This window comes from Homo sapiens, chromosome 4, assembly GCF_000001405.40.
Source record: "Homo sapiens chromosome 4, GRCh38.p14 Primary Assembly".
Classification (NCBI taxonomy): domain Eukaryota; kingdom Metazoa; phylum Chordata; class Mammalia; order Primates; family Hominidae; genus Homo; species Homo sapiens.
This window is the reverse complement of record NC_000004.12, coordinates 188,375,282-188,663,639: the sequence shown is the minus strand read 5'-3', so window position 1 is coordinate 188,663,639 and position 288,358 is coordinate 188,375,282. Positions and strand designations below refer to the sequence as shown.

The following is a 288,358-nucleotide window of genomic DNA, read 5'->3' as shown; positions in this document are numbered from 1 at the left end:
CCTCCTGATTCCTACTTTACGTACTGTCCCTTGTGTAAATGTCAACCTTGACATTATTGCGCAAATCATAGGCTGTGATGTACCTGGCATTCTTGCCCCTTCTGGAGAGCTGCCCTTAGTTATTCATACAGACGATGTACACCTTTTCCCTATGAGCCCTGGGTCTGGGGGTAACAGGTGCAGAGATCTGCCTATCTGCCTGTCTTGCTGCCACCCAAGATTGCGCTTCTGTCTATAAATTCTCCAATAAATCACCCTCTACTGACAAGCTGGATTTGTCTGCCTCGTTCTTTGGTTTCTCAGCTGCTTTGGCATTTGCAGACCACTTTCCATATACAGTCTTTCCAGGGAACAGAGAGAGACATGGAATAGATTCTCCGTCAGAGTCTCCAGGAGGAACCAACCCTGCTGACACCTTGACTCTGAACATCTATCTGCCCGAACTGTGAAAGAAAACATTTCTCTTGTTTCAACCACCAAGTTTGTGGAACTTTTGTTACAGCAGTCCTAAGAAACTAACACAGGAGACATATTAAGAAGGTTTTCTGCTGGGACCCTGAGGCTAAAGGTCAAAGTGACAGGCTCAAAGCAAAGTCACAGATCTGGCAAGTAGAAGGCCTAGTCCTGTGATATTTCTCAGATGTCATACAACTATTACATATAAATGACTCCAGCTGAATTTCATATATCTGTAGATTAGTCTTTGATTGACCTCCTACTTCTAGGTAATACTAGTTTATTTTAACCAGTCAAGTTTACAAAGAAATAAAAAAATTGTTAAAAACAAATATGTTAAGCAAGAGGGTGTAATGTAGAATGCTATCACTGTCACGTATGACATTCTGTGACACCTCAAGGCAGTACTTGGTGGTGACGATATTATAGGCACTATTGCCTAAGCGATCACTTTAGAAACAAACCAAGCCTCGCTGAATCTTTAAGGTTGTTTGTCTCGTTTTCTGATGGATTTTGGATTGTATTAAAGTTTTTCTTTTTCATGAGAACACAAGGCACATTAATGTTATGAGGGATACAGGCCGGGCATGGTGGCTCACACCTGCAATCCCAGCACTTTGGGAGGCCGAGACGGGTGGATCACAAGATCAGGAGTTTGGGACCAGCCTGGCCAACACGGTGAAACCCCATCTCTACTAAAAATACAAAAATTAGCCAGGCGTTGTGGCGGGAGCCTGTAATCCCACCTACTGAGGAGGCTAAGGCAGGAGAATGGCTTGAACCCAGGAGGCAGAGGTTGCAGTGAGCAGAGATCGTCTATCGCACTCCAGCCTCGGCGACAAGAGCAAGACTCCATTTCAAAAAACAAAACAAAACAAAAAACAAAAAACAAAAAATGTTATGAGGGATACAAATACAAAGAAAGGAGAGGACAACCATTGCTTGTGTGCAGGTTCTATACCAAACATTATGCTAAGCACTTTTATATCCTTATGTCTAATTTATGCAGTACATACTATTATTCCAACTTTATTTTATTATTTATTTATTTTTGAGACTGAGTCTCGCCTTATTGCCCAGTCTGGAGTGCAGTGGCGTGATCTCAGCTCACTGCAACCTCCACCTCCCGGGTTCAAGCCATTCTCCTGCCCTAGCCTCCCGAGTAGCTGGGATTACAGGTGCCCGCCGCCATGCCCGGCTAATTTTTGTATTTTTAGTAGAGATGGGGTTTCAGCATGTTGGCCAGGCTGGTCTTGAACTCCTGACCTCAAGTAATCTGCCCACCTCAGCCTCCCAAAGTACTGGGATTACAGCTATGAGCCACCGCACCAGCTATTCCCACTTTAAAAAGACCCTGGGTCTCACAAAAGGTATGTGATTGACCCTAAGTTGCATAGTAAGTGGTAGACCCGAGTGAAGTGTCTGCCTGAAGCCACAACCCATACCCATTCCATTCTACTGAGCTGACTTGGCATTTGCAATCAAGGCCAGAACTTAATACACAGACTTCCTGCTCAAGAGCAAAATGGAATAAAATAAATGTAGGTTTAAGAAGGAAAGTCATCACAGCACAGAAAAACCAGAAAGGGTGTTATGAATAGACTAGATTCTTGAAAAGTTCTTGGAAAATAGCAGATGAGATGAGATTGATTTTTAAACAAAAGGTGAAGCCATAGCCCAAGACAGCAGAGAAAAATGTGGGTTTCCTCCCACTCTGGAGTAAATCCATAAAAGGAAAAATATAGGGCTATGACATAGGATGACCAGGGGATGATTTAATAAAGAGACTTTTTGAGACAGTTGTCTCCCTTCTCTGTATGTAAACGGAATGTCTGGTAGACATTACTTGTGACCTTGGAAATCCCATGACCTGCTCTCTAAGGAAAGGAGGCTGCTTGTCCAAGAAGGCCTCTCCTGAAGACAGTGGGACCCACGGAAGAAGCAGAGCCTAAGAATACAGTTCTCCCCAGTAGAAAAAAAAGCAGAAAAACAACAAAAAGAAAAGCAAAGTTTCCGCCCCAGACCAAAGCTCTCCTTACTCTGCAAACTGAAAGTCCCCAAATGGCTGCATGCTCCGATTGCAGGTTGAAAGACTGACTCCCTGACTGCTGGGAGAGACACGCAGCTGTCAGCTGCAGTTCCCCAGACGTTTGGCGAATTACCTCAGGCTGAAGAAAGCCACTTGCTGAAGTCCAGGCCCCCTCCCTCTGGCATCTGTCTCCCCATGACTAGCATTTGCCAGGGTATAAAGACTCTCTCTGTTTGGCCTCCCTGGGCAACTGTGAAGAGCCTGTCCAGTTTCAGACTGCCTTGGGGGTTGGCTGAGGCTTGATGTTGATTGCGTCAGTGTCCAACTTCTCTCTCTACCCCATCGTATTTTCTTCCCTTCTCCCACAAAAGTTGATTGCCAGAGAATCTGAATGTGCCTGGGATGCAGGGCCAGCTCTCAGCACCCAAGACATCTAAAGATGAAAACCACAGCAATGGCTGTGGTAGAGCAAGGTGGTACCAGGTTTTCTAGAATAACGATAATTTATTATTTCTTGGGTTTGAAATTTCCTGTGTGTAGGTATTAGTGTCAAATAAGTAAAATTTGAATTTCTTTAATGAAAATATAAATTGCTTTTATATGATGAATATAGCTACTCAAAAACACCATATGTTACAGAATTCAAGGATTTTCCTTGCTGACATTTTCTTCGAGGAAAAGCTATCTTTAAATGTATACCATACTTTTAATAAGTGTTTAAAGTTTTATTTAAAATAGCATAACAAAAGGACTTTTTTTTTTTTAGACGGAGTTTTGCTCTTGTTGCCCACCCTGGAGTGCAATGGTGCGATCCTGGCTCACGGCAGCCTCCCGGGTTCAAGCAATTCTCTTGCCTCAGCCTCCCGAGTAGTTGGGATTATAGGCATGCACCACTATGCCCGGCTAATTTTGTCTTTTTAGTAGAGACGGGGTTTCTTTCTCCTTGTTGGTCCGGCTGGTCTCCAACTCCTGACCTCAGGTGATCCGCCCACCTCGGCCTCCCAAAGTGCTGGGATTACAGGTGTGAGCCACCACGCCCGGCCAAGGACATTTTTTTGAAAATTCAAGTTGTCATATTTTAATTAAGATTCCATTTAAAATTAATCATATCTACATTTCTGACCAGAAATGTTTATTTTCTTCTTTTCATCGCATACGAATATGATGTAGTTTTAGTTGGCCAAATTTCTCCTCTTTCAATTAAAAGCACTAGACTTAGAATCTGGCCGCTATGGGAAGTTTGTTTGCTGTCATTTTGTTTTAGTTTTTTCTTCCCCAGAGATATTCTGAAAAGACTTGATATTATTGGTCAAAACCTAATTGCTAATGTTCTGGCCAGTAAATTCAAACCAGGTATATGGTAGATCCAGCTTTGTTCTGTTCTTCATGTAACAAAAGTTCATTGACCAAAAAAAAAAAAAAAAAAACAAAACGGCTAATGTTGGATAATGGTTTTTGCTCAAGGTGTTCCATGTTTTTGGCTGTGGAATCGACTAGAACTTCAGCAGTCGTCCAGGAAAAGCCTGCAGGGCAAGGACTGTGTGTGCGGACCGCTCAGTGGGCAGTTTGGAGCCGCTTTGCCCTGAGTGTCAGGCCCGAGCTGGCGCGAACCTGCAGGAAGCTCCTGCGCTCCAGCGGGGGTGCGCACTGGGGAGGGAGGCAAGAGCCGTCACCCGCGTCTGCTGTCATGGGGACACGCTGCCTAATTTCCCGATTGAACCATGAGCAATAAACCAGATAAAGCCAGGGTGCTCTGGGACGGACACGCCTAAGGAGCTGGCCACCTGCGCGGCTCCCTTGCGTCCTTCCGGAGTCGCATTGAACTCAGACGGCAGATCGCGCGCCCCCACGCGGCGGGGCGGGAAACCTGCTGTCCCCTGCGAAGGAACCACGCGGGGGCGCCGCGCCTGCCCAGCGCCTGCAGCCCGGAAGAAGTCCCCGTGTCCCGGGTCCTGATGCGGGGTCTGAAGCGGAAGCGCGGCCGCAGGGCCCGGGATCCGAAAGGACGAGGAGGAGAGGAAGAGACCCTGGCGCTCAGCTTCAGCTGCCAGCAGTGGCAGCCTCCACCCCAGTGAAACAGAGCGGCCCTGGACGGCAGAAAGCTCAGGTGGAGCACGTTACAGCGATTTTAGCCCATTTGCTCCACTTCTTAATTGACGGCGGTTGGCCGGTTCCTTCCTCATTATACTCAATGAGTTGATATCTCTCACCAAAGCACCCCCGCTTTCTCTCTCTAAATTTCTTCCATTAAGAAACTCAGACTTGTTGCAACCTAGCATTTGTCACATGCCTGCTCTGTGTCTGACAGTGTGCAAGGGAGCGTGAGGATGCAAAATAAGACTGACATGCTTCACCCCTTAGGGAGTCTAGTAATTTTGGAAAGACATGATCCATGAAATCTTTGGAGAAAGATATAAGACAAGATATAATCAAGTGTCACAATGTAGTAGAGGAAGCAAGGGCCACGGCCCGTCAGACAAGGTAGAGATCTGGGCCAGGGACGAAAGAGAAGATGGGGCAGGGAAGGCACCAGGAAGGAAGAATGGGTCTGGATGAGAAAGAAATTACACACAATCCATTTAGGACGTGGGATTTTCATAGAGGCGGGCAATGAGGACCCCAGGATACCCTGTAGACTTCTGTGGGACAGAAGGGAGAGGCTGCCTCTGCAAATCTGGTCACTATGAGTGATGGTTGCTACCTTTAAGGATCGAGGTACATGTATCTGACCACTGAGAAGTCTGCTGGTCACAAAAAAATATCATTAATGAATAATATGGGATGGTCTATCTCACAGGTGAAAAAGCTGAGACAAAGAGATTTTATAAACAGATTGATGCTGCTTACTTTCTTCCCAATTTTATGTACCAAGATTTTTGGTGAGGAATCAGGTATCTTCCCTTATATTTAGCATGCACTAGTTCTTGGCACATTAGAAACAGAAAGAAATAATTAGTTGTGGATAACTGAATGTACACTTTGTAATACACTGAGAGCTATTTACTAAAAAAATTAAATTTTAAGTTCAGGCTTTTATAGAGGCAAGAAGTGTGTAAAAGCAAACATGACACCTCCCACTGCTGTCGTTCCCAGCGCGTCGTCATGTCCGCAGCCAGCACAGGGAAGCCTGTTGTGCTCCCTACGATAAGCAAACAACCAAAGAGTGGTCACTGTCGTTCTAGTCCACAAGCTCAATGGAGGCTTGAGCCACCATTCCTATAATCTGCTGACTCCATAAGAAAATGACTTTATTCCTGATCTTTGCAATAGTGATTATATTATCACTTTCAGATGTGATAATTATATAAGAAATCTATTGTTTTGCTACCGTGACTAAACTAGTGATAGCCTCAGTAAGCTTGTTGATGTTGCTTCTTTTTTTCTTACCTGTTGAGTGTTTTCCACGAAGACAGAAGAAATGAGTGTCACTTCTAGCCTTACAACAACAGCAAAACCCCAAATAAACGGTGAGTTAACAACTTTTCTGGAACCCACCAGAAAGCTGAGCAGGACAACCAACGGTCCTGAAATCTGAGGAGAGAGGAGCCTCCAGGGGGAGATGAAATGCCAGCACTGTTTTACCTGGGCAGATTGAGACCAGTGCGAAGAGCTCAGCACAGGTGACTGGTTGATTGATGGGGACTGAGTGTGCCTTGCTGAGGCAGAGTAAAGCACTAAGGGCCACGTATATAGGGGAAGTCCATATCCTCTTGCAGAATTTTTCTACCTGAATCAGATGAAAATTAAAGAATCTTGAGAAAGTTTGTTTTGTAGTATAGACTGGGGAAAGAAAACTTTAACCACTGTAGGAGAAGCAAGGAATTTCACCAGGATCCTTCCCCCATGTCTCTTGTGAAACCAAAGTTTTTATCTGTGTATATGTGGTGAAATGGGGAGTGGTGGTGCAGGATTCACATGGAACCCAGGCCTACAGCAGCTAGAGGAAAAGTAGGGCACTGAGAAGGCTACCCCCCACCGACACCCAGGGGTTCACTGCCTGCCTAGGACTGAGGCCTATCCAGAACAACAGAAGTTACACCCATCCACACATGCACACTGCCAATGAGCAAGTCTCTAGCAATATGTAACTTACAAGAAGGAGACAAGCCAGGCCCAGTGGCTCATGCCTGTAATGCCAGTGCTTTGGGAAGCCAAGGGAGGAAGCCCACTTGAGCCCAGGAGTTTGAGACCAGCCTTGGCAGCATAGTGAGACCTCATCTCTAAAAAAAAAAAATTAAAAATTAGCTGAGCATGGTGGCATGTGCCTATGGTCCCAGCTACTCAGGATGCTGAGGTGGGAAGATCATTTGAACCTGGGAGGCAGAAGTTGAGATCATGCCACTGCACACTGAAGCCTGGGCCACAGAGCACAAAGTGAAACCCTGTCTCAAAAAAAAAAAAAAAAAAAAAGAAAGAAAGAAAAAGAAAAGAAAAGAAAAAGACCCTCTCTGAGGCATAGGTGCATAGGTCACAGGGAAGACCAAAAGCAAAAGGAAGAGACATAAAAAAAATCCCCTGGCCCCTGGCAAAGCAGCCACAACCCTAAACCCAATATATCTCCAGAGGAAGTTTAAACCTGTGGTACCTAGAGGTGACCGTAGCACAGCAAACCTAAGCCCAGTTCAACTCCTAATTAGATTAATAATTCAACTCTCCACACTAAAGACCTACAAGAAGGAAAGGCATGCTCATTTCTAAGCAGGAAAAAAAACTTCATGTTTACAGTTTTAAAGAAGATGCCCAACTTTCCCCACAAAACTTAAGACACACACAAAATAACAAGAAGAAAACAACACTCTCCCAGGGAGCCAAGCAGGCTTAGCTATGCACAAACCTTGGAAATTTATTAACCTTGATTAACATGTTAAAGGCTGTAATGGAAAAAGCAGACAGCATGCAAGACCAGAAAGGTCATTTCAGCAGAGGGATGAAGATTTAAAAAACAATTGGATGGAAATACTAGAAAAGAAAAACCTAATAGAGATGAAGATTGCCCTGAAGTGATTATTAGTAGACTCCAAACAGCTGAAGAAAGAATTAGTAAAGTTGAAAAGTCTGTAAAAATTACCCAAAATGAAATGCAAATAGAAAACATGGAAACAAACAAACAAGCAAACAAAAACAGAGTACCCATGATCTGTGAGACAACACAGTCTAACATATGTATAATCAAAAGCTCAGAAGGAGAAGGGAGCCAGGCACAGTGGCTCACGCCTGTAATCCTAGCACTTTGGGAGGCTGAGGCAGGTGGATCACCTGAGGTCAGGAATTCAAGGCCAGCCTGGCCAATATGGTGAAACCTTGTCTCTACTAAAAATACAACAAAATTAGCCAAGCATGGTGGTGCGGGCCTGTAATCCCAGCTGTTCGGGAGACTGAGGCAGAAGAATTGCTTGAACCTGTGGAGCAGTGAGCCGAGAGCATGCCAGTGCACTCCAGCGTGGGCAACAGAGTAAGACTCCATCTCAAAAAAAAAAAAAAAAAAAAAAAAAAGGAGAAAGGAAAACAAGGCAGAAGGAATATTTTAAGAACTAAATACCTTTTTTTTTTTAACTTGGAAAGTTAGTTCCTCTAAAGGCTGTATCTCCTTATAAAACTTCACTCCATGTAATCTATTTTTTTTTTCAATGCTTTTCTCTCTGTATGTTCTCTTGGCAAGTGATAAATAACATAAAATCTAAACTACATTTCTAGTTTTGGTGTTAAATACACACCTCTTGCCACTCAGATCTTTTTACAGTGTTTGACAACTAATAATGATTCCTAAAGGAATTCAGTGGAACCCTAATCCTGGGAGATAATCTACTAGAAGAAAAAGTTATTCAGGACAATAAATTTGAAAAATTCTGATTACAATCTCTGTATTAGATTGAACACAAATCAAATGATGAAATGTTCTAAAAAATCTTTACAATAAAAAAAAAAAAGGCTTAATGGTTTTAACCCAGCATTTTCTAAATCTGTTTGACCATACGTATTTCTTTCTTTGGAACATACTACTTATTAAAATTGTGTGAAATTGATGTTAAAATGAATCAATTTTAGGTAATTATAATCAAGGCCTTTGTTCTTTTCTAATTTTCTTTTCCTTTTTTCAGGTTTATTTTGGTCTATACAGACCTTCTATCAACTGGTACCCAGCCATTTCTCAAACCACATCTTGTATTGTTCTCTACTGTACTTGCCATATTTTAGTCACAGGTTTGTTATCCCTTAAACGTTCCAACCTCATTTCCTCCGTAAGAACTTGGCACTTGCTGTTCTTTCGCCTCGGATGTTTTTCTGTTAGATATTTGTATGGTTTATTCTTTCATCTCATTCAGGTCTCTGGCAAACGTTACCCATTCAGACAAGTCCTCATTAGCCACCCTTTCTAAATTACCATCTCACTCTATCATTCTTTATCCCTTTATTTTCTTTACTTTTCTTCATAACATTTATTACTACCTGACATTGTATTTCACATTCTTTGCTTCTCTCTGACTCCTAGAGAAGAATGTAGATTTCATAAGGTCAGGGAATTTTTTTTTTTTTTTTTTTTTTTGAGAGGGAGTGTCACTCTGTCACCTAGACTGTAGTGCAGGGGCGCGATCCCGGCTCACTGCAAGCTCCGCCTCCCGGGTTCACGCCATTCTCCTGCCTCAGGCTCCCGAGTAGCTGGGACTACAGATGCCCACCACCACGCCCGGCTAATTTTTTGTGTTTTTTAGTAGAGACGGGGTTTCACTGTGTTACCCAGGATGGTCTCGATCTCCTGACCTCATGATCCGCCTGCCTCAGCCTCCCAAAGTGCTGGGATTACAGGCGTGAGCCACCGCACCTGGCCAACGTCAGGGAATTTGTTTCTATCTTAAGGACTACACTCTTGATGCCTAGAATTGTAACTGCTGTCATTCTAGAATGACAGGCACTCAATAAAAATGTTTAAACGAATGAAAGACGAATGGATTAGTCTGAACCACCTGTATTGGGTCTGTGTTCTTCTCTAATTTATCCCTAATTGGCCTAGCTAGCCTATGTCATATCAGACTTGTTCAGCTTTCTAAGAGGTGATACACAAATTGAAAAACATTCTTTCTCTTAGTCTTAATTGTTAAAAGATACGTCAGTATAAAGTAAAGACTGCCTGACTTCCACACTATAATTCTATCGGCTACTTCTTTTTTTCTGGATTGGTCTTGCACTAATTTATGTAATGTAGGGGCATCTGAAAATGTACTCTGCTAGTAAAAGATCTTAATGCTATGTAGCTTTGCCTAATTTTTAAGGAAAAAATATATCTTTCTCTGGGTGATTATCTCAGTCTCAAACCATCTTTACCATTACTAAACAATTTTAAGCTACCAGTGCAAAAGAATTTGTGTGCATTTAGAAAATATGAACCTTATGCAAGGAATTCACTATCTTGGAAAGTAATTTTAAAACAACAAAGTGGAAGAACATCGAAATGTATATGACAGAAAAAACTATTTAAAGCTCCATATCAATTATGAGCCTAGATAAACACACAGAGGACATCTATAATACAATATAAAATAGATCTGGTCTTCATCCCATGGTCCCATGTTTCTGGTACAGAGCTGCAAAAACCCTTGGAATTTCCAGCGTGATGGGAAAATTTCTGTTATGTTAATGAGGCAGCTCCTGGTGGGGATGGAGGGTGCCTAGGTGGCTTCAGGATTGGGATTGATACCCAGAAAGGCCAAACTTGTGTTTCGAGAATTGGAACTCTGGACCAGCCTGACCTCTGGGGAAAGCATGGGTGCTGAAGGTTGAATTTAATCACCTGACCAGTGATTTACTCAATCATCCTAGGTGATGAAACCTCAATAAAAGCTCGGGCCATTGAGGCTCAAAGGACCTTCCTGACTGGTGAACCTGTAAGTGAACCAGGATGCTGGCATGCCACGACTTCCCAGGGACGAAAGCTCCTGGGCTCAGGACTCTCCTAGAGCTTGCCCTATTACTTCTTCATGTGGCAGTTTATGTATATTCTTTATAATGAAATGATAATTCTAAGCAGCACTTTCCTGAGTACTGTGAGCCATTTGAGCAAATTTTATAATGAAATGATAATTCTAAGTAGCACTTTCCTGAATACTGTGAGCCATTCTAGCAAATTATTCAATCTAAAGAGATTGTGGGAAGCCCTGAATTTGTAGCTGGCTGGGCAGAAGTGTGGTAGCTTAGGGATACCCAAAGCTGTGGCTGGTGTCTGAAGTGGAAACAGTCCTGTGAACGACTTTGCTCTTAATATGTGGGTCTGTGCTAACTCCAGGCAATAACTGTCAGAATTAAACTGGATTACGGGACACCCAGTTAGTGTCAGCAAATTGATGTCAGAACACAGCATACTAACAGAAAACTTACTTATAAGATATAAATGTTTACACAAGCATTTTGCCTTTCATTCATAATAAAAACTTTTGATCATTCTTATAGTATATTAAATTATTTCTTCTAAAAGTAAAGATCAACCTTTTGTGAATTATTTCCTCATTCAAAAGTAAACTAATATGTTGCATAGACCTAAGGTAATGGAGAAAGTAAATTCTTTGAACTTTAATGAATTATTTATCTTTCCTAAAATTTAAGACCATTCAAAAACTAATTTGTTTTAAACATTTGACTCAATTTTTTAAATATTTTCTTTTATTTCAGCAGTTGAAAATTGTGATATTTAGATTTTTCACTTTCTATTGTTGTTTTAGGGTAACATTTTACAGCAAATAATTCCATGTTTCTCTCTAAAATAATATTGAAAAATTTGAAGAATTGATGGCATCAAACATACATTTCTCATTCTGCTGTTCAATATTTTCCTCTTATTCTTATTTTTATCCTGGCTCCTATACAATAAAGATTCAGTATAGATGGAAAAATAATGCCAAATCCAGAGGTTTAAGGATAAAGGTTTGTTACTCTAGAAGTAAGCAAGGAAAGTTAAAAATTACCATCTCAAATGGAATGACTCAACTAGACATTTGGAAAACAAACAAAAGTTAAAGATAAAAGAAGCTAACTCATTTTTAAAACTAAGCACATGTAAAACCTTGAAATAATGAAAAAGAAAATTCATATTTTTATTTTAAAAATGTATAATTTAAACTATATTTACATAATAAAATCTATATTATATATAACATATATTACACATGTATGCTGTGTAGAAGTGAATGAAAACTGCCCATGAATTTGAGCTGAGGATTTGAGACATTTTGAAATCAACTCTTCCTCAATTACAAAATTCAGCTTTAAGAATAATGAGAGTCAGCATAGTGTGATATTAAAGTGTAAGTTTTGAAATCAAACATTTTGATTTCACATAGATTCAGCTATGTGAATCTGCGCAAGTTACATTTCTCCTCCTTGGCTAAGCCATCTGTAAGAAGGGAGGATGTTATGATAATTGGGGTGCAGATTACTTATCATGCAAAATGGCTAGCTCATCATTGGCACCTGCAAATGTTAGATAATTTGACCTGAATAACCCTAGACTTCGCAGTCTGGGACTATAACTGATGATGTGAGAGAAATGCTTGGAAAAGAAAGCTGGATTTTTTAAATTGTTGTGAACAATGTAATTGATACGTTTTAATCTTTCCATCCATGAAACAAAGAGTGAATGTTTTGCTATTAAGCTGTTTTTTCTAAACTCCACGCCTCTCTGAGCCTGAACCGCACATGCCCATGCTTTACCAGGGTCACGCAAGCAGATGCTGGAAATGTGCTTTGCTCCAACATCACTGTCAATCACGGGAATCTCCATTTCTACTTTGCATTTTTTTCTGGGAGAATCATGTCAAAATTTTGTGGGGAAAGTGAGAGGAAATCTCTAATGTCTAATATACCATTTTTCTGTGCATTCTAATCCATACAATTAAAGAACATGGGAAACCATTGAATTGGGTCTGTAATGGAAACATGGGATTGTCTTTATCCATGTCTGTGGTTCAATGGTTCATCATTATTTGTTATTGAACTGAGTCACAAAGGAAGCTGGATGGAGCCTGAGAAGCAGGCGTATAACGTTAACCTGAATTTAAATAAGAGTCCCTGAAACAATACCCTCTGACATTTCTTAAAGTGTCAGATAATACAGCAAAGTCAATGAAAATGTCCTTTAAAATAGTCACTACCCACTCATTTCAGGGAAAATGCCTGGAGGAGTTGTTATGGCTACTGGTTTTATTTCTGAAAGTCATTGATTTCTTCTTGAAATGATTATTTTTCAAAGACAAACAAAATGTTTGGCACTTGTTTGTGAAATTAAATTTTTCATAGTCTGTGAAACACCTCAAAATCAAATGAAATATTTCTTAGGCTGAGTAGCTTTTCCCATTTCGGAAAGAATGTTAGGCTGCAAAATCTTATGTGATTTCGTTTTCATGGCATTTGCCAAGTTAAGTGAATCTGAATGTGAAAGTCAGTTAATATTAACGATCCTAAGAAACAAACTGAACAAATCTGGATTTAGACTTCCTCTTAATTACTTTGCAATTTATCCTCTTGGCTGGGTTCAACTAAAACCCCGTAAGTGTTGTCAGCACAAAAAATGAAGCTCCCTTCTCTGGCTTAATCTTTCTTAAACTATTCTAACAACTTGGTGTTACAGTTGGGGTTTTTTGAACAATCTTCACAGGCATATAAAATGTATCTTCTAGGCTGGGATCAACAGCTTTGCACCTGCCCGTAACTTTGTAAAGCTTCATAGTCACTTTCTATCTGTAATGAATGGAAAGAGCTATCAGTCTGGCAAGCAACAGCGTGAAGGATATTGGCAATCCAAGCTCACGATGCAATCTGAATTTCAAAGTGCACAAGAACTTTTGACGATGATTTTATTTAATTTTATTTTCCCCAAGTATAGTTTTTTAAATCTATGCCGCACCTTCTGCTTGCTTTATTTATTTATTTATTTATTTATTTATTTATGTAACAGCACAGTCTATGTTTACCTGAGTAAAATAAAATCTTCTACTTGAAAATTGGAATAAATCGAAGTCCCTTGGATTTCAGCCTCTAACTAAGAGAGATTTTGTTCTGCCTACAAAACAGAATATAGCAGAAATGTTGAGCTGCATTGACATAAAAATCTTACTATAACTTTCACATACCTGACTGCCTCACTTTTGTTTCCCTTTCTTCAATATTATAATTTTCTCCCCCTCTGTAAACATATTACTCACAACACAACAGAAAGACATAAATCAGGACTACAAAATGAGACATGAGAGGTCGGGGCACATTAATCACGTGTGGGGCAGGTGATTTAGCAGAAAGTGAGGGGGATTGATGAGGTCTCGGTGCTGTGTGGTGTGGCTGCAAGGCTTCAGGCGAGTCTTTGTATGCTTTTGTGCTCTCCTCTGGCAACGTGTGGATGAGAATGCAAAGACTGGGTGGTTACTCTGAAGAATCGATATGATTATAACTATGTTGGCTGCAATTTATTAAATTTGTATTGTTTGCCGAGAGACTATTATAAATCTTTACATCAATTAATTCTTAGGACATCCATATAAGGTGGCTACTATTATCCCCATTTAACAGATAAGGCAATTGAAGCACAGGGATTCAGCTCCTGTTCCTAGCCACTGTCAAGATTGCTTCTCAAAAATGCACTGGATCAAATGCCACTGGATCAAAATCCATGTTCAATGTTTGTTTTCTTTATGCTTTCACTCCAGAAAGGCCTTGCTGGATTTCTCCCCTCAGTCTATTAGCATTAGATCTTATCCTTTTTTTCCAATCACATCTCTACACAATGGTCCATTCTTCATCGAAAGGAAGCATAAAAATAGCTTCCCCTGGGTCTTTAGGTCTTTATTTTTGAAGGCTCCTATCATGTAAAGCTTAGATTAAACAAAGTTGTCATGCTTGTCTCCTGTTAACTCATCTTTTATTATAGAAGTATTGGCCGTGACCCTTGTGATGGGTGAGGCAAGGCATCACATCCTTTAGCACCTATAATATTCTGTGTTATTTCAGTCTCTTTAGAGTTATTGAAGCTTGTTTTACAGTCCAACAGATGGCCTGTCCTGGAGAATGTGCGTTGAACTTCCTTGAGAAGAATCGGTATTTTGCTCATGTTGAGCAAAGTGCTCCATCAATGTCTGTTAGGTCTAGTTAGTTGACCATGTTGTTAACATCTTCTATTTCTTTTTGATCTTCTCCCTAATCACCATACTCATTGCTGAAATGGATATTAAAAACCCGGCTGTTGAAATGTACATTTTCCCTTCAATTCTGTCAGGTTTTGATTCATGTATTTTGGAACTTGTATATGTGTTTATAATTGTTATGTCTTCCTGATGGATTGACTCTTTTATCATCATGAAATTCTCTTCATTATCTTTAGCTACAAATTTTACCTTCTGGACTATTTTGTCTGACTTTAATATAATCACTTCAGGTTTATTTTGGCTACCGTTTGCTTGTCTTTTTCTATCCTTTTACTTCCTATCTCTGAATCCAAAGTGTGTCTCTTTTAGATAGCATACAGTTGTATCATTTGTAAAAATTTATCTGCTAGTGTCTGCCTTTAAATTGCAGTGTTCAATTCATGTACATTAATATAATTACTGATAAGGTAGAATATGTGTCTACTATTTTGTGGTTTGTTTTCTATGCATCTCATGTCTTTCCTTATATATTTGCTGACATCTTATGTCAATCCCATTGTGGCCCATGGGTGAGATTTATTTATGTATCTCATAGAAAATATGAACATGTCCAAAACTGAATCTATATTGATCTCCATTAGGTTCTCTCTTCAGTGTTTTCTCGTTTAGGAAAAAGTAATAGTATTCATTCACTTATGTATGAAACCTAATTGCCATTGGTTACATTTCCATCTTCTTCACTCACCTCATCTGATGACTCACAAATATCTACATATTCTCCCTATTGAAATCATGCACCTTTCCTGGTCTCTGGCCCACTCTCTCAGGTCTGACCTCTGTCACAGCATGCCAGTTCTCACTCTACATTCCAGACTCAATTCTACAACTAGATTGATATTTCAAAAATGCAAGTATAATTATGTCAGCATAAAAATCTTGGTGGTTTCCCATTGCTCTAAATTTTGCAATCCTTGGCATGCTTTAAGCTACCCGCCTGATGCATTCCCTCCTTTCTGCCAACTCTCTCACCTTGAACCTTGCCCCTGACCTGCAAAGCTTCTTTCCATTATCTGATCACAGCCTCCTCTCACATACAGCTTTTCCCTGAGAAACACTTTTCTTTTCATCTTCTCCTTTATCTAACCAGTTCCCCTCAGTACTTAAGGTTGTTATCTATTAATTATTTTGTACCCCCAAAATAATTTCCTGAAACTTCTATTTGAATTATCTTCTAATATTTACTTTCATAGAATTCTGTGCCCTTTTTATCATACCACTAACATCATTTTTGATAACATTTCTTGTCTCTAGTCCCCAAATAATCTCAAATTTCATGAAAGTATGGACTTTTAAAGTTTTATTTCTTAATATATTTTAGCACATTTTCCAGAACCTAATAGTTACCAAATAAATACTATGAATGGATGAATGAATTAATTAATGCCCTAATTTTCCTGAATATTTCATTTTAAACTTGTCATCCATAAGTTGTTTAACTTTTAAAAAATTCTCTTTAGAATTTCAGTTTGTACTGACTCTTGGAAAAAGAACCAACTCACTCAATTTTTAGATGATGTCTCTAATTGTGATAACATGGATGGAATGCAGTGCACAAACCTGAGTCTACCCTACAACCCCTACAGCTAATTTTTTCTGTTATTATAAAGTCCTATAATGTGTCTTCTCAACTCTCAAACTTTTGAATTTAAGAGTCATCTCAAGATTTGAAAGCCATTTCTAGATGGAATATCAATTGCCAATTCTGCTATTATTCTAGGAGTTAACTTTCTTTAATTCTATTACAACTTTTTAAAAAGTATGGCTTCCCAGTAATTCATGTGAGAAGACATGAGTTTTATACAAAGTACATAACAAACTAAATTTTCGCTGGAGTAATTGTTCTAGTGACATAAAATAAACGTCTTCAATATACAGTGTGCTATAATGCCTATCAAGCCGCAAGCCTGGCAGGTTGAAGACTATTATTCATATACAGGGTGGAACATGCTTCTTGAATGTGTGAGTCTACACTTATTCACGGTGAAACACATGGAGCCTCAAAGCCAAACCTGCAAACTCCCGGGCTTCATTGACTCGACAGCTCACTTTTGAGATGTAGATTTTAACTATTGATAGTTAGAAAACGTAGAATAAAATTTCAATTCTACAAGCCAATCTTTCTGGAAGATGACTACCTGAAAAATCATTTGGGTGATTCATTTAAAATTCAAGTTTATGGGCTTGTATTAAAATGACAGTAGCATGGGCTACCAATGATCAATGTTTTGTAACATTAACAGAGAGAAAGGCTGTTAGACACTGTAGATCTGATACAACACTACTCTTTATGTGTAACTGTAGGATGTAAGATTTATCTTTGAAATAATTTTATTTATAAAAATTTTGCTATAATTAGTTTACACACAATTTTAGCAAATATATCACTTTATTTGAAAAGTAGATGGCTCACGCCTATAATCCCAACACTTTGGGAGGCCGAGGCGGACAGATCACAAGGTCAGGAGATCGAGACCATCCTGGCTAACACAGTGAAACCCCGTCTCTACTAAAAAAATACAAAAAATTGGCTGGGTGTGGTGGCGGGCACCTGTAGTCCCAGGTACTCGGGAGGCTGAGGCTGGAGAATGGCATGAACCCAGGAGGCAGAGCTTGCAGTGAGCTGAGATCTCGCCACGCCACTGTACTCCAGCCTGGGTGACAGAGCGAGACTCCATCTCAAAAAAAAAAATTAAAAAAAAGAAAAGTAGAATGGTGTGTAATATACAAAAGTTAAAGATAAAAGAATATAGATACACTGTATTTCAGCAAAGACTTATTGAGTTTCAAAATATCCCCAAATATGGACTCTAGTACTTGAGAGAAACAGCAGAGGTAGGAAGGTCACTGTGACCTCTCCCTGCTTCTTCTCTCCTGAAAACCCTCATGAGACAAGTGTCTTGCTGTTTAGCCAGAGGGAAGGACTGTCACACAGGGACTCTAGCAAGAATCCGAACAAACAGGCCTTCATAAGTTCCCCCCAGTTTAGTGCCATTAGACCATACCCGTTTGTCCTCCAATCACACTTCTGCACGATTGTCCATAAAAACACACAGTTGTCCCTGGGTTTTCAGGTCTTCATTTCTGAAGGTTCCCATGTCATGTAAAACTTATATTAAACAAAGTTGTATGTTTTCTCTTATTAATTTGTATTTTGTTACAAGGGTTTCAGCTATGAACTCTGTGATGGGTGAGGAAAATATATTGCTTTTTCTCTCCTACAGACTAAACATTTGGCCAAAAATTTATTTGAGATAAATTGCTGTCTTATGAGATTTGTTTACTAGAGCGATATTTTTCATTTAGAATACAATTTGCAGAATCCAGTTTGGAGACATGAATGTAAAAACCCATTGTCATTTACACATTGAGAGCTAGACATATGTGTAAAAACCCATTGTCATTTATACTCGGAAAGCTTTCTTATTGTGTTTTCCAGAAAAACATCACATCAGACAAATTTGGTTTTACAAAACTGAATACCATATTTAACATACTCTATGTTTTAATGTATGTGACTTTATTCATAGTATATATGAATTTGTGCAACACAGGCATGTTACAATAATGTTAAATGTTATAAAACAATTTCTTAATGGTGTAATAATGTGCGTTTATAATTCTGTCTATATAGGGCTCCAGCTTTTAGACCTTTTTATTTTGGTTTATTGAATTTTGAAATTTTACTATTTCTGCTATGGACTAGATGGATATAAAGTACATTGGGGAGAAATTGCAAAAAAAAATATTACTCCTTGTAAAATGTAATACTTGTGTGGCCTCTCAGGTGTAGGAAATACAGTTATTCTAGGTTAGCTTTTCCCCACAGGAAGGTGGACTCTGGAAATAGCAGGGGAGAGTTGGAAATAACTGGTAATAACAATGGATGGGTATGGCATTGTTTTGTAGTAGTTGTGAAAAGGGGTTGTCTTCTCATTTTATAATAAGAGGACACATTCTACATAAGGTTAGTTTGCCCGCACAGGTCTTCTCATTTCATTGACTCCTTTCTTCTGTCGAATACTCAAAATAAATAAACCAAGGATGGGAACTGAGTTCTATATGTCTGCTCCTTCTGTTGGAACAGTGCAGATACTAAACCTTTTGCAATGTAGGACCTAAACCTCTAAGTCTCTTAGGAACACCTTGACTTTCTTTCTTATTGTTGCTGAAAATTATTATAATAAATGTTATTTATCAAATGCTTACAACATATCAAACCTATTTTCTGCATATTATATATAAAATGTCACTTAATCTTCATGAAGAACTTGCAACCTAGGTTCATGTTATTATCTTTAAATGGAGAAGTCAAGACTCAGTGAGGTTGTCACAATCATCATGCCTTTAAGCTAATGAATTATAACACAAGGAGTTAATTTTGGTCTGTCAGACTCTAATGCCAATGATATTTAAAATTATTACCAAAACTATTTTTTTCAAAATTTTGCAACACTGAATTCTACATCAATGATTTTGTATGTTGGTCAAGATAGAAGAGTGACTAGCAGATAATTTCAAGCATTCTGCAGGTTGAAATGTGTTATAAATACACAGGACTGAAAATCGAACATTATCCAGCTGCCATGTGAAGAGTAGCAGCCTGTGGAACTGAGAAACTGAGATTCTAACTCTGTCACAGTCCTCCTCTGCTTCAAAAGTGCAAAGGATGAGTTCATGGACCCTAAAATTCGATTTAGAACTATTATATTAGAATTTTGGATTATATAAATATGAAATAAAATTTTGCTAAAAATACCACAAACACACACGATTTTACATGGCTTTTGATTTTGTCATTGTTTTACAGAATTTTAAATGCTTCTGTAGGAGACAATGGAAAAGTTCCTCTTTGCCCTTTGAAGATTTGCTGAAAAATCAACTCATAGAAGGCAGGCTAATAACAGAAAAGCCATACAAATTTATTAACATGCACAGCATGGAGATTCTTAGGACAATGATTACTCAATAGCCCAATGGGATACAGATGTGTATATGCCCTTCTTTTTATGAGAGGGGAGACAGGAGGAACATGGAAATTTGAGGGCTAGTGATTTTCAGAGGAAAATCAATGGACTTGGAGAACATACAATGGCCTAGGGCACGGTCAGTTTGGCCTAGAAACCAGACAATGGTTTGTGACAAAAATCTGTCCAGCTGTGTTGACAGACTTCAGTCCTTTTTCCTGTGATATGGGAGTTAATGGACCTCAGGGGAGAAACCAGTGGTAACTGCTTTCTTCTTGGGTGGATCTAAGCCTTGGGCAAATGAGGAAACTTCAGAGAACACTCCATCCTCTGCTTTGGGAGAGACAGAGGATTGAGAGTTGGGAAGGTGGCAGGAATTCAGAGAGACCTGAGGCTTCTACTTCAGTTCAACATGTCAAAGCGCTACATTTTGAGGTATCAGTTTCTGACCTCCAACGTTTTACATGTACTGTATATTGATTTATGCTATTTAAACTATTCTGAACATCAGGGAAGTGTTGGCTGAACCATTAATTCCTATGCAAAACAAAACTATCACACCTAACTAGGTTTATCACAAATTTACAAAGAGGAATCAACATAGTCCATTAAATTTCTCTAAAATCCAGGCAATTTACTAATTAATACTTTATCTTTCTAAATTTTATTAGCAACCTGATTCTTAAGACGTGGTAGACAATCGAAAACTATTTTATTACAAGACTATGAGAATTTGATAGAAAAGCTGTCTTCCAATTGAAATAACAAAGAAAACTCTTTCTTTTATTAGCAAGTTAATAAAATGTTCCCTTTTGAAAATATACTTTAGGCTGTGAGTGGCAGCAATTGTTGAAGAGTTCTCTTCTTAGCTATTCAAATGTAATCTACAAGTAGGCAACCCATTGCTGGGGGAGGGAGTTTTAACAGGACTCCCTCTTACAGCATGTGCAAAGTTGGTCCCTATGGAAAAAGAAGGGACATTTCTTTGGGGAAAAGGGTCCAAACTAAGAAAGGGATTATGACTGCAACTACTTTTCCTGTTGATATTCAATGGGCTTCTACTTGTAGTCATGCTTGCGGTTTTCCAAAATCTGTGGCTCCACTTTCCATCATTATCCAGGCATCATCAGGGCAGAAAAAAATGTATGAAACTACACAGAACTGGTCTTCATTAGTGACAACACATAGCTGTTTTAGAAACTTTGCCAATAGTAGACTGACAAGACACTAAAGTTTAGAGACAGTCAGTCCTGACTTCTTTTGGCTAAATAAACCCCGAAGATGTGGTAGCAGATTTTCAAGGAGGGGATACCAGGGTATATCTCCATCTCTGGGGTTCAGGACACACTACCCCAAAATATGGCACCTTGGCATTTGAGAAAACAGCAGAAGCAGGAAGATTACTCGGACCTTCTCCTGCCCTTCTCCAAAGCAGGTTGTATGACTTTCATTCAAAATGTGCCCTTCTATACCTGGAAGAAAAGAGCATCCTTATCTCTGAAGACACAAGGACACAGAGAAGCACATGAACAAATAGGCCTTGCTAAGTTCCCCAAACAGTTGTCCTCCAATCATATTTCTCTACAACTACTCACTCTTCTTCAAACCTAAGCATAACAATGTACAGATTTACCTGTATATTTCAATTTCCATTTATGAAAGCTCCGTGTCATAAAAAACTTACATCAAATACATTTGTATGTGTTTCTCTTAGTAATCTGTCTTTTGCTACAGGGGTCTCAGCCATGAACCTAAGATGGGGGAAAAATATTTCTTTTCTTCTATAATCTCCACCTCTATCTGTATCTATTTATATCTGAAATCTCTATGTAACATATTTCAAAAGAGGTACAATTGATTAATTAGAAAAATAACATTAAAATTTTACTGGATGATGAGATTACAAGTAATGTTTTTTACTGATTTCATTTTCCAAATTTTCTGCAGTAAAGGGATAAGGGTTTTCTTTTTAGTATTTCATTAAGCAAATGAGAGTGAGAGCAAGATAAAGAGAGAAAGTAAGGAGACAGTACGCAGAATACTTAAACAACATAATTAGCTGATCAAGTGAACATGGCGCCTAACAGTTGCATAATATACATTCTTTTTAATAACTCATGAATCATTTAAGAAACTTGGCAAAAGGCATTTCATAAACAAAGTTTGCCAATTGTCAATTGATTTCTATCTCTAGACCAATGACATTGGGTTAAATTTTATAACAGAAAGATAACATACCTCTAAATAATTCACAAAACTTAAAGATTATAATGAAAATTAGAAAGTATTTGAGCTAAGTAATATTTACAATTGACTGTAATTCTAAATATGAAAACGTGATGTGGCTAAAACAATAGAGGAAAATTTATAGCATCAAATGTGTATTATAAAATGTATATTATAAAAGAAGAGATGGCAATAATTATGTATGCAATTTAAGAAATGTGAAAAAGAAACAAAAAGAGGAAAACGATATAACAGGAATCAATTGATCCAGGCATACGAACTGGCTCTGTGAAAAGACTAACAGATTAACAAATGTTTGCTGAAAGCACAAATAATACTAGAAAGTAAAAATAAATAATTATATATGAAGACATCATTGCAATCAACCAACATAATCAATTATAACTGATACATTTGAAATTTTGAGGAAATAGATAAAAGTGTGAAAGATTAGAAAGAAAACAAACTTTCTTTGAATATTATATAATTGTCTGTGTAGAAAATCCAAAGGAATCTATAGACAATTTGTAAAGTAATAATAAGGCTTAGAAAGGCTAGTGAAAATATGTCAATATAAAAAATGTATTCTATAAGTCAACAAATATATATTTTTTAATACTTCATTTTTAATAGAATTGAAAATATGGTCGTATTTAAAAACATGATATGTGATACCTATAAAAATGCTTGTTTATTAAAAGATAGTAGGAAGACCTATTTCTAATAAATGAGAAGATATATCTAGTTCATGGTTTGAAAGAGTTAATGAATAATATTTCAAACTTCTCTAACAGTATCTATAAATTTAATGCACTCAAAATCCAATACGCGTTCAGTGTAAATTTATAAGCCGAATCTGTAATGTATCTCAAAGTATAAACATTCATGAATTATCAAAATCCTCTTGAAGAATGCTAACAAGGTGAGAGGGGCTGCTTTACCAATTATTTGTTATCAATTTATTATAAATAATAAAATTTATAACAGTATGGTAATGAAACATTAACACTCAAATGATAAAAGAGAATAAAGAGCCAAGAAATTACCTCATATAGACAATTGAGGACTGCCATGGTTGTGCAGAACCATAGAAAAACAATGAGCCTTCCAATAAATTGTGATCATACAATTAGAGATAAGACCCAAGAAGAAAAGAAAAGGATGAGAGACAGAGGGATAAAGTGGAAGGACAGGGAGAAGGAGAATGTGGGAGCAAAAAGGAGGGCAAAAGAGAATGGAGGAAAGGAAGGAAGAAAGAAAGGAAAGAAGGAAGGGACAGATGGAGAAAGGGCAAGAGGGAGGGAAAATTGAAGAGTAAACGAAAGAGCTTAGACTCCTGCCTAGTACTACTCACAAAACTCAATTTCAAGGAGACTAAAGACAAAAAAGTGAAAGTATCCTTTCGATCTTGAAGTAGGAAATTCTTTTAAGCATGACGTAAAAGAAAGAACATACTGTAAAGTTAATAAATGAAGTTGAGTATATCGAATTAAAAATTATTGTTTATTAAAGAATATCACAAAGAGAATAAAAGAACAAGATGAACTTGGAAATAATGTAATTGCTTTTGACATAATTTACAAAGGAATGATTTCCAGAATATATAAAGAGATCCTCAAATCTATAAGGAAAAGACAGAAAATGTAATTTTAAAATGGGTAAAAGAAAAGAACAAGAATATTACAACTGAGAGATGGAAATTATAAACGAGAGGATGATTTTTTTAAATGCCAACTCTTTAGTGAACTGGAAAATGTAAAATAAAACCCCAATTACAATCAACTCTCATCAGATGCACTGTGATTAGTCTGACAGGATTAGTCTGGCCGTGTGTTTGAAGCACGGAGGAGAGATGTCCTCAAACACACTGCCAGTCTCCCCTCAAGATGGCTGTCAGATTTTTAGCCACATGAGTAAAATCTCAAGAGCTAAATGAAAAATCCTCCAAAGACAATAATGAATATCCTTCCATCTTTGCTTGGTGGGGTGAGGAGATAGGGAATTGCCAGGCTCTCAATTAAAAAATTCTATGAAAGGCACATTCACAGACTAGAAGCAAACTAGAAATAGACTGAGTGGTGCTGAAATTGCCTCAGGCACAGACCTGATTACATCATAGTGATCAGCTTGTCACCCTATCTTCCTCACACAGGAACGAGGAGAACTTCTAGGGAAAATTAAAATAATCTGCCATCTTTTATATATGTCAGAGGTATAAAATTAAAAATAGCCAATTACCATACATATAAACAGGCAGAAAAATGTGACCAATAATTCAAAGAAAAAAAAACAAAATCAGTAGGTCCATTGACGACAATAGCATTAGAATTACGCCAAGAATTTTAAAATAACTAAAATAATTATTATAAATATGTTAAATAGAGGAGACAAAATAAATGAACAAGGAAGAATTGTGATGTATAAGTGGAATTGTAAGAAAAAATAGATACACTAGAACCAAAAGATATAATAACTGATGTGCATTCAATGCATGAATTAATTGATATAAAGACCCATTGGATAGTTTAACAACAGACTGAACACAACAGAAGACAATATTAATAAACTCTACAGTAGGTCAGTAGAAAATACCAAAACTTAGTACAGAGAATAAAGAATGAAAAGAAGAAAACAACGCACAACAGACATATAAAATATGTGATCGGAATGTCTCATGTATGTGCACTGAAGTTCTAATGATGAAGGACCAAGAGAGTGAAGCAGTAGCAGTATTTGCAGAGATAAAGGCCTTAAAACTGATAAAATACATGTGTTTATGAAGCTCAGCAACTCCCAAGCAAGATAAATACAAATAAAACCACACATAGGCATGTCGTAGTCAAACTGCTGTAATTCAAAAGTAAGGAGAAAAATTGTGAGGACATTCATAGGAAAGAGGCACATCATCTTTTAAGGAGTATTGTTGCCTTGAACAAATTAAATACACAGAAAAGAATGAAATGGTATCTGTAACGTTCAGGAGAAAAATATATTGTCAAACTGAAAGTCTAAATCCTGCTAAAATAACCACCAAAAATGAAGGCCAAATGACAACTTTTTTTAAGAAATTACAAATTGAGAAAATTTAAAGTTTACCAACAGATCTGAATTACCAAGAAATACTACAGGAAATATGCCACGCTGATGGAAAATGATTCAAGATGGAGGGGCAGAACCCTAGCAATGAAGGAAGGACAACTGTGTAGGTAACTTTAAAAGAATACTGACTGTAAGTGGAGTTAAAATGTTGTAGGCCACATACACTTTTTAACAATTGCTAAAACCATTATACTAATTTAGAGTACACTCTATCAAGTCGGAGGTGCATGCCGTAAAGAGCAACCACTAGAATTATAATGTAAACAACTAATAGAAGGGATAAAATGGAAGATTGAGAAGTGGATTAATTCAAAAGAAGGCAATAACAGTAGAATAAAGTAACAATTAGATAGTGCAAATAGATAATAAACTGAAACATTCTCTATATAAATCCCACTCTATCAGCAATGGCATAAAGTATAAGGGTTGGGCTACTCTTGGCACACTGCCTATTGGGTATCCCTGCTCTGCAAGGAGCAGTATATATATAAAAGAAAATAAAAAGTATAAGGGGTGAAAACATTCTACTTGAAGACAAAAGCTATGAGACAGGATACAATATAGGATCCAATTATGCACCATTTATAAGAAACATATTATAAATATATGGACACAGATGGATTGAAAGTAAATTACACACAAAAAAAATTCTATCTAGACACTAACCAAAAGCATGCACATAACACTTTATTAGCATAAATGCTAGGTTATACCAGTGCATGGATGTATGCAAAAAGTTATTGTAAAGATTTGTAAATATGTTCACAAATTCCTTGACACCTTCTCCTTGAAGAATTAGAGCCTAAGTCCCTTTCCCTTGAACATCGGTGGGACGTAGTGGCTTGATTCCAATGAATACGTGTAAGGAACGGCGGGGTGACTACAGGGACTAAGCCATAAAAAGCTTCCCCTTCACTTGTCCTCTATTGAGAGTTTGCCCACTCTGGGGAAAGCCAGATGCCATTAGTGAGGACACTCAAATAACCTTGTGGAGAGGTTCACACAGCAAGGTAACAGCAACCAAGTGACTTCTTCATTTTATAGCCATGAGAGTTCCAGAAGGGGATGCTCCAGCCTCAGTGGAGCCTTGAGATGACTGTGGCCCATGACAGCATTCTACCTGCAGACACAGGAGACCCTGAGCTGGCACTAGTAATATCTGGCTGAGCGACTCAAACCCTGTCCCACAGAAACTGGGGGATAACAAGTGCCCGTTGTTTTAAGCCATAAAGTTCTGCATAAATGTTATACAGATATCAATAACTAAGATATGGGCATTGGGCTATGCATTCAATATCTGTGATACACACACACACACACCCCTTAAATCTTACATAGCACCAAATAACTAAAATCAGCTGAAAACACAATCAGGAAACTGATAAAAGGGGCAACATTTTGGGAAGAAATAAAATTGTTAATATTGTGTTTTTAAAGGCCAGGTACCTAGGTAATGATGACATTGCTAATTCTATTATTCTTCATCATGGATAAATTTTAAATAATTCTGAACATTTCTCCAAGCTGCACAGCCTAATGATGTTCACTAAATGTTGTTGATGGAGAGATCCAGCTAGGGTATTAATTGCTCACTAATAGTTTCTTTTCTATTTTTTTTTTTTTTTTGAGACAGAGTCTTGCTCTGTTGCCCAGGCTGGAGTGCAGTGGCGCCATCTCGGATCACTGCAAGCTCCACCTCCCGGGTTCACGCCATTCTCCTGCCTCAGCCTCCCCGTAGCTGGGACTACAGGCACCTGCCACCACGCCCGGCTAATTTTTTGTATTTTTAGTAGAGACAGGGTTTCACCGTGTTAACCAGGATGGTCTCGATCTCTTGACCTCATGATCTGCCCGCCTTGGCCTCCCAAGGTACTGGGATTACAGGTGTGAGCCACCGCGCCCAGCCAATAGTTTCTTAATAATAGTGAATTATGGGAACATGCCTATTCTATCCAATTAGGGATTTTCTTAAGGGAGACTGTGCCAGAAATTTTTTGAGTACAAATTCATTTTTAGTTTTTAATATATTTGCATTAAAAAGAGACTAGAAATTTAACATATTTTTTGTCAAGTTGTCATGGCTTTTAGAATAAAAAATTATTGGTAATTTTTGGGAAAAAAATTACCATTTTTTGAAAATGCTATTGCCGATCGCAAATCATAAAATTGTTTCTGGCAACAAATGTACAAGCAGAGGAAGTGGTTGAAGGGAATTATATACATAGTATGTCCTTTTTTTCCCTTTTTCCTGTGGTTTAGCAAGTTGTAACAAAACTGCATAAAATTGAATTTAGGAAAGTGTATCTCTATTAAATTGAAATTATATAGAATTATTTTCAGCTGGTCAAGCCATTTTTGGCACACAAAACAACATTTCTAACCGAAAAATAGCAGCAAACGAGCACCTTGCAAATGTTCATAAACACAATCAACAGTTCATTATGATATCAAGTATCACACAGTAAACAGGATCAAAACCAGACACAGTAGATAATTATAGCAGTGAGAATCAGCTTAAGTCCAATCTATCTTCCCTGATGCCAACTCCTTCCTGTTGCTTTTATCACGAGTAAGTAAAAGATGCCATTCTTTCCCTTTCTTCCTTTCCCTTCTAATTGTCACTAATTCTAATGTCACTGTTTTCTAATTCTAGTGAGTCACAGAATGCTGTCACCTAAAATAGAAAACGGTGATGTTTAGGTTCATATTCTTTACATCCCTTTCTCTTGATAAAGACCATGTATGGGGTGGAAATAATCCTGATTCATTGTGTGAATATAATTCTGTATCGAAATTTACTCATTTTATAAAGTTAGCCTTTTCTGTATTAATTTTGAAGTGCTTGTGCCTACTTGGAGTTTCTCAATTGGTTTTGATGTTTTCTGTTTGCTTTCTGTAAGGGTTAGGGGGAAGAGAAATTTACATTTGTTTGGATATTTTAAAAGTCATTATTCTTGCGGTTTCTTCCTGGATTATCCATATTGAAAAAAATCCTCGTTCTTGTCTTAGCTTGGTCTATCTTTAATGTTATGCCAAAATCTCTTATTGGTTGTCTTCTGACTTTTGCTAGGCTTAAAGCTCTCATTGCTGGTTTCTCTGAGATAAATAAGATAGCTGCAAGTATGTCTCTGCCTAGGCTGAAAATGAGAAACTTAGTAAGAAATTGTACCCATTTATTTATAAATTTGCAAAATTAAAAAAAAAATGGTGAAGAGTATTCTTTATTCTTTTTGCAACATGGGGTTTCATTCCTCATAAAAGTAACCAAATAGGAAGAAGGAAAAGAGTAATGTGATTTCTTCAGAGAAGACTGAGTGCAAGCATGGTTTTGTGTCCGTGCTTGGTTTTGATATATAGAGGCAACTGTCATTTATTCTTAATTGCACATCTTGTAAAATCTAATCCAATGTTTGTTTGTCTGGGTTAAAAAGTGGAGAATTAACCTGAAAATTGGAAATATTTGGCCATATCAGTGCAAACAGAGTTATCTGACTTTTTAAAATCCTGCTACTTTGTAGGCAGTAAAGACATCAGTTTGTAGGAATTCTTGGAAAAATGAACAATAAAAAAAATTCCTCAGATTTGCCTTGCAGAAGAACAGAAAGGGCAGAGTGGTACATTTCAGGTAGATTATCCCAAAAGTCCTCATCATGTGACTATTGAAGGCCTGTTTATAAAATAGCAAGGACATGAAATAAAACTATGTTGAATGTTTTAAAATATATCAAGCTTCATAAAGGGTCTTTGGTTGTTCATTGTAAAGAATACAGGACCAGTGAGGTTTATATTATAATACTGAGTCTGCTCTCATTACAAAATGACCTGCTGAGGAACTCTATATGATAATGAGTAACTTTTAACTCTTTAATCTAAGTTTTCTGGGAACCAAAGACCATTCTCTGCTTATAATTTTAGAAGTTCTATATACTTAAGAAGAACTGAGGCACCAGTTAAAAATAATCCAAATGAGAAAAGAAAGAAGGAAAGGAAGGATGGAAGGAAAAAAGACACAAAAGTAAGAAGTGAAATAAAAATAAGATGTTATGAATCATAATTGAGAATTTAAAAAGATATTTCAAATACTTTTCTATTGTTATTTTAAAATAAAAATACAAAAATTTCTTCACCTTTGGAAATATAATTAAGTATAATCTCATAATTACATATGAAATATGTCTTCACATACATCATAGGATAATAAACATAAAAAACTATTGAAAAAGAAATTACACATTTCTCAGATAGCTGTTCTTAGAATATGTAACTCCATGTAAAATTTTATATGACAAGGTGCCAGTAGTACTGTTTTAAATGAAAGGTAAACTTCATATTCTTGTAAAAGAAGAAATATCTCATTATCCTGGTTCTCATTTAAAAAATAAGTAAAAATAAATAAAATAAAGAAGAAATAAAAATAAGCATGTTTGGACCAAGATTTAATTAAGTTCACATAGGCGTGTTCTGAAAGATATCATAGATCAGAATTACAAGTTAAATTATAGAAGTAGATTTTCCAGGTAGAACTAAAGAATAATTTTACCAATTGGCACTTTAGAATATAATGGTCCTAAAGGGACACTAGTGCCTCTGCTCATTTCTATACCACTTCTTTCTGTAAAGCATGATGTGTACTGTTTTCCAAAGTGGCCGAATGATTCTGATTCTCTTCAGCAATGTCTGAGAATGGTGGTTGTTTTACTTCCTCATCGGTATTTGAGGTTTGTCAACCTTAAAAGGTTTAAGCTTTCTACATGTGTGGTGGTGACTCCTGGTGGTTTTAATGTACATTTCCCTAATGATTAATGATACCGTACATCTTTTCTTGTGTTTATTAGCCATTTATACACGTTTCTTAGTGAAGTGTCAAACATTTTCCCCATTTCCTCTTTTTTTTTTTTGAAACAGAATCCTGCTCTGTCACCCAGGCTGGAGTGCGGTGGTGTGACCTGGGCTCACTGCAACCTCCCCCTCCTGGGTTCAAGCGATTTCCCTGCTCAGCCTCCTGAGTAGTTGGGACCACAGGCGTGTGCCACCATGCCCGGCTAATTTTTTTTTTTTTATTTGAGTAGACACAGGGTTTCACCATGTTGGCCAGGATGGTCTCTATCTCCTGACCTCGTGATCCGCCTGCCTTGGGCTCTCAAAGTGCTGGGATTACAGGCGTGAGCCACCGCACCCGACCCATTTTCCTTATTTCTTAATTGAGTTGATTACTTTCTTCTAATCAAGATACATTATGTTTCTGGATACAGACCTTCATCAGATACCTGCTGTGCAAGTTTCTTTGAACTAGGGGTGGCTTACCTTTCCTTTTCTTAAAAGTCATTTAAAATTTTTTCCCATTTTTACTAATTCAATTTATCAATTTTCTGTTATAATTTGTTCTTTTTGTGTCCTATCTAAGAAATGATTACCAAATCAAGGTCATGTTTTCTTCTAGGAATTATTGAACTTTAGCTCATAAATTTAATAATCCATGTAAATTTAATTTTTTAAATGGTATAAAATAAGGGTTGAAATGAATTCTTTTTCATATAAATAACCCAATGTCCTTGCATCATTTTTTGAAAAGACTATTCTTTCCTGTTAATTACCTGGCAACATCTTGAAAAATAACTACGTATAAGTCTGTTTCTGACATCTCTATTCTGTTCCTTTATTCTACATTTTATCTTTATAGAAATACCACACTGTTGTGAACGCAGAACTTTATGGTGAGCCTTGAAGTGTTCTCAGCCCTGTGATTAGCTCTGTCTTTAGTGAGTCTATGCCTCTGGGAAGCCACAATGCTTCTCATCTTCTGCCCTCCTCTTCTTTTTTTTTTTTTTCAAGTCAGAGTCTTGCTCTGTCACTCAGGCTGGAGTGCAGTGGCACCATCTCAGCTCACCGCAAACTCCACCTCCCGGGTTCATGCCATTCTCCTGCCTCAGCCTCCTGAGTAGCTGGGATTACAGGTGCCCAGGACCACGCCGAGCTAATTTTTGTATTTTTAGTAGAGATGGAATGTCACCATGTTGGCTATGCTGATCTCGAACTCGTGACCTCGTGATCTGCCAGCCTCAGCCTCCCAAAGTGCTGGGATTACAGGAGTGAGCCACAGCACCCGGCCACCCTCCCCTTCTTCTTAAGTGGAACAGAAAAGCTTGAGCAGCTGGGGTTGGGACTCTCCCCTTGCCCACCTCACTTAGGCTCTAAGAAAATCCCAGCAGGTTTGGCTCTGTTAGTTTCTCTTGAGGGGAAATCTTTTCCAAAACTGAATGTTCTGCCCTGTTTCCTATTTCAACCTGGGGTTCCTTTTCCCCACCCCCTGCTGGAAGTACAAGGGGATTTTTCCCTAATCTTCAATATCAGGTCCTGGTGAAACTCCTGGAGATACAAGATGTAAATGTACGGCTGCTTCTCTATGACTGGGTCCTCCTGGGGGTTCTAATTCTCACACTTGTCCACGTCTACCTTACAGAAATTTGTCAATTCCAGTTCAGATTCCACCACTGATTCCCAAAGAGTTCTTGCTCTTGACTTTCTGCTCTGGCACACTGTGATTCCTGTATCGGCCTTTCTGTCTCTCCAATATAGGGGCAGTCCTTTTCCCCGTGGCTTCACTTCTCTAATGAATCTGAGAAAAGTTCATTTTTCAGTTTAGCTTTTTAGCAATTGTTAGGACAAAGTGTCCTCTTTTTTAGTGCTTAATACTCTCTTTCTAAACTTATAAAATAAAAATAGAACAGAATAATCTGTAGAGGCAATAGATAGCAACAGTCGTTGGAAGTGGCCTCTCGGATCCCTACATTTGTCTCTGTGTATCCAAAGAGCTGCAGCGCTGGCATAAGTGGTGTTAACCTGAGCACCATTTAAATATCTGGAACAGCAAAGGGGTATGGTGGAGATGACTTCGTGTAACTCAGGTTGAATAAAAGATTCATCTTGGGATGAGCAAATTGGCACTTGGGTCCCTCAGGGCAGAAGCCACGAAATAGTTGAGACACATTATTCTGGGGACATGGCGATATTTACACGGAGACAAAACTTGGAGTAGAAGTAGCACTCGGGCATCGCGGTGAGGTCAACCGGTGCAGGAATGTGGAGTACAGGTAGCATTCCGGCATCGTGGTGAGGTCAACCGGTACAGGAACGTGGAGTACAGGTAGCATTCCAGCATCGTGGTGAGGTCAACCGGTGTAGGAACGTGGAGTACAGGTAGCATTCGGGCATCGCGGTGAGGTCAACTGGTGCAGGAACACGGAGTAGAAGTAGCATTCGGGCATCGCGGTGAGGTCAACAGGTACAGGAACGTGGAGTAGAGGTAGAATTCGGGCATCGCGGTGAGGTCAACCGGTGCAGGAACGTGGAGTAGAATTAGCACTTGGGCATCGCGGTGAGGTCAACCGGTGCAGGAACGTGGAGTAGAATTAGCACTTGGGCATCACGGTGAGGTCAACCGGTGTAGGAACGTGGAGTAGAGGCAGCATTTGGGCATCACAGTGAGGTCAACTGGTGCGGGAACGTGGAGTAGAAGTAGCATTCGGGCATCGCAGGAGGTCAACCGGTGCAGGAACTTGCAGTGGTCGCCCTTCTTGCACAGCCCCCAGAGCCGGTGCTTACACACCACCATCATCTTCCCTTGGTCATGCCAGAAGGGGCAGTTTCCGTTTCTCACAGAGCCCTTTAGTGAACAAGTTGCACACAGCTGAGCCCGACTTGTCCTTGCCCTGGAAAGACAGGAGCCCAGTGCCCTTCTGCATCTCATTGTCTGTTTCAAAAGGACACTTTGTCCTAACTTGTTGTCTAAGGTGTTATCTCAGCTTATTGTCTCATGACTGAGAAAATTAAGGAGCATGGGTGAAAATGAAAATGGTGAGGTTGGAGTGAAAGTGTAATGAACAAAAAATGAAAGCTCTCTGCAGGGGAGCGGGGAGCCAAGTGGTTTTCCGTTTTTACAGTTGAATCCCAAAAGTTTGTATAAGAAACTCCTCTCAGTTCTGTAGCTGTTTGCGTAACTTTTCTTCATCTGAAAAGCTGTCTGCTCAACTCCCTCCCCCTTGTCTGTGTAGCTGTGGGTATGACTCTAGGCAAGCACAAAGCACCGCTTCTCTTGTTTGTAAAACTGTGGGTTTGTTTTAGGGAAGCCCCCTCCTCCCTGTGCAAGTTCCCACCGAGCCCACTGCATACATGTCTGAAAAGAAGGGGAAACTTTTCCCTGGGAGCTGGTTAATCACACGAAGAACAAAAGGCTTCTGTGCCGGACCTTGCGTGCTTGTCTGTGCAGGTGCATCCTGAGTTTTCCCCAGGCTGCTCTATTTTTGCCTGTAGCTGCGATTTTTCAGGCAGGCTGCCTCTCCGAGGACCAGCCTTAACTGTTTACCTAACTGATTTTTCCTTTTCTTCTCCCTCATTACTTTCAAACTTCTTATACAGAACCAGAAGTCTCAATTTTCTTTTTAAAGAGGCTAAAAATTAAGAACAGGGTGTTTTATATTTACTCACACTTTTCCCATTTTGGTGCTCTTTATTCCTTTGCATAGGTAAAAATGTCAGGCTGGGCTTGGTGGCTCGCGTGTGTAATCCCAGCACTTTGGGAGGCCGAGGCGGGCTGATCACGAGGTCAGGAGATCAAGACCATCCTGGCCAACATGGTGAAACGCTGTCTCTACTAAAAATACAAAAAATTAGCTGGGCGTGGTGGCAGGCGCCTGTAGTCCTAGCTTCTAGGGTGGCTGAGGCAGGAGAATCGCTTGAACCTCAGAGGAAGAGGTTGCAGTGAGCTGAGACCCCGCCACTGCACTCCAGCCTGGGTGACAAAGAGATACTTAGTCTCAAAAAAAAAAAAAAAAAGAAAGAAAGAAAGAAAGTCAGCCTGTTATCATTCCTTTTGCAAGAGGAATCAATTTTGACATCATTTGTTGTGCCTATGTTTGATAAAACTCTTTTTGTTGACCAGGAAAAATCTTATTTCACCTTCATTTTTGAAAGATATTTTCACTGAGTATAGAATTCATAGCTAACATTTTCTAGCACATTAAAGAGGCCATGCAATTTACTTCTGGTTGATGTGATCTCTAGTAATAATTTTCTGCCACATTTATTTTTATTTCTCTGTATATAATGTGTTTTTTTCCTGGTTTATTTTAAAATTATCTATATTATTGGTTTTCAGATATTTTGTGTTTATGTGCTCAATTTGTTTTTATTTAAACAAATAAATTTGCAAAATTGGGGGTATACATTTTTAAATATTTTTCTCCCTTGAAATTATCTATTAGAACTCCAATTGCAAATGTGTTAGACCACTAAATATTGTCTTAAAACTGAATGAAAGATTGTTCTTTTCTGTTCAACCTGGTTTTCTTTGCATTCTGTGCTTCATTTTGAATAATTTTGATTGGTAGGCTTTCAAGTTTGCTAATCTTTTAGATGCTTTTTCTATAATCGAATGTAATTGTCCTTTTTGACATGTTTTTTATTTCTCGAAGTTCCATTCCAGTCTTTTTATATCTTTTATTTTCTCCATATTATGTTTATCTTCATTTACTTCACTGAGCATAACCATAAGATTTATAATAATCTTTTGAAATCCTTTTTTACTAATTTGATCATCTTTGTTATTTCTGCATATGTTTCTGTGGGTTTATTTTTCTCCCGGTTATGAGCCAAATGTTGTTAGTTTGCATGCCTGGTAATTTTTTACTGGGTGGTAGACATTGTGAATTTTATGTTATTTGTGCTATTTTTTTTTACATTTTTTAAAGAGTTTTGGATTTTGTTTAGTCACACAGGTAAGAACCTTATGGGTTAGTTTTATCCTACTTTATCCTATTGAGCTTTGTTAGGTTGGGTCTAGAACATCTGTATTCTTGTGCTAGTTTAGCACAATTAACTAATTTAACCCTTCTACTAAGGGATGTGTCCTTTCTGGATTCTACACTAACCCCATATATTAAGAAGTCCCTACATTCTGGCAGATAGGACATGAAGTATTCCTAATGCAGTTGCCGTAGAATTATTTTGCCTACTGCTTTCTTTCCCCAGTCTCATGGAATTTCCTCTCATCTCTATTTTGCAACAAAACAAAACAAACAAGCAAAACTGGAAGAGTCTCTTCTGAAGATCTTGAAAGTTCTCCCGGTATGTATCTTATTCTACCAAAGTACTTTACCTTTCAACTTCTGGATACCTCAGCCTCCTGAAATCCTGAAGCTGTTCAATCCACTGCTGTGGTTACCTCAGCCTCCTGAAATCCTGAAGCTGTTCAATCCACTGCTGGGCTTTAGTTCAGGTTCCCTTCACTTTGCTATAGAAAATTCCTCCAGACATAAATCTTATCTCATTTGTTTTCTTCCCCCATCAGGTGTTTTAGTCTTGTGCTGTTTGTCACCTAAAACTGTTGCTTCATATCTTTTTTTCCAGGTTTCTAGTCATTTACTCTCAGAAAGCAATTTCTGTAGCTGTTAATTCTTCATGGGCAGAAGTGGAAATCTCCACAGTGTGTCCAACTTATTTCAGTATAATCTTATTTAATGCATTTGCTTTGATGTTTTCTGATGTGTTTGATTTGTTTTCCTCTAAATTCTGCTTAAAAGTCTTTTCAGGAGGTGGTAGTGTTGAGCCGAAAATGCAGAGCATACAACTGAGATTCAAAATAGTATTGGGAAACAGCTACCTATGGGTCCACTTCAGTCACTTGACAACATTGTCCTCATTTTTCTAATCTGCAGAATAAGGATATTCATATCCATCTTGTAGGTTTGCTATATGGAATATAAGACATATTTTAAGTACCTAGGGAACAAATTTAATAAGCTTAATATAGAAAAAAGAGATATTGTGTATCAGAAGATTGTTAGAGAAAGTATTATGGTAAGCCACTAATTATTTTCAATATATACTAACTTAAAAAACCTACTTTATATATAAACACAAATTCCCAGAAGCAAAACCCTTATACTCTAGATTAGGCCAATGCAATTGACTGGACATTATAATCTTTTTGCAATTGTATCAGCGAAGAAAGCTGTTTGAACAATCATCATGATGTAACAGCTGATTTTGCTTATAAAACACATTTAGTGTTTCTTTCTCTCTCCCTCTCTCTCCTCTTTACCTGTTGAGGGTGAAAAGACAAAATTATTGAACGTGCATCAGGGCATTGTTAATATAAGTGGATGTGTTACCAAACCTGATTTGCAGTGTATTTATTATTGTAATGTTATAACTAAGTACTATATAAATTGATGCGAAATGCATGTGAACAGTTGTATTTAAGACTAGATTAAGTGCTTTGTAAAGACTTTAAAGGTGAAGCAAACATATCTGTGATCAAATTTTTGTTGGCCAGATTGAAGAATTAGTGGGTAGGAGGTGTCGATAAGGAATCATAAAAAGTGTGAAGAAATTTGTTCTTCACCCAAATTCCTATGTTTTTAGTTCTCATTAAACAATATTTTGGATAATACATTAGCTATGATTTGTGCCATAAAATAACACAGAACTCTTCTCAGCAGGTCCAGAGTCAGAAGAAAATCCATGACCTTAAAGTAAAAACGAAAAAAAAAAAATTTCAATCATGTTAAAATTTTCATGTTAGTCGTCTTTTTTTTTTTTTTTTTTTTTTTTGAGACGGAGTCTCGCTCTGTCGCCCAGGCTGGAGTGCGGTGGTGCGATCCCGGCTCACTGCAAGCTCCGCCTCCCGGGTTCCTGCCATTCTCCTCCCTCAGCCTCCCGAGTAGCTGGGACTACAGGCACCTGCCACCACCCCGGCTAATTTTTTGTATTTTTAGTAGAGACGGGGTTTCACCGTGTTAGCCAGGATGGTCTCGATCTCCTGACCTCGTGATCCACCTCCCTCGGCCTCCCAAAGTGCTGGGATTACAGGCGTGAGCCACCGTGCCTGGCCAGTTGTCTTTTTTTAACAGAATTTACAGCTTATTCTAATGGCATCATACAGATGTTTTATATTATTATATAAATGAAACTTTCAACAAATTTCTCTACCCTTACTCTACTTCTCACCCACTTCCTTGTCTTTTTTTCTTGTACAGGTCTACCTCCCTAATCTTCAGTCCCGTTTGAGGGGAACAACTCTTTTACTCAGTTTTCAGCTTTCATGGAATTTTACACTTAAAATTATTCCAATAGTGGTAAGTAAATGGTAGCTGCTTTTAAAGCATCAGACTCTTATGAAAAAAAAAATTATAAACTCCCAATGGCCAATCCAAGTACAAGTTCTCGGAGTGAGAGGCGTCACAATGAATAAGCACACAGGGGCTCTCAAATGTTAACGCATATTGCTGCTATTACCAAGCACTCAGGAGGTTATTTATTTCTTCCATATTGACCATTTCTGATGCTCTAAGCATTGAAATAAATGCTAAAGATACCAAGTGATACATACTCCAGAAAGGATTTAAACAAACATATCAATAATTTTGGTAGTATGAGTTCTGTGATTACCAATTATATAGATTGGTAGGTGAGCTCACTGTAAGGACCCTTGACTCATTTTGATGGGTATTCAAGGAAGATTTCCTAGAAGAATTAACATGTAATATTTTTTTGAGGAACAAATTACATAAAGATATGAGCCCTTAGGTGCAGAGGTTTGGAAACTGATCCAAGACAAGACAGAGAGGGGACGGGGAGAACACGTGTAACACTCAAGGAGTGAAAAGTAGTTGAGTGAAATTGTGTCATAGACTACCAAACTGGCATGGGAGGTTAGACCATGAATCACATGACCTGGTGTTTTAAAATTACCCTCAAAGTAAAAATCTAAAACTTCTGGTAAGAAAATGAGAACATACATTTTTTTGTGTTTGACAAAGATCATTTTATTCATTAATTACTGTCTATGAAATTAAGGTGTGTGAATCCTGAATATCTGAGGCAGGTCTCAGTGAATTTAGAAAGTTTATTTTGCCAATGTTCAGGACAAGCCCATTAACAGAGAGAAAGGCCCGAGGGGGTCAGAGCACATTTTGTTTATACATTTTAGGGAGATCTGAGACATCAGTTAACATGTATAAGATGAGCACTGGTTTGGTCTGGAAGGGCAGGACAACTAGAAGCAAAGGTGGGAGGACTCCAAGTGGGGAGGAGGCTTCTGGGTCATAGGTGGATAAGAGACAAATGGCTGCGTTCTTCTGAGTTTCTGATGCGCCTCCCCAAAGAGGGCAGTCAAGTATGCATTGATGTAGTGAGCAGGGGGGCTGACTTTGAACAGAATGGGAGGCAGGTTGGCCCAGCTTGACTTTGCCTTTAGCTTAGTGGTTCAGGGGCCCTAAGATTTACTTTCCTTCCACAGGTGTTACAATGATGTTATAATACCTCATGCCAGTTTTGATTGTCCTGATTATACTTTTTAAATATTCGTATGTGTATGTGTTTATAAGGAAGGCATGAAAGATACCTCGCACTGTGGCCCTCCTGAAAAGCACCTCCCCTCCACCCAATTTATAGATAATTCAAAGGAAATTCTTTTTTACCATATATATATATGCACATATATATACCATATATATATATTTCACATATATATACCGTATATATATATACGGTATACATATATATTTTACATATATATGGGAAAAAATTAGGAACCAAGAAAAAAACATGAATTACTTGTTTAGTTCATGTATTTATCCAACAAATATTATTTATTATTTGAGTGTCTACTATGTGTAGACACTACAACAGGCACTAGGTATTTAGCAATGACCGAAACCAAAAATTCACTTTTACATAGAAAACAATCTATTTATACACAGGAAAAAGATTCAATAGACTTTTCACAGATGAAAAATGCAAACTAAAAGTTTTAGTATATCATAGCTTAATATATCACAGAACTTTTACTTCAATTCACATTTCTTAACATCTTGTGAGACCATAACTGCACTTTATTCTGAAAAACCTCTTCCAGGACGTTCATATACCACAGAGCCTTGGAAGATACAGGTCCCATTACCTTACAGAGAGAAGAGCAGGTTTGTTTAGTCTTGAAAAATAGAGCTCCTCCTTCTGAAGCAGAGCAGGAATGTTGAATGCCCGCGATGAGAAGAGGAGATTCCCACAGCTTCGTTTGTGCTGTACCACAGTCTACTTGGCAGGCAAGTGTCACCTGGCTCTCTTCACAATGCCCTGTGTTTAGGCTTCTGGGACCCAGAGTCAAGTGACTGGCTATTGCTTCCAGTAATAAACTATTCTTTGTCTCTGACCCAGAACCTCCTGCTGTCTTGAAACAGTCATGAAAATGGAACAGGCTAAACAGCTAGCTTGTAAAGAGAGTGAACTCTCAGACAGTCACAATTATTGATAACAAGTATCTCTTTATCTGTAGTTCAAAATGAATTTCACCTGGGTGACAAGTCCAAAAGCATCAAAAGGTGATAAAGCAATGATTTTAGGTTCTTGGAATTTATATCAAGAAAATTATAAAACCACATTGAGAGACAGAAATAATATCTGAATAAATGAAAAAACATACTAATAAATAATAATAAAACTATAGTAATAGAGGAAGGTTCAAGATTATAAAGATGTGTTGTGCTCAAATTAACATTTTACCTAATTGCATATCAACTACAATTCTAATAAGCTATTCTATTTTATGGAATTCCTACTGGGAAATCAGAACTTGAGGGAGCAAGGGCGGAATAAGGGTGAACAGTGACACACCAATTTTTACACTTTCTAAATTTAACTTTACATGGAAAATGTTTTTACATATTACATATATTGCTTTATTAACTTTAAAAATAAGTAAAATGATTAGGAGTTGTTTAACACTCTTACAAATAATGAAAATGACTAAGAAACTATAATGTATTATTCTTGGCAATGAAGTTAGAATCCACTATAAATTATACAATAAGGCTTTCTTCTTCACTTTAAAAATGTTAGTAAAAATAGTTTACGTTTTTTTTCATGACCATGAACTTTGATAGACAGAAAACACATATAAAGTTCATGTCAATGGTTATGATTACATAAGACATCAAAATGTTAAACTCAGTGACTAGGTTATTTCTTTTGCGATGTCATCAGATAAATTTAGTACATGAGATGGCACATTTTCTGTTTTCTATTTTATGACACATTTTCTACGTTTCTATATTTTTTGTTTCCTATTTTATGTCATGCATTTTCTATTCATAAGAGAAAAGATGACAGTTTATTCTGCGTCTTACAAAAGAAGAGCAAAATGTTTCTTGTCATCTTTATTCATTTTTTAAAGAAGAGACAGCATGTGCATTAGGCTTGTCAATGAGCTTTTTGATGCTCTGTTCTCTATTTATGAGTCTCTGACCTTCTGACAACTTTGATTACCATAAAATAAAATCCAGCAGAATACAATGGTAAAACCATTTAAGCATTTTAAAGTTCTTGCTAAATTTCCTATATTCAAAGATTTCAAAATTCTAAGATGCCCAGAAGATCTAATTTTTAACTTTTAATTCCATTGTTATATTCAGCTTTAGAAGTCTGAGGTCGTATATTTATGTAGCATTTATATATATATATATATTTATATATTTTATATAATATATTATGTATATGGATATCTATATCTCTATATATTCATATATATACATATTATATATAATTAAATAAATATATATATTCAATTTTGAATTTTGATAAAGTTCACTGAAAATATCAAGGTATCAATTTCTCTTTGGTTTTGCATTTATCTTTTATCATATTCCATTTTATAAACTTTAATTTGCCATTGAAAATACATATGCACTTAAACCCAAAAATAGATATTCGACTTGAGTCAATATAACCTATGCATCTGATTCGAGCCTTAGGTCAGAACATTTGCGGAGCATGATCCGGGCAAGGGCAGCTGTTTTTAGAGATGCAGAGCTCTCACCCAATCTTCTCTTCTAAACTCTGTGCATCATTTTAAGTGCAGAGAAAATGGAGACAACTAGTGACCTCAGAAACCTACTAAAATCGTATATATCTCAAAGAGGAGAGAGCTATATTTATATATATATAAATTGACATATATCATATATGTATATCTAATATAACACATTTGGAGAAAAATCTTAAAGTGATTTAATAATAGCATGCAAATTTCCTGGAATTATCTTTCATCAAATTAGAATTAGAATTTCATGAAATGTACAATTGAACTATGACATACCTATGGAATTATTTAATCTCAAGTCTTACTTTCTAGTTACTTACTGAGGTTAGACTTTTTCTCATTTTTTTCTTCTATTCTAGCCTAATCTTATTTTCACCTGTCTTTCTTTTTCTCTTTTAACTATGACTTAATTCATCAAAATTGGTTTTACTCTTTTAGCAATTTACTTCTTCCCTTTCTTTGAACTCTATTTCACTTTAACCATGCCTCAAAGCTAGTGAATGAAATAATTTAATCAAAACTTTTATTTAGAATGTAATATTTTGACACATTTTTAATCAGTTTAAAAAATAAGCTATAAATACTCTTGGATCCTTTAGTAAATTGCCAAGTCTCTATCTTCATTAGCTTATAATTTCTATTTCTCCTAAACCATAATGGTTATTTTGTACATGAGAGTAAATTTTCATATATTTTCAATCAGGTTACACTTAGGGAATTACCCTACTTTCTGGAATTTGGACCAAGCTTTGTTTTGATTCTGAGTGTTATTTCAGCATAAATCAAATCCAAGCAACTTGACCAAATCATCGTATACATTCAGTTAAAAGGAAAAACAAACTTATAAAATACAACCCAAATCACAGTTTGTCTTAAGTTGACATTATTGACTGAATGTAATTTCTGGATTATTTAACTATTTTGATTTCTTCCTCAGATATTTTGCACATAGGAAAAAATACGTAGGTGTTAAAAACTGAAATGGATTTTTAAAAATTATCAGGAAGTCTTTTCCTATGTCTCAAATACAGGTGTTCCACAAAAGTTTGTTTCCATGATTAAAGATAAAAGTCATAATGCCTTCCAGAATTAACTTCTTTGAAAATAAATCTCTGGTTATATTTATGTAGAGTGAATTTGTTTATTTAAAAATATATCTTGTCTCCTAAAGTAAAATTATAATTAGTAAGAAAATTTGTATTAGAAATATTAATTCTGTATATAAATACACCAACAAGTAAACACAGACCGAAATTATACAGTGTAATAGAAATTTTTAATCTGGACTGACCCTATTTATCCCTCAGATGGTTGATAAGTTGAACATTAAGCTGTAGCTTAATATTTAGTTAAGATTCACCAGAAACTATCGCTGCTCTATATTCTTATTTTATTTAATTTCTATAAAATATTTTAATTTTTTGGTTTCATTTCTAAGAAATAAGCTTATAAGTAAATTCTGCTTCAATTTTTTTTTAAAAAAAGCTTAAAGCAGTGTGGTTCATACTGCAGATTACATACAGCCTGTAAGTTGCCCATGAACAAACATTGGTAAGTTGGGATCAGCATTAGAATAGAATAGAATAGAAGAATAGAATAGAATAGAATAGAATAGAATAGAATAGAATAGAATAGAATAGAATAGAATAGAATAGAATAGAATAGAATAGACAAAAGGAAATATTAAAGTATCTGCCAAAGTAGTATTGTCTTGTGACTCTTTTACTGAAAGTATACATTTCTGCACTTACATTTCAAGATGTAGTTATGTCTCTTTCAGAAGATTGTGGTCAAAAACCTTGAAAGCCACTGCTTGAGAGAGCAAAGTGGCTAAGGCTAAAAAAAACAGTGTGATCAGGAAAGCATCTGTTGATGGTAGGCAGAGGTGACAAGCTAAGCCTCTGGCGAGGGACTGTTATTATCTACAAACATTCATAAGAGGTCTTAAGCAGAAGAATCTCTGCAACTCCAATAGGCCAAACCTCAACCATTCTAATACATCTCAGCAGAATTCTGACCTCTCTCTGGTATTTCAACTTCTCAGTTTAAGAAACACAACAATTTGGTTGGTCTGAGAAATGATACTGAGAAACATTTTTATGGGATTCTGTTTCAGTCTTCTCTGTAACGTGGATTTCTCTTTTTGCTTTCACTTGTTGAGCAAGAAAATAGTAACTGCTTCACTCTCTGTTTCCTGCTTAGTAGAAGCAGACCTTAGGATCCCATTAAAACAACTTCCCATCATTGCCCTTGTGAACTTTTCATTTCTACTTTTAGGACCATCCGTTTTCCAATAACATGGTCTCAGATAATACAGATGGAAAATTGCTATGTCACCTTCATTCCTTACATCCAATTGTGTAGCATGCTGTTTAGTTAACTGCAAATGAAGGATTATCTGGCTGTGACCTGTACAAGTACAACTTTTAGTCATTTAATTATTTCACTTGTGATCATGGAAAGACTAAGGTGGCCCTTCTGAAAAATGAGGCTGGATTTGTTGATGTTTGGATGAGGTGAGGCTCTCGGGCAGTGAGGTGGTAAGAAGTTTTCCCAGTGCTCTCGCTGCTGATGGGAAGATGACAGGAAGTTCTTAGCAAAGAAAGTAAGTGGCAACCCCGTCTTCATAATCCCCATGCATGGCCCCACAGGCGGTTCTGTAACCGGGTACCCACATTTTTCTAAGAGATAGTTTTTAAACATTATTTTCTCTTTTTTTCTCCTTTCCACCTTTTCCCTGTTTCTTAGCCCTTTGGAAATGTAAACACAACCTTTCACGGCCACCCCCCGCAGACATTTCCTGCAGAGCAAGTTTAACTCTGTGCTCCAAGAGGGATCTCTCCTGGAGAGTTGACAGTCTATTAATTTGCAGACCAAAGCACGGCCCCCGCAGCCTCGGAACTTTCATCCACCAAGAGGGCATGTGAAAAGCAAGTCCACTTGGCCACTTTGACAACTTATTTCTGCCCAGGAAGGCACCAACTCAATTGCCTGGTACGTAAGGCACCAAGCTAGCAAGGGGGACCCTGCTCTTGCTCACTTCCTCCACTACCTTATAAAAGTACCACTTTCTGCTCCAAAGGTGAAGTGGCATATTTAAAGGCAGGACGCTGTGCCCCTTCCTCAGGCAGGCTTCGGAATAAGCTCACTTGCTTCGTACCCAAACTTCGCTCTTGTTAGTTGGGCTGCGCATGCGGCGAGCAAGTAACCCACATTGCAGTTGCAGTTCCCTCAATGCCCTGTGAAAACGTCATATTGAGTCCAGGCCCCATTCTGACTCCTCAAGAGAATAAACCACTGTGAGTAGCTGGTCTGGGTGCCCGACGAGTCTCTTGCCTTATGCCTTTCTGCTCGCATTTTTCTTGGCTCTATTTTTCCCAGCACTGCTTTTTCCAGGTATGATCATCACTGCACAAATCATTTTACTTACATGGATGACAATTTAAATTTTAGCCAACTGCCTTCTCAACCTTTTTCAGCTGCACAGGCCATTCATATCCATGTGTCACCAACATGACAACTTTCTGCTGCTGGGAGCTCAGGATCCTGAAACTCAGTCCCCTAGTTTGGGGATGCTCAACTCTCTCGGGATAGCTTCTTACCCTGGATCCCTTCATTATAAACCATCCACTATTGTTTACCCTTAAAAACAGGTTCTCAGCTGGGCACGGTGGCTCACGCCTGTAATACCTGCCCTTTGGGAGGCCACGGTGGGTGAATCAGGGGTAAAGAGATCAAGACCATGCTGGCCAACATGGTGAAACCCCATCTCTACTAAAAATAAAAAATGAGCTGGGCCTGGTGGCGCACACCTGTAGTCCCAGCTACTCGGGAGGCTGAGGCAGGAGAATTGCTTGAACCCAGGAGGCAGAGGTTGCAGTGAGCTGAGATGGGGCCATTGCACTCCAGCCTGGGCAACAGAGGAGACTCCATCTCAAAAAAAAAAAAAACCAACAAACAAAAAAACAAAAACAAAAACAAAAAACAGATTCTCAAAGGCAGACATTAGACATTAGTAGCTTATTAGCTCTAAATGTAGTTCTGACTAATTCAAACCTTCCTTTGCATATCCATGAGTACACAAATCATTCTATATTTTAACTTCCTCTCTTGGCCTCTATTTTGTAAATAAAATCACTCACCTCCATGAAAAGATCAAACAAAGAGCCATAGACATAGAGGTTACGCACTGCACCAGGTTGAATAGAAAAATAATTTAATCAAAATATGTTTGTTCTCTGTTGTCTGCCAGGATCTAATCGTTTGAGACAGCACTCTTCCAGGTGAGAGGGGCCACTGTCTTTATTTCAAAAATAAGACAAGTCTGATATTTCACACACATCTTTCATTTTGAGAATCCAATATCACTCTGTCAAAACCACTAATGGAATGTCATAATAATCTTTTTAAAGTAAAAAATTCAGGCAGAAAAAAAGAATCGAATGATTTCAGAATGCCTCTTGATTTTCACACAAATATGGCATGTGTGAGTCATAAAATAATATTGAACCTAAAGTATGTTATTTTTTAAATATCGCATAATATTTTTAAAAATACACTTTCCTTTTAATCCTATACTCTAGGTGACCTCTTCAGCCAAAATGAATGTAGCCAGTTCTAAAGTCAACGCAGCTTTCAAAGTCACATTCCAGAACATCGCTACATGGCCCCAGTGTCCTAGTCATTTTAGGGATATCTGCTAATTGAATATCAATTAGCTGAGAATCAAATAGTTTAATTAGAAATGCGTTTAGGAATTTGGGTCTTATTTCTGCCGACAAATACAGAGCATTAAAGTTTGCAACTTTGCTGCAGAAACCACTGAGTGCATGCTAAGCCTGAGGAGGAGCAGGGAGGGCACATCTTTCTAGATCCTTCAGCATAATTGGCGACACACAAACAGAAGCTTGAGCAGCTGTGAGGACTGTGATAATTCAACCAACCCCCTTGCCTCTTGGGATTGTCCCAGGTCACGTCATCACCACAAGTTAGCTTCCCAAATCATCTTATAGGAAGATGTACTTAACTATTGACAGGTCATGGTACTATACATCTATCATTATTCATGATATTCATTAAAATCCTGTCCTTAGTACACTGTCATCTCGGGCACCACTCTCCCTGGCCTCCCCTCCACTTTAGGGTCTTCACATCACTTGGGAACTGATGACTCCAAATTTTTCTTTTCTATCCTAGCTGCTTCTCTGAGCTTTAAAGGGACATCTCTGTGGGACAAATCTGTGGGATCTGCCAGCACATCCCACAGGCATGACAAGCTCCACATATTCAAAACAGAATTCAGCACCTTCTTTCTACATCAACTCCTTCTCCAGCTTCTCTTTGTCCATTAGGGAAATAATAACCCACTAGTCACCCATGCTGGAAAATGGAGCAATTCTTGGCTCTTTCTCTTAGCCTCCATATCCAATAATTCACCAGTCTCAATGTTTCTTAAATTGGACCTTCCATTGACTGGGTGCAGTGGCTCACGCCTGTAATCCCAGCACTTTGGGAGGCCGAGGCGGGCAGATCACGAGGTCAGGAGATCAAGACCATCCTGGCTAACAAGGTGAAACCCCATCTCTACTAAAAATACAAAAATTAGCCAGGCATGGTGGTGGGCGCCTGTAGTCCCAGCTACTCGGGAGGCTGAGGCAGGAGAATGGCATGAACCCCGGGAGGTGGAGCTTGCAGTGAGCCGAGATCGTGCCACTGCACTCCAGCCTGGGTGACAGAGCAAGACTCCATCTCAAAAAAAAAACAAAAAAACAAAAAAAACAAAAAAAAAAAACTGGACCTTCCATCTTAATCTTCTTCATTTATTAAGTTCATGTTTACCGAATGCCTAATATGTGCTAGCACTCCTAAAGCTGAGTTTTGAGTTTGATTTGGCCAAGAAAACAAAGCAAAATCCTGCCTTTCTCAAGCTTAATTCTAGTTGGGGAAGACAGAAAATAAACAATGATTATAATACATTGGCTATCAGAAGCTGGTACCCAGGATAGAGTAAGATAAATGGAACAGGATAAGGAGGATTAGGAATGTAGAGGAGATTAAAACTTTAAATGGAGTCTGGGCATGATGGTGGGCACCTGTAGCCCCAGGCAATTGGGAGGCTAAGACAGGAGAATCACTTGTGCTCAGAAGTTTGAAACTGGCATAAGCCTTGATCACACCACTACACTTCAGCCTGGGTGAAGGGGAGAAATCCTGTCTCAAAACAAACAACAAAAAGCAAAAAACAAAAAAAAATCCCAAGCTTTAAATGGGCTTGTCAGTGTAGGCCTCACTGATGAAGTCATAACTGAGTAAAGACTTAAAGAATGTATGAGCTAGCCATGAATAAATGGGAGAAGAGTGTCCCAGAAAGAGGAGGACCAAGTCAGGGTGGGTGTGTGGTTGGAGGAACAACAAGGAGACCAGTGAGGCTGGAGATCTTGGCCTTAGGAGTGACCATCCTTCTTACTTAACTTCCAAATAGCCTCCCTCTCTACATTCTTACCAGCCATCAGGGTTATCTCTCTCCAACTACGATTATCATGATTCTCCCCTTTTTAGACCTCTCAATGGCTACCCATAGACAACAAGAAGCAAACCCTTAACTGGTGTATAAAGGTTTCCATCATCTGCTTTATGTTTTCTATAGGTCAGTCTCATTCTTCCTCCCATCTACTTTATGTCCAACAATACCAAACTCTTTGTAGCTTCATAAATACTAGTTTTTTGCCCCTATAGCTTGATGTTGTGCCTTCTATGCAGAATACCTATCCCTCTTCCATTTGGCTAAATATAATTACTATACTTCATCATTAACAATCCCTAATACAGATTAAATTCACTGAACCCCCTTTTTCTACCTATGCATATCTTCAACATTGCTCTTATTAACTGTTATAACTATTGAGAGGTGAAGCTGGCTGGGCTTCTGGGTCAGGTGGGGACTTGGAGAAATTTTCTGTCTAGCTAAAGGATTGTAAACGCACCAGTCAGCACTCTGTGTCTAGCTAAAGGTTTGTAAATGCACCAATCAGCACTCTGTAAAAATGGACCAATCAGCACTCTGTAAAATGGACCAATCAGCACTCTGTAAAATGGACCAATCAGCAGGACGTGGGCAGTGCCAAATAAGGGAATAAAAGCTGGCCACCCAGCCAACCCGCTGGTGTCCCTTTCCATGCTGTGGAGGCTTTCTTCTTTGGCTCTTCACAATAAATCTTGGTGCTGCTTGCTCTTTGGGTCTGCACTACCTTTATGAGCTATAACACTCATTGTGAAGGTCTGTGGCTTCATTCCTGAAGTCAGCAAGACCACGAACCCGTTGGGAGGAACAAACAACTCCAGACAAAAGCTGTAACACTCCCCAGGAAGTTCTGTGGCTTCACTCCTGAAGTCAAGCGAGATCACAAACCCACCAGAAGGAAGAAACTCTGGACACATCTGAAGGAACAAACTCCGGACGCACCATCTTTAACAACTGTTAACACTCACCTCGAGGGTCCATGGCTTCATTCTTGAAGTGAGTGAGACCAAGAACCCACTGGAAGAAACCAATTCCGGACACACCATGTTATAAATGTATGCCATAGGTATATGTCATAAACATATGTCTGTATGAAAGTCTTTTATCAGGACCTGTCTAAGCTTCTGAATTACAAAAATTGTGTACCTTGGCTATAGTAGATGACCAGTAAATATTGTAGATGAATGATTATTATCATGTCTAACTGCCTGTAAAACAAAATAGTGATATCCCAGGTGGACTTTAAGATGAACTTTTTTCCTATTGTTGCAAGATAAAATTACAGTTGTTTTCTGGCTGCCATAGGACTCAACCTTTTAGTCTCATTTAGCTGTCAAAATGTGTGTGCATGTAAAACCACCTGTTTAACCATTTTTTACTAAAATTCTAAGCATAAGGCGTGCATTCCTTTTTAAGGGCACATGTGGTTATTCTTTTTTTAAGTTTAGTAAAAGCGCAGGTTTGTTACATAGGTAAACTTGTTTTGTGGGGGTTTGGTGTACAGATTACTTCATCACCCAAGTTTTAAGCCTAGTACTCATTAGTAGTTGTTCTTGATCCTCTCCCTCCTCCGACCCTCCACCCTCCAAAAGGCCCCAGTGTGTGTTGCTCCCCTCTGTGTGTCCATGTGTTCTCATCATTAGCTCCCACTTATAAGTGAGTACATGCGGTGTTTGGTTTTCTGTTCTTGTGTTAGTTTGTTAAGGATAATGGTCTGCAGCTCCATCCATATTCCTACAAAGCACGGGATCTTTTTCTATGACTGCATAGTATTCCATGGTGTGTATGTACCACAGTTTGTTTATCCAGTCTACCATTGATGAGCATTTAGGTTGATTCCATGTCTTTGCGGTTGTGAACAGTGCTGCAATGAACATACATATGCATGTGTCTCTATAATAGAATGATTTATCTTCCTTCGTATATATCCCCAGTAATGGGATTGCTGGGTCAAATGGTATTACTGTATTTAGGTCTTTGAGGAATCACCACACTGTCTTCTACAATGGCTGAACTAATTTACACTCTCACTCCCAGTGTATAAACATTCTTTTTTCTCTACAATCTTGCCAGCTCTGTTATTTTTTAACTTTTTAGTAATAGCCATTCTGACTGGTGTGAGGTAGTGTCTCATTGTGGTTTTGAGTTGCATTTCTGTAATGATCAGTGATGTTGACCTTTTTTTTGTGGGATTGTTGGTTGCATGTGTGTCTTCTTTTGAAAAGTGTCTGTTCATGTCCTTAGCCTACTTTTTTATGGGTTTTGTTTCTTGTAAATTTAAGTTCCTTATGATGCTGGATATTCAACCTTTGTCAGAAAGCACACATTCTTTACATTTAAAGAGGTCACTGCTTAATAAAAATACATTGTATTTAAATATATGGTGTATATACTTCCCATTTATCAATAACCTCTTTTACATTTGTGAAACCCTTTCCAACATACCTTCCAGAAGCTGACTGATAATCCTGTCTTCCTTGTTTCCACAAACACATGGTGCTGGTTCCAGCCCCTGCACCACTATGCTAATGCTCTCCTCTTCTCTTTCTTGGTGCATCAGCTTCTTTTTTCTCTATCTTAAGATTTATCTCTAAATGTTATCCCTCTTATAAACATAACGGAAGCTCTGCTGCTTCACTGAACCCCCTTTGCTACTCACATCCTAATGAGGTCTCTCTCTCCACTTTTGTGTTTCTATTCTTCTTTCACAAAACACAATTTTGGGGTCACTGTTTGGATTTCCTATTTATCTTGTGTTTTGGCTTCATCTTCTGATTTTAAGATACAAGAAAGCAGAAATTATGTGTTATTTTCCATATGGTCATCAGAGTGAATATTTGCTGCAGAACTTGGAGTGCCTAATACTAGAATGAGATAAAGAGTTTTGCTAGTTATTTGCGTTTGGAGATGGTTAAAGCATAAACAGTCATTGTCCCAAGCCAATCTGGAATTCACCTCTGTATAAGAAGAGTAATGGGCAAAATAATTCATTGAAGACAATTCTAGTTTCAAGATTCTTACGTCAAGCTTCAAAAGGAAAGTAAATGAATATATCTTAATGAGAGCAAAAATCAATGGAAGAAAATGGCCCTGTGATTTTGTCTATCGTAGGAAGACAGCTTTATTTCCTTTCTATTTTTTTCTTTTTGTTTAGCAACTCTAAGTTCCAGTTAATCTCTTCTAATTGCAGTTGCTTAGTAGTGATTAATGATGATGCCAACCAAGGGGCAAAGTCAGGATTTCACCTCAATTTGAAGGGTTTATATTTCAGTTCTCTCTTTTCTTTCTCTCCTGACCTTTTCTGTGGAAGGTAGAATATTCTGTGTACCCAGATGTGCCATAATTTCTTTGTTGAATACCAGAGTCCTTACATTAACAATATGTAGAAATACAATAAATCAGAGGGATATTGCAGCATATTTTCCCCAAGAGGAACATTATTATGTGCAATAAACATGTAGAGAAGGACCCGTGGAGCTGGAACCCAATGAGCTGGTTTTCAACTGCCTGGGTCTGAAGAGCTAGTTCCTCTTTTAACTATCGTATTAGAAAAAGCTATGAAGAGAACAGTGGAAAACACTGTTCTACCAAGTGGACATTGCTGACAATTACTTCATTTTGCAGGAGAAAAGCCCTACAACCTGATTTTCTCAGATAGTAAGTTTGTATTTTATGCCCCTTTATCATTTTCTAATCTTTGTAAAGTGAATTGATCTTAATGGCTATATGTGCTTATAAGTTGATTAATTTATCTTGAAGTGACTTTAAGACATCATGTTGTCTTTTATTGGTTTTAAGTCGACTACAACAAACCCCTCTCAATAAGTCAGCTCTATTCACTTAATCTTTTATAGATCTGAATGTCACCCATAGAATTAGTGTTAGCATTAAGCGGTCTCCCACACACTGTGTTTTGTAGCCTGGTCATTCCTCTGCACAATATGATTGCCTTCACACAAATACTAAATGCTTGAAAATTTACCAAGGGAAGTGGTGTGGTCCCAAGATCGAGCATACACGCTCTGGCACGAGCGCTTGGGTTACGTTCCTAGTTTCATTGTTGTTCACTTTCTCTTTGCCTTGCTTTTCCCACCTGTGAAGGGCAATAAGCATACTTATTCCTGAGGGTTAAACACTAAATAAAACAATATATGTACCTACTTATCACTATACCACTATACCTGGTCAATAATAAATGCTTTAAAATTTGCTACTGTTACTATGATAAAATATTCATTGTTTAAAAAATTTAAGTTGTTTTAGAGGCGGGATCTCACTGTGTTGCCAAGCTGGAGTGCAGCGCCATGATCCTAGCACATTGCCTTCCAGGCCTGCACTCAGCCAATCCTCCCTCCTCGGTCTCCCATGTAGCTGGGACCACAGGTGCCGACCACCACCCATGGCTCTCGAATATTCACCAGCTTCACTTACTGTATCTGTACCCTGTACTTAGTGACCATGTAGCTGGGACCACAGGTGCGGACCACCACCCACGGCTCTCAAATATTCACCAGCTTCACTTACTGTATCTGTACCCTGTACTTAGTGAGAATAAAGCCTCAGATATTCACACCAACATGTTATTTTCCTATTCCATGAAATCACATTGAATTACTTTTGTAAACTGTAAAGTGCTCTGTGAAAAAAACTTTAAATGTAATTAGCATTTGAAAGGGCAATATGAGGACAGAAATGGTTTTGACACAAGGAAACCGTAGAAAAAGATGGAAGGCAAATTCAACTCCAGCATCCTTTTTCCAGTTCCCTCCTTTATAATGTAGATTATATTTAGAGAATATAATCTAAATTCATCTCTTTGTGGTTATCCAGTGAGAAAAGGTCCATGAGAGATTTCTCACCAAACAGGCTGAACTGAACAAATCCGGGCCAGTCAGCCCTTCACAGAGGGCAAAGGACACTGCTGCCCTGGGCACAGGCTTGGCCAAGTATGTGCACATCCTGACCAGCATGCGAAGCCTAAGGGAACATGCACGGCCCTGACCCTATGCCACACATGCCAGACCTGATGTTCACAACAGTTCTAGGTGCCCAGCTCCACTGTAAACAAATCCCAGCAGCTGTAGAGTGATTTGCAGAGGGCATAATCTGGGTGGGAAAAAGCTTGAGGGGCTTGGATGTATTTAAATTTTAAGTCTTAATGTATATATTACCTCATTTGTGTCTTTAGTGTGGAAAAATTTAGTTACTGATGTTTAGTTTTGTTTCTGGTTTTGCCCCAGTATCTCTTTTTTGTAGAATATTGTGAACTGCTGGAGAAAAATAATTAATGCCATAATCATTTCTTTTTTCTCAATACCTTGCCCACATCCTGGCACAAAATAGCTGCTCAATCATTTTTCAGTTACAAATAAATACAAGAAATTTTGCAAAAGATTGTCTTTGGCATTTCTTCCAAAGGTATATATGGAGTGACTTCAAAATGTGGTCAAAGCTCAGATTTCACCGAGAGAAATCCTTAGCAACTTTCTGCTGTACCATGGTAAGGATGAAGAGGGGGACTGACAAAACAGCATGCTCGTTGTGAACCCTCTAGCATTTCTGTCTCATTCTGAGTGATTCTGAGAAGATTCAAGAGGTTATCTTAAGACACCATTATTATCTTCCTTTCCAATCAGAAGATCTTTAGACTTTACCAATATTATAAACCCAGAGAAAGGTAATTATTCTATGAAGCACTATTCAAATATTTTTTTATTCATGATAAAACATTTAATATCATGCTATTTTCTAGGGACTTCGTTTTGTTATTTGTCTGTGAGTGCCACATATTAAATACTCTAAGCTAACATACTTTTAAACTGTATAACAACATACATATAATAAAATTATATTGATTCAAACATTGTAATGCATAGTCAGAAAACTCTTATAGTTAGGCACAATAATAGATTTAACTGTATTTTTAGTTCCTTAAACAAAATGAATCATAATGATTTAATATTTATGCACAAAAATTGCATTCTGTGCAGGTTATATGTATATAGACAAATGATCTCTTATTGAGACTGAGTCATCTCAAGAGGAAAATTCACTGTAATTTTGGTATGAGTGGCACTATGCAAACTGTATTCTGATATATTATTCATTGATAATAAAGCTGAATAAAACTTCCTTTTGTGATGTAGAAATGCTCCCTAAGTATATTTTGCTGTATGCAAACACAAAGAGACAGGTGTCCAGCTGATTATTGCATATGGCTGTCATTCTAAGAGCTGCTCATATAAGCTATTTACGCTTTTGGGTGTGGATCATGTCTGCCTTGGAACATACGGTCATCCTTAGAGTCTGTTCAGCATCTCTACAAATGGAAATTATTCTTTGATAATTTAAATTATTTGAATTATAATTGTATCAAAAGATATCATGACCAAATATGAGTACATATGTATCCCAGGAAGCCTTTAATTAAAAAAGAGAAGACAGTAGGTTGAGAGCCAGGCAAGAAATAATTACAAAAGAGACAGATATTTGATATTTGGTTTCCTAGTTCACCTCAAACTCAAAAATTTCTTAATGTTTTAGGAGATTTATAAAAATCAAATGTTCCTTATTTCCCTACTACAAAAACTTTACTTTTCTGACAGTAGATGAAAAGAAAAAAAAATTGGCCTGGGATCCAGTTTATATTTTACTATGGATTTGAGTCATATTTAATTTATTTTCTACTCTGCCCAATTTATCCCTGAAATTTGGCACATGCATTCAACGAGCATTAAATACCCCTCTTCCATCTGAGCTCAGCTTTTCCTTCCCTCCTTCCTTTTTTTCTCGCTCTCTCTTCCTTTCTTCATGTTTTCTTCTCCTTACATTCATTTCTTTCTTCCTTCTCCCACCCCTTCAATCCTTTCCTTTCTTTTTCTATATCTTCTTGCGTTTTTTTTTATGCCTTATATTCTTTGCAGTCCATCAACTGTTTTCAACCCTCGAGCTAGGAACCACAGCTTAATCACAACTTAAAGCTATCACTTTGTACCCCTCATTCAACAACTTCCCATGCCCTCCCTCCCTCCCCCTGCTGCACGACAGAACAACTCTAGTCAGTACTATACTGTATATTTCAAGATGACTAAAAGAGTACATTTCAAACGTCTCGCCATAAAAAATGATCGGTAAACGAGATGATGGATATGTTAATTAGCTCAATTTAATCATTTCACATTGTTATATATCAAAATATCACATTGTACCCCATAAACATATAAAATTATGATTTGTCAATAAAAATAATACTAATTTAAAAAACGCAAAACACAAAAGCTCTCACTTGACACATTCCTAGCCCCAGTGCAAAGACTTTTGCTGAGGCGGAAGTTCTGTTAGTCATCTGCCGAGGCAATATTGTCAAAACTTCCAGATCGTAAAAATGACCTCGGGATCTAGCTGACACACAGATAGCCAGAACCAAGGGAAAATGTATTTTAACAAACTCCCTAGATGATTCTTACGAGGAAAGTGCTAGAAAAGACTAATCTAGATCCACCCCTCAGTCGATGCAGGATTTTTCTTCTTGCCATTCTGACCTGCCGTCATACAATACCAGCTTCAGCACACCTATAAATATTTCTTTTAGGAGAAAGCCTATTCCATTTTGGACCGCTCTAATTATAGGGGAAACAAAAGTCTTCTTATGTTGTTCTTAACACCATTTCCTATTTTGCAGACTACAGTTTTATCATGGGCACATACCGCTATCATTAAAAAACTAGACTAATTGTAGAGGAAATCAAAAGCACTGTAATACACATGATTTGACAGGAACAGGGCTTTGCTAGCAGGGAAGCAATGAAAATGGGATCAAGTCTTCCCAGCAAAGGAAATTAATCAACAGGAGTCTGACAATTACAGGCTTATTTTTAGAGACAGGTGATATGTGTTGAAGGTTATTAAGATGTAACCTCTTATTCATCTAGAACCCTAAATTTTTCTCCTTGAGAAAAAATCTTTAGGAAAGCTACAAAATGTTGTTACCTCTGACAGGTGAGTTCCCAGAGAGTAATGCTATTATCACATGATTTTAATCAGAAAACTTCAGTTTAAATTTCGATTAAGACAGTAATCCTGCCACCTTGAGTAAATGATGGAACTTCTCTTAGAATTAGTTTTTCGTGTGTGATATATAATAAGGCAATTCTGACATACTTAGTTGTAATAAGGATAGAAGGTGCTATGAGGATGAAAAATTATAAACTTCGTTCAGTAAGTATGTGAGCGTTGTCAAGCAATGTCACTAAACTGGCTATAAGATGTGTCTCTGGTATAATTCTAGTACTGATTAATTGAAGAGAAAAAAGAGCATAACAAGTCCATTGGCATGCAGCACGCATGTGTCTAAACTTACCTATCTCTAGAAGTCACACCTCGTGTTTTTAAAATATCGTTCTACTCTCAACAGAATTTTTTTATCCTTATTAGGTTTCACGTATTTATTGGTGTGGGAGAATAGAAACAAGAAAACCAGGGTGAGAAAAGACTGAGACTTCAAACCGAATTCAGTCATCACTTCTCTATATTGGCCAAGCAAGACAATGGAACAATAGATTAAAGTGTTATGAATGTAAAAGACAATATAGGAAGCTGCATGAATTATTGAGGCTCCTGAAGTCATCTTACATCTGTCTGCCCAAAGAAAATGCATTCGGGAGAATTGCCTTATTGCACTTTGTGTGTGTCATTATACTAAAAAAGTCAATTTTTAAAGGAGACAAATTACATGTTCATTTTTCTCTTTATACACAATATATCAATGTACGTATTCAGGAGGATACTTCAGTGTTGGATTTTTTAATAGGAAAAAACAGAGCCTCCCCCACCCCTGCCCCGGCCAACAAATTAAACCCTGGTTCTGACATTAGCTAGCTCTTTATTCTTGATAAAGACACAGATAAAGTCAATGATCACTGAAAGATGCATCTAGCTTCAACCTTGATTTGTACACGCATTTTTATTTAAAGAAAATGTTTTAAAATAGAGACAAACAACTTGAGCACTGAAGTAAAACTGAGGAAGGACACAAAAATAAACATGGAGTCGTATTTTGAGTTCATTATGTCAAGTATTCCTCTCAGAGAACAATGGCAGGTAAAAAACAGATTAGATAAGATTTCTGATATAACATTAGGACAAGTGATGTCAAAATTTTAAAAAAATTATTTACTTACTGTTGTTCCTGATAAAATATTTTTATCATAAACCTAATATTAGCATTTCTCATTTAGTAAAACAAAGGCAAATTTGATTGCGGTTTGAATCTCTTTTAGTTTTTAAAATACTTCTAATATGTGTAAAAAAGAAGTTTAACCCTAAATTATGTATCTCATTTTAAACACGTTATTTAACATTGCTGAGGGCTGCAAAAATATGAAGAGATTAGAATCAATTTTCTGAGCACCTTCCGTATCCAGGGTACCAGAGAAGAAAGAAGAGGTGTTCAAAGTTCAATGTATTGCTTATTGAACAAATACTGAATGAATTCCTCACACATGCCAGGGAAGGCTGATCTATAGCAGCATTGTTATATAAGTGCTGTAAAGGAGATAAACATGTACTATGGAAAAAAATCAGATTAATTCCAGCTATGAATCTCTGTAAAGGTTTAGGTAGGATGCAACCGAAGAAAGCATTCATGAACTAAATCTGAACAACTCTATAAAATCATATAAATGAGCATATAAATGATGCTGAGCATATAAATGATGAAAATTAATGATTTCAGGGGAATATACAGCCATGTTTCCCATAACAATGTTTCAGTGATGAACCTCATATGTAATAGAGGTTTCATAAAATTATAATAGATATGTTTAGATACACAAATATTTACACTGTGTTAAATTGCCTGCAGTATTCAGCACAGTAACCTGCTGTCAGTGACATTCTGTACAGGCTCATTGCCTAAGCAGTAGGCTATGCCATACAGCCCAGATGTGTAGTAGGCTATACCATCTAGGTTTGGGTAAGGGTACCCTATGGTGTTCCCACAGAGAAAAAACCTCCTAACAGTGCATAAACTGTACGTACATTGGAGATGTTTTTCTGTATTTAATTTCAGAATCTATATGAATGACATGATTGAAAATTTCCAAATAAACTAGTTTACTAGACAGTCATCGCATCAATATTTTGTATGTTTCAAAACAATTTCAGCTGTTTGCTTAGGATGTTTAATGTAAGTAAAATTTTTCTGGGGAAAAACATTTTTCTGAATAAGAGGCAAACTTCTTATTTATAAAATTAATATTTTTATATTGACTGGGTTGGCTTTTCTTTCTTTGTAAAAAATTTCCGTGAATATTTTTATAAACTTATAAATATCAGATTTTACTGAGATATGTTTTTCTGAACAAGCAAAATGGTATAATTAACATTTGAGCAATGATTTTGATTCCATTCCTCAATTGTGAAGTCAGTGCACAACACATTTGTCTCTAAATTTTGTGAGAATCATCTGGATCGAAAAATGTTGGAAGATTTGTATTTATAATTAACTTGTTATTCAAAAATTTAATTTCATGAAGTGACCTAATAATATCTTTATTTTTATTCAGCTTTTGTTCATAATAATAATACAGTCATTATCATATACAAATCATTGACAGAGATAAAACTTCATTTTTAGTTTTTTGTCACTAGACAGATACGTTTTCATTTCTGAGCTCTCTTGAGTATATTCTAGTACTACCAATCCATAAAAATTTCATAATTTTGCTGATTCAATAGTATACCTCTGGTATAAAAATTAGATGGGATACTTCTCATTTGTATTTTAATATATCATCTCTCGAGTTGTTTGTATCAATTTCTTTTCTTGAATTTCCAAAGCAGTCTCCTGTAACATTTTACTGCTTAAAACCCCCATTTCTTTGTTCTTGACTTCAAGCTTTGTATAACTCAAGTGTGACAACTCTAGATCCCAAAACTTATCTCTGAAAGGATTTATATGTTAGCAATTTTAAATTTTAATTTCTTCATGAACATTTATTGAGCACTTACTATATGCAGTGTACTTTTAACATCTTTCATCTCATTGTACTTCTCAGAAAATGATAGTCACACATCTTCTTAAATGTTTAAATTATTGTTGCTCAAATGACACGTCATAAAGAATTAATGGAAAGTACAATGAGATGAAAAGCATAATGAGTACAAAGAGAAGAGTAATGTTTGATGCTTGCCATTTTGAAATTCGCTAGAGGCAGTCTGTCACTGTGCTCATCATTTTCCCTTCTAAAGTGTCTCTTGAATTTACCCTTTCTTCTCGAGTCTGGCTACTGAGGCTGAAGCTCAGACTTTCACCCTTCATGCCTGGAATGTTACAGCAGCTCTTTAACTGATAAATCTGTCTCTACCCATTCCTTCTGGAATCCATCTTTCACTGCGATAAGCTTTCTAAATCACTCATATTGTCATGCCACCCTTCTGCATACCACACCCTATTTTCTTCTGCATAAAGATCAAACTCTCTCTCCCAGCCTTAATGGTCACTTATAATTTTGTGCCGTTCTACTGGTGAAGCTTCATTTTCTAATTTTTCTCAGTCTACATACACTACCTCTGTCAGATTTGACAACTCACTTCATTCCCAACTGCATTAGTCAAGGTTCTCCAGAGAATCTATCTATCTATCTATCTATCTATCTATCTATCTATCTATCTATCATCTATCTGTCTATCATCTATCATCTGTCTATCATCTATCATCTGTCTATCATCTATCATCTGTCTATCTAATCTATCGGTATGTGTGTATACATATGCACACACTCATTAACATGGGCATTCGTTCACATGCTCATGGAAGCTGAGAAGACCCACCATCTGCCCTCTGTGAGCTGGAGACCCAAGAAAGCCTGTGGTGTAATTCTGCCTGAGTCCAAAAGTAGGAGGGCTGATCATGTAAATCCCAGTCTGAGCCAGAGCCTGGGTGGGGAAGTGGGGGATGTGTTGGTGTACATCCTGGAGTTGGAAGATCCGAGAACCAAGAGCTCTGATCTCCAAAGGCAGAAGATGGAAGTCCCAGCTGAAGGGAAGAGAGAATTCATCCTGTCTCTGCCTTTTTGGTCTATTTGGACCCTTAATGGATGGGATGATGCCTGCCCACATTGGTGAGGGCAAATCTTTACTTGATCTGCTGATTCAAAGGCTATCCTCTTCCAGAATCACCCCAGCAAACTCACCCAGAAACGATGCTTTATCTGCTCTCTGTGTATCCCTTAACCCAGTTAAGTTGACACAGAATTAACCACCATAGCAAGACCCACTGTCTCTCGCCAAGCTCCTGCTTTGTAATTTGCTTCTTTGGAATGCTTCCCCTTCCCTGTAGCTATCCAACCACTAACCCATCCTGTAAAGCCAACACTGAACCTCACTTACTCTAACGGTTCCAGCACATCCCAATGTTCTTTCCTTCTCTGAATTCCAGTAACATTTATCATCAGAATCTCATGGCTTGTGACTCAATTGCTCCTGAAAAAGGCACTGGAATCAAACACAGACACACTGGGTTCACAGTTCAAAGACACACATTGTTCACGGTTGAGCCTTCAGACTGTTTCTGCCTCCCTTGTCCTCTGGTATGGCAGTCACCACAGCCTCCCAGTGACGGATGATGGTTCCTTCTTCTCCCTTACTCTGGAAGCCTGTGGGAGGCACCCTACTGGTGTTAGCTTCCCATGCCCAGTGCCCCCAAATCACTGCTGACACATAGCAGTCTCTTGATACGTGTTTGAAGATTGAATGTCTGCCATGAATTCTGATCTAGGGCTGCCTTATCTGTAAAATAGAATGAAGCCCTGCCCTGCTTAGTTCACAAGATCATTTTGAGTAGGAAGAAAAGGAGGGGAAGTGCTTTGTAGTTGTAAGCACTATAGAAATATGATATACTATATGATATTGTGTATATAATGATGCTTTCCTAACTACTCTCTTTGAGGCTAGAAACTGTCTTATTTTGACACCAATGTGCACACTTGACTACTAATATTCTGTTGGCTGATGTCATACTTTTAGTAAAATTTATGCAAATTTGTTAATTAATTATAATTAATATAATATTAAGATCATTCCTTTCTATACTGTTAGTATATGTAAGTGTCTCCTACACGTCATAGTGCTTAAAACAACAAAATCACTGACATTCCAACTCTGAACAACCTGAGTGTTTCCATGAATTATATTTGTATATGTTATATCCTCTGCACATAAAACTGAAAAAAGATACAATTTAAAACAAAATCATTAAGACAATCACCTCCTAGGATAGAAAACAGAGCCAGGGAACTCTTGTTTGGCATTAGGAGGAATCTCTACTTTGAAAATAGAAAGAGTTAGAAGAACTGGATTTTGATCTCAGTTCTACAGACATACTGGCTAGATGGTGGTGAGCAAATTACTCATGTTCACAGAACTTCACTTTCTTTCCAGGAAAAATATAAATTTCAATATAATTCTTGCTCTCATGTTGATATCACAGATTAATGTAAATAAAAGGAGAAAATATATGTTGATATGTTAATGAATGCAAGTTTTCAAAAAATTTAAGTATCTGAATCTCACACTATATACTAATATATCAACAACACTATTAAATAAAATATTTTTATAATGTGACTATACAAAAATACTGACTACATGAAAAACTTTGGGATGGAATACACATATGTTTAGGGTTATGTTTCTGAGTACTTTTGGTGAAATGAGTTGATTTGAGTAAATGACACATACAAACCATTTTTACAAATCAGAATGCCTTGGACACAAGGATGTTTTCCTTTTTCTTGATTATATTTCTAAGTGGATTTAGCAGATTAGCTAATAGCAATTTATTTCTGCCTTGTGTGAAAAGATAGGTGTTAGGTGTGAAGAAGCCAATGAAAAGTAATTGTCAGCTTTTTTTTTTTAGACAGTTTCACTCTTTGTTGCCCAGGCTGGAGTGCAGTGGCGTGATCTTGGCTCACTGCAACCTCTGCCTCCCGGGTTCAAGCGATTCTCCTGCCTCAGCCTCCCGAGTAGCTGGGATTACAGGCATGCACCACCACGCCTGGCTAATTTTGTATTTTTAATGGAGACGGGGTTTCTCCGTGTTGGTCAGGCTGGTCTCGAACTCCCAATCTCAGGTGATCCACCCGCCTCAGCCTCCCAAAGTGCTGGGATTACAGGCGTGAGCCACCGTGCCCAGCCAGTAATTGTCAACTTTTGAAGGAACAACTTTAACAGAAAGTAATGACTCTAAAGCAAGTCCTGCTATAAAGAATAATAGAGAAAGTGAGTGAAACATGACAAAAACCCCAAAACAACAAAAAAGTATATGTCCACAGTGTAGACATGAAGTGGAGGTGCTGAAATTAGCACATCAAACCTTATCATTAACTTTTGTCAAAACGAAAGACTTTAATTTTGGAGGTGAGGTGGGGTAGGCAATTCCTTCAAGGTGTGGTCCAGCAGGAGCAACATCATGTCTTTAGCATTGCATCCAATGTTGGGAAGGACACGGGTGTTCTGAGTCACTGTAATAAAGGAGGAGTAGTTGATATCACATTTTTCTTAACACAGCTGAGTATTATGCTACTTTTGTTTTTATAAGTTTCTAATGTTAAGTGCCTAATTGAATTACACAATACAGGTTGATAAACATGGATTAAGATAGACTAGATTTAATTCCTCTGGATTGCTGAGAAGGAATCTATCATCATCATCATGGCCAGGCATGGTGGCTCGCATCTGCAATCTCAGCACTTTGGGAGGCTGAGGTGGGTAGATCACGAGGTCAGGAGTTTGAAACTAGCCTGGCCAACATGGTGAAACCCCGTCTCTACTAAAAATACAAAAATTAGCCGGGCATGGTGGCGGGCGCCTGTAATCCCAGCTACTCGGGAGGCTGAGGCAGGAGAACAGCTTGAAACCAGAAGGTAGAGGTTGCAGTGAGCCGAGATTGTGCCACTGCACTCCAGCCTGGGCAAAAGAGCGAAACTCTGTCACAAAAAATAAATAAGTAAATAAACAAATAAAAATAATCATCCTCATGAGGGCCCTTCTGAATCATTAAAAATAGAATGTATTTATCCAGTAGGGTCTGAATTCTATGTATTATTTACTTTGCAAAATTTGGCAACCCATGCCATATTTCACTTTGTGTACCAAAGACATAAAGTAGAAAATAACATAGTGTATATTTGGGAAAAAAGGGAAAAGACCGATCCTGATCTTTGCATTTAGCTGGATTTTCATTCATATCTAGTTTAGACCTTTCCATGGCAAGAAATCTTATTGCCATTGATTATCCTACTGTCTCTTTTTCATTTTCCTCCAATTAATGTGAGCATCCAAGACCCTTCTACCCATTAGTTTTTCAACAACCTACTTGGGCCCATTTTGCTTTGCATTCATTTATATGGTGCTACGATGTGAATGTGCCTCCTCCAAAGTTTATCAGTTGGAAACATAATTGCCATTACGACAGTATTAAGAGGTGAGGCCTTTAGGATGTGATTAGGATGTGCATACCTCGTTTTATTGCATTTTGCTTTATTGAGCTTTTGAGATAATTCATTTTTTAGAAATTGAAAGTGGTGGCACCCCTGCATTAAGTAAATATATCAGTACCGCTTTTCCAACAGCATGTGCTTAATCTGTCTCTGGGTCACATGTTGCTAATTCTTGCAATATTTCAGACTTTTTATTTTATATCTGTTGTGGTGATCTGTGATGAGTGATCTTTGATGTTACTATTGCAATTGTTCTGGGGCACCATGAATTGTGCTCATATAAGACACTGAACTTATTAAGTGTTGTATGTGTACTGACGGCTTCATCAAACAACTATTTAACTATTTCCCCATCTCTGTCCTTCTCCTCAGGCCTTCCTACTACCTAAGACACAACAATATTGAAATTAGACCAATTAATAACCTTACAATGGCCTCTAACTTTTCAAGTGACTAAGTGTTTTTAGTCTAGAAATGATTAAGCTTAGTGAGGAAGGCATGATAAGGGCTGAGATAGGCTGAAAGCTAGGCCTCTTATGTCAAGCAGTTAGCTAAACTGTGACTGTAAACAAAAAGCTTCTGATGGAAATCTTTTCCAATGAGTACACAAATGATAAGAAAGCAAAACAGCCTTATTGCTGATATGGAGAAAGTTTGAGTGGTCGTGAAAGAAAACCAAACCAGCTACAATATTCCCTTAAACCAAATCCTAATTCAGCACAAGGCACTACTCTTTTCAATTCTGCGAAGGCTGAGAGAGGTGAAGAAGCTGAAGAAGAAAGGTTGAAAGCTAGCAGAGGATGGTTCATGCAGTTTAAGGAAAGACACCGTCTCCATAACATAAAAGTGCAAAGTGCAGTAGCAGTGTCGATGGAGAAACTGCAACAAGTTATCCAGAAGGTCTAACTAAGATAATTAATGAAGGTGGCTACACTAAACAACAGATTTTCACTGGAGACAAAGCAGCCTTCTATTGGAAGAAAATGCCATCTAGAACTTTCACAGCAAGAGCAGTCAATGCCTGGTTTCAAAGCTTCAAAGGACAAGTTGACTCGCTTGTTAAGAGCCAATACAACTAATGACTGTAAGTTGAAGCCAGTGCTCGTTTAGCATTCTGAAAACCTTAGGTCCCTTAAAAAGTACATTAAATCTACCCTACCTGTGCTCTAGGAATACAGTAACAAACCCTGCAAGATGGCACATCTATTTATAGCATAGTTTACTGAATATTTTAAGCCCACCATTTAGACCTACTGCTTAAAAAAAAAAGTGCTTCAAAATATTGCTGCTCATCAACAATGTACCTAGTTACCCAAGAGCTCTGATGGAGATGTACAAGGAGATAAATGTGGTTTTCATGCCTGCTAATACAACATCCATTCTGCAGCCATTCTTGATCCATTCTGCAGTGCATGGATCAAGGAGTAGTTTTAAATTTCAAGTCCTATTAAGAAATGCATTTTGTAGGGCGATATCTCCCATAGATAGTGATGGATCATTCCTCTGATGGATCTGGGCAAAGTAAATTGAAAATCTCAGAAGGATTTACCATTCTAGATACAATTAAGAACATTCATGATTCATGGGAGGAAGTCAAAATATCAACATTAACAAGAGTTTGGAAGAAGTTCATTCCAACTGTCATGAATGGTTTTGAAGAGTTTAAGACTTCGGTGGAGAAAAATCACTGCAGATGTAGTGAGAATAGCAAGAGAACTAGAATTAGAACTGGAATCTGAAGATGTGATTGAATTTCTGCAATCTCATAATAACACTTTAATAGATAAAGAACTACTCTTACGGATGAGCAAAGAGAGTGGTTTCTTGAGATGAAATCTGCTCCTGGTGAAGATGCTATAAACATGGTTGAAATGACAACAAGGAAATTAGAAAATTACATAAACTTAGTTGATAAAGCAGTGACAGGGTTTCAGAGGATTGACTCCAATTTTGAAAGACGTTCTTCTGTGAGTAAAATGCTATCAAATAGCATCATAGAATACGGTGCAGTCTTTTGTGAAAGAAGAATCAGTTGATGTGGTAGCTTCATTGTTGTCTTATTTTAAGAACTGCTACAACCACGTTAACCTTCAGCAACCATCATGCTGATCAGTCAGCAGCTGTTAATATCAAGGCAAGATCCTCCACCAGCAAAATGAAAATGACTTGCTGAAGGTTCAAATGACTGTTAACATTTTTTGCCAATAAAATATTTTTAAATTAAAGTATCTATTTTTGTTGTTGTTATTGTTCTTTTTCTTCATTTTGGTCTCCTGTGAGGAGCCAGTTAAAAGCCTACTTTGATAGCCTGAGGAAAGCACGCTGTTGGCTTAGACCATGACGGTACTGATAGACATAAAGAAAAGTGGGTAGATTGGAAGATATTCTGGAGATAAAGCTAACAGGATTTTTTTAAAGTATCTAATTTTTTAATGTAATGATACTGAATACTTAATAGACTACAGTATAGTGTATACATAACTTTTATATGTACTGGGAAACCAAAAATTTTGTGTAATTCACTTTATTGCAATATTCACTTTATTGAGGTAGTGTGGAACCAGACCACAAATATCTCTGAGGTATGCCTGTGTTGACGCTGTTATCTCAGAACTGGGCTATCATGGGAGTTGGTTCCTGAAAATAAGGTGAAGTTCTGCCTCCTCCTGTTCTCTTACTCTCACTCTCTCTCTCTCTCTTGCTCTTCTGCCATGTGTGAGGTAGTAAGAACACCTTAATCAAATGCTAAGCAGATACTAGTGCCATCATCTTGGACTTCTCAGCCCCCAGAAACATAAGCCAAATAAATTTCTTTTCTTTATAAATTATCCAGTTTGTAGTATTCTGTATAGTAGTAGAAAATGGATGAGGACATATGGTTTATACAACTGAGTGAATACAGAAGTAATTCACCCCTCTGTCTTTCAAACTTCTAGAGCCTAGCACACCTGTTAGGGAAGATGGTAGTGTGTGAGAGGAGATTTTATTTTATTTGATTTATTTTGAGATGGAGTCTCTCTCTGTCACCCAGGCTGGAGTGCAGTGGCCTGATCTCAGCTTATTGCAACCTCCGCCTCCCGGGTTCTTGTGCCTCAGCCTCCTGAGTAGCTGGGATTACAGGCACACACCATCACACCTGACTAATTTTTGTATTTTTAGTAGCACAGAGTTTCACCATGTTGGCCAGGCTGGTCTCGAACTCCTGACCTCAAGTGATCCACCTGCCTTGGCCTCCCACAAAGTGCTAGGATTACAGGTGTAAGCCACCGCGCCCGGCCGAAGAAGAGAATTTAATATGCTAAGGTCTGTGCAGTTTACCCAGAATACTTTATGTATAAAGATACAGATTAAAAATATACCTATATAGGGAGATAAATATTTGATACAGAAAGATAGATATAAGAATAGATGTAACTATATATAATAACAGAAAGATGTAACTTTCTGTTACTTTCATTAATATTGAATTGGGATAGGGGATTTCCAACATTTCAGATATTCCCGTGACTGTTGCTAATAAACATAACAGTTGACCTGGCAAAATATCATGTACTTAATTAGCTATAGGAGTGATTACATCAATATTATGTATAATATTATATATATTTATATACATATTATATATGAAACACTAATTGTAAGTTAACATTCTTAACTCATCAGATATCTCAATTCTTAGTCATTCTGAATCAATAAAAGCTTACCCTTTTGCTCACAATGGGCGCTTGATCAGTATTACTGATTTTGAATTTTACGATTTTCTTTTTTAATAGATCTTACTTTCCACCTTTTCTGTGCCTTTATTAGCAACTAACTTGAGCTTTGTTCTCACTGTGAGGTCTACTCCCTTGAACTGGCCTTATAGTTCTGATTTATCAACCTCTGTCTGGCTTCACTTTTCTCCTTAACTTAGATTGTGAGAGCCATATTAAGTTTATTTAATTGTCTTCTCACTGATGCTCTCAAATCTCTTACCTGTTGGACTTTCGATCCCTGTACTCTAATTAACCCCAACTCTGTGATCATTATGGTGTTTCTTCACTGCTAGCAGCCTATTTTAGCACAGCTGGAGAAAAGTGGATAAGAAAACTCATACTAATCCACTCCAGATCCCTACTGTCCAGTCCTATTTCTGTAGCTCTACTACCATGTGTCTCCTGATTCGATATGACTTCATCGTCTAAAAGACTTTCCTCCTTCTCCTTATATCCTAATCTATTTTCTCCTTCTCAGGTTTGAAATCTCCATTTTTTCATTTGACCATGTGTATCAACACCACCCCAGATAATCTGTATAAATCTTCTCTATACAAAGGCATCCCGTATATCCAGCCTCTTATTCTTTTTTACTGTCTCAAAGAAAAGATAAAAACAGACATATTGCCTTCCTATTTTAGTGCTTAACTCACTATCTGGACTTCGATATTAACCCTTTTTTTCTGTTCTTTAAAACTTATTTCATTAATTAATCATTGTCCATATTTCTGCCTTTCTTCTTACATTTGCTCTGCCCACAAACGTGCCTTCATTTCTCTGTCTCCTGACAAAGCCTTTCCTCACGCTGGCAGTCTCCCAAGGTTCAATTTGTCTTGTCTTCTTGCTACTAAACCTTGTGAAACAGTAGTTATGATTCTTTCCCAAAATCCTATCATTCTTTCACTTCTTGCATAGTGACTTTCACTACAAATACTTGATAATAACCAGTCTGGAACCCTTTGCTCAGCCTTCACTTCGATCGACTTCAATATCTGACCAGGGTAAACATCCCTTGTTTCTTGAACCTAACTCACCCTTGATTCTGCATGATAGTTTTAATTTTGACCATTCCACTATTTCTGTAAGAAGAATGGACATTATCATTTATGAAGTTCTTGCATCAGTTTATATATATATATTTTTTTTCTGTTATTTCAGACAGTGTTGTAATTTTTTTTTTAAAGGGCAGGTAAATTTTTCTTTTTTTTCTTTTTTTTTATTATTATACTTTAAGTTTTAGGGTACACGTGCACAATGTGCAGGTTAGTTACATATGTATACATCTGCCATGCTGGTTATATATTTTAAAATGTGCTCTAACAACTATCATCCTCACTTAGTTCCCAATAGCAACCAACATCTTACATTCTCTATTGTTGGTGCTGCCAGTTTGTGAATAGATCTCATTTCTTTTTCATAATCTCAGGACCTCTCTCTCTTTCTTTCCCCCCACCTTTTTTTTTTTTTTTATCTTTTTTTGTGGAGACAGAGTCTTGCTCGGTGGTCCAGGCTGGAGTGCAGTGGCACAATGTCTGCTCACTACAACTTCCACCTCCCGGGTTCAAGCAATTCTCCTGCCTCAGCCTCCCGAGTAGCTGGGACTACAGGCACCCACCACCACGCCTGGCTATCAGGACCTATTTCTTAACCTCCAAACTCATATCTCTACCTACTTGCTCATTACTGTTACTTAAATATTTTGATATGAGCAGCATAACCAAAACAAACCTTATCATTTCTATGGCCCTTATCTCTAAATTAATTTTTTCTCCTTGCTTTGAAAATATTTATTCACAGACAGTACTTCTTAAAGGAATTGCAACTTGAAACCTAAAAGCAATTCTTGATGCCACTGTCTATTTTTTCTCCTTTAAAACATCTAGTTTTATTCTGTTTCTCTTTTTCGATGACTTCCTTTTAACCTTTCTCCTTTTCCACTTAACTGCCACTTTCTTAGATTTAGTTCTCTTTTTTCTTTACTTGGATGGTGACCAAACTTTTTTTTTTTTTTTTTTTTTTTTGGAGACACGGTCTCTGTTGCCCAGGCTGGAGTGCAATGGCGCAATCTCAGTTCACTGCAACCTCCACCTCCCGAGTTTAACTGATTCTCCTGCCTCATCCTTCGAAGTAGCTGGGATTACAGGTGCCCATCACCACACTCAGCTACTATCTGTATTTTTAGTAGAGATGCGGTTTCACTGTGTTGGCCAGGCTGGTCTCAAACTCCTGAACTCGTGATCTGCCCACCTCAGCCTCCCAAAGTGCTGGAATTACAAGCGTGAGCCACCAGGCCTGGCTGGTGACCAAACTTTCTATACCTTATGTTGTGTGGCTTTATCAAGAATCATCACAAATGTTCTATTCCTCCATCCCACTATATTTTTCAATTCATGCATAATTTTATCATTTTATTTGCTTCAATAAATCTTTTCCAAAAAGAGAAATATTTGTAGGACTACAAGACTTCTGAAATTTCTTTTATTCAGTTATATTGTTTATGTGTCCTAAGGCCCCCATGCTATTTGTTTCTGAAATATGGAGTGCCTTCTGGGTGAGTTTTCATGAAAAATTCAGGAAGCTACATTTGTGTTTTCTTCTTTGTAATGTAACTATCTTTTAGGTATTTTCCTTTTCTTCATGAGAAACTCTGTAGTGTAACTCTTAATTTACATAAAAATAATAAATATATGCAGGAAAGGATGAAAAACATTATTATTTTCCTACTGGGGAAAAAAATACAAATGTGAATAATTAAAGATGAATCCCTGTTAGTAACAGAGCAATAGCCCTTCGTACTTGGCTTGTGGATGAAGGGAGTCCACATGCCCTCACCACGTGATGTCCCCCGAATGAGCACTAATTGCCTTTTGTCTGGCGCTAACAGGCGTCTTCTCTTAAAACCATTTTCCTGAGGCTCAAGCCCAGGGATGAGCGTTGATCTGTCTCTTTTGTCTTGTTTCTTATTTAAAGGCGTGTACTGGCGAAAAGACGGAGCACCAGAGGGTTTTGTTTTTAGCTGCACGGCTCCTGGGATCTGTGACAGAAACTGACCTTCTAGTACACCAGACCCTTAAAGAAATATCTGCCTTCCTTCCATGTCAAGGATTGACTTAAAAGGTTTTCTGGGCTAATAGATTAAATTACTCTTTAAGGCCAAAGGGCTGAGGTATGGAATTATACCTGATGTAAGAAAGAAAGAAATTAATAAGAGGATATGAAGGTAATAAATCTTCCTTTATGCGTAACACATGAAGTGTGATTTTATTGCTGAGACTGAAATATTCACACCAGGTTTTTTGGAGGTGTGCACCTGACTCAGAGCTCTCCACATAATGCTGAAAACATGACAGCTAATGTTCATTGGCCTAATACTGGTGAAATATTCCTGACGGTGCCACCTCTTCTGATACACTATTTTTTATTAGGTACTTAAAAACTTCAGTGGGCATAAGAAATATAATTGAGTGTACTCAAGAGTTGTAAAGGCTATTCTTTAAAGTAAGTGCACAACATCATAAAATCTGCAACATCATAAAATTGCCTTCATATAGAGCTTGGCTTGATAGAGAAAAAAATAAAGAAACACAAGTCTGTGAGATGGTCAAGAGCAAAACTTGTTGATTTTTGCTTGTTGATTCCAGCCCCTTGCCTAGAGTATAGTAGATATGCCAATGAAACTAGAAAAATTATTTCACAATCATCTTTCAAATATCAAAACTTAAGATATACTAGATATTACTGCATTGTCTCCTAATTCGCATGTCAAAGCTCAGCTTAAACCTTCATTAAAAGACCCTGATTTGTGTTCTTCTGATTAAGTTGCATAAGGAGCTCTTTGCATTTCTACTTTTCCAGTAAATTGCAAGAGGTATGACTTACTAAAAGCATAAAGAACCAGTTTATTTTATAGTTGAGCATGCTGACACCACAATTTCTGAAATGGAAACACTCAACTCGGGCCCAATTAGGCTCAGAGAGGCTCTAAGAACAGAAAAGATGATATTGTCTCTTATCCAAATTTTGAATCTAGATTAATAACTCTGTAGAACAAATGTAATGCCGTCAGTTCCGTATTACTGATCTTACTCATGATGGGTGCCTTAGTGACATCAAGCATCAAATTATTCCCTGTATAGGGACGAGAGTGACTTCATTTTAGATGCTAATCCACCACGTGCCTCCTGATGAATCTCGAGCCCCGGAATGCCTCCAAGATATTTAGTTGATGTAAACCCTTTTTGTAGAAGGACCTATTTACTGTAAGTTTCGCCTTTCCTCCAAAACCAGCCTTGGTGTTGCTGTGTCCCTCATAGACTGTGGTGCCCACAGCATTCTCTCAGCCACCTACACATTCTTCCAGAACACACATACTTTTCCGCATGATGTAAGTTCTGGGTCTTGGGGATTTTAGTGCAGAGATCTAGCTGTCTTGTGGTTGCCCAAGACCACACTTCTGTCTTTAACTTCTCTAACAAATAAATAGAATAAATCCTTTATGGGCAAACTGGATTTGTCCGCCTCTTTCTTCGGTTCCTTGCATTTGAGGGGACCACTTTGCATTTATGGCCCTTTCATGGAACACCTTATATCTGCATCTACATCATTTATATCTGCACCTAGACAGAGGTAGCTATCTCTCTCCATCTCTATCATCTCTATCTCTATTGCTCTGATGGAGCCCTCAGCATGTACTTCGTCAAATAATCCAGCTCTGAAAAGCCGCAAGCACAAGAGAAAATAGCTGATTACAGTTTGGATGTGTACATTGTGTTCTTCCCAGAAAAGCATTTTGGTAGTACCTAGAAGAAAAAGGAGTAAGTCTTTTTTCTTTTAGTTAAAAAGGCAAATAATTTAATAATCACAGAAACAAAAAATTAAATATGAAAGCAGTCTTTTAGGGTTTCTAAACAATAAATATTGATTATGAAATTCTAAATCATGTATTGGCAGAAAATCTTGCAAGAGCTTTGAAGAAAAATATATTCCTACTCACTTGAGAAATTATAATGATTCAGAAGCTATTAACTTTTGTTTGTTTGTTTGTTTGTTTTTGTTTTTGACATGGAGTCTCCCTCTGTCACCCAGGCTGGATTGCAGTGGCATGATCTCAGCTCACTGCAACTTCCACCTCCTGGGTTCACGCCATTCTCCTGCCTCAGCCTCCCAAGTAGATGGGACTACAGGTACCTGCCACCAAACCCAGCTAATTTTTTATATTTTTAGTAGAGACGGGGTTTCACCATGTTGGCCAGGATGGTCTCGATCTCCTGACCTTGTGATCCACCCACCTTGGCCTCCCAAAGTGCTGGGATTACAGGCATGAGCCACCGCACCCAGCCTTAGAAGCTATTAACATTTTTAAATCTCTATATTCATTTACAATTTGAAGATATTATATACTATAAAAATATTTGACATAAAATAGGGGTACATTTTCTTTCTCTTACTCATTATAAAATAAACTCACCCATGAAACCAATTATAATAATCATTTAAAAATCTGTGTTAAATGAAATCTATAGTAAATAACAGCATAGATGATAATTAAGTGTAAGTTCAAACTATTCTGAGTAAGAATTGGTTTTTACTTCTTTTCTGATGAAATAAGGTCATCTAAAGGTAAGGTGAAAGTTAGTTTGAAAAGTACATTAACATTCATTCTCATAGGTAAGAATTTCATATTCTAGGGAAAAATTGACTTATACAATCTAAGAGCCCTTCAGATATAATGTCTTCATGTTTTAATTTATGAATTTCGTTTTCTTTATTATTTTCTAATTTCTCTCCTCATGTTAGTTCTGTCTTTAAAGCAGTGGACACGAAGGTAAGGCAAGTTAGAAATCACATTATTATCCTACCATTTAAAAAACAAAAGAATATTAAATTATCAATACTTTCATATTATGATAATTTTTGTTTATTTCTTGAGACAAGTTCTCACTCTGTTGCCCAGGCTGGAGTGCAGTAGTGTGACCACAGCTCACTGCAACCTCGATCTCCTGGGCTCAAGTGATCCTCCCACCTCAGCCTTCCAAGTAGCTGGGCCTACAGGTGTGCACCACCATGCCAGGCTAATTTATAAATTTTTGTAGAGATGGGTTTCACTATGTTGTCTAGGCTGGTCTCATACACCTGGGCTCAAGAAATCCTCTAACCTCAGCCTCCCAGCATGCCGGAATTATAGACATGAACCACCACACTCAGCCATAAAAAAATTTTTAATGCAATTTTCTGAAGAAAGTATTTAATTACAATTACAAAGTACTATAAACTATATGTCTACATTTATTCCAGTTGTGCTGTTTTTTAAAATTGCAGATTTTTATATATATATACATACATATATACAAATATGTGTATATGTGTGTATATCTTTAATAAGTGGATGAAAAATGCATTTATTTAATAAATATATATACACACATTTATATGTGTGTGTATATGTATATATTTACACATTTATATATGTATATGTGTATATGTATATATGTTTGTAGACATATACATGTATGCAAATGTGTGTGTGTGTGTGTGTGTATATATATATATTTATTAAATAAATGCATGAAAAATGTTTAAAGCTCTTTAGGCTAGATTTGACATACCACTTGGATTGGCTGGGCACGGTGGCTCACACCTGTAATCTCAGCACTTTGGAGGCTGAGGTGGGTGAATCATGAGGTCAGGAGATCGAGACCATCCTGGCTAACATGGTGAAACCCTGCCTCTACTAAAAATACAAAAATTAGCCAGGCATGGTGGCAGGCACCTGTAGTCCCAGCTACTCAGGAGGCTGAAGCAGGAGAATGGCTTGAACCCGGGAGGTGGAGGTTGCCGTGAGCCGAGTTCGAGCCACTGCACTCCAGCCTGGCAACAGTGTGAGACGTCATCTCAAAAAATTAAAAAAAATAAAATAAAATACCACCTGGATTAAGGTCTGTTGTAGAATATCCATAAACTCTCCATCAAGCTACCTTCTTTTCTGTGAGACTATCATAGGATGAGATCTAAAGCCTATCTTCAGGAGAGTTTCATTCTCGGTAAATTTCAGAAAGAAGCTCTGAAATCTAGACAATATTCTCATGGATCAGAATACTCTAGATGTTACTAAATATGTACGGAAGAATCAGTAATTCCCACGTGACAACCTAAGGACCAGTTACTTCTAAATTACCTGAGAAGCTTTGAAAACATTAGCTTACGGGTCACAGCCCTGGACCTTCTAAAAGTGATCACTCAAAGATCTGTACTTTTTTTTTCTTTTATTTTTTCCTTTGAGATGGAGTCTTGCTCTGCTGCCAGGCTGGAGTGCAGTGGTGCGATCTCCACTCACTGCAACCTCCACCTCCCGGGTTCAAGCAATTCTCCTGCCTCAGCCTCCCGAGTAGCTGGAACTACAGGCGCCCGTCACCACGCCCAGCTAATTTTTTGTATTTTTAGTAGAGACGGGGTTTCACCGTGTTAGCCAGGATGGTCTTGATCTCCTGACCTCATGATCCGCCCACCTCAGCCTCCCAAAGTGCTGGGATTACAGGCGTGAGCCACCGCGCCCGGCCAGATCTGTACTTTTAAAGGCTTTACAGGATGATTCCTGTGCACTGCTAGGGTTTGAAATCCGTTTCACATTTTGTGGTCCTACAAGAATCAGTTGCAATAAATGTAGGGATGTTAAAAATAAATTTTAAAATAACTGCTATTCACCGTTCTCTCATTCAGTCATCCTCACTTGCTTTTGGCAATCACGTCTCAGGTGGCCTTCTCAAAAGTATCTAAGTATCTGCCATTATCATCCCTCATTGTACAACAGAAGCTGAGGCCTGGACTCCAGATGAGCTCCAGGAAAATGCACCTAGGAAGTGTACATGAAGGAGTCTGATTCTGTAAAAATGCATCTAGGAGGTGTACACGAAGGAACGAAGGAGTCTGATTCCATAAAGCAATTCCCGAGAGCCTTCACACTGTGCAGTTTCCAGCAAGGAGACATCTCACCCTCCTGTGTTCCATCTGTACAATTCAGTCATGGATTGAGAGTTGCTCCTGAAGGAGATAAGTTAATAACAAGTGCATTTCATTAGTCAGAGTCTGGAGCTGACCAGCCTGGTTGACAGAATTCGAGCTCTGTCAGACACGAGAGTTCTGGGGAAGAGAGCTTGGGGTAAATTAGAATGTTTAGAGGGAGGGAGGCGGAAACAGAAAAAAAAAAAAGAAAAGAAACAGGAGCCTATAGTGAGGTGAGGCCAGACCAGGTTCAGGACATGCCACCCCAAAACATGGTGCCTGGGCGTTTGAGAAAACAACAGAAGCAGGAAGGCCTTGCTCACCTTCCCCTCGCCCTTTCTCCCTGCAGCAGCCATGAAACCTGGGAAGGTGACTCTCTGACCTTCTCCCTCCCCTCTCTCCTGAAGAGCCTCCTGGGAGAGCATCCTGGCTTGTCCTACATCTGGGAGGAAAGCACGTGACATGAGGACACCAAGAGGAATGTGAACAGCCTCCCCTGTCTATTTCCATTAGACCATTCCCTTTGTCCTCCAGTCCAATTTTGCACAACCGTCCAAAAAATACAGACTCCCTGTTTATTTGCATCATTTCTGAAGGCTCGTGTGTCATGTAAAATTTATATTAAATAAGTTTCTATGTTTTTCTGTTGTTAGTCTGTCTTCTGTTGTTGGGGTCTCAGCCATCGATCTTGTGCTGGGCGAGGGAAATCTGTTACTTATTCTTCCCTGTAGACCGAAGGTCCGTATTGGCTCTGATGGAATTTTGCTCTTCATCATTTCTATAAGAATCTATTTTCTCTATAATTACAAATAAAGAGGCTTACAATACAATATTAATTTGAAAATTCAACTGAACAATAATTTGAATAGATAGGCAGAGTAGAAAGGCAAGCACATAGACAAGTAATTAAAATACAAAGAAGTTTGTAATTTTCAAGGCTGTAATTCTGCTGCGTGCGATTGAAGACTATGTAGGAGGAAGCATTTGAGCTGAATGGGTGAAATGTTGACAGCTTGAATTTAGGAGAAGGGCAAAAAGCAGAGAAGTGGAAAAGTGGAGTATACTTTAAGTCAACGCCAGGATGTTTTGTATGCCAAAAATGAATTGTGGCTTAGTAAGATCATGATGTGAAAAATAAGACAAAAAAGACAGAATCATAGATCAAGTTAAAAAGTTTGCATTTCATCCTGTAGACAATGTTGAACCATGTGAAGTGTTCAGTAAGAATATAACATGATCAGAACTGTGCTTTAGGAAAGCCTGAGAAAGAACGGGGGTAAGAAAACCATGTTAAAGTCAAATGCAGCAGTCTGCATAAAAGGCCTTACAACTTACAACTAGAAACCAACCAAAACCACATATTATTATTTCTGTGTAACTACAGACACTCTTCGACTTACAACGGGGTTACATCCTGATAAATCCATCACATAACTTGAAAATATCACTAAGTTCAAAATTCATTTCATACACTAACCTACCACATCATACCTTAGCCTAGCCTGCCTTAAACATGCTCAGAACACTCACATTAGCCTACCGCTGGACAAAATCAGGTAACACAAAGCCTATGTTATGATGAAGTGCTGAATATCTCCTGTAATTTATTTAACATTACACTGAAGGTGAAAAACAGAAAGGTTGTGTGGGTACTGGAAGTACCGTTTCTACTTAAAATGTATCACCTTCTCATCATCATAAGGTCAAAAAATCATACTTTGAAACATCATAACTCGGGGACCATCTGTATTGGACCAAAACTGGATGAGGGTTCAAACTATGACACAGACATAATGGATGAAAAGAATGGACAAGATTTAAAAGTCATTGCAGAGATAAAGAGAACAGCATAATTTGTAAATACCTTACCCTGGCTTGCTTCAGAAAAAAAAAAGAAGTCCTTATCATCTTTCTGTTTAAAACAGCTTTATTGAGATGAACTTTACATATCACAAAGCACAACAACTAGCTTAAAGTGGGAAACAAGAGTTTTTAGTACACAGAGTTGTGCATCCATTACCTAATTTTAGAACATTTTCATATTTGCCAAAAGTAATATCATACCCAGACTGGTTGCAGTGACTCACACCTGTAATCCCAGCACTTTGGGAGGCCAAGGTGGGAAGATCGCTTGATCCCAGGAGTTCAAGACCAGCCTGGGCAACATAGTGAGACTATCTCTACAAAAAAAAAAAATCAGTAAATAATTAGCTGGGCATAGTGGTGTGCACTGCAGTCCCAGCTACTTGAAAGGCCTGATGGGAAGATCACTTGATCCCAATAGGTGGAGGCTGCACTGAGTCATGGTCGCACCACACACTTCAACCTGCATGACAGAGCAAGATCCTGTTTCAAAAAGAAAAGACAGGAAAGAAAAAAAAAAATCTCATACCCATTGGGAGTCACACTCTATCCCTCCTCCCTCTTCTAGCCATAAGCAACCACGAATGTACTCATCATTTCTTGCTTGTATTTTCTATTGAGCTCTAAGCTATTATGAAAAAGACTTAGTCTTTTAATTAATACACAATACTTAATGCTAAACATTTGTTTGTGGGCTGGGAGCGGTGGCTCAAGCCTGTAATCCCAGCACTTTGGGAGGCCAAGGTGGACGGATCACCTGAGGTCAGGAGTTCGAGACCATCCTGGCCAACATGGTGAAACCCCGTCTCTACTAAAAATACAAAACTTAGCTGGGTTTGGTGGTGCACGCCTGTAGTCCCAGCTACTCAGGAGGCTGAGGCAGGAGAATCGCTTGAACCCAGGAGGCGGAGGTTACAGTGAGCCAAGATCGCGCCACTGCACTCCAGCCTGGGTGACAGAGCAAGACTCCGTCTCAAAAAAAAAAAAAAAAAAAAAAAAAAACAGAAACATTTGTTTGCGTAAAACATGATATTCAAGAAGCTCATGTCCCTTCACTCAATGTCCATCTTACACACACACACCCCACAGGTATTTCCAGTGCAAGAGAAGAAGTTCTGCTTCTCTTGCTCTTGAGAAGAGCAGAAAGGCCCTGAGGTGGCTGCAGAGACCCGCAGAAGCCACCAGCTTATGCTGTAGGAACATAGAACGTCAGAGCTTAAAGGTCCCATTACTTTTTTCCATTTCTCACCTTGGGGTTTGCAATCTTGAGCTCTGTAAGGAAACAATGGAATATTACCAAATTGTGGACAGGGCTGGCTCTGGAGGCCTGGAGGCCCTCGGCCCACACCAGACCATGAGACACACTAGAGTTGGCTAGAGTTGGGTCCAGATGAACCAGTTCAGACTAAGCCATGCTTGGTATATAGTGAAAGCCTCTCTTCAAGATTGTGATGGACCTTCCATAACGCTGCCAAAATTCCCAGCAGAATCTGAGCATCCAGAGGCTTCATGCTAAAGCCTCTCCTTTCCTCTCCTCTCTTTTCTCTCTTCCTCCCGTCCCCTCCACTCCCTTCCCCTCCCCTCTCCTCTCCTCTCTTCTTTCCCTTCCTCCCCTCCCCTCCCCTCTCCTCTTCTTAAGAAGGTGCAAGCTCAGGAGCTTTCTGACCTCTCCAAGCTACTGCTTGATCCTAGGGTTTTACAGAGCTTGATAAATTTAGATACATTGCTACATATTTTATCATCTTACTGGTTGATTTTATGATCTTAGCTTAAAAGGACAAGTATTATAGACACTGTCTCTAACTTTGAGGAAATTCATTAAGCAAGACGCAGCACATTGACAATAATGTTTTACCATCTTCCATATGAATTTACCAAGTCACTTAAATTTCTTTCAACTCTCAAGGATTTTCTTTTCAAGATTGTTTTGAAGATTAAAAACAAGACAATGAATGAGAACATAATCTGTAAGTGATAAGTGATACTCGGTATAAATGTGCTATTTCTGCATGAAATAGTCTAGGTTTCCTTGGACTTACTGACAGGAGGATTCATGTTTAGTTCTTTGAATTTTTCTGGAGTCTATGAAGCTTTCTAATACACAGCACACTACATTTCTTACTGGGAAAGTGGGTGTTTATTAGCGCTCAGATTCCTTCTGAACCATACCACTAGCTCATCTGCAGATTCCTTCTGAACCATACCACTAGCTCACCGTACACACTCACCATTTACACTCCTCTAAAAAAAATAGTCATTTGACAGTTGGGTCCAAATTCTCTCGGCTGCAGAAGGCAACACAACTCCAAAGTCACTCACTGTCTTTTTTATCTTTGTATGCAACGAGCTGTCATTCTATTGGTCCCTACATGTCAGCAGTCCTCTTATCTGTGTTTCAGAGTCGAAGGATTTGAAGAACATGATTTCATATTTCCTTGCAATTGTTCCTTCTGATTTCTCACAGGAATCAGAAAAAAAAGACAGTATTCACACATTATTTATAATTATTAGCTGGTTACAACACCTCTCTTGATGTTTAGCTTGCTTGCAACATGACATAGAATTATGGCAACTCCTGAATTTAGCAATGTAAGGCCCTTTCAAAAATGTGCATCCAATAATTGAATTGTTTTCACTTCTTCCCAGTGCTTTGAACCTGAGTGGCAAAGAAAGCTCAATCATATTCTCGAAAGAACAAACTATTTGGAGAACTCCAGGTTCTAAAAAATGTTATATTTTATTTTCTAAAATAACTTATTTTCCAAAATTACTTTTTTGTTGTCTTGAAAAATAAGCTGGAAACAATGCCAACTCTGGACTTTTCTTTTAGAGATGGCAAAGTTAAGTAATTTCTTTTATGATCGCAGAAGCCAGTATACACAAAGCAAATCATAATTAAAGATTTTATGTAAGAATTTTTTAAAGTATCAACTGTACTTAAATATAAATGCTTAATTTTATTCCTACTTAAGGTTTTCAACAATATTAGATGTTGAACAGTTGACTTACGTTAATTAGGGTTTCCATAAAGGTTTCAGAAGGAAAAAAAATTACTATAGCACTGTAGGATTAGAGTAGAAGAGAAAATGCCATATTTTTATGTTTATATTTGAATACTCATTTAATTTTTTACCATTATCAAATAATCCTTATTATATGAACTTGTACATGTATATTTTATAAACCCTGTCTACAGGGTTTAATGTAGAATTCAGCTGCAGAGAGTCAACAATTAGAGCTTTTTCATAAATATTAAAGTTATAGCTTGATCTAATGCAGTTTCTATTTTTCCAAATAGATCTGTAGTCTCCCCAGCACAGAAACTACAAAAGCTGTAGGACTTGGCTATGGTTTCCACTCGGTCTCATTGAGCCTACAGAAGCATTTTCCCTTAAGAATTAGAGATAAACAAAGGCAACCCTGAAAACACAAAATGAGCAGGGCTTTCCATAGCTTGATTGCCTCTGCGAAAGCAGCTCTGGGCTGGGTTACGGCCACTCAAAGGAGAAAGCGGCCCATCCCAGGGAGACAGTAGATTGCTTCAAATGCAGAGATCTTCCAAGGTTGACCCCCAGCAACATGCCCTAAAGTCTCTGGGTGGAAGGTGAGGAGGGTGAACTGGAACTAAGTTTGCTGATAGCGTAAGAGGCACCCACTAGTTACAAAGCATTATGGACACTATCTTATTTGGAAATTGTCTTCTCTTTGGGAAAAAGAATGTTTTCTCTCAATCTGCAATGCTTTACTGCCCAAAGTCTATATTTTAGAAAACAATTTCTATTTCTTTGAAGCCATGTCTATTGATAATATTTCTTACTAGTTCTGTATTTTGGGAGTATATTGTCACATAATAATGCTGCTATTGTGTTTTGTGTGATTTTAAAATATTCTTAAATTGACAAATAATAATTATGAGTATTTATGGGGTACATAGTGATGTTTCAATACATACAATGTATGATGATTAGATCAGGGTCATTAGCATATCCAGCAACTCAGACATTCATCATTTCTTTGTGTTGGGAACATTCAATAAACCTTTTATTTCCTTTTACTGTTGAATACTTACTTTGTCTTAAAAACATTCCTTCTTAACTAATTTTGCTTCCTGCTCTCCTTCTCAAAATGGTTTCTTTACAAGGCAATTCATACCCTTATGGTTTTTTCCTATAGTTTTAATCACCTATTTTTTTGATACCCGAACTTGTCCTTTCTGTCCCTTTGCTAGTACAAATACTCTGCTCTCCTTCAGATCCACATCCCTGTCCAGTTAACCATACACCAAGTTCAAAATGCTGCTTTTGCTCTGGACCTTTCTGTAATAAATCAGGATTTTTTTTTTTTTTCGAGACAGAGTTTTGCTCTGTTGCCCAGGATGGAGTAGAGTGGGGCGATCTCGGCTCACCGTTACCTCCACCTCCTGGGTTCAAGCGATTCTCCTGCCCCAGTCTCCTGAGTAGCTAGGACTACAGGCATGCGCCACCACACCCGGCTAATTTTGTATTTTTAGTAGAGATGGGGTTTCTCCATATTGCTCAGGCTGGTCTCGAACTCCCGACCTCAGGTGATCCCCCACCTCGGCCTCCCAAATTGCTGGGATTACAGGCGTGAGCCACCGTGCCTGACCACAAATCAGGATTTTTAGATATGATATCAAGAGATTTGAATGTGACTTTCTGTCATCAACAGGAACAGAGCTGGAATCACATGTCCCAAAACTTAAGGGAGGTAAAACAACTCAGTTTTGTATTCCTAAAGTTGACTAAAGGGAAACATTAAAAGAAATAATAGTTCATGTTTTTCCGTATTCATAAATCTTTACATTTTTAGATCATTTCCCTTCAAGAACTAACCAATGCAAATTACTACGAATTAGCAAGAGATAAAATATTCATTTTGATAATAAGTACACATTTATTCCAAATCTTATCTTCAGTCCCAGTTTATTCACAAAATGGAAAGGAGAGAGCTCAGTAGCATGAGTATAGGGGTAAAGCAATCATGAAGAAAATGCCCAAAGGAAAGAAAGACCTTTCCTGTAGTGTCCTCAGGTTAAAGGGACACTTTTGCTGTCTGTTTCTAATCCCAGATGGTCTGACCAACCTTCGTTTCTGGGAAAAGATGAGACTAGTACCTGAAATAGAAGGAAGAAAGAAACACACCAATGCATACATTGACTCCCTATTAAATTCTCAAAACTTGGTAATGATGACTTCACAGGGACTGAGAATTTCCTTGCCAATAAAATCAGATATTACCTACATGACAACTTTCTGGAAATTCATATTTTATACTCATTCAACAACAATTCCCTAGCAACACAGCATCTGCTCACTTACCTCAAAATGCAATTATATGCTTGTTATTTTATTGATCATGCATCTCTAACTTTTTGTTGGAAAAAGGAAAAAGCAACACTATCATGAGGTTCCTTCCAGGCCTGAGTTCCTGCCTCCCTCTGCCCCACGCACATAGGGCAAAACAAGGTCATTATCCTCCAAAGGTTTACAGCTGAATTAAAACATCTATAGTAATGTGAGTATGTGTTCCGCTTTGACTCATTTTTCTCAAAGCCTATAGATAATTGCTAGTTATGTAAGAAAACCACAATAATTTTTTTAAATAAATTATTTTAAAAATACATTAATAATGCTTTTCTCAGGTATAATTTTTTCTTATGTCAACATTTGGGAAAGTTATTTAGTATTAATTTTCTTAGATTCTTGGGCTTACTGAGTCTTTTTTTTTTTTTTTTTACAAAATATCAAATATATTGTAACTTATACACAATCCATCTTTCAAAATTATTGATCAAATAATCAGTGTCAACCTGGACAGGAGATGCCCAGCAGGTCTGTCCTCAATCATTTCTGGTTGCATGTCTTTATTAATGGCTAAGGGACTGGTAGTAATGGCAGGCTTGGGACATTTTTAGTTGATACAGATATGGACATACCCAGAAATAGAAAATAGAAAAGAACCAGTATTCAAAAAATTCTTAAATTTAACAACCTGTCAGCTCTGACTAGAAAGAAAATGTGACAAAGATAAAATATTTGGCACTGTTTTGGGTCTAAAATTCAAGAATTTTAAGATTCTTAAATTCAAGAATTTAGAATTCAGCATAAAAGAGTCTAGCTGTGTCTATGAATTCAGCGTAAAAGAGTCCAGCTGAGTCTATGTGTGTTCAAGAATTCAGCATAAAAGCGTCTAGACACAGCTAAAAACCCAACTCTATAAAGGGTTTTGGTTGCACGTGAGCTCAATACAAGTGACGGCTGTGATGCAGCTTCCCCAGAACCATCTGTGGGTGAGGAAAGAGAGGTGGAGACACTCCCTGGCACGGCCACTCCAAACACTACACTTTAAAGGCGGCATCGAGAAACAAGAAACTTTTTTTTTTTTTTTTTTTGAGACAGAGTCTGGCTCTGTCGCCCAGGCTGGAGTGCAGTGGCACAATCTCTGCTCACTGCAACCTCTGCCTCCCGGATTCAAGTGATCCTCCTGCCTCAGCCTCCTGAGTAGCTGGGATTACAGGCATGTGCCATCATGCCCAGCTAATTTTTGTATTTTTAGTGGAGACGGGGTTTCATGATGTTGGCCAGGCTGGTCTGGAACACCTGACCTCAAGTGATCCACCCACCTTGGCCTCCCAAAGTGCTAGGATTACAGGCGTGAGCTACTGTGCCTGTCCTTTTTTTTTTTTTTTTTTTTTTTTTTTTTGAGACAGAGTTTCACTCTGTCACACAGGCTGGAGTGCAGTGGTGCGATCCTGGCTCACTGCAACCTCTGCCTCCTGGGTTCCAGCGATTCTCCTGCCTCAGCCTCCCGAGTAGCTGGGACTACAGGCGTGTGCCACCACGCCCGGCTAATTTTTGTGTTTTTAGTAGAGACATGGTTTCACCATCTTGGCCAGGCTGATCTCAAACTCCTGACCTTGTGATCCACCTGCCTTGGCCTCCCAAAGTGCTGGGATTACAGGCGTGAGCCACTGCGCCTGGCCATGAAACTTAAAACATTTACGTATAGCATTAAAGATGGAAAGAGAACTTGACATATATTCATGTTCAGAATTTATAATATTAACATTGAAGAGAAAAAACTAAGGACAGAAACTAATATTGTCTTTAAAATATTTATAGATCTCTCAGGTAGAACAGTAGTGATTCCATGTGGAATTCTAGCTCAAAAGGGAGAAGTCCCAAGAATACAGATTTTTGATCTGAGGCTTGAGGTGGAGGAGAGAGATAGTGAGACAGGGAGAGAAATCCTAGCTGTAGGGTTATGAAATGGGCAACTGACAACCTTGAGAAATATTTCACAGAACCTGGAGGGATTCGTGCAGAAGTCAACGTCCTCTGAGAAAGAAAAGAGTGATTAGAAAAACTTCAAGCATTAGATGGCTGGGTGAACTAGACACAATGGAAAATCCAATCTAACACTGAAATGTTATGATGTAACAAATCTAACTCATGGCTAGGTGATTTGTCTTTTTCTCTTTGAAATTTCTCTTTTTTTTTTTTTTGAGATGGAGTCTCACTCTGTCACCCAGGCTGGAGTGCAGTGGCACAATCTCGGCTCACTGCAAGCTCCGCCTCCCAGGTTCAAGTGATTCTTGTCTCAGCCTCCTGAGTAGCTGGGACTACAGGTGCCTGCAACCACACCCGGCTAATTTTTTGTATTTTAGTAGAGATAGGGTTTCACCATGTTGGCCAGGCTGGTCTCAAACTCCTGACCTTGTGATCCGCCTGCCTCAACCTCCCAAAGTGCTGGGATCACAGGGATAAGCCACCAAGCCTGGTCTGTCTTTGAAATTTCTATCAGGAGAGTTGAATTTTTATCCATTGGAACAGGAAAGCAAAATGCCTGTAATGGTTAAACATGTAAATTACTCAATAGAAAATTACATTATACCTATATTATTAATAAATGTGTTCCCAAATACCAGAGAGAGAAACAAAAGTGGTTGTCTTTGAGCAATGGGACTTGGGGTGGTGTTGTAGTGAGGGGGTATTAAATAAGTATTCAATAATGGTACCACTGATTTCACTTTATTCTCACATTATTATGGTTTCTTTATTAAGAGCAAAAAATAAAAATGACTTATGGAAATATCAATTGAGAAAAATAAATATTTTACTTTTAGATTTTCCTGAGCATTTCTTCTTATTTCAAAGGGACTTTGAATGTTATCTAGTACATCTTAGCTTTATTGATTTTTGTTAATATTCAAACTGTAACCTCAAACAAGTCTATAGTATTTCATATGGATACAAAACTAGGCCATACAAAATACATTATCTTTGCCTTTGCCTATTGGCAGAACTTGCAGTATTTGGTCAGAGAAGAAGGAAATGCATAAAACTAAACAGCTGACCTTCAGGTTGCTTTTGAAAATCCGACTTGTTTGAGCTTTAACCAAATTTCTAACAGACACTGGCCAAATCCTACCAAGTGAAAAAGCAGGGAGAAAACTGGCTTCTGTGTAGTGAAAATAATAGGATCATAAAGAAAGAAGTACTGGCTAAATTTCCTCTAGTCCACTGCATTTTCTGCACAGTAATACTCTAGAAGTTTTTCTCGGTCTGTGATGTGACTTCAACCCCGCTTTTTCTCATTATTTTATTCAGTAAAATATGATAATGTCTCTTCTCTGGCATTACCATCAGATCTATTTAGAATGGGTGGTAAATGGATAGATAATAAGTAGAGAAGTGAGGTAGACAAGGACAGACACAGAGCCATATAGACACACATGTACTCCCCTTTGACAGCACCCACCTACTAAAGGGGGGTAAATTCTACCATTAGAAATGCATACTGTGAGTTGAACACGTTTCCATATTTGGGAACAACCTCTCATAATATAAATGCTTTGGGGGACTCCTAACACTTTACATTATCACAAATTAAAACCCCACAAAAGATTATAGAATCAACAACATCAGTGAACCTCAGGAAAAAGAGAAAGCTTTGATTGCAAGAAGAGTGTGGGCTTCCACTTAAGGTCCCTTGTGTAGAAAGCCTAAGGAGGCGGAGTATGGGCATAAGATGGAAGAAACACCTGCTGCCTGTAGCCAGGGCTGAGGGAGACGCGGCTGCTTTAACAGTGCCCCACTAAGGATGCGCGCCTCTTATGAAGGGCAGAGAAGCCCCAGTAAAAATGCAAAGTGCAAATAGGAAAGAGAATTCAGAAAATCCTGGCCATAGCTAATAATGGGGATATTTTCCTTGGAAAAAAAACTGGCTGTTAACATGGGCTTGGTTTAAAATAAAACCCCAATCTGATCAGGAAAAAACGAGACCTGGGTTGATGTCTGTTAGGTTGGAAGAGGGTATATTAAAAATAAAATGGAAGGGCGTCAAACCAAATGTGTCTTACTTTAGTCCAGAACTTGCTGATGTAGTTTGGATGTTTGTCCCCTGCAAATCTCATGTTGAAATGTGATCCCTGACGTTGGAGGTGGGGCCTGGTGGGAGGGGTTTGGGTCATGGGGGCAGACCCCTCACGAATGGCTTCGTGCCCTCCCTGCAGTTATGAGTTCTTACTTCCCGAGACCTGGTTGTTTAGAAGAGCCTGGCACCTCCCCCCTCTCTTGCTCCCTGTCTCACCATGTGATGCACCTGCTCCCCCTCTGCCCTCTGTCATGATTGTAAGCTTCCTGAGGCTTTCACAGAAGCAGACACTGGCACTATGCTTCCTGGATAGTCTGCAGAACCATGAGCCAAGACAAAAAATAAACTACCAGCCTTAGATATTCCTTTATAGCAATGCAAAACAGACTAATGTCCTGGCCTTCTGTTATCTACCTATAATAATAACAGTGCAATCATCTAGCGTGTTATGACCCTGTATGAAATTAACTGTTCTCAGTGATAGGCAAATTTCTTTTCTTTCTTCTTCTTTTTTTATTTTTTATTTTTGAGATGGAGTGTCTCTCTGTCGCCGAGGCTGGAGTGCAGTGGCATGGATCTCGGCTCACTGCAACCTCCGCCTGCTGAGTTCAAATGATTCTCCTGCCTCAGCCTCCTGAGTCGCTGGGATTGCAGGTACCCACCACGACGGCCAGCTAATTTTTTGTATTTTTTTGTAGAGATGGGTTTTCACCATGTTTGCCAGGCTGGTCTTGAACTCCTGACCTCAGGTGATCCACATGCTTTGGCCTCAAAAAGTGCTGGAATTACAGGAGTGAGCTACCCCGCCCAGCCAGGCAAATTTCAATGATGGTGTTAAAGTCATAATAACGTAATAGCAAAGGCTAAGTATCCATTCAAAGAAATGGCTCAAAAACAAGAACACTGTGGATTTTTATTTTCTTTATTTTGTTTTATTATCTTCATCATTTTGCATTATTTTGCCAATGGGCATATTTTCTGTAGGCATATGGGAAAATAATACCTTCAAAAAGGAAAATGTAGTAAGATTTTAAAATAGAGGAATGATAAAAAAAGTATTAAAGGTGTCATTGACATAAGAAAGAGTTTGTTTCCTTTACCATATTAACTGTATAATGGAGTTATTCATGTACAGAAATATAACTTTAAAATGGAGGAAGAAAACATTCGGAGAGAAACTATAGAAGTACAGATTAGTAGATGAAGAAATTGGCATTTTGGCCGCTTGCTGCCATTTGAATTCAAATCCGTGGGGTTGTTGTCACGTAATTAGGACAGAGCAATAATACCACTGGGGGAAGAGAAGCTTAAAGTGGTATATGATGGGTTGTGGTTTTGCTTGGATGCTAATCAGTACGTTAGGAGAGCACATGTGAGACCTTGGGTACGAGGAGAGTGACTTCCATGCCTAATTAACAAAATGTGATGTGCAGCTTGAACAAAGGCCTTTCTCTATACCTTTGAGTAGAATCCTCCAGTGAACTGGATCCCTAAGGGTCTTAAAATTTTAGATCATCTGGAATTAGTAGACTTGGCGTGGGTGTTGACATTCTCATAATGAGCAGTATCTTAGCTCTAATTCCTCAGACACCAGAGCTAAGGCAAAGGCTTAAGGGCAAGTATTTTATCGAGGAGTGGAATCCAGGAAGCAGGGGAACAAAACAGGGGAGAAGGGAGGCTGAATATAGAGATACATTTTTACGTTAGCCACAACTATCGACAGCTGCTTCCTTCATTTCGTTGATCTCCTACGGAAGTCTATGGACTATGTCTCAAGACTTTCTGGAGAAGTTATAGGAAAATGTGTATCCATTTTCTCCCAAGTTCCTTTGGTCAAAAGATTTCTCTAAAGGTTTAACTTCCCAAACCTCCAGGTAGCACATTCTTGAGCGCACAGCAGCTCACCATGACATTACTCTCAATGTGCCAACAGAGAAGTCTGGAACAGGAAGTCAGAGACGAACAGTGTAAGGTTAACGAGAGCAGTTCCGGTGTCACTCACAGGAAGAATGACAGATCTCTTTGTTTGGTCTGGGTTGCTGGTCTGTTGCGTTGACTCAAACCATCACCCCTACAGAGTTGAATCCATACTTTCTTCCTCTTACTGGACCATGACTGCTATAAGTGCCCGTTCATTGTTCTTACTGAACAGATAAATAACAGGAGATGGCCATATTAGTCTTTTTGGATTCTACATTTGTCACTGTCTCTCATAATAACCTGGACTAATTACCTCCTTAGCTGAGTATCTTCTTTCTTTGCCTCTGAGTACGTTAGTATGAGAAACCCAAAGTAATCAGACAGCAGTTCTAACTTGAAGTAACTTTATATTATGTGGAATTCTTTCTATATTCCCTATAGAAGCAGTTCTTTCTTGGGAACCATTATCCCTAATCCAGGAGAGCCTAATGTTGTGAGACTGGAAAACACAGTGATTCTTCAAGTGGATACTCACGTGTGATGGTGAGGGGGCAACTCTTTCACCCTGTGGTCCTGAGACCTGTGTTTTCTAGACATGTCAGTCTCAGCACCATGTATTGACTGCTGGCTCAGTAAATATTCTGTTTTCTGGAGGAGAGAGTCTCAAACATACAGAGCAGTGTCCCAAGTTCCACATGAGCTGAACCTATTACAGCTATTTGACCTTTCTAGCAGTTGCTTCTTAGCCCTGTGCATCTGACGGCCATGCACACACGTTGCCACACCTCCTTTATTCTAAAATGCACTCTTTGCCCTGAGCCGACATGCAAAATACCACAAATTTTTTCTTCCTCCATAGGTTGATCATAAGATGTCTCTCTTGACACCTTCCTTAGCTGAGGAGAAGACACTGGTGCTACTGAGGTATATGATATTGCACCTGGGCTACTCATGGCTACAACTTACTTGTGTCTTCTGGACCTTTTCAGGCCTAACTCTGAATTTATCTGTAGCAGGCAGACTCTAAGATGCCCCCATGATCTCCACCTCTTGGTGCTGAATGCCTTGTGCCTCATTCCATCCCCTGGAATGTCAATGGGACCTTGACTTGCTTCTAATCGATAGAATTTGGTGAATGTGATGAGATGTCACTCACATGATAGTTACAGTATATTACCCTGTTTTGCAGGCTGGCTTGTCACAGAGATTCTCCTTATTGGCTTGATGAAGTATAAGTGGCCATTGGCAGGAATTGCCGGTGGCTTCTCAGAACTACTGGCAGCCTCCAGAAGCTGAAGGTGGCTCCCAGCCCCAGCTGTCAAGAAGCTGGAGACCTTAACCCTGTGACTGCAAGGAAATGAATTTTTCCAACTTGGAAGTGGATTTTCTCCAGTAAACTCTAGATGAGAAAACAGTCTAGTCAACACCTTGATTTCTCAGCCATTGAAACCCTAAGCAGAAGACCCAGTTAATCTGTGCCCACACTCTTCATCCATAGAATCTGTGAAATAATACATGCGTGTTGTTTAAGATGCTAAATTTATGGTGATTTGTTACACAACTACAAACATCAGTACAATACTTTTCCCATCAAATATTGTATAATATATTGATGTTGCAAACCCTCAGTGTCATAAATTGACAGATCTGAACATATCCAACTCATGAGGAAAGAATGATTGGAAAATCACTTCATATCCCGCATTACGGTGCTCAGTCTGCTGGGGTCCAGTTGCACGCTAAGGAAGGCATGGCTTTTATCTAAAACCCTATGGGTCTGTTCTGCAACCCTTATATTTGGGCTTGTCAGAGACTCCATGTAGCTTCATTATCTATTACAGATACATCTAGCATCTCTGGATTTACTGAGTCATGTGGCTTAAGAGGCAGAACAGATTGTGCTACACAGCCCTCTGTTTCTCTGGATTCCACTTAAAACTGATAGTTTCCAAGTTCCCAATGTATTACTCTGTTTTCATGCTGCTGATAAAGACATACTGGAGACTGGGTAATTTATAAAGAAAAAGAGGTTTAATGGACTCACAGTTCCACGTGGCTGGGGAGGCCTCATAATCATGGTGGAAGGTGAAAGGCACATCTTACATGGCAGCAGGTAGGAGAGAATGAGAGCCAAGAGAAAGGGAAAACCCCTTATAAAACCCTCAGATCTCATGAGACTTATTCACTACCGCGAGAACAGTATGGGGGAAAACTGCCCCCGTGATTCAATTACCTCCCATAGGTCCCTCCCACAACACGTGGGAATTATGGGAGCTACACTTCAACATGAGATTTGGGTGGGGACACAGCCAAACCATATCACCCAATAAATAATGCTACCTCCAAAATCCATGAAGATCTGGGCTTCTGCCTTAGTAACTGGAGGTGCAACATGCAACCGTTTCTTCCCTACCTGTGGCATACCTCAATCCTCTAAGAACATCAATTTGTCAAGCCCCTGATTCTCCATGAAGTTTACCTACCATCTTCCATGATGCATGTATATTTCCAGGACATTTTGGATTATTTGTACTTTATTTTATCAAGGCTCATAAAGATGATGTCATCATTTAGTGAATCAGCATGATGCCTGCCTAATATCCAGATTAACGAAGTTCTCTATAGATTGCATTTTGATAAGGAACAAGACTTTTAACACAGACCAATGAATTTGTACTTCTGTCCTTACCAGGTACAGACAATTTGTTTTTGAACCTCCTTATTGATGTACGTTGCTCCTTCCTGGGAACTACCCTCTGGACTCACTAATCAGTAGCTCCTCCCACTTGGAAACCTTCCCCATCATCGTGCCCCAGGCTTCTGTTTCACGCCTGATAAACTTCCTTCACTTCTTTATCTTTATGTCATTCTACCTCTAACTCATCCTCATCCCAAAATGCATCATCCCTTTTAATTTCATAGTGTAGGTTTAAAATTTATTAAATCCAGGACTGAAATCATTAATAAAACAAAACTTGTTTTGCTCTATCCTCTTTCCTAGAGGGAAAGGAACATTAATCTTAAAACGCTGCAAGGAGTTTTTCTAATACAGCAAGAAAAATAAAGAAAAAAGAGACAAATTTCCATATTATACATATTGAACATTCATAGTCTGTCACTGTTGTTTTAAATATTTTCTCTGAAGAAGAAATAGTTTTACAGAGTAGAAATGGTCTAGGCTTTGGACTCAGACAGCCTTGGATTTGGTTTGTAGCTATTTTACAGATTTCACAACAGCAAGTTATGTTACATAATATCCCTGTTGAGTGGTTGCAAGAATAAATGAGATATATATGAAAATCATATATCACATGGTAGCATTTCATCAAACTTTCCATCTACCTATGCATGTGTTCCCAATGCATATTAGAATTAATTATCAAAGTTAGACTGCTTTGTGTTTTTAGAAGAAAAGATATCATTTCTTAGGGAAAACATGATTTCATTCTCAAATCCCATGAAAGCTATATGGTTCAGTATTTTCAATCTAAAACAGATACATAATCCACAATGCTTAGAAATGACCCTGAAAAAGTAGATCCAGAAACGTGACTCCTAGGATATCATTATACAGCGCATATATATCGCAATTTTGTCAAAAAGCAAAAACACAAAAACAAAACAGAAACCACCTACTGCATTTGAAATAAGGACAATTTAATTTTTATTTTTACAGATTTAGAAGGTACAAGTGCAGTTTTGTTACATGGATATATTATGTGCTGGTGAAGCCTGAGCTTTTAGTGTAATCATCACCCAAATAGTGCACATTGTACCCGAGAGGTAATTGCTCATCCTTCACCCCACTCCCACCCTCCCACCTTTCCAAGCCTCCAATGTCTATTATTCCACTCTCTATGTTCATGTGTACACATTGTTTAGCTCCCACTTATAAGTGAGAATATGCCGTATTTGACTTTCGTTTCTGAGTTACTTTACTTAAGATAAAGGCCTCCAGTTCCACTTATGTTTCTGAAAAAGACATAATTTCATTCTTTTTTATAGCTGAGTATTTTTTCATGGTATATATATATATATATATATCACGAAAATGTGTTTTTATATATGTGTATATATATATAATAACACATTTTCTTTATCCAATCATCCTTTGATGGACACTCAGGTTGATTCCATATCTTTGCTGCTTTGAGTAGTACACATATGAGTGCAGGTATATTTTGGTGTAATGATTACTTTTCTTCTGCGTAGATACACAGTACTGGGATGACTGGGTCAAATGGTACATCTATTTTTAGTTCTTTGAAAAATCTCCATACTGTTTTCCATAGAGGTTGCACTAATTTGCACTCCCACCAACAGTGTACAAAGCATTCCCTTGTCTCCACATCCTCACCACCATATTTTTTAATGCTGTAAGATATTATCTTATTATGGCTTTAATTTGATTTTTCTCTGATTAGTGATATTTAGCAGTTTTTCATATGCTTGTTGACTATTTGCATGTCTTCTTTGGAAAAATATGTGTTCATGTCATTTGCCCACTATTCAATGGGGCTACCTGTGTTTTTTCTTGTTGAGTTGTTTGAGTTCCCTGGACAACAATAATTTCGAGTTGGGGACTGGCTGCAAGGGTAATGGAAGGGCTGAGACACCAGTGAAATCACTGAGAGAAAACCCAGATATCATGAATCCCAGTAAGGAATTATTTCTCCGAGGCCAGAGTAGCAAAGAGAAGAGGCATTTACCAGAGCTCAGGGGCAGGGATTATTTGGTTAAAACTGAAGTAACAGTGGACCTTTCTGGACGGAGCCATGGAAAAATGTAGCCACTGTCTAAAGCCCTCAGACAGTGGGGAAGAGGATAGGGTCAGGGTGGATGGGTGGGAAGGTGTAGGGAATATTTACCTCTTCCCACTCTCCCCTGTGCTTCACAATATGAAACCAGATTGAACTCTGGGCAATGCAGCCTGCAAAGAATGCATAAGAATAAACACATTCCTGACCCAACCAGGAAATTCCCGTTAAGTGGCAACTGTATAGAGAGTAGGTAAGTAGTTTTAATTCCAGATGATGCGTTTAGAAATGTGCCATTGTGGACAAAGATGTGGACCTAAAATCAATTAACAGATAGTTGATATTAAAGTTGGAGACCTGAATGTAGTTGATGTTTTGATTTGTTTATGTTTATGTTCTGATTTGTCAACACAGAAATAAATGCTGACATTCTTGACACTTCACCTGGGCTTAAATTTTAAAGACAATTAAATTATCCATCTTTATATTTGGAAATTAGTATCTAGACCATAAAAAAGGTTTACTAGCTAATTTAAAAAACTATTTTAAATTGTGGTAAGAACGCTTAACGTAAGATCTATCTTCTTAACAAAATTTTCAATGTACAGTGCAATATGGTTGCCTATAGGTGGAATGCTATACAGAAGATGTCTAGAATTTATTCATCTTGCTTAACAGAAAATTTTCACCCATTGGCTAATAACTCCACTTGATATGGAGAACAAGACTAGGTAATTGTCTGGAACCATTGTGCTGTGCTGTTAGAATGAACACTGGACACGGTGGTATCGGTAAGCTTTGATCATTATTGATCAACATATCTTTTATGGATTGATCAACATGTTTTTGATATTGGCTGTATAGTATTGATGATTTCATATTTTAGATTAAATCTATAACCATGGTACTCACATATAGGGCATTATGTTACCATCAGAGCATCATTTTTAGGAATTTTATGGCATGAAAAAATTAGTGCTTTTCCTTCTCCAGATAATAAAAGATTTCAGCAACAGCTTTACATGTGTGCAAAGTTTTTGCAGACGCTGACTGATGCCTATTAAAATGGTAAAACTCTCAACAGGATTTGGTGCAACCAAAAGGACTCTACAGTATGCAGCAAGTGTACACTTTGTGATTCTGCAGTTTCAAACTTTAAAGGTGGCTTATTAGAGAGAAAACTTCACAAAGGCAATGTAGGAAAAGAAGTTATTAAGAATAAATCCAAATACCAGAAAGTTTAGTTTTATCATAAACATTTAGAGTTTTGAAACAAATTCTAAAGTATATTAATTAATTATTAAATTTTCTTAGTGGCCAAGTAAATGTTTGCACTAATGCTTACAATTTGAGAATCTTATTTTTCTTTCAACAAATGCTTCTTGAATTCATACTAATAGCCAGGTAAAATGCTTAGAAATTCAAAAATATAGCCCATATTTCCATTCTAGACTGTTGTATGTTGGAGAAAGTATCACAAAAGACTGAAATGCAAAGATTAAAATAATAATGAATGGTAAGCCAGCATTTTGGGACATCTATTATATTTCAAAAAATTTTAATTGATACTTTGCATTAAAATATTTTAGCTAACATCCACAATAATACTATGGATTGTCTTTATACTCCCTAGTTTACTGATGAGAAGCTGACAGGCAAGAATTTAGTTAACTTGTGCAAGGACACACAGCTGGTAAGCAGAAGAGCCCGGAAGCAACCCACACACATTCTGTTGTATTTCAACATGTATGTGACTGACCTCTACATTTCACAGCAAGACTTCTTAACACCATGACTTGGGTACAGATAAATTCAGTGAGAGTTTATGTGAGAGATAACTGAGGTCTCAAAAGTATCAGGTGTTTTTCTATGTAAAAATAACACCATATTACAAAATAGAAAAATTTTTAATCACCGTAGAAATTCTTCAAAATATGCTTTACTATCCATAATGCTTCATTTTAATAGTAAAAATTGAGAATATCAATAATAACCACAAAGATTTAAAAACTATTAAAACCTAAACTAGAAAGTAGGAAACAGATAGATAGAAAACCCATTGGCTTAGATGTAAAGGGCAGTGCCTGGGAAAAAAAAGTACTTGTCAAATAACAAGCTGATAAAACTTGAAGTTTAGTTTTAATTTTCCAGTTTGATATAAAAATAATAATTGATTTTGAGGAGCCAACAACTTCTTGTTCATTCTGTTCAATAAAAAACAAACTCAAGCTACAAAAAAGCAGAAAGAAGTAGAATTCAAAAATAGAAGCAAAGGGCAACAAATAGAAAAGAATAAAAAATATTATAGACAGTAATCCAACTATATCAGTAATCGCTTGGAGTATCAATGGTCTAAATGCACCAATTGAAAGTCAGAAATTGGCAGAGTGGATCAAAAAACAAGACTCAACTATATATTGTTTGCAAGAAATCCAATTTAAATATAAAGATACCTATAGATCAAAAGTAAATAAATAGAGAAAAATACACCATACTAACATTAGTCAAGAGAAAGCAGGAGTAGTTATGTGAATTCAGAGCAGACATTAGAGCTATGAGACAAACACTGATAGAACCACAAAGAGAAACAAATTCACTATTATAGTTGAACACTTTAATGTCCCTCTACCACAAATGGACAGAACCTGCAGGCATGTTCTCACTCATAGGTGGGAACTGAACAATGAGAACACATGGACACAGGAAGGGGAACATCACACAGCGGGGCCTGTTGTGGGGTGGGAGGGAGTGGGGAGGGATAGCATTAGGAGATATACCTAATGTAAATGACGAGTTAATGGGTGCAGCACACCAACATGGCACATGTATACATATGTAACAAACCTGCACGTTGTGCACATGTACCCTAAAACTTAAAGTATAATAATAATAATAAAAAGACATTTTCAGACTAACAAGTGATATTTACAAAAACATACAGCTAACATTACATTTAATGGTGAGAAAGTGGAAACTTTTGTGCTAAGATGAAAAACAAGGCAAGGATATTACCTCTCACCACTTCTTTTCAACAGCACACTGGAAGCCCTAACTAATGCAATGAGAAAATAAATAAATAAGTAAATAAATAAATAATAAATAAATAAAACACACCAATAGAGTAAAAAAGCTGTCTTTGTTTGCAGTTGACATGATTATTTATGTAGAAAATCAAAAATAATCAACAACAATAACTTAATAACACCAACAAAACCTCCTGAAACTAACTTATCATAAGGTGGCAAAACATAAAGTTAATATACGAAACCCTATTGCTTTCCTATATACCAGCAATGAACAAGTACAATTTTAAATTATAAGCATAATACCATTTACATGAGCACACCCAAAATGAAATACCGAAGATATAAATCTAAGAAAATATGTACAAGATTTATAGGAGGAAAATGACAAAACTCTGATGAAAAAAATCAAAGAACTAAATAAATAGAGACATCTCATGTTCATGGATAGAGAGGCTAAATACTGGCAGTTCTTCCCATCTGAATCTATACATTAAATGCAACCCCAATCAAAATTCCAGCAAGTTATTTTAGTGTATATTGACAAACTGATTCTATGGAAAGGCAAAAGACTCACAATAACCATCACAATATTGAAGGAGAATAACAAAGCTGGAGGACAGATATTACCAGATTTCAAGACTTACTATAAAGCTACAGTAATCAAGACAGTGTGGTATTGGTAAAACAACAGACAAACATGTCAAAGAAACAGAATGAGGAGCCCAGAAGTAGACCTACATAAATAGAGCCAACTGATCTTTGACAAAGGAGCAAAGACGATGGAGCAAAAACAGTCTTTTCTACAAATAGTACTATAACAACTGAACATCCACATGCAAAAATAAATAAACCTAGACACAGACCTTATACTCTTCACAAAAATTAACTCAAAGTGGATTCTAAAACACAAAATTATAAAACTCCTAGAAGATAACATAGGAGAAAAATCTAGATTAGCAAGAGTTTGGCAATGACTTTTTAGATATACCAAAAGCATAATCTCTGAGAGAAACAATTGATAAACTGAACTTCATTACAATTAAAAAGTTCTGCTCCATGAGAGGCACTGTCAGAAGAATTACATTCTCATGTGGGAGGCCATATCTGATAAGGGACTGCTATTCAAAATATAGAAAGAATCCCTTAAATCTAAACGATAAAAAAAAAAAACTTAATTAAAAAATGGTCCAAAGACCTAAATAGACACCCAACCAAAGAAAATATACAGATGGCAAATAAGCACGTGAAAGATGCTCCATACCATACGTCCTCAGGGAAATGCAAATTAAAACAATGAGATATTACTACTCACTTATTGTAATGGCCAAGCTCCAGATCCAACACCAAATGCTAGTGAGGTTAAAGAACAATGAATTCTCTTTCGTTGCTGATGGGAATGCAAAATGGCAGTCACTTTGGAAGAGAGTTTGACCGTTTCTTACCAAACTAAACATTCTTTTATTATATGATACTATAATCACTCTCCTTGGTATTTACCCAAAGAAGATGAAAACATGTCTACATAAAAACTTGCACTTAGAGCATTTCTATTCATAATTGCTAAAACTTAGAAGAAATTTAGATAGCCTAGAATAGGCGAAGGAATAAGCCGTTGTACATCCAGACAATGGAAATTTTCTCAGCGTTAAAAAGAAATAAGCTTTCAAGCCATAAAATCATGTGGAAGAAACTTAAATGCATATTACCAAGTGAAAAAAGCCAAATTGAAAAGGCTACATAATACACGATTCCAACTATATGACTTTTTTTTTTTTTTTTTAGACAGAGTCTCGCTCTCTCGCCAGGCTGGAGTGCAGTGGCGCAATCTCGGCTCACTGCAACGTCAACTCCCTGGTTCAAGTGATTCTCCTGCCTCAGCCCTCTGAGTAGCTGGGATTACAGGCAAGCATCACCACACCCAGCTAATTTTTGTATTTTTGTTAGAGACAGGGTTTCACCATGTTGGCCAGGATGGTCTCGAACTCCTGACCTCGTTGATCTGCCTGCCTCGGCCTCCCAAAGTGCTGGAATTACAGGCGTGAGCCACTATATGACATTTTTTTAAAGGCAAACTATGGAGACAGTAAAAATAATCAATGGTTGCCCAGACTTAAGAGAGAGGGAGACTGAATAGGTGGAGCACAGAGAACGTTTAGGACAAGAAACCTACCCTGTATAATGCCGTAATTGTGTGTACACATCATTATACATTTCTCCAAGCCCACAGAATGTCTAACACCTAAGGTAAATTTGGGGTGAGAATGATGTGTCAATGGAGGTTAATCAGTTGTAACACATTTACCACTCTTGTGGGGGCTTTTGATAATGGGGGAGGCTATGCCTGTATGGGGGCAGTGGATATATAGGAAATCTCTATACCTCTGCTTAATTTTGCTGTGATCCTAAAACTGGTCTAAAAAATAAAGTATGTTCAAAATAAAAAGCAAAGGCATTCAAGAGATAATGTTGAATTTCACAAATCATAGTTTTCTCCCCTTTGGCAATCTGTTTGTGTGGGGTTTCACTCCACGTTCTGGGAAACATCAATAACCACAACCCTGAGGCTTTGATGAAATATGCAGGATCTTTTGCAGTCAGAAGCCGCACAGATTTGTACTGTGAGTTTGCACATCACGGATATTTTCTTTATTTCTACAGAAATGGATTTAGTGAGAGCATTTTTTGATAAATTTAGCAAAGGTCACTAAAAATTAGTAGCACGATGTGTCATCTGAAAGTTCATGGCATGCCTGGTGGTAGGCTTCGGGGAGTTTTTTTTTTTTAAAGTTTCCTACCAGTTTCTTAGAAATATCAGCACTTTTCATCAGTCAGGGAAAGATCAGAAATATCTACCAAATGCCTTTTTACTGGGTTGAGCAAGTGTTAACCTCCAATCTTATAATTTTGTCTTCTTAAGAGAACACTATCGTTGCCTCTCTTGCATGACTGTGTAAATTCTTCACATTCATCCATCGAAAAAAACAGGAATAAGGTAGATTGCATGCTCACTTTACTGAGTACTAAACTGTTTTTCCCGTGCTCTAAAGAATAGCTGATAATTAACTGTCTTTAAACTTAACACTTGAGAAGAGCTTAGTGTGAGGAAAAAAGGCAAATTTAGGTTTTACAAAAAATAATTCTTCAACTGTATGTTCTTATTTTGTCAGAGAACAGGCCAGGACAATTTACATTCTCGAAAGCCCTGGGCGTTCATTCTAAATAGCAAAGGTTAGACAGAAGGTTGTGACCCTTTCTGCTTGTTTTAGCACAATCTGCCCATGTGATAGAATTATAGCCTTACAAAAAAATCTACAATGGAAATAGCTCCAATGTGGAGCAAATGCTCTGAAGGACAGAGTAAAATTGCTTTTTAATATGTGCCATTATTATAAAAATAACTTTATTAATATCAAGTTGAGAAAATAATAATTGCAATAAACTAATTTTGCTTTTTCTAACTCTATGCAATTTTATAATTTAATTTAAATAAACATATCAATACAAATTCTTATGCTTTTTTCTATACGTCAACTACATATTAGAATTATGATTCATATCTGATTATGGTCATTGATATATTTTACTTTACACAAAGGTTATTTTTCTCTGATTTTGAGTTTTAGAGAATAGTCTACACGCACATAGGCTCACATGCATGAATATATACACACACACATACATGTATCTAAACACACATATGGAAATATATACATTTGATCCTTGAACAACATGGGGGTTACTGACTCAGAGTTGAAATTTTTGACTCCTCAAAAACTTAACTACTAAGGGGGGAGGAGCAAAGATGGCCGAATAGGAACAGCTCCGGTCTACAGCTCCCAGCGTGAGCGACGCAGAAGACGGTGATTTCTGCATTTCCATCTGAGGTACTGGGTTCATCTCACTAGGCAGTGCCAGACAGTGGGCTCAGGTCAGTGGGTGCGCGCACCGTGTGCGAGCGGAAGCAGGGCGAGGCATTGCCTCACTTGGGAAGCGCAAGGGGTCAGGGAGTTCCCTTTCTGAGTCAAAGAAAGGGGTGACCGACGGCACCTGGAAAATCAGGTCACTCCCACCCGAATACTGCACTTTTCCGACGGGCTTAAAAAATGGCACACCAGGAGATTATATCCTGCACCTGGCTTGGAGGGTCCTACGCCCACGGAGTCTCGCTGATTGCTAGCACAGCAGTCTGAGATCAAACTGCAAGGCGGCAGCGAGGCTGGGGGAGGGGCGCCCACCATTGCCCAGGCTTGATTAGGTAAACAAAGCAGCCAGGAAGCTCGAACTGGGTGGAGCCCACCACAGCTCAAGGAGGCCTGCCTGCCTCTGTAGGCTCCACCTCTGGGGGCAGGGCACAGACAAACAAAAAGACAGCAGTAACCGCTGCAGACTTAAATGTCCCTGTCTGACAGCTTTGAAGAGAGCAGTGGTTCTCCCAGCACGCAGCTGGAGATCTGAGAACGGGCAGACAGCCTCCTCAAATGGGTCCCTGACCCCTGACCCCTGAGTAGCCTAACTGGGAGGCACCCCCCAGCAGGGGCACACTGACATCTCACACGGCAGGGTACTCCAACAGACCTGCAGCTGAGGGTCCTCTCTGTTAGAAGGAAAACTAACAAACAGAAAGGACATCCACACCAAAAACCCATCTGTACATCACCATCATCAAAGACCAAAAGTAGATAAAACCACAAAGATGGGGAAAAAACAGAACAGAAAAACTGGAAACTCTAAAAAGCAGAGCGCCTCTCCTCCTCCAAAGGAACGCAGTTCGTCACCAGCAATGGAACAAAGCTGGATGGAGAATGACTTTGACGAGCTGAGAGAAGAAGGCTTCAGACGATCAAATTACTCTGAGCTACGGGAGGACATTCAAACCAAAGGCAAAGAAGTTGAAAACTTTGAAAAAAAATTTAGAAGAATGTATAACTAGAATAACCAATACAGAGAAGTGCTTAAAGGAGCTGATGGAGCTGAAAACCAAGGCTCGAGAAATACGTGAAGAATGCAGAAGCCTCAGAAGCCAATGTGATCAACTGGAAGAAAGGGTATCAGTGATGGAAGATGAAATGAATGAAATGAAGTGAGAAGGGAAGTTTAGAGAAAAAGAATAAAAAGAAATGAGCAGAGCCTCCAAGAAATATGGGACTATGTGAAGAGACCAAATCTACATCTGATTGGTGTACCTGAAAGTGATGGGGAGAATGGAACCAAGTTGGAAAACACTCTGCAGGATATTATCCAGGAGAACTTCCCCAATGTAGAAAGGCAGGCCAACGTTCAGATTCAGGAAATACAGAGAATGCCACAAAGATACTCCTTGAGAAGAGCAACTCCAAGACACATAATTGTCAGATTCACCAAAGTTGAAATGAAGGAAAAAATGTTAAGGGCAGCCAGAGAGAAAGGTCGGGTTACCCTCAAAGGGAAGCCCATCAGACTAACAGCAGATCTCTCGGCAGAAACCCTACAAGCCAGAAGAGAGTGGGGGCCGATATTCAACATTCTTAAAGAAAAGAATTTTCAACCCAGAATTTCATATCCAGCCAAACTAAGCTTCATAAGTGAAGGAGAAATAAAAAACTTTACAGACAAGCAAATGCTGAGAGATTTTGTCACCACCAGGCCTGCCTTACAAGAGCTCCTGAAGGAAGCACTAAACATGGAAAGGAACGACCGGTACCAGCCGCTGCAAAATCATGCCAAAATGTAAAGACCATCGAGACTAGGAAGAAACTGCATCAACTAAAGAGCAAAATAACCAGCTAACATCACAATGACAGGATCAAATTCACACATAACAATATTAACTTTAAATGTAAATGGACTAAATGATCCAATTAAAAGACACAGACTGGCAAATTGGATAAAGAGCCAAGACCCATCAGTGTGTTGTATTCAGGAAACCCATCTCACGTGCAGAGACACACATAGGCTCAAAATAAAAGGATGGAGGAAGATCTACCAAGCCAATGGAAAACAAAAAAAGGGTTGCAATCCTAATCTCTGATAAAACAGACTTTAAACCAACAAAGATCAAAAGAGACAAAGAAGGCCATTACATAATGGTAAAGGGATCAATTCAACAAGAAGAGCTAACTCTCCTAAATATATATGCACCCAATACAGGAGCACCAAGATTCATAAAGCAAGTCCTGAGTGACCTACAAAGAGACTTAGACTCCCACACATTAATAATGGGAGACTTTAACACCCCACTGTCAACATTAGACAGATCAACGAGACAGAAAGTCAACAAGGATACCCAGGAATTGAACTCAGCTCTGCACCAAGTGGACCTAATAGACATCTACAGAACTCTCCACCCCAAATCAACAGAATATACATTTTTTTTCAGCACCACACCACACCTATTCCAAAATTGACCACATACTGGGAAGTAAAGCTCTCCTCAGCAAATGTAAAAGAACAGAAATTATAACAAACTATCTCTCAGACCACAGTGCAATCAAACTAGAACTCAGGATTAAGAATCTCACTCAAAACCGCTCAACTACATGGAAACTGAACAACCTGCTCCTGAATGACTACTGGGTACGTAACGAAATGAAGGCAGAAATAAAGATGTTCTTTGAAATCAACGAGAACAAAGACGCAACATACCAGAATCTCTGGGATGCATTCAAAGCAGTGTGTAGAGGGAAATTTATAGCACTAAATGCCCACAAGAGAAAGCAGGAAAGATCCAAAATTGACACCCTAACATCACAATTAAAAGAACTAGAAAAGCAAGAGCAAACACATTCAAAAGCTAGCAGAAGGCAAGAAATAACTAAAATCAGAGCAGAACTGAAGGAAATAGAGACACAAAAAAACCTTCAAAAAATTAATGAAACCAGGAGCTGGTTTTTTGAAAGGATCAACAAAATTGATAGACCGCTAGCAAGACTAATAAAGAAAAAAAGAGAGAAGAATCAAATAGACACAATAAAAAATGATAAAGGGGATGTCACCACCGATCCCATAGAAATACAAACTACCATCAGAGAATACTACAAACACCTCTACGCAAATAAACTAGAAAATCTAGAAGAAATGGATAAATTCCTGGACACATACACTCTCCCAAGACTAAACCAGGAAGAAGTTGAATCTCTGAATAGACCAATAACAGGAGCTGAAATTGTGGCAATAATCAATAGTTTACCAACCAAAGAGTCCAGGACCAGATGGATTCACAGCTGAATTCTACCAGAGGTACAAGGAGGAACTGGTACCATTCCTTCTGAAACTATTCCAATCAATAGAAAAAGAGGGAATCCTCCCTAACTCATTTTATGAGGCCAGCATCATCCTGATACCAAAGCCAGGCAGAGACACAACAAAAAAAGAGAATTTTAGACCAATATCCTTGATGAACATTGATGCAAAAATCCTCAATAAAATACTGGCAAAACGAATCCAGCAGCACATCAAAAAGCTTATCCACCATGATCAAGTGGGCTTCATCCCTGGGATGCAAGGCTGGTTCAATATACGCAAATCAATAAATGTAATCCAGCATATAAACAGAGCCAAAGACAAAAACCACATGATTATCTCAATAGATGCAGAAAAAGCCTTTGACAAAATTCAGCAACCCTTCATGCTAAAAACTCTCAATAAATTAGGTATTGATGGGACGTATTTCAAAATAATAAGAGCTATCTATGACAAACCCACAGCCAATATCATACTGAATGGGCAAAAACTGGAAGCATTCCCTTTGAAAACTGGCACAAGACAGGGATGCCCTCTCTCACCACTCCTATTCAACATAGTGTTGGAAGTTCTGGCCAGGGCAATTAGGCAGGAGAAGGAAATAAAGGGTATTCAATTAGGAAAAGAGGAAGTCAAATTGTCCCTGTTTGCAGATGACATGATTGTATATCTAGAAAACCCCATTGTCTCAGCCTAAAATCTCCTTAAGCTGATAAGCAACTTCAGCAAAGTTTCAGGATACAAAATCAATGTACAAAAATCACAAGCATTCTTATACACCAACAACAGACAAACAGCCAAATCGTGAGTGAACTCCCATTCACAATTGCTTCAAAGAGAATAAAATACTTAGGAATCCAACTTACAAGGGATGTGAAGGACCTCTTCGAGGAGAACTACAAACCACTGCTCAAGGAAATAAAAGAGGATACAAACAAATGGAAGAACATTCTATGCTCATGGGTAGGAAGAATCAAGATCGTGAAAATGGCCATACTGCCCAAGGTAATTTACAGATTCAATGCCATCCCCATCAAGCTACCAATGACTTTCTTCACAGAATTGGAAAAAACTACTTTAAAGTTCATATGGAACCAAAAAAGAGCCCGCATCGCCAAGTCAATCCTACGCCAAAAGAACGAAGCTGGAGGCATCACACTACCTGACTTCAAACTATACTACAAGGCTACAGTAACCAAAACAGCATGGTACTGGTACCAAAACAGAGATATAGATCAATGGAACAGAACAGAGCCCTCAGAAATAACGCCGCATATCTACAACTATCTGATCTTTGACAAACCTGAGAAAAACAAGCAATGGGGAAAGGATTCCCTATTTAATAAATGGTGCTGGGAAAACTGGCTAGCCATATGTAGAAAGCTGAAACTGGATCCCTTCCTTACACCTTATACAAAAATCAATTCAAGATGGATTAAAGGCTTAAACGTTAGACCTAAAACCATAAAAACCCTAGAAGAAAACCTAGGCATTACCATTCAGGACATAGGCATGGGCAAGGACTTCATGTCTAAAACACCAAAAGAAATGGCAACAAAAGACAAAATTGACAAAAGGGATCTAATTAAACTAAAGAGCTTCTGCACAGCAAAAGAAACTACCATCAGAGTGAACAGGCAACCTACAAAATGGGAGAAAATTTTCACAACTTACTCATCTGACAAAGGGCTAATATCCAGAATCTACGATGAACTCAAACAAATTGACAAGAAAAAAACAAACAACCCCATCAAAAAGTGGGTGAAGGACATGAACAGACACTTCTCAAAAGAAGACATTTATGCAGCCAAAAAACACATGAAAAAATGCTCATCATCACTGGCCATCAGAGAAATGCAAATCAAAACCACAATGAGATACCATCTCACACCAGTTAGAATGGCGATCATTAAAAAGTCAGGAAACAACAGGTGCTGGAGAGGATGTGGAGAAATAGGAACACTTTTACACTGTTGGTGGGACTGTAAACTAGTTCAACCATTGTGGAAGTCAGTGTGGCAATTCCTCAGGGATCTAGAACTGGAAATACCATTTGACCCAGCCATCCCATTACTGGGTATATACACAAAGGACTATAAATCATGCTGCTATAAAGACACATGCACACGTATGTTTATTGCGGCATTATTCACAATAGCAAAGACTTGGAACCAACCCAAATGTCCAACAATGATAGACTGGATTAAGAAAATGTGGCACATATACACCATGGAATACTATGCAGCCATAAAAAGGATGAGTTCATGTCCTTTGCAGGGACATGGATGAAATTGGAAATCATCATTCTTAGTAAACTATCGCAAGAACAAAAAACCAAACACCGCATATTCTCACTCATAGGTGGGAATTGAACAATGAGATCACATGGACACAGGAAGGGGAATATCACACTCTGGGGACTGTTGTGGGGTGGGGGGAGGGGGGAGGGATAGCATCGGGAGATATACCTAATGCTAGATGACGAGTTAGTGGGTGCAGCGCACCAGCATGGCACATGTATACATATGTAACTAACCTGCACAATGTGCACATGTACCCTAAAACTTAAAGTATAATAAAAAAAAAAGACAAAAAAAAAAAAACTTAACTACTAATAGTCTACTGTTGACCTGTAGCCTTACTGATAACATAGTTGACTAATGCATATTTTGCATGTTATATGTATTACATACTATACTCACTATACTTTTACAAAAAACCTGAGACTAGAGAAAAGAAAATGTTATTTTGAAACATCACAAGGAAGCCAGGCATGATGTCCTGTGACCTGCTTCAACATCCCAGCTACTTGGGAGGCTGAGGCAGGAGGATCATTTGAGCCCAGGAGTTTGAGGCCAGCCTCGGCAAAATAGAGAGACCCCCCACAACTAAAAAAAAAAAAAAAGAGAGAGACAGAGGAAATAAATTTACTATTAAGTGGAAGTGGATCATCACAAGGGTCTTAATTCTCATCTTCTTCACATTGAGCAGAAGAGGAGGAAGAAGAGGGCTTGGTCTTGCTGTCTCAGGGGTGGCAGAGAGGGAAAAAATCTGCTTATGAGTGGACCATGCAATTCAAACCCATGTTGTTTAAGGGTTAACTGTTTATAAATATACAGTTATCTGTTGATGATTTCTTATAAACAACCATGTTCTCATACCATGGGCATTTATTGACATTCAGCCAAGTAATGGTTAACAAAAGTAGGATTTTCTACTTGGACAAATTCCAGTCTTTTAGATGCTGCCATTAAAAAAAAGGGCAGCAAGAACTCAAATGTAATTCATAAATGTATATTTACATATATAATATTTTAAATGTATATTTTATAGTTTATGGTTATATCACATATATAATGATATGATATATATATATATTTGAGATAGAGTCTTGCCCTGTCACCCAGCCTGGAATGCAGTTGTATGATCACAGCTCACTGCAGCCTTGAACTCCTGGGCTTAAGCAAAACTCCTGCCTCAGCCTCCAGAGTAGCTGGGATCACAGGCATGCCACCATGCCTGGCTATTATATTTTTATTTATATTTTATAGGTATTTTGTGTGTTCTGGATTTTTGTCATTGTTTTAAATTATTTTTTATTGTACATGCTTATGGGATACAACATGATGTTTTGACATATGTGTACATTCTGAAATAATTAAATCAAGCTAATTAACATATCACACATACTTATTTTTGTGTTGTGGGAACATTTAAAACCTACTTTCAGCAATTTTCAAGGGTAGAGTACATTATTGTTACTACATCCGCCAAATAGATCTCCAGAATATAGTTCTCCTAACTGAAACTTTGTACACTTCGACCGACACATTCTCATACCATTCTACTTTCTGCTTCTATGGGTTCGACTTGTTTACATCCCACATTTAAGTGGGATCATACAGTATTGTGTTTCTATGCCTGGCTTATTTATCTTAGAATAATGTCCTCCAGGATCATCTATGGTTTTGTGACTGACAGGACTTTCTCCTTTTCTCAGCTGAATTGTATTCCACTGTGACAAAGGGGCAAGGCCAAGACAGAATGTCCTGGGGGACCTGTCACCGGACGCATGCAAGGAATGGAAAAGAAATACATTTTGAAATGTACATAATTAAAAATTGAATGAATAAAGTATGAATTGAAAATTTTCTCTCAAGTAATGGAAATTCTCTCTTTTCAAAAATATATGATATAATAAAGCATATACAGAAATCAGTACATTAACTTTGGTGGAAAATTTCATAAAATAGAATTTATCAGAATTACTGCATGTGTAGGGCACAAATCTGAAGCAGCTCCAAAAACAGCAAGCATGTAAGTAACAAACCCTGTGTGAAAAACGAGATCAGCCGGGCATGGGGGCTCACGCCTGTAATCCCAGCACTTTGGGAGGCTGAGGAGGAGGGATCACCTGAAGTCAGGAGTTCAAGACCACCCTGGACAACATGGTGAAACCAGTTTCTACTAAAAATACAAAAATTAGCCGGACCTAGTGGCGGGGGCACCTATAGTCCCAGCAGGAGAATCGCTTGAACCCCAGAGGCAGAGGTTGCAGTGAGCCAAGATCGCACCACTGCACTCCAACCTGGGTGACAAAGCGAGACTCCGTCTCGAAAACAACAACAGCAACAAAAAAAAGAAAAAACAAGTTTTTCCTAAATTTGAAAACAATCCTTGAAATTTTTATGTTTCATTAACAAGTTATAATGCTAAAAATACTTTTCTAAACACTGTTTAAAATAAATCAACCATACTAGTAGAAAAATAGAATTATCTTTCCTTTTTATAGAAAGTGACATTACAAAAGCGCTGCCATTGGAAGAGGAGATTAAATACTATTCAGCCAAAAACATAGGAAAAGAAGGACTATGGAACAATATCCGGCAAAACAACATAAAAACACGTGATTTTCTAGACTTTGTGAAGATTAGATATTTGTTAGTTTTTCAAAAGCTAGTATTATTATTTCTCTTCTCGTTCTAAATAAATATGCATTTCTCTATGTAATTTGGCATTTATGATTATGTATGTCGCAAATTGTACAAATACATCCTATTAGAACCAAATCTAATGTATTCTAATTCAATGTCTCATTAGCTGTGTCCCCAATACACTTTTTCATATCAACTAACATGAGATGAGTGGAAGAGGGGAAGTCAGAGTGAAAAAACCAGTTGTGGTTAAAATATCTTATTTTGTAGCAATATCTGACTACATGAAGGCGCTTGAACAATGGAAGCAAGTCCATGCGCTCCTCCGTCCGTCCTGCTCTGCTGCACCTGCGTATCCGCCGGCTCTCTCCACAGTTCCACGGGCAGGTGCACAGTTACTCAACCGTCAGCGCGGTTAGTGCACATCAGGCACTGTGCTAGGTGCGGGGTCGCAACGGCAAGCGAAACCAATTCTCTGTTCTCACAGAGCTTTTCCCTCAAGTAGAGAGCAAGCGAATACGAAAATAACCATGATCACCGTAAATAGTTGTATAAGCTTTGCGGAAAATAAAACACGGCGCGACAGAAATGCCCAGGGCCATGCAGCTTGGGATGGTCTCCGAAGGGGACTCTGTCAAGATGATCTTCGGAGACTCCATAAACAGGCTGAACACACATAAACCAGCCCTGTAGATGTTTGAGGAGACATTGTTGCCAGTGGAGCAAACGGCAAGTGCAAAACTCAGGGGCGGGCTAGTTTTAGGGGATCGGGGGGTGCAGGAACGGTGGAGTGGCCAGGGGCAGGATGAAGGGGCGCGGCAGGAGATGAGGGCTGAGCAGCAGCAGTGGGCTTTCAGGGCCAGGCTAGTAAGGCTTCTGGATGTTATTCTAAACGCAATGGGCTAGTCCTTCTGAATGCCCCAAAGGCACTTCAAATTCAATCTATCCAAAACCAAATTCATCATCTTTCTACCACAGGTATATTTATGCTTCCATGTGGCTGGTATCTGTTAAGAAAATCATCTCCCCTCACTTGGACAACCTAAAAAAGTTCCTATTCTTCCCTGATGATTGATGCTAGTCTATTACCAAATGCTATCGATTGGTTCTTCCTCCTAAATGTCCTTCACTAGGAACTCTTTTACATGCCACTGCCCAAGCTCCAGCTTACCCGTCTCTTACCCCTCCCTCTCTCACCTGGATCTCACCTCTCACCTCAGTTTGCTCTCAAAAGGCCCACTGCTCCTAGTTTTACTGCCTTGAGTTCCGCCTTCCACAGCAGCTGCCACGAGCTTTTGAAACCAGCATCTGTCATCTCTCTCTGAGTATAGACTGCAGTCTGTACCCTCAGGCCTGGAATCCAGAGCCTTTAGGTCAGCCTCTTACCTACAGTTCCAGTCTCCAACCTGTCAACCTGTCAAACACATTCATTCTCCAACAAAACCTAAGTGCTTCCAATTTTCTTTATGCCCCACTGTTTCTAAACTCGATGCTTTTGTGCATGCTGTTTCTGACATTTGGAATCACCCACCCCCTGGCTGTGCCCCTGCAGAATTCATCCTTAAAAACTGAGTTTCAGTGTCATGTTTTACAAATTCTTCCCCTGAACAGTCACACTTTCTCTCCATCTCTCTCTCTTTCTCTCTCTCTCTCTCACACAAACACACACACACCCCACCACCTCCACGTGCCTCCTCTCTGCCTCTGTGCCACCTCTGCTGTATTTTGCGTCCCGCATGACTTTAGAATTATAGTCTCTCAGTGCTGATATCCTTATAATGATTCTATACCCCTGCCTCAGGCTGTATGTGATGAGGACCCTGCAGAGCTTGTGCCTCAGCAGTACTACTATCAATCATCATAATAAAATGTTAAACTTACAGGGAATGTAAAGACCATTAAGGCCATCCCTTCGTATTACAAATGAGGAAACTGAAAACCAGAAAGTTTAAGCGCTAAGGTCACCACAGTGTTTTTAGAACCTAGAATGGCCTCAAATTCCCTAACTGCTGAGCTTTCAGGCACCACTTTCTTGTCTCTCATCTTCACTCCCATGGATGACACCTTAAATGAAGGGCTGATGAACAGCTATGGATCCAGGTATTTTATTTATACCAAGAACTTGATCAATATTTGTAGAATGAATGAATGAAACAACAGGATTTGCTTGTAATAATCTAGTTGATCCCGTCAACAACTGAGGGTTGCTATGAACCCACTTACTGCTTCACTCATTAATTCTTTTGTGAAATGCTTGTTCACCACTTTTAACATGTTTATATGCCAAATACCATACTTTGTGTAGAAAAGGAAAATCCAACAGGGAACATGGTCTTTGCACTCCAAAAAACCACAGAGAAATAGACATATAATCCAAACTTTAAAGCAGAGTTAAAAGGGTTGTCATAGAAGTGTGAATAAACCAAGTATGTATTTTTAGAAAAGATCAACAAAGTTTTTTAGAGAAGATAATATTTGAGCTACCCATTTATTATTGCCAAGCACTAAGCTTGTTAACAAAAATAAAAGAGGGAAACAAAAGCATAAATAACAAAATGATCAACCTGTGTTAGTCAGCTTGAATTAATCTCGTCACTTATAACACTAACTTATTCTATAAAATTAAAGATGAGTCAGTGATATTCACATGCCCATGACATTTAGAATTACTTAATTTTCCACTTTATGTATTATTAGTCTAGTTTAGTCTTGAGCACTTCAGCTTTGAAGTTTAATTTTAATTTTCTTTCTGAACCCCTTGAAATTGGAATATGTCCAGAATCTGTTTCTGATTCCCCCTCTACTGATAGGAACAACATGCTGACTTTACTTGCCACAAGAATGTTGCTATGATGAGGTTCTACAAAAATTGGTTTGGCAAATTGAAATAAAATGCAAATTTTCGTCTGCTCTTAAAATAAGACTGTATCCTGTTTCACCGTTTAACAAAGCCTGACAAACATTTTTCACTTGGTTTTTTATATTTGTTTGCTTGATCTGTGTCCAAAGGTAATATGCACATGAGCTAAACCATTCTTGGTCATGAATTTCTGGAAATCTAAAAAAGAAATGATTTTTGGACATCACTAGCTTGATTTCCCAACATAAAAGTTTATAGTGTGTGCATTAACAACCCAGAACTCTAGCCATATATTTGAGTTTGGCTTGTTTATTGTACAGAGAGCCTCTCATCATTCTTCAACAGTCATTTTAAAACAATTAATTCTCTCACTTGTTCCTACTACTGAAGAGAAAGACGTCGTGGCATTTTTCTTCCTTTAATGTGAGAACCATCTCATAAAATGAAGAAATATTGTTAGTTCTAGTAATCGAACTTTTCAAAAGAACACATAAAAATATATTTAATGTAGAAATAGAAGAGTATAATCATCATTAGATATGCAGCTGTTATATCTATATACATATATAACGCATATGTATATAATGTAAGCATTTATAATAACGTTTAAAATAATGTATCATAAATTTGCATTATTTTTTAAAGTACTACGAAATGCATGCCTCAATATACCCTCACAATTCAGTTATTTATGTGAAAACATTGAAACTAAATGACTTACCCAAGGTCACGCAGCTAAGTTATTCACTAAACCGGGCTGTATTAAGAGAACGTTTAGACCATGTTGAAGATTATTCTTATATATACAGATTCACTCCTTACGCACAATCTTTTGTTTTGTGTTTAAATTTCCAAAGGGCATTTTTGACTTTTACGTTGGCTTAGTTCAAGTGGAAATTAATTTCCTCTTGACGAGCATTATGAGTTTTTAAATATTCCCTGTGCACACATTTGCCGAAAAGATTATTTGGATTACATATGTTCATGGCAGAGATATCTAAGCTATATTTTTTTTTATTGAGATGGAGTCTTGTTCTGTTGCCAGGCTGGAGTGCAGTGGCGCATTCTCGGCTCACTGCAAGCTCCGACTCCATGGTTCAAGCAATTCTCCTGCCCCAGCCTCCCGAGTAGCTGGGATTACAGACACGTGCTACCACGTCCAGCTGATATGTATTTTTAGTAGAGATGGGGTTTCACCATGTTGGCCAGGATGGTCTCCATCTGTTGACCTCATGATCTGCCCGCCTTGGCCTCCCAAAGTGCTGGGATTACAGGCATGAGCCACCGCACCCGGGCCTAAGCTTTGATCATGCATACATATCTTTATATAACTAGCACCATTTGAAGTTAATGAGATCAGTATTCTATCGTGACTTTTGGAAACGAGTTTACAACTTTGTGGTTTTGCTATGTTTTACATCTTACTTAAATATTATTTTGGTCTTATATTTTTAATCCTGTGCATTTGATAGCTGTGTGAGACAATTTTATATAAATAGCCATATCAAAAAAATCTCAAAACACAACCAAATGGTACTAATTCATGTAACTAAAAGTAGCTATTCTAGTCTGTTGTTGTGATCAGTATTTTAAAACCCAAGCCCAAGTGCATGATTGACAGAGCTCCTATGGACACACCGCATGTGAGGACACAGCTGTGGAAAGCCGTCAGAACATGGCGACAGCACTTCTGTGGAATAAGTTTCTTCATTCCTCAACTGTGGAACAAACCAAAATGCTGAAGCATCTGGCAGGATCTGTGGCAGCTGGAAAGTCCCCTAACCACACATTATAAAGCCCTCAAGAAGCTTGTGGTTTAACACATAGATATCATTATTCTAACATCCACGAAAATAAAATTCAATTATGCGTTACTGAATGTTGACTTTATTCCATATCGGGATGATTTTGTTTGTCAAAACATCCTCAAATAATGTCCCAGAACTTCCTGGCATGCTAAGCAGAAAACCTGGAGAATAATTTACCTTGTTTTCTAGTTCAGTAAAGATTTAAATAAACTAAAAAACTTAAACAAAAGGCAAAATTCCCAAAAACTGATTATTCTTCTCATTTTAGCCTGAATTCTTCTTTTGTTAAAAACAATTTACTATTCAAAGAGTGTTTTATCTTTGCTCATAAAATGTAGTCTTCCTTTCCAGTGCAGCTTTGCTTTTAGAAAGAGAAAAGATTTCAACGAAATAAGTTAAATATGCAAATATATGTACATGTGTGAACATGCACATTCAGTAAGCTATTTTGTTGCTCATTTTTTGATGAGGAAGAGAAACTGAGTGTGTATATGAGTGTGTTTTAATCTTTTCAGCAGCTCCACAAAAACGGTTGTTTTTCACTTAAGAAGTCATATCCATCCTTCACCCACCCAGATAAGGATATTTCCATTTAAAAAAAAGAAAAAGAGGAAGACTCGGTATGTCCAGCGTGATGCCTTGTTTCACACGAGTGTTAAAGAAATAATCTGCTCGGATGTGTGCAGCTGTTTTCCTTCAGTGCTCGTGGTTCTCAGCAGGGGCTTCCTGCAGTTTCCTTGCTGATGACTTCTGAGCCCATAAATCACTCAGAGAGATGACGGTGCCGTGAGTGAGCACTGCACACTGGGATGTCACCGCAAAGCTGAGGTGGGCGAGACAACGGCTTTGGAGATGAACTCTTAAGACTCAAGGCAGCCCTAACCAGTCTGACCCTTACACCTTGTTACTCAACCTTGGTGGCATGTTTATGCTGGTTGGGTCATTTAATTTTATTTTACGTTGAGTGCTTTTAGTATAACATGAAACAGTAGTTAAGCACTGTTAATTCTATAAAATAGTTTCTTACTCCATTTCCCTTCTAGTGGTTATATAATGGTTATTATAGTCTGTTTCTAAGATGCCTTGCTTTCTTCTTCATTTTTATTGGAATAACTAGGGTGATAAACCCGAGTTTTTTCAACAAAAGAAATTCTTAAAACTTCAGGTAGTCTTATAAAGTTCAAAATAAGTAACTAAATAAAGGGTAGCATAAGAAAATAGAAAAGTAAAGAGATAGTTCTTGATAGAAAAATGTGTGCATACACACACACACATAAATATACAGCCACAGTGTTACTAAAAGTCATCTTCTAGTCTGGGGTAGCTTTTCAAAAGAAAAAAGAAACATATGCTACTAATTTTATAGTATTTTTCCTTTTTTTAATATTGGCCAAAAAACAGGGTTTTTATAGAGTTTTCTTAAAAGAAATACTTAAAACCAGTATCAAGACATCTTCCTTTATAAGAGGAACTGCAATCTTCATACTTGAATTGTCTGTAGCCAAATCATTCTATTTTCTATTTGTGTATTGAATCAATACAACAGTTAACTCAGTGCTATTTTATCACATATGAAGCACGGGAGAGTCATTTTCTTTCCCTTAGACCAAATGAGTCTGGTTGAGAGTAAGAAGACTTTTGTTTTAGTTTTATTATTAAGCAATTGAGAGAATTCCCTGTGTTCTCTGTATCTCAGGAATAAAACATATCTTCTCAGAAGACGATTATTCCCCAAAAGTGACAGGTGGCTACAAAGTTGTTCCAAAGCACAGGTGCCATATTTTTGTTCTTTGTAACTCCTGGATGCCCAGTTCAGCTTCTAACAGACAAAGAGTGCAATTCAAAGCATCCCAACGATACTACACTTGCTGAACTTTCCATGCGATTTCAACAACAATTGGGCTCTTTATGTCCTCAGGAAGCCCTGTTAAAAAGTCTTTTGCCATTAGAGATGGACCTTCCAAGGTGGAGCTCCCCAGCCATCTGGAAAATAATCATGACCACCTCTCTGTTACTGTTGATGACTATCCCACATGTCTCTCCTCTGCAACATCATTTCATTCATTTTGTTTACAGATTATCTAACATTTCAGACCCAGTTCTCAGCTCTGAAAATAACAAAGATGAATGAGACACATTCCCTGAGTTTAAGGCATTCATGGACCATGGGACAGTCAGACTGAAAAACATGACTAAAACCCAGTATTGTAAGTAAGATGGCAAGCATCAGTCAAAAGACATGAGACAAACAAAGACGCAGAATACAAACCAAGATCTGAACTAGTGAGGTGACTATTTCTGTGTTAAAGGATGAAGAGTGATTATCCAATTAAGGCAGGAGAATGAGATGACACATTCGAAATTAAGGAGAGAGCATTAGAATAAACAACACAAACAGGACCCTGTGAACCTGAAGTACAGAAACAGTATTGAGTATAGAAAATCACAAACGTAACTGGCATATTGAACCAGCCACACTTGGGATGAAAGTATCACACAGCCTCTTCACTGCTCATGAGTCCTCACATTTACCTGGTGGGCCTAGTTCTTCCTCTGGGGATAACTGAAACTCAGATAGACCTCCTGATTTTCCCAGTCAGTTCTTTCAGTTAATTATTCAAATGATATAACATAATCAAAATTTCCTGTTTGATTTAAAGTTAAAACTTCTTCCCGTCCCCACCTTTGCTTGCAGATAAGGAAAGGGGTGTGCCAGTTTCTTCTCTCACACACGAGGTAAGGAAGATTGGAAGTTAATTTTGAAGAAAATCTAGAGCCATTGAAAAAAAACACTTCAGAGTCATATCATGAGACTGAATTGATACATAAGACTTCTTTGGAAAATGGATTTGGAGAAAATAAGACTAGAGGCAGAATGCTAGATTTAGTGAGGGCCTGTATTAGCAAAGCAGCAGTAATGATGGAAAGAAAGAAAAGTTAAGAAAAACTAAGGAGGTAAAAATCTGTGTACACTGGGTTAGTGTTTGGATAAGGGGAAACAGGTATAATTTGAGATCAAAGGTAAATCTCAGGTTCCAAGTTTGGATGAATGGATGGAATCTGTTGCCATCCACCTCTGGGGAAGCATAGCCAGAGGCAGAGTGAGCTCAATTTTAAACATGTTGAATTTGAGAGTACATGGAACAGAAGTAATGAAAGCCACTGGGCACTTGTATGTATTAGAATAAACTACATGGTGGAAAATGCAGGCTGACAGTACTATATCAGCAAAACTGTAGATACAGACACATGTTTAAGGAGTAGCCAGAGATTGAGTGGTCTGAAAAAAAAAGAAAAAATGAGAATAATTAAAGGTTATGTTATCATACAAACCACATAATTATCTCTTAGAAATTTATTGATTTTTAAAATATCTTTAGTGTCTCAATTCTATCAAGATTTATTCATTTTCATTTCACTATAAATATCCTACGTGTGATAAAAAACATTTTTTGTAAACAGATTCATCATTCCATAAATTTAAAAAATATATTGCAGTGTAAATAATGCAAGGAAAAATAACCTTGCTTTTTAAGAAACTTCCATAACTGCCTGATAAATATAAATTACCACCTTTTTTGGAGGGTGAGGGGAGTGTTAGTAACTGTTTTGTGATCAGCACCTTTCCATTCTCTGCTCTTTACCATACGTGAATTAACCATTTGAGAAGCTGGGTATTGTTGTTCTTGTCGTTGTTGTTTTCAGTTATAGGAAATCTGATTTTCTTTCAGGTGTTCTCTTGCACATCCTCATTCCATGGTTATATGTAAAGACCTTGGATTTATTTCCCTCCCTGGAACTCTATATCATTAGGAACATAGGCTGCCTTGAAATCCTCACTATAAAGTATTATATTGGTGGTACTTGTTTGCTTTGTTTTGTTTTGTTTTTTGAGACAGAGTCTTGCTCTGTCGCCCAGGCTGGAGTCAGTGGTGTGATTTCAGCTCACTGTGACCTCTGACTCCTGGGTTCAAGCAATTCTCCTGCCTCAGCCTCCCAAGTAGCTGGGACTACAGGTGTGTGCCACCATGCCTGGCTAATTTTTGTATTTTTAGTAGAGATGGGGTTTCACCATATTGGCCAGGCTGGTCTCAAACTCCTGACCTTGTGATCAACCTGCCTCAGCCTCCTAAAGGACTGGGATTACAGGAGTGAGCCACTGTGCCCGGCCACTTGTTTGTTTTAAATAGTCTGTAGTGTTTTCTTTTATACAAGAAAATCGAAAGCCTCTTTATCTGAGTAATTATATGAGGTACAAGTTGCTGGTTATGAGAAGAGACATTTAAACTCTACAAATAAAAGCCTTTCTGGGATAAGTCAATTATTTTTCGGGTTGAATAAGTGCTGTAGGCTTTATTGCTATTAATGAGAATGTTATCAGCTTAGCACTTGAATTTTGATTCTAACTGTGTTTGTAAAAGAAACTCATCTTTTTCTTTATAATTTATTTGAATGAATTAATCATTGTGAATAGAAACTGAAACATTTATTTTATAATAGAACCTAAAAGGTTTATTTATCTAATGAGCTATAATAATGAGTCTCTACTATTTATATAAAACCTACTATTATTTTGTTCAGAGTATTCAAGGAATAACATACCAAATTTAACAATAAATCCAGAAATGTTGAAGTACATTTCTATCTATATTATGGTATATTATGGTACATTTCTATCTATATTTTGGTATGGTATTATGGTACATGGTATATGGTATCTATCTATATTATGGTATAGAATGCCTGGAATGGATGAATGGATAGAGAGACCAACAGACAGATGGATACAGATTAACCAATATCAATCATCAGGTGGGAGGACAAGTCCACTTCTGAAGCTGGTGAATAACCTGTCCAGAGTTTCGCACAGTCATAGCTGCCTGACTACTGGTTTTATAAACAGAGTAAACCTTTATCACTGTCCTCAAGGACATTTCACCCAATAGAGAGAGAAAGCTAACACATAAAATGAAAAACAATTTCTAAGAGGAAAAAAAAAATCACTCTTCTCTTTTCCAACAGTAATATCATTATCTTAACCCAAAACTAGTGCGTCAGGAAAGCCTCACAAGATAACAGAACTATCTAGTTTTACCAACTTGGACATTTTTAGGAAAGTAGGTCAAGATATGGATCCGAAGCACATAATCCTGCTGTGTGGTTTCAGAGTCAGATTTCTAATACATTTTTAACCAAGTGTGGATATCTTTCATTTTTCCTTGCAGAAAACAAAATTGTGATCCCCATAAAAACAGACTACTTTATGCACCTTATACCACTCAGACATTCTCATATTGTGCCAAGACAGTAGAAGACATGGCATTTATTAAATATGTCTGGAGTAAGAGTGTCATTACTGTCTAACTAAATCATTCTGCTGACCAAATTATTCTGCGTTAAGGGACTTCAAACCAAGCAGGAATTGGAGACAATCATAAAATACTATTGGAGAGAAATATAGGCCTGCCTCACATTTCTAAACTTGGGGTTATCTTTGTCTCCCAAACATACATATGTAATATATTGTTTTTCATCTTCTTATTTTCAAACTGTCATCTTCACAAACATAGTGAAAATATACAGATCTTGGTAGTTTAACAAACATTGCAAAGTGTAAATAACTTTTTAGAGCAAAGTAGGTCTGAAGACATCTCAGATCATACCACATGGTGATCTCCTGAAAATACTGGTAGTCAACCTCAGCGAACACTCAAGATTTACATCATTTTAAATTCAACACTGACTATATACATGTTAATAGCAAATAAAGGAGACCAATGTTTACACACCTCTAATACAGGTCTCTCCAAACCAGATTTTAATGCTGATTATTATAATCTTCATACTTCAGATGTTACAAAATCAAATTTAAAAAAATAATAATTCATTTACTTAACATGTATGTCTGAACATTAACTATGAGATAAGCCTTAATCTGAATGCTAGAGATACCACAGAGAACAAGGTGGACCAAATCCCCTATTTCCTTAAGGCTTGTATTTTTGTGTAATATCCATACGTGTCATAGCTTCCCTGCAAGACAAACTAATGTTCATTTTTATTGAGTTATATTATAAATATTCATCATAGGCTCTTTAAGAAAACATCTTACCAAATAAACTATAATGAAAGAAAATGGCTTGTCACAATAAATATTTGGCCAATTAATAAATCAATTATTTTCCCAAATATACATATTATTAAAAATAGTTCCCCTTACATTTTAGGATTTGGGTGTGAGTCAAAATTAATTTTTATGCTGGATTTTACTGAAACCAAATAACAGCATAATTTTCTTTGTATATATAATGTCATTTAAATATTCATAACTTTGACCACAAGTCTTATTACATTTCTTACACCAAATATGTCCTTGTGCTGGCTTTAAATTCTGCTATAAGAGCAAAAACCATTCACAATATATGGTCAGAGAGCATCACATGCTCTATATTATATAATTACCATAAAAATACAGGGGAGAAGATTTTAGGCAGTCTTACCTAATATCATGTTTATATATCTGTGGCAACTAATGCAAACATGAAATGATAACTTTCTACTAAAGGGCATTTTCTAAAATATTATGGCAAATTAAGTGACAGTGGAGTATTACCTGTTTTGTCAGCTAATAATCAGATTTCAGTTGGACTACTAACTTTACCCAAAATAGGGTGCCACTTACTTGTTTTATCAGCTGTATTCTAGTTTTTCTCTCCATAATTGTAGCTAAGCTTATTGTAATGTAATTTTATTCATCTTTTATTTTCTTCTCACTTCAAACTTTTCCTTCCTTTCAGTAGTTTTGTTATATCTTGGTAGTCAAGTGAGTGATCATATAAATAACAACAGGTTTTCTCAGCTGCAATCCAAAAGACTTACAGTAAGACTGATAGTTGAATTCTCCACAGAAATGGAAGAAATGGCAATGACTTCTTTAAACAACATAATTACCCATAGAAAATTCTGTGTTCAGTGAAACCCTTTCAAAGGTTAAATAAAGATACTCCTAAAAAAATTAAAATAAAGAGTATTCACCACCACTAGATCTGCATTAAAATAAATACTAAAGGAGGGAGTCCTTTAAGTAGAAGCAAAATAATCCCAGACATAAACATAGAAAACCATTAAAGTGCTAAAAATTAAAGATGAGAAAAATTTTGTTTAAGTACTATCCAAAAGAATTTTTGTGCATTATGACAAGACCAAACAAGACAGATTTTAAGGCAAGAAGAATCATCAGAGCTAGAAAGAGACATTTCCTACTGAAAGAGTCAATTCTTCAGAAAGAAAAATTCTAAACTTGTATACACCTAACAACAAAACTTTCAAATACAGTGGTGTTTGGCTTAACAGTGGGAACATATCCTGTGAGATGCATCATCAGGCACATGTATTGTTGTGCAAACATCACAGAGTGCACTGACACAAACCTAGATGGCATAACCTACTACACACCTGGGCTAAATGGTACAGCCTACTATTCCTAGGCAACACCTAGAAAGCATGCTACTCCACTGACTACCCTAGGCCAAGCTTGTCCAACCCGTGACCCAGCCTAAGATGACTTTGAATGCAGCCCAACACAAATTCATAAACTTTCTTATAATGTTATTAGAATTTTTTGCAATTTTTTTTTTAGCTCATCAGCTGTTGTTAGTGCTGGCGTATCTTATGTGTGGCCCAAGACAATTCTTCTTCCAATGTGTCCCAGGGAAGCCAAAAGATTGTACACCCCTGCTCTAGGCAACTGTAATGCAACAGTAAGTATTTGTGTATCTGATCATAGCTAAACATAGAAAAGGTAAAATGCACCGCACTCTGACATTATGAAGGCTCAGACAGCAATAGGCTATAGGAGTTGTTCAGCTCCACTGTAACCTTAGGAGGCCACCGTTGAATATGCAGTCTGTTGTTGAAAGAAATGTTATTTGGAGCATGACTGTATATACAAAACAGAATGACAAAAGTAAAAGGAGAAATGAATGTATGTATAATAATAGATTTTAAAACACATTTTTCATAATTAGTAGACCAAATAGAAAAAATTCTGCAATCATATAGACCAGTAAGTATACAGAAGATCCATTAGGTTGAGGAGAAACCTGACCTGAAGGATGCCTGGGAAGTACTATAGTACAGCATAGAAGCACACTCAGATTCTATTGAAATTTACACGGAGCATTTTCCAAAATGTATTTTAAACTTAGCTATAAAGCAAGTCTCAACAAGTTTGAAATACTACAATAATTTGGAATCTGTTCTCCTGACCATGGTGTAGTTACACTGGAAAGCAATAATGAAAAAGTGATTGGAATATGTCAATATGTTTGAAAATTAAGCAATGTATTTAAAAATAACGCACTAGTAAAGAAAGACAACTCAATGAAAAATCAGAAAATCTTTTAAACTGAATTTAATAAAAATACATCTCAAAATTTTAGAGAGGCAGGTAAAACTGCTTAGAGAAATGTATATCTATATGGGGGCCCGGGCACGGTGGCTCACGCCTGTAATCCCAGCACTTCGGGAGGCCAAGGTGGGTGGATCACAAGGTCAGGGGATCAAGACCATCCTGGCTAACAGGGTGAAACCCCTGTCTCTACTAAAAATACAAAAAATATTATCCAGGCGTGGTGGTGGGCGCCTGTAGTCCAAGCTACTCAGGAGGCTGAGGCAGGAGAATGGCGTGAACCTGGGAGGCGGAGCTTGCAGTGAGCTGAGATCCCACCACTGCACTCCAGCCTGGGTGACAGAGCCAGACTCCGTCTCAAAAAAAAGAAAGGAAGAAAGAAACAAATGTATATCTACATATTAGCAAAGAGGAAAAGCTAAAGAATGTTCTAAAGTAGTTGGAAAAATAAGAACAAACTAATCCTAATAAAAATGGGAAGAAGGAAATGTAGGTTAATCCAAAAAAATTTAATTTAAATTTGATGAAGTAACAAACATATAGTAGAAAAATTAAAAAGCAAAAATTTATTTCCCTAAAAAGACGAATAATTTTTATAAACTCCCTATAACAATTGCTAGGATCAGGCCAGAAAAGAGAAATGAATAATATAAGAAATTTTTAAAAAGGTACATCCCAACAGACATTACATATATTAAAAAGATAAAGACATACAATTTTTTGACCTATATACCAATATATTTCAAAATTTAGAAGAAATTGTCAAATTCCTAGAAAAATATAGCTTACCAAAACTCATTGAAAAAAATCTATTTGGAATATATTGTATCTATTAAAGAAATTAAATCTGTCATTAGGAAACTTGCCACAAAGAAAACTCTAAGCCTGTATGGCTTCACCAATATGTGAATTTTTCAAATGATTCCTTAAAAGAATGGTAAAGTAAGAACTATAACTGTCAATATTCACAGACAATGTAAACCATCAAGGGGGGAACTACAGAGCAACCGAACTGAATAGAAAGTTGAAAACCAGACCGACTCGATACTCAGTCACTTGGGTCACGACGTAGGTACCACCTGAGAGTGGCTGAAAAGAGTAGTCTTTTCATTAAGTGGTGCTGGATCAATTACATATTTATATGTAAAAAAAGAAAAATAAACTTTGACCTTCACATCACACACACACACACACACACACACAATTCTAGCTGGAATATAGATCTAAATTTGAAAGATAAAATAATTAAAAATTCTGGAGTAAAACATAGGAAAATATCTTCATGGTAATGGGCTTGAAATTATACTCTGTGTGATTCGTATCAATGAATAAACACTTTCTTTAAATAAAGTTTTATTCAAATTAAAAGCCATCAGGGATCAGCTACAGAATTTTTTTAAAAAGAAGGAAAGAAAGAAAAAGAAAAGAAAATATTTCGGCTGGGTGCAGTGGCTCACACCTGTAATCCCAGCACTTTGGGAGCTGAGGCAGATGGATCATGAGGTCAGGTGTTCGAGACCAGCCTGGCCAACATAGTGAAACCCCATCTCTACTAAAAATACAAAAAATTAGCCGGGCATGGTGGCGGGCACCTGTAATCCCAGTTACTCAAGAGGCTGAGGCAGGAGAATCGCTTGAACCTGGGAGGTGGAGGTTTCAGTGAGCCGAGATTGTGCCACTGCACTCCCGCCTGGGCAACAGTGTGAGACTCTGTCAAAAAAAAAAAAAAAAAATTCAAATTAAGGTCTACTTCAAGAAAACCACAAAGGTGAGAGATTTATTCAGAATTCAGCAGTCTAAGATTGGAAAGGAAACAGTAATAGTATTTAAGAAAAAGTAAATGCACAAGAAATTGATTTCCAACATTTTCCATTTTTTAAAATACTCACAGACAGGCAGAATACTTCCACCATACTGCCCTCTATGCCTATCAAAGAAAAATAATGAGCCAGAAAAGATTAATAGAAATAGGGATATCTTTAGGGAGAAAAAAACCCTTTCTTTAATAATAAAATAGAGTGTAAATCCAGCAATGCAGGCATCTCCAGTGCTGTCAATGAACTTACTTCATTTTGGAGATTAGAGGAAGAAGCAGGCTGACAGTGGCTAAGCATGAGTATTTACTGAGGCTCAGCCTCAAGAGGGTATATTTTATACTATAAAGCACCAATATACAGATACCAATATGGTTGTAGGCATGGGTTTCAGAAGGCGTGTGTGTGTCAGTATGGATGGAGATACAGTTGTGCTCCACACAGTGACATTTCGGTCCACGATGGACTCTGCATATACAATGCTGGTCCCATAAGATTGTAACAGAATGGGCTTAAGCAGGTCTTCTGTTTTTTAATCTTTTATATCAAATTTGTACTGTACCTTTTCTACGTTTAAATACACAAATACTTATCATTGTATTACAATTGCCTGCGGTATTCAGTGCAGTAACCTGCTGTACATGTTTGCAGCCCAGGAACAATCGTCTATACCATATTGCCAAGGTAACTGATGGGCTACACCAGCTAGGTCTGTGTAAGTACACTCTGTGATGTTCACCAACAAAATTGCCTAATAATGCATTTCTCAGAACATATCCTCATCATTAACGAATGCATGTCTGTATAGAGATGTAATGTGCTAACTCTGATAGCCTAGAGTGGTGAGGTTGGATGAGGTTCCTGAAAGGGGCTGAATGATAGAATGAAGATGTTTCTCTCCTTTCACACTACTTATATCTTAATTATAAAAGTTTGATATTATTTTTAAGTCAAAACATTCCCTATTCAAAATAATCTATATCAAAACAGGGTTACTAGAAAAATGCAAAGTTCCCAAGGTAGTCAAAACAACTTTGCAAAACAACAAAGTTGAGGATCTTGCACGTATAGCAATCAATAATCATTATAAAGGTACAATAATCAAGACAATGTGATATTTGCCTCAAGACCAACAAATACATCAATAAAATAGAAGAGAAAGTTTAGAAACAGACCTACACATATATGATCAATTCATCTTTTATAAATGTACAAAGGCAGCTTAATAAAGAAAAATAGTATTTTTAACTAGTACTAGAACAACTGGATACCAATATACAAAAGCAAAAGCAAACAAACCAAAAAGACTTTATACCTAACATAACATGTGAAAGTTAATTCAGAAAGGACTATAGAACCAAGGTAAAGCCTAAAACTATCAAACTTCTAGAATAAGCTGTATAACAGAAACTTTATTACTTTGGGTTAGAAAGGTTGCTTCATAGAAAAACACAATCCATAGAAGAAAATAGTGATAAAAGAAATTTCGTAAAAATAAGAACACCTGCTCTTCAAGAATATCGTTAAGAGAAAGAAAAGATAAACCACAGACCATGAAAAATAGGAATCATATATCTAACAAATTCATTGTATCCAGAATAATCTTCAAAAATTGATAAGATCAAACCCATAAAAATTAGACAATAGACAAAAGATCTGAACAGATGGTATGCCAGAGGCATGCCATGACAAATAAGCCTATGAAAGACATTTAGTATTATTAGTCATTAGGGAAATGTAAATAAAAAACCACAATGAGACACTACTACATACCTATTAGAAAGGAAAAAATTTCAAAGCGTAATCATACGAACTGTTGATGAAGATGTGGAGGAACTGGAACTCCTATATTCTGCTAGTGAGATTGTACATAGTATGTTTACTTTAGAAAGTGGTTTGGCAGTTTCTTTAAAAGTTAAACATATGCCTGTTACAGGACTCAGCTGTTCCACAATTAGGTGTCTACCAAGAGAAACAAAAGTGTATCTCTGTTCAAATAGTTGTACATGTATATGTGCACATACAGCAGATGCATTCGTGATAGCCAAAAGTTGGAAACAACTAAAATGTCCATAAACAGGTGAATGGATAAACAAATTGTGATATATCAAGGGAGTACTACTTAGCTAAACAAAGGAGCAAAAAAATGAATGTTCAAAAGAATGATGAATAAACCTCCAAATAATTATGCTGAAAGCAGCCAGTATATACCGCATGTATACAGTAAATATATTTTCTATAATTTGGGGATTTATATAAATTTATGTAAAATTTATATTAATTCTACAAAATACGGTCTATAGTGACAAAAGAGTTCAGTGGTTTCCTGAGGAAGGAGGTGGGACTTGGGACTGTGTGATGGGAGGGCCTTCAGGAAACTTGTTGAGGTGAGGGATATGTTTGCTATTTTTATTTTCAGATGGTTTCATGATTGTAGATTGGATCCGTTTCCTGGGGCTATTTCACCACAAACTGGTTGGCTTAAAACAACATGAATTTATTGCCTTACAATTCTGGAGGCTGGAAGCCCACCATCAGCGTTGTTGGCAAGGCGATGCCAGTCCGAGGCCTCCACGAGAGAATCCTTTCTTGCCTCTTCTAACTCTGGTGGCCGCAGGTTCTTCTTGACGTGTGGCAGCATCACTCCACCCCCTGCCTCCTTGTCATGTGGCGTTCTTCCCTCTGTGTCTGTATCTGTTTGCCAGTGTCTTTCTTATGATGACACCCCTCATTTAGGATTAAGGGGATTAAGGGCCCACTCCACTCCACTACAACCTCATCTTAGCTAATTATACCTGCAATGACCCTATTTCCAAATAAAGGCCCTATTCGCAAATGAGAAACAGGGTTTAGGACTTTAACATATCTCGTGAGGGACATAATTCAACCCATTATATGTGCTTATGTCGAAGCCCATCAAACTGTACACTGTACCATGTGTGGTTTATTTTAGGTCAGTTAGACCTAAATAAGTCTGTTAGGAATTTTTGAAAAAACACAAGGTTTTTATAAGCAAAATATATAATAGTAGGACAAACTGTAAATCAGATTTTTTAAAAACGCTACCCTGCAGTGTAACAGCATCACGTGCATCACACAGAAGAAACTGAAAAAAAAAAACCATACAGGGCACAAAAAAAGAGTGACATCATTAGAGAATTCCCCAGGAGAGGAGGGAAATCTGTCAGGAAGACAGAGTCTTATGATTTTGTCCATGGGTGTCCCAGTACATGTGCGATGCAGGACAGGCTTACTGCTTGAAAAATATTCAGCTAAAAGAGGGTCCTATACAACACAAAGTTTTGAAAGCACATAACAATACTCTATGTGTTCAAATTTCAAAGGGTTCTCTCAGGGCATAGAATGTATTTCAAACTTCTACATAGAGGAAAGAAATTGGCATATTTAAGTATCTTTAAACATTAGCACCTGTAAAATAAGAAGGTAAATTTATATACAGAAGTTGGGCCCACAGTGACCATTAAAATAGTTGTATATAATTTATGAATACATTTTAGAATTTGGAAGAGTTAACTCTAAAATAATTGAGAGAGTTTTTAGTTGATCCAAAAATTTTAAATTTTCTTAGATAAAGTATATTTAGAAAATGACTCATATCAGTAAATGTGCCTTAATTAGACACCACCTGGAAAGATTAAGATTATTTTACACCAAACAATACAAAAATCACAAGAAAAACAAATTAAATATAGGTAGTTTAAAGCATATTCCAAGCATTATCTAGATTCCATTTCTAAGAAATATTTTACATCATAAATGATTGCTCACTTCCAAACTGGATTTGTTTTTTCTTCTTGATCATTATTAGCGGTATCTTTCCAGGTATAATTTCCAAGCCCTTTTTCTTCCCAAGAGCTCCTCTGTTCTAGTTTATGATGTTACCTCTAAAATGTTCGCACATCTGCTGACTTAGCTCCTGACTGGTAGTTAATTTATTATCTTATCACAGTCAGTCTGGCTTGGCTCAGTCATTACCAAGTCTGCAACTGTACTCTGAGCGAAGGAAAGCCTGGTTTATCTCGGTATCCTTGCATTCAGCGCAATGTGAGGCCGGGAGACACACTTTCTTCTGAATGAGGTGGAGCCGGGCTGAGGAGCGTTGGCTCTCGCCTGATGGGAGGCCTAGTGCAGAGCCCGCCAGGCTGGTCTGGGGTAGCCTGTGTGGGACTACACAGGGGTGTAGTCTTCAGCACTAATCTCTGGATTTATCTTTATGAAATGTCATTCCATGTTCCACGTGCCACTTTCGCTGGGCAAAAATCTTGTAAGGGTTGTCTAAGAGTAAATGAAAAAATATATATGTTATCTTCATCAGTCTTAGGAGACGAATTTTTGATTTATCATTCTTTTCTCTGCTCCTAGTTCTCCCAACGAAGCTTCAGTGATCATGAAAGTCAATTTATTCCAATTCTTATGCGTTTACCAATGGCTAACAGTCCTGGGGGCTCCTTTAAGATGACATTAACTGTAATTATCTGGTCTCAAGTGAGTAAGACATTAATTACTTTTGAAATAAGGTGCCTGAATTATATACATTGAACATACATCCAATTTATTTTACTCACAAAACAACTAAGGAAAACATTCAGTGACAGAAATACAATGTATAGTCTAATTTGGTATGCAACGAATATTTTCAGCCAAGCTAATCCAGTCTCCTAGAGAAAAGACTCATCTTGTCACCAGCACAACAGGTCAATAACCATATTTACATTTCTCATATGGCCCCTGCTATGCTCGCCAAGAATAAAATCACCAGTAGATATTAAATACTTAGGCATAATGAGGTTTAAAAATATAATATTCTATTTATCTATTTCTTAAAGCAAGCATGTAAGCTATTTCTGTGTTTTTTCACTAATTAAAAAAAATTAGGTACAGAGAGCTCAGGAATTTATCTAAACACAACATAAATTACAGCCGGTACTAAAACTAAGAGTTGTGGCAAGTCCTTGTATGAAGCCTGCAGTTTAGTGTGGAACTATAATTACACCTGAGCTTGATACATAGGAAAGCAATTTTGTCTTTTTTTTTTTTGTCATCTTCATTGGGTTTCTAGTCCTTGTCTGATAAAAAGTTCGAAATTGAAAGATTAAATTTCATGTTTTTCTGTTGTATTTTTGCCTCCTTTTCTTTTTGTTTTCTCTTTCTGACTGCCTGATTTAATCCGGTAGTTGGCTATCATACATGTGTATGTCTGTGTGATAGCAAATGAGTGACTTTTCATTCCTATGGGTAGTAACTATTTTTCCATTTGTTTTGTAGAAATGGGTCTCATGATGTTGCCCAGGTTGGTCTCGATCTCCTGTCTTCAAGTAATCCTCCTGACTCGGTCCCCAAAGTGCTGGGATTACAGGCATGAGCCACTGCGCCCGGCCAGTATTAACCTTAATGTGTTTCATTTTAGATTTCTGTTCTCCCTTGGGCCACGTTTTATGTACATACTCTGACTCAGTCACTTTGAAGTCTGCAAATTGTCTCACAAAACTGCATGTGGCTCCTTACAGATTGAATCTTTCTTCCCCATGTCTCCCAGGGATAATTTCAAAACATTGATCAGAAGTCACAAGCTGGCGGCCCATGAGCCAAATCCATTCATCAGATGTATTTCTATTGCGTGGTTACTGTACATTGTATAGTTTTTTTCTACAGTATGTTTGAATCATTTCATATTTAAAAATTAGGAAATTTCCTGTAGTAGCCACACTTCCTGGCTTTTTCTGGAAATGTGTGAGATTCAGCAATACAGATTTTACTTCCTATAAGGCAGGAATCTTCTGCAGGTGAGTAGTGACTGACCCAGGGCAAGTACACATCAATTTATCACATACACCAACAATCGCTATTTTTCTGACCTTGACCCACTTCATTCACACATGACGTGCCTGTTCAAGCAGCCAGTGGAAAGTGCACCGTGTGGTTAATATGCAACAGAAAGCAGGTGTGTGGCAAATTCTAAAAGTTCTCTCTCCTCACTCTTGAGTTTCACGCTGGGGAACTCATTTCCGAGTAAACATGCCTTTACTCAGCCTCTCTTCTTTCTACTGAGATGGGGTTATCGTTAAGTTCAGGGCTGGTTTCTGGCAAAATTCTGAAGCTGTTTAAGTTTACTTTATATTATCCCCCTTCTAATTTCTATACCCATTGCAAACTATTTTAGTGTATGTGTATATGTATGACATAGATGTAGGTATTTCATGTGTATTCAAACCCACATTCTATTTTTGTTTCTGTGCCCTAATATTTGAATTATAAAATAATGTTGGACCAGGAAAATACCTAACAAAAAGAGATAAATCACTAATAAACCTGAAGAAATATGGCAAGAGACCAAATGGTAGAGAGAGAACAACAGGTCTTCAGGAGTCTGTAAATGGTACATAATAGATGTGTGCTGTTGACCACCTTGCTCTGAGTTTAAATCTTTCTGTTGTTGAAATATGTGGTTAAATAGGGTTAAATGAACCCAAAGGAAACATCATAGCAACGTTGATGACCCCTATGTTGACATAAATGGTGCCCAAGTTATTTCCTGAGGTCAAGGTCCCTGATACCCATTCAAAAATTGTATTTAATGAAATGGAGTCTAGGGCCCTCCGAGGCCTTGAGTTTGTCATAGTTCCCCAGAAATGTCAATATAGGAGGAACTTTACAATGAAATGATCTTCGATTTGATTCGGAGGGTTATCCTCCTGGCATTGGTGAAGTCAGGAAATTCAGAAATGTCACAGAAATGATTGAAAGGTTCTGAAATCAACTGAGGTTGAGATGTGCTGGGGTGGAACTCAGGCTCAACTGTGCTCTGGAGAGTGCAGATAGTAAAGAACGCTGCCTCAGATGACTGTCCACTTGTGTTTACAGCAAAAGAGCTCAGAAATCACCAAGAGGGCTGGGCAGCAGAGTGTGGAGGTCCACTGGATTGGATTTAGAGGGTGGGGATGGGGTCATGTGGCCATGAAAGATAAGTCAAAGGGAACATGGAGGACAATCAGTAGTGATGAGAGGAAATAGCTCCTATGTCACGGGATCATGAGATGGGGTTTGTGTAGATGAGCCACTTAACCAGAAGCTTAAGGGACTTAAAGCCATATGCAAATTTCCTCCTCTTCCTAATCCTCCTCCTATTCCTCGCCCCGCCCCCCGTTCCTATTCCTCCTAATTCTCATCCTCCTCCTATTCCTTCTTCTCCTCCTCCTATTCCTTTTCCTCCCCACCCCTCTTTCTTCCTTTCCTGTTTCTTCTTCCATATTGAGAGCTCAGCATTTATACAAATACTACATGAAAAGGCCTCAGTTCCTTAATGAATTAGAATCCCAAACCTGAAGTGTAATGGGATTTGGATAAAGGAACTACAGGGTGTCTATGGCATCCTAGCACCCAGAAGAGCAGGTACTGGGCTAATTCTGTGAGACTGAGGAACTGTACATCCTAGAGGGAATTACATGAATGTTAAACTTAAGTCTTTAGATGAATCCTACAAAATACTGGAGGACTGTGCTTGGACTCATGGATACAATTTTACTTGGTTTCCACTAAATGATGTACCTGCCTGATGAACAATGAAAATCAGCACTCTGAGAAAACCTCCTTTGAATAAAATTTGAAAGCTTTTATCTATATAAAACTAGCTGTTTATTAATTAGAAAGGTAAATATGGATTAAACATATCTATATTTGCATTACAAGACAAAATGACATCAAAGTAAGACAGGGGAAAGGAAAGTTCATAAAGCTCAGTTTAGTTTTCCTCACGTGACTGAAATTTGTTTTTGTTACTGAATGATGAAGCCTCTTTGACTTTCCCATACACTATGGCTGTGAATAGCAGAAGCCAGAGTCAGCCCTCTCCCATCTGAAGTTCTGCTCTTGGCCATGAGTAACACTGCATCACGGCAAGGTGCAGCAGCATCAGTTTCACCTGGGAACCTCAGAGCCAGAGACCAAACCATCCCAGAATCTGGAGGGACTGAGAGTGTCTCTTTTTCCCAAATCCGCGTTAGATCTGCCTGCCAGGGTGAAGGCTGACCTGCTGAAGGTGGCCTGCCATCCCGGCCGGCCGGCCGGCCTCCTGCTGGCCCCCTCAGGCTGCCTCCTTTTAGCTTTTCCCAGTGCTCATTTCTCTTTACTCTGAATGCTCAGGTGCACACCTAAACCCTCCCGACCTCATATCTCCCTTGGCCCTGCATTCTAAGCAGCAAAGCGTCAGCGCTCAGCTGCTCTCAAGAGTGTTTTTAATGGGATCCTCTTTGATGCCTTTGATGAGATTTGAACAGTGTATAACAGTTTTTAAATTTTCTATATCATCTTCTTACAGCATTTATCTCCTCTTCTTTCCATTGCCCTAAGGAACATGCGGTCCTGGCTGCAGTCTATACTGGCTCCAGATCTACCTTCTTGTTTCCTAACACACTTCCTCCTGTCTACAATGGCTCTTATTACTACTTCTCTGGGATTTGACTGTAGATGATTTTGTAGAGCACTTGTGTACGCAATTTGAGAAGAAATGAATGGAAGGAGATGATGTCTGAGGTGCAGGCAAAGGAAACGCCACAGAAGTTAGTCACAAGTGACAGCTATTCAAACTTTAATTAACTGCTGAAAAAAAGGGCCATCAGCTAAGAGAAGCAAAGAAGAGAAGAATATTGATTATAATCCTTTATTCAAATTATAAAATACTAGGTACAAATAAAATTTTATTTTCATCAGGACAAAGTATACATAGAAATAACACATAATCTCTGACATCTTACAGGCTGGGGAAGCAAAATGTACCTGCTTTCAAAGCATTTCACTTCCGTGTGTCTTTTTAATACATTTCATCTAGAATGTACATGTCTTGAAATAGAGATTTCAGGAAGTGACCAAGAAGAATGATTAATTAGCTCAGATTATTAAGGGGTGGACTTCAGGCAACTTGGTTAATATTGTTTGAAGATGACTTTTATTTAAACATAGATTTACAATAGCAAGGTGAACTGGAATAAGAGGAGAACTTAATTTAGCATATTTAAAAAATCTAACATATCTATCCTTTACATAAAAGACTTTTTCCAGTATTGCAAATTAAATTTTTATTTGTGGGGTGTAGTGAAACAGACTAGAGCACAATAGCTAAAACTTCAGAGGCTTTGCCAACTCAAATTCCCCAGATTTTATTTTTTTATTTTTTCTTTTCATAGTTTTTATTTTAGGTTTGGGGGTACATATGAAGGTTTGTTACATAGATAAACATGTGACATGGGGGTTTGTTGTACATATTATTACATCACCCAGGTATTAAGCTCAATACCCAACAGTGATCTTTTCTGCTCCTCTCCCTCCTCTCACCCTCCCCCCTCAAGCAGTCCCCAGTATCTGTTGTTTCCTTCGTGTTCATAAGTTCTTATCACGTAGCTCCCACTTATAAGTGAGAACATGTGGTATTTGGTTTTCTAATTTTTTTTTTTCTGAGACGGAATCTCGCTCTGTCACCCCTGCTGGAGTGCAGTGGTGCAATCTCAGCTCACTACAACCTCTGCCTCCTGGATTCAAGCAATTCTCCTGCCTCAGCCTCCCGAGTAGCTGGGACTACAGGCATGCACCACCACGCCTGGCTAATTTTTTTTTTTTTTTATTTTTAGTAGAGATGGGGTTTCACCATGTTGGCCAGGCTGGTCTCAAACTCCTGACCTCAAGTGATCTGCCCGCCTCGTCCTCCCAAAGTTCTGGGATTACAAGCGTGAGCCACCGCACCTGGACTTCATTTTCTATTCATGTATTAGTTTGCTAAGGATGATAGCCTCCAGCTCCATAACGTTCTCACAAAAGAAATGGCCTCATTCTTTTTCTGGCTGCATAGTATTCCATAGTCTATATGTACCACATTTTCTCGATCCAGTCTGTCACTGGTGGGCATTGAGGTTGATTCCTTGTCTTTGCTATTGTGAATAGTGCTGCAATGAGCATTCACGTGCATGTGAATTTTAGGTAGAATGCTTTACACTCCTCTGGGTACACACCCAGTAATGGGATTGCTGGGTCTAATGGTATTTCTGACTTCGGGTCTTTGAGGAATCGCCACACTGTCTTCTACAATGGCCGAACTAATTTACACTTCCACCAACAGTGTTTAAGTGTTCCCTTTCCTTCACAACCTCACCAGCTGTTATTTTTTGACTTTCTAATAACAGCCATTCAGACTGGTGCGAGATGGTACTCATTGGGGTTTTGTTTTGCATTTCTTTAATGGTCAGTGATACTGAGCTTTTTTTCACATGCTTGTTGGCTGCATGTATGTCTGTTCCTGTCCTTTGCCCTCTGTTGAATCAGGTTGTTTGATTTTTCTCCTGTAAATGTGTTTAAGTTACTTATAGATGGTGGATATCAGACCTTTGTCAGATGCATAATTTACAAATATTTTCTCCCATTCTGTAAGTTGTCTGTTTACACTGTTGATCATTTATTTTGCTGTGCAGAAACTCTTACGTTTAATTAGATCCCGTTAGTCAATTTTTACTTTTGTTGTGATTGCTTTTGGTGTCTTTGTTATGAAATCTTTGCCCGTTCCTATGTCCAGGATGGTATTACCTAGGTTGTTTCCCAGGGTTTTTATAGTTTTAGATCTTTAATCCATCTTGAGCTGATTTTTGTAAAGAAAGAGTCCAGCTTCAATTTTCTGCATATGGCTAGTAAGTTATCCCAGCACCATTTATTGAAAAGGGAGTCTTTTCCCTATTGCTTATTTTTGTCAGCTTTGTCAAAGGTCAGATGGTCATAGGTGTGTGGCTGTATTTCTGGGGTTTCTATTCGGTTCCATTGGTCTATGTGCCTGTTTTTGTACCAGTACCATTCTGCTTTGGCCACTGCAGCCTTGTAGTATAGTTTGAAGTCAGGTAACATGATTTCTCCAGCTTTATTCTTTTTGCTTAGAATTGCCTTGGCTCTTTGGGCTCTTTTTTGGTTCCATATAAATCTTTAAATAATTTTTTCTAGTTCTGTGAAGTATGTCGCTGATAGTTTGATAGGAATAGCATTGAATCTGTAAATTGCTTTGTCCAGCATAGCTATTTTATTTATATTGAATCTTCCTATCCACGAGCATGGAATGTTTCTCCATTTGTTTGTGTCTTCTCTAACTTCTTTGAGCAGTGTTTCATAATTCTCATTGTAGACATCTTTCCCCTCCTTGGTTAGCTGCATTCCCAGGTCTTTTTTATTTTATTTTATTTTATTTTATTTTATTTTATTTTATTTTTTCTGTGTGGTGGCAAATTATCTTTCTGATGTGGCTCTCAGTTTGGTTGTCGGTGGTGTACAGGAATGCTAGTGATTTTTATAAACTAATTATTAATTATGAAAATATCTTTCTGGTTTCCATTCAAACATCCCTACTACCACATTTAATTACCAAAGTGCATGCTCTTGGAAACACATAAAACAGACCATGATTTTAAAAAAGGTAATTATCCCTAAATCACCCAGAAAAACAATCTTTTACTTGGACAGATTTGCAGTTTTTAAAAAACTATGCCCAAATATTCATATTCAAAGTATAATTAAAGTTTTAGGGATATTTACTACTTTTATGTTTTCTTTCTTTTCTTTTTTTTTTTTTTTTTTCTGACGGAGTCTCACTCTGTCTCCCAGGCCGGAGTGCAGTGGTGCAATCTTGGCTCACTGCAAGCTCCACCTCCCGGGTTCACGCCATTCTCCTGCCTCAGCCTCCCGAGTAGCTGGGACTACAGGCGCCCACCACCATGCCTGGCTATTTTTTTTGTATTTTTAGTAGAGACAGGTTTCACCATGTTAGCCAGGATGGTCTCGATCTCCTGACCTCGTGATCCGCCTGCCTCGGCCTCCCAAAGTGCTGGGATTACAGGCATGAGCCACTGCGCCCAGACTCTAGTTGATATTTTTACTGATTTCCAATAGCTTACTTATTTTATTTCAAAGATCAGATCTAACTGGACGTCAAATAGAGCCTGTGGACTCGCTTGGCAGCAAGCGGGGGCTACTAGCTGCACCTTTGGAGAAAGGTCAGAGGCCTTGTGCTTACAGAAGCATGTGACCAGGAAGCAGGGGAAAGATGCTTCATATCATGGCTAAGAAAATCCTACCTAGTAGGCCTGGTGCCGTGGCTTACACCTCTAATCCCAGCACTTTGGGAGGCCAAGGCGGGTGGGTCACAAGGTCAGGAGTTTGAGACCAGCCTGGCCAACATGCCGAAACCCTGTCTACTAAAAATACAAAAATTACATGGGCATGGTGGTGCACACTGGTAATCCCAGCTACTAGGGAGGGTGAGGCAGGAGAATTGCTTGAACCTGGGAGGCTGAGGTTGCAGTGAGCCGAGATTGCACCATTGCACTCTAGCCTGGGCAACAAGAAGGAAACTTTTTCTAAAAAAAAAAAAAGAAAGAAAGAAAGAAAGAAAATCCTACCTAGTAAAGTTCCTCTGTACTAGTAGCTAACCATCTTGATGTGGATCTGAGGCAGACAACTTTAAATCAGTGTTGCACCACAGCATGTGACCTTAGAGAGAAGCTGCCCCGTGCCCGCTGCTTCTGCTCTCTCCACCTCAAATTAAAAGCCCTAGGGAAGAATTCTCATTAATAAGACATGCCATTGGCAGTTACTCTTCAGTAGTCTATATTTTTCTAAATTTTTAAATTTTACCCCTTTTGTTGTTTTAAATATTACCTCTATTTGTAATACATAAAAATAGGAACAAAAATAAACATTATCTTGAATATCCATTTATATATCTCTGACATTTGGAATTTGCTTCTTTGAAAGCAATTAATTACATAAAAGGGCATTCGAAATCTTTTATTTGGTTTTTCCTATATTGCTCCATGTGGACTTAATGTTCTAGTTTTCCTTTTATTTTCCACATCATTTCAAGGGCATCAAATGAAATTGAAATATTGATTAAAAGTACATCATTTAAGTCAATTATAGAGACTAGCTACCTTTGCGGGTAGAATTACTCATTTTAAGTAGCTGAGTATAATCAGTACAGGAGACCATTTAGATGACTAAATTAAAATTTTAAAAATCTGAATCTTATATTCACATACAAATCTCACTCCTCTCTTTTACTCTATGTCAAGACTTATTTACATGCTTCAACTTATCCTAAAGATTTACATTTATTTCATAGATTTTAAATAATTATTTCATTTTACCAATATCTCCCAAGAGGCCTAGCACTGCAAGAATATTTGGGGGTCTGTCCTATAAAAGTCCTCTAAACTATGTGTTCTTTCTCTATAAAAGTCCTCTAACCTATGTGTTCTTTCTCTATAAAAGTCCTCTAAACTATGTGTTCTTTCTCTATAAAAGTCCTCTAAACTATGTGTTCTTTCTCTATAAAAGTCCTCTAAACTATGTGTTCTTTCTCTATAAAAGTCCTCTAAACTATGTGTTCTTTCTCTCATTTAACTGCACAGATAGAGTTCTTTCTTTCTCTTTTCTTTCCTTTCTTTTCTTTCCCTTTCCTTTCTTTCTTTCTCTCTCTCTCTCTCACTTTCTTTCTTTCTTTTGGTTTTTTTTTTGTTTGTTTTTTTTCAAAGTCTCACCCTGTAGCCAGGCTGAAGTGCAGTGGCACAATCTTGGCTGACTGCACCGTCCACCTCCCAGGTTCAAGTGATTCTCCTGCCTCCGCCTCCCGAGTAGCTGGGACTACAGGCGCCTGCCACCATGCCCAGCTCATTTTTGTATTTTTAGTAGAAGCAGTGTTTCACCATGTTGGCCAGCATGGTCTCGATCTCTTGACCTTATGATCCGCCCACCTCGGGCTGCCAAAGTGCTGGGATTACAGGCATGAGCCACCGCACCCGGCCTATAGAGTTCTCTCAGAGGGGAATGTGAGTATAGTTTTTTATTTTAAAAGGTGAAAACCTATTGTCACAGAATAACAAACTCATGAGTCTATAGAATATTCCCTCAAAATATCACTATTGGCTAACTGTCATAATAATGTTTAAATTAAATCTCTATATTAATAATTTATAAAGGAACATACAGATCTCTGTGCAGATATCTCCTTATAAATCACTTACATAGATTTTTCATGTCACCAGGAAAATAAGGAAAATCCTTCCTAACATATATAATATAATTATGAGGCTTTGAGTCCACGAATAGAAATCATCTATCAAAAAACTATACTATCTCAGTAAGATACAATACCACAAAAGCTTTTACACAGTAAGCATCATAATATGGCAGCCAGAATAAGCATATGTAAAATATTTTGACAAATAAAATTCCAATTCTCAATCACGTTCAAAAGAATGTACTTACATTTTTTATGTCTTAAGTTTAGTTCAGTGCTTTAGGATAACTATTGGGTAACTGGGATGCATGCCACTTTCTACTGAAAATGAGAACCAAGTATCCTTCATGCCAAAGATGGCTTTATCACTTAAAACCAGAAAAAACCTCAGACACAATAGACCCTTTTTCTAATGCCTGTGCATTGAATATCAACCACAAAAAAAGCTGAATTTTTCTGAAATTTAAATAGGAAACACTAAGTTTTCCAACAGGACAGTTTTTATTTACCTGCATGATAATATATTTTGTTCGTGTCGTATCATTAACTGACTTAAGAAGACAAAGATCAACTGATAATGAAATGCTTCAGAAAAGTCGTATTGGCAGTAAAAGAAAGCTATTGGCAAACTTCAGAAAGAGTTGTTAGACAAAATTTTTTTCTTTCATATTCTGGTAATCAAATTAAATATTTGTTTAAGAAAATTCAGTTAATCTTTGAGAAAGTACCCGAAGACCGGTCTATAGCCCGCTCTGCAGAAATCAAATTACTCTGACTGAGAAAGAATCTGTCACAGTTTTCACATTTTTAATCATCCACAAACATTACGGATTCTTTGAACTTTACCAGTATTTCATATTTGACAGGTGCATTTTTTTTAATTTTGGGAAGAGTCTAAAAGATATATAATCTTCTTTCCAGTAAGTGACATACCAACATGATGCTACGTTGTTGCCTGAAGACATTTTACTGATGCTTCTGTGTTACTTTCTCAACTTATAAAAAGAAGAAACATTTGAAATGTCCATTTGAAGATACGTTTGTTTGTTTGTTTGTCTGTTTGTTTGTTTTTGAGACAGAGTCTCACTCTCTCGCCCAGGCTGGAATGCAGTGGCACGATCTCAGCTCACTGCAAGCTCTGCCTCCCGGGTTCACGCCATTCTCCTGCCTCAGCCTCCTGAGTAGCTGGGACTACAGGCGCCCGCCACCACGCCTGGCTAATTTTTTGTGTTTTTAATAGAGATGGGCTTTCACTGTGTTAGTCAGGATGGCCTTGATCTCCTCACCTCGTGATCCATCCTCCTCGACCTCCCAAAGTGCTGGGATTACAGGTGTGAGCCACCATGCCTGGCCTGAAGATACTTCTAAACATTTAATTTTTTGGAAAAGCTAACTTATTTATGCTATTCATCACCACTTGCATAGGCCCAGCATCCTACTTAGAATTAACTGCTAGGAAATGAACTTTCTTTATCACAGTAGATGTCAACATGTTTCGTCTTTACATTCGTTATTAGAAAACTTGGAGTGAAATAAGGTATTAACTACAATAAATGAATCTAAAATAATAAACTTGTTTATTTGCTTTTTGAAAAAGAATTTCCTTGTTTTTACTCAAAAGGCATATATAGTTTCATATATACTTTAACTTTTTAATTTATCTTAAACTTTGTGATGTGGACAGGAACAATGTAATTTATTTTGGTATATATTGATCCCCAACTCTTATGTAGTACATACATCATAAATAAGTGCAAACATGCATATGTAAATAAACAGGACTATATTTCTGTAATGGGTATGTTTAGAGAACAGTTCAAAATATTAGACTGACAATAACTAGAAAGAACAATAGAGCAATATACAAATAGGAATTATGATGTAGTTTTGATAAACAGTAAAATATTGCTAATGTGCAGAAATTTATTATACAATAAAAGTGGCATTTCAAATCAGTAGAGGAGGTGATTTATTTTATAAGATAGATTGTAATAAATAAATTACCATCTGGAAAAGAAATAAAGTGAGATACATACCTCACACTTTACCCTAAAATAAATTACAGATGTTAAATACAGGATATAAGGCTAAAATAAATTGGGAAAAAAGAATTTTAAAGTTTGGAATTGGAGAAGGATTTTGTAATATGACAAAATGCTCCAATATATAAAATAAACATGTTTAATTGCATAAAAATTAAAATCTATATATAAAATAATTCCATAAACAATACAAAAAAAACTTGGAAAAAATTACAACCATTTTAATAGCTAAGGGGTTCATATTCTTAACATGTCCAGTTTTCATGAATCATCTGGGAAAAGACTAATAGTCTGGTGAACAAACGGGAAGACCATATGAAAGTGGGGGAAACCTCAATCTCACTTATAAAGGAAAAGTTACAAATTAAAACTTAATTACATAACATATTTTATCTCTCAGGTTAATACAGTTCACAAATGTTGATGACACAGTGTGTGGGTGGCACTGTGAGGAAAACATGCAGTCATGCATTACTAGTGGAAATATAGATTTATATACTATCCACTGAAGCAATTTAGGAATATTTCTTAAAATTAAAAATGCATGATTTCTTTTGCCTAATAATTTTGCTTCTAGGAATTTATCCTATGGACATACTACACACACTCTAAATGATGTCTGCACAGCAAGATTCACTTGCAAATACTTTAAATGTTCAACCGGTCAAATCAATTATGATATATTTTTATGGCCATTAAAAAGACGATGGTAACTCTTTCTGTGCTGCTGTGGAATAAAGAGAGAGAAGAAAAAAGTGTGTGTGCATGCACATGTGCTTATCTTTGTGTGAATAGATAAGTGATAAAAGAAAGGCTGAAACCAACCTGTAGGATGAAATCATTTGTGTTAAAAAAAGAAAAGGAAAACAGAAAGAAATCATGCTCAATATCTTCTCTAGGGGTGTCACTGTTTGGCTGGACTGTTCACCTGGCTACCACACACAAGTGGAAAACAAACTTTTTTTTTGAGACGGAGTCTCACTCTGTCACCCAGCCTGGAGTGCGATGGCTCGATCTCAGCTCACTGCAAGCTCCGCCTCCCAGGTTCATGCCATTCTCCTGCTTCAGCCTCCCAAGTAGCTGGGACTACAGGCGCCCGCCACCACGCCCGGCTAATTTTTTGTATTTTTAGTTTCACCGTGTTAGCCAGGATGGTCTTGATCTCCTGACCTTGTGATCCGCCTGCCTCGGCCTCCCAAAGTGCTGGGATTACAGGCGTGAGTCACTGCGCCCGGCCCCAGAAAACATACTTTTCAATTATGTGCTTTTATATCTTTGAAAATGTGTGCCGTGTGTGAGTGTAGGCAGGTGTGTGTATTAACTTTAGTAGTATTTCTGATACTTCCTTTTAGATATTTACTAAATGTTGTTTATAGGAATTTGAATTACATTATACTTACTTTACTAAATTTATTTTGTTGTATACTGAAAGAAAATTTGATGCATACCCATACTAATAAGTCTTATATATCAAAAGTTATCAAAATACTTTCATAGAATCATGAAACAGATTTTTTTTCTTATACAGGATACCTACATAACTCAGGAAAACATAGCATAGAATACATGACCCAGTTATTCAGCTTATTATGTATGTTAACTACAACAGGTCGCTGAAGCTCCATTTCCTTATTGTTAAATAGCTAAAACTTGCTCTAACACTTAATATTGTAGAGTTCAATGATAAAATGTCTGTAAAATGTCTTTGTCATCCAAAAAGAAATACAAATGAAAACTATTGTTATAAAAAATGTAAATTTTGTAGAAGGAAAATGTAATAAAGTGTATTACTCTGTTTTCACACTGCTGATAAAGACATACCCAAAACTGGGAAGAAAAAGAGGTTTAATGGACTCACAGTTCCACATGGCTGGGGAGGCCTCACAATCATGGTGAAGGCAAGGAGGAGCAGGTCACATCTTACATGGATGGTGGCAGGCAAAGAGAGAGCTTGTGCAGGGAAACTCCCCCTTTTAAAACCATCAGATCTTGAGAGACTCATTCACTATCATGAGAACAGCACAGGTAAGACCTGCCTCCATGATCCAGTCACCTCCCACCAGATCCCTGCCACAACATGGGGGAATTCAAAATGAGATTTAGGTGGAGACACAGCCAAACCATATCATTCTGCCTCTGGCCCCTCCCAAATCTCATGTCCTCACATTTCAAAACCAATCATGCCTTCCCAGCAGTCCCCCAAAGTTGTAACTCATTTCAGCATTAATTCAAAAGTCCACAGTCCAAAGTCTCATTCAAGACAAGGCAAGTCCCTTCCACCTATGAGCCTGTAAAATCAAAAGCAAGTTAGTTACTTCCTAGATACAAAGGGGTTCAGGCATTGGGTAAATACAGCCTTTCCAAATGGGAGAAATTAGCCAAAATAAAGGGGCTACAGGCCCCATGCAAGTCCAAAATCCAGCAGGGCACTCAGATCTTTAAGCTCCAAAATGACCTCCTTTGAGTCTATGGCTCACATCCAGGTCACGGTAACGTAAGAGGTAGGTTCCCATGGCCTTGGGCAGCTTCACCCTGTGGCTCTTCAGGATACAGCCTCCCTCCTGGCTCTGTGGCTCTTCAGGATACAGCCTCCCTCCTGGCTCCTTTCATGGGCTGGTGTTGAATGTCTGTGGTTTTTCCAGGTGCACAGTGCAAGCTGTCAGTGGATCTACCATTCTGAGGTCTGGAGGACGGTGGCCCTCTTTTCACAGCTCCACTAGGCAGTGCCCCAGTAGGGACTCTGTGTGGGGGCTCCGACCCCACATTGCCCTTTCACATTGCCCTAGCAGAGGTTCTTCATGAGAGCCCCACCCCTGCAGCCAACTTCTGCCTGGACAACCAGGTATTTCCATACATGCTTTGAAATCTAGGTAGAAGTTCCCAAACCTCAATGCTTGACTTCTGTGAACCCGAAGGCTCAACACCGCATGGAAGCTGCCAGGGCTTGGGGCTTTCACCATCTGAAGCAATAGCCCAAGCTGTACCTTGGCCCCTTTCAGTCACAGCTGGAGCATCTGGGAAGCAGGGCACCAAGTCCCTAGACTGCACACAACACAGGGATCCTGGGTCTGGTCCACAAAACCACTTTTTCCTCCTAGGCCTCCTGGCCAGTGATGAGAGGGTCTGCCATGAAGACCTCTGATATGCCCTGGAGATATATTCCCCATTGTCTTGGGGATTAACATTTGGCTCCTCGTTACTTATGAAATTTCTGCAGCCAGCTTGAATTTCTCCTCAGAAAATGGGAATTTTTTTTTTTTTTTTTGAGACCTAGTCTCACACCATTGCCCGGGCTGGAGTGCAGTGGCGCTATCTCGGCTCACTGTAACCTCTGCCTCCTGTGTTCAAGCAATTCTCCTGCCTCAGCCTCCTGAGTAGCTGGGATTACAGGCACCTGCCACCACGCCTGGCTAATTTTTTGCATTTTTAGTAGAAACGGGGTTTCATTATGTTGGCCAGGGCTGGTCTCGAATGCCTGACCTCGTGATCCATCCACCTCGGCCTTCCAAAGTGCTGGATTACAGGCGTGAGCCACCATGCCCAACCAGGGTTTTCTTTTCTATTGTTTTGTCAGGCTACAAATTTTCTGAACTTTTATGCTCTGCTTCCCTTTTAAAACTGAATGCCTCGACAGTACTTAAGTCACCTCTTGAATGCTTTGCTGCTTAGAAATTTCTTCTGCCAGATACCCTAAATCATCTCTCTCAAGTTCAAAGTTCAACAAATCTCTAGGGAAGGGGCAAAATGTCACCAGTGTCTTTGCTAAAACATAACAAGAGTCACCTTTGCTCCAGTTCCTACAAGTTCCTCATTTAATCTGGGACCACCTCAACCTGGACTTCATTGTCTATATCGCTATCAGCATTTGGGGCAAAGCCATTCAACAAATCTCTAGGGAGTTCCAAACTTTCCCACACTTTCCTGTCTTCTTCTGAGCCCTCCAAATTTTTCCAACCTCTGCCTGTTACCCAGTTCCAAAGTCGCTTCCACATTTTTGGGTATTTCAGCAGCACCCTACTCTACTGGTACCAATTTACTGTATTAGTCCATTTTCACACTGCTGATAAAGACATACCCGAGACTGGGAAGAAAAAGAGGTTTAATGGACTCACAGTTCCACATGGCTGGGGAGGCCTCACAATCATGGCAGAAGGCAAGGAAGAGCAAGTCACATCTTACATGGATGGTGGCAGGCAAAGAGAGAGCTTGTGCGGGGAAACTCCCCCTTTTAAAACCATCAGATCTCGAGAGACTCATTCACTATCATGAGAACAGCACAGGTAAGACCTGCCCCCATGATCCAATCACCTCCCACCAGGTCCCTCCCACAATGCGTGGGAATTCATTCAAGAAGAGATTTGGGTGGGGACACAGCCAACCCATAACATAAAGCATGTGTTCAGGGTAGATCATCAGCAAAATTAATACAGATGTTCCTATTTCCCAGTTCCCTGGTTCTGCCTCTAGGCACGTGTCCTCACACTAGCTATGCATCAGATGGAAGCTTTACTGCACTACCTCTCTCTCTGTTTCTCTCTTAGGAGATCCTGAAGAACTTGGCTAATAAATTAATTGTACCTCTGTGTTTCTTTCAAATCTCTCCAGACTACCTCCTCTATGTTAGGAAAAATATAACAGGTTAATTCTATACTCAAGAAAAATGCGTATTGTATTAGTCTGTTTTCACATTGCTGATAAAGACATAACCGAGACTGGGCAATTTTCAAAAGAAAGAAGCTTATTGGCCTTACAGTTCCACATGGCTGGGGAGGCCTCACAATCACAGTGGAAGGCAAGGAGGAGCAAGTCACATCTTACATGGATGGCAACAGGCAAAGAGAGAGCTTGTGCAGGGGAACTCCCCATTTTAAAACCATCAGAAACCCATTCACTATCACAAGAACAGCATAGGAAAGACCCACCCCATGATTCAATCATCTCCCACCGGGTCCTGCCCACAACACGTGGAATTATGGGAGCTACAAGATGAGATTTGGGAGGGGACACAGAGCCAAACCATATCACATATTTACTTATTAATAACGATGAGATTAAACTTCTTAATAAGACATAGTATCCTTTGTTCTATAATTGTGTCAGACTTTTAGGGGAGATATTTCAGGGCAGGGGAGTCTTAAAGAATCAAGGAAGATGCATGATTACCTTAGCTGACTTAAGAGAAACTACTTGCATGAAAGTAGTTAAGTTCTAAAATTGAAGCACATGTGGATAATTTTTGATACAAAAAGGTTCCATATGAATATCAAATTTTCTAAATGGAAATGACCTAATGTGATGAAAGATTGAAACAATATCACTATTAAAGTGTAACATGATTTTTAATGTCTTCCATGAAAATCTTATCTTACTAGTAATGGCCCTGGGGTTGTGAGAAAGCCATACACAGTCTTTAAAGTAAAACAATGTCTAAGTAATCTTATAATGTCTATTAGGACAAGTTTTAACATAGGCTATACTATTTTAGAAAATCTGCAGTACAGGCTAGGCACAGTGGCTCACGCTTGTAATCCCAGCACTTTGGGAGGCCAAGGTGGGCAGATCACAAGGTTGGGAGTTCAAGACCAGCCTGGCCAATGTGGTGAAACCCCATCTCTACTAAAAAAAAAAAAATACAAAAGTTAGCTGGGCATGGTGGCATGTGCCTATAATCCCAGCTACTCAGGTGGCTGAGGCAGGAGAATTGCTTGAACCTGGCAGGTGGAGGTTGCAATGAGCCAAGATGGTGCCACTGCACTCCAGCCTGGGCGACAGAGCAAGACTCCGTCAAAAGAAAAAGAAAGAGAAGAGAAGAAGAGAAGAGAAGAGAAAAGAGAAGAGAAAAATGTGCAGTATATTACCAAGCTCTTAGAATAGTAGTACTCTGTGAGTACAAGCAGGATTACCATTGAATGGCTGCAATAGAGCTTCCTTTTGGTAGACAGAACACATCACAGAGCTGAGAACAGAATAAACGTGATTACATTGATCAGGTACATTCAAATTCAGTTTTAAGGTTTTAAATGTTCACTTTTCAGGATTGGCAGCATGTATCTGATGTGTGCAAGTTTTGTTTGGGCACAAGGGTCCTTGGAAAGAAATTGGTGATGATGTCCAAATGCAGGATGACACGGATGCACTCTGGGCAGTCCAGACTCCCTTGCAGAAACACTGAGGTTAGCGCTCCACCCACTTCACGTACTGTTATGATATACGTTGTGTCCCAATGATAGCCTCCATTTCCCTCATTCTTATATGCACAACCAACTGCTTTTTACAACACCAGACCAGAAAGTGCAGAAGAGCAATATTTAATGTGATTTAATGGTAGCAATTTAGATATTTAGCTAGTTTTCTGTGAAGGGAATGGGAATTGGGGGTCAAAGACGTTTAGCCTTTCTTTTTCACTTATATGAGGCTACACCAGAGGTAAAACCCTGCCCCAGAGGATATCGACTGTTTCCTGTAATAGGTACTGATCTCTGTAATTTAGATTATTGATTTCTGAATCACATAAGACTTGGTTACGAAGACTACTGTGCTTATATTGTTATTTTCATCTTATCTAGTATCTCAGATCTGTTTCTAAACAATCTCTGGCATTCCATTTTCTAGGTGATCCTTAGAACCACCAGCCAGCCCAACATTGCTACTTATTTAATGTTCCTCTCTCAACCACGTGGGGAAATGAACAATTGAGTTGGTGTTAAACAGAAACAGAAAATAGAGAGTTCAGTTGGTGTTATCTTCATTTTGCTATTGTATGGTAAGCGTTTGCTATTCATGAAAGATGTGTCTTGAATTTGTAAATACCATTATTTTAGAGACCTACAATGAGTCATTAAGAGCTTAGCATGATTCACCGATGTAGTGGGTCCCACCTACAGACCAGCCCATGGGTCACATATACTTGGGGCATTCACATACATTATCACAAGAAACTTATTAAAAAAACCCTTGAGGCAAATGGTTTTAATACTATCCCAATTTACTTTGCAACATAGATCTCAGTGCTGCCTGTGAGAAGTAGAAAAGGAATTTTACATCCTAAAATCAAAGAATGTATAACAGACTCAATATTCATTTTTTATTTTCAGAGTAACGCAGTTATTTAGCTTCTTCTAGTGATGAACACTTTGAGAATCTGATGAACTAAAGTTATCAGATGGTCTGATGCTCAGAGCCCATTACCTCTAAATTATAAAGATCAATAAATACCCCCAATGCTTAGCGGTTGACATTTGTATAACATTTTCTACTCTTGAAGGGCCCTAGGTCTTTGTTCTTCCACTAAATATCAGTGTGACCTCCAGCAAATCATTGAACTTTTATTTGTCTCCTATTTCTTATCAAGAAAAGTATGTGTTAAATCCTTTTGGCTCTAGCATTCTATGGTGTTATCTGCACTATCTTATTTGATCCAACATCCTTCTACTCCTCACCACTGTTGCTATTTCTATAGATCCTGCTGACAATAACTATTCCCTATCTACCTCTGGTTCACTCTGTATAACTGAGAAATGACAGTCCAGTAGCAAGTACTCACACCCACGAAGCCTCACACAGTGTTCCCTGGCCTTCATTTAATAAATACATTTTTCATTACTTGGCCTTATTTTATTAATAAGCACATTTTTTTTTTACCTTTTGTCAGCAACTCTAAAGTTTTGCAGAATATTTCTCATTGAAATCTCAAATCCTGCTAGACTTCCGTGAGATAGTCACCCAGCTAGCAAGTAAGCCTGGCTATCAGCTCAGTATTCATTCCTTCACTAGCTAATGTTTGTATATTCAGTATTTGAATAGTACAAAGAGACTTTTTAAAAAAAGTAAAATTTTGTTTCATTAGGAAAAAATATTAATCAGTTGATAAATAAAGCTTAATACTTAAAAAATTTTAATGAACTACCATGTGAAAAATAACTTTTTTTTTTTTTTGAGACGGGGTCTCTCTCTGTCTCTGGGCCTGGAGTGCAGTGTCTTGATCTCGGCTCACTGCAACCTCCGCCTCTAGGGCTCAAGCAATTCTCCTGCCTCAGCCTCCCAAGTAACTGGAATTACAGGCGCACGCCACCACACCTGGCTAATTTTTGTACTTTTAGTAGAGATGGGGTTTCACCATGTTGGCCAGGCTGGTCTCAAACTCCTGACCTCAAGTGATCTACCCACCTCGTCCTCCGAAAGTGCTGGGATTACGGGTGTGAGCCACTGTGCCTGGCAAAAGTAACCTCTTTTTTTTTTTTGAGACAGAGTTTCACTCTTGTTGCCCACGCTGGAATGCAATGATGCAATCTCGGCTCACTGCAACACTGCAACCTCCGCCTCCCGGGTTCAAGCAATTCTCTTGCCTCAGCCTCCCGAGTCGCTAGATTACAGGCACGCACCACCATGCCTGGCTAGTTTTTTGTATTTTTAGTAGAGACGGGGTTTCACCATGTTGGTCAGGCTGGTCTCGAACTCCTGACCTCCAGTGATCCACCCACCTCGGCCTCCCAAAGTGCTGGGATTACAGGCATAAGTCACTGTGCCCCGCCAAAATAACCTTTTTTATTCACCATTTCTAATCCTTGTCCACCTGAGACAAGTAACAGCATGTCATGAATCCTCTAGAATTGTTTTAGGGATAATGAGAAATACATAATATTGTTTTTTGTGAAATGCATATAAAAGAATGTTTTGCACACATGGCATCAAATCATCAGATTTTGCACCTTGATTTTTATAATTTTTATGACTTCATGTCAGTACATATAGATCCTTCCCATCTTTCTAAATACTACATAGTCTTCCATAACGTGCTTAACTAAAATGTATTTGTGGTCCTCCCACACAGGGTCATGCACAACACTGTGTACCTGGCCACTGGAAGATGTGCCACACTTTTCTCTGACACTCATGTTCACAGATGGAACTGAGTCATAGAGTGTATACATAGTTCATTCTTCTAAATCTAATCCATTTTTTTAAGAGGTTTTATCAATTCTCTTTTTATCTGCAGTTGAGGAGTACACATTTCTCCCTGCCCACTTGCCCTTGACATGATCAAACAACGATATTTGGTCATCAAAGAAATTCCATTGCCATTTTAACATGTAGTCCTCAGATTATTAGTGAGATTAAGCTTATTTTTATAATTTTAAAAATAATTTTGTGTCTCATTGCACAGGTCTTTCTGAATTTGCTCTTGGTATATTTACTCATTTTCCCATATTTAGTGTCCTGTCATTTCCTTCGTAACTTACCACGTTATACTCAAAGCAAACAATATTTTCTCCAGTCTGTTATTTGTCTTTAGTTTTGTTTATGGTATCTTTTGCCACGTAGAAAATTGTAAAGAATGTTGAAAAGGCATTTAATGTAGTTGGAGGATATGCAGTGAAAACAATTCTTGATCGCAATGCGAGATAAACCCAAGAGCTTATCAAAACATATGGTTATCCGCAATATTGGTGATGTTCAAAGGTTTCAGAAGGTAACTCCCATAAATATAAAAGAATACATACATACATGTATTCCTCTTTCTAAAGTTGTAATATTGACAACCAACCTCTTCATATTAACATTATCCTCTGGTGAAGGAAAAAAAAAATGGGGCCCAAAAATTGTTGAGTCACTGATTCCTTCATATTTTTCACTAAATCATCATTGCCGTAGTAACTTCCTGTTATTTTCAACTTTGAAAATCCAGAGTGTGATTGAACAGGTCTTCATGAATACACGTATTTCAAGGGTCAACATGAAGAAAAGATTTAAGTCTGGGGACAGACAAAGAGGGTGAGTGAAAGCTTAAGGCTGCAGGTTGGTGACCATAAGGAAAGTCCACGGCCACGCCGCAAACGGCCTTGGTGGGCCCACAGTGGCATCTGAGGCATGAGAAAGGACAGCTTTGTCCACATGGAAAGTTTGTGTAAGTCCACGGCCACGCCGCCAATGGCCTTGGTGTGCCCTCAGTGGCGTCTGAGGCATGAGAAAGGACAGCTTTGTCCACATGGAAAGTTTGTTTTAGAGGATGGAGACAGACGGTATGGAAGTTGGCAAGTGGGCCAGGTGAGAGGTGTTGATGACTTGAACTCAGATTAAAGGAGTAGATATAAGGAGGAGAGAATCCTTTCAGGACACATTTATGTGACAAGAAGAATCTCCCTCCTGTTTCCCCAGAGAGGAACTGGAAGAGAGATGAGCCTTGAGTAAGATAAAAGGAGAAAGCAGGTGAGGTGGGGGAAATTTCAGCCAGAGTTCTTTGCAACTAGAGTACTGCATCCTTTGGTGCTATGTTCATGCCTCAGCAGTGGATTATTTTCCTATTCTCAGTTTGTGTTTGCGTTTGAACCAGAGTGAGGGGGTCACGGGGGGGTACATGACTGAAAGCAGCTGGATGAAGGAGAAGAAACACTCTTCCACCAGCACTAACTCAGGTGTAGAAAGAACGTAGCAAAGTAGAGAGCAGTCAGGCAAATGGTCCCCTTCCTTTTCATGTGTTTAGACAAAAGGTCACAAACTCCTTACCCATTGACTAAATCCTCCTCACAGAAATTATTTGTTTGATCTGCACAATATTTAACCTTTTGAGTCAACATACAAGCAATTCCAATGAGGACTGCAGGCTTCTATTTAAGAACTGGAAGTTTTGGAACCCTGGCCCTCCCTCCCACATACCAGCAAGCAGTGAAGCTGAAGGGGCTACTCTCATTCCTCCCAGAGTTCTACACAGTTCCTCACACCTGGCCACACAGCTTCCTGCTTACACTTCACTACCTCAGTGAGTTTCTGTTTGCTGGTTTGCTGTTGTTGAATTTTTTTTGTTTTATCTGCCTGACTTCAGTAAGCATTTGAGTCTAGAGAATCCGTAAGATAAGGATCAATGTTCATCTTTGGTATATGTCTGTGTGTATAAAAATATATATTTAATAGTTACTAATAAATACAAGATAAAGAGAAAGGTCTTCTGCTTACCATCATTCTCAAAGAGAAACAGGCTTTAAGTGTCTCTGGCTAACCTAGATGCTTCTGTGAAGCCGCCGCCCCACATGACAAGTGGTCTTCGGAGTGACACACAGGACCAGAAGTAACTGCAGATGACCTGTAGAAGCTTTCCCCACCACTATCACCAGGGGCACCTTCTAGAATAAATAACTCGGCCCTGGGAACTCCTGCTGAAGAAGGGAGGAATCTGTGTCTGAGGCACGTCTAGTCTTGACAGTAGGGAGCAGAGAGTCCTGATAGCAGGTGGTGAGTGTGAGGGAGAAGACAGAAACAGGCCTTCCGGAGGGCAGGGGATCAAGGATAGGAACCGAGTGTGCTCACTCAAAGACTCTGGAATCTATCAACTCTTGAGATGTTTTTACCCTGGAATATTGGCAAAAATCATATGTTCTGTATAGTTTTGTGTGTTTGGCGTTTTTGTGTACTTGCTTGTTGTGTTTTTTTTTTTCCCTGAGATGGAGTCTTGCTCTGTTGCCCAGGCTGGAGTGTGCAATAGTGCCATCTCAGCGTACTATAACCTCTGCCTCCCAGGTTCAAGAGGTTCTCCTGCCTCAGCCTCCCAAGTAGCTAGAACTACAGGCACGCCCAGCTAATTTCTGTATTTTTAGCAGACACGGGATTTCACCATGTTGGCCAAGATGTTCTCCATCCCCTGACCCTGTGATCTGCCCATCTCGGCCTCCCAAAGTGCTGGGATTACAGGCGTGAGCCACCGCGTCTGGCCTTGTTTTTTATAGGCACTGGGATTACAGGCGTGAGCCACCGCGCCCGGCCTTGTTTTCTACAGGCACTGGGATTACAGGCGTGAGCCACCGCACCCGGCCTTGTTTTCTACAGGCATGGCAGCATTGTGCACATCTGCATTTTAGTTACCTACAGATATATCTTGGCTGCTTTCTATATCCTTACACAGACAGGGGCCTTAACAATGTTTCCACCCCTTTTTATATTCCAAGTATTAAATGAATATGCTGTAATTTACGTAACCAGTTTTTTTTTTTCTTAACAATGTGGGAATGGAAGAGGGCAGAAGGCCTCTTTGGTGCTATGATGTTCCTAGATAATCAGTATGTTTGTAGGAGACGCTAGACATCCCCTGCTAGACGGCAAGCTGGTATTGTGAAAGACAAAGCACCAAACTATAAAAAGACATGTGGTCCACTCTGACAGCCACCTCTCTTCTTGTAACATATCTGTACCCCTTCCTGGTGCAAAGAGTGTGCTGGTATGATTCTCTGGGAATATTCTGGTAACTATTAATTGAGGTGGGTAATTGGACAGATGTGGAAGCAAGGAAGAAAAGTGTTCTAGAACCACCTCTAGGTTCTAGGCTTGGAGGATGTTGCACATTTGACATGCCACTAAAACTCCTGCCCTAAATGGAGAAGATTCAGGATTCTTCCAGCTCCTCAGGCCGAGGGACACACACGATTTTGGCTCTACATGGAAGGAGTGTTGTTGTTTCTTCTAGACTGGGCACACACTCCTGGAGTCACTTTCTCTGCACGGGGTACAGTGGGATTGACTCTGGGCAGCATTCAGAGGATGAAATCGTTATTTTACTCCTCTACTCTTTCACGCATTTGTTAGCTACTACTTGCTTCCTGGACTTGCCATTTACATTCTTCCCAGTGCCTATGCATTCATGTTGCCAATTGCCTATGAAAATTGACCCGGGCTCATTCTCTGGAAGTGCCCCACTGCTCCAAATTCACATCTGCTTTCCACTGAAAACTCCACTTCTTTCCTCTTGACAAATCGCAGCTGAGAAGGAAGGTTTCTTGGAATGACTACCATATCTTGCTTCACCTTCCGAGAAATGCTCGCCCTTAATAGCCTACATGAATGTCATCATGGGTGCATCTCTGGCTGTGAGACAGAGGGAGGAGTTGTAGCAAGGGCAGAGACACACGGCCGGGCTCTAGAAAGCTTCCCAACTTCTTTAAATTGGCCCAAACTGAGGACATGTTTCTGGTCCTGCTGGCTCCCACCAGACTCTGCTGGTCAGTGCTGACCCAGCAGTGAGAACACCAATACTGATGTTACCCGTTGTACGCTCACCCGATTCACACGCTTTCAAGGATACATTTTCCAGTTTCTCCGCTGTGAGGACACTTTGTTTATCACCCCCAGTTCTCACTAAGTTCTTATTATTTCACTCTGAATTAACATCTTGGCAATAGGTTAAACAGGAAATAGAGCACAACATTGTAAACCCTGCTTCTGACACCAGCTCAAGGAAACATTCAGTAGCAGGAGGGTATGGTCACAAAAAAATTACTTTTGAATATTTGCATATTTAAACTATAGAAGTTCTCTGAGTTCCCCATTTGGATAAGCAATCCAGAATTATTTACATTTGGCTCTTTGAATACTAAATCTAATCTTTTCTGGCATAAATGGTCTCAACATGTGTATGAGGTGTCATAGCAGTGATATAATAAATTCAGATGATTTGTATATTCAAAAAGGCTTGAATTACTATGTGAGAATTACAATATAATTGCAAGAATGTGGTATCAATGTGTGAGACTAAATTTTACTGACAGACCTGGAAAATAGTTACAATAACAATGTAAATGTATATAATGAAAACATTGACCTTGTTTGAAAAACAGGGAACATGTGTGACACGTAAGTGTACCAAGAATGTGGAAAATATGAAGAAAGTTATTCTGGCTACAAATGTTTAGAATACATAACTTTACAGATTCATGTATTCTACAGAAGTTTCATGGGTTCAGGTATTGTATTCATATATAATTAGATTTTTTTGTATTCTTAAAAGGCTAACATTTGGCCGGGCGCGGTGGCTCACGCCTGTAATCCCAGCACTTTGGGAGGCCGAGGCGGGCGGATCACGAGGTCAGGAGATCGAGACCATCCCGGCTAAAACGGTGAAACCCCGTCTCTACTAAAAATACAAAAAATTAGCCGGGCGTAGTGGCGGGCGCCTGTAGTCCCAGCTACTCGGGAGGCTGAGGCAGGAGAATGGCGTGAACCCGGGAGGCAGAGCTTGCAGTGAGCCGAGATCGCGCCCCTGCACTCCAGCCTGGGCGACAGAGCGAGACTCCGTCTCAAAAAAAAAAAAAAAAAAAAAAGGCTAACATTTCAGTAACACTTTTTCATTTAGTTGGAATAAATTTTATTTCCTTTGCCTCTTGTTGACTCCTAAAAAACAGTCATTCCTTAGAGTGACTCAATCCCTTGTATTTTTTTTCAAAGCCATTTTCAATACTATTATCTCATTTTAGACATTTACATATGATATACATAGTAGGGCGTGTGTTTTCATTTTACAGATATAGAAATTGATGCCCAAAAAGTTATGTGTCTTGCCTGAGGCACTAAAATCAGTATTAGAACCTTATTTTCTCCTTTTTCCGACTGAATAAATTTTCCACGGGATTATATTGCATTTTGGAATAACATTTCATTATATATATAGAGAGAGAATTAAAATAGTATATGTATAAAGACCTCACATGTCTATCAAATATTATAGTTAAAATCTACTATTTGAGCTGTTGCAATAATTAAAAGAGTTTAATTTATTCACTTCTCTTTCTCTCTTCTTGTATTTCTCATGAATGCCTTTTATACCTATATTTCTCTTAAAAAATCCATTTTTCAGATAACATCTGTGTTTCACTGTATACAATTTTATTTTCTTGGTCTCTTTCTCTCTCCTTCTGCTTTATCATTTTTAAAAGAAAAATCAAATACCCCAGCCTGTGACTTATCTTTCGGCACAAAAAAAAAAAAACTAAACATTTGCACAACTATGGAATATTATGTCACTTTGATTGGGGATAGTATTTAGTCATATTTTAGAAGACAAATATAAATGCTTTATCCGATCAAGCAACCCAGGAAGTTGAGATAATGTGCAGAGAAGTGTGCTTAAGATAAACACAATATATATTGTTACTAATGATACAACTAGACCCATAAGTAAATGCCTCCTCAGAATCACAAAGTGTTTTAAAAATAACATCTGTAATCTCCATTAGAAAGAAATACCCGTAATAGGATAAGCAGAGCTATAAGTGAATTATATGTACTTTTTCTCTTCAGTCACCTCCAAAATCTAGAACAACATCATTTTTTACCTGAACTGGTTTCCCTAATTCCATTATTACTTGTCTCTAAAATACTTTTATACTGGCCCTATGATGATCTTTGTGAATTGAAAGGTGATCCTCTCACTCTTCTTCAATTATACATCTCAACATCAGGCCTAACTCCATTATCAGTTTTCCATCATAATGACTAAATGTATGTTGCAGCTATCCTGAACCAATAGCTCCTTCTGACTGGAACACACACTCTCTTCCAGGACCTTATGCTATTAGCTCCTATTTGGACATCAGGTAATCTACAACATCTCTGTCTTCCAGGACCTTATGCTATTACCTCCCAGTTGCACATCACGTAATCTACAACACCTTTGTCTTCCATGACCTTATGCTATTACCTCCTATTTGGACATCATGTAATCTACAACCCTCTCTCTTCCAGGACTTTATGCTATTACCACCTATTGGACATCAGGTAATCTACAGCCCTCTCTTTTCCAGCACCTTATGATATTACCTCCCATTTGGACATCAGGTAAACTACAGCCCTCTCTTCCAGGACCTTATTCTATTACCTCCTATTTGGACATCAGGTAATCTAAAACACTTTTGTCTTCCGGGACCTTCTGCTATTACCTCCTATTTGGAAATCAGGTAATCTACAACACTTTTGTCTTCCAGGACCTTATGCTATTACCTCCTACTTGGACATCAGGTAATCTACAACACTTCTGTCTTCCAGGACCTTATGCTATTACCTCCTATTTGGACACCAGGTAATCTACAACAACTTTGTCTTCCAGGACCTTACGCTATTACCTCCTACTTGGACATCAGGTAATCTAAAACACCTTTGTCTTCCAGGACCTTCTGCTATTACCTCCTATTTGGAAATCAGGTAATCTACAACACCTTTGTCTTCCAGGACCTTATGCTAGTACCTCCTACTTGGACATCAGGTAATCTAAAACACCTTTGTCTTCCAGGACCTTCTGCTACTACCTCCTATTTGGAAATCAGGTAATCTACAACATCTTTGTCTTCCAGGACCTTATGCTATTACCTCCTACTTGGACATCAGGTATTCTAAAACATCTTTGTCTTCCAGGACCTTATACTATTACCTCCTATTTGGACATCAGGTAATCTACAAAACCTTTGTCTTGCAGGACCTTATGCTATTAACTCCTATTTGGACATAAGGTAATCTACAACACCTGTATCTTCCCGGAGCTTATAGTATTACCTCCTATTTAGAAATCAGGTAATCTACAACGCTCTCTCTTCCATGGCCTTATGCTATTTCCTCCTATTTGGACATCAGGTAATCTACAACACCTTTGTCTTCCAGGATCTTATGCTATTACCTCCTCTTTGGACATCATGTAATCTACAACCCTCTCTCTTTCAGGACCTTATGCTATTACCTCCTATTTGGACATCGGGTAATCTAAAGCCCTCTCTCTTCCAGTACCTTACGATATTACCTCCTATATGGACATGAGGTAATCTACAGCCCTCTCTTCCAGGACCTTATTCTATTACCTCCTATTTGGACATCCGGTAACCTACAACAACTTTGTCATCCAGAACCTTATGCTATTACCTCCTATTTGGACATCAGGTAATCTACAACACCTTTGACTTCCAGGACCTTATGCTATGACCTCTTATTTGGAAATCAGGTAATCTACAACACCTTTGTCTTCGAGGACCTTATGCTATTACCACCTGTTTGGACTTCAGGTAATCTACAACACCTTTGTCTTCCAGGACCTTAAGCTATTACCTCCCATTTGGACATCAGGTCATCTACAACCCTCTCTCTTCCAGGACCTTATGCGATTACCTCCTACTTGCACATCAGATAATCTACAACCCTCTCTCTTCCCGGGCCTTATGCTCTTACCTCCTATTTGGACATGAGGTAATATAAAACCCTCTCTCTTCCAGGACCTTATGTGATTACCTCCTACTTGGACATCAGGTAATCTACAGCCCTCTCTCTCCAATGACCTTATCCTATTACCTCCTATTTGGACACCAGGTAATCTACAGCCCTCTCTTCCAGGACATTATGCTATTACCTGCTATTTGGACATCAGGTAATCTACTGCCCTCTCTCTTCCGTGATCTTATGCTATTTCCTCCTATCTGGATATCAGGTAATCTACAACACCTTTGTATCCCAGGACCTTATGCTATTACCTAATATTTGGACATCAGATGATCTACAACCCTCTCTCTTGCAGGATCTTATGCTATTACCTCCTATTGGACATCGGGTAATCTACAACCCTCTCTCTTCCAGGACCTTATGCTATTACCTCCTATTTGGACATCAAGTAATCTACAACCCTCTCTTCCAGGACCTTATGCTATTACCTCCTATTTGGATATCAGGTAATCTACAGCCCTCTCTCTTCCAGCACCTTATGCTATTACCTCCTATTTGGACATCAGGTAATCTACAACACCTTTGTCTTCCAGGACCTTATGCTATTACCTCCTATTTGGATATCAGGTAATCTACAGCCCTCTCTCTTCCAGCACCTTATGCTATTACCTCCTATTTGGACATCAGGTAATCTACAACACCTTTGTCTTCCCGGACCTTATGCTATAACCTCCTATTTGGACATCACGTAATCTACAACACCTTTGTCTTCAAGGACCTTATGCTATTACCTCCTAATTGGACATCACGTAATCTACAACCCTCTCTTCCAGGACCTTATGGTATTACCTCCTATTTGGATATCAGGTAATCTATAGCCCTCTCGCTTCCAGCACCTTATGCTATTACCTCCTACTTGGACATCAGGTAATCTACAACACCTTTGTCTTCCAGGACCTTATGCTATTACCTCCTATTTGGACATCAGGTAGTCTACAACACCTTTGTCTTCGAGGACCTTATGCTATTACCTCCTATTTGGATATCAGGTAATCTAACAAAACCTATATCTTCCAGGACCTTATGCTATTCCCTCCTATTTGGACATCAGGTAATCTACAACAACTTTGTCTTTGAGGACCTTATGCTATTGCCTCCTATTTGGACATCAGGTAATCTACAACACCTGTGTCTTCCAGGACCTTACGGTATTACCTCCTATTTGGACATCAGGTAATCTACAACCCTCTCTCTTCCATGACTTTATGCTATTTCCTCCTATTTGGACATCAGGTAATCTACAATACCTTTGCCTTCCAGGACCTTATGCTGTTACCTTCTATTAGAACATCATGATATCTACAAACCTCTCTCTTCCAAGACCTTATGCTATTACCTCCTACTTGGACATCAGGTTATTTTAAGCCCTCTCTCTTCCAGCACCTTATGATATTACCTCCTATTTGGACATCAGGTAATCTACAGCCCTCTCCTCCAGGACCTGATTCTATTACCTCCTATTTGGACATCAGGTAATTTACAGCCCTCTCTTCCAGGACCTTATTCTATTACCTCCTATTTGGACATCAGGTAATCTACAACAACTTTGTCTTCCAGGACCTTATGCTATTACGTCCTATTTGGACATCATGTAATCTACAACACCTTTGTCCTCCAGGACCTTATGCTATTTCCTCCTATTTAGACATCAGGTAATCTACAACACCTTTGTCTTCCAGGACCTTATGCTATTACCTCCTATTTGGACATCAAGTAATCTACAACACCTTTGTCTTCCAGGACCTTATGCTATTTCCTGCTATTTGGACATCAGGTAATCTCCAACACCTTTGTTTTCGAGGACCTTATGCTATTACCTCCTATTTGGACTTCAGGTAATCTACAACACCTTTGTCTTCCAGGACCTTATGCTATTACCTCCCATTTGGACATCAGGTCATCTGCAACCCTCTGTCTTCCAGGACCTTATGCGATTACCGCCTACTTGGACACCGGATAATCTACAACCCTCTCTCTTCCCGGACCTTATGCTCTTACTTCCTATTTGGACATCAGGTAGTATACAACCCTCTCTGTTCCAGAACCTTATGTGATTACCTCCTATTTGGACATCAGGTAGTCTACAAGACCTTTGTCTTCCAGGACCTTATGCTATTACTTCCTATTTGGACATCCGGTAATGTACTACCCTCTTTCTTCCAGGACCTTATGCTATTTCCTCCTATTTGGACATCAGGTAATCCGCAACACCTTTGTCTTCCAGGATATTATGCTATTACCCCCTATTTAGAAATCATGTAATCTACAACCCTCTCTCTTACAAGGACCTTATGCTATTACCTCCTATTTGGACATCAGGTAATCTACTGCCCTCTCTTCCAGGACCTTATGCTATTAACTCCTATTTGGAACTCAGGTAATCTACAACACCTTTGTCTTCCAGGACCTTATGCTATTACCTCCTATTTGGACATCAGGTAATCTACAACACCTTTGTCTTCGAGGACCTTATGCTATTATCTCCTATTTGGATATCAGGTAATCTAACAAAACCTTTATCTTCCAGGATCTTATGCTATTCCCTCCTATTTGGACATCAGGTAATCTACAACAAGTTTGTCTTTGAGGACCTTATGCTGTTGCCTCCTATTTGGACATCAGGTAATCTACAACACCTTTGTCTTCCAGGACTTTATGCTATTACCTCCTATTTGGACATCAGGTAATCTACAACACCTTTGTGTTCAAGGACTTTATGCTATTATCTCCTATTTGGACATCAGGTAATCTACAACCCTCTCTCTTCCATGACTTTATGCTATTTCCTCCTATTTGGACATCAGGTAATCTACAATACCTTTGCCTTCCAGGACCTTATCCTGTTACCTTCTATTAGAACATCATGTAATCTACAACCCTCTCTCTTCCAGGACCTTATGCTATTACCTCCTACTTGGACATCAGGTTATCTTAAGCCCTCTCTCTTCCAGCACCTTATGATATTACCTCCTATTTGGACATCAGGTAATCTACTGCCCTCTCTTCCAGGACCTTATGCTATTAACTCCTATTTGGAACTCAGGTAATCTACAACACCTTTGTCTTCCAGGACCTTATGCTATTACCTCCTATTTGGACATCAGGTAATCTACAACACCTTTGTCTTCGAGGACCTTATGCTATTATCTCCTATTTGGATATCAGGTAATCTAACAAAACCTTTATCTTCCAGGAGCTTATGCTATTCCCTCCTATTTGGACATCAGGTAATCTACAACAAGTTTGTCTTTGAGGACCTTATGCTGTTGCCTCCTATTTGGACATCAGGTAATCTACAATACCTTTGTCTTCCAGGACTTTATGCTATTACCTCCTATTTGGACATCAGGTAATCTACAACACCTTTGTGTTCAAGGACTTTATGCTATTATCTCCTATTTGGACATCAGGTAATCTACAACCCTCTCTCTTCCATGACTTTATGCTATTTCCTCCTATTTGGACATCAGGTAATCTACAATACCTTTGCCTTCCAGGACCTTATGCTGTTACCTTCTATTAGAACATCATGTAATCTACAACCCTCTCTCTTCCATGACTTTATGCTATTTCCTCCTATTTGAACATCATGTAATCTACAACCCTCTCTCTTCCAGGACCTTATGCTATTACCTCCTACTTGGACATCAGGTAATGTAATGCCCTCTCTCTTCCAGCACCTTATGATATTACCTCCTATTTGGACATCATGTCATCTACAGCCCTCTCTCTTCCATGATCGTATGCTATTAAATCCTATTTGGACATCAGGTAATCTACTGCCCTCTCTCTTCCCGGACCTTATGCTCTTACCTGCTATTTGGACATCAGGTAATATGCAACCCTCTCTGTTCCAGAACCTTATGCGATTACATCCTATTTGGACATCAGGTAGTCTACAAGACCTTTGTCTTCCAGGACCTTATGCTATTACCTCCTATTTGGACATCAGGTAATCTACAATACCTTTGTCTTCTAGGACCTTATGCTATTACCTCCTATTTGGACATCAGGTAATATAATAACACCTTTGTCTTCCAGGACTTTATGCTATTCCCTCCTCTTTGGACATCAGGCAATCTACAACACCTTTGTCTTCCAAGACCTTATACTATTACCTCCTATTTGGACATCGGGTAATTTACAACACCTTTGTCTTCCAGGACCTTATGCTATTACCTCCTATTTGGACATCAGGTAATCTACAACACCTTTGTGTTCGAGGACCTTATGCTATTACCTCCTATCTGGACATCAGGTAATCTACAACACCTTTGTCTTCCAGGACCTTATGGTATTCCCTCCTATTTGGACATCAGGTAATCTACAACGCTCTCTCTTCCATGACCTTATGCTATTTCGTCCTATTTGGACATCAGGTAATCTACAACACCTTTGTCTTCCAGGACCTTACGCTGTTACCTCCTATTTGGACATCATGTAATCTACAACCCTCTCTCTTCCAGGACCTTATGCTACTACCTCCTATCTGGACATCGGGTAATCTAAAGCCCTCTCTCTTCCAGCACCTTATGCTATTTCCTCCTATTTGGACATCAGGTAATCTACAACACCTTTGTCTCCCAGGACCTTACGCTATTACCTCCTATTTGGACATCAGGTAATCTACACCCCTCTCTCTTCCATGACCTTATGCTATTTCCTCCTATTTGGATATCAGGTAATCTACAACTCCTTTGTCTCCCAGCACCTTATGCTTTTACCTCCTATTTAGACATCAGGTAATGTACACCACCTTTCCCTGAAAAATACAGCGTGGGTAGAATGTGCTGGTAACACACGGAATGATTCCCTATCTTGTAGTTTATCTCACTAATTGGGATGATTTCCTTATCTTTTTACCCACTTGGCTAGAAGCTCTTCATGATTACACAATGACTTGTTCATCATTGTATCACGGAATCTAACAAATACACCTTCAATAAATATTAGATTAATCAATGAATGTCCATAGCTACATTTTATTTCACTGTTATGAACTGTGAAAACCTTAGCAAATACAGTTGCTATCTTCATCATGGACACTGCATGTAGAGAATGTAGGTCACCTCTGGCCAGTTAAATTTGTGCATATTTATGTGATGGGACGTGGAGAGAAAATGAGGGAGGAGTAAAATTAAAATAATGTATGTATAGATACCTTGTTTGATATGTATACCAAGTATTATAGTTAAACTCTACTATTTGAGCTATTGCAATAGATAAAATAGTTGTAGTTTTATTCTCACTCTGAACTTTAGATGTGTGCTATATACATTACATTTCCCAAATTATTTCAGTTTTAATTATAACACAGAAGACAATAAAACCAAAGGAAATATTACATGAATTATTAATACAATACAATGAAATAGCATAAGACAACATATTTTAAAACAGGTATTTGTGGCTTAATAATAGTATTCCCGATCAGGTTTCTGTCAGGGCTAAACTGAAACTAGTAAAATAATATGTCTGCTTTATGGAAGAGCATTGATAAAACATTTTCATGACTGATGATAAATTTGAGCTAGCTTACTAAAAAACAAATTATTCAGCTACACAGTGATGTTCCCATAGAACATGTTTGCATGATCCTCAAGTTCACTGCTAGAGAGACTCGAAATAATAATCAGGTCATAAAGCCAGAGAAAGGCATTTTAGATTGCCATATATTAATAATTTGCACTGAGAAGTTTAAGAATTACAATAGAGGCTGAGCTTTAGTAATCCTTCTTGGCTAAGAATGGGAATAATTAGGAAGGCTTCAAACAGTCTGTCTCTGTAAAGTTCAGCATCGTAAATGGGAGAGAGCAAGAACATCGGAAGTTGTTCAATGGCTTCAGTGAACAGATCTAGTCAAGCAAGTTTCACCCTCTGACACAAACTGGGTTTTCCTGATGAAAATTGAAGCTCCTTTTGCAAAGAGCATTTTGATTCTTGCATACTTTTCACCTGCTTGAACAAATCGTATTGCTAAGTAGTGATGTACCTGCCTTAAATCACTTGGCCTTTCAAATTTGTTATTCATTTAGAAGCAAACTGGAAATCTTTTCAAAGTGAGCCAAAAGACAGTATTTCAAATGTTTATATTAATTTTATAACTTTTCCATAAATTATATATGGAAATAATAATAATATATATTATATATAATTCAAGGCAGAATCTTGATTATATTTGAAAAACTAAGTCATTCAATTGTCAGAGGAGCCTTGAACCTTGAAACTGAATTTCTGAAATCTTGAATCTGAATTTCTGAAACATATCACTATCGCTTCCACTGAATTATGTATGTCTGTAAGATATTTTCAACTAAACATGTTTACAGAATTTTCATTTTATTACAGTAAATGAAACCCCTTATCTGGAGTTTTGCTTTTTGAGGTTTCAGTTACTAGAAGTCAGCATGGGCTGAAAATAGGTGATTACAGCACTATAGTATACTTGGAGAGAAGGAGACCACATTCACATAATTTTATTACAGTTTTTTTATAATCGTCCAATTTATTAGATACTGTGAGTCTCCTACTGTGCCTAATTTGTAAATTAAACTTTATTAAAGACATGTATGCATAAGAAAAAACATAGTATATGTAGGGTTCAATACTGTCCGGGACTTCAGACAATTACTGAGGGTCTTGGAATGTATCCCCATGGATAAGAGGGGGCTACTGTATTCTACTCCAAAATAATCCTTATCAGCATTAGGAAGAACAAAATCAATTCGAGTTAATGTAGGAAACCACTCACTTCACAATTTGGATATCTGCTTTTTCACACTCTTGGCAACTTCAGAAGTGTGCTCCTGGCTTGTGAGCAAGACAGCAATAAATCAATTCCAACTAGTACTTGACATAACTCAGACCCAACCTGGAAATCTTATGACGAGCATCCAGTCACCTTGAGCAAGTCCAGCTGCTAAGGGACCTTTTCTGAGCACTGGAGTTACCCTCACGTCTACTGAAGCCGGATTCCGAAAGGTGTCTGCTACCATGCATGATTCACTCAGCACACTCACTCAGGAGCCCAGATCCATGAAGAAGGAAGCATTTTAAAAAGTCTTGGCTGGGCGCAGTGGCTCATGCCTGTAATCCCAGCACTTTGGGACGTGGAGGCGGGAGGATCACGAGGTCAGGAGATCGAGACCATCCTGGCTAACACGGTGAAACCCCGTCTCTACTAAAAATACAAAAAATTAGCCAGGCATGGTGGTGGGTGCCTGTGGTCCCAGCTACTCCAGAGGCTGAGGCAGGAGAATGGCATGAACCCGGGAGGTGGAGCTTGCAGTGAGCCAAGATCGCACCACTGCACTCCAGCCTGGGCAACAGAGCGAGACTCCATCTCAAAAAAAAAAAAAAGTCTTAAAAGGACTATTCATTCAAACTAACCAATGCTAGCGATTTGACTATTACACTTTAAGCTCTCTAATAAGTTTGGATGATGTGAAGAATGTTCAGCTTTATTACATATATCTAAAAGTTGTAGAAAGGCTTTCCACATGTCCTCAAAAATAAGACAAGGCAATTTTGTAGCACCACTTCAGTAATTTTCACCAAGGCATTTATTGAAAATATTCAGGTTGAGAATTGTTCCTGTGCTTTTCTAATAAAGAGTAGTCTCTAGTACAGAAGCATATCCTCCTTTTCTTCTTTCTTCTGAAAAATACAGGTAGGAAGATAAATACTTAACCCTTAAACTCTGTTTGTGTGTGTGTGTGTGTGTGCATACATTTTAGAAACACCTAACGGTTTTAGTTTCCAGGAGTAAACTACCACTGTTGAAATCAATAAGTGATACAGTGGCATTCCCGTCTGACATGGGATGTCAATTGAAAGCTTCTTGGATTAAGCAACGATTCAAGGAAACACAAACACACATGCAAAACACACTAAGGGAAAGAAGTAAAGAAGAAAAGAAGTAAAAGCAGAAATTGCTTTCTGTCATATTTCCCATATAAATTAATGAGTTATTGTAAAGTTCCTAATGGTTCTTTGGATGGTAGGTCTTATAATCCCAATAAAATATTTATTTCATTATGAGATTTGTTATTATTTTCTGAATTTACCAAGATTTTGCAGTGGTGCTTTCTCTTAGTACTTCTTGGATGTGACTTATGGCCTCTCTATTAAATTTCATATATTTCAAACACGTAGATAATTAACAATCAACTGATACTTGACCAAAATCTCAGAGTATGATTGTCTATAGGAATAAGAATAGTACTTATTCTAGATCAATTATGTTTCACAATATGGGACCCATTAAATCTTTGTTATTGCATTTCTTCCAAAATTATGAATAAAATGCCTGGAGATTTCCTGTTAGTCCAATTTGAAGAGCTGTCAATGTTTTATAAGCTACTTATTCTCCACCTTTCTGATGCTACTAAATAGCTTCAGAGCACACACAAGAATATTATCCTTCTTGTACTTCTGAGTTAGGATTGCTTGAACGAAGAGCTACACAGAGGAGTTTCAGAAGTACTAAAGTCCTCTCTTTTTTTTTTTTTTTTTTGACAGAGTCTCGCTCTGTCAACCAGGCTGGAGTGCAGTGGCATAATCTCAGATCACTGCAACCTCCACCTTCCGGGTTCAAGTGATTCTCCTGCCCCAGTCTCCTGAGTAGCTGGGATTACAGGTGTACACGACCAAGCCCAGCTAATTTTTGTATCTTTAGTAGAGATGGGGTTTCACTATGTTGGCCAGGCTGGTCTCGAACTCCTGACCTCATGATCCTCCCACCTCAGCCTCACAAAGTGCTGGGATTACAGGCCTGAGCCACTGTGCCTGGCCTAAAACGCTCCTTGAGGCTAAAAATACTTCCCCCGTGCCACCCGTGTTATTTTGAAGCTAAAATAAACTTCCTTAGAAGATCTGAAATGTCACCATTGGTATGAGTCTTTCAAGAAAACAGGACATAGTGTCTCTAGAGTGTTATCTAAGTAGAATAAATAGTGTATATGGGGATATCTGTATAAACTCTTCACCCAGATAGCCCACTCTAGCCGGGGGCAAGTCTAGGAATTAGAAAGCTTTTTGGTATTTTGAATATAAATCCTCACATTTTCTTTCACATCCTCCATGTCTTTCTGTCTCACTTCACTCTTCTTTTCCTTCTGTCTCCTAAAATGTTCAGCGCTGTCCAATCCCTTCATTCCATCACCATGTCCTGACGCATTGTTCTCTAGGCACAGACCTTTCACATTCCCCAGTATTCTTCCTCCCCAAATCTGGCCATTTCCCCACCTATCTCCTAGGACCATCTTCCAAGCCAGACAGTGCTCCCCCGCTCAAAGGATTTTCTTCATCTTCCACTTTCTCCAAGTCTTCCGGCTAGTCACCCTCCCCTTCTGAAACAGGACTCCCTCATGCTCTCTGGACTCTGGGCTTTCTTGCTTTGTCTCATTGGCCTCTGTCTTCTTACTGGTAAATCTTTGACCTGCTGATCCTTACTCATGGGAATCTTACAGGGTCTGCCCTGGGCCAAGCACTCTGTTTTCCCTATTAACATATCCACTTTCTTTACTCAAATGACTTTTCTACTAATATCATTTTTTGCCCTACCCTCACATCTGGGCCCCTTCACAATATTTCTTTTTCTGTTGAATATGACCTTGATATTTCAAGCTCAGCACATCCTGAACAATTCATTTTTTCCATCCCATATCCATCTTTCGAATGTCTCTATTTTTTTTTTTTTGGTACTTCTATATTTGTCACAAGTTCCCTGGCCAAAAGACTCAGATTCACTACATATTATTGTGATTATCTTCCTTCATCACTTATTTTCCATTTGTTAGTGGGTCCTGTTGTTTCTTCCTTTAAAGTTCTTTTAGGGATCAGGCCCTTTTATTTCATCTCCATTGCTACAACCTGGTGCCATACGCCAGTTCTGCCCAGTCAGTCGCCATCATTCTGCACATTTGCCCAAATAGTCTAATTCAAAAGGCCACTTTCTGTATATCCTCCTCAGGATTCAGACCCCTTTTCTCAGATATTAAGACCTTATCCTTACTCAGCACAGACAATTCTGAACCTGCATCTTCACTCCTAACAACAAAGGCACATTTGCTATTTGCTTTCCTTTCCTTATTATTATGTCTAATATGAATTATTTACATTTTACATCAAGTTTTCGGGGTGTGTGTGTGTGCGTGTGTGTGTGTGTGTGTGTAAAACAGATGAGTCTGGCACCAAAGGGTGAACATTGGTCACAGGTTGGGGAAGAGAAACTATAAGGATTTGGTACATTGGTATATTTCTTTTCACACAGGAGTATGTTTTTTCTCGTTTGACTCTTTGTAGGAAATACGGCTTTCAAATCAAGGTTTGTAATAATGAGGTGTAAGGGAGGGAAGTCAGTGATTCTGATTTAAAACTCGTACTCAGGCTTTAAAATGTTTTAAACGTAATGATGTTTAAACATTCTTTTTTAAAAAAAAAAAACTTTCCAAACTAGCAACAGAATTAACTAAGAGCAATGTCAGATATAAAGATTATTTGCAATTTTGGTATTATTACTGTTTCCACATGAGACTGTATTCAAGTTCAAGAATAAATTCAGCAGAAAAATGGGTAGGTTTTGTGAGTATAACTTAGTCAAGATATGAGAAAGACTTTTAAAAAAATTCATATGTGTAAATGAAAGAGGAGAAATTAATGGTAAGTCCTTTTAGTTTCTATGTGAAAGTCGCATGACATCGTAGGAAGATCAGAGGGCTAAGAGTGACTTAGGGCAAGGCATTTCATCTCAGCTTGGTGGCTTGAAAGGGTGATTATAACTCTTTCACGTTCCTCTCCAACCCTAAAATTCTATAACTTTTTAAATTTGGTCCTATTACTCACATTCACTTTTCAAATTTTTACCACTTGGTTTATTGGAACAACTGAAAAAAGATCCAGTGTGAAAGACAGATGATGGAAATGGCAAGGGCGGGCTGGGCATGGTGGCTCACACCTGTAATCCCAGCACTTTGGGAGGCCGAGGCAGATGGATCACCTAAGGTCAGGAGTTCGAGACCAGCCTGGCCAACGTGGCAAAACCCCATCTCTAATAAAACTACAAAAAAAAAAAAAAAAGTTAGCTGGGCATGGTGGCAGGTGCCTGTAATCGCAGTTACTCGGGAGGCTGAGGCAGGAGAACCTCTTGAACTCGGGAGGCTGAGTTTGCAGTGAGCCAAGATTGCACCATTGCACTCCAGCTTAAGAGACAGAGTGAAACTCTGTCTCAAAAAAAAAAAAAAGAAAAAGAAAAAGAAAAAGAAAAAAAGAAATGATAAGGGCAATGTATGGATTAAACTGAGTACTTAGGGATCCAGTGCCAGGAAGAAATGCAGGGAAAAGAGGTTGGAGGGCTCTGAAAACTGGGTGGTAGTTGACGCATTGAGGAAGAAGACAAGATTTTGAAGTACTACCAAAGTGGAGGAAAGCGCCCTATTTGTCTGCAGAATTCTCCAGCTTGGATTGAAGGCAACTTGGAGACAGCAGCCTCTCTTTTAGCTCTGGCCCCCAAAGCTCAGAGCTGGGAGGGCCATCCACCATCCCAAGCTCGCCCCTCTCCTCTCTCAAGCCGCGCTCTGCAGGGTAAGGACTGTGAAGGCAGCAGGTGCGGGGAGCGTGAGCTTCAAGGCAGGGACCTCTCTTTCTAAGGTGGTGAGGAAAAGACTGGCTTCTTTTTCTCTGTATCTCCTGCTTGGAGCAGCCGCAGTTGCAGGATGTGCACAGCAGAGCTGAGTAACTAAAAGCCCAGCTTTCTGGCTAGATGATCAAAACGAGGAAAGGAGAAGCTGTGGCCGGGGAGATCCTGGAAAGGGAGGAGCTTGGGAAGACAGCCTCACAGTGTGGCTTGGGCAGAGGAACGGATCAATGGCACAGGATAAAGGAACTGGACATAGACCTGCATAGGTGCAGTCAACTTAATTTTTTAAAATGAAAATGCAAAGCAATCCCATAGAGGAAGATTAGAATTTGCAACAAAAGATGTTGGGAAAATTAAACACTGTAGGCCAAAAAAGAAAACACACAAACAAAAAGCTAGACCTAAACTTCACACTTTCTATAAAAATTAACTCAAAATAGATCATAGATCTAAATGTAAAGTGTGAAACTACAACATTTCTAGAAGAAAACACAGGAAAAAAATCTTCCTGTGCAAGAGTTAGACAAAAAGTTGTCATGTCTAAGAAAGAAAAAAATTGGTAATATGGACTTCATCAAACTTTCAAACTTCAGTTCTAAGTAGGGCTTGTTAGGAGGATAAAAAGTTAGCTATTGCCTGGAAGAAATATTTACAAATCACATACCTAAGAAAGAACTTTTATCCAGACCATATAAAGAATGCTGCAACCTCAACAACAAGAAAACAGGCAAAACATTTGTTGACACCTCATCAAGGAAGGTATAGAGATAGCAAATAAGCACATAAAAAGATGTTCACCATCATTAGCCATTAGGGAAATGCAAATTAAAGCTACAATGAGACATCAATGCACACCTAATAAGTGGCTAAAATAAAAATACTGACAATACCGTGTGCTGACAAGCACGCAGAGCAGCAGGCTTTCTCATGCACTGCTGATGGAAATGGAAAACAGCATAACCATTGTGGAAGGTGGTATGGCTGTTTCCTACAAAGTTAAAAACATATTTGCAATGCAATCCAGGCCTCCTGGGTATTTATGCTACAGAAGTGAAACACACAGTCACACAGGAATGTGAACACAGATGTTCATTGCTGCTTCATGTGTAGCAGCCCACGACTTGAAACCACTCAAACATCCTTCAACCTGTGAATAAATAGACAAACTGTGACACAAAACAAAGAAACAAACTATCAATGCAGGCAACAGCTTAGGTGGATTTGTAGGGCTTTATGATGAATGAAAAAAAAGCAATCTCAAAATGGTGCTACCTACATTATTCTACTTACGTACCATTCTTTTTTTTTTTTGTTTTTGAGACAGAGTGTCACTCTGTCACCCAGGCTGGAGTGCAGTGGTGCGATCTCAGCTCACTGCAAGCTCCACCTCCTGGGTTCAAGCCATTCTCCTGCCTCAGCCTCCCGAGTAGCTGGGACTACAGGCGCCCACCACCATGCCTGGCTAATTTTTTGTACTTTTTTTAGTAGAGACGGGGTTTCACCGTGTTAGCCAGGATGGTCTCGATCTCCTGACCTCGTGATCCGCCCACCTTGGCCTCCCAAAGTGCTGGGATTACAGGTGTGAGCCACTGCACCCTGCCCTTACATACCTTTCTTAAAGTGTAAAATTAGAGTGTGAAGACCTAACAGCTGGTGCCAAAGGTCAGAGTCAGGGAGAAAGCGTGACTGAAAGGACAAAGGAGCATCTTTGCACTGCTCCTTTCAGTCACACCTTCTCATGAGACTGATGAAGCAGTTCTGTACCCTGATTCTAACTGGGACTGGGTGGTGATGGCTGAACACATCTACAGAAATCTGTGGAAACATCTTTATCCAGAAAGATTTTCAAAGGAAGACAGAAAAAGAACTATAAACACAAAACAAAAGACAGAAAGAAAAAACTGAACTTAAATGCTGTTGAAATCTGTATGTACATGTGTTAATAGTATTGTACCTCTTAACAGCTTCCTCATTTGGACCATGCACTGAGGTCCTGGAAGATATTTTCATTAGGGGACACTGGCTTAAGAATACGCCAGAATTAAGTCTGGGCACAGTGGCTCATGCCTGAATCCCAGCGCTTTGGGAAACCAAAGCAGGAGGATCCCTTGAGGCCAGGAGTTCTAAATCAGCCTGGGCAACATAGCGGACCTCATCTCTACAAAAAATTTAAAAATTAGCTGGGCATGGTGAGGGGTGATTGTAGTTCTAGCTACTCAGGAGGTTGAGGCAAGAGGATCGCTTGTTCCTGGGAGGTCGAGGCAACAGTGAGCCATGATCACACCACTGCCCTCCAGCCTGAGAGACAGAACAAGTCCGTCTCTCCAAAAAAAAAAAAAAAAAAAAAAAAAAAAGAATACACCAGAACTCACTATACCATTTTGCAATGTCTGGGAGGCAACGCATATTTCAAAAGAAAAGCTACAATAAAAAAAAAAAAAGAAAGGGAAAATGAATACTTAGGGACAATTAAGAGTCTACCAAATTCGATAAAATTACTTTACTGGACAACAAGGTCACACTTTCAATTTTCATATTTCCCTAACACTTAGTAGAGCAGCTTAAATGAAATTGCATTTAATAATATGTGAATATCAGAGAAAACCAGGTAATTTAAAATTAAATTGCCAACTAAATATCTTAGTAGGATGCCAAATAGTAATTATCCTATTATCACCTTTTTATTACTTCTTAAGTTTAGTTTTAAGTTTTACTACTTAAAATTGTTAGCATAGGTTCCTTAAAATCAGTATGTTACTACATGCTTCTCCGTTTCTGAAAGAATTCTTCTTAAGAAAAAAAATTAGTTGAAAAATGTAATATGTCTGTATTAACTAATCAGATAAGATATCAAATTTTGTGAGGGATATTTTACTCCTAAGATTCTAATGCACCATGTTAAGCTTTATCCACAAAGATTTTCAAAGGAAGACAGAAAAAAAATCTATTTCATATTCAACATTCTGTCAAGGACTCCATATAAACTTCTCTGAAATGAAACATTTTCATTTTCAGACCGTGTGAATAACTGGTTGAATTTGGACACTCAACCCTGACCTCGGGTCCTTAGGTATATTTCACATGTTTCAGACGTGACTGATTGCCTGTTGAGTTCAATTATTCCTCCAACGCCTGAAGGATTCTGAAGAACCCTAACATTTGCAGGAAGTGACCTTGCTCCCACTCCATCATGCAACAGCTGTCAGAGATGTTTCTGTGGCCCACTCTGTCAGACGAGAAGACGATTTATCAGGTAAAACCTCTGTTGTTGGACAGTGAAATTGCAGGGCTTCATTCTTTTAAGACTCTTATTTTGGCATAAAAGATTCCAGGTGACAATAACAAAGATAAGTGTTAGTGGTTACAATGTGAGATTTATAGATGGTGTCTGTGTCCTGCAGTAGTGGAGATAGTTGGAAGATACATAAATCCTACAAATCCTACATTTTTGCTGTATTAATAAATATTTGGATGGAAACCAGGAAACATTTTCATTGTCAATTACTTGGCATTAGACTGAAAATTCCTCATGGACAAAACTTCTTATGAATCCAATTGCCCCAGCCTTGTGCACACAAGATGGCACTAGCTTGGGGGCCTGAATGGGGTTGCACTGGTGAGCAAATTAATGACAGGAAACCTACGGGAAAGGGGGTTATCAGTTGCTTTTTCTTCCCAGCACACGAAATGTACGTTTAGGTCATACTATTCAGTTTCAACTTGGGTAAGGAAGAATAGCCTAGGTGAATATATACATTTCCATTAAAAAGTAATCTTAATGCTTCTCTTTCATACCCCTGGTTTTCCTCAAGCATTTGGTGTTTTCTCCCTACCTGTCACATTGATAACTAAGCGATTAAAATGTATGGCATATGTAACTGGCATAGGTTTCCTTGACAACTATGTAGGTCTCCTTCCTCATAGTCCATTCCCAGAATGAGGGTCCCGGCAGCAGCTCTCTGAAAATGAGAGTGGGGAATGCAGGGGGTGTCACCTGTAGGGTGACTGACTGAAGAGCAGGCAGGCTGGAGGCTGGGAGACCATAGAGTTTCCAGTTTCAGGAGCACTTTTCTCTGTGGCCCAAGGGCTTGAGTGCATTTCCTCTTCTAAGAGAGTTGCTCTTCACTTGTTTTATTTTTGCCTCCTTGCCTTTTGAGGAAGTTCTGCATTACCCAAGGCTGTGCTCAGCCTTCTCTCAGAGTCCAGCATCCGCACCAGGAGCTTTCTACACGTAGAGCACCTGCTTTACTTCGAGGACAATTCTCCAGGCTTAATTCTGGGGACAAAGGCCCGTCGTAGCCAGGCACCATTTTGAATCAGTACCAGTCTTTGTCCTGTAATTTCTTTCTACAAATTTGAGTTATACTGCTTTACAAATTATGTCTGTATCCCCATGCCATTGACTTTATTTTCTAAAAGGCATTTCTAATAGATGCATGGTATTCTATTCACTGTCACTACCAAAGTTTATTTAGTCATGCTCCTATTAGTGACCACTTGAGTATCCCCAATTTTATCATATTTAACATTGTAATGAAAAGCTTTATATAGAAATAGTTGCCATCTATAATTATTTCCTAGAAATAGAACTGTTGTTACAAAGTGAATGAACAATTTGATTGTAACACGGATTGACAAATTGTATTCTAATAGTTTATACAAAGTTACCCTCCCACTAGCAGTCTAAAAGGCTCCCTTTTTCCCCATTTTCTTCTGTTCACTTTATTTTGGTTTTTCTCCCCATCAATTGTATCAGTAGAAAATAATATCACTTTATTTAGACTTTTTTTATTACTTATGCAATTAAGGTTTTTGCATTTATAGGCCACTTTTATACAATTTGTAATATCACTTTATTTAGACTTTTTTATTACTTATGCAATTGAGGTTTTTGCATTCATAGGCCACTTATATACAATTTGTGAACTGGCAATGCTATCTCCTTTTTTAAATAGAGAAATTATAATTCTTTACACTGATTTGTAAGAGTACCTTATGGAAAAGAATATTGACACTCATTCTTGTTTATAATAATGTTTGTTTAGTCAAGTCTATCTATTTTTTTTTTTTGCTTTTCTTTTTTAAAAATACATATTTCACCAACAGCATCCAGGCTGAGGGTGAAATCAAGAACACAGTCCCACTTACAACAGCCACAAAGAAAATAAAATACCTATAGGCATACAGCTAACCAAGGAGATGAACGATCTCTACGAGAAGCACAAAACACTGCTGAAAGAAATAAGAGATGAGACGACACAAATAAATGGAAAAATATCCCATGCTCAAGGATTGGAAAAACTAAAGCTGACCCAATTGTCCCATAGACAGTTTTATTCTGGTGTTTGGTTTTTTTTTTGTTTTTTTGGTTTTTGGTTTTTGTTTTTGAGATGGAGTATCGCTCTGTCACCAGGCTGGAGTGCAGTGGTGCAATCTCAGTTCACTGCACCCTCCGCCTCCCAGGTTCAAGCAATTCTCCTGCCTCAGCCTCCCAAGTAGCTGGGATTACAGGCATGTGCCACCATGCCTGGCTAATTTTTGTATTTTTAGTAGACATGATGCTTCACCATGTTGGCCAGGATGGTCTCAATCTCTTGACCTCGTGATCTGCCCGCCTCAGCCTCCCAAAGTGCTGGGATTACAGGCATGAGCCACCACGCCCAGTCTAACAGTTTTTTTCTTTTTAATAAACATAGAAATTGACCCTTCTGGTCTTAAAGCTTGAAACTTATATTTGTTTTATCTGAGTTCCTTCCTGAGGAAATGACCTTCAGGCCTCTCACAAAAAGTGTCAAAGAACTGAAACTCAGTAGATCATCACATCCAGACAATGAGATGTTGTACCCCTCATTCATCGCGATTGCTTCCTGACACCTCCCTAGTTCCTGTTTTCTTACACAATGTTACATTCCTTCCTTGTTATATAAATCCCTGGTTTTAGTAGGTCAGAGAGATGGATTTGAGACTGAGTTCCCACCTCCTCTGCTGCAGCACCGGATTAAAGCTTCTTCCTTGGCAATACTTGCTGTCTCAGTCATTGGCTTTCTGTGCAGCAAGCAGCAGGACCTAGACTGAGCACCTGGTGTTTCAGTACCAAAACCACTATTGTAAAAATGGCCGTATTGCTCAAAGCACTTTACAGATTCAATGCTATACCTATCAAATTACCAACGTCATTCTTCACAGGATTAGAACATTTACTTTAGAAAATTTACTAAAATTAGAAAATTACTCTAAAATTTGTATTGAACCAAAAAGAGCCTGAACAGCCAAAGAAAGCCTAAGCAAAAAGAACAATGCCAGAGGCATCACTCTTTCCAACCTCATACTATACTATAAAGCCACAGTAACCAAAACAGCATGGTGCTGTTACAGAAACAGACACATAGACCAATGCAAAAGAATAGAAAACAAACAAATAAAGCTACATACCAACAACCATCTGATCTTTGACAAGGCCAACAAAAACAAGCAATGGGAAAGAACTCCCTATTCAATAAACACAGCTGGGATAACTGGCTAGCCATATGTAGCAGAATGAAACTGGACCCCTCCGTTTCACCTCATACAAAAATTAACTGAAAATACATTAAAGATTTAAATGTAAGACCTCAAACTATAAAAATTCTGGAAGGCAACCTAGGAAACATTCTTCTGGACATCAGCCTTGGCAAATAATTTTTAGCTAAGTCCCCAAAAGCACTTGCAACAAAAACAAAAACGGGACAAGTGGGACCTAATTAAACTCCAGAACTTTTACATAGCAAAATAAACAGAGAGTAAAAATCAGCACAGTAAACAGGCAGTCTAGGGAATGGGAGGAGATATTCGCAAAGTATGCACCTGACAAAGGCCTAATATCCAGAATCTATAGGGAACTTAAACAGTTGAACAAACAAAACCCAATTAACCCCATTAAAAGATGGGCAAAGACATGAACAGACATTTCTCAAAGAAGACATACATCAAATGTGTGAAAAAACGCTCAGCATCGCTAATCATCAGAGAAATCCAAATCAAAACCACAATGAGATACCATCTCATACCAGTCAGAATGGCTATTATAAAAAGTCAAAAAAACAGATGCTGGCAACATTGCAGAGAAAAGGGAAAGCTTATACGCTGTTAGTGGGAATGTAAATTAGACCAATCCACTGAGGAAGCAGTCTGGAGATTTCTCAAAACTTAAAACAAAGCTACCATTTGACTCAGCAATCCCATTACTGGGTATACACTCAAAAGAAAATAAATCATTCTGCCAAAAACACATTTACACTCAGATGTCCACTGCATCACTATTCACAATAGCAAAGACATGGAATCCACACAGGCGACCATCAGTAGGAAATTGGACAAAGAAAATGTGGTACATAAACACCATGAAATACTATACGCCATAAAAAAGAATAAAATCACATTCTTTGCAGCAACATAGATGGAGCTGGGGCGATCTAAGCAAATGAATGCAGAAACAGAAAACCAAATACCACATATTCTCACTTATAAATGGAAGCTAAGCATTGAGCATGTATGGACATAAATATGAGACACAATAGACACTGTGGACTACTAGACGGTGGAGGGAGGGAGGGAGGGAGGTTAGGTTAAAAAAGACTACCTATCAGGAACTATGCTCACTACCAGGGTGATGGGAAACGTACTTCAAACCACAGCATCATGCAATAGTCCATTGTAACAAATCTGCCCATGTACCTCCTATATCTAAATTGCAAGCTGAAATTTTTTAAAAAAGAAAAAACCCTATACAATAAAAATACATATTTGGTTTGAGATAAGTCAAATATTTTCCGGTATGTTAGTTAATTTAGAAAAATATTTCACTGATTAAGCCATTCAAATATTATTTTAGTTTTGCATGTGACATAAAAAAGGGAATCTGATGTGTGTGTGTATCGGAAATATTTATCCAATTTCCTCTCATGGTTTATTAAATTTTTCATCATTTTCCACGTGTTTAAAATGCCAGCTGCACACTATACATAAGGCATACATATTAATATTTTTCTAAAATGTATCTCAGGTCCCATTGACCTATCTATTCTCCAACTAATGTCATAATCTGGCAGGGCCAGATTATGTACTTAGCTCAAATCTTACTCTGATAGCAGTGGGAGGGTGTGTATCAAAAGGCTAAGACCAGGTAGGAAAGCAGGAAGCAAAGTTGTAAACGTCAGCAGACATTTGGGAGCTGGTCGGAGGGTGTGTGTGTCTGAACTCAGTGTCCGCCCTCCCTTGCAGGCTGCAACAGTCTCAAAACAGTGCCAGTGGGTTCTCCAGAGCTACGGGTAAATGTGGTTTTGCCTACACTCAAAACCCACTTGATATGTCTCTCTCTTTCTGTTATCTCCTGTGTCATTTCTGTATCTCTGCTCAGACCTTTGAGTAGCTGTTTGGCTGCACTGGGTTCTCCATTTTGCCTTTGCTCCATAGATGTCCCCTTTGAATAAACTGTAGGTCTATGTGACCTCCATCTGGTACCCTCTTACCCAATATCCCATTTCAGGAGGAAAACCATATAGGTAATAGCATATAAAAAATGTTAAACAACAGAAAATCATTTCTTAAAAAGATACTAATGATTGGGGTATTGGGAGGTTGGTAAACGAGAGATGGTAATTTTTATAGGGAGGGTAGAGAAAGCGGTCACCTCCTGCAATTCTGCCCAGGACAACAGGACAAGAGATAGTATCACTCACTGATTTAGAAAATGCATAAGAAAGAACTGGCCTCATACTTAAGGATCATAAGTTCAGTTTTGTGTATGTTAAGATGGAATTGCCTTTTGGTGATTCCCTAAAAGGCAGTTAAATATGTGAAGCTGTAGAAAGAGAGTTGGGAGTAAAGAACATATTAGCAGCAGTTGAACCCATAGCAATGGATGAAATCACTTAGATAAATCTCATGGAATAAGAAGACGGGAAAGGCATATGTGGAAATCTAACTTTGCAAGTATGGGCAAAGGAAAGGGAGCATAATAAAGTGTCTGACAAGCAGTGGTCAGAAACTCAGCAGTAGGATAGCAATTACTATCATAAAAGCCCACCAAGAAGAAAGTACTCAGAAGGAGGGAGTGATAAACAGCTTCAAATGCAAATAGCATGTAAACTGCCACATGTTTATCAGAATAGGCCACTGCAAAGTTCCATCTGTGACATGGGAGAAAGGGCTTTCTGCAAAATTACTCAGCCAGAAAGCTGGATTAAATGGGAAATGATGAAAGGAGGCATTGCAGGCTATTCTTTAGATTAGATTGCCTGCATTAGTAGGTTAAAAGATTGAGGGGGAGAATGTTTATCATTAAAAAATAAAAAAGATGTTGTTTCTATATTGAGTAGCATAATCTATCAATGAAGCAGAGATTGAAGATGTGGAAGAAAGTGAGTATCATGAGAGAGGCTATTCTCCCAGGAAGTCCAGAAGAGACACACAGAGAACAGAGGTTGGAAGTGACCCAAAGACGAAGTGAAGGATGGCAGCTCCTCTCAGGCCCGAGGAATGATTTGGCGTTGATGAATGGAACAATGGTATGGTAGCATCTTAAAGAAGAAGGATTTGATCTTTAGCAATATGGGGTGAGAGAAAAAATGTTTTATCAGTCCTAAACCAAAAATAAGTTACAGTGATGAGAAGTATGTCGTTAACAGACTTATTCATTTATTCAAGTCACATTGATTATCTACCACGTACCAGACACTACTATTTAGACATAACAATTAAAATCTAGCCTATAAAATTAATAAGAAATTAATTATGAAAAATAACATTTTAAAATAATAAGTCTTTGGTGTGATGAGTGTTACCAAAAAAGTAGTATGAGAAATCAGGTTTGATGACTTTTTTTATAATTTTTTATTGAAAAATAAAAGTTGTATATATTTATCATGTACCACATGATGTTTTAAAATATATACACATTTTATAATGGCTACATTGAACTAAAATAATTCCGATACTACCTCTTTCTTTCATATTGTTAACCAGAAGGAGGAGAGTTGGACCTGAATGCTTGCTATTTGCACTTTACCCTGTGCGTCCAGTCCTCAAGTACAACATACAGTCATAGGCAGAGTGAGACATCTGAAACTGTAGAAATGTCTGAAATAGTTGCTGGCCCAAAACTACTTTGATGAGAGAACAGATGGGTGACAGCCTGGAGTTTCTATAAGCAGTTAGGAAAAATAGTCAATGTTAGCAAACAACATCCATAGTAACAAGCCTGAAATCGCCAAGAGAATATTTTTCATTACTGATGTGTAAACATTTGCCAAAGTTATGACGAGCAGAAGCTGCTTCTCCTAACCTCGTGGTGCCCACTCCGCTGAGTGTCTTTCCAAAAGCAATTCACTGAGCTCATGGTACCTGTAAAACATCTCGTCCAGGGAGCCTTACCTTATCAAAGAGTATGCGACACTTTATCTAATGAGTGTGCTTCTAAGACATGTGTCCCCAGTCGTATAGCTTCTTCCTTTCGGGTTCCTGAGGGAGACGACAGAAAAAACAAAATATCAGTGGATTCATAAGAATTAGTACAAAAGCCCCGAAAAACAAAAATTCATTTTGTTTACAAGGTAGGATTTGAGAACAAAAGAATAATAAGTAATTATTTCTGTGTGTAATGATATTTACGTGAATTCCCCTTCTACCGGTTTTCTACTGATACTGGAACAAAGTACTACAGACCTTGTGACACAAACCACCAGGAATGTATTATCTTCCAGTACTGTAAGTCGGAAGCCCAACAGGGATCTCCTGGGCTAAAATAAATGAATTAGTTGGACTGTGTTCCCTTCTAGGGGCTTTAGGGAGACTTGATTTTCTTGCATTTTCCAGTTTCTAAAGGCCAACAACAATCCTTGGCTCAAGGCCCCTTTCCTCCATCTTCAAAGACAGGAAGGTTGTATCTCTCTGACCATTCTCACATCAGCACGTCTCCTTCTGACTCTGTCCTCTGACTCCTTCTTATACCTTTAAGGACCCTTGTGATTCCACTGGGCAGGACCCTCTCTCTAACTCAACGTCATTAAGTTTAATTACATCTGAAAGTCCTTCTGTCATGTAGGGTAACATATTCACAAGTTCTAGGGAATACCCTGCCTACCATGGCCCCATTGCTTAATTAAAAAGTTGATAACAGGTAAAATGGAAAAAATACAAAAATAATTTAGTCAGGCTTGATTATTTTAACATGTATGTTAAAAGTAGATTTTTATCAGTGGGATGAAACCAAGCTGTATATTCTACGTGGCCTTTCAGTACTCTTCTACTCGAGTAACAACTACGGAAGCTAGAGAGCATACAAAAAGATGGTGTAGGAAATGGTCAGTGCACAAGACCAGAAACTACACACCTGTGTAGTGGTATTGGCTTTTTTAATGTGCTGTGAAAACTAGGAAAAGCCATAATTTTAAAGGTCTTTTAAATATGTAAAGTGGGGGATATTAGGCATCATTATTGGCATATACACAGATACTTTATAATTTCTCACTCTGCCCTCAAAACATAAAAATCACGTGAGAAATCTGCATGTGAAAGTTCTTTGTAAATTGTAAAACACCATATAATTATGAGGGATTTTTACAAGTTTTTGAAAGCTTTTCACATGGATTAATTATCATTGATTCAAAGAGAGTTATGATGTATGTAGGACAACTGTTATCATTCTCTTTTCAATTATACAGCAATTGAGACTGACAGGATGTTTGTTGTCCCAAGCCAAAACGGTAACAGATTTGAGATTCCAAAGACTCAACGGGAGTCTTTGCCCTCACCTCCTGGGTATGCACTCCTACATCCGCTTGTAAATTAAGGGATTAAACACTCAGGCAAAAAGCACACAATATAACTTCAGTCCATGAGTGAAAGCTTGGCCTCTAACAAAATGACGACTTGAAGAATCATGAGAAAGAAAGAGACTGCCAATGTGAGCAGAGGAACCTCGTCAACAGTGACTTGACAGGAAAGAAAAATTTTAGATGTAATTAATTTCAAAGATTTATAATCAGCCTATGGGTGGGTAGAGGAGTAGACCAGTAATCCTGACAATTGGAAGTTAGATTTAGTGTTTGCTTTTGTGTAGTGTTAGAAAAAATTGTGTAGAGTGTAGAACTACGCCACTATAATGATATCTGTTGTACAATGAAGAAAAATTCCCACGTCATCACGGAAGTATAAGATGCTCAATAATAATTAGTGACTAATTATCAGAGAAATGCAAATCAAAACCAATTGCAATGCAATGATATATCACCTTACTCCCATTCAGATGAATACTACCAAAATAAATAAGTAAAATCACAACTATTGACAAGAATGTCGAGAAATCGGGACTCTTGTGCACTGTGGGGACTGTAAAATGGTGCAACAGCTATGGAAAGTGAAGTATTAAGGATTTACCTAAAAAGACTCAGTTATTCCAAAGTAATCATTTAAAATCGAATGGGGGGTGTATTTTAAATAGATTCCATATTTAAACTGAAGGGAGACAGTTGAAACTGGAAGAAACTGTAATATTGTTCACTGTAAATTCTAACTTATTCAGCTATCTGTTGAAACATTGGCTCAAAAGCTATAGTGGTTTTTCAAAAAATTGAATATATGATCTAGCAATCTCACTTCTGAGTATATACCCAAAAGAATTAAAAACAGCATCTTGAGGTCTTTCACACCTACGTTCATAGCTGTACTATTCACAACAGCCAAAAGGTGGAAGCAACCTAAACGTTCATCAGCAGATGAGTGGATAAACAAAATGTGGTATAGGCACACAGTGTGATATTATTCTACCTTAAAAACAAAGGAAATTATTTCACATGCTATAACATAAATGAACCTCGAAGACTCTGGGCTAAATGAAATAAGTCACTTACAAAAAGGCAAATACTGTATGATTCCACTTTTACAAGGTATTTAAAGTAGCAAAATTTATTGAAACACAAGATAGAATAGTGGTTACCAGGGTTGGGGAGAGTTGAAAAGTGGGAATTGTTGTTCAATGATTATAAAGTTTTACTTTGGCAAGATTATTCAGGTGAATGTGCTTAACATTACTTAACTACACAATTTAAAAAGAGCCCAAATAGCCAAGGCAATCCTAAGCAAAAATAACAAAGCTGGAGGCATCACATTACCGGACTTCAAACTATACTACAAGGCTACAGTAACTAAAACAGCATGATACTGGTACAAAAACAGACACATAGACCAACAGAACCAAATAGATAATCCAGAAATAAGACCAGACATCTAAATCATCTGACCTTTGACAAATATGACAGAAACAAGCAATGGAGAAAAGACTTCTTATTTCAATAAATGGTGCTAGGATAACTGGCTAGCCACATGTAGAAGACTGAAACTGGATTCCTTCTTTACAGCATACACAAAAATCAACTCAAAATGGATTAACGCCTTAAATATAAAACCCAAAACTATAAAAACCCTGGAAAATAACCTAGGAAATACCATTCTGGACATAGGAAGTGGCAAAGATTTCATAACAAAAACACAAAAAGCAATTGCAACAAAGCACAAATTAACAAATGGGATCTAATTGAACTAAAGAGCTTCTTCACAGTATAAGAAACTATCAGCCAGGCACAGTGGCTCACGCCTGTAATCCCAGCACTTTGGGAGGCCGAGGCAGGCAGATCACGAGGTCAAGAGATCAAGACCATCCTGGCCAACATAGTGAAACCCCGTCTCTACTAAAAATACAAAAATTAGCTGGGTGTGGTGGCACATGCCTGTAGTCCCAGCTTCTCGGGAGGCTGAGGCAAGAGAGTGTCCAGAGTGACACTCCAGGCTGCTGTGTGGATGCAAGGACCCACTCTCCTCCTGCAGACATAGAAAGGGTACTCCTCATAGACACAGCCACCAACCTGGAGAAGTAAAGGAGAGTGAGTCTGGGCGCAGTGGCTTACACCTGTAATTTCAGCACTTTGGGAGGCCAAGGTGGGCTGTGTCTCTACAAAAACTACCAAAAAAAATTAGCCAGGTGTGGTGACACATGCCTGTAATCCCAGCTACTCCAGAGATTGAGGCATGAGAATCACTTAAACCCAAGAAGCGGAGGTTGCAGTGAGCCAAGGTCACACCATTGCACTCCAGCCTGGGTGACAGAGTGAGACTCTGTCTCAAACAAACAAACAAACAAACAAAAAAACAAACAAAAAAGAGTGAGAGAAGTGAGAGAAAAGTAGAGTATTGAAGATTTATCTGAAAGGACTCAGTTGTTCCAAAACAATCCTTTAATATCTAATAGGGAGTTGTATTTATTTTAAATACACCCCATATTAAACTGAAGGGAGACAGTTGAAACTGAAATATTATTAACTAGAAATTCTAAACTACGCAGCTATCTGCTGAAACATTGGCAAGAGCAGGCCCATGATAGAGAATAACAAAACTATACGTTCTGTGGATACCTAAGTTGGAGTGCCTGTTAAATGGGTATTCTCTGTCTCTGTTTTGACTGAGGCCCAAAGATAGTAACTGTCAATGCTACTCATATTGCAGAACAATCTGTGAATCCATCAAAGCAGACCTTGCCAAGGAGGCGGCTGGGAATAATTTGGGGACCCTCGGAAGACCACTTGCCTCCATTCTTTTAGAAATATTGGACACGAAATTAGAAAGGTTTTTTGTGGGAAAGATATTGGTATGCTGCTGTTCCACTACTTGGCCTCCAGGACTTTTCTGAGGGACAAAGATGCCTGCTAGGGATTCACTTTATATCTGTGTCAGGAGATGATGGGTCTGTGTTAGTCTGTTTTATGCTGCTGTAACAGAGTACCACAGACTGGGTAATTTATGATGAACAGAAGTTTATGTGGTTCATGGTTCTGGAGGCTGGAAGTCCAAGAGCATGATGCCGACATCTGACAAGGGCCTTCATGCTGCATTATGTCATGACAGAAAGTGGAACGGCAAAAGAGGTCAAGAGCAAGAGCAAGAGGAGGCTGAACTTGCTTTTATAACAAGCCTACTCTCTTAATAATGAACCCACTTCCACGATAATGGTGTTAGTCCACTTATGAGGGCTCTGCCTTCTTAAAGGTTTCATGTCTCAAAACTGTTTCACTGGCAAATAAGTTTCCAACATATTCAGACCAAAGAAGAGTCCTCAGATCCACCCAGAGTCCAGAGGTGCCCACTGTGGAGTGGGCAGATTGGTCTCATTTAACCCTTTGTTGTGACTTGCTGGCACCTGTTCCTAGAGCCCATGGCTCTGACCATTTGACATGCATTTGAAGTCCTTACCAGTAGTGTCCTCTTTATTGTGATTCCAGATGTGGCAGACAGAAAGAGATAGAAAGTGTGCCAGTTTGGGGTTCATCTCAGATGCTATCCAGGAAGACTACCCAGAAGGACTTGTCAAGAAAAGGGTGAGTCAGCAGCTTCCTAGGAGCTGAGGGAGGAGACAGAAATGGTTGAGGTAAAGAGATAAAACCCTGCATTTCTAGCACCATGGCCAGAATGGAAGCAATACTTGATTTCCTGAATGTCCAAGAGCATATGCTCTATGTGACACCAGGGGTAAAAAGAGAGGGTGCAGCTGTTGAAATTCAACAGTCACTGGAGTTGAGCATCGTGGCTTACTCAGTTCCTGGGGAAGAGAGGTGTGCTTGCCTGCCAGGCTTGCATTGCAACAACTAGCATTTCCTGTTCTCTCTGCCCACTAAGAAAGAGCTAGAAGAAGAAGGGAAAACTGCTGCATTCAGAAAGTGGAAACATTTATGGAAGCAGAGATTTTACTATGTCCCCCGAAGAAAAAATTGGTAGACTGAAAATAGCTGCCAATGTCCGCCATGTGAATTAGCATGAACCACCCCAATTAAATAGAGAAATATTTCAATAGTGATTCTAAACATACACATCACATCGAATGTGTTCATATGAATTTTAAGTAGTCTGCTCTCCAGAAAGCACTAAGGGCTGCTTTGTACAGCACAAGAAATGGCCCTGAATGCCAAAAAGTTCCTTCAAACACCACAAAACTACTTGATATACAGTTTATCTGAAAAAGATTCCCACAAGGTATAAACTGAATTCCTTAAACACACTGCCAATAGATGAAGAAAATAGTGGTTTAATAAATACTGAATTCCTTTCTATAAAAGTATATCCAAAAGGAAAAAGTTGAAATTGAAGATGTTATATTAAAATATGCCATTGTAAGTTGAAACATTTTTGCATAAATTTTTAAAATTCTCATATTCAGAGAAAGAAGTATGTGAGAAATTATCCATAAAGTGGCTGATATGGCATTCTGAATTTTAAAATTGGGTATACAGAAAACAAGTTATTTTAACTTCAAAATGACTATTTGTAAAATTAAGCCCACCTTATACACAGAAGACTTGGAAATTTAGGGCCCATCAACAAAAAGGGAAAAGTAGATTTATTCAATCAGTCCATTGGTTGCATTTGATTATTTTACAAAAATTTAAAAATCATTAAGAATTGAGGTGTCTCTTTAAAAAAATCATTCCTGAAATGTGTATAGAATTGTGATGCTATCATGCTACCTAACTTCAAAGTATACTACAAGGCTACAGTAACGAAAACAACATGGTACTGGTACGAAAACAAATATATAGACCAATGGAACAGAACAGAGGCCTCAGAAATAACACCATACATCTACAACCATCTGATCTTTGACAAACCTGACAAAAACAAGGAATGGGGAAAGGATTCCCTGTTTAATAAATGGTGCTGGGAAAACTGGGTAACCATATGTAGAAAGCTGAAACTGGATCCCTTCCTTACACCTTATACAAAAATTAATTCAAGATGGATTAAAGACTTAAATGTAAGACCTAAAACTATAAAATCCCTAGAAGAGGCCGGGCGCGGTGGCTCACGCTTGTAATCCCAGCACTTTGGGAGGCCGAGGCGGGCGGATCACGAGGTCAGGAGATCGAGACCATCCTGGCTAACACGGAGAAACCCCGTCTCTACTAAAAAAATACAAAAAAATTAGCCGGGCGTGATGGCGGGCGCCTGTAGTCCCAGCTACTCGGGAGGCTGAGGCAGGAGAATGGCGTGAACCCAGGAGGCGGAGCTTGCAGTGAGTCGAGATCGCGCCACTGCACTCCAGCCTGAGCCACAGAGCGAGACTCCGTCTCAAAAAAAAAAAAAAAAAAAAAATCCCTAGAAGAAAACCTAGGCAATACCATTGAGGACACAGGCATGGGCAAAGACTAAAACACCAAAAGCAATGGCAACAAAAGCCAAAATAGACAAATGGGATCGAATTAATCTAAAGGGCTTCTGCACAGCAAAAGAAACTACCATCAGAGTGAACAGGCAACCTACAGAATGGGAGAAAATTTTTGCAATCTACCCATCTGACAAAGGGCTAATATCCAGAATCTATAAAGAACTTAAACTAATTTACAAGAAGAAATGAAACAACCCCATTAAAAAGTGGGCAAAGGATATGAACAGACGCTTCTCAAAAGAAGACATTTATGCAGCCAACAGACACATGAAAAAATGCTCATCATCACTGGCCATCAGAGAAATGCAAATCAAAACCACAATGAGATACCATCTCACACCAGTTAGAATGGCGATCATTAAAAAGTCAGGAAACAACAGGTGCTGGAGAGGATGTGGAGAAATAGGAACACTTTAACACTGTTAGTGGGAGTGTAAATTAGTTCAACCATTGTGGAAGACAGTGTGGCAATTCCTCAAGGATCTAGAACTAGAAATACCATTTGACCCAGCCATCCCATTACTGGGTATATACCCAAAGGATTATAAATCACGCTACTATAAAGACACATGCACATGTATTTTATTCTAGCACTATTCACAATAGCAAAGACTTGGAACAAACCCAGATGTCCATCAATGATAGACTGGATTAAGAAAATGTGGCACATATACACCATGGAATACTATGCAGCCATAAAAAATGATGAGTTCATGTCCTTTGCAGGGACATGGATGAAGCTGGAAGCCATCATTCTGAGCAAACTATCACAAGGACAGAAAACCAAACACCGCATGTTCTCAATCATTGGTGGGAATTGAACAATGAGAACACTTGGACACAGGGCGGGGAACATCACACACCGGGGCCTGTTGTGGGATGGGGGGAGGGGGGAGGGATAGCATTAGGAGATATACGTAATGTAAATGATGAGTTGATGGGTGCAGCACACCAACATGGCACACGTATACATATGTAACAAACCTGCATGTGTGCACATGTACCCTAGAACTTAAAGTATAATAAAACAAAATAAAATAAAATACAATATAATAAAGTAAAAAAGAACTGTGTGTTCTTTTAGTAAAAAGAACTTCCAGGTGTAGTTCTGGACTTACTCTTCCATGCATGCCGGCACCACATAACAGAGTTTCCATCTAGTGCAGATTTGTTTACAACAATGCTTTCTCGGGGACTGCATATGCGTTTGTCTTTTATGGACTTCCAGAATGCCAATGTGGACAGGCTCCTTCCAGGACTGTGAATGTGCAGGAGTCCACTGTCACGGGGATATCATTCAGATAACTGTCTTTAGACTTGAAAGAATCATAGCAGAGTCTCAGCAAATACTTAGCAGACACTGCCTTGGTCATTTTGATGTCCCAAGGGTAACCTGAAATACAATTCAACACTCACATCCTCTCCTGTCTCCAAAAATAAGGATAAAACTCTTGGCATGCAAAAGCAACAAATATTTAGAGGCCCTAAAGCAAGTCTGTAGTGAGCATGAGTTCTGGAAAGTTAATATACAAAGCCCAAGACCAGTAGGATACTGTGGAGCAGACCAGCTGAGAGATTCCAGAGTGATTTCACAGCAAACCTTCAATACATATAGAAATACACCGAAGACCAAATTCTCCTGTATGAAGAGTTTTATCATTTATTACCTAGAAAGCAAGCTATGCATTTACATAATAACACAGTCCTCTCAGACTGGGATCACTGTGGAAGCATGTTGGATGATATTCAAATTCTCTGAACTGGGTATGCATTGAAAGCTGTGGGGCATTTCATTTAAAATTTAAAAAGTATAAAAGTATAATTTTCTAAGAACCGTGGATTGGAAGAGTTACTTTCCTTCCACAGTAACTTATCTTGGCCAAAGGAAAACCTTCAGCTTGGCAGGACCCACGGTATCACAGATCCATGCCCTTTGGCATAAATATCTAAAATGTTTTGACTACCTTTGGAAACAAAAAAAGCTGTGAAGGCAAGATGGAGTGGAGAAGAGGAAAGAATTGAGGAGAGATTCTGCTATTATTATTTTTAAAATCTTGGTTGATTGCTTTCTTTGATTTTGTTTTCTTTTAAAGTAACTTTGCAATAAGTAATAGAAGAAAAAGTATATAACTTAGGACAAAAGAAATAAAAATGATATTTAAAATAAAATTTTGATCAGAAGCAGATTTCCCCTCTTAGTACCAACCTATATTGCATATTTTTCATATTTTAAACATGGAAAATAAGTATACTTTATCTAATAATTATACTTACTAATAACTGTCTTCTGTCAAACAGAAAAAGATGTAAGTAAACTGCATTCTTCAGTGTTACTGTGAATAGATAGAGAAAAATATTTTTAATAGAACAATGTTTCCTAGTTTCATAATTTTAAAAAAATTGGCCAGGCACCGTGGCTCACGCCTGTAATCCCAGCACTCTAGGAGGCCGAGGCAGGCAGATCACGAGGTCAGGATATCAAGACCATCCTGGCTAACACGGTGAAACCCTGTCTCTACTAAAATACGAAAAAATTAGCCGGGCATGGTGGTGGGCGCCTGTAGTTGCAGCTACTTGGGAGGCTGAGGCAGGAGAATGGCGTGAACCCAGGAGGCAGAGCTTGCAGTGAGCCGAGATCACGCCACTGCACTCCAGCCTGGGCGACAGAGCGAGAATCTGTCTAAAATTCTTATTTAGTCTTGAGCACTAAATAAATGTGACTGATAATATTTTGGAGAATAAACATAACTTAAGTAACTTTACTAAAAATTAAAAATTCATACAAAAGTTATCTCGTTCACATAATTTTTCATTCAAAAAACTGATGAGTAAAACATAACTTTGCTCTTGAACTGCAATTTTTCAAAATATTTAACCAACAAAAATCAAGACTTTCATTTTATAAACTTAGAAACAAAATCAGCACACCCCAAATTAGTGATGAGACAACTTCTGTAATTTATTGCAAAAGATTATACTCAGATATCAAGACACATGTAAAGCTCCACCTTAACGAACATAATGGATTAGGAGACACAGCATTCTTATGGCATAATGCACTAAATTTCATAATGTAAACCCAAATTATATTTCAGATTCTGTCTCTAATAAGTCACATGGGATAAGCACTTCACCACTCTTACTTACTTTAAAGAATTTATTATCTCTTCTTCAGCAACCCAATCCCAGAGTCATACTTTGGGTAATTTCATCACCTACTTTGCCTTGCCTCTTATCACTCTCCTTCTAACTTCCGTATTTCTATTTGTTCTCCATGAATCCACTAAGTCCTCCAACCTCTTGCCTCCCTCCATTTTCTCCTAAGCTTTCAAGCCCTGCTGTTTTCCCTTGTTTCTGCACTCAGCCAGGACCAACAATCTATGTATTATTTCATCCAAGAACCCTCGATATCCTTAGTCCTTCCCTATACTACCCCTGAAAATGTCCAGTCCTGGAGCCAGTAAAGTGTAGTTAAAAATGGAGAGTTTTTTGTTTCACTTAGGCCAGATTTATATCTGCCTCACCATTCAGCAGAGTACTTTTCTGCCACCATTCTCATTGATTCCCCATAGAGTGGTGACAACAATGTATAGATTGCAAGAGCTGTTGCAGAAATGAACCATGTGAGCTTGGGCCACATTCTCCAGTGTCTGATATGACAGCTGCTTAATCAAGAATAGCACTTTTCTACTTCTTTTTAAAATTCTCAGGCTGGGCACAGTGGCTGACACCTGTTATCCCACCACTTTGGGAGCCCAAGGAGGGTGGATCACGAGGTCAGGAATTCAAGACCAGCCTGGCCAAGATGGCGAAACCCCAACTCTACTAACAATACAAAAAAATTAGGCAGGCATGGTGGTGGGCACCTGTAGTCCCAGCTCCTCAGGAGGCTGAGGCGGAGAATTGCTTGAACCCGGGAGGTGGAGGTTGCAGTGAGCCGAGATTGCGCCATTGCACTCCAGCCTGGGCGACAGAGTGAGACTCTGTCTCAAACAAACGAACAAAAATTCTCCAAACACTAAGCACAAGAGGAGGAAGGCACACACCCTACGGCTAACAGTGCTCTGACAAAGGCATTGTTTCCAGAGCTGCATTCCTGACATTGTGCACGCAAGAGGATGTTTATTTGATTAGTTACCATCTTTTCTGATTATCTTCAGCTATCTTATCAAAGCTTTTCCTTCTCTAGTCTCTTACCCTCTGTCAGTGCTCTGTAGCCTCAGCAGGTGTGGTTGACATATATTTTATAAAGATGACCAGGACAACCTTCAAAGCATCATAATATCTCCTGCAACCAGCCCTGGCCATCGATGAATAGTATAACCTTCCACTGCTGGTGTCTTCGGAAGCTGCAGGAAAGTGTCCATGTCAAGGAATCTGTGTTCATTGAGAAATATATTTTCTTTCTCTTATAAATGATTGTCATGCTTCCTATTTTTTCCATCAAAATAGTTGAATGTTTGTAATATTAGGAGTTAGGAATTTTACATCTGAAGTTTAGATGTTGTTTGGATAGTTCTACAGTATTTACAGGGTCCGTGGTAGGAAGGAATACAGCCCAGCAGTGAGGCCTACACTTACGTGCATAAGGTTTATTTTTGTGTATTGAAAACACAGAACACTGTGTACATTTCTGGTCCTTAAAATACCATTTTCAAAGACATAAGTACATTGAAACTCAAGGTATAATTTTGATTATAGCCAAAACATTTGAGTGTTTGGTTCTCTTCTGTGCGTGCATCATTACATACCAACTGGACACATTATGCAGAACGGGGACTGCAAATACAGCCTGGGGGCTGCCCATGGTCTTCTGACATGCTACCTTCTGTTATTCTACTCATTTCATGACTCTAGACCCTAATGACTCTCTAAATGCCCTTTTGAGGAATGGTTGATCAAAATGAAAATGGCAGCCCCCATTCCCAGCTGCATGGGATGATAGAAGGATGTACGGCCAAAGTAACACGGCTAGGAGGAAAAGTTCTGTGCTGCCTTCCGGAATTTGACCCTATTTGAACTTTACTCATGTTTTACATACCAGAGGCTTCTCCACCATTGAAAAAGAAGAAAAGAATGCTAAATGATGACTTCATGTGGAAAACAGAAAAGCAGACACTTCTTGGGTCTGGATTGTGACCTGGCACCTGATTTCTTCTTTGATTATTGAGAAGCTCAACATGTACCAGTCCACAAGCAGCAGATAAGCTGTAATAATGCATGAAGCGAGTAGAGCCAATTAACCAGCACATACTGTGTGTTTCTGCTACTGTGGCCACATGCTGGGCTATTATCTAATCACAAAAAGATCAAGGCCACCATCATTAAGTAAGTACATCTCTAAGGTCATTTTGGAAGCCAATTCAAATATCTATTTATGAAGATAAATATCATAAATGATGTGATTATATTTCTGCTTAGAGTCTGTACAAATTGTAATAATCTAAATACATTTATAGCTTCCTGAAAGAATAAAATATTACTATTTATATCCTGTCTCTGATATCCCCTATGTAGACAAAAAGAGTAAAAACAGGTGAGAGAACTGATCTTAAAATACTGTAGGAATCACTGTGAAAAATATCTCACGAATACAAGGACATCTGGGCCAAACTGAAGAAGTACAAAGCACAAAAACCTTACCTTTTAGACCCTGAACATGGCATCAATGTCCCTGAGACCTCCAGGGACCTGAGAACCCAGAGAAGAATATCCTAGTTAGAAGAGAGACTTAGGGGTGCGATAATGCCGTGGGAGAAGTGGAGAACATTGCTCTGGAGTACTCCATTCTGAGAGAGAAAGAGAAAGAGGGGGTATCCAGATTTAAGGGTGACTCTGCAGGTTATTACAATTCTTTACTTCAACACAAATCCTAATTTAGAGGTCAAGCACAGAGAAGAAAAGTTACAAACATTGAAAAGAGAAGAAAAACTGCAGTCAGCTTTGCACCGACCAGAAACAACTGAGCTGAAAACAAAACGACTGTGGATTAAAGAGCTTCATTGAGAGACATGCTGACATTTCGTCTGAGGGCGATCTGCGCAAACCGAAGGAGGCTGTAACCATCTGCAGAGAGACGTGTCCCTAGAAAACAGGCCCAAGTGGCTGTGCCCATCACTGACAGACTGGATCAAGAAAACGTGGCACATATACACCAGGGAATACTGTGCAGCCATACAAAAGGATGAGTTCATGTCCTCTGCAGGGACATGGATGAAGCTGGACACCATCATTCTCAGCACACTAACACAGGAACAGAAAACCAAACACCACATATTCACTCATAAGTGGGAGCTGAACAATGAGAACACATGGACACAGGGAGGGGAACATCACACACTGGGGCCTGTCAGAAGCTGGGGGACTAGGGGAGGGATAGCATTAGGAGAAATACCTAATGTAGATGACGGGTTGATGAGTGCAGCATACCACCATGGCACATGTATACCTATTTTGTAACAAACCTGCACGTCTTGCACATGTATCCCAGAACTTAAAGTATAATAAAAGAAAGAAAAAATAGACCCAAATTGAAGTGCCCTAAATCATTCTTATGTCCCACTAAAGTATGTATATATTAAAAAATAAAACTTTTTTTTTTTTTGAGACAGGGTCTTGCTCTGTCACCCAGGCTGGAGTGCAGTGGTGAGGTCTCAGCTCACTGCAACCTCCACCTCCCGGGTTCAAACGATTGCTCTGCCTCAGCCGCCCGAGTAGCTGGGATTACAGGTGCGCACCATTACACCCAGCTAATTTTTGTTTTTAGCAGAGATGGGGTTTTGCCATGTTGGCCAGGCTGGTCTTGAACTCCTGACCTCAGGTGATCCCAAATTGCTGGGATTACAGGCATGACCCACCACGTCTGGCCAAAAAACAAAACATTTTAAGAGAGATAAATTAGAGTAAATATGTACAACATAAATTAACAACAGAACTAATTTCCTGATAAATTAAAATTTCATGAAAGTCAGTAAGAAAAAAAACCAGTTATTTAATTATAAATCTGGTCAGAAGAAAAAACCAGGCAAGACATATAAAAGTAGTATAAGGGGGCTGGGCACACTGGCTCACACCTATAATCCCAGCACTTTGGGAAGCCGAGGCGGGCAGATCATTTGAGGTCAGGTGTTCAAAACTATCCTGGCCAACATGGTGAAACCCCGTCTCTACTATAAAAAAATACAAAAATTAGCCAGGCGTGGTGGTGCACGCCCTTAATCCAGGCTACTCGGGAGGCTAGGCAGGAGAATCGCTTGAGCCCAGGAGGTGGAGGTTGCAGTCAGAAGAGATTGCACCACTGCACTCCAGCCTGGGTAACAGAGTGAGACTCCGTCTCAAAAAAAAAAAAAAAAAAAAAAAAGGTAGTATAAGGGTGGGCACAGTGGCTCATGCCTGATTCCCAGCACTTTGGGAAGCTGAGGCAGGAGGATCACTTGAGCCCAAGAGTTCGAGACCAGCCTGGTGTTCTCTAAAACAAACAAACAAACAAACAAACAAACACACGATTAGCTGGGCATGGTGGTTCACACCTGTAGTCCTAGCTACTCAGGAGGCTGAGGTGGGAGGGTAGCTTGAGCCCAGGAGTTCAAGGCTGCAGCGGGCTATGATCATGCCATTGCACTCTAGCATGGGCAACAGAGTGAAACCCTGTTTCAAAAAAAAAAAAGTGGTAGTATATGAGAAGATGATTCCCATTCAGAAAGTGAGATACATTCAGTAGTCGTGTATGAGAAGATGGTAATCCTCATTCATAAATTGACATTCATTCATTTAAACATTCATTAAGCTTATTGAAGTGAGCCATTTGGCAAAGTCAGAATCCCGCTGTGTGACCATGTTAAACAGGTTGTGGGACAATGGGCAATTATTCTATTGATATTACCATGCGGGAATGGAAATTGAAACAGTTTTGGAGAATCAGCTTTGGAGACAAGTTATATTTTATCCAGGGATTTCACTCCTAATAGAAGCTGGAGCTACACTTGCAAAGAGACTTGCTATTAAAAATTATAGTACATTCATATAATAATACAATATATTGTCACCAAAAACTAATTAGGCAAGTATGTATGTAATATATATGTAATACTTGTGAGAGTATAGATATGTGAGACACTCGAGATATTGTTTAACTTAAAAAGTAACTGTCAGAGTGTGTATAGAGTAGTTCATTCATGATAAATTTTATATTGTTATATATAATATACTTCCTATGTATAGAAAATAACTGGAAGTCCGTGCAAGAAACTGTTTCCTCTGAGAACTGGAATAAGAGTAAAAAGGGACATTTATTTTTCACTTAATCCTTGTCTATTCTGTTCCCAAAATATTTCTTACCAGCATAGGAAACTCTCAGAGGAAAAACATTTTTTGGAAATATTCGATGTACTTAAGATAATTTTAGGAAGGCATCCTTAAATATTACTATCTTCCAGTTTTATAATTTTTGTCTGAAGTCCAACTTTGAGAAAATAAAACACATTAATGTTGAAGTTGGTGGTCTCTACTGAGACATACAGATGCATATGAACTGGTTAACTTACGTAAGTGATGAAAGTAATAAATTTGATAATATTTAGATAAAAACTTTTTTCTCTTAAAGAAAAATATATTTTGCTATGACAAAATATTTAACAATAAACTTTTATTTCTAATAATCTTCTGTGAATCTGCAGCCATTGCAAGCCTGTTTTTGTTTTTATGGTAATAATATCCAAACAAACCAACCAAAAAATATAGAGCAGGGCCAGGATTTGAAACAGCACACTAATGATGAACGTCTATTAAACTATAAAATCCCAGTAGAAAAATGATACTATATTAAAAATGGCATTATATAAATAAAAATGTGTATTTATTATTTAAATTATTATTTTACTTTAAAAGGGAAAACATGTTAAACCAATTGATTTGATAGGGGTACCGGACTCTTGCTTTCTTCTGTTCCAGATAGGTAATTTTAGAAACCCCTTTTACAAGTGACGTTATTTCTTCATTACTTTAGAAATCTTGGCAAGAAGAGTTTTTGTTTTGTTTTTCTTTTATTTCTTCTACTTTTTTGCAAATCACCTTCATTGTGTCTAGGTGTGACAGGAATCAAAGAGGAGCCGTGCTGAATAAAACTCCTGGCATGGGCCTCTGGTTTTGCAAAAACCACAATAAATAATAATCCTACTTCTCTCTGGTAGCACTTGCCATATGATGAAATATACTACATTACTACAAACAGCAGAAAATCTTAAGTTTCTGCGTTTGCTGAATAATGAAATTGACAAAAGAGAAATTTATTAAGAAATATAAAACAATTGATGACATTTAAAACACATTTTTATTTAATTCACATATATTTATTATAACCCTCACCAGTTTTTTTGTTTGTTTGTTTGTTTGTTTTCTGAGATGGAGTCTCGCTCTGTCCCCCGGGGCTGAAGTGCAGGGGCGCGATCTCGGCTCACTGCAAGCTCCGCCTCCCGGGTTCCCGCCATTCTCCCGCCTCAGCCTCCCGAGTAGCTGGGACTACCGGCGCCCGCCACCACGCCCGGCTAATTTTTTGTATTTGTAGTAGAGACGGGGTTTCACGGTGTTAGCCAGGATGGTCTCGATCTCCTGACCTCGTGATCCACCCGCCTCGGCCTCCCAAAGTGCTGGGATTACAGGCGTGAGCCACCGAGCTGGCCCTCACCAGTCTTAATAATTATTATTATTTCCCCAAAATGAGTAAGTTGAGGCTTTGAGCATGTCTGATGTTACACAACTAACAAACAGCAGGACTGAGTCTGTCTGACCCCAAGCCATCTTAATCATGGGGCCACATTCATGGAGATGAAGCCTTGGTCTACAAACCTGTAAAATTCTACCTTAGTTAACAAGAAAACAAGAACTCCAAAATGCTCATACATATTCTGATTATATGCCAATTAAATTTACTTTTTTTTTCTGAAAGAGCTTTTCCCTTTATCTACTGGGTGATCAATTTTTATCTCCCATGTCCCATATTGGTATGTTATTTACTATGTCTTATACTTTTTTCAGAATAAATGATGCTTAAATGTCCAAATTTTGGTACGTTTTGCAAATAATAATGCAAATTTAAGTATAAATTAGAGAAAAATGGGCTGGGCGCGGTAGCTCGCGCCTGTAATCCCAGCACTTTTGGAGGCCGAGGTGGGCGGATCACGAGGTCAGAAGATCGAGACCATCTTGGCTAACACGGTGAAACCCCGTCTCTACTAAAAATACCAAAAATTAGCCGGGCATAGTGGCGGGCGCCTGTAGTCCCAGCTACTCAGGAGGCTGAGGCAGGAGCATGGCGTGAACCCGGGAGGCGGAGCTTGCAGTGAGCTGAGATAGGGCCACTGCACTCCAGCCTGGGCGACAGAGCGAGACTCTGTCTCAAAAAAAAAAAAAAAATTAGAGAAAAATGCTTTAATCATATTTATAACTAAACCAAACTTTTAATTAATTACATTTAAGTTTCCAGTAAATTTTATTACTTAAAAAGTCCATATAATTCTGGACTAATTATGTTAGCTGATTACCAAAACCCACACTGCTATTAACATGCCTGTGTCAATAATATTTTTTTAACAGTTCATTAGCATGGACTATTACATAATGTTCTCCTTGAAATAATCCATTGTTGCTTCTTCCTTTAAGGAAATTGGATAAATTCATTGCAACAAAATATTTCTATATAATCCGAGTAACAGTTGATACCAAACTGTGTCAAATATGTACAAAAGTGAAAGGGGTATTTAAGTGTGATTTTCCTAAAAAGTAGATATCTAAGTCTGTATAAATAAAATGAATATTTCAAAGATTTACTTATTTGCTTCCAGGCATCAGAATTAATTACCACAGTCCATTTTAAGAAGAGTAAGAGTTAACACCTTTCTCGATGTATAAAAGCAATTCAGTGTGAATAAAGTACCCAGTATATCCAGAACATTGACACTTGAGCTAGACAGAAGTGACCAGCATGATTTCCAAATGATCATTTTTATTAGATAACTGAGGTATTATTAAAGAGAATGTTCCAGTCTTTGAAGTGTAAGTGTCTGCCAAACCAGAAGCCCTGCCCCTTTAATCTGCATTTAATTATATTTTCTTCATGGCCCCTTGGTCTGCTCTTTCTCATACTTAAACAATTTTATTAGTTGTAATGCATCATGAATCTAAGCGTAAATCTGGATGTGAAAGTATCACTAAGAGATATCTCAGCTTAATTCTTTTCTGGGTCGACTCAATTTTAGCAGTTGGGTTTGTTTTCAAAATACGTCCCGAATACATTCTCATAACTCCTGGAGTTGCATATTTGTCTTTATTTTCTATTCCTACTTTACTAAGCACACCTTTAGATAAAAAATCATGGCCATTTTTTCTTCAGCATCCTCACAGTCACCCCATATTCCATTACAGGGGGCCTCTCTATTGCTGTCTAATGAGTATAACTTATCACACTCGCTATTTGGTTTTGACTTTGGAAATTTCTGCACAGTGAAAGTTCTTGAATTTGGGTTTGCTTATTTGAAATCACCAAATATTCACTTAAAATAATAAAAATCAAAATATGTTTTATGAGTATTCAAAATGATGGAATATACTTGATAATTTGGACTAATCTTATGGAGTCAATTTGTCTTTGGCATAATGATCTCAAGATTTTCCTTTACACTTGGTGCTGTCTTAAAAAAACACTCGATAGCAAGACAATTTGAGATTAATCAAAATTAATATTAATTGGCCTAAACTTATTAAACTGAACATTTTACTGTTAAGCAAATTATACCTCAATGTTAAATTCATCCATTTATCCACCCATCCATCCACCCATCCATCCATCCATCCCAAGTCTTCTTCACTGGCGACCAGTCTTTGATCACAAGCTATCTGGGAATTCCACTCAAACCTGCCTCTGCGTGTTGGACACAGTGTACGCTACTGGTGGCAAGTTACTAGCATCTGAGGAGTCTGCTGTTGGCTCTTTAAGTTCTATTCTACTCAAGGGAAACCCCTCTTGCCTCTCGGCCACACACGTCCCCAAGTAAAGGCAACCTGCATCTGAAGTCAGGTTGGGTGTAGTTCAAGGAAGGGGAGGATCTTTTACTGGCTGCATTTTCATAGACTTTGTTCTCTTCTTCAAAGGCCTCTATGAAAATTCATATGTGAGAATTGCACCTTAAAATCTGGGACTGAGTAACAACACCTTATAAACCAGTTGGCCTCAATGGTATGTTTCTTGTTTTCTGTCTTTCCTCGTTAAAATTGTTCTTTTTTATAGAAACAATATGCCTTCTTAATTTCTAACTTCATGCTAGATTTCTCCATTTATCTGTCTTACTGAGCATGGAGTACTTAAGAGCATTTAATGATCAAAAATATAAGTTAAATAAAAGATAATGCAATTTTTCAGATGAGAAAACTAAAAGTCAAGTACTTGAAGTGCATATACATAACTAGAGTAGCATTTAGAGAGAAAAAATATTAATTGACCTGATATTATAAATATATTTTTATACTTTTCAAAGTGCGCACACACACTTATGCACATAAAATTTAACCAACATTTGCATATGTGCCAAATACTGTTTTACACGCTTCATAAATATTCACTCGTTTAATCCTCATGATAAACTAGAACACAGATACTATTATTAGGCAGCTTTACAGATGGAAGTGTGAAGAGGTTTGCCTATGGTTATGAAAATAGTAAGTGATTTGAACCTCTATGTCATACTGAGTATCATGGTGTAGAAAAAGGAAGCTTACAACGTAGGCCAGATAAATATTATCATCTCCATTGGGGAAATGCAGAAATCCAGGCAGGGAGCATTTAAATGTTTGGCTCCAGGGTACTTGAATAGATTGGAGCTATTCCAGGAACCCATAATGAAGGTTAGTTCTGATTCCTGTCCAATTTTTTCCCCATTATGTTATATTGCCAAAGTTTCTGCAGTCTTGATAATCACACCAAGCAAATATGAGTTTGTTAAATTATTTCTCCAAGATATAATTTATTGATATTAAATTTTAGCATTAGAATAAATGTTTATGAAAACACAATCAGGATGCAAAATAAAAAAAAAGTTGAATTTAGTACATAAATGATATGAACAAAATGCATGAAGTACCAAGCTTCAAATGCAGTATTTCAGATCAATAGTTTATACCATTTTAATTCAACAAATGTCTATTGAATGCTTAATATATTCATGGGCTATAGAATAAAACTAAGAAACAGAGGAGATCTAATCCCTGACTTCAAGTTACGAATCATCAGACAAGCACGTAGGATTCTATCATTTTTTTTTTATCTTAGGAAGGAAAATAAAATGATTTTGAAGACACTCAGCAACAGGTATGGTTTAATATAGGGCTTGGATTACTTTTTCCTTTCCTAATTGTACCATATAAATAACGATGAAATTGAATTAAGAAAATATGGTGTTGAATCACAGCAATATATGATCTTAATCAAATCCTGTAATCTCTTTTATATTCAGATCATCCATTGTTAAAATATAATTCGTAATGCTTACCTCAAAAGTTAGGAAAATAAAATACTATATAAAGGATTGTGTAAACCATAGCATGCTGTAAAAACTGAATTAGATCATCTAAGTGAAATTAATATTTACATTTAAAGCATAGAGACCTATTTGTAGTCAATTACACCTTACTATTACCTGAGGAAAATGCAAAGGAAGATTCATTGCAGTGTACCTGTGGAGAGCCACAGGCTGTGCCAGAGACTGTAAATAACATAATCTCAATTACTCTTCATCATGCCTCTATAAGTGGTCATCGCATAATATGAGGAAGCTGAGTGTCAACGTGACTCTATGACATCTCTGAGGTCATAGCATTAGAACGTAGTAGAACTTAGGTCTCATTTCAAACTTAGGTCTTTCTAGCTTGAAAAGCTCTTTCCATACCTCCATGCCATCTCAGCAATTTGGGTTGGCTGAATTTCTTAAGATGTGTTAATATTTTTAAGTGTGATAAAATATACCTATATAAAAGTTACATAAGTTATCTGAGGTCAGGAGTTTGAGAACAGCCTGGGCAAAATGATGAAACCTCGCCTTTACTAAAAATACAAAAATTAGCCAGATGTGGTGGCAGGTGCCTGTAGTCCCAGCTACTTGGGAGGCTGAGGCAGGAGAATCACTTGCACCCGGGATGCAGAGGTTGCAGTGAGCTGAGATCGCACCACTGCACTCCAGTCTAGGCGACAGAGTGAGACTCTGTCTCAAAAAAAAAAAAAAAATGTTATAAGCCAGGCGCAGTGCCTCATGCCTGTAATCCCAGCACTTTGGAGGCCAAGGCGGGTGGATCATGATGTCAGGAGTTCAAGATCAGCCTGGCCAACATGGTGAAACCCCATCTCGAACTAAAAATACAAAAATTAGCCAGGCATGGTGGCCCGTAATCACACAGGTGGTAGCCTGTAATCCTAGCTACTTGGGAAGCTGAGGCAGGAGAATCTCTTGACCCAGGAGGTGGGGGTTGCAGTGAGCCAAGATGGCACCACTTCACTCCAGCCTGGGTGACAGAGACTCCATCTCAAAAAAAAAAAAAAGTTATATAAATTATCATCCTAACATTTCTAAAAGTACACTTCAGTGAACATCATTACATTGTTGTGCAACCGTCATCAATATCCATATCCAGAACCCTTTCAATCTTGTAAAACTGAAACTCTAACCATTAAACAAGAACTCACCATTGCCTTTCCACCAGCTGCTGACAACCCCCATTCTATTTTCTGTCTCTATGAATGTGACTACTCTAAGTACACTGTGTAAGTGGGATGATTAGTGAAACACCAGGAGTTCAGTCTAGGTTCTTCTACTGGCTGCACAGAAAGCCAAGAACTGAGACAATGAGTATTGCCAAGGAAGAAGGCTTTAATCGGGTGCTGCAGCCGAGGAGACAGGAACTCAGTCTCAAATCCATCTCTCTGACCAACTACAACTAGGAGTTTATATAGCAGGGAAGGAATGTAACAATGTGTAAGGAAACAGGAACTAGTGAGGGGCAAGGAAGCCATCATGATGAATGAGGGGTCTGGCATCTCATTGTCTGGATGTGGTAACTGGGTGAGTTTCAGTTCTTTAATACTTTTTTTTGAGAGGCCTGAAGGTCATTTCCTGAAGAAGGAACTCAGAAAAAACAAATATAAGTTTCAAACTTTAATACCAAAGGGGTCAATTTCTATGTTCATCAAAATTTTTTTTAAAAAATGGGACTATTCGGTCTGTTTCAGAATCATACAGTATTTATCCTTTTATGACTGGCTTATTTCACTCAACATAATGACCTACAGTTGTAGCATGTGTCAGAATTTCCTTCCATTTTAAGGCTGAAAAATATTTTATTGTAAGTAAATGTCATAGTTTGTTTATTCCGCCAGCAATGAACACTTGGCTTACTTCCACCTTTTGACTATTGTTAGTAATGCTGCTTATGAACATAAGTGCAAAAATATCTGTACAAGTGCTTCATTTTAATTATTTTTGATATATACCCAGAAGTGAAATCACTGCACCATATGGTAATTCTATTTTTAATTTTTTGAGTAACCACCATACTGTTTTCCATAGTGGCTGCACCATTTTATCTCCCACCAAAAATGCAAAAGTTTTCCAGTTTATCCACATCCTTGCCAATGCTTGTTATTTTCTGATTTTTTTTTAATAGTAGCAATCCTAATGGGTATCAAGTGGTGTCACAGTGTTTTGCCAGTCAGGGTTTTGACTTCCATTTCTCTAACAATTAGTGGTATCAAGCATCTCTTCATGTGCTTATTAGCTATGTGTGTATCTTTTTTGTAGAGATGTCTATTCAAGGCTTTTGTCAATGGTTTAATTGGGTTTCGTGTGTGTGTGTGTGTGTGTGTGAGTTGTAAGAGTTCTTTATATATTCTGAATAACTCTAATCAGTTATATTATTTGCAAATGTTTCCCATTTTATGGGTTGCCTTTTCACTCTGTTGATTATAGCCTGTTTTGCACAGAAGTTTTTAACTTTGGTGTAGTCCAATTTACTTATTTTTCTTCGTTATCTATGCTTTTATTGTCATATCCAAATAATCAATGCCAAATCCAGTGACATGAAGCTTTCCCCTTATATTTTTGTTTAAGAGTTTTATAGTTTTAACTCTTATGGGTTAGGTCTTTGATCCATTTTTAGTTAACTTTTTGTATATAGTCTATGGTAATGGTTCAACTTAACTCTTTTGCATGTGGTTATCTTGTTTTCTCAGGACCACTGGTTGAAAAGACTGCCCTTTCCCTATTGAATATTCTTGGCACCCTTGTTGAAATCATTTGACCATGTATGTGAAGGTTTATTTCTAGGCTCTCTATTCCATTTTGTTGGTCTATACTCTTGTCTTTATGACAATAACCACTGTTTTGATTACTGTAGCTTTGCAGTGAGTTTTTAAATCATGAAGTACGAGACCTCTAACCTTGTTTTTCTATTTCAAGATTATTTTGGCTATCATAGATTCCTTTAATTTCCATTTGAATTTAACAATGAATTTTTCCATGTCTGCAAAAAAGGTCGAGATTTTGATAGGGATTGCATTGAATCTGTAGATCATTTTGGGGAACACTACTATCTTAACAATATAAGTCTTCTAATTCATGAATATCGATGTCTTTCCACTTATGTATATATTTCTTTTATAGTTTTCAGAGTACAAGTCTTTTGCCTCAGTGGTTAAGTTTGTTCTTAAGTGTTTTATTCTTTTTAATGCTATTGTAAATTGAATTGTTTTCTTAATTTCCTTTGGGTTGCTCATCATTAATACACAGAAATGCAATTGATTTTTGTGTGTTGATTTTGAATTCTGCAACTTTGCTGAATTCATTTTTATGTAATAGTTATGGTTTTCTACACATAAGATTATGTGATCTGTGAACAGATATAAATTTACTTCTTCCTTTCTCATGTGGATGACTTTTATTGCTTTTTCTTACCTAATTACTCCAGGTAGGACTTCTAACACTAAGTAGAACAGAAACGGTGAAAGAGAGCATCCTTGTCTTGCTCCTCTTGATCTTAGAGGGAGACCATTCAGTCTTTAACCATTGAGTACGATGTTAGTTCTGGGTGTTTATATTTGGCCTTTACTGTGTTGACGAAGTTTCCTTCTATTACTAGTTGTTGAGTGTTTTGTAATAGAGCATCTTGTCAAATTTTTTCTTTCTGCATCAGTTGAGATCATCACATGGTTTTTGTCCTTCATTCTGTGAATGTAGGGCATTACTTTGATTTTCATATATTTACCATTCTTGCATTCTAGGACTAAAGCCCACTTTGCCATGATGTAAAATTCTTTTAATGTCTTGTGAGTTCTGATTGCTAGTATTTTCTTGAGGATTTCTGCATCAGTATTAATCAGGGATATTGGTCTGTACTTTCTTTTCTCATAGTATACTTGTCTGATTTTGGTATCAGGGTAAATCTGGTCTCGTAGATTGAGTTTGGCAGTACTCCCTCCACTTTGCTTTTTATTAAGAGTTTGAGAAAGATTTGTTTTAATTGTTCTTTAAATGTTTGCTACAATTATCCAGTGAAGTCATCTAGCCCTTAGCTTTTCTTTGCTGGGGGGTTATTACAGAGTTAATCTCCTTACTGTAAGTCTCTTGAGATATTCTGATTCTTCGTGATTCAATCTTGGCCATTTGTGTGTTTCTAGGAATTTGTCCATCTCACCTAAGATGTTCAGTTTGTTGGTATACAATTGTTCACAGTACTCTTTTACAATCCTTTTTATTTCTGCAAAATTGGTAGTAATGTCTCTTCTTTCACTTCTGATTTTCAGTTGAGTCTTCTTTCTTCCTAAATCATTCTAGCAAAGATTTCTCAATTTTGCTAACCTTTTTAAAGAACCAATTCTTTGTGTAAAAAGTTTAATATTTATATTAGCTTTACTATTTTGTTTTTATTCAAATTTATTAGCTTGATAATACATTTGGGTATTAAAATTAAAAGATACGGCTGGGTGCAGTGGCCTATGGCTATAATCCCAGCACTTTGGGAGGCTGAGGTGGGCAGATCGTCTGAGGTCAGGAGTTCGAGACCAGCCTGGCCAATGTGGCAAAACCCTGTCACTACTAAAAATCCAAAAAAAAAAAAAAAAAAAAAAAAGCTGGATATGGTGGCTCATGCCTGCAGCCCCAGCTACTCGGGAAGCTGAGGCAGGAGAATCGCTTGAACCTGGGAGGCGGAGGTTGCAGTGAGCCGAGATTGCACCACAGCATTCCAGCCTGGGTGCCAGAGCGAGACTCTGTCTCAAAAAATACGTGTGTGTGTATGTATATATAATACAACTAATCACACACTTAGTAAATGGCACACCCAGGATTAAACACAAGCTTTCCTGACATAAGTGCCATGATCTGCTCACCCAACATATTGTATTGTGTCTGGAATTTATTCCTTCTGGTGGGTTCTTGGTCTGGCTGACTTCAAGAATGAAGCCACCGACTCTCGCCACGAACGTTACAGCTCATAAAGGTAGTGCAGACCCAAAGAGTGAGAAGCACCCACGACTTATTGTGAAAAGTGAAAGAAAGCTTTCATAGGGAAAGGTACCCAAACCGGTTGCTACTGTTGGCTCTGGTGGCCAGCTTTTATTCCCTTATTTGGCCCCACCCACGTCCTGCTGATTGGCCCATTTTACAGAGCGGTGATTGGTCCATTTTACAGAGCACTGATTGGTCCATTTTACAGAGTGCTGATTGGTCCGTTTTTACAGAGTGCTGATTGGTGCATTTACAAACCTTTAGCTAGACACAGAGTGCTGATTGGTGCGTTTATAATCCTCCAGCTAGACAGAAAAGTTCTCCAAGTCCCCACATGAGTCAGAAGCCCGCCTGGCTTCACCTCTCAGTATGTAGCTTTCTAACTCCACTTTTAAAACCTTAAATGTCATATTTAATATAACTGATGGTACGGTAAAAGATGAGGTTGTTTAAAAAGTAAAATCATCACTCAGTGAACATGCTTACTTTTAACACGTAACTGAGACAACAGAGAATTATGAAACTACCCTGATATGTAGATCCCAGGGAAGAGGAGGGACCAACAACTTAGAAAGCAGGTCAGTAAAAATGTTGTTCCTAAAGACAGACTAAGTCTATACTAATGTGTACACAGGGGGATGGGAGAGGTTGATAGGGCTGTGTTTGCCTCTGCCATTTTGGGGCTCCATCCCCAGTACCATTTTTCTTAGCAATAGTGGACTTATTCCTGTGAAATGTCAATTTGTTCTACAGAGCAATTTCTCTCCAAAACTTTATAGACAACATTTTCCAGGATAAAATGAATAGTTATAGAATAAGTATTATAAGGCCAAATCTGTAAAACGCCTCTTAAAAATCAGGCAAGCCTCCATCTATATGTGTATGTGCCAGACCTGTCATTTCTTTCAGTATTTGTCAAAGGATTTCCAGACTATTAGCATAGTTGGCATTTGTTTAATTAACACTGGAGGTTGTAAATCAAAGTGAAGACTTAAATGTATTCTGTGAGACTCATGTTTCTCACTGCTAAGAATAATTGCACTTTCTAAAGAACTGAAAATTGGCAACTAAGAGTACAAATTTGGATAATTTCACAATAGTTGTTATGCCTATTATCTTCTTCTAAAAAATACATAAAATATTTTATTATCTACAATTAGTTGACACAAATTTTATAGAATTGGGAATATTGATCTTTGTATCTTAAATTTTACATATTTGGTTTATATTCATATTACCCAGCAATTATATTTAAAAGCAGAACTTAATCCTCACTCATCAAATCATATAATCATTTAGTTAGGAGGAAGATTAGGGGTTTTCTTATTCTGCTTTGGAGAGATCTACCCACTGTTTTAATATAATCTTATTTAAAAGGCTCTTCAGTAACCAAAAATTTGTAGCCTCTTTTTTTTTTCTTTCCAGTGCTAAGTCATTTTAAGGTCAGTTTTGTACCTTTATCAGATGGGCATTCTTTCTTTCTATTATTTAATAACATGTTCTCTAGTGTTTTTGTGTTTGTTTTTTTTTGAGACAGAGTCTCACCGTGTCGCCTAGGATGGAGTGCAGTGGAGTGATCTCTGGTCACTGCAAGCTCCGCCTCCGGGCTTCAAGCGATTCTCCTGCCTCAGCCTCCCAAGTAGCTGGGACTACAGGCGCCCGCCACCATGCCCAGCTAATTTTTTGTATTTTTAGTAGAGATGGGGTTTCACTATGTTGGCCAGGCTGGTCTCGATCTCATGACCTCGTGATCCACCCGCCTCGGCTTCCCAAAGTGCTGGGATTACAGGTGTGAGCCACCGCACCTAGCCCGTGTTCTCTAGTTTGTGGAGATTTCATAAATTTATCAGCGTATCCAGTTTCGAAGTCTTTGTGCTGCTCTGTGCCAGCAGGGGACGCCAGTGAACCTGATCCAGGGATATCATTCAATCCCAGAGCCTGGCGTGAAACAGCGCTGGAACGTGTGAGGGAAACGAGCTTGCTCAAAGATCACCATCCCTTAGATCTGTTCTTTCTTTGGCTTCGGTGGGACAAGTCACGGGACCACCATTCTCCCAATCATCAAGCTTGGGTTCAGCGTCCTCTTTTCTCCTTTGGACTCATATGTCATCGGCTCTAATTTACCAGATATTGCCTTCCTCCTAGCTGTTCACATTGCCATTGTCTTCACCCGCCCCTGCTTGGCACATGGCAGTAAACACTGAACACATCTCCTTTCTTTGGCTTATGTCTCTAATCAAGTCTTCACGCTTCTTAGTGTGGATTCTTCCTTACTCTCTATTTTTGCCTTTATTGGTTGATTGATCTTATTGTTCTTTGCGAGCCACAATATGTTTACATTTGAAAATTAATTACCAACTTGAAAATTATGAGTTTTGCATGAAATTCTAGATTTTTAGGTTCTTAAAATGTAACCAAGTACCCCATTTTTCTTTTTCTTTTTTCTTTTGTTTTTTAAGATGGAGTTTTGCTCTTGTTGCCCAGGCTGGAGCACAGTGGCACGATCTCAGCTCACTGCAACCTCCACCTCCCGGGTTCAAGCGATTCTCCTGCCTCAGCCTCCCGAGTAGTTGGGATTACAGGCGCCTGCTGCCACACCCAGCTAATTTTTGTATTTTTAGTAGAGACAGGGTTTCACCATGTTGGCCAGCCTGCTCTCGAACTCCTGACCTCATGATCCGTCGGCCTTGGCCTCCCGAAGTGCTGGGATTACAGGCGTGAGCCACCGCCCCGGCCCCCAGTTCTCCCTATTTTTCTACGGGTGGTTTAATTATATTTTTCCCTCTCACTCTGTTTTCTCCTTTCCCTGGCTCTCTGCTTTCTGCTTAGCTCTGCTGAAATGCAAATATAATCTCTCACCTCTCCCTCACAGGACATTGCCTACACAGCAAGTTCCTCTAACTTCGTGCTCCAAGACAGGTCTCTCCTCCAGAGCTGACGGTGGATTTACAGACCAAAGCATGTCCCCATGGAACTCTCACCTCCAGGGGCGTGCCTCGGAACTGCCATCCTCCAGGGGTGACCTAGGAACTCATACGCACCAGGACAGCACATCGAAAGCATGACCACTTGGCTACTTTTACAACTGAACTCTGCACAGGAAGGTGCCAACTCAACTGCCTGGTAGGTAACTGACCAGAAGCAGTGGGACCCCTGCCCTTGCTCATGTCCTCCCTTACCCTATGAAAATGCCCACTTTTTGCAACAGAGGAGAAGCGGCACATTCAAAGGCGGGATGCTTTGTGCCCCTTCCCCCAAGCTAACTTCGGAATAAATTCACTTATTTTGGATCAGATTTCCCTCGTTAACTGAACTGTACGTGCAGTGAGCAAGTAACCTGCATTTCAGTTACAAATTACAGAAGACCTGGCCACTCAGAGTAGATAGCCTCATCTAGTTTCAGATGAGAGAGAGCAATGAAAGTTTCTGCTTTTTTAAAAAACAAACAAACAAAAAAAACCTGGCTTGTCTTGAAACTAGGAGAATCAGGTATTCTACCCCTTTTTGGCATGACTTAAACTTACTACCAGTGTAAAGCCTTAACTCGTTCTCAGATACAAACAAGCTCTTAAGAGCAAAGGCTGCCTGAGCAGCTTATTGCACGGAGGAAGCAGGAGAAGAGAAAAGATTATGTGAATATCATGCAAGTAGTAATGAAGAATAAAAACAGGAAAGTATTAATCGAAGATGTGATTTTCCCTATGTAATCAAGAATTTTGTCATGCTTACTCCATGAGGCAGGTAAGTACGGAGGAAGGTAACAGTGACCAGAAGATTCCCTTTAGTAAACATCTCCTCAGGGATCTGTGAAGTCAGGAATCTCAGCTCCTGTTACAAATCGAAGGCCATTAATTACCATGGTGTCTGAAGTTGTCAATAGCCCACCCCTTTAATTCCCACATAATCACTTCAATTATTGTGCTCATTGTATGTAGTTATTGCTTGTCTCCTCCCACAGAATGTAAGACCCATGACAGAAGAGACCATATCCATCTTTTTAGAAAAGTCCTTGACCTGTAATACTCATTCAAAAATGGTTATGGAATTGATGAATTCTACAACCTGAAAAAAAAGTTAATACTCTGTCTTCTGAAAAACAAAAACAATACAAAACAAGTGCATTATCTTCAATGGCCTGCAGTATAATAATATTAAAAACTGTAGCCTTATTTTCAAGGTCTTGAGGACCTGAATGATCTGTTCCAAATCTAGTATCCTCTGTTTCTTTCCAAATTCTTCTGTCTAGACATCCTGTGCTCCAGCCACAGAAAGTACTTTCATTCCCTCGGCTTATGCTTTTTTTTTTTTTTTCTTTTGAGAGGGAGTCAGTCTCTGTCGCCCAGGCTGGAGTGCAGTGGCGCGATCTCGGCTCACTGCAACCTCCACCTCCCAGGTTCAAGCGATTCTCCTGCCTCAGCCTCCCAAGTAGCTGGGACTACAAGCACACGCCACCACGCCCGGCTAATTTTTTGTATTTTTAGTAGAGACGGGGTTTCACCGTGTTAGCCAGGATGGTCTCGAACTCCTGACCTCGGGATCCACCCGCCTTGGCTTCCCAAAGTGCTGGGATTACAGGAGTGAGCCACCGTGCCTGGCCCAGGTTATTCTTTTAAACTGTTCAGACCATCTCACATTGCATCCTTCGCTCATGCACTGTTTTGCTCAATCTTTACCTTTTCTCTTCCACATCATCTTACAAGAACCACCCAGGTGGTATGTTCTCACTGACGTTTCCACCATTCCCCTTAGAATGAACCTCTCTCCTCTGATTTCCTGTGGTATATCACAACATGCATTTTAATCTTTTCCACACTTACTGTGTTTTATTACTCTCTCCTCCATCTAACTGGAAACTCATTGCGAAGAGAGAGATTTGGATATCCACCTTCCTGTTGACTTGCCCAGATGTCTATCACGGTGCCTTCCGTATCCCAGGAGGACGTTGAACATTGGCAGGCATGCCTAGCTGAAAGCCGATGCACCGAGGCCTGCTCCATGCTAAGGCTGTAATTCTTCACCCCAAGAATCTTCATTCTGGTCTTCAAGTATTCAAGGTAAACAGTCAGTTGTAGGCAATAATGTTATGTGACTTCTTCTGTAATTCCTTCTTCTTTTGTATCTATTTTTGCCTGGGTGGGGGTGGGAGAAAGGGGTGTGAGAAACTCAAGTCCTGATGTCATGGTTTGCTCTTCCTTTTCAACATTCATAGACCCCAGGTCCCAGTGCCCAAAGAGTCTCTTTCTTTTATCTACTAATTATTAACTGGGGATGCAAAGCAGAATCTCCAGCTTGAGGCACCCAAGGTGTCTCCTGTCAGAGCTCCATTTCAATAGTACATGTTATGGTTTGAATGTGTCTCCAAAAGTTTATGTGTTGAACACAGGAGTAAATTCATTATGGGGTGAGTGGGTTTGTTATAAAAGTGAGTTCAGCCTCCTCTTGCTGTGTGTCTTATGTGCTTTCTTGCACTGCCACCTGGCACCGTGGAAGAATGCAGTGAGAAGCCCCTCACCAGATGCTGGCCCCTAAATCCTGACCTTCTCAGCCTTCAGAACTGTGAGGAAGCAAATTTCTGTTTATTATAAATTACCCAGTCTGTGGCATTCTGATATAGCAGCGAGAAACAAAGACAGCACTCCTCTGTCTGAGCGTCCACACTCTCCTCCCTGAATCCTGATGAGCATATTGTCTGTCCTCCCTCAGGCACAAGTGAAGCAGCCTACTCTGCGACACAATGGCTCCTGGCCCTTTGGCATTAGGGAGGGAAACACGGAGCAGGGAACCCCTGAGTGTGCTGCTTCACAATGCACGATCCCCAGGTGCTGGGAAGGGCTGACAAGTAAGATCAGAGGGACAAATGAGAACATGGGGACAAGTTGTGAGATGAGGGACCTGTGGCTCTGGAATTGTATTTCTGGGAAACTGCAAGGAAGCTGTGTGTGTGTGTGTGTGTGTGTGTGTCTGTGTGTGTGTGTGTGTGTGTCTGTGTGTGTGCAAGTATTTGAAAGAAACTAAAAATAGAGAAATTCAATCATACTAGTATCTCCAACTGCTTCTGAGTCTGTGACTAGACCAATGATAATAAATGATAAAGAACTACCATGCATTTATTTATTCAAGAAACATTTACTGAATACCTGCCCTCGTTCAAGTAAAAGACTTAATGGTAGGAAAGTCATATGTTAAATAAATTCAATTTTTGTTACAAAGAAATACAAGACTGCCATTAGAGAATACACAGGGGACCTGATATGTCTGCTCTGTGGGGGAAGGTTCTCCCTAAATGTAAAGTTTAAGATGAAACCCGAGGGATAAGTAGCTGTTATGAGAGGGAGGATTAGAGGAACATTACAGTGTAGGGGAAATCTTTGTATCAAGACACATTTTGAGGCCGGGCAAGGTGGCACATGCCTATAATCCCAGCACTTTGGGAGGCTGAGGCGGGTGGATCACCTAAGGTCAGGAGTTCGTAACCAGCCTGACTAACATGGTGAAACCCCATCTCCACTAAATACAAAAAAATTAGCTGGGCGTGGTGGTGCATGCCTGTAATCTGAGCTACTTGGGAGGCTGAGACAGGAGAATCCCTTGTACCTAGGAGGCAGAGGTTGCAGTGAGCCGAGATGGCGCCATTGCACTCCAGCCTGGGCAACAAGAGCAAAACTCCCTCTCAAAAAAAAAAAAAGAAAAAGAAACATTTTGATCAACCACTAGAATTGTATTGTGGTTGGAGCAGAAAGTAAGAAGAGTGATAGGGCTACTGAGGTGGGTAGGACTGGAGCATGGAAGCTGTTCTGGAATGGACTTGGTCTGCATCCTTGAGGACATGGGGGCCAATAGAGATGCTTAGCAGGGAAATGACAGGTGCAGGCTTGCATTTTTAAAGCTAAATCACTATAGCAAGGCAAGGGAGGCAAGAGGACAAAACTAAAATTATGTTTCAGAAGTTGAATAGCAACACCATGGCAGTGTGTGTGAACTGCAATGCCATTCAAGCCTATTTGCTTTACTATATTGTAAGTTATGTGTGTCCTTATATATATCAGATTAACAGTATGCTTGCTTGCTTGGCTGCAGTGCTAACCTCTGAAAACATGTATTCAGCCTGCATCCATAATATGGTAGTGGCAAGGTATTAACAGAACCAGGTATAGGTGAAATGTTTTCTGAATTTTCCTCTTGTTTCCTCTCAAGATTGTGATCCAGCTTCCCTCATCTAATTTATTTGCTCCACTCATTCATATGGATGAGAAATCTTTATTTATTTTTTAAGCCTATACATGGCTGATTATTTGTAAACTTAAAGAAACTGTCCCAGAAACTCTTCTGCTCAGTGTAAGGGTCAGATAACAGCTATGAAAACATTACTGACTGCAAAAAAAGTACATGTTTCCTGCCCAAGAGAAAGAGCATAGTGGCCCCAATTCAATCTCCTAATACAGCTATTAGAAAAAGAAGAATGAGTTTTCTGCTCAGAAAATATTCTTTCTTCTCAATAGCTCACTCCATGGCTAACTGTCCACTTTGTACAGCAAAAGTTAGTTCTGTCCAAGTATTTCAATTTGGCAGAACAGACTTTAAGGCCAAAATAATTTAGTAAAAAATTCACTAATCTTCCATTTCATGGCAGGGAATATTGAAGATCATTTGATAAAAAGAAACATTATAAACGTTAGGTAACAACTATCAGGAATTGAACTGTGTGATTTGTTAAGGGAATTCACATATGCCTTATTTCTTCTTATAAACTGAAATTCAACCACATCTCAGACTTAGAAAAATAGAATTTTAAAGATTATAAGATTTATAATAAATAGAAATTTCAGAATAGGAAATACAGAATCTTGAGATTGAAACAAATGACCACTAGTCCAACACCATCTCATACTTCAATCTTCTCAAGGGCATTCTAATCAATTGGTAGTTTTTCCTGCGTTTAAGGATTTGAAGTGTCAGAGGTCTCAATAGTTTCAGAAAAGGACTTCTAGAGAGAGCTGCTATCTCTTCAGTTACCCCCGAGATCAAGCGAATCGAGCGTACTTCCTCTGGACCTAACAGTCTCATGGCACACCCCCAGCTCTCCACCTGGGCCACACTGGACACGGCAGTTACTTCTCGTTTCATCCTAGCTGTGCTCCTGCGCATGAAAACTTCATCTGCTCCCTGCAGCTTCCTTGATTTTGCCAGGCCTGACTTTTAACGCTTACTGTATAAGCAATTAACAGGATTTGAAAAGTCAATGGGAAACAGATCTTCAAGAGCATTCTCTGAATACCAGCACCCCGTGAAGCGGTTTTAAAATGTGCAGCATCGCCCTAGAGATACTCTGACCCCAGTCAATTATTAGGGGGATTATGAGAGTCCAAACAGCATTTATCAAACTGACAGAAAAAAACAAAATCCCAAACTAGTACATACCTTTTGTAGCAAGTTATTTTAGTAGAAGAAGTTTTGCTTTTGAAAATATGGATGAAACTACAGGTTCATTTCTCTGCTTAGTCAGAATATGGAATAATAATGAAGGGGCCACTTTTTACAGAAGCTTTCCAATAGCCTCACTTCCTACTGCTCCTCCTTTTCACCCTGAGTCCTAAACTAACTCCAAAGATAAATTCCCAGCCCTGGGCAAGTAGTCTCCCAGAGGGTAGCACTGTTACAAGAAGATAGAACATATCATAGGTTCTTCCTCATAGCGTGGCCCTCGGGGACACCTGATGTGTGCCCATAGTGTTGATTAAAAATTCCCCTTCCATCCTATAGCACCCTTAGCCTTGGGTTATTTCAAATTAGACCTGCTCTTTTCCCAGTTGAAAATGGAGTACCACCTGTAGACGCTTTTTTCTCTTGTTAGCATGGTATAATGATTTAATGAGAATCGCTGGGTTACAAATGCACAGATGACTTTCCTTTTATTCCTTTTTTCTATTTGATAAAATTATCTCAACAGAACGACACTAACACTTTTATTTCCTTTGCGGGGAAAAGCGTGTCCTTCTACTGATCAGAATAGCTAACTTCAACTTTCCTTTGTCATCGTCCTGGTATCTCTTTAAGCTATGACAATCCAGTACATACCTGATACCCTCAGTAATTGTGATAAGTTGAATAGAAACAGTGCCTTCATCTCAAAAACTGTTTAACATTTTACTGTTCAATATATTCTACTACTCATGGGAGTACCAAGAAATAAGATTTTACAAATCATTATCAGAAGAAAGATACTCATCAAATATATAATCATTCTTAAGGAGAAATAGTGGATTGCTTTTTTTCTCATTTGAAGCATTGACTCTAGACTCATTTATAGCAAAATGATTTATTTATCATTGCTGAGCAGAGGAAATTGCTTTTTAAAAAATCAGCACTCCTTTATTTTCTAAAATAATCATGGTAGCACAGAAGACACTAAGAATTGGCACTGTCACCTGAATTCTCTCCACCCTCCAAACCTGCCATTTCCCTGGGAGCCTTAAGATCAGCTTGAATTGACTTTCCCAAGAGTTGTTTTTCTGTCTTTTCCCTAATTTCCTGAGGTTTCTGTATGTATGCCTAAGAGCCAATAATTGTCTTGAAGAGACCGACATAAAAATAAATGAGATGTCTAAAATTCATTTTTATCTCATAAATGTTACACCTTGTCAATTAAAACAAATATCCCTTTTCTGTGCCAAGAAACTATTTTCTTTTATATTCACAATCTGCTTCAACTGCCATCGGGTACAAGAAAAACCTCTAACAGATGGGAATTGGTAAATGGCAATTGCAGCTAGAGCTGACTATATGAATAACAAATGGAAGATGTATTCTGTGAGTTACCTTGGAAGGCAAATATGCTTATGAGGGCTTTGTACGATGTTGTGACATCAGTTCTGAGAATAAGATTGAGGCCTGCAAATTGAATCAAAGGAAATGTTATATATATATGTAAATAGATGTAATATATATATACGCACACACATACACATCCTGTGTGTATATATGGTGTGTATGTATGTACACACACCATATATGTATAGATATATGCACACATATATACATATATATGTGTATATATACGTATATGTGTGTGTGTATATGTGATGTGTATATATATCGCCCTTTATCTCACATTCCATAAAGTCATCAAGGTTGTCAAGACCTTTCTGTTGTTTTTAGAAATATTTTGGATAAGTAAAAAAGGTATGACAATTTCAAAGCTGGAAGGATTATACAGTCATCCTAAATTTATGGGCTGCAATGGTCTTACATTAACCTTTAACCTCACTTTTCATGAGAAATAGACAGAAATATTTAGTTGGGTAAATGCAGTGATTATTCTCTTTCTAGGAGCATAAACTGCTGTAAACTTGGGGCCTAGAGAAAGGCTTAGATCGCAGTCATTCTCTTGGCTTTGATTCCAGATGTTTGTACAGACTCAGTAAAGTGAAGTCTCTGTCCTCTTTCGGGGCAAAACCATAGGATTGTCCATCTCTGCTTTTCATTCCTCCCCAAACCCGCTGCCTGCTGCTCCTCTCACACTTTTCTTTCGAGTCTTCCCAGCACTTGCTTAAGAATACCAGTGGCAAGAGGCGTGCAGCCCATGAAGAACAGTCCTGGGTGAAAGCTGGGCTGGCAGGGGGAAGAAAGCGCAGGTGGATTTCCTCCATGGCTTTTGCTTTTCCCCATTCACCTGTGCTTATGTAATCACAGCCTGGAGTTTTCAGGAATAAAGCGACTAGTTATCACTGCTGGTTACACGGGTTGGTCCCAACCTGAATTCTGTACTACCCTTTCAATGAGAGACGCAGGTATGGGAGAAGGGACTTGACAGGAGACGGAGGTTTACTTTTCTCCTAGGACCTTTTGTTTGTTTTCAGAAATTAAAAAAAAAAAAAACACAATAACCACAATCATATAAGATGTTTAAATCCAATATATGAGCATGCCATTATTTTCATTGATCTTTGAAACGGATTCAGTACATTCCTATGAAGCAATGGAACACAATTTGGGATGAGAATTTCTCCAAGTGAGATTCACATTATCATTATGGCTGTCAAGGATTTAGAAATTAGGTTGTTTGCTGATTACTCTTCAATCATTCAATCAACAAGAAGGTATGCTGGGAATATAATGAGTTTTCTTAACCTCAAATTGAAGATGAACATCAGTTTGTTTTTTATTTTTTTGGTTTTGTACAACATCATAATTGAAGAGATCATCACAATCAAAGTATGTTTGCATTCAAAATCATCATCATCATCAACACTTAAAAATACTTTTTCAAACTTTATCATGCTTTTCTATCCATGCGGTACCCATGTATGCTGAGTCACACAGATAACTGCACAGAGACCCTGATTTTCCCTATCGTCTCCCCATGCTGAGTCACACAGATAACTACACAGAGACTGATTTTCCCTATCGTCTCCCCATGCTGAGTCACACAGATTAACTACACAGAGACCCTGATTTTCCCTATCGTCTCCCCATGCTGAGTCACACAGATTAACTACACAGAGACCCTGATTTTCCCTATTGTCTCCCCATGCTGAGTCACACAGATAACTACACAGAGACCCTGATTTTCCCTATCGTCTCCCCATGCTGAGTCACACAGATAACTACACAGAGACCCTGATTTTCCCTATCGTCTCCCCATGCTGAGTCACACAGATAACTACACAGAGACCCTGATTTTCCCTATCGTCTCACCATGCTGAGTCACACAGATAACTACACAGAGACCCTGATTTTCCCTATCGTCTCCCCATGCTGAGTCACACAGATAACTACACAGAGACCCTGATTTTCCCTATCGTCTCCCCATGCTGAGTCACAGAGATTAACTACACAGAGACCCTGATTTTCCCTATCGTCTCCCCATGCTGAGTCACACAGATAACTACACAGAGACCCTGATTTTCCCTATCGTCTCCCCATGCTGAGTCACAGAGATTAACTACACAGAGACCCTGATTTTCCCTATCGTCTCCCCATGCTGAGTCACACAGATAACTACACAGAGACCCTGATTTTCCCTATCGTCTCCCCATGCTGAGTCACACAGATAACTACACAGAGACCCTGATTTTCCCTATCGTCTCCCCATGCTGAGTCACACAGATAACTACACAGAGACCCTGATTTTCCCTATCGTCTCCCCATGCTGAGTCACACAGATAACTACACAGAGACCCTGATTTTCCCTATCATCTCCCCATGCTGAGTCACAGAGATTAACTACACAGAGACCCTGATTTTCCCTATCGTCTCCCCATGCTGAGTCACACAGATAACTACACAGAGACCCTGATTTTCCCTATCGTCTCCCCATGCTGAGTCACACAGATAACTACACAGAGACCCTGATTTTCCCTATCGTCTCCCCATGCTGAGTCACACAGATAACTACACAGAGACCCTGATTTTCCCTATCGTCTCCCCATGCTGAGTCACAGAGATTAACTACACAGAGACCCTGATTTTCCCTATCGTCTCCCCATGCTGAGTCACACAGATTAACTACACAGAGACCCTGATTTTCCCTATCGTCTCCCCATGCTGAGTCACACAGATAACTACACAGAGACCCTGATTTTCCCTATCGTCTCCCCATGCTGAGTCACACAGATAACTACACAGAGACCCTGATTTTCCCTATCGTCTCCCCATGCTGAGTCACACAGATAACTACACAGAGACCCTGATTTTCCCTATCGTCTCCCCATGCTGAGTCACACAGATAACTACACAGAGACCCTGATTTTCCCTATCGTCTCCCCATGCTGAGTCACACAGATAACTACACAGAGACCCTGATTTTCCCTATCGTCTCCCCATGCTGAGTCACAGAGATTAACTACACAGAGACCCTGATTTTCCCTATCGTCTCCCCATGCTGAGTCACACAGATTAACTACACAGAGACCCTGATTTTCCCTATCGTCTCCCCATGCTGAGTCACAGAGATTAACTACACAGAGACCCTGATTTTCCCTATCGTCTCCCCATGCTGAGTCACAGAGATTAACTACACAGAGACCCTGATTTTCCCTATCATCTCCCCATGCTGAGTCACACAGATAACTACACAGAGACCCTGATTTTCCCTATCGTCTCCCCATGCTGAGTCACACAGATAACTACACAGAGACCCTGATTTTCCCTATCGTCTCCCCATGCTGAGTCACACAGATTAACTACACAGAGACCCTGATTTTCCCTATCGTCTCCCCATGCTGAGTCACACAGATTAACTACACAGAGACCCTGATTTTCCCTATCATCTCCCCATGCTGAGTCACACAGATTAACTACACAGAGACCCTGATTTTCCCTATCGTCTCCCCATGCTGAGTCACACAGATAACTACACAGAGACCCTGATTTTCCCTATCGTCTCCCCATGCTGAGTCACAGAGATTAACTACACAGAGACCCTGATTTTCCCTATCGTCTCCCCATGCTGAGTCACACAGATTAACTACACAGAGACCCTGATTTTCCCTATCGTCTCCCCATGCTGAGTCACAGAGATTAACTACACAGAGACCCTGATTTTCCCTATCGTCTCCCCATGCTGAGTCACACAGATAACTACACAGAGACCCTGATTTTCCCTATCGTCTCCCCATGCTGAGTCACACAGATAACTACACAGAGACCCTGATTTTCCCTATCGTCTCCCCATGCTGAGTCACACAGATAACTACACAGAGACCCTGATTTTCCCTATCGTCTCCCCATGCTGAGTCACAGAGATTAACTACACAGAGACCCTGATTTTCCCTATCGTCTCCCCATGCTGAGTCACACAGATTAACTACACAGAGACCCTGATTTTCCCTATCGTCTCCCCATGCTGAGTCACAGAGATTAACTACACAGAGACCCTGATTTTCCCTATCGTCTCCCCATGCTGAGTCACACAGATAACTACACAGAGACCCTGATTTTCCCTATCGTCTCCCCATGCTGAGTCACACAGATAACTACACAGAGACCCTGATTTTCCCTATCGTCTCCCCATGCTGAGTCACACAGATAACTACACAGAGACCCTGATTTTCCCTATCGTCTCCCCATGCTGAGTCACACAGATAACTACACAGAGACCCTGATTTTCCCTATCGTCTCCCCATGCTGAGTCACACAGATAACTACACAGAGACCCTGATTTTCCCTATCGTCTCCCCATGCTGAGTCACACAGATAACTGCACAGAGACCCTGATTTTCCCTATCGTCTCCCCATGCTGAGTCACACAGATAACTACACAGAGACCCTGATTTTCCCTATCGTCTCCCCATGCTGAGTCACACAGATAACTACACAGAGACCCTGATTTTCCCTATCGTCTCCCCATGCTGAGTCACACAGATAACTACACAGAGACCCTGATTTTCCCTATCGTCTCCCCATGCTGAGTCACACAGATAACTACACAGAGACCCTGATTTTCCCTATCGTCTCCCCATGCTGAGTCACACAGATAACTACACAGAGACCCTGATTTTCCCTATCGTCTCCCCATGCTGAGTCACACAGATAACTACACAGAGACCCTGATTTTCCCTATCGTCTCCCCATGCTGAGTCACAGAGATTAACTACACAGAGACCCTGATTTTCCCTATCGTCTCCCCATGCTGAGTCACACAGATTAACTACACAGAGACCCCGATTTTCCCTATCATCTCCCCATGTTGAGTCACACAGATAACTACACAGAGACCCTGATTTTCCCTATCGTCTCCCCATGGTGAGTCACACAGATAACTACACAGAGACCCTGATTTTCCCTATCATCTCCCCATGCTGAGTCACAGAGATTAACTACACAGAGACCCTGATTTTCCCTATGGTCTCCCCATGCTGAGTCACACAGATTAACTACACAGAGACCCTGATTTTCCCTATCGTCTCCCCATGCTGAGTCACACAGATAACTACACAGAGACCCTGATTTTCCCTATCGTCTCCCCATACTGAGTCACACAGATAACTACACAGAGACCCTGATTTTCCCTATCGTCTCCCCATGCTGAGTCACACAGATAACTACACAGAGACCCTGATTTTCCCTATCGTCTCCCCATGCTGAGTCACACAGATAACTACACAGAGACCCTGATTTTCCCTATCGTCTCCCCATGCTGAGTCACACAGATAACTACACAGAGACCCTGATTTTCCCTATCGTCTCCCCATGCTGAGTCACACAGATTAACTACACAGAGACCCTGATTTTCCCTATCGTCTCCCCATGCTGAGTCACAGAGATTAACTACACAGAGACCCTGATTTTCCCTATCGTCTCCCCATGCTGAGTCACAGAGATTAACTACACAGAGACCCTGATTTTCCCTATCGTCTCCCCATGCTGAGTCACACAGATAACTACACAGAGACCCTGATTTTCCCTATCGTCTCCCCATGCTGAGTCACAGAGATTAACTACACAGAGACCCTGATTTTCCCTATCGTCTCCCCATGCTGAGTCACACAGATAACTACACAGAGACCCTGATTTTCCCTATCGTCTCCCCATGCTGAGTCACACAGATAACTACACAGAGACCCTGATTTTCCCTATCGTCTCCCCATGCTGAGTCACACAGATAACTACACAGAGACCCTGATTTTCCCTATCATCTCCCTTGTGTTTTGTTTTTCAGTTTCTTCCCTTGAACAAGTCTCCTTCTATTCCCAGGGGCCCCCTGTCCTCATGCTGTTTCCTGACTCCCCAGATGCCCTCTGTGCGCCTTGTCCCATCTCTCTGTGCCCCTCACGGGGTATTGCCCAATGGCTCAGCAGATAATGCTAAACCAACCTGTGCTTTGTAGAGCTTCATAAATGTGCAACCTTGCTCAATTGTATGGTGCTTATGGCCCAAGTGAACATTTTTAGGAACCTCCTTACATTCGTATGGTATGTTTCTACCACCCCGTCTGGGAATGATCTGTAAGACAGAGTAGATAATATTCTTTATCTAGCATCCTCCCCCATGTACAGCATAGGTGCACCTGCTCACACACCTCGCAAGAACACTTAACTATAGGCCATAGGAAAACTTTAATTCATAGAAATATAGATACGTATTATAAAGATTCCATGTGTTGATTACATGTAGACAATAACATGCCCATAAATCACGTCTCCATTTTGAAGTGACCTAGCAGCACTGCTCAAGATCATCAACCGACAGAGTCTTCCTTGTCCTTGGTACCTTATCCACAGGCCTCTGATCTGCTCCATGACTTACGCATCCTACTCTTCACATCTTCTGAAAATGTTTTGCTGATGGTCCCCTGGAGCTCATGCTCAATTGTCCTTTGTCTGTGAATGTTGTTTCCTCACTTTCCTAAAGTTAGGCAGGAGCAAAAAGCACTTTAATCTTAGGCTAGAAAATAACTAAATGCCTACTACCTCATTTTTTCTTCTCTTTGCATCCCAAAACCAGACAGACAGAAACCCAGCCTACAGATTATGTGTTCTTTTCTTTGTTTCTTTTCTTTTAAGTTTGTTGTTCAAACCCAATGTCACTGCTCCCACTTGCAATCTGCCCAGCACTATTTTACCAGAAAATTCCTTACGTGTAGATTGATAAAGACATTGTGGCCGGGCGCGGTGGCTCACGCCTGTAATCCCAGCACTTTGGGTGGCCGAGGCAGGCGGATCACCTGAGATTGGGAGTTCGAGACCAGCCTGACCAACATGGAGAACCCCCGTCTCTACTAAAAATACAAAATTAGCCAGGGTTGGTGACACATGCCTGTAGTCCCAGCTACTCAGGAGGCTGAGGCAGGAGAATCGCTTGAACCCGGGAGGCAGAGGTTGCAGTGAGCCAAGATCACGCCATTGCACCGGAGCCTGGGCGACAGAGCGAAACTCTGTCTCAAAAAAAAGAAGACATTGTGCTATTCTCCCCAATAAATTCCTGTTATTCTAACAAGGGCTTTCTTGAAATACATACCTTGAAACATGGAGGAGTGTCACTAATGGTGGAAATTAGATATCACTTCCAGATAATGGGGGGATGTTAGCTATCAGTTCCAGATAATAGGGGGATGTTAGCTATCACTTCCAGATAATGGGGGGGATGTTAGATATCACTTCCAGATAATGGGTGGATGTTAGATATCACTTCCAGATAATGGGGTGACGTTAGATAACACTTCCAGATAATGGGGGATGTTAGATATTCACTTCCAGATAATGGGATGTTAGCTATCACTTCCAGATAATGGGGGGATGTTAGCTATCACTTCCAGATAATGGGGGGATGTTAGATATCACTTCCAGATAATGGGGGGATGTTAGATATCACTCCAGATAATGGGGGGGATGTTAGATAACACTTCCAGATAATGGGGAGATGTTAGATATTCACTTCCGGATAATGGGGGATGTCAGATAACACTTCCAGATAATGGGGGATGTTAGATATCACTTCCGGATAATGGGGGGATGTTAGATATCACTTCCAGATAATGGGCAGATGTTAGCCATCACTTCCAGATAATGGGGTGATGTTAGATAACACTTCCAGATAATGGGGGGATGTTAGATATTCACTTCTGGATAATGGGGGGATGTTAGCTATCACTTCCAGATAATGGGGGGATGTTAGATATCACTTCCAGATAATGGGGGGATGTTAGCTATCACTTCCAGATAATGGGGGGAAGTTAGATATTCACTTCCAGATAATGGGGGGATGTTAGCTATCACTTCCAGATAATGGGGGAAAGTTAGATATTCACTTCCAGATAATGGGTGGATGTTAGATATCACTTTCAGATAATGGTGGGGATTTTAGATATCACTTCCAGATAATGGAGGGATGTTAGATATCACTTCCAGAAAACGACCCCTCCAGTGAGGCTGCATCTAACCCTCCCCTGCCCAGCATCTAGCCATGGCTCCCTCTGAACCTTCACCTACAGAATTCTCCTGAATGGGAAATTTCTTGACACCTATTATAAAGATTCCACGTGTTGCATTACATGTAGACAAGAACATTCCCATAAATCACATCTCCATTTTTAAGTGACCTAGCAGCATTCTCTCTCTCTCTCTTATGTCCATAATATTTATTAAAGATAGCAACCATAGGCCGGGCGGGGTGGCTCACGCCTGTAATCCCAGCACTTTGGGATGCCAAGGTGGGCGGATCACGAGGTCAGGAGATCGAGACCATCCTGGCTAACACGGTAAAACCCCATCTCTACTAAAAATATAAAAAATTAGCCGGCGTGGTGGCGGGCGCCTGTAGTCCTAGCTACTCGGGAGGCTGAGGCAGGAGAATGGCGTGAACCTGGGAGGCGGGGCTTGCAGTGAGCCGAGACTGTGCCACCGCACTCCAGCCTGGGCGACAGAGCGAGTCTCTGTCTCAAAAAAAAAAAAAAAAAAAAAGATGGCAACCATATTCCTCTGTAACATCACATAATCATTTTGGTTGCTGTTGTGGTTTAAAATCCACTTTTATAACAATCCTTTAAACTAATATATAAATATTACCAATATATAAATATATAATATAAATAATATGATATAATATAACAATATCAAAGAGAGAGAGAGACGTCCCTCTGTATCCATGTGGAATTGGTTCCAGGACCTCCTGCTAATATCAAAATCCGTGGATGCTCAAGACCCTGATATAAAATGGCATAGTATTTGCATATAACCTATGCACATCCCCTTGTATATTTTAAATCATCCTTAAATTACTTATAATACCTAATACAATGTGAATGCTACGTAAATAGTTCTTATACTGCGTTGTTTAGGGAATACTGACCAAAAAGGTCTATAGATATTCAGTAAGGATGAATTCTTTTTTTTACAAACTGACATTATTAGCAAAGAAAATAAACTTTTTACACCAAAAAAGAGTATTTTTCACCACACAAATAAAAGATGGTATATATATGTGTGTGTATATATGGTATGTATATGTGTATATACACACACCATATATATACCAAATATATGCACCATAGATATACCAAATACATATATACACACACGCTATATATATGCACCATATAGATACACCATATATATTTATATTTATATTTATATATATATACATATATATATATGGTGAGGATATACAAATCCTTCCATATAAGGCTAGTCAGTAAATCTCAACAATTAAAAAGGTCATTTTCAATGGCCGATTAATCACAGAACAATTTAAAAACTATATAAAATTAAACCTACACACATATTAGAAATACAGTCCAATTCACTTATATACCCAACACACTTTAAAGTGGACACAGAAAAATGTTATTTACTGGCTTTAAAAAATATGTATTAAACTCATGTACTATTGTTTAAAGAGTACCCACAAAATTCTCACTTCAATGTTTCTTTGTAAAAGAAGTGGAAATCTATAATCCAAAGACCCTTTTCAAAAATGAGCTACTGATAAATGCAATGGATTTATAACTTCTGTAACATTTCATTCATGTTGTGAATTTTCTTGAGCATTATATTATAATTAACTTGCAGATGCAATTTTTAAAAAATATTTTTATCCTTGGTTGGTTGAATCCATGGATGCAGAACCCGTGGATATGGAGGGCCAACTGTATTTTTTTCACTACAGAATATGAACCTGTTAAATTTAATCGCTATTTGAGGCAGAGAGATACCTTCACACCTTCAAATCACACTGTGCAGGTGGCCACCTGACTTACCTATATGCTCAAGCACTACATAGAAAGTGCTTCTACTGAGAAGGCAACATAATGAATTCTAATATGAAAATGCACAGCCACTTAATTATAATAGTCATATTTATATTCGCCATATACCCTAAGAAAACTGACACAATAGAAATATAAACTGACATATTCCAGGGCCCCACACACGCTGGTCTTTGTATATTGTCAGTTTCACGGGAACAGCAGAAATGGATGAATAATGTAAAACTTTGCCATATTTTTTAAGAGCATGACGTAGAAGGATCGCGTAGTGCTTGTGTCTCTCGTGTCCAGTTAGGAAAACAAAACCAATTCTAAGCATTCCAAACACATTGGATTTGAACATTGGTTTTAAACGTCACAAAAAGCCAGGCAGGAACAACAAGGGGATGAGGCTCCCCAAAGACTGGTACCTGAGGAACTGCTGTTCGTAACTGCTGTTCGTAACTTCAGGATGCCACAACCACCCCATGAGCCAAAAACAACCCCAAAGAGCAATGGTGTAGCCCCAAGTCCACGCAGCTGTGGGCTGAGGAGGCTGGAGTCCTTCTTTAGCCACTGCCGGATGCAGTGAGCACTGCCACTGCCACTGCACAGGAAGCCAGGAGCTCACACTCCTGATACAGCAAGAGCCAGGGCCCAGGAGTACTGGTGGTTACAAAGCTGTCAGAGCAGCTGCTGCTGCTGCTGCCATTGGAACTGTGCCACCTTAGAGGGAACCCGGGCTTGCATCCACTTGTCACTGTGGTTACTGCTGCCAAGGGCACCACCAGGAAAAACAATGACTAAAAATATGGATTTGCTCTTTCTCCCACCTTCCCATTTCTTGCCAGTGCCTCCCATTATCAAAATCTTATTAAATACCAGTCAGAAGGCAGTGTGGAAAATGTAGCTTGCAGATATCCAGTCCCCTGTGATACAGAAAAGAGCACAGAATGGGGGTGCGCACCGACAGACAAATCACTGACCTGGCGCTGTGGGTGTGGAGCTCTGTAAGTAGACAGCTCTGTAAGAAGCCTGCCTGGACACAGGTCCCTCTCCCCAGATTCCAGCTCATCTCACTACCAGATGCTCTTTCTATTTCTGTGCTCCTTACTCTTCCCTCTCTCTCCTCTCTCTCTCTTTTTGCTACCATTCCCTATCCCTGAATCCACCTAGATTTCCACTCTTTTTTTTTTGAGACAGAGTCACTCTGTCGCCCAGGCTGGAGTGCAGTGGCACTATCTCGGCTCATTGCAAGCTCTGCCTCCCGGGTTCAAGCAATTCTCCTGCCTCAGCCTCCCGAGTGTAACTGGGATTACAGGTGCCCGCCACCAGGCCCGGCTAATTTTTTGTATTTTCAGTAGAGATGGTGTTTCACCGTGTTAGCCAGGATGGTCTCAATCTCCTGACCTCGTGATCCGCCCGCCTCAGCCTCCCAAAGTGCTGGGATTACAGGCGTGAGCCACCGTGCCAGGCTGGATTTCCACTCTTGTTCAGGAACTATGTCAACCACTCTAAGACACCTGGAGGGCCCAATGGTCACTTGCCACATTTTCTCTTACTCCATTGTCAGGAAAGTATGTGGATCCTCATAGAAACTGTAGGTTTTTTACTTTATCCGGTTGGTTCCCTCACAAGAAATCCACCTTATTATAGTAAGAAAACTGGAATTGGAGATCAAAGACTGGCTCTAGTATCATATCCACTGATCATGTGTAATATTAACTTGGGAAAATCTTTTCATATTTTGAGCATCAGTTTCTTTATGTGTAAGATCAAGGAGTTGACTGAGATCTAAATTTTTTTCCCACTCAATGTTATGAGGGTTTGTAAAATTCAGTTGTTTAAAATACCTGATTACTGTCTCATTAATTTTAAAAAAACTTTTCACAACTAAGTCTATAATGAGGTATTGCTCCTCACCCTTGAGGGCATTAGCTGCGGGGGTCTGCCCATGGACCCTGACCCAAACGACAGGCGAATAAAACGTACACTGACACAGATATTCTGCTTTGCCAGTCCTGCTGAGTGTCCGACCGCCTGCACACCAAGAGTGGTTTGTCACTGTGGCTGGCCCTGAGCAGCTCGCACTCCAGGCATTTATTTGGTATACAATTAACAACAGAAGCTCTGAGTCAACACACTTGTGGATAATTAACATGGTTAAGAGAGTAGTTCTAGGAATGATTAAAGCTCAGGTACCAAGGTCTAAGGTAAATACCATTAGGGGACAATATCCCTAGTCAACCTCCCCACAAGTGGGCCATCTGGCTCAAAGGTTAGTTATTGGAGGTAGGGTAAACAGACTTAAGTGGGGAAGCCTCTGTTGTCCCTAGTATTTACCCTAAGACCTAATGCTCTAAGGTAAGAACCGGCTGCCTCAGCCTGTTCAATTATTACAAGCTATGTAAACTTTCAGCCTTCCAAAAGGTTTGTGACTATTCCCTATAACTTTCCCTAGTATTTCCCTTTAATATTTCTGCCACCATCTGAGTGAATCCCAACACTACAACATATAAGAAGAAAAAAAAACAGAGACCGAGGCCAAGAATAAAAACTATAAACCCATCATATGATCAAATACATTTTTAGAGTCCAAACCATGGTGCAGAATATCCTGAGTTTCCTCATGTTCTCTCTCGCTCCACTGAAAGTCTACTGTTACGGCCACAGAGGACCCGTCTCTCTGGGCTCCCACATTCTTTCCTCCCTACCTTACAGTTCCTAAGTCTCTTTGGCCTTTTACCCTTACCATAAGATTTCACGTTTTTCTTTTTCTGTCCATCTCAGAAGGGTTGTCCTTCAGTTTCACCTGGGCTTCCCCTTGGAAGGCCTAGTGAATGGTCTCAGGTGATTGTGTCCGGAGGATAAGGGGAGTATGACAGCCACCTGCCCTTTCTTTTAGGGCTTACAGGAACACATCTACCAAGCAAGGGACTTCTTGCCAATGTGGAACATACCTTATAGCACAACCTCAGGGCATTATTATTTCTCTGGCTCTTTCCTCATCTTTTCAAAAACTTTATGTATTAGCTTACATTTCTATGACTCATGATGCGAAAGAACAGGTCATGTTAGAAGAGGAAAAGGGTGAGAAGAAATTCTGACCTACCTCAGTACACAAGGTGAATAGGATTAACTACATCATAAATTGTAAAAGTAAGAACAATAGACGTCGAAAGTTTTCTTTCTAAATGCATAGCACAAGTAAGGGGCTGGGAGAACAAATGTAGCTTCCTTAACTCTGTGGCCTGGAAGCCGCACGTTTCAGCACACATGCTTATGTCATTCTTTTCTCTTGATGGTAAATGAATGCTTCAATAAAATATATAACTCAAGGGAGTTGAGAAAAGGAAATTAAGACTGTTAGAAAAGGACATTAATATTTACTGGTAACACTGAAATCAGAATTATATATTAAAATGAAGTTTCTAAACTAGTTTCCATATTTGACTAGAACAAAAACAGCTTCTTTGCAAGACAATACCACACATTTCCAGAGCTCGTCCAGGATTCGTAACAGCTGCATGTTTTGTTGTTTAGAATCAGTATTTTGGTCACTGCGTAAATCAATACTTTAAAAAATTGTTTCTATTAAGCAACATAATAAAACAAATGCTCATTTTTTTTTGCATATCCAAAGGCCTTGAGGAATTTTAAGCAAAAATAGAAGGAAGGAAAATTATAATAAACAATGGCAATATGTTCATTTCACATATTTTGAGGTCCACCTGTTTAAATGTTTCTAAAGCCATTAAACACATCTGTTATTTTTTTCCCTTAGATAAACAAATTATATGAAAAAGTAAATATACGGTTTCTAAAGCCAGTTCAGATGGGATTTTGGGGCACTTTACCTCCCTGTGTGCTTCATTTTCATCCTCTATAAGAATAGGTTTCTCTCATTTACCTCTCTGAGTCCTGTGAAGTGTTCTTGGTCCATGTAATGCAAGGACAAGGCACAGAGCCATCCCCCAGTTGATAATGGGCGTGATCATTAGAGCGGGAGCAGCAGGTGGGGGTGGTTCTCCGTGCGGGCATTCATGCATATTTCCTCTTTTCATATCTTCAGTCTTGTGGAGTCTCAACAGGCTGCAGCTTCTCTCACTAGAATATTCAAAAGAGCATTTAAAATTAGGAGATGGTCTCTAACGTGCCTTGTAGCTCTAATATTCTGGGAATCTTTGAGGCTGTATCCTATACATTGTTATTTTTGTTTTATTTCTATATAACTATTACCTGCCTTCTACCTGTAAAGATATTCCACAATCAGGAACACATCGCTTTTTTAGGTATAAAGCAAGACTCCTGAATGGCATTCTTGCATTAGCATTTATAAGCGTCACCTTGATACTAATCGCGTTAAACTTCTGTGGGGAACGTTCTATTTAATATCACTGTATCATCTACATGGGACTCTGTTCTATGGGCAGCTTCTCTTCTGAAGAAGACATTGCAGAGCAGTTCTCATTATTTCACTTTGTCCCTCCCCTCAAGAAAGAAGACCTGGCCCGGCATAGTGGCTCACGCCTATAATCCTAGCATTTTGGGAGGCCATGGCAGGCGGATTACTTGAGGCCAGGAGTTCAAAACCAGCCTGGCCAACATGATGAAACCCCGCTCTGCTAAAAATACAAAAGAAATTAGCCGGGCATGGCGGCGGGCACCTGTAATCCCAGCTACTTAGGAGGCCGAGGCAGGAGAATCACTTGAACCCAGGAGGCGGAAGTTGCAGTGAGCCGAGATGGCGCCACTGCACTCCAGCCTGGACAACAGAGGGAGATTACGTCTCAAAAAAAAAAAAAAAGACCTACTCTAACCAGCATTAGTGAGAAATGGGTATTTTACCGAATATATCTTAAAGAAACATGAATGATAGCGAATGATAGAAGGGTACAACACTAATAACACAGCAATTCACCTCCCTTCAAAAATAAAACTACCCTTTAGATATTATATCGGTCTGGACCCTCTGAGAAGCTGATATAAGCACAGGATTACACATGCAAGGATGTTATTAAGAAAACTACTGCAAAAGGAAAACGGTGAAGGAGCCAGAGGGGTCTGCGAGAAAACATCTTAGGCTGCTTTCCAGTCTATGGAAGGTTCAGCAAAGCTACTGGAAGTCCACGAGTCAACCTCAGGCATCAGAGGAGCTCATGGCTCCCAGGACAGGCATCCCTGCTTCCAATTCAGTCATTGGCTGGAGAGCAGCCCATGGGAATGTGGTTACAGCACAAGTGCACGATGGATTTTAGCTCAGTGGCCAGGCTCTTGGTCACTAACTCCTCTGTCAGTGGAGATCTGCAGGGTGTAGTCTCTTGGCCAAATCTCTCTTCCCAAACTCTGTTCTGGTATCCACTGCAAATTCCACCCACTGTCCCACTGAACTGCCCTTTAGTCTAGTATTTCAAACATCACACACTCAAGAATTCTCCCTTCAGAGCTTTTCTGTTTTCTTTTCTTTTCTTTTCTTTTTCTTTCTTTCTTTCTTTTTTTTTTTTTTTTTTTTTTTTTTGACAGAGTCTCGCTCTATCACCCAGGCTGGAGTGCAGTGGCACCATCTCAGCTCACGGCAACTTCTGCCTCCCGGGTTCAAGTGATTCTCCTGCCTCAGCCTCCCGAGTAGCTGGGATTGCAGGTGCCCGCCACCACGCCCAGCTAATTTTTGTATTTTTAGTAGAGATGGGGTTTCACCATGTTGGTCAGTCTGGTCTCGAACTCCTGACCTCACTATCTGCCCGCCTCGACCTCCCAAAGTGCTAGGATTACATGCATGAGCCACTGCGCCCAGACCCCTTCAGAGCTTTTCTACACCTCTTCCTTTCTCTTGTCTCTTCTACAGGCTTATCCAAAGTTGCATCATCCATCATTATTCTCGGGCATATTAAAGCCGTGACTTTGCTTGCCCTCAGGAAATTAAACATCTGTCAGTCACCAGGAGTCACAATCCACAGAAGACAGTGAGTAGGAGGATGCCACAGAACCCATCGTGTTTCCTGCCGTATTAAAGCAGGGCTGTGCTGTCATCAGCCTGCGATGTGCCATTTATTATGCAGCACCCCATCATCTGGCTTCTGTCTCAACCAACATACTGAAACTGCTTCATAAAGTCATCAGTGTATTTTTAATTGCCAAGTTGATTGGACATTTCACAGCCATTATTCCTGACTTTTATAAGCATTTGACATGACTGATCATTCATTTCTTGAAATTCTGTTTTTTCCAGACGGCCGTGATAAACACTCTGAACATTGTTCTTGCGCTTTCACGGCTATCCCATTTCTTTTTTTTCTAATGCCTTTTGTTCCTCCCCATTCCTTGAGTATGGGTGTTCCCCAGACCTGTTGCTTCAGTCGTGTGGTCTAAATACATACTTTCCCTAGGAACTGTATTCTCTAATGTAGAAGAATAATGTTCCTTTACTTATGTATGTTGTATTGATCAAGCTTTTAGTATGACAACATATACTATATTAAGTTCTGAGGATAATATCACAGGGAAAAATCTCTGGCTTTAAGGAATATATTGTCCAATGGGAGAAACATAAAAGCAAGCAAGCAATTACAAGGCAATGAACTACTGTGATGATGGGGATGTACAGGGTTCAGGGCACACACAGGAGGATAGCTAACTTACACTTGGGAAATTAGAGAAGATTCTCATAGGAAAAAAATCACCAATGTGTCATCATAATAATAACAGAAGCAGTAGGGCATTCCAAGCCAAGACAGCACTGTGCTTGAGGAGCTGTAATTCAGCTACATAGTTCAGTAGATCAGCTATTGAATCAAGGACAATAGGAGAGGTTGGGTCACACAGATGCTGAACAATCAACCTACTGGGATGAAGGACATTGTGTGCACCACTGCAGCCTTTGGTTCTCACGCCGACAGCCCTGAGGATTCACAGACTTCAAAGAAGAGCATGACTTAATGTTTCAGAAGGTTTTTGGAAGCTCACTCCATACAAAAGAAGGATTAGAAGTAGGATATACAGTTAGCAATCAGCACCCACGGGCTCTGCATCCATGGGTTCAACCACGTGCAGATTGAAAAGGCAGTTAGGCCTATGATCATTGCATCTCTACTGAAAAATGTACAGACTTGATGTTATTCCCCAAACGATACAGTAAAACAACTGTTTCCATAGCATTTACATCACGTTAGGTATTATAGGCAGTCTAGAGATGGTTTAAGTACACGGAGTATGTGTGTCAGTGACATGCAAACAAGACACCGTTTTGTATAAGGGACTTGAGCATCTGTGGATTTTGGTAAAAAAATTCATGGGGTTCCTGGAAGCAATCCCTAGCAGATACCAAGGGATGACTGAATTTGAGATAAGAACAATATCTAAGAACTCTCCAGCTCAGTTTGATAAAATATTACTTAAGCCTACTATGTACCAAGCACTTTAAAGTGCTGAGTGTTAAAGGCTTGCTTAAGAGTAATGTGTATAGTAAAATCCCATTAAATCAAAGCCAAACATCAAAGAAAAACAAAAAAGAACTCTAATGTTCTTTTAAGTATGTGTGTAACCTATGTTTATACATGTAGTATTATTCTGGAGTAAACTACTGTAACTGGGCTGGGTGTGGTGGCTCGGGCCCATAATCCTGGCACGTTGGGAGGCCAGGGCGGGTGGATCACGAAGTCAAGAGATCGAGACCATCCTGGCCAACATGGTGAAACCTGGTCTCTACTAAAAACACAAAAATTATCTGTGTGTGGTGGTGCACGCCTGTAGTCCCAGCTACTCGGGAGGCTGAGGCAGGAGAATCGCTTGAACCTGGGAGGTGGAGGTTGCAGTGAGCTGAGATTGTGCTGTTGCACTCCAGCCTGGGTGACAGAGTGAGACTCCATCTCAAAAAAAAAAACTGCGTAACTCAGTTACCCAAACCAAAAATGCTTCACTCTTTAGTTTCCTCTTCCTCATATCCAGTTATCCCATCTGTTCCAATTCTAAAGGAGCCCTTGTATACGCTTATTTTTCTATCTGCATTGCCACCGTCCCAATCTACACCACCACCACCTCTTGCCTAACCTCTGCCATTAGTGTCTTAACTTGCTCTTGGGTTTCTATGCTTCTTCCCCTATGAGCTCTTCTCCACCTGGCAGACAGAATAATCTTCATGTGAGTGAGTCCGACTGTATCATTCCGCACCTGAAATCCTCCAATGACTTCTCACTGCATTTAAGATGAAGTGAAACTCTGTCCCACGCCCTATAAGGCCTCATGTAATCTGACCCTGCACACTTCTTTACTCTCTTCTTATGCTGTTCTGCTCCACCCACTTCTCCAACTATATGCACTCAATGATTCAGCAGTTTTTAGAATAGGCTGTGATATTCTCACATATTTCTATCTATAAGATACATACTTTTCACCGCCTCCACCGTTCCACCCTGATCCATAACACCACCATTTCGTGACTGGCTACTCAATTTCTTATCTGGGCTTCCTGCTTCTGTTTTTCCGTACAGCAGCCAAAGTGACTCTGTCAAAATGTAAACCAAATTATGTTGCTCTCCTGCTAAAATCCTTCAATAGCATCTCATCACATTTAAAATAAAATTCAATACCCTGACCCTAATTAACCAAACCTCACATACCTAACTGGCTCCTCCCTAGCCTCCGCTTCCTCCTGTGGCCCCCATTCCACCTCGCCACAGCCACCTGGACTCCCCACTGTTCTTCCAACATAGCAATGCACCTAAGATCCCCACTGCTCCCCTGCCAGGAGCCCTCTGTCCCGAGACATCTTTGGGGCTCTTGCCTTCATGTCAATTTTCTATTCAAATAGCATCTCCTTAAAAAGACCTTCCCTGGCCACTCCCACATCCTTACACTTCCCCTAGTCACTACCTTTTTTTAAAAAAAAAGAACTTTATTGAGGCTGGGCGTGGTGGCTCTCGCCTGTAATCTCAGCACTTTGGGAGGCTGTGGCGGGCAGATCACTTGAGGACAGGAGATCAAGACCAGCTTGGCCAACATGGTAAAATCCCATCTCTACTAAAAATACAAAAATTAGCCAAGCGCAGTAACGCACACCTGTAGTACCAGCTACTTGGGAGGCGGAGGCAGGAGAATTGCTTGAACCAGGGAGGCAGAGGTTGCAGTGGGCCGAGATCATGCCACTGCACTCCAGCCTGGGCAACAGAGCAAGACACTGTCTCAAAAAGAAAAATAAAAAATAAAAAGACCTTTATTGAGATATAATTTACATATCATAAAATTCATCTAATTTTCAATTCAATGATTTTAGTATGATTCAGTGATTTTAGTAAACTTGCTTAGTCTGCAACCATCACCATAATCCAGTTTTAGAACATTTCCATCTTTCCAGTAAGTTCCCTCAGGCCAGTCAGCAGTGAATCCCCATTCCCTCTCTCAGCCCTGGGTAAATGAAACTGACCCAGTGGTCTCATAGATATTTTCTGATAAATATAGGAATTGACCCTTCTAATCTTAAAGCTTGAAACTTATATTTGTTTAATCTGAGTTCCTCCCTCAGAAAATGACCATCAGGTCTCTCAAAAAAAAGTATCAAACAACTGAAACTCACCAGATCATCACATCCAGACAATGAGATGCCAGACCCCTCATTCACCGTGATGGCTTCCTTGCGTCTCCCTAGTTCCTGTTTTCTTACACACAGTTGCATTTTTTTTCCCTGTTATATAAACTCCTGGTTTTAGCAGGTCAGGGAGGTGGATTTGAGAGTGAGTTTCCATCTCCTCAGCTGCAGCACCTGATTAAAGATTCTTCCTTGGCAATACTCGTCGTCTCAATCATTGGCTTTCTGTGCAGCGAGTAGCAGGACCTTGACCGAACCCCTGGTGTTTCGGTAACATAAACACTAATCTACCTTCTTTTTCCATAGATTTGCCTTTTCTAAACATCCCGTATGAACAGAATGGTTAAAATATGTGGTCTTTGAAACCTGTCTTCTTGATATATTATACTTAAAATAATGCGTTCAACTAATTCTATTGAACATTCACTCTATGCCATATATATAGTAATATTACATATATATAATCCCATGCTCTAGTGAGGAGAATAGAGTGAACAAATCATCATACAAACAATGTCAAATTTCATGGAAGTTTCATGATGCTCTGGGAGCATGGCTGGGAGTGGGGAAGGCTTGCCTGTGGAGCAGTATTTGACTGTGACTGAAGAATAGCAGTTAGCTAGGCAAAGGGCAAGTGTTTCAGATAGAGGGGTCAGGACATGCCTAATAATAGAAGGGAGTGTGTTTAACACGACTGCTGGAGAAAGTACTTGGCTGGAGCTCTGAGAGGGAAAGAAGGACGGTGGAGACAAGGCTTTCCCATCACTTTCTATCCCTGTATGTATGTTATTTCACTATTCTCTCAAAAGTTATCACTAGCTGACATTGCAGTGTGTATATACTGTTTGCATCCTTCATTACAACATAAACTTATTGAGAGTATAAACTTCGATTTGTTTTATTACTATTATTCCAATATTTAGAAGAGGGTTTGACATAATAAGCATTCAATAAATACTTGTTGAATGAAAAAATCGAATAAGAGATTGGGGAGCCCTAATAATTAACACATTAAGAATGCAGACATTTGTTAATTAGAATAAATTAAGTAGCTTCTGAGAGCCGTCTTACGCAACATCTTAATACAGCTAAGCTATGTTCAGATGAGAGGAATTCGGTGAAATAATGAATTTGGGGGGGAAATACTAGCAGATTTACTTTTTAACTAATAATAGACTGGAAATATTTAAAGTATAATGAACTACTTAACATTGTTATATGTTAATAACTTCTTTAAATTGATCAATGATTTTTATTAGTGATATCTTTTGAATACTAATTTCATTCTTTTTTGACCTCATAGATTAATTTCATAAATGCAATCAGCTGAATGTAACTTAATAAAGATGTGGCTTCCAACATTTAAATGTTGTCAGGAAGAAAAACAATGACTTTCTTAGTTATTTTCATAAAACAAGATGACTTTCTGTGGAGTAATTCTCATAAGAGAGTAAGTACAGGGTGAATAAAATATGCTAGAAACATGTATCTATTTCAAAAGTATATTTAAATAGGATTTTTTTAATAATAAGCCACATTTTAGGTCCATGGATTTCAATACACTTTTTCTTTAGAAAAAAAATCAAATTTTTATGACTTCATTTAGTTTTAATAAAAATATTTTATTTAATAAAATTATATTGTATAAGGTCATTCATACTATATTGATGATTGCTCCAATTATGAAACCTAGCCAAATTTAGACAGGTTTCAAATAAATCAGTGCTTTTAAAAAAGTAAGCCCCAATTGTACATTGTGTTATAAACTGAAAGTCTTATGTTATGGAAACAAAGATGTTACTTCTCAAAAACAATGTAATTATCATTTCAAGGTGGCAAGTCAATCTAGAAATCAGATTCCATTGAGATGCTGTAAAAGTTCTGTTTATCACAAAATAAGTCAACAGATTCAAAATCGTCTCTAAACAACAGATCGATAAAAATGCCTAAAAATATCATTTAATTTATTCCAAAGTATTTCCTGAGGACATTCTTTTCAGGAAAGGCTGCTTGCTTTAGGATTCCAAACAAACGAAGCCCAGAAGCTTCCCGGAAAGCCCTGAAGGTGCTCCTGGAAGAATGTGCTCTCTGCAGCTGTGTAAACAATGATGTTGACGCAGAATTGGAAATGCCCATTTTTGAAAGGGACCTGCAACCAACCATTTGAAACCAGCACGTTGCCTGATATTCCCACTAAATGTCTAATCAGTAAATGTTAGTAAGAAAAATATTTTCCTCCAAAGGACAAGTTAGAGCTTTGTATAGTGTCAGTAGTTAAAAGTTTTTCTGTATAACCACAAATCATATCGTCCCCAACTATCAAATCTACTTTTACCCCTTAGGGTCATTCAGGAAGAAAAATAAGCTCACCTTGGGGACGGACTAGTCACTGGAGGTAAAGAAGAGAATGGAATCTAGGGTGGCTCTTAGACTTACAGCTTGTATTTATATGAGACTGCGCATGGTAAATAAGGTTTTAAGTGGCATGTGTTATAGTTGTCAAATTTGTAGAAACATACACATTGATGCATTATAATTATTCTGCCTTTAAACAAAGTGCTTAATACCACATTTAAATTGCAAATGTTGACTTCAATCGAATCTCCTGATGTTAATAAAATATTAGAAACTCTATCAAATATAATTCTTATGATTATGATAATACAGTTTTTTAGAGGCCAAATTTTCTTCAGTTCCAAGAATCCTACAGCACGTGTATGAGGAATATTTCTATCTTAATAGATACCTTTGTGTCCAGCAGTAGAAAAGTATCCACATGCCACTTTGCAGTAAGTATAAAATAAAAATATAAAGATGCAAACACTTCACACAATGCAATGTCCTTCCTTGATTTTTTGTGAAGAAAACTATACATGTGTTTGTGGACTAGCTGTGTATATAATCAGGTCCTAATATTAACAGAAAACAAAAGAACTGAGGTGCAAACAGGGAAAAGGGAAAACAGACAATGCAAGAAAAAGTTGAGGATGACAGAAGCAGGGAAGGCTGTCCAAAGTGACACAAAAGTGATAGCATGGCTCAGTGAGAATGCTGAGAACTTCAGACTTTAAAAACAGAGAAAGCCTCTTCTGGAAGTATACAACTTGAGTATCTCTGAGAGTGTGTGGGTGAATGTGTTTGTGTGTCATGATAGTGAATGAGGAGAGTTCACACACAAAAATTTGAAATTAATTGTTCCTAAAGTATGTATTAGCCTGCTATTGCTGCCATAATAAATTAACACAACACCTATTTATTATCTCATAGGTTCCATGAGTTGGAAGTCTGAGTACAGCATGGCTTGACTGGGTTCTCTATATAGGGGCACACAAGGTGCAAGTCAAGCTGTCAGCTGGCCTGGGCTCTTCTTTGGAGCCTCTGAGGGAGAACCTGCTTCCAGGCTCATTTAGATTGTTGGCAGAATTCAGCTCCATGTTGCTACAGGAGTGAGTGTTCTCATGATTTTGCCAGCTATTGGCTCAGCTTTTGAAGGCACCCATATTCTGTGGCTTTTGGCCCCCTTTATCTTAAATGCCAGTAATGACATCTCCAACCTTTTCACTTATAATCTCTGATTTTCTCTTCTACCCTCCTCTTCCGACGTTTAAAGAGCTCATGAGATTAGATCCAGCTCACCTGCATAATCTAGGTTAATCTCCCTATCTTAAAGTCAACTGAGGAGTAACATTAATTACATCTGCAAAGCCTGTTTGCCATGTAACATAACAGGATGTAACGCTAGGTGGCTGAGATCACGACGACCAAAGTTCTGCCTACCACAAGGTAGCAATACAATATGTTAAAGATAAATCAGCATGTTGGTCAAAGGATGCAAAATGCCATCTAGACAGTAGGGACAGGTCTAAGAGATCTATTGTACCCCATGGTGATATACTTTAAAATTGCTGAAAGAGTAGGCTTTAAGTGGTCTCACCACAGATAAAAAAATAAGTATGTGTTTAGCTAGATTTATCCATTTCACAATATATATGTATTTCAAAACCTCATGTTAGGCCAGGTGCAGCGGTTCACATCTGTAATCCCAGGGCTTTTGGGAGGCCAAGGCAGGAGGATTGCTGAGCCCAGGAGTTTGAGACCAGCCTGGGAAATATAGGGAGACTTCTATAAGAGGGCTCTACAAATAAATAAATAATTCAGGCACGGTGGTGCATGCCTGGATGGCCCCAGCTACTTGGAAGGTTGAGACAGGAGAATCGCTTAAGCCCAGCAAGCAGAGGCTGCAGTGAGCGGAGATCATGCCACTGCACTCCAGCCTCATTGACAGAGCAAGACTCTGTCTCAAAATAAAAAAAAAAAAAAGGAAAAACCACACACTGTGTTGAATGCCATAAATGATACAATTATTTGTCAATTGCAGTAAATAAAGCACATATGTATTAAAAAAAGGCAAATCAACAGTGCAAGAGAAGTGACTAAGAAGGGACACAAACATAGAGGCAAGGTAGGACAGTGAATAAGAAAGGGAAAAAGCAAGACTGACCTGGACTCAAGTGCTGCCTGGGCCACTTATTATCCATGGGACTCTGAGCAAGTTATGCAACTTCTGTGAGACAGTTTTCTCATGTATAAATAAAGAATAATGAGAACTATCTCACAGGACTATTGAACACCGAACAATAAAAGCTCAAGAAATAATAAATATTATATTGCTAGGTATGCCTTCTGGTTGCCTGACTGCTCTTCACTGGAGGCACAAAGCTATCTTTTACACTTTTGCTTATAATATTCAGAGAACTGAAGCATACTTTTATTTGACTTGGATTATCTGGATAAATTGTCTTAGATAGCTATTTGGTTTGAAACGTATAGAAAGAATCATTTTCTTACTTGTGGTTTTATTGTTTCCTAGTCTCCTAAGATCATGGTATGGTAAAAGATCAACTATAGATATGGGCAGCATGAAGTAGCAAATAAAAATTGACTTGGATAGATTTAGATTTCAGTTCTAGCATACAATTTTTTTCCCAGTATGTTTGTAAAACTGACTTATTTTCTGAGCCTCACACTTCATATCTTTAAGATGGAAATAACCAAGCCTCAGTGAGTGTAAAATCTGTTAATATATATAAAAGCATTTATAGTCTTAAAAGTGCTATAAAACACTGTTGTTATGATGTTGATAATGGTGGTGGCGATGGTACACCTTATCCATGTATCAATAGTTGGGACTAAAGAATACAATTTTTCTTCGGCGGGGGACAGAATTTCGCTCTTGTTGCCCAGGCTGGAGTGCAATGGCTCAATTGTGGCTCACTGCAACCTCTGCCTCCTGGGTTCTAGTGATTCTCCTGCCTCAGCCTCCCGAGTAGCTGGGATTACAGGCATGTGCCACCACTCATTTTGTATTTTTAGTAGAGACAGGGTTTCTCCATGTTGGTCAGGCTGGTCTCTAACTCCCGACCTCAGGTGATCCGCCCTCCTCAGCCTCCCAAAGTGCTGGGATTACAGGCATTAGCCACCGCACCTGGCCCAGAATACAATATTTAAATTGAAAAATTCACTGCATTTAAGAGCATACTCAAAACTGTGAAAGGAAAGATGGACATACTTGAAAATATTGCAACAGAAACTATCCAAACTGAAGCAAGGTGAGAAAAAAAGACTAAAAATAAGATACAAAATCAGTGAACAGTAGAAAAACAGCCAGCAATCTAACATACATGCAAGTAGAGTCCAAGAGAAAGCAAGAGCAGGATGGGGAGGAAGGAGGTAGGAAAATACTTAAAATAGCTAAACATTTTACTGGTTTAATGAAAGCTATACACTCACCAATCAGCTGACTAAAATCAGGACAAACCACAAAGAGAAGCACCACAAGCTATATAAAAATGAAACTACTGTAAACTAGTGATGAAGAAAAAACTTTAAAACAACTGGAGAAAAAATACATACTACACACAGGGGAACAAAAATGAGAATGACTGAAGCTTATCAGAAATGAAGCAAAAACAAGGTGTTAGAATTTTACTTTAAAAATTTAAAAACTGTCAACCTAGAACTGTAAATTCAGCAAACAGCAAAACCATCATTCAAAAATAAGGATAAACTTTTTAGAAAAAAAAAGCTGGGGTAATTTGTCAACAGCAGACTTACACTACAATAAATGCAGAAATAAGTTATTTATAATAAAAGAAAATAATATCAAATAGATACTTGGATTTAAAATATGCAAAAAAGATAGAACACAAGAATGCTACCTTGGGGGTAAATTCAATTTTTTTTCTCATTTAAAAAAATTATTTAGAATAAAATTAACAGTTTAAAACAAGAAGAAAATGTAATGTGAAATTTATAACATATGCAGAAATAAAATGCATGGTAATTCTCCAAAAAAGAGAAAAATGGACACATACTGTTTTAAGTTTCTTATATTATTTTCAAAATGGATAATATGATTTGAAGGTACATTGTGATAAATTAAAAATGGACAGGAGACAGAAAGTACACTGTTTAACGGTCTTATATGCAAAGTGGTAAAATATTATTTGAAAGTATATTGTTATGAGTTAAAGATTGTAAACCCATAAACAACATCTATAAAATAAAATAAAGAGCTGTAGCTAATAAGGCCATAGTGTGCAAACATTAAATAATATTCAATTAACATGGAAAAAGGTGGAAACCCAAAAGAAATAAGAAAAATATGGAACAAATAGAAAATGAATAGCAAGATGGTAGATTTAAACCCTACTATGCCCATAATTACATTAAAGGTAAATAGTCTAAATACTAAATTTTAAAACATAGACTGTTTTTTCATAGACACAACAACATTCCATCTAAAAGAAATTCACTTTAAAAGTAACAGGAAGAACAAAAATGTACTACATAAGTTCTAATAATAAGAAATCTACTGTGGGCATATTAAATCAGGAAAAAGAGGGATGCCAGGGTACAGAAAGCCATTTTATAATGGTGTTAATGCATCAAGAGGACACAAGAATCCTAAATGCAAGCATCACATAACAGCTTCAAAATATATGAGACAACATTTGATATAAATGAAAATAAAAATAGACAAATCCAAAATTATAGCTAGAGAGGGAAGAGAAGGCAGAAAAAAAAAGTTTATAAGAATTAATTTTTTTTATGCTTTCCAGCTTCCTTCTCGCATAAGTTTTCAAGATTTTGTAGTTCCATTGACGTACATGGTATCTCTTCTCAGAGCAGATCTTCAAGCCAAGAGCAACTTAGGCAGAGGTGATTCTGGCTACAAAGAGCTTTCAGGAGATTGGTGGGCTAGAATTTCTTAACTTTATCTCGGTTTGCCATACTAAATCTTAGGGTCCTTTTCCTTTACAGTCAGTTAGTTGCTCAGCCATTGCCAAACTGAATCGATGGAATTATGCATTTAACAGGTACTGAAACTACACAATCAATGCAATTAGTTTTGATGTTTTCTCCTTTGTGTAGCTGACTTCAGACATACAAGATATATTTTAACATCACCACAGTGGCTTTCTAATTTTCCACCTGCATCTTGAGTGGAGATTTTAAAACATAAAGCTTATCTTTTGGTTTTCCTTTCTGTATGTTTTCCAGCACAGCCAAAAGCAAGCCTTCTACCATATCATACAGTAGAAAGTAAAGAGAAATTAGACTATGTCTTCTCTGCTGCATTGCTCCTTTGCCATTGTTTTTCTGTGGACAGCTGCATTCCTCTGCAAATTCAGCTACTCCTGGATAGACTCTCACAATTCCAGCCTTATGGAACTTCAGTAATTCTATTTCCACATGCTGTCACTGCAGCTCTGAGTAGCTCAACATCCCCTGTGTCTTTCCTCAACCCTGCTTCACTTCTGTAAGTAGTCCCTCTATTACGTTCTGTTTATTTGAACTATTTGAGTGAATCCAGTCTCCTGTTGTAGCCATGACTGACAATCAGTTGGCATCAGGAGTTGGTATTCTCAAGATGGAATTTGCATCTGAGTCACTCATATATTAAATAAGTAAATAAATAACTTCCTTGTTGAGGAAGTCAGCACTGACAATTTGTGGCATGCAGTGACTTCTTTACTAGTCAGATTATTGGCGGAAGCAAGGAATGAGATGCGGATAGAGGGCGAGTCTTTGATGATGAAGGGGCTGTTGAGTTTGATAACTGGCCAGGCCAACAAAGGTGATTTAACAGCAGAATCTAGATAGGATGCTTTTGGAAGGATCATCCCTATGGTGTAGAGCAGAATAGAGAATTACAAGATATAAAATGTGAAAGGGCTGGGCACAGTGGCTCACGCCTGTAATCCCAGCACTTTGGGAGGCCTAGGCAGGCGGATCATGAGGTCAGGAGATTGAGACCATCCTGGCCATCATGGTGAAACCCCATCTCTACAAAAAACACAAAAATTAGCTGGGCATGGTGGTGTGTGCCTATAATCCCAGCTACTTTGGAGGCTGAGGCAGGAGAATGGCGTGAACCCGGGAGGCAGAGGTTGCACTGAGCTGAGATCGGGCCACTGCACTCCAGCCTGGGCGACAGAGTGAGACTGTCTCAAAAAAAAAAAAAAAAAAGTGAAAGGCTTTAGTATTTTTGCTATATTGTTAATTGAAACAATTCAACAGCCTTTTTCAGCATCAGCTATATATATATATATAGTCAATGGCCCTTTGATATTTAGCTACACGTTAGATAAAAAGGATAAGAATATATTTACAAGAACATGTGAAAACAGTACATTTTTTCTCACAGTCTGTGTGACGTTTTATCTTTTTCACATTTTTCACATGAAAATAGTCTTTAATCCAAATTTTGCGGGTAGATAATCACATTTATATAATTTTGCATTGTCATTTTGCCTCATAGATGTAAAAGGAATGAATAAAAAATAATTTTTAGGTCTCTTTTAATACCAAATAATTATGAACTATAATTTTTTTCACCATATAATTGGTACAGTAACTCCCAAGTTAGAAGTTAGAGATATAGTTTCTAGGACTAGCCAAACTTGCTTATTTGTTAAGACATTTTCCTCAAACTTAATAAATTCAAATGGATGAAAAAATGTGTGGGGGATTTCGATTTCCACAAATATGACTGACTACGGATCTTGCATCTCTCTTGATTTTTATTCATATAACAAATCAAAATGCTAAGTTGGGACACACAAATGGGCATGCATAACGTGTAAAGCATGGATGAGCCTGCATGAAGGTGAAGGAAGTCCATGTGGGCAGGACCTAGGCAGGAGCACAGCACAGGGAGGAAAGCTAGCATTGAAGCCACCAGACTCCCTGGGACCACACCCAGTGTCCTGTGGCCTAGAGTTCAAACCTGAGACCATCTGCATAAAGCCAGACCCCTGAGAATGGAAAAACAATCTACCTAACTCCTGTCTCAATTTTCATAAAGATGGAGAAAAAGTAAAAACTTCACCCCTGTTAATGTGGTACCCACTGGGCTGCCATGGTTGGGAACCTAAGCCCATACTGTTTATGCGAACCTCAATACACAAGCCAAAATTGTACTATAAAGAGGACCTGCGTCTACAGTGCTCAAAGGGATCTAGAAGAAACAAGCGCACATCCTACGAAGGAACATTCAGACTGACAGCTAGCTGAGCCACAAAAACAATGAGCAAAGCAAGAACACAGTGAAACGCCCTCAATGTGTTCAGAGAAAATAATGGGCAATGGAGAATAGTTTATACGGCTAAAGTATCTTTCGAGAATGAGGACAAAATAAAGACAAATGAGCAGATTTTGAAAGAGTTTACTTCTAAATAAGCCTCATAAAACAGCTTCTAAGGTTGGGCTTCAAAAACAAACAAAGAATAAGGTCCCATAAGGAAGGTCTGAAATGTATCAAGGAAGGGAGACAAGGAACACAGAGGAGATCTGACTCTTGCTTTTGTTAATATCAAACAATGTCTAATTTGTGGGTTATAAAAGCAAGGCAGAAATTTTAAAAATACAACTGCAAGTGTGATTTGAAAGGAATGATGAGAAATAAATCATTCTTAGGTCCTTGAATCTGAGGGTGAAGAAAGTAAAGACACTGATTAACTTTAGGACTTACGTTTTATACACACATTCAAATTTTAAGGGTGACTATTAAAATAGTATAACAAAGGACATAGCTTCCAAACAGTAATGGAGATGTAAATTAAATACTATCTTCAAAAGGAGCCATGAGGAAGGGGAATGAGGTGACAAGAAATACAGGAAAAGCAAGGCACATAGAAGTTTCAGTAATACTCATAACCAAGACTCATATACATAGTGCTCTGAATATATAGTGCTCTGAATTTTCCAGACAATGTTTGACATGTGTTAAATAAACCAATTCATTTAATGCTCACAGTGAACTTGTGAGGTGGGTACTATGCCGTTTTCTAGAGAATTTGTCTTACTGGATTGGAAAATAAAAACCTGTCCACTTAGAAGAGACTAACATGAGATCTATGTTGTTGATTCATTTTCCCATGTCTGTGATGTGATGGACATTTGGGTTGTCTCTCTTCTGGGGCTATGATGAATCAAGCTGCTGTGACCATTTCTAGGCAAGTATTTTTGTGAACCAGGTTTCAATTCTTTGGCACAAATATCTAAGCCTAAGAAACTGCCAAACAATTCTCCTAAGTGGTCGCACCGTTTTATAAAGCTGTTCAGCAGTATATGAGAAGTTTTGTTGCCCCATATTTTTGCCAAATCTTATTACTATTGGGTTTTAAATTGTAATCATTTTAGTGTGTGAATGGATAAATTGCTGTGATTTTAATTTGCATTTTCCTGATAACTGATGGTGTTGAGCAGCTTTTAATCTGCTTGTGGGTCATGTATTTTCTATTTTCAAATGTATCTCAATCTTTTCCATATTTGCAATTTTTCTTTATATTGTTATTATTTAATTGCAAAAATTATTTATACCTTTTGGATACAAGTTCTTTGTCAGACATATATTTTACAAATAATGTCTCCCAGTTGGTGGTTTGAATTTTCTTATGAATGTGAACTTTAAATATTTATATAAGAACATAAAGAATATGTCATATTTAGAGATAAATTTAAGAAAATAGGTGGAAAATGTCCACACTGAAAACTAAAACATTGCTGAGAAAATTAAATTTCTAATAAATGGTAAGGTATACTTTGTGATTGGATTGGAAAACTCACTATTTTTAAATATTAATTTTCCCCAAATTAATGCAATAGATTCAATGCAATTCCAATCAAAATATCAGCAGGATTTTTGTGTGGAATTTGGCAAGGTGATTCTAATATTTAAATGGAAACACAAACAATGATAGAATAGCTAGAATCTTATTTTTTAAGTAACACATTTCCATCTTTATTAATTTTATTTATAAAAATTCCATTCAGTGTATTAACTATATTCTTGGAACAATATTCTTTGATTAAATTAATTAAAAACTATTTTATGGGAGCTCTATGGAGGTATGCGTTCTTTAACAGATGGAGCTAAAGGGCATAAAAGTTCAAGCAGCCGATAACTGGGAATTGAATAACTTATGGATGTTTTGTTGAAGCTAATGTACAGTGAATTACACCTTTGTGTAAATGTAAAATTATTTTTATGAATATAATATTATACTATTTTGTCATTTTTTTTGAGATGGAGTTTTGCTTTTATTGACCAGGCTGAAGTGCAATGGTGCAGTCTAGGCTCACTACAACCTCAACCTCCTGGGTTCAAGTGATTCTCCTGCCTCAGCCTCCCAAGTAGCCAGGATTACAGATGCCTGCCACCATGCCCGAATAACTTTTGTATTTTTTAGTAGAGATGGGGTCTCACCATATTGGTCAGGCTGGTCTCAAACTCCTGACCTCAAGTGATCCACCCATCTCGGCCTCCCAAAGTGCTGGGATTACAGGCGTAAGCCAACACACCCGGCCTATTTTGTCATTTTTAACTTTAGCTTTTATTTAATATTCTTATTGAAACAATGTGATTTAATTATCAAATATTTATATAGCTATATAAAACCAAATCAGACCTGGCCCCACAGCTCCTCTTCATACTGCTGATGATCGCCATGTACAATTCTGGGAGGAGGGAAAAGAGATTAGAGACAATGAATGCTTTTCCTTTTGCTCAATATCGTTGATCAAATAATTTGTCTGCGCCCATATAACAGGCCTGAGAAAATGGTGTAGTTTTATTAGAGGTAACTTTCCAGAATCAATAACTTTGCTAATGAATATAAAAGCCTGGGTGCCTTGCAGCCCAAATTCATGCAATTGGATGGCTTGTTGTAATCAAGCACCCGCGTTAGCGTTCTGTTGTGATGAAATAAGTGCTCCGTAATTTAGTCCTCAAGTGCTTCTGGCATTTCAACTCTTTGTTGGCATATAAAGCATACGTTTCTCCTGTAGTAAAAAGTAATTTATTGACTTTAAAAAAAAACTTTATCACCTGTGATGAACAGACTATTGGCCTCATAAGCCTTTCTATTCAAACATTACTGGGCAGAAGTTGGCTTGCTCAAATCTTAGCAAATTGAAATTCAATCCAGATCAATAAGTTTTTTTTAATTCAATTTGGTCCTGGAATGGAAATAATCATCACATTTTATAGTAAGTGTGTCTAATTTCAATTTTCATACTCTATTTATTCTGTATAATCAAGCATAACTGCTGGCCTTGTTCCTTTGAGCTGACAAATTCGTGGGATAGATGTGCGCCTAGCAGGTAACTCTTTATTTGGGAGGTAGTAGGGAAAGACTGTGCTTAGACATAATAATGAAAATTTGATAAATGTCAACCTAGAACTTATAAGTGTCCCTAGGAATTTAAAACAATTCTATTTTCTCATTGTCTACATAGGTAACAAAAACGTATGCATAATGGTGCATTATTTTACTTAAATAGCAACTAGTTTGTCTCTATGAAATGCTTCCAACAGAAAAAAATATAAAGGACTATAAATTAGATGTAGTTCTTAGCTAAAATATTCTGTGATGGGCTATCAGAATTGAAGTAGTTAAATGCACTGTGTCAGTTAGCTTTTGCTGTGTAACAAACCACTTAACCTTACTGGTTTAACATGACGACCATTTATTAGCTCATTCTATGAAAGCAATTTCAGCTGCACTCTGCTTGGAAGTTCTGGTCTGGGCTAGACTTATGTGAGCATCTGTGATAACCTTGGTCAGCTTGTGGATCATCAGAGACCACCTGGCCACTCAGATCACTGGTGGTTAAACCATGGTTGGCTCAGGGTTGGGCGCAGTGGCTCACGCTTGTAATCCCAGCACTTTGGGAGGACGAAGTGAGTGGATCACCTGAGGTCAGGAGTTCGAGACCAGCCTGACTAACATGGTGAAACCCCATCTCTACTAAAAATACAAAAATTAGCCGGGCATGGTGGCACACTCCTGTAGTCCCAGCTACTCAGGAGGCTGAGACAGAAGAATTGCTTGAACCTGGGAAGCAGAGGTTGCATTGAGCTGCGATCACACCACTGCACTCCAGCCTGGGCAAAAAAGTGAGACTCCATCTGAAAACCAAAACGGAAACAAAAACAAAAATAAAACCATGCTTGGCTCAGTTGTTGGAGGCAATCATCTCATCCTCCAGAGGGCTGGTGGGCGCATATTTGCATAGTGGTCTCGGGTCTCTAAGTGTATCAATAAACATGCCTCAGCACATGAGCACTTCTCAAGTTGCTGCACATCTCATATTTGCTAATTTCCCATTTGTCAAAGCAATCTGGTTTCCAATCCCAGCGTCTGTGTAAGAGGACACTACCAAAGTGAATGAAGGCAGAGAGTGAGAGCAAATTGGAGTCACTGCTGCCATCAACCTGCCTCTGCCTGCACTACCAAAGTGAATGGAGACACAGAGTGAGAGCAAATTGGAGTCACTGCTGCCATCAACCTGCCTCTGCCTGCACTACCTCATGAGCTGTTCTTTCAGCACTCCCTCCTGCATATCCGTAGAGCACCACTTCCTGATTTCTAGAGCTGGGTTGTATTTGCGAATATTTCAACAGCCTTTGCCTAATTCCTGATAACAAAATAAAGGTACATTTATGAAAATATTTTAATTACCTTGCTATAATATAAAAGTTCCAAAATTTTTCTAATATATTAATTTTGAATTTTCAGTTTATTCTCTAGCTATTTTTCGAATTCTAGACTTACGTGACCATGCAAGACGTCCTACGTATTTTAGATATATTTGCAACATACTAAAATTATTTCAAGTTTTGACTCTGTTTAAAATTGCAATCCCAAACGATGTAGTTCCTCTCCTCCTTACCTTTTACTATTTTCTTCTCATGACACTCATCCTCCTTTAAATTCTCTGTAAATTATTGTGTTTATTGTCTGGTTTCCCCACATTGGGATGTATGTTATTTATACAGCCCAAAGCCTGAAATGAGGCCATTATTTGGTATGTGCTCACTGGATGCTTTTTGAGATGAATTAAATTGAGCTCTGCCAAAACACCATATACAAACCAGATGTACTCAACATTCATTCTTAAATTTAACTTAGATTGGATAGAGTTAGGCGTTGTAACTCTGAAGCTTATGTAGACAGTTGGCTTCCTCTAGAAATTCTTGATAACTATTCTTTCCCCAAATAAATACACAAATTATAAGAGTGACAGGGAAAGAGAAATCCAGGGTAAGGAACATGTATATATTCATACATACATGTATATGATGTTTAGCTTTACGTGCCCACTTAACTGGGCTAAAGGATGCCTAGAAAACTGGGAAATCATACTTTTTGCGTGTGTCTGTGAATGTGTTCCCAGAAAAGATTAGCATTTGACTTAGTATACCGAGTAAAGGAAATCACCTTCACTAAGCAGCTGGGCACTCCCATCCAATCCACTGAGGGCCCAAATAGAGCAAAAACACAGAGAAAGGGAGAATTTTCTCTCTGTTTGACCTAGGACATCCATCTTCTCCTGCCCTGGAGCACTGGTGCTCCTGATTTTCTTTTTTCTGTTTTAGAGCTGGGGTCTCTCTATGTTGCTCAGGCTGGTCTCAAACTCCTGGCTCAAGTGATCCTCCCACTTCAGCCCCCCAAATCGGTGGGATGACAGATACTGACACCACAGCCAGCTAGTGTGGTGGTCCTAATTTGTGGGCCTTTGGACTCAGACCTAATTATACCATCGGCTTTCCTAGTTCTTCAGCAGATCATGGGACTTCTCAGTCTTTAGAATTATGGGAGCCAATTCCCATAATAATCCTATAATAAATCTCTCTCTCCCTGTCATTCTTGTGTGTGCACGCTCTCTCTCTCTCTATGTCTCTCTTTGTATATATACATGGAGTCATGTGTCACTTAACAAGGGGGGATACATTCTGAGAAATGCGTTGTTAGGCAATTTTGCCTTTGTGTGAACATTCTAGAGTGCATTTACACACATCTAGTTGGCACAGCCTCCTACACACCTGGACTAGACAGTAGAGCCTATTGTTCTAGGCTGCAAACTTGTACAGGAGGTTACTGTGCTGAATACTGCAGGCAACGGAAACACAATGGTATTTGTGTACCCAAACATAGAAAAGGGACGGTAAAATTATGGTATAAAATATAAAAACTGGTATACCTGTGTAGTTCACTTCACATGAATAGAGCTTGAAGGACTGGAAGCTACTCTGGGTAAGTCACTGAGTGAGTAGTGAGCGCCTATGAAGGTCTGGGTAACAACTGCAAACTTCATGAAAACTACTTAGAGGCTACACTACATCATTAAAAAAGAAACGCTCTTCCTTCCTTAATAAATTAAAGTTGGCTGATGTAACATTTTCACTTCATAAACTTTTAATTTTAACCTTTTGACTGTTTTAACCTTTTGACTATTTTGTAATAACACTTAGCTTGAAACATAGGCATATTGTACAGCTGCAGAAAAATATTTTCTTTATATCTCTATAAGTTTTCCTCTATGTTTATTAATTTTTAGTTTTTTAAACTAATACACAAACACACATTAGCCTAGGCCTACACGGGGGTCAGCATCATGAATATCACTGTCTTCCACCTCCATCTTGTCCCACGGGAAGGGCTTCAGGGGCCAAACACACATGAAGCTGTCATCTCCTGTGATAGCAATGCCTTCTGGAAGAGCTCCTTAAGGAGGTACCTGAGGCTGCTTTACAGTTCACTGTTTTTGTAAGTAGAAATACACTCTACCATAATGATAAAACATACGATATAGTAAACACATAAACAGGTAACAGTCATTTATTATTATTGTCAAATATGTACTGTACATAATTACATGTGCTATATTTTTTTTTTTTCAGATGGAGTCTAGCTCTATTGCCCAAGCTGGAGTACAATGGCACGATCTTGGCTCATTGCAACCTCCGCCTCCTGGGTTCAAGCAATTCTCCTGCTGCAGCCTCCAGAGTAGCTGGGACTATAGGCACGCACCACCATGCCCGGCGAATTTTTGTATTTTTAGTAGAGACGGGGTTTCATTATGTTGGCCAGGCTAGTCTCAAACTCCTGACCTCAGGTGATCCACTAACCTCGGCCTCCCAAAGGGCTGGGATTACTGGCATGAACCACCGTGCCTGGGCTGTGCTATACTTTTATATGACCGGCAGCACGATTTGTTTACACCAGCATCACCACAAACATGTGAGTAATGCGCTGCACTATGACTTTATTCTGGCCACAGCATCACCAGGCAATAGGAATTTTCCAGCTCCACTAGAATCTCATGTCATGGTACCACCATTGTCTATGTGGTCTTCTGTTAAACATTGTTACGAGGTGCTTGGCGGGGTGTGTGTGTGTGTGTGTATGTGTGCACATATATGTGTGTGTGGATGTGTGTGTGTGCGCCAGGGTGTGGGTGTGTGTGTGTGTATATATGTGCGTGTGTTCTGTCTCTGGAGAACTATCCCTAATACGCTGTATATAACATATACATTTATGGATATATCTATGTAAAGACATGCATAGATACAGATGCGTGTATATGTAATATACACAGACATTTAAATCTGCAGAAAATGTATTTTGGATGAAATTCATTTTTCCATTTTTATTTCATAATTAACTTCATCATTCCAAAAGGCCCCACCCAGGAAACAACATTTGTAAAAAGTAATGAAGTAGATTTAATCTAGTTGAAATTAGTTTAGATCCAATAGTTTAAAGAGCCCTTGTTACTAATTCTCAGTGTTTTGGAATAACAGCTCTGTGTCTGGCTATATGCATCGTGGTTAAATGCACAGATTCTAGAACTGAATGGCCGAGAGCACATCCCTTGCTCTTTCACTCACTAATGTGACCTGGAGCAAGTCATTTACCACCTCCATACACTCATCCCTCCGTATCCGCAGGGGAGTGGCTCTAGGACCCCCAAAGACACCAAAATCTACAGATGCTCAAGTCCCTGATATAACAAGGCACACTATTTCATATAAGCTACACACATCCTCGCTTTTTCTTTAATCATCTCTAGATTACTTAGAATACCTAATACAATGTAAATGCTATGTGAATAGTTGTTATACGGTTTCGTTTAAGGAATAATGACAAGAAAAAAGTCTGTACCTGCTCAGTACAGATGCGATTTTTTTTTAATTTTTGAATATTTTCAATCTACAGTTGGTTGAATCCAAGGATGTGGAGCCCACGGATCCAGAGAGCCAACTGTACTCAATATGATTTTTTACAGATTCTTCCATATTTCAAGCACTGTGCAAGGCACTAGAATAGAACAACAGACAAGACCTACAAGAAGCCTCTTGGGGCTGGGCGCGGTGGCTCACACCTGTAATCCCAGCACTTTAGGAGGCTGAGGTGGGCGGATCACAAGGTCAGGAGTTTGAGACCAGTCTGGCCAACATAGTGAAACCCCATCTCTACTAAAAATACAAAAAATTAGCCGGGCGTGGTAATGCGCACCTGTAATCCCAGCTACTCGGGAGGCTGAGGTAGGAGAATCGCGTGAACTCAGGAGGTGGAGGTTGCAGTGAGCCAAGGTCACGCTATTGCACTCCAGCCCAGGCGACAGTGTAAGACTCCATCTCAAACAAACAAACACAAAACAAAACAAAACAAAAAAGAAGCCTCTTGGACTTAGTCTGGTGGTAAATAGACAATGACAAGGCAGTGGTGTGTGTTATGGTAACACAGTACCAAGCGCTATGGGATACTGTGGACACACACATAAGGGCTTCTCCACTTAAACTTACGAATTTATGGAAGATTTTCCCAAGTCTGTTACTCGAAATGAAGATAAAAATGAGGAATAGAAGTTAACTATATAAAGTATGGGTTGTAGGTAGGAAGGAAAAATGCTGTAGAGAAAAATGCTTGATGCTAGAGATGACATGGTGTGGTTTAGGAACTGAAAACAGGGCACCTGGACTGCAACTAGACTGAGGGCGGCAGGAAGAGTGGAGTCAAGACTGAATGGTACAGAAACAGTGTGTAACATAGAGAAGTTCATTTGAGCTTTATACATTCTGACTTGCCTTTCAGAATCGATTACCTTAAAAATAGCTAATTTGACAGCTAAGCCTGGTGGCGGCGCCTGTCGTCCCAGCTACTCGCGAGGCTGAGGCAGGAGAATGGCGGGAAGCCGGAAGGCGGGGCTTGCAGTGAGCCCAGATCGCGCCACTTCACTCCAGCCTGGGCACAGAGTGAGATTCTGTCTCCAAAAACAAACAAACAAACAAAATATATATATATATGCAAATATATATATATGCAAATATATATATATATGCGCATATATATATAATTATGGCCAGGCACAAAAACATCTGGAGTCCAGAGGATGGCACCAAATATGACTTCCCTTTTCCTCTCAAGCAGACAACGGTTCGCCACAGAGAGCCCACCGAGACGAAAGGGCATCAGGAGCCGTGTCTCCTGGACGTTGCCTTCCACTCCCTGTGCTTCCTCTCATCCAGCTTTTCCTCCCTGCTTCATGTCTCCTCAGTCGTTTCTATTCCTCTATCTGCCGCCAAAGGGCGGAGATGCCTTCAGGTCGTGTGTAGAAACCCCAGACGGGTTTAGTGAACCTGAGAGCACAGGGTGTGCCTGAATCCTGAGGAGATTCCAGGAAAGCCGCAGCGCCCCGTGACCCCGCGCGGCCCAGGAATCAGCGAGCGGAGCGTCTTTTTCGTTTGTCTCAGCTGTCAGGTGCCAGATTGACAGAGACCCGTACCTGACGGCCTGAGAACCCTAGAGGGCCAGGGAAGTCGTCACGTACTTCAGCTTGCCAGAGAGGGATGGAGAAGCCGCTGACGGAGGCCTGTGACCATCAAGCGGGCGTGTGGCCAGAAGAGAGGGTTCCTCTGGGAACTGGCAGCTGAGACCAAACAAAATGGCGGACACCCCCACAGACGCCCCTGTGCGGAGGAGAGGATCGCCAAGGGTGAGAAACCTCCCCCCACCTCACACACGTGGCGCCAGGAGGGCCGCCAAGAATCTGACTTGACTCTGGACAAAGAGGGTGCTTAAATGGCCAGAGGAGACTCTGAATATTATTAATATGTGAGTTTTCACTACTTGATGGAAAAATCCACAAAAAAAATGACATTCAGCTATAAAAGAAGTAAATTGGCCACTTCACCCATGAAATTTGTCTGGGAATCTTTATCTGCTCTACCCGCAAAGGCTCTGCTTCCGCCTTGTCTCTCTCTCCCTCTCCCTCCCTCCCTCCCTCCCTCTCTCTCTCTCTCTCTCTCTCTCTCTCTCACCCCACTCCACCAAAGCAGAAGGGAAATACAGACAGTCGGATGAGATGCATAGAAGATCATCCTGTCAAATAAAGGCAATTTTCAGCGATGGAAAAAGGAATATTTTTATGATCATTATTGTAGGTATGTTTTTGTATCGTATTCAAAAGCGTATCTTGGCTACAATAATTAATGTAACATCATTAGGAAAAGAAAACCTCAACATGCCTCCTCTTCCTTTCTTTACTCACAGAATAATGGAATAAAAATGTCTGTGAATAAACTCATTCTTTTGCCAATGATAAGAAAGCATTTTCTTAAGAAAAATTAGAATCCTCTATTTTCCATTCCTGCTAATTATTTGAATTTAACTCTTGGGTCTGCTATCTAAACAAGTCTACTAGGATGTACTGAAGACAAATATAAGGATTTAACAAAAAATATCATTAGTTAATCTAATTCCAAAGAGCAGAACTTTCTTGGAGAAATTAACAGTGAAAGGAATATTCTATCAAAGGTATTTTTAATTTTAAAATGCTGAAGTCAAAAGACTGATTATCTCATAAAAGGAAATAAAGAATCATCAGTAGCTTTACTGACTGCTTTTTCTTAAGTTTTATTATTGTTTCAAAGAACTTTTTTACACGTTATCAGAATTTGAGAGAAAATATTGATTTATTATCTTGACCCATTCAAGCTAAAAATATATTACTGAAACTATTTTAATCAAATGTTTGCAAATTATATATTGCTTGAATTTTCAAAAGACATTCGCTTTAATAAATATTGATTTTTAACAAAAACATTTTATTTCTTGAAAGTTGACAGATACTTTTCGTTTCTTTTCTTAAAGACAATTAAATACAACAAGCTTTGTGGAAAGAAAACATTGGCAAAATTCAGTTAACTATAAATATAGCCAACCTCCTGAAAGGAATATTATGAAGACTAACAAAGTCAGAAACAAGCAAATGCACAGTGGTTATTATTCCAGTCCAAATTATGATTACAATTGTGTACAATTTCCTAGTCAAAACCAATTTCTTATTTGTTCCCAATTCCGGATAGAAACCTTAAAGTAAATTACAAGTATGAGCTAAGTTTTCTTTGCCAGTAGTGTTTGGCAAACAATCGCCTTGTGATCACTGTAGATGATCAATTTAATTAGATGTCAGAATCAATGAACCACAGGCGAGTGAGGTGAATTGCAACCATGAAGTCTAACCCTTTTTCCAAGGCAAAGATACACTGAATTTGAGGTGTTTATTGTTTTAGCTTTCCATGATTTAAGACTATCATCAGAAGGCATAGCCTTCTCTCTTTAGAATCTACAGTTCTGCAGTGCCTACAAATTGTAAATGACATGTGAAGCTTTCACAAATTTGCTCTGAGTTATTAGGTATATAATCCAAGCCCATGTGGAACTTTCCCTTATGGAACTCCTCAGGGCTGAGCGCTCCCCACATATTTGCCAGCATGACTGAACTGGGGTTGTACAGAGAAGTGAGGGCCTAGAAATGTAATGGATGGACTTTAGCCACAACCTGTCTGATATGAGCACACAATTCCAGAGTCGGTAAGTCAGGCTGATTAATGGAAGTGAGCAGCTCAGAATAAGTGGCAGTTCAAAGACAATAAATCTCGCAGTGTAGCCAAGCTCTAGCCCATTCTTTTTTTTTCATGGAGTCTCTCGCTCTGTTACCCAGGCTGGAGTGCAGTGGCGCGATCTTGGCTCACTGCAACTTTTCGCCTCCCGGGTTCAAGTGATTCTCCTGCCTCAGCCTCCCGGGTAGCTGGGACTACAGATGCACACCACCATGCCCGGCTAATTTTTTGTATTTTTAGTAAAGACAGCATTTCGCCTTGTTAGCCAGGATGGTCTCCATCTCCTGACCTCGTGATCCACCCGCCTCGGCCTCCCAAAGTGTCAGCATTACAGGTGTGAGCCACCGCGCCTGGCCTTAGCCCACTCTTTTGAAGATGACAGGGAAGCAAATATGTGGCACAGTGAAGACTGTGAGAAATAGAACTGTCTCAGACAAGTGTGCATACTCCAAATACAAGTACAGAAAACATCCAAGACTACTAACAGAAATCAGGAAAAATATCAAATCAGAACATGGAACACTGCAACTTCTCATTTTAGAAAAAGACAATGTAGTTATTTGAAGTAAAAACACTTCCAAATTTTCAATGTATTGTTTTAAAACATGAATGCACTGAAGACAAATATAAGGATTTAACAAAAAATCTCAATCTGATTCCAGAGAGCTGAACTTTCTTGGAGAAATTAACAATTGAAAGAATATTCTATCAAAGATATGTCTAATTTTAAAATGCTGAAGCCCAAAGACAGATTATATCCTAAAATGAAATGAGCTATACTTCTTTTTGTCTTGAGGGAGGAAAAGTTTTTCAGAGATGAGAATCTTTTCTGAAAAATTACTATGTGTAATGTTCAAATAGCACACACACATGCATACCTGCTAACTGCTTTTTTGTTGATCTTGGCTTCTCCAAATGCTATGATGATATAATAATCCATATGGGGAAAGAGGATCTTCAGTTTCTTTACATTCTGAACTGGGATTGATAGATTTCATTTGGCTTCCCCAACACTGATACTGGGAGATGCAAACTTTCAGCGGAAGTGATCTGGTTGAAGGGGCAGAATGCAACACTCAGCACTAGCTGAAACACGTTAACCGTGTACAAGGCCAGAAGCCTGGGGATATTGGAAAGCAGGAAGACCGGAAGTTCGGACTTTGCCAAGCCTGTGGCCCTCTCCCTCTCTTCCCAGACAATGATGTATCCTGTGATTACTGGGAGTCATAGATGGGAGGTTGGTAGGGTCTCCCCTCAGACACAGAGAATAAAGAGTAAGAATAAATGAGTTAATTCTCTTTTAAGAATCTATTTTTTTTTTCTTTCTTAAGAACCAGAACAGCTGGAAAATATTTAAGCAGGGCTTAGTCAGCCCTGAAAAATCTTTTCTCAGTGTCCTAGGGAAGTTTTATCAGAGCAAACGTATGAAAGCAGCACGGAATTGCAGAGTATATAATCCTAGAATATCCTGGCAAACTTTAACATCTACACAGATGATAAAAATGGTCACTACTTATAGAGCACTTCTTATCTACCAGGAACATTAAGTGCACTGTATCATTTAATCCTTTCAACAACTCTTGGAGATAGGATCCCTGTCCCAGAAATAAAGAAGTAAAGTGAGTTTCCTACTTTCCCAAGATTATACAGCTGGTGAGACGTGAGGCCTACATTTAGGATCAGAGCAGCTGATTTCAAAGAATGTGTGAAGGGATGCTTACGTGGGGGAAGACATGCTCGGGTCGGAAACATCTCCAACCTAAAGCACTTGGAACTAACATTTTAAAATCAAGCCAGAGAAAAATTAATTCTGTACTTATTTTTTACATTTTAATTTAATTTTAATTTTGTGTTATTATTATTTCTGTACTACTACTCTCCTTCACCTTTAAAACAATTAGAAGACAGAGAAATAGGCAAACAAAGAAGAGAAAAAAGCGAATATGTTGCTGGTCTGACTGAAGTCCAGATCCTAGGGCTGCAGGCAGTGTTCTAACATGGCAGAAGCAGGTGCCATCAGACTCAATGATGCCAACGTACCCTCCAGGAAGGAGTGATCATTGCAAAAGGCAGATTGCAGGCTATTCTGTGAGCAAGCAGTTGGGGTTTGTGACCAAAACAATTTACATTTGAATTACCCACACTAAACAAAATGAGTACAAATGGGGGGAGAAGGGAACATGATATAAGGTTAATAACCTCAACTCTAGATGTCCTCAAAAGATAGGTGGAACAGATAGAATGAAGGTGACAGCAGGGAGGATAGTGGTGGTGGCTAACACCTCAGGAACTCTTGGTTTTAGAATCAGATTTCATTAATTGAAAGCAATAAAATGGGGCAGTAAAACAAACGCTTCGGGAAGAAAGAAACCCGTATTGGGTAAAGCTCAAAGTCCTAGTGATGCCAAGATATTGAGTTAATTAGGTTAGGAAAAAAGTATTCATGAATAAGGTAATTGAACACTACAACTTTGTAGCCTTTTTTTTTCTTTGAGAGTATCTGATCTACAGTGTATCATTTGCAAAATCTCATATCAACCAGTGGAAATGAAACGGTAGAGTTCCCTGACCCCCCTCACAGGACATGCGACAGGGGTGTGGCTCGTATGTTCTGCCACTGCACACTCAAACCCCTTATGGGAGGGGGGCACACAGGCAGGTGCAGGAGCCAGGCTGAGTGTGTTTTGGGCTCTGGCCCCATGGTAGCATCTAAGGGTGGGTGCCTGCAACTCCCAAAGCCCAAGTGGACGTGTGTTACAGTGCACTCTTTTAGCTTTGCTGTTTGCAGATGGCTTAAGTGTTAACCAGCTCAGTGCCCTCTCAGTACCCAGGTCCTTGTCCAGAATCCAGGAAGAATCAGATTTCACACAGACTTGAAGGATGAATGCGGGGGTTTTATTGAGTGGTGGAGGTGGCTTTCAGTGGGATGGATGGGGAGCTGGAAGGTGGATGGAGTGGGAAGATGATCTTCCCCTGGAGTTTGGCCATCCAGCAGCCAATCTCCTCTCCAACCATCCCTAGCTGAACTCCTCTCGATGTTCAGATGTTCCTTCTCTTCTCTCTGCCACACCATTCTGCTATTCTTCTACTCTTCTGTTTGTTACTTCCTTGCCTGCTTCTGGAGCCTGGGGATTGGGGTTTATATGGGTACAGGATAGTGGGGCATGGCAGGTGAAAAGGCAACTTTTGGGCAGGAAAACAGGAATGCCTGTTGCCACTTAGAGCCATGGGCTTCCAGGCTTGAAGGCAGAGCCTTTGTCAGGGCACCATCATCTTCTACCCAGTATTTCCCTGTCTCCTGTCTGTATCAGAAATATAAATTTTTGTTCTGTATTAATTCAATGGGGGAAAAGACAGTTAAATCTTCCAATCTTACAGTTGAATGTTAACATTTAATTTTGCTACTAAAATAAATGATTAATATCACTACCCTGAAATTTGATAAATTTTAATATTATATCTCTGCACTCACACAGACAGTTACAAGTAATAACAATACTAAAAAAAAAAAAGAAAAAAAACTTCTAGAAAGAGAATGGAGGAAATGGGAAACTCTTATATAAAGTTTTATTTAAACTATCCCTGATTGAAATGTTGGTTAAATGTGGTAGTGTAAGCACAAATGTTATCTGCTCTGCCTTAAGAAAATCAACTAAGGCCGGGCGTGGTGGCTCACGCCTGTAATCCCAACACTTTGGGAGGCCGAGGCGGACAGATCACCTGAGGTCAGGAGTTCGAGACCAGCCCGGCCAAGATGGTGAAACCCCGTCTCTACTAAAAATACAAAAATTAGCCAGGCATGGTGGCGGGTGCCTGTAGTCCCAGCTGCTCAGGAGGCTGAGGCGGGAGAATCACTTGAACCCAGGAGGTGGAGGTTGCAGTGAGCTGAGATCGCACCATTGCACTCCAGCCTGGGGGACAGAGCAAGACTCTGTCTCAAAAAAAAAAGAAAGAAGAAAGAAAATCAACTACGAGGACAGCAAAATAAATTAAAACATCCTTAAGCCCACTAGGACAAAAGAATGGGAGTAGTATTAGAATATAAAAAGTTTAATATTTCTTTGACATTTAACAGACTAGTAGGCATTGATTTAGTACAATAAAGAAAGCCACAACCTACGAAGAAAACAAATGTGATTCACTCAGAGAATCTCAGAAAGTTTCCTAGCTAGGAGTCAGCAAATAAGCAACCATGGGGGACTGGGTGAGGCTTAAATTCAGAAATAAAGTGATTACGTGTGTTCTAATTGCAGGCACACAAGACCGTTCCCGTGGCTCCCAGAAGGCTGCGGTCAGACGTTATCTCCAAGGAGGAAATTCTCCTTTAGACACTGGGGTCAGGTGATGCCCAACAACAAAGGTCCGCTCTGTTAAGGGGACCACTGGCCAATACGCCATCCCATACGGACTCCCAATCATCTCCCAGTGCATCACACTTAGTCATGAATGCAGAGCCAAGGACCACTGGCCAATACACCCACTCCCTACGGACTCCCAGTCATCTCCCAGTGCATCACACTTAGTCATGAATGCAGAGCCAAGGACCACTGGCCAATACACCCACTCCCTACGGACTCCCAGTCATCTCCCAGTGCATCACACTTAGTCATGAATGCAGAGACAAGGACCACTGGCCAATACGCCCACTCCCTACGGACTCCCAGTCATCTCCCAGTGCATCACACTTAGTCATGAATGCAGAGGCAAGGACCACTGGCCAATACGCCCACTCCCTACGGACTCCCAGTCATCTCCCAGTGCATCACACTTAGTCATGAATGCAGAGGCAAGGATCAGGAGGCACTGGGGACAGAGTTTTCATGTGAGTGGAACAAAATCAGTCTGACAGATTAAAGGAAACACAAAAGAAGAGAGAGAGTGCAGAAACAGAAAAAGTTATATTCGGAACCCTATTTCTAAGTATCTTTGAAGATACAAGACCTACAGCAAGAAAAAGATAGCAAGGAGAAGCAGCTCTTTCGTAATGCATATATAGGTGGTAAAATTATAAACACAGCTAAGACATGATGACACTAAAGGCAGAAAAGTGTTTGACTCCTGGGGGTACTGGGGTAGGGGCATGAGGAAGAGTGTGGTGACTGGAGAGGGACACCTGGGAGACTGCTAGGTTTTGGTAAGACTTTATTTCTTTACCTGTGTGGTTGTTGCATATTATATGGCTTTATAACCACTTGTTAAATATACATTTACATTTTGCACATCTTTCTATATGTATGCTGTATGTCTCTTTCTCTCACACACACACACAGTGATAAAGGGCAAAAATGGAGAAATTGAAAGGGCTCTTGGAAAATACAACTCTGACAATACCCCACCCTCCTTCCAAAAAAAGAAAAGATTGAAAGTGGAAGATGGAAAGTCGAGGTGGGAAATGAGGAAGCGTATTTGCAGATGATATAAAGAAAACATTCTCCCAAAATCATCCACAGAACTTGAAATAGAAAGGAAAAGTCTACTTTTAATGAAAACAGGAGTGAGGTGAAATGCCAAACCTCAACACAGAGAAAAAGCCTGCCAGCCCAGGGCAAACTGAGCAGGGCTGCTTGTGGGGAGGAGCAGAGTACTGACACTGAGGCCGCGGACACCATAAAGCCCAATGTGAGAGGCCCGTCCTAGAGGGCTCGCCACAGTGGCACTGGAGGCACGGGCTGCTACTAATTTCCCCCGGTCCCGGGTCACAGTCTAGAAACAGAGGTAGAGTTAGACGTGGGCCACCAAACCCACCACAGCCAGATGACAGGCTGGGGCAGAGCAATGGCCGCTGGATACCAAATATGACTGTGAGGCTCTACCTTGTCCTAGCCAGGGACCTGGCCCTCCATGAAATGCTTCCCTCTACCTACAGGAAAGAGACGGTTCAGGAGAAACAAAACATAGTCCAAAATGAGGAATCAGAATTAATTATAAATGCCTTAAAATAATGCAAAATAAGCAGAGTTACACAAGCAGAAAATGCATGCCCGATCCAGAAAGTGCATCCGAAACTGTAAAATGTGGCCACTGAGAAGCTGCACCAAATATTTTACCACTATTAACAACAGGCAGGCGCAGTGGCTCACGCCTGTAATCCCAGCACTTTGGGAGGGCGAGGCGGCTGGATCATTTGAGGTCAGGAGTTCGAGACCACCCGGGCCAACATGGTGAAAACCCATCTCTACTAAAAATACAAAAATTAGCTGGGCGGTGGTGGCGCTCGCCTGTAATCCCAGCTACCTGGGAGGCAGAGGCGGGAGAGTTGCTTGAGCCTCAGAGGCAGAGGTTGCTGTAAGCTGAGATCACGTCACTGCACTCCAGTCTGGGTGACAGAGAGAGACCCTGTCTCAAAAAAAACACGAAAAACAAAAAACAAACAAAAAAAAACAACAAAAAACAACAACAACAAAAGAATGCAAAATAATGAAACAATCGCCACGCTGAGCCAGAGGCAAATGGCCAACCACCAGACCACAGGCAGGCTATGACGGGCTAGTCGCCCTCTGCCATCCTGCTAAGGCACTGCAGTCATGTGAGCAAGCCTGGGCGAGATTAGCCAGAGCCAGCCCAGACCATGGGAACTCTTCAGCAGATCCTTAGGTTAACAAACTGTTGCTGTTTGAAGTGACTAAATTTGGGGATAATTTCCTAATCAACAGAAGCTAACAGACACACTTGGAAATTACAGATTTGAAATAGATGTGGAATGTCTCCCTCATCACCTATGTTCCATTGCCCTTGGAACAGGGGGGCTGTGAATCAATATGTGGCTTGTAGCTTTGTGTCTAGAAATAGCATAAAAAATTGTTGGGAAATCAAGGCGGTGGCTTCTGATTATCCATGTGGCCCGCAAGCACCCTGACTCTTGTTTGTGGCAGCCACATAGGCCCTGGATAGGTGAAAGGGCAAAGGGAGCTGTGGGTGCCCCAGGACACCAGCTGTGTCTCCCGGCCTGTATCCTCCTTTAAAGCCCAGTAAATGTAGCATCAGATTAAAGCTGTCTGTGTCTTGCAAGTCTGATGGCCAGCTTGAATCTGTAATCACAAGGGCAGTGTGTAGCAGTATTCAATACTGAAAGAGCTGAGACCTGTGAAATTTTGCACCAAGAAAGTGCAACCCGGAAATTTTATACCAACTATTATTTCAATCAAGTATAAACGCAATACAAACTGATTTTTGAATGTTCAAAGATATGGGAACATTGTTTATATGGAACTGCTTGGAAAATCTAGCAAACAACAATCATCAGTGAACCAAATGTTGATAGGGTATGAAAAGTTGCAGCCAGGGCCTGGTGACGAGCATGGAACCTGCCTGATGGTAGGAGAACTCAGTGAAAGAGACAAGAACGGGAACAGAATGTCAGCACTACAAATGTTAAAACCATCGCTGTGATCTGACTACCACGGAGTGTTTTGTGTGGCATCACTGATTTTCTTCTCTTTAAAACACAGGGCAGAAAAAGCATAGAAGTAAGAAAAAGTAGCAGAAAAGAAAAAATAAGCGTGTGATTCACAATGAAGATATGCCAGTTATGAATTCTAGAGATTAAATAACAGAGCATCAATGTTCTTAAAACAAAAAGTAGGCCGGGCGCGGTGGCTCACGCCTGTAATCCCAGAACTTTGGGAGGCCGAGGTGGGCGGATCACGAGATCAGGAGATCAAGACCATGCTGGCTAACATGGTGAAAGCCCGTCTCTACTAAAAATAAAAAAAATTAGCCAGGCATGGTGGCGGGCGCCTGTAGTCCCAGCTACTCCGGAGGCTGAGGCAGGAAATGGCATGAACCTGGGAGGCAGAGCTCGCAGTGAGCCAGGATCGCGCCACTGCACTCCAGCCTGCGCGACACAGCAAGATTCCGTCTCAAAAAAAAAAAAAAAAAAAAAAAAAAAAGTAGAGCATGCATAAGGAAAGACACAGACACAGGAGCACAGCAGGGAAAATTACATCACCTCTATCAGGCTGTGACTGCTGAAGAGAGCAATAGTAAGTCATGATGTAAAAATGTAAATCACATAGTTTTCTCTAATTGACAGATAACAAACTTGGCACCTTAAAAATATAGAATGCTTTTTTTTTTGATTCCACAGATCATAAAAAAGACTATATTTCAGACCACAAAACTTCAGTAATTTCTAAAAAGCATTTTTAATTATTTGATTAAGATGCAGTGAAATTAAATAAACAATAAAACTCCAAAACACTAAAAAACATACAGTTTTTGGAAGTTTTCTTATATCATTAAGGGCCAAAGAGAAAAACGTTGAAGAATATTTGTAAAAGAACTGACCACATATGACAACATCTGTATGACCCAGGTAGATCTGCACTCAGAAGAAATTCTAGAGCCTTAAATCATCATATTAATAAAAACAAGAAAAAACTTTAATATATCAACAAAATATAGACAAAATATATAAAATAGACAGAAAATTAAGGCAGAACTTACTGACTAAAGCAAAATGGTAGTAGTAGTAGTATTTTTTAATTTAAGAGCTGTATCTTTAGCGAAGAATTTAATATGTAAACTACCTTATTCAAGAAAAAAAGAGAATGATAGTACATTAAGCAAGAAATAAGTAAAGGTCAATCACAGATAGAGACCCCTGCAATAGACCACTAAGACTACTTAATTTCATGCAAAGATCGAACAGAGGCTTTGCCTAATCTCCAGGCCGTGGGAGTCTCAACCTGAGAGAGGAAGGAGTCTCTTCTCCTGGACCTGATAGTCCAGGGGAATCTGTGGGTTGAAGGTTCTGTTCACATGTTCCTATCTCACATCTCAGAGCCCTTCTTTCCATTGAGTGCCCTCACTTTGTGTAGGACCCCTTTTAGGGCTGAGAATTTAGCCTATAGTGAGTTAAATCATGGTCTCCAAAAAGATATATCCATGTCCCAGTCCCCCAAAACTATGCCTGTGACCTTATTTAGGAAAATGTTATTTGCAGATATAATTAAGTACCTCAAGATGAGATCATCTTGGGTTATCCAGGTGGGCCCAACATTCAGTGACATACAGAAGAGAAGACACACAGAAGAAAAGACAGAGAGTATAAGTCCATGTGAATATCCAGGCAGAGATGAGTGTTGCAATCAAGAGTCCAAAGAAGAGAAGACAAGCGTATGTTCCAAGCACACTTACCCAGTTTCTTGTTCTAGGCAATTCTGTGTTGAGCTCCTCTGGGGCAGAACAAAAGAGTATTGAAAGTATTGTTGTCTCTGTGGACCAAAGCCTGTACTGACCACAAAACAAAGCCCTTCTTGGATTCACCCTCAGCCCACACTCAATCATGTGGGTACATGGCAAGAAGAGACATGAAAAGATAAAATGAAAGAAAAGGGGCCTCTTTGTCTCAAATCCCAGAGAGCTGAAATCATGGCCTTCCTTCCGGATCAGGCTGAATGGTGGCCCCCAGGGAGATGAGTCCGTGTCTTATTCCAGGAACCTCTAATTGAGACCTTATTTGGAAAAAGAGTCATCAAAGATATAATTAAGGCTTTGAAATGAGATCATCTTGGATTATCTGGATGGGCCTTAAATCCTTTGAAGACACACAGGAAAGAATGATGTGGTCAGTTTTAACATGTAGATTGTATTTTAATTCAAGTATAGTGAGGCTGTGAAAGGAATATAAAAATCTCAGGACCCCAAACTCACTATGCCAAAGGGAAAAGTGAAGCTCAGTAACTGCATCATGCAAAAACTGCCTTCCATTTTGTTCCTAAGTAGATAGCTGCAAAGACAGAAGGCCACATGTCTCCCCCGGTGGCCTCCTTCACAAATTGCTCACAAGGAAATTCCTCGTGGGCCCCAAGAGCTTTACCCTAAAACAGAACGCTGTTCTATTTCACCTTGACAATGTAAACTAACAGCTTATCTTCACCGGTACCTTGACAAAGACAGGCCTAGAGGGCATCCCTTGGCTCACCTGAGAGGAATGCATATTTGAGCACCTCCTCTATGTTTACTTTATCTTATGCAAAAATGCAGACGCACTGAGCACTATGCATAATTCACTGTTTCGCTACCCACTCCTTTCACATGTAAAATGTAGATTCAGTAAGTGCTAATCAAAGCCTCCAAAGACTAACCACTTTCCTGTTTTGTCTACCTTCTCTCTCTTTTTTTTATCCTCTTTCTTCATCTGCCCTCCCTTTTCCCTTTAAATCAGGAGTGTCCAATCTTTTGGCTTCCCTGGGCCACATTGGAAGTATTGTCTTGGGCCACACATAAAATACACTAACACTAACAAAGCTGATGAGCTAAAAACCAAACACACAAACCAAAAAATGGCAAAAAATAAAATCCCATCATTTTAAGTAAGTTTAGTAATTTGCTAATTTGTGTTGGGCCTCATTCAAAGCCATCCTGGGCTGCATGTGGCCCTTGGGCTGTGGGTTGGACTAACTTGCTTTAAATATTGAAGTCCTCAAACCCTGTTTGCATGGCCACACTGGTGATCTACCTTGCTTTATATATGAAGTTAAGTTTGTAAGTATTAGTGAATATGCCTAATAATTTGATTTATTTGTAGCATTTGCATCTAGAGAATGCTTTAAGTCTCAGTTTGTTAGCCAATGGTGTAGTCACTAACTGTATTTTTAAAATAAAAAATGCTGTTGGTAAATCGTGACTACTGACCTGGCACTAAAAATGTTTAAACTTACATATTTTTGTCCCAGGAAAATGGTGATACTTTTCTAATTATGGAACAGAGACATGTGTATCCATTTCCTGCTTGTTATAAAGACCTACAGAATGCTGGCAATAGATTGAAACTATCTTCAGGAACTCTTACTACTATTACTACATAAGTCCATGCCATTGGGTCTAGAACTGACCAGCGACTCCTATTCCAAGTGGAGGTTTCCCTGCAGTCACATCCCTATCCTGTCTTACAGCTCTCTGTTAAATGCCAATCTTTTTCTTTTGCAGGGAAGAGCGTGATTAAAGAGCTCTTGTCTCCATATTGGAAACTGGCCCTGATCACTGTGGCAGCACACTGAAGTATGTGATAAATAATTTATGAACCTCGGAGGTCTGCTGTGGGGAGATATTCACCTTTGCTCCATCCGTGCACCACACATCATGCGTCAGCGCCAACACGGGCACATGCAGTTCTGCCTCAAGGTGGGTAAAGCTACACGTTCAACAAACCCGTGAGTAGAAGTGCACCAGGGGAGCTCTGCTGCCGCAACGAGACCACTTCTGGTAATTTGGGAGCAAACTGCTTTGACCAGGAACGTTGGGAGATTATACATAGAAAAGAGGTGTTGGAATTCCTTTTTATAAATGATAAATATTACCACAAAAGGATAAAAATGGAAGATGGTTTTGAATGTCGGCAAAACTGCCCGAGAACTTTAATTAGGACAATGTCGCCACAACGACTGCTTTCAAAACCATAACTTTCAGAATGCTCTGGGCACCACATGTGCCACATGAGACTTGTTAAGGCAATTTCCATTGTAACAAACAGCCTCAAAAAAAATAAAATAAAATAAGTTGCACATGCATCAAATTTGCTTTTAAAATTATACAGGATTTAAAAGAATTTTATGGCCAGATATATTGAGCAGAGCAAAAACTTTTAACAGAATACAGAGAATAAACAGAAACTATTTATTTATACATTATTCACAAATATTCCAAGTTCTTGTTTATATCATTTGCCTTTCATCAAAAGATAAAATAATAACACAGTGTTAACAGAAAAACTTCAGTAGAATTAAACTTTTGGGTTTTTTGAGACGGGTTTTGCTTTTGTTGCCCAGGCTGGAGTGTAGTGGCACGATATCTGCTCACTGCAACCTCCACCTCCCGGATTCAAGCGATTCTCCTGCCTCAGCCTCCCAAGTAGCTGGGATTACAGGCACGCACCACCACGCCTGGCTAATTTTTGTATTTTTAGTAGAGATGGAGTTTCACCATGTTGGTCAGGCTGGTCTCGAACTCCTGACCTCAGGTGATCTGCCCTCCTCAGACTCCCAAAGTGCTGGGATTACAGGCGTGAGCCACCGCACCCGGCCAGCTGAATTAAATTTAAAGGAGTTTACTTGAGCAATGAATGATGCGTGAATCAGCTCCCAGAATCGCAGCAGATTCAGAGAGACTCCAGCACAGCCACATCGTGGAAGAAAATTTGTAGACAAAAAAAGGAAAAAGATGTACAGAAATCGGAAGTGAGTTACACAAACAACTGGACTGGTTACAAGTTTGCCTTACTCGAACACAGTTTGAACACGCAGCAGTGTGTGAGTGGCTGAAGTATGGCTGCTGGACTGGCGATTGTTCCACGTACATACTCCTAAATTAGGTTTTCAATCTTGTTGTCCTATTAAGTTAGGTTATGGTTCCTCTACAAGGACTCAAGTATAGAAGTATAGAGTCCTTCCCAGGCCATATTTAGTTCGCTTTAACAATAGATAATTCTTTTTTACAATTTGAAGTGGCTGTGTTCTTAAATTATGAACTATTCCTTACATTTCTTTATATTAGAAATTCCTAGCCTTTAAAGTAACAAACAATACCTTTAATTTATTTTCATTAGTGCTTTCTGGCCAACAATACTGTAGTATTTATTAGAAACTCATAAATTAATTTCATCATAAAGAATTATTTGATAATGCTTACTCGATACAATGTGATTTTACATATAACTACACATTAAAATTGTAAGTGCCTTAACATATATAATATTATAAAAACATAGTTATTAAGAAATGTCCAAAAGCACATTGAAAAATGTGGGGCATTTATGATTTTTTTTCAAAGTAAGATTCACTTCCATAATTGTAAGAAAATCAGGCATGTCTATTTAGGTATTTGCTTATGATGTGAGCAAACCTTTATTGTGACAATCATGGGATAAGTAAAAAGAAGTAAGACACAAATCATCTTAAAGGTGTTCTATATATATATGTGTGTGTGTGTGTGTGTGTGTGTGTATATATATATATATATATTTTTTTTTAAGACAAAATCTCGCTCTGTCACCCAGGCTGGAGTGCAGTGGCGCGATCTCGGCTTACTGCAACCTCCTGGTGAGCTTTTCTCCTGCCTCAACCTCTCGAGTAGCTGGGACTACAGGCACCCGCTACCACGCCGGGTAATTTTTTGTATTTTTAGTAGAGACGGGGTTTCATCGTGTTAACCAGGATGGTCTTGAACTCCTGACCTCGTGATCCACCCACCTCAGCCTCCCAAAGTGCTGGGATTACAGGTGTGAGCCACTGCGCCCAGCCCTGTGCACAATACATTAACAGACAGATTGTAAATAATATTATAAAGTGATAAGATGACAAAACAAAACTACAGATAAAATTCTACAGGAGCAGCCAGTAGAGAGTGATTGATCCTAACTGAAGTTTAGGAGAGACTTTATTGTAAAAACATCACTTTAGGGAGCTTTTGACAAGTCAGTCGAGCTTCATACACAGAGAAACTGGGGAAAGGGGAGGGAATAGCATAGAGATGAAAAATAAGGCGTGTTTTAGTTACTACAAATATAGAATTTGAGTTAATGCATACTGTAAAATTTGCACACTACCTACCTAATGTACACAAGTAGCCGTAACTGAATAAAAGGGCTAAAGAAAGAAATAGTGGTAAAATAAAAGTATTAACTTATGTCAACAGTGGGTTTTTTTTTCCTATTTTATTTGTTTATTCCTGGATGGATTTAGTGGATTCCTCTCTATGTCCTTTTACTCTAACCACATCGATGCATACCTGACTGATTTGTAAATGCTAGCATGTACATTTTCTGCACGAGGGCTTTCTCTGACTCTGAAACCTCCTTGGCTACTTTTTCTAGGCCTGAAATGCTGGAAAGTGATCACTCATAGGTACAGCCACGACCAATGGCTGATGGAAATTGGTGTGTAAATATTACAATTACCTTGGCCCACGGGTGGGATTACTCAGGTACACATTTTACCCTGGCTTCTCGGTTTCCGCAGTAGGATTAAGCTCCAGTTGTCCACAGTGATAACGCCCTTGAAAATAAAGCCTTTTTTGTCATTATTTTCTTCCCTATCTCACTTCCTATTCTTTTCGGATCATCTACAAAATAAACCCCTCGCACTTGAATGGCTATTTTGGTCTGGGTCCCAAATTGAAATGTACATTGGGATAAAAGTACATGAAATAAAATTAAATTACACAAGCAAGAAATAAATTTTATTTATTGTAAGCCAGTGAAACTTTGAGGTTGTTTGCTGGGAAGAATAACAGGATCTGCAATGACTAAACAATAATCTATTAGAGAAAAGAAGTCAACTACAAAATTGGAATAAAAAGCATTGTGTTATAAATAACAAAGAAGGCACTTGAAAAACAGTTGCTTCTTTTACTGTCTGAATTCACCATGGAACACGGGTTGGGCCAAAATGTGGAGATTTGGAAAAGAAAGGAGAATAATACAGGTTGTTCAGCAGAAAAACAACACAACCAAATTTTGGATGAGTGTGTTGAGAGAAAATTAAAAGGAAGTGAATCTGTATAAAGATGAGGTCAATTTCTTAATTGAACCCACCACTAAAATCTGCTTATCCACTGAATCTTCTGTCTCATTAAACATAACCACTATTCTCTCAGTCACCGAAACACAATGTGCGCCATTTGCTTCTCCCATCCCTTCCGGCCTCTCAGAGCCACTCCCCACCCCTACTCAATGGATTTGCTTCTCCCATCCCTTCACTCAGGCCTCACTCCGGCCTCTCAGAGCCACTCCCCACCCCTACTCAATGGATTTGCTTCTCCCATCCCTTCACTCAGGCCTCACTCCGGCCTCTCAGAGCCACTCCCCACCCCTACTCAATGGATTTGCTTCTCCCATCCCTTCACTCAGGCCTCGCTCCGGCCTCTCAGAGCCACTCCCCACCCCTACTCAATGGATTTGCTTCTCCCATCCCTTCACTCAGGCCTCGCTCCGGCCTCTCAGAGCCACTCCCCACCCCTACTCAATGGATTTGCTTCTCCCATCCCTTCAGTCCGGCCTCACTCCGGCCTCTCAGAGCCACTCCCCACCCCTACTCAATGGATTTGCTTCTCCCATCCCTTCAGTCCGGCCTCACTCTGGCCTCTCAGAGCCACTCCCCACCCCTACTCAATGGATTTGCTTCTCCCATCCCTTCACTCAGGCCTCACTCCGGCCTCTCAGAGCCACTCCCCACCCCTACTCAATGGATTTGCTTCTCCCATCCCTTCAGTCCGGCCTCACTCCGGCCTCTCAGAGCCACTCCCCACCCCTACTCAATGGACTTGCTTCTCCCATCCCTTCACTCAGGCCTCACTCCGGCCTCTCAGAGCCACTCCCCACCCCTACTCAATGGATTTGCTTCTCCCATCCCTTCAGTCCGGCCTCACTCCGGCCTCTCAGAGCCACTCCCCACCCCTACTCAATGGATTTGCTTCTCCCATCCCTTCACTCAGGCCTCACTCTGGCCTCTCAGAGCCACTCCCCACCCCTACTCAATGGATTTGCTTCTCCCATCCCTTCAGTCCGGCCTCACTCCGGCCTCTCAGAGCCACTCCCCACCCCTACTCAATGGATTTGCTTCTCCCATCCCTTCACTCAGGCCTCACTCCGGCCTCTCAGAGCCACTCCCCACCCCTACTCAATGGATTTGCTTCTCCCATCCCTTCACTCAGGCCTCACTCCGGCCTCTCAGAGCCACTCCCCATCCCTACTCAATGGATTTGCTTCTCCCATCCCTTCACTCAGGCCTCACTCCGGCCTCTCAGAGCCACTCCCCACCCCTACTCAATGGGCGGATCGTACCAATTCTACTACCTAGGTATTTCTCAAATTTAGCCCTCCTTTTCACTCCATGCCTGCTCTCTCAGTCAGATCCTGACTTTCTCTTGCTTGATCCATCATAATATCTTGGTTCCTACACTTCCCTCCTTGAATCCTGCATCCCTCAACTCTTATCTTCCACTGTGAGGAGTGATTGAAAACATGAATCTGACCAAATCATCATTCCCCGTGTTAGCACCTGCAAGCAGACTAAATGTGGCCCTCAAGGAGAGTGAGAAAGACAATCAGTTGAGGTGTAGAAGAAAATATGAGAAACTTTATCTATTTTTTTTTTTTTTGAGACGGAGTCTTGCTCTTTCGCCCAAGCTGTAGTGCAGGGGCACAATCTCGGCTCACTGCGGCTCTGCCTCCTGGGTTCACGCCATTCTCCTGCCTCAGCCTCCCGAGTAGCTGGGACCACAGGCGCCCGCCACCACGCCCGGCTAATTTTTTTTTCCTTTTTTCTTTTTTTTTGTTTGTATTTTCAGTGGAGACGGGGTTTCACCGTGTTCGCCAGGATGGTCTCCATCTCCTGACCTCGTGATCCACCCGCCTCGGCCTCCAGAAGTGCTGGGATTACAGTCGTGAGCCACCTCGCCTGGCCAACTTTATCTATTTTTATTTCGTTTTATAAAATAAAATAAAATACTAACATTTAATATATGGGGAGACCATACAACGTGTAGAGAAATTTATAAATACATATAGATATATTAGAGGTGACTGCTTGAGAAAGTTTTACTAAATAAATGTATAATCAGAAAAGCCTAAGGCCAGCTACTCATGCCTGTAATCCCAGCACTTTGGGAGGCCGAGGTGGGTGGATCACGAGGTCAGGAGTTCAAGAACAGCCTGGCTAAGAGGGTGAAACCCCGTTTCCACTAAAAATACAAAAATTAGCTGGGCATGGTGGCAGGCGCCTGTAGTCCTAGCTACTCTGGAGGCAGAGGCAGAGAATTGCTTGAACCTGGGAGGCGGATGTTCCAGTGAGCCGAGATTGTACCACTGGACTCCAGCCTGGGCAACAGAGCGAGGCTCCATCTAAAAAAAAAAAAAAGTCTGGAGGCAACTGGCATAAAGGCTAAAATCTGAGTTCCTTAACGCAGCATGCATAGCAAACTCCAGCTTCAACTTCCTACTGCTCCACACAAGGAACTCCACAAACTAGTAACAGCAGTTGGTGTTTAGTTCCTTGATTCACATCATGCTATTTTATGTTTCTGTATATGTCCTTCCGTCAGAAACACTCTTTTCACATGTTTTTGAATGATCTTTTCAAGGATATTTGCACTGGGAACAGCCTCGGAAGGTAAGGTAGCTTTTCAAATTCAATCTCCTGCAAAACCGCATTCAGTGACCATCAACTTCAAGAACCATCTCTTGAACTTTCACGACAGGCTAAGTGCACCTCAGTGTGCTCTCAGAGCACCCCTTGAATGTTGCTGTCATTGGCTGGGTGCGGTGGCTCACACCTGTAATCCCAGCACTTTGGGAGGCCAAGGCAGGTGGATCATGAGGTCAGGAGTTTGAGACCAGCCTGGGCAATATGGTGAAACCCCATCTCTACTGAAAATACAAAAATTAGCTGGCACATGGTGGCGGGCGCCTGTAAACCCAGTTACTGGGGAAGCTGAGGAACCAGAATCGCTAGAACCTGGGAGGTGGAGGTTGCAGTGAGCCGAGATCACACCACTGCTCTCCAGCCTGGGTAACAAGCAAGACTCCATCTCAAAAAAAAAAAAAGTTGCTGTTGCTGTCGTCACTTATATCCCATGCTATGAAAAATACTGTTTATGCCAGGCACAGTGGCTCACGCCTGTAATCCCAGCATTTTGGGAGGCCAAGGCAGGCAGATAACCTGAGGTCAGGAGTTGGAGACCACCCTGGCCAACATGGCAAAACCCGTCTCTACTAAAAATACAAAAAAATTGGCCGGGCGTGGTGGTGCACGGCTGTAATCCCAGCTACTCAGGAGGCTAAGGCAGGAGAATCACTTGAACTCAGGAGTCGGAGGTTGCAGCGAGCCAAGACTGTGCCACTGCACTTTATCCTGGGTGACGGAGTGAGACCCAATCTAAGAAAGAAAAAGAAAGGAAGGAAGGAAGGAAGGAAAGAAGGAAGGAAAAATACTGTTTCTGTGTCATGCGTCTTTATGCATTGTTTCTTCTATTCATTGGAAGCATTTTGGGTCAAGAATCATGTTTTATTTATCTTGGGATTTCTAGGATCTATAAGAGTATCTGTTACAAGATTGGGACCCAGTAAATGTTTGCTGAACTCTTATATGCTACAGAAGAAATAGCTAGAAAGCTATTGCATGTGGGCGGCAAGCCACCCAGGTGCCGAGGCAAGAGACCAAGGCAACAAGCTGTTCCAGTATAATAAAATATATAAAATAAGAATAGTTATACTAGATATAGATCATAGATATGATTATATATGAATATCATTAATCATTAGTTTGTAGCAATTACTCTTTATTCCAATATTATAATAATCCTTGCTCTATGATCATAACCTAGGAAAAACTAGGCCATACAGAGACAGGACATAGTGAGAAGTGACCAGAAGACAAGAATGCGAGCCTTCTGTCACGCCCAGACAGGGCCACCAGAGGGCTCCTTGGTCTAGTGATAACGCCAGCGTCTGGGAAGACGCCCGTTGCCAAGTGGACTGTGGTCTAGCGGTAGCGTCAGTGCCAAGGAAAAACACCCACTACTTAGCAGACTGGGAAAGGGAGTCTCCCTTTCCCTGGTGGAGTTTAGAGAAGACTCTACTCCTCCACCTCTAGTGGAGGGCCTGACATCAGTCAGGCCTGCCCACAGTTATCTGGAGGCCTAACCATCTCCCTGTGATGCTGTGCTTTAGTGGTCACACTCCTAGTCCACTTTTATGTTCCATCCTGTACACCTGGCTCTGCCTTCTAGATAGCCGTAGCAAAATTAGTGAAAGTACTAAAAACCTCTGATATGAAGAAATAATGGCGTAGGCTGTGTCCTCTCTCTCTCTCTGTCTCTCCACCTCGGCTGCCAAACAGGGAAGGGCCCCCTGTCCAGTGGACACATGACTCATGTGACCTTGTCAATCATTAGAGATGACTCACACTCCTTACCCTGCCCCTTTTGCCTTGTATCCAATAAATAACAGCGCAGCCAGGCATTCAGGGCCACTACCGGTCTCCGCATCTTGGTGGTAGTGGTCCCCCAGGCCCAGCTGTCTTTTCTTTTATCTCTTTGTCTTGTGTCTTTATTTCTACAATGTCTCATCTCCGCACACGGGGAGAAAAACCCTCCGACCCTGTGGGGCTGGTCCCTACAATTGTAAAAGCCCAGATGTGTGTGTAAGGAGAAAAAAACAAATTCTTGGTGCCTTCATTTTTCAATTTCATGTAAACTGTGGAGAAACACTTAATTGTAAAGGGTCTGAGGTTTACTCTACTTGCAATCTAATGAGTTACATTATCATTGTTTCATGGATGTTGGCAAAAGACACAAGACTCCTAGGCTAAAAAAGGGAAAAGTTGTATACTGAGTGGATTTTCTTCATAGCTATGGAAGCTGGAGCTTAGGAAACTCCAGTCATTTATAATGGACCTTGTATTAGTCTGTTTTCATGCTGCTGATAAAGACACACCTGAGACTGGGCATATACAAAAGAAAGAGTTTTAATGGACTTACAGTTCCACATGGCTGGGGAGGCCTCACAATCATGGCTGGAAGTAAAAGGCACATCTCACATGGCGGCAGACAAGAAAAGAGAACTTGTGCAGGGAAACTCCCCTTTGTGAAACCGCTAGATCTCATGAGACCTATTCACTATCACGAGAATAGCATGGGAAAGGCCTACCCCCATGATTCAATTAACTCCCACCAGGTATCTCCCACAACACATGGGAATTGTGGGAGCTACAATTCAAGATGAGATTTGGGTGAGGTCACAGCCAAACCATATCAGACCTCAAGTAAGTTTGCTCAAACTTTGTCCTAAAAGTAGTCATTATTTTAATTTTCCTAAACACCAAGAAAACCTGCCCTCTACCACAGAGGGAAAAGCTACCTTAACTTCCAAAGCTGTTCACAATGGCAATATCCTTGAAAAGATCATTTGAAAGAAAAGCTGCCAGAGTCTCTGTTTACACCACATGTGAATATATGAAATACTCCTGGGGAATCATCTCCCAAATACAAGTAAAGTATCCTAAAATATACGAGAAGGTCCTAGAGCATTTGATTTGACCAAGCTTGTGAGAGTCTACTTAAAATGAACTGTTCTTATTCTTCTGTTTTAACTGGACTTTCACTCATTTATTAAGTTTAAAAATGATCCTCCCACTGATCCAAAATTAATTTGAAGCTTTGAAAAAGGAATTACTTTTATGCTAGAAAACAACTATTTTTACTTCCCTCAAACCCAAGTTATTCAATAACTATATTATCTGTGTATATATTTACATCCTTAAGAACAGGGATCTTTGACTCTCCCACCAGGCATAGAAAAGAGGTTTATCCTTGAAGAGTTTATATCTGAAATGGACATGCCCTGTGAAGTAGTGAGTGCCAAAACACTGAGACTCTTGAAAACTTGTATCTGGATTTTGATGGTGATGTTACAAAACTTGAAACTTTTGGAGTAACCACCACCAAAGCATCAAAGCCAAGAAGTCCAGCAAGTACTTCCACAGTAACTAACGTGACAGATGCTCCTACAGCCCCCAAAGCAGGAACTACACCTGTGGCACCAAGTGCACCAGACATTTCTGCTAATTCTAGAAGTTTATCTCAGATTCTCATTGAACAGTCGCAAAAGGAGAAACAACTGGTCACTGGTATGGATGGTGGCCCTAAAGAGTGCAAAAATAAAGATGACCAGGGATTTGAATCATGTGGCAAAAAGGTATCAAATACTGACAAGTCTTCGAGGCAAGATAGTGACTTGAAAACATCTGATGCCTTACAGTTAGAAAATTCTCAGGAAATTGAAACTGCTAATAAATATGATATGACTATAGATATGGTACATGTTGATGCTGAAAGACCCAATGTTCTGGAAAACCTAGACAACTCAAAGGAAAAGACTGTGACATCAGAAGCAGCTAAAACTGAAGATACAGTTCTCTGCAGCAGTGATACAGATAAGGAGTGTTTAATTATTGATACAGAGTGTAAAAATAATAGTGACGGAAAGACAGCTGTCATGGGTTCCAACTTAAATTCTTGACCAGCTAGCCCAAATTCTTCCTCAGGACAGGCTTCTGCAGAAAACCAGACTAATACTGCTTGTAGTCCAGAAGAGTCATGTGTTTTTATTTTTTTACTTTTTATTTATTTAATTTTTTTTGAGGCGGAGTTTCTTTCTTGTTGCCCCAGGCTGGAGTGCAGTGGCACGATCTCAGCTCACTGCAACCTCTGCCTCCCAGGTTCAAGCAATTCTCCTGCCTCAGCCTCTCAAGTAGCTGGGATTACAGGCATGCGCCACCACACCCAGCCATTTTTTTTTTTTTTTTTGTATTTTTAGTAGAGATGGGCTTTCTCCACATTGGTCAGGCTGGTCTCGAACTCCTGACGTCAGGTGATCCACCTTCCTCAGCCTCCCGAAGTGTTGGGATTACAAGCGTGAGCCACCACGCCTGGCAAGTCATGTATTTTTTTTTAAAAAAACCTATCAAATGAGTATATAAAAAATTTGATCCTGTTGGAGAAATTTTTAAAATGCAGGATGAGCTCTTAAAGCCAATTTCCAGAAAAGTACCCAAATTGCCCTTAATGAATTTAGAAAATTCTAAACAGCCCTCTGTTTCTGAGCAACGGTCTGTCCCTTCAGATGCCTCTAGTTGGCCGAAATTGGATGGCCTTCTGCATTTCAGAAGCCAAAAGGACGATTGCCATATGAACTTCAGGACTATGTTGAAGATACGTCGGAATACCTAGCTCCTCAGGAAGGAAACTTTATTCATAAGTTATTTAGCCTGCAAGACCTGTTGTTACTCATGTGCTGCAGTGTCCGGAGGATGGAGACAAGACCACGTTCTAAGAAACAGAAGAAAATCGGAAAACAATTTCCAGTTTATGTACTACCAGAAGTAGAGAATCAAGCTGGTTATGGAGTTGAAGCTCTGACTGAAAGTGAACGTTGTCGCTTGTGGACTGGAAGTTGATTGCATTCCAACAGATATTTTACATTGGCCATATCGATGCATTTACTTCAAAGCTTTTTCTACTGGAAGAAATTACCTCAGAAGCATTAAAAGAAAAGCTTTCAGCACTCAAGATTTCCAATGTATTTAACATTCTCCAACACATTCTAAAGAAATTAAGTAGCTGGCAGGAGGGTTCCTACTTGTTATCTCAGGCAGCAGAAGATTCTTCACTCCCAATCCATAAGACCTCTGATGGAAAAGTTACTAGGACAGCATACAATTTGTATAAAACACATTGCAGCCTTCCTGATGTACCTTCCAGTCTCTCAGTTCTCTGGGTCCGATTAGATCCTAGCCTGTTATGACCATATCATATCCATCATGGAAGAATAACTTGTACTTTTCCACCTAAATCACTGGATACCACAACACAACAAAAGGTTGGTGGAACGAGAATACCTACAGGCAGCCACAGGAATCCAGTTTCCATAGAAACCAAAAGCAGTTGCTTGCCTGCTCAGCAAGTTGAAACTGAAGGAGTGGCTCCGAATAAAAGAATAACTTGAGGACTGCACCGTGGAAAATTAAATTTCAAAAAAAAAAACAAACCCAGTTATAACAATGTTTAATTTAGAAAAGTTTGAGGGAAAATATGACTAAAAGCTCAGTAGGCAAGAGGAACATTTTTCCTGTAGTATCCTCACGAGTTCTTAGAGTGTCTTGAAAAAATATGTTGGCTATGTGAAAGAATGCTTCAACTAAAATGGAATGTTATGCTGTTCACTCCTAAACTTTGAGGAGCATCTTGATATGTTTTAACATTATCATGGCAGGGAAATATATAAAGAAGAAAAATATTTTTACATTAAACCTTTTCTAAAAATTGTAAATAGAAAAATAATTTGATTTTTTATCAAGAATGACACTTATCAATATATATTATGTTATATTGCCAATCTGTTGAGATTGACTCAAAAGGTTAAATATTGCCACTGTTGAAGATAATTATGAGTATCGCAAACCTTGTTTCTGACCCATTTTGATAGTTTCTATATACGCCTTTAAAATGATGAATGTTGCGGGTTAATAAAGTTAATACCTTTAAAACTTGGTGAAATACCATTACAGAAGCCAAAAATAAAAACTCCCTGCCTCTGAAAAAAAGGGAGGTTTTTCTTCCTTTCCTTTATTTATTTTTGGTTTACATATTTAATTATAACCTATAACACTATATTATTTATTCAAAATTGCTTCTAGATATATCATTGATCAATATTGTCCTATCCAGATGTCATCAAGAAGGCTGATAAGAGATGCCCAGTGCTCTCCTACTCCACAAAGGACCAAAACAATTAGAAAACAACACATCAAATAGAGTGTATAGGAGAAAACACTGGAATTCAGCAAGAAAGTGATAAAGACCTTCTGATGCACAGAGACTGGAGATGGCAGCATAAAGAGGAAAGTGAAGAGCCTGGCTGGGATCGGCTCATCCCAAGAGACACTCCTCACCACACAGAAAGAGGTAAGTTGATCCCCAGGAATAAATTTATAGAAATAAATGCCTGCTTTAAAAAAGTAGAAAGATTTCAAATAAACAATCTAACAATGCACATCAATGAACTAGTAAAGGAAGAACAAACTAAACCCAAAATTTTAAACTAGAAAATAAATAAATAAAGATCAGAGCAGAACTAAACATAGTAGAGACTAAAAAAAAATTACAAAAGATCGATGAAATGAAAACTTGCCTTTTTGAAAAGACAAACAAAAATTGATAAACTGTTAGCTAAACTAAGAGAAGAGAGAGAAGACCCAAATAAATAAAATCAGAAACAAAAAAGAAGACTAACAACTGAGACCACAGAAATACAAACAATCATTAGAGACTATTATGAACAACTATCCACCAGCAAATAGGAAAAACTAGAAGAAATGAATAAATCCCTGCACACATACAACCTACCAACATGAAACCATGAAGAAAAAGAAAACCTCAACAAACCAATAATGGGCAATATGATTGAAGCCATCATAAAAAGTCTCCCATCAAAGAAAAGCCCAGGACCTGGTGGCTCCACTGCTGAATTCTCCCAAAGATTTAAAGAACTAATACCAATTTGACACAAGCTCTTCAAAAAAATGGAAGAGAAGGGATCATTTCCAAACTTCTTCTAGCAGACCAGCATTACTCTGCTACCCAAACCAGACCAGGACACAAAAGCAATAGCGACAAAACTACAGATCAGTATCCCTGATGCACCTAAATGCAAAAATCCTGAACAAAATACCAGCAAACTGAATCTAACAGCACATCAAAAAAATTATACACCCATGTTCAAATGGGATTAGTCCTAAAAACGCAAGGATGTTTTGGTATACCCAAATCAATAAATGTGATACATCACATCAACGGAATTAAGGGCAAAAGCCATAGGATCATCTCAATAGATACAGAAAAAGCACCTGATAAAACTCAACATCCCTTCATGACAAAAAATTCTCAATAAATTAGGCATGGAAGGAGTGTACCTCAAAATAATAAAGGCCGTATGTAACAAACCCACAGCTGACAGCATACTGAATGGGGAAAAACTTTTCCTCTAGGAGCTGGAACCAGACAAGAACGCCCATTTTCACTACTCTTATTCAACACTGTACTGGAATTCCTAGCCAGGGCAGTTAAGCAAGAGAAAGCAATACAATACAGCAAAATTGGAAAAGAGAAAATCAAATTGTCCCTCTTTGCAGATGACATAATCTTATATAGAGAAAAACCTAAAGACTTCACCACAGAATTCTTGGAACTGATCAGTGAATTTGGTAAAGTTGCAGAATATAAAATCAACATATAAGAATTAATAGCAAGTCTATATACCAATAACAAACTAGCTGAAGAAATCAAAAAAGCAATCCCATTTTTAATAGCTACAAAAAAATAAAGTACCTAGAAATAAATTTAACCAAGGAGATAAAAGACCTCTACAATGAAAACTACAAAACACCGATGAGAAAAATTGAAAAGGACACACCCACCAAAAAAGAAAAATTCCATGTTCAGATTGGAACAGTCAATATTGTTAAAATGACCATCTTAATCAAAGCAAGCTACAGATTTAGTGCAATTCCTGTTGCTACCAAAGCACAGGGGTTCAGTCTAGGTCCTGCTGCTTGCCACACAGAAAGCCAGTCACTGAAACAATGAGTATTGCCAAGGAAGAAGGATTTAACGGAGTGCTGCAGCAAAGGAGATGGGAGATTAGTATCAAATCCATTTCCCTGACTGGCTATAACTAGTGGTTTATATAGCAGGGAAGAAATGTGACAATGTCTAAGAAAAGGGAGGAACTAGGGAGGAGCAAGAAAGTAATCATGATGAATGAGGGGTTTGGCATCTCATTGTCTGGATGTGGTGATCAGGTGAGTTTCAGTTCTTTGATACTTTTTTTGAGACGGAGTCTCACTCTGTCACCCAGGCTGGAGTGCAGTGGTGCGATCTCTGCTCACTGCAGGCTCCCCCCCCCCGGGTTTTCGCCATTCTCCTGCCTCAGCCTCCTGAGTAGCTGGGACTATGGGCACCCGCCACCTCGCCCAGCTAATTTTTTGTATTTTTAGTAGAGACGGGGTTTCACCATGTTAGCCAGGATGGTCTCGATCTCCTGACCTCGTGATCCGCCCGCCTCGGCCTCCCAAAGTGCTGGGATTACAGGCGTGAGCCACTGCGCCCGGCCTCTTTGATACTTTTTTTGAGAGCCCTGAATGTCATCCTGAGGAAGGAACACAGATAAAACAAATGCAAGCTTCAAGCTTTAAGAACAGAAGGATCAAATTCTATGTTTATCCAAAAAAAAGCTATCTATGGGACTACTGGACTGGTTTCACTATCAAAATACCAATGATATTCCTCACAGAAATAGAAAAAATATTCCAAATCTTGTATGGAACCACAAAATACCCTGAATAGCTAATGCAATTCTAAGCACAAAGAACAAAGCTGGAAGTATTATACTACCTGTCCTCAAAATATACTACAAAGCTCTAGTAATCAAAACAGCATGACACTGGTATAAAAGCAGACACATAAACCAATGGAACAGACTAGAAAACCCATAAATAAATTCTCTTATTTACAGTCACCTGACTTTTTGACAAAGTCACCAAAAACGTTGAAAAGTGGATATGCATATGCAGAAGAATAAATCTAGACCTCTCTCTCTCTCTCTCACACCATACATGAAAATAAATTCAAAATGGATTAAAGACTTAAGTTTAAGACCCAAAACTATACAATTCCTAGAAGACAACATGGGGGAAACACTTTAGGACTTGAGACTGGGTGAAGCTTTTATAGGTAAGACTTTACAAGTACAAGCAACAAACGTAAAAATAGACAAATGAGACTATATCAAACTAAAAACCTTATGCACAGCAAAGGAAGTAATCAACAGAATAGAAAGACCACTTTAGGATGGGAGAAAATATTTGCGAACTATTCATCCAACAAGAGATTAATGCTCAGAATATACAAGGAATTCAAACAACAGCAAAAAAATAAAAAAGCAAAAAAAAATCTGATTTTACAGTGGCCAAAGAATCTGAAAGACATTTCTCAAAAAAGGACATACAAATGGGCAAAAAGAACATTTTAAAAAATGACGTCACTAATCATTATGGAAATGCAAATCAAAACCACAATGAGATATTCTCTTGTCCCAGTTAAAATGGCTACTATCAACAAGACAAAAATAACAGATGCTGGTGAGGATGCAGAGAAAAGGGAGCTCCTACATACTGTTGGTGGGATTGTAAATTAGTATGGCCATTATGAAAAACCGTATGGAGTTTCCTCGAAAAACTAAGAATAGAACTACCATATGATCTAGCAATCCCTCTACTCGCTATTCATCCAAAAGAAAGAAAATCAGTATCTCAAAGAGATATCTGCACTCCCATGTCTACTGAAGCACTATCCACAATAGCCAAGATATGGAGTCAGCCTAAGAGTCTATCATCAGATGAGTGGATAAAGTGTGGTAACTACACACAATGATATACTATTCTGTCATAAAAAAGAATGAAGTCTTGTCACTCACAGCAACAAGGATGAGCCTGGAGGACATTATGTTAAATGAAATAAGTCAGACACAAAAAGATAAATACCGCATGTTCTCACCCATGTATGGGAGCTAAAACATTGAGCTCTAGAAGCAGAGAGTAGAGTTATGGTTACTGTCAGTTGGAGACTATAGGAGGAGAGAAGGATAAGGAGAGATACAAAATTACAACTGGATAGGAGTCAGCTCTAGTTTCTATAGCCCTGTAAGGGTGATGATAGTTAACAATAATTTATTGTGTATTTTCAAATAGCTAGAAAAGAGGATTTTGAATATTCCCAACACAAAGAAATGATAAATTCTTTGTGTTATACATGATAGATATGCTAATTACCACAATATGGTAATTATACATTACATCCATGTATGGAAATATCTCTTTGTATTCCGAAATATGTACAATTATTACATGTCATTTAAAAGCAATTTTAAAAAATAAAATTAAATTTGGGAGCAGGGGTGGAAGTACAGGTTGCAAGTGACAGGAGCCAAAGTCCAACTGAAGGAAATTCAGTGGCGAGAAGATCCACGAGGTTTCACTGCCAAGGTACCTGGAGTTGATCTAGTCCCTCCCTATTCTCTACTTTACCACATCTCCATGAGATAACCTAGTGTTCTCCCAATAGGTTCGCTTAGATTCGCTTTTTGTTTAAATCTAGTCAGAGTTGGTTCATTTGCTTTAAACCGAAAGAGCAACTAAAATACACAGCAAGTTGGAATGAAGCAAACTGAAAATGAATAGTAGCTATTGATAAAATGCCTTCCTGGGTTTTGCAAACAGCTGTCAATAATACCTAATCTAATATCTTGAAATAAAGTGTGGCATTTAATTAACAAAAAGTATCCTCTCTGCTGTCCAGGGTTATGGTTCTCTCACCTTAGTGTGTATGAGAACCACGTGAAGTCATGAGTACAGCACGAGTTCCCAAGTCTCCAAAGGCTCTGATTCCCCAATCTTAATTGGGGTCTGTGTCTTTAACGAGATCCCAGCTGGGCACAGTGGCTCATGCCTGTAATCCCAGCACTTTGGGGAGGCCCAGCAGGTGAATCACTAGGTCAGGAGATTGACACCATCCTGGCCAACATGGTGAAACCCCGTCTCTATTAAAAATACAGAAATTAGCTGGGCGTGGTGGCATGTGTGCCTGTAATCCCAGCTACTTGGCAGGCTGAGGCAGGAGAATCGCTTGAACCAGAGAGTAGAAGGTTGCAGTGAGCCGAGATTGTGCCACTGCACTCCAGCCTGGGCAACAGAGCATGACTCCATCTCAAAAAAAAAGAAAAAAAAAAGATACCTATATGATTCTGAGATAGCATTGTACTTTTAAGACTACAGACACAATTATTACAAATTAAAAAATAATAATGTGCCGTGTTTTAGGTGAAATAACTCGTAACAGATTTTTTCTTAATGGAAAAGTCACAAATGATAACACAGAAGCTAGGAGCCTTGGGAAGAAAGCAGAGGAAGAGTTAAAGTACAGTACTGTTGGTTCAAATATTCAAAAAGAAATATCCAGAAGACAGCTTGGAAATTCTAGATTGGATCACAGCGTGGAGGTTCTGCTGGCTACTTTGATTTGAGAGTCATGTGTGTGAGTGACACCCTGAGAACAAGGATCTTCTAGCAACCTTAGTGATGGATGAGAGAGGAAAGGTGGACCTCAGCAACACCATATAGAGGCAGGAGCATGGGAGAAAGGAGCCTAGGATTGATAACGGCGGGTAACAAGAGAGGCAGAAATAAAACATAGCAGTATGCTTTCACGGAAGCCAAAAGAGGATGTGCAATCAAGAATGGATGATAGGGCCGTGAGCGGTGGCTCATGCCTGTAATCCCAGCACTTTGGGAAGACGCGGCGGGTGGATCACGAGGTCAGGAGTTCAGGACCAGCTTGGCCAAGATGGTGAAAACCCGTCTCCACTAAAAATACAAAAAAATTAGCTGGGTGTGGTGACGGGCGCCTGTAATCCCAGCTGAGGCAGAGAATTGCTTGAACCCAGGAGGTGGAGGTTGCAGTGAGCCTAGATTGCACCACTGAACTCCAGCCTGGGCGAGAGACTGAGACTCAGTTTCAAAAAAAAAAAAAAAAATAGGTGATACCTGTAGCCTGTTATTAAATGAATAACTAAATAGGTGGAAAGGAACATCTCTGTCCTACAGTGTTTCTAGTCCCAGACCATGCTCTTCCTATTCAAACTTTAAATTTATCACCTCTAACATCTTGTTATAAAGCTTTTTTTTTTTTAAATCAAGTTTAGTTTTCTTCTGGGTTGAAAGGCACTCAAAAACTAATAACAAAAATATAACATTTCATTTATTTTGATGCAATTAGGATTTCTTTCTAATACACAGTTTAGGGCCTTGGAAATGTTCATCCATCTTAGATAATGGAATTCTAAACCAAACTTCCATGGGTGTGATTTAATCATGTAATTTTCCCCTTAAAATACCCAGTTGAATCAAGTGATATTTAATTTCCTCGCTTTGTATGAAAACATTTTCCTCCCATGCTACCTTTCTCTTTATTCCATGAACACATTATTCTAAAGCACTGTGAAGCCTGCAAATGAAAGCCTCGCACAGACATGAGGAGCAGGGACCATCCCCACCCGTGTCCTGGTGCACCTGTCCCTTTCTATGGAGCAGGGACCATCCCCACCCATGTCCTGGTGCACCTGTCCCTTTCTATGTGTGCCTCATTCATCACTAGGCTTAGTCTTCCCATCTCTTTCGAGACAGCTACTATTTTCTACATGTTTCACTCTGTACTATAAAAGTTAAAAAAGTAAACGTGATATTATGGAAAGTGTTTCCTTGGCCAAAGCAAAGATATTGAGCACAAAAAGCCCTCTGCATTCTTGGTTCACTCTGTTGTGGGACTGATGGTTACCAGCATGTTGAGGGAAACGGCGACACTTGGTACCACAGTGAGATGCAAATGATTCCCTTCGAGAAAGAAAGACAGACTTACTGTGTAATTTTCTTTGTTTTGATGGCCATTGGCGCCATTAAATTGATAGTTATTCCTAACAGACGACTGCTGTTTGAAAATAGAATAGCCAACAGCCTTGTTCATAACCAGTGGTCAAAGTACCTTAGGGGGCTAGGAAAAGCAGGACATTAGAAACCGGGAAACGGCCATTTGCAGTGACTTTGCCCTACTACACAGTAATGAAAGAGCAGATATTAACAAGCCTTGCCCAAAAAGGACCACACTGTAGGGACCATTACCTCTTCAGATGCATGCAGCGGGGTCAGTCCTAGTCCTCCGAGGAAGCATGTGAGCATTATTTCTCTCTTGACCGGAATCCTGGAATGCACAGCTCCAGAGAAATGCCACCCAGAATCACAGTGTGCATTCACAATGCTAGGTAAACAAGAGGGCTGGGAGTTGAGACTCTGCACAGGGCTCAGACAACTGCATGCTGCACAAGTACAAAGCACAGAGCAGGGCAAAATGAGAAGGAAAAGTCCATTGTGAAAACCTAGAAGATCCACAATCTTAGTGAACTCAGAGAGAGGGCAGAGCAGGACTAGAGATGGAAGACTGAGACCTTGAAGAGGATTCTCAGGCGCCGAGAAAACCCAGAAGTGAATTTCTCCCTGAAGACTCTGCTGAGCACAGGGGCCTTCTGTGCAGGCCAAGGTGCTCACCAAAGGGCTACGGGCTACATTCAGCAGAGTGTAAGGCCCTGTCAGTGGCACCCTGACAGGAGACCAGAAACAAAAGTATCAGACCCTTGCGTGTCAAACAATAAAACTCAAAGCTCCGTACATGCCTCTCTGACTTCAGTCTTTCTCCTTCCATCAGATACAAGCCTCTCTGACTTCAGTCTTTCTCCTTCCATCAGATTTAGAGAGGTCAAGCTGTGATATGAGAAAATACAGGGCAGTAGAAGAAGACAGATATAGTGGACACCCTCCCACTAACGATGCCACCATCCTTCACAGTGGGAGACGTTGTTTCTTTCCTCTTGTATTTGGGGACGAAATCCAAGAGGATGTGCATGCTCACTTGCCGGCTTGGCAACCATTGAACAAGACGTCAAGACGGGCCATCTTAAAGGTGTGGGACTGGCTAAGAATATTGGCTAATGACAATTTATATTAAACTCTCATTCCCTGAATATTTTTCAAAAGAAAAGAAATAGGGTGAAAGACCTTGGAAATGAGTCCCTTGGTGAATGAGTGCCCCGTGGGAGGAAATATGAAGATCTAGTGCATTATTTTGTGGTAATTAAGTTATGCAGTAGAGGGGCTGGGCATAGTGGCTCACGCCTGTAATCCCAGCACTTTGGGAGGCCAAAGGATCACCTGAGGTCAGGAGTTCAAGACCAGCCTGGCCAACATGGTGAAACCCCTTCTCTACTAGAAATACAAAACTTAGCCAGGTGTGGTGGCAGGCACCTGGGATCCCAGCTTCTAGGGAGGCTGAGGCAGTAGAATTGCTTGAACCTGGGAGGCAGAGGTTGCAGTGAGCCAAGATCGCACCACTGCACTCCAGCCTGGGACACAAAGCGAGACTCCGTCTCAAAAACAAAAGAAAAAAAAAGTTAATCACTGTAGAAAATCAACGTGCAGGAACCATCTTGGGTTTTGCTCTAACGTAATGGTTAATTATCACTCTCTTTCTCCTTCTGCATCCTTCGGAAGTCCAATAACCATAGCTAGAGCCTCTGTGACACTGTACATCGTGTGTGTGTGTGTGTGTGTGCACGCGCGCACATCTTTCAGTTAGTGTCTTATGAACAGCTACTTAAATAAAATTTTCTTTCCATATTGTAGATCCTAGATTTGAAGGGGCGCCACCAGGAAGACGTTTGTGGGTAGGACACGTCTGTGGTGTATTCAGAGTGCTTGGAAAGGCAGCGTGTTGACCCACAACAGAGCAGGCGGTTGGGGTTGTTCTGCATGGAGACACAGGGCTGGAAAACGCTAACAGAAGCAGCTATGTCAGGTGGGAGGCAGGGTGTTCTGTTTCAGAATTTTAGATAGGGTTTTCCATGAAATTAGCATGGTTCATTCATTTGTGTCACAAAGTGACATACTCCCCTGCCATCTCCCTTCCACGCTACAGAATTTTAAAGTAATAATGCATATGAACTTTGTGAAGATGCCTAAATTTCAAATCCAACTTTCCATTGTGATTTTCCAATAACTTCTTTACATTAGAAATGTCGTCCATTTTTATTCATTTATTTATTTAGAAAATATTTATCAAATGCCAACTATGTTCCAAGTACTGTTGTAGAAGCTGAGAACACAGCAATGAACAAAACAGATAAAATGGGGAAATGGGTTTCAGCTCATTGGTAACTACATAAAAATCTATAGCACTGACTTCTTTCATACGCCCCTCCTATTTCTGATCGAACCCTAATCTCAGTTCCCCCTTGAGGACCATGCTTATGTTTCATAACTCCCTGTGGTAGGCTGGACTCTACCACCCACCCCAGGATAGCCAGTTCCTAATCTCTAGAACCTTAGAACCTGGGAAAATTGCCTTATATGATGTAATGAGTAGTCTGGCCTCCCTCCCTTTTTTTTTTTTTTTTTTTTTTTTTTTTTTTTTTTTTTGAGGAAGGGTCTCACTCTGTCACCCAGGCTGGAGTGCAGTGGTGTGAGCTCGGCTCACTGCAACCTCTGCCTCCTGAGCTCAAGTGATTCTTCTGCCTCAGCCTCCCAAGTAACTGGGATTACAGACTACAGGCATGTGCCGCCACCCCTGGCTAACTTTTATATTTTGGTAGAGACAGGGTTTCACCATGTTGGCCAGGCTGGTCTCAGACTCCTGGCCTCAAGTGCTGGGCCTCCCAAAGTTCTGGGCCTCAGCTTCCCAGCTAGGATTATAGGCATGAGCCACCAGGCCCAGACTGGCCCCATTTCTTGATGTTTGACTCCTGACAGCTTCTAGGCCTCACCCCTTGGTATTCCTTTATGCCCGCATCTGGATAAGCCAACAGGAAAGATGGGGAGCCCCCTCCCTTGGCACTGGTGGGGGAGTCAAACCATACGAGCCCTTCCCACACATGGGAACTTTGACCCCACCCCAGCCCCACCCCTAACCACTATAACATCTTGGGCCAGTCTTCTTCCCTTGCTTTCTTAGGTCACATTGGATCTGCTTGTGAGGCCCACCTGCTCTCCCCAGAAGCCTGAAGTATGTGAGTAATGAACCTTTCATACCCCCTTAGCTTGTGTGTGGCATCATCAGCCTCAACATTCAAATCAAACCTCAGGGGCCCATATGTCTTTGCAGGTGACCATAACATATGGCAAGAAAAGAAAGCCTTTGCAGATATGATTATGTTCTCAAGATGGGGAGATCGTCCTGGATTGTTCAGATGGACCCTGAATGCAATCACACATCACACATATTCTGTTACGAGATGAGGAGGGAGATTTTAGGGCACACAGAGGAGAAAGAGATATGAAGACAGAGCAGAGGGAGATCAAAAAATGTTGACCCTAAATATTGGAGTGATGTGGCCACAAGCCAATGAATGCTGGCAGTCACCAGAAGCTGAGAGACAAGGAACCGGTTTCCTTATGGAGCCACCAAGGGAGGGTGACAGTGCTGACACCCTGATTTTGGCCCATTGATACTGACTGCAGACTTCTGGCTTCCATAATTGTGAGAGAATAAATGTTTGTTGATTGAAGGCATTAAGTGCATGGTGTTTTGCTACAGAAGTCCTAGGAAAGTACTACACTGTCAACTGAGGGCTGTTTTTCCCTTTCACACCCTGCACACTACTGGGCTGCCTCAAGCCCATTTGCCCTGGTTCCTGCTAAAAGCTCCAGTTCCATCAAGGCTCATGTCAGGGGACTGGGCCTTCTGTCACTCTCCCTAGTCATTTACCATCCCCTTCATCACGGGTGATTCTTGTGTCTGGCTTGCTGTTTTTCTCACCATCGCTATTCCTGGTGATTTTTCTACCCGTGTAAATGATCTGTCTTCGTCCATTTTGGCTGCTGTAGCAAAATACTGTAGATTGGGTGGTTTATGAACAACAGTAATGTCTTCCTCACAGTTCTGGAGGCTGGAGAGTTTGAGATCCAGGTGCCGGCAGGTGTGGTGTCTGGTGACAGCCCGCTACCTAGTTCACTGCACACTGCATCCTCACGGTGGAGAGGAAAGAAGGCCCTAGGCTTTCTTGTATAAGGCATGAACTTCACTCACAAGGGTTCTGCCCTCATGATCCCGTCGCATCCCAAAAGGCCCCGCCTCCTAATGCCATCACCTTGGAGATGAGGGTTTCAACATAGGAATCTAGAGGGACACAAGCATCCAGACCACAGCAGGTTTTACCAATACCCAGGACTCTTGGTTCTTTGTCCTCTATTCTGCTCATCTAGCCTCTTCCAGTTTGTCTCTTGTGATAACACGCTGGACTTTTTTTCATATCCAGACTCACTCTGTCTCCTCCATAATCTTTTCTTGCTGTCTCCTTCAGCGTTTTGGCCCCCATTCTAAATATTTTGAACCCACAAAGCCCGCACTCTATTAATTGCACCCCTCCAGCTCTCAGTTCCTTCATTTCCCAGCGTCAATCTTACATCAGTCATTGTCACCACCCCCTTCTATTTACTCTCGATTACCTTGCCCTTTTTCCTGTGCCACATCTGCCTAGTAA

At 39.2% G+C, this 288,358-nt stretch overlaps 3 long non-coding RNA genes and 1 pseudogene across 4 annotated transcripts, besides 7 other annotated features; 3 read left to right on the top strand and 1 right to left on the bottom strand.

Annotated features, from left to right (window-relative positions):
- Positions 4,378-4,878: an enhancer, noted in NCBI's record as "H3K27ac-H3K4me1 hESC enhancer chr4:189579916-189580416 (GRCh37/hg19 assembly coordinates)". NCBI's record gives its function as "activates a minimal SCP1, AML or CMV promoter by ChIP-STARR-seq in naive H9 embryonic stem cells {active_cell/tissue: H9 hESC(naive)}" and the evidence as "EXISTENCE:reporter gene assay evidence [ECO:0000049][PMID:30033119]".
- LINC01060 (long intergenic non-protein coding RNA 1060) lies at positions 61,732-208,062 on the bottom strand. The gene is made up of 5 exons (NR_033869.1): positions 207,966-208,062; positions 206,878-206,976; positions 186,884-186,942; positions 177,775-177,861; positions 61,732-61,872 (listed from the first exon to the last, which is right to left on the bottom strand). It is a non-coding gene; the product is annotated as a long intergenic non-protein coding RNA 1060 (long non-coding RNA).
- Positions 97,513-97,717: a silencer, noted in NCBI's record as "fragment chr4:189487077-189487281 (GRCh37/hg19 assembly coordinates)". NCBI's record gives its function as "represses an EF-1alpha promoter that drives an FKBP-Casp9 reporter gene in an ReSE screen in HepG2 liver carcinoma cells {active_cell/tissue: HepG2}" and the evidence as "EXISTENCE:reporter gene assay evidence [ECO:0000049][PMID:32094911]".
- Positions 177,401-178,600: an enhancer, noted in NCBI's record as "BRD4-independent group 4 enhancer chr4:189406194-189407393 (GRCh37/hg19 assembly coordinates)". NCBI's record gives its function as "activates an origin of replication core promoter dependent on BRD2, P300/CBP, MED14 and CDK7 cofactors, and independent of BRD4, by STARR-seq in HCT116 cells {active_cell/tissue: HCT116}" and the evidence as "EXISTENCE:reporter gene assay evidence [ECO:0000049][PMID:35650434]".
- On the top strand, positions 196,762-235,041 carry LOC105377609 (uncharacterized). 2 transcript variants are annotated; one of them, XR_001741960.2, is made up of 4 exons: positions 196,762-196,838; positions 206,021-206,271; positions 208,014-208,202; positions 228,675-235,041. It is a non-coding gene; the product is annotated as an uncharacterized LOC105377609 (long non-coding RNA). The 2 variants fall into 2 exon arrangements; XR_939621.3 differs by lacking the exon at positions 196,762-196,838 and adding an exon at positions 203,662-203,726.
- Positions 214,348-215,547: an enhancer, noted in NCBI's record as "P300/CBP strongly-dependent group 1 enhancer chr4:189369247-189370446 (GRCh37/hg19 assembly coordinates)". NCBI's record gives its function as "activates an origin of replication core promoter dependent on BRD2, BRD4, P300/CBP, MED14 and CDK7 cofactors, with strong dependence on P300/CBP, by STARR-seq in HCT116 cells {active_cell/tissue: HCT116}" and the evidence as "EXISTENCE:reporter gene assay evidence [ECO:0000049][PMID:35650434]".
- Positions 217,878-219,077: an enhancer, noted in NCBI's record as "P300/CBP strongly-dependent group 1 enhancer chr4:189365717-189366916 (GRCh37/hg19 assembly coordinates)". NCBI's record gives its function as "activates an origin of replication core promoter dependent on BRD2, BRD4, P300/CBP, MED14 and CDK7 cofactors, with strong dependence on P300/CBP, by STARR-seq in HCT116 cells {active_cell/tissue: HCT116}" and the evidence as "EXISTENCE:reporter gene assay evidence [ECO:0000049][PMID:35650434]".
- Positions 257,590-258,789: an enhancer, noted in NCBI's record as "P300/CBP strongly-dependent group 1 enhancer chr4:189326005-189327204 (GRCh37/hg19 assembly coordinates)". NCBI's record gives its function as "activates an origin of replication core promoter dependent on BRD2, BRD4, P300/CBP, MED14 and CDK7 cofactors, with strong dependence on P300/CBP, by STARR-seq in HCT116 cells {active_cell/tissue: HCT116}" and the evidence as "EXISTENCE:reporter gene assay evidence [ECO:0000049][PMID:35650434]".
- Positions 263,317-264,068: an enhancer, noted in NCBI's record as "OCT4-NANOG hESC enhancer chr4:189320726-189321477 (GRCh37/hg19 assembly coordinates)". NCBI's record gives its function as "activates a minimal SCP1, AML or CMV promoter by ChIP-STARR-seq in primed H9 embryonic stem cells {active_cell/tissue: H9 hESC(primed)}" and the evidence as "EXISTENCE:reporter gene assay evidence [ECO:0000049][PMID:30033119]".
- On the top strand, positions 273,977-276,354 carry ICE2P1 (interactor of little elongation complex ELL subunit 2 pseudogene 1; annotated as a pseudogene).
- LOC105377608 (uncharacterized) lies at positions 285,522-287,357 on the top strand. Its single transcript, XR_939620.3, has 3 exons — positions 285,522-285,678; positions 286,831-286,885; positions 286,981-287,357. It is a non-coding gene; the product is annotated as an uncharacterized LOC105377608 (long non-coding RNA).
- Positions 287,358-288,358: the final 1,001 nt, after the last annotated feature.